Genomic DNA, 287,326 nt, shown 5'->3' on the forward strand with positions numbered 1-287,326 from the left:
AAACGTCACCTATCCACATTCAGCAGAGATGCTGCCTGACCTGCTGAGTTACTCCAGCACTCCAGCACTCCGGCAGGTACGGGATACTGAGTTGGATGATCAGCCATGATCATATTGAATGGCGGTGCAGGCTCGAAGGGCCGAATGGCCTACTCCTGCACCTAATTTCTATGTTCTATGTTTCTATGTTTGTGTCCTTCATCAGGGAAACCGACTGTACATTATATTGGCGTCTGAAGAAGGGTCCCGACCCAAATTATCAGCTATCCATGTTCTCCAGAGATGCTGGAGAGTTACTCCAGCACTTTGTCTTTTTTTGTAAATCAGCATCTGCGGTTCTTTGTTTCTGAATAGTATTGTTTATTAGGAGAGAGTAATTTGTAGTGAGGTTATATTGGAAACTGCTGGAGGAACTTTTAGGTTTATTATTGTCACGTTTACCGAGCTACAGTGAAACATTTTGTTTTGTATGTTATTCAACGGATCAGATATACCACATAAATACAATCGTCAAACCAAGTAAAATAGGTAGAGCAAAGGGGAAGATACAGAGTGCAGAATATAGTTCTCAGCATTGTAGCGCATCAGTTCCAGAGACAAAGTCCAATGTCTGCAATGGGGTAATTGGACAGTACCTTAGCGTATGGAAGAGCTGCCCAGAAGCCAGATAATGGAGAGGAAGAAGCTGTTCCTGAGTCTGATGCTGTGCACTTTCAAGCTTCTGCTGAACGAGAGCGGGGAGAAGAGAGAATGACCGATGTGCGACAAGTCTTTGATTGTGTTGGCCGCTTATTGGAGGCAGCGTGAAGCATAGATGGAGTCGATGGTGGGGAGTCTGGTCTGTGTGATGGACTGGGCTACATCTACATCTCTCTGCAATTTCTTGTGGTCTTGGGCAGAGCCGTTCCCAAACTGAGCTGTGACGCTACCCGACAAAACGCTTTCTACGGTGCTTTCAGGAACTCAGCGGATGAGGCGGCATCTATGGAAGAAATGGACAATTTAGTTCAGGATCTTTCCTCAGAGCGAAGGATCGTCGTCAGTCCCTTCATCTCCGCAGATGCTGCCTGATCTGCCAAGATCCTCTAGTAGTCTGTTTTTAACTCCAGATTAGAGTGGCGCAGCTTTCAAGGGCAGCACAGTGGCGCAGTGGTAGAGTTGCTGCCTTACTGCTTCAGAAACCCAGGTTCAATCCTGACTACAGGTGCTGTCTGTCCGTCTGTAGTTTGTACGTTCTCCCTGTGACCACATGGGTTTTCTTCGGGTGCTCCGGTTTCCTCCCACACTCCAAAGACATACTGGTTTGTAGTTTAATTGGCTTCTGTAAATTGTACCCAGTGCGTAGGATAGCGCTAGTGTGCAGGGTGATCGCTGGCTAGCACGGACTTGGTGGGCCGAAGGGCCTCATTCCATGTTGTATCTGTAAAGTCTAAAGTTCTAAAGTCAATTAATTCAATTCCTGCTCTTGTTCTCCAGGTTAGGTTGCAGTTATAGAGTCACACAGTGTAGAAACAGGCCCTTTGTCCCAACTTGCCCATGCCGACCTATATATCCCACCTACACTGATCCCACCTGCCCATGTTTGGCCCATATCCCTCTAAACATGTCCTTTCCATGTACCTGTCTAAATGTTTCTTAAACATTGCGATAGTACCTGCCTCAACTACCTCCTCCGACAGCTTGTTCCATACACCCACCACCCTTTGTGTATGAACAAAAGTTACCCCTCAGGTTCCTATTAAATCTTTCCCCTCTCATCTCAAAACTAGGCTTTTCAATTTCCCCTTCTCTAGCTAAGAGACTCTGTGCCTTTACCTGATCTATTTCTCTCATGATTTTGGACAGTCATACAGCGTGGAAACGGACCCTTTGGCCCAACTTGTCCATGCCGACCAACATGCCCCATTTACATTAGTCCCATATCCTTCTAAACCCATCCTGTACAGGCACTGGTGAGACCACATCGGATGTACTTTACATGGGAGTGGGATGCAAGATGGATAAAAGCACACAAAATGCTGGAGTCTTGATCCGAAACGTCACCTATCCACGTTCTCCAGAGATGCTGCCTGACCCGCTGAGTTATTTCAGCACTTTGTGTCCTTTTGTGTATTAATCAGCATCTGCGGTTCCTTGTTTCTACACGCAAGTTGTAACAGCAGAGGGCAGTGTGTTCTCATGAAGACACAATGCCCGAAACACTGCATCAAACTGCTTAAACCTCCCCATGTTATCCTGTGTGTATCCACTTGCTGCGGCCAAACCAGGGGCTTAATCAATGTTCCCAGACCCCTGAGTAAATAGGACATGCAAGAAACTGCAGATGCTGGTTTACCAAACTAAAGGGTGTGGGTTTATTACTGTCAGGTGTACCGACATACAGCGAGGAGCTTTGTTTTGCATCCTATCCAATTGTATCCGATAATACCAGACTCAGGAACAGCTTCTTCCCCTCCATTATCAGGCTTCTGAATGGCCATTCCATAAGCTAGGGTACTGTCCCATTCACCTCTACCCCATTGCGGGCTTTGGATTGCGTCTCTGGAACTGATGCGCTACAATGCTGAGAACTATATTCTGCAATATGTATCTTCCCCTTTGCACTACCTGTTGTACTTGTGTTTGGTTAGATTGTATTGCTGTATAGTATTATCTGACCTGTTTAGATAGCATGCAAAACAAAGTTTTTCCCTGAACCTCGGTACATAAGATGCAGGTTTTCCGGCAGCTGCGGTTCCAGAGCCTTTCTGGATTATCCGTTTTGCCGGACCAACAGAGATCGCAGCCTCCTAGAGGAGTCCCACGGTACCGGGACAGTCTGCCTAGGCCGCCGAGGAGCCGAGGTACCGGCCCGCAAAGTCAGCCTCGGAAGCCGGCTATGGGAACGGATCTGCTGGCTGCAGGGGGCACATTGGACCCGCCGATCAGCCGCGGAAGTCCCAATGAGGTTGAGATCGGCCGCCTCACCTGGCCTAGGCACCACAATTTCAGGGGAACATCCGGGAGAGATTCTGTCCGGAGTAGAGGGGGGAGGGCAGACCATTAGTTGCCACAAAATCAGTGGTGGACCCTGCAATAATGAAAGTAAACATCGGATGCTGCTGGCTGGTAGACTACATACAGTACAGTAGAAGGAAGATCAATTTAAATTGTTTTCAAAATAATTTATGCTGATATCCCATTGATGTATATTATCTCTGTCTCTCCCTTTTCCCCATCTCTCCCTCCCTTCCGTCACTCACTCTGACCCCGTCCCTCAAATTGTTCCCTCCCTCCCTCACTTTCCCACCTCTATCCCATCCTTTCTCCCTCTCCCACCTCCCTCTCCCACCTCCCTCCCCCACCTCCCACCCCCTCCCCTTTTTTCTCCCCTCCCCAGGTGATGTACTGGCTGTAGAAGGGCGGGCGGAGGGCCCATGGCTCTGTGGCCGCACGTCGTGGGGTTGCCGGGGCCTGTTCCCCTCCTCGTGTGCCCGGGACCTGGCGCTGTCGCCGCGGGCGCGGGGCCTGGCGCCGGACGCCCCCCCCGGCCAGCTGCCCCCCTACGGCCTGGCCACTGCCCGGGCCCTGATGGGCCTGAAGGCCCAGCTGCCCGAGGAGCTGGCCTTCAACGAGGGGGACCTCATCACCGTGCTCGGCCTGCCCGAGGACGGCTGGTACGAGGGAGAGCTCGCCGGCCACAGGGGCATTTTCCCACAGGCCTTCGTGGAGCTGCTGGGGCCCCTGCGGCCTCACACAGGGGAGGGGGTTGAAGGGGAAGGAGAGGGGCGGAGGGGGGAGAGGTGGGGGAGAGAGGGGGAGAATGGAGAGGGTGGGGGGCGAGAAGGGGAGAATTGGGAGGGGGAGAAAGAGGGGCGGAGGTGTGGAACGATGGAGGAGGAGGGAGAGGGGGAGGGGGAAAGGTGGGGAGGAGAGGGTCAGCAGGATGAGTGTGGGAGAGAGGTGGAGAAGGGAGAGGGAGGGAGGTGGGTGGACGAGGGAGAGAACGGGGAGGATGAGGATGAGGGGGGAGATCCAGGTCTCCATGGCGTGGCGCTCTACGATTTCCAGGCACTGGAAGCGGGGGAGCTAGACTTTACACGGGGAGAGCGGATCAGGGTGACGGGCTCCCTGGAGGATGGCTGGCTGCAGGGGTCAGTCGGGGGCCGGAGTGGCATCTTCCCCGTCCGCTTCGTACGGCTGGAAGGCGGGGGTGGTCTGGCTGACCCCGGGGGGAGGGGTGCCGACACCTCGACTCCCCTAACCTCCACCCCTCGCCTCCCCTCTGTCCCGGCCGTGGCTGCCTGTCCCCGGACCCTGGTGGATCAACGCGGATCGGAGGGCGAGGAGTCCTGGGGTTGCCAGGGGTCAGAGGGCAAGGAGTCCTGGGGTGACGAGGGGTCAGAGGGCAAGGAGTCCTGGGGTGACCGGGGGTCGGAGGGCATGGAGTCCTGGGGTGAACGGGAGTCAGTAGGTCAGTTACCCTGGGGTCTCCAGGGGTCAGAAGGCAAGGGGTCGTGGGGTCGCCAGGGGTCAGAGGTGAGGAGGAGAGCATCCACGGCCTTCCCCGCGTCACCGGGCACTGTCGCCCGTAGCAACGGGTGGTTGCCGGTGTCACCCGTTGCCGGGAGTGACCTGGACACCAAGTGGTCCGAGCAGATCGAGGAGTTCGGTCGCAGCATCCCGGGGGTCAGGCTAGAGGTCGCCCATCCAGCCAGGTCGGAGGTCGCCCCTCCCCCCCGCCGACACTTCTCCATCTCGGACTTCAGCTCGGAGCAGGACGTGACCAGGGGCTCCGGCCACACCCCGGCCAGGCCGGCCCCTCCCCGACCCCTCACCCCCTCCCTCCGCCCGTCCAGACCCGCCCCCCTGCCCCCACCGCTGAACCGGCTCTCCAGGGGAGCCCCTCTCCCCCACTGCCCTTCACCGGAAGTTGAGGGGGACACGGAACAAGCTTCCCCTTGCCCGTTAAGGTCCACATCCCAAGAACCAGACTGGGAGCTGGAGATACTCGCCTACCACTCCAAGAGGACCACGTCTCAGGAGATCCTGTCCTTCGGAACCACGGAAAGCTTGGACCCGTGCTCCCACAACAAGACTCTGGATGGAGACTTCCTGACTCTGAAAGGTAGGACCAGACTCTATGATTTTCTCTATCCGTGATTGTTTGACTGAAAGATACGACATGTAAACAGGCCCTTCGGCCCGCTGAGTCCATGCCGACCATCGATCGCAGTTACAGATACAAAGCGCATTGCAAAAAAAAAAAGTGCGATAAGCTGCAATGAGGTTGGTTGGAAGATTGGGATTGCAACCTTAGCTTATATTATCACTCCCGTTCAGTAGACTGATAATAGAGCTGTTCCAGAGTCTGGTGGTACGCGCTTTCTAGCATCTGTATCTTCTGCCTGACGGGAGAGGGGAGAAGAAGGGTGGCACGTCATTTGATTATGTTGGTTGCTTTCCCGAGGCAGGTTGAAGTGTAGATGGAGTCGATGGGATGAGGTACCCTCTTAGATTGGCTCAGCTGGGCCTAATCGCACAATCTCTGCATCTCCTAGCGGTCCTTGGGAAGGGCGATTCACACATATTGAGCTGGAAGATTCAGAGGAAGCTTTCTAAGAAGTTGGAAGAGTAGTGGTGGACTGCAGATCTTCCTAGTCTTCCGAGGAAAGTAGAGCTGCTTGGTTACTGAGTGTGTCGTCTCACTCAGTTGCGCATCAGCAAGAAGCCGCCACATAATGTAGTTTCCACCAAACCGCTCCTTGCCCTCCCTTCCCCCTTCCCACCACTGACCACATCTTTCTTCAACCCATGGTCCTAATATTGATGTTACGTCAACATCGCCTCTGTCTCTGCAAATGCTTCTTGACCCCACTCGGCTCTTAAAGCCTTTTCTTAAAACTCACAGTCAACATTCCTTCCGCGATCTCACAACCGGTTATGCAGGTTCTCTTGCTCATCCCTGATTTTGTAACTCTGACAGTTGAGATTTCTAAGAAAGATCTCTCTCTCTCCCTCTCTTTTCTCTTTCTCAATTTTCAATTTCAATTTCAATTTAAAAACTTTATTGGCATGATAAAAAAAAAAACATTGTTATATTGCCAAAGTATAAAACATGACACACATGTTTAAAATGCATAAGTATAAATACTTATAAATACAGTGCATGGATAGATATATCCCTGTACATAAACTCGCAATAGGCCCATAGCCCTTTATTGTTTGCTCCACGTTCTTGCAGCTGTAAGCAGTACAACGCAATAGCAAGTTTAGCAATTCAATATTAATTTCTTAGTGTTAGTTAATGTCAATGAGTGTGTGCGTACATATGTGCATGTTGGTCATTCACCGTCTCTCAGGTTATGGCATGCTGTTACGTATTGTGCACCAAGATGTGCCGTATTTCCTTCGCCAAGGATTCTCTCTCTCTCTTGTTTTTCCTCTCTTTCTCCTTGTCTCTCTCTCTCTCTCTTTTTCTCCCTCGCTCTCTTGCTCTCTTTTCTCTATTTCTCTCTCTCTCTATCTCCCTCTTTCTCTCTTTCTTCCTTTCTCTTTCTCCCTCCTTGTCTGTCTGTCTCTCTCTCTCTCTCTCCCCCACCCCCCACCCTCTCTAATGTTTAGTTGGTGCATTAGGGAAAATCCAATTAATCCTTTTCTCACTCCAGGGCTCATTCCCTAACCTGCCAATTGGGAGAGGAGGAGCAGGCAGTGGGGCGGTGTGTGGCAAGGATCCTATAGGATCTTTGGTGTGTGGGACAGGGGGACGGAGTGGAGAGGTGTGTGTGTGTGCGTGGGGGGGAGGAGGAGCAGGCAGTGGGGAGGTGCCTAGTCCTTTCTCTTACACCTGTTTACTCTCCCCGAGCCTAACCTCCCCTCCCTGGCAGAGTAGGAGTCACCGGCAGTCTGACGCTGAGGGTTGCTGCGGGTGAGGGGGGAGAGTGAGAAGGCGGTGTGGAGGGGAGAGTTAGCAGTGGGGGGAGAGGGAGAGCGGCGGGGGCAGAGGGAGAGCTCGGGCACAGTGCGGACCAGGGCTCTCCCAGCTGGACTATGAGAGGCAGCGTGCTCTTGGGTCAGTCCGCCCCGTACAGGATGCAGAGCTGGGAATGCCAGGAGCTCCGGCGTTGCCGAGACACCGAGCCAGGAACTCTGACCAGGAACAGTCTGTACCGCCGCACGGCACCCAGCACCCTCCGACACAGTGAGCTGGCACTCAGGAGGAGGCAGGTTCAAGGTGAGTCTCCCAGTCCCTCTCTACCAGTCCCTCTCTCTTTCTCTGTCTCTCTACCTCTCTCCCCTGTGTGTCTCTCTCTCTCCCCCTGTGTCTCTCTCTCTCTCTCCCCCTGTGTGTCTCTCTCTCTCCCTCCCCCCCTCTGTAGCTGTAATTATTTGTTGTTGAGTCTCTCCCAGCAGCCTAGGTAATCTAAAATCGTTAATCCTCCGTGTAGGCAATGAAAGATTTCACCATCGTGATTTTGACGACACTCCCACCAGCCTGCCTTGCCTTTTATAAACCCTGCCTTATGAAAAGATCTCCTCTCCGCCCTCCCCCCCGGCCCCCGTTCCTCCCCCCCTCCCTCTCTCCCCATACACCTGACCCACATTAGTTCCTCATTCAAACAACACCTTCTTTCAAACAAACTCTCGCCTTTGTTTTCAAATCCCTTGGCGATCTCTCCCCCACAAGGTTGTGAAGTCTCTCGGCCCTCTGGGCCGCTTCTGGGCTCTTGGGGTATTGCTGGTGTGAATCGTAGAGTGTACAACTGTACAGCAGCAGTGCCGTGGTGAAAGAGGCCCTTTGTCCCCCAATGTCTGTGCTGGCCCATGATGTCAAGTTGAACTAATCTGCTCTGCCTGCAAGTTTAGTTTAGTCGGGGGAGAGAGGGAAAGAGGGGGGAGAGGGAGAGAAAGAGAGATTATTATTGTCATATGTACCGAAACGAAACAATGAAATTCTTACTTGCGGCAGCACAACAAGTTTGTAAACTGCTGAATTTAGAGTTTAGCGATTGACTATGAAACAGGCCCTTTGGCCTACTGAGTCCAAACTGACCATTGACCGATCACCGGTTCACACTAGTTCTGTGTTATCCCTCTTTCTCATCCACGCCTGGCTAACTAACCTACAAACACGCACGTCTTTGGGATGTGGGAAGAAACTGGGGGAAACCTACTTCTTCACAGTGAGAATGTGCAAACTCCGTACAGTCAGCAGCCGAGGTCAGGATCGAACCCGGGTGTCTGGCGCTGTGAGGCAGCGGCTCTGCCATCTCTACCTGCGATGCCACTTTCAATGAACTGTGCACTTGTACACTTCGACCCCTCTGCTCTACAACTCTCCCCTGGGACTGGTAAATCTTTTCTGTACTCTTTCCAGTTTAAGGACAAGATTCCTATAAATAGGACAACCAGAACTGTACACAACTTGGGCGTCAGAAAAGGTATCGTTTTTCCAGGGCGAGAGATACATGGGGCGGCACAGTGGCGCAGAGGTGGAGTTGCTGCCTTACAGCGCCAGAGACCTGGCTTTGATCTTGACTGCAGGTGCGGTCTGAAAATGAGTTTGCACGCTCTTCCCGTGACCGCGTGGGTTTCCTCCGGGTGCTCCGGTTTCCTCCCGCACTGCAAAGATGTGCAAGCTTGTCGGTTAATTAGCCTCTGTTAATTGTCCTTAGTGTGTAGGATAGAAATCGGCACTGTTCGGCACTGGACTCGGTGGGCAGAAAGACCTGTTTCCACGCTGTATCTCTAAAGCAATCTCTAAAGTGAACTAAAAGGTACACTAGATGACGACTTTAACTCCTGCCCATTGCAATTGGAAAAATAACTGGAGCACTTGTAAAAAAAAATAATTAAGTGCTATTTGTTTTCTTGATGCTATCAGTTGAGCGTGATCAATGGGAGAGAACCAGCTAGGGCAAAGTCCAGTCAGAAGGGTGGGAGGAATGGAAACAGAAACTGCTGGAAAATCCCAGCAGGTCAGACAGCATCTGCGGGGGTAGACACAGTCAAAGTTTAAGCTCTGTGACAGAAGTCATGAGAGGAATAGATCGGGTAACTGCGCAGAGTCTTTTGCCCAAAATAAGTCGGGGTAGAATTAGGCCATTCTGACTATCAATGGCCCTCATTCAATCATGGCTGATCTATCCCTCCCTCCCAATCCCATTCTCCTGCCTTCTCCCCATAACCTCTGACACCTGTACTAATCAAGAATCTATCCATCTCCGCCGTAAAAATATCCACTGACTTGGCCTCCACAGCCTTCTGGGGCAAAGAATTCCAGAGTAGGGGAACCGAGAACCAGAGGATACATGTTTAAGGTGAGGGGGGGGGAGATTTAATAGGAATCTGAGCAGTAACCTCTTTATACAAATGGTGGTGGATGTATGGAACGAGCTGCTGGAGGAAGAAGTGGAGGCAGGTACTATAAACAACATTTAAAGGACATTTGGACATGTGCATGGATAGTAAAGGGATGTGAGCCCAACATTGGCAGGTGGGACTAATGTAGATGGGGCATCTGGGCTGGTGTGGGCAAGTTGGGCCGAAGGGCCTGTTTTCAAGCTGTACGACTCTATGACTGTAGCGGGAAAGGGAGATGGATGGAGGAGGACAGTGGGGAACTAAACACAGGCAGAGGACGGATGCAGGGACCTGGGGAAAAGGCAGCGATTTCAGTGGATAGTAGCAGCAAGGTGTCAGTGTGGGCTGAATGGCCTCTTTATGTGCTGCTGTGTGTACAGGCAGAGCGTGCAGGGCCTGGGAAAGTCGATCACTGGAGGCGTCTCGAAGTTGTGGAATGTTGTTCATTCTCCTGTAGAAACCTGAACCAGTTGCCAAGCCTCATTCCTGCACTCGCTATTCACCAGCTACCAATCCATTGCAGTGGCCTAACCCTTCCTCTCTCCCCTCTCCCCCCCCCCCTCTCCCCCCCCCCTCTCCCCCCCCCCCCTCTCCCCCCCCCCTCTCCCCCCCCCCCCCCCCCTCCCCCCCCTCTCCGCCCCCTCTCCCCCCCTCTGAAAAGAATGACTTTGATTCATGAGACTGCAGAACCTGGAATCTTGTTTATAAAACAGGAATGGGTGTCAAGGGTTATTGGGGAGAAGGCAGGAAAATGGGATTGGGTAACAAAGATCAGCCAAGATTGAATACTACTATAACTTGTGAGCTCAGTTCCCCCAGCAGTGTGTTATATTGAGAATGAATGTCTTGGTCTGGTCCTCTTCACATCCCTTTGACACTGTATTGTGTGAACCAAGGCCCATTTTATTTCCCGGTGGGGGTGGGGATGGGGGGGGGGGGGGGTTGGAGAAACCTGTTTCCATGTAATCTCCCTGCGGTAATCAAGACGCCTTTGTCTCTTAAGCCCACAAGTACCACTTTAACTGTGAGTGCCCATTTGGAATTGAAATGCAATCACTTCTATTCATATCTGTGCATCACACTCCTTAAATCTATTGCCATTGGGGGGGGAAAGTTATTTCTGAAAATTCTGGAGGACCAATAACTGTATTTTTGAGAGTCTCCATTCCCCAACCCTCCCTTTTCTCCCGTCCACACAATTGTTGTTATGATGTAATTTTCAATAACACAATGTTGACAAACTGGTTGTAGTTTAGTTTAGTTTAGAGACACGGTGTGGAAACAGGCCCTTTGGCCCAACAAGTCTGCGCCGACCCCACCCTGTACACTGGCTCCTTGGAGCGCAGGAGGATGATGAGTGAATTTAAAGGTGTACAAAATCATGAGAGAAATAGATCAGGTGAATGCACAGAGTCTGTTACACAGAGTAGGGGAATCAAGAACCAGAGGACGTAGGTTTAAGGTGAGAGTGGAAAGGTTTAATTGGAACCTGAGGGGAAACTTTAAAATACAGAAGGTGGTGGGTTTATGAAACGAGCTGCCAGAGGAGGTAGTTGAGGCAGATACTATGACTGCATTTAGAATACATTTAGACAGGTGCATAGATAGGAAAGGTTTGGAAGGATATAGGCCAAACATGGCAGGTGGGACTCAGTTGATGGGGCGTCTTGGTTGCCATGGGCAAGTTGGGCCGCAGGGCCTGTTTCCCCGTTGTACGACTCTATAACTGAGCATCTTAAATGTGGACGACGTCATTGTCACCTCTCCATGTTCTCCAGAGATGCTGCGTGACCTGCTGAGTTACTCCAGCACTTTGTGTCTTTTTTATTTTTATTTTTTAAACAGCATCTGCAGTTCTTTGTATCTAGATCACTCCGTACATGTGGCACAACGAGTGCACAAGAGCAGGCTAGAGATCATCCAACATTCCCAGGAACTGGAATTCCCAACAATTTTCCATCAGTTTTTCCAAACTGCCAGGAGAATGTCAAGGGCGGTGGAGTTGCTGCCTGAGACACGGGTTTGATCCTGACCCTGGGTGCTGTCTTTACGGAGTTTGTACGTTCTCCCTGTAATCTGCTTGGGTTTTCTCCAGGAGCTCCGGTTCCCCCCCCCCCCCCCCCCCCCCCCCCCCCCCCCCCCACACTTCTGTAGACGTACAGGTTTGTAGGTTAATTGGCTTTGGTAAAGATTGTAAATTGTCCCTAGTGTGTCAGATAGTGATAGAGTACAGAGTGATCGCTGGTCGGTGCGGACTCGGTGGGCTGAAGGACTTGTTTCCATGCTGTATCTCTAAGGTTTAAAGTCTAAAGAGGTTCATGGCAAGGTGAATATTAGGGCACTGTAGTTGTAAAACTAAAAAGGGGGGAAGAAGCTGTTCCTGAGTCTGGTGGTGCGCTTTGTCAGGCTTTTGACCCTTCTGACCGATGGGGGAAGGGAGTGTTTTATTGTCATATATGTCCCAGATAGGACAATGAAATTCTTGCTTGCTGCAGCACAACAGAATATGTAAACATAGTACATAACGGGAGAAAAAAAGTTCAGTGTGTGTATATATACACATGCACACATACTCAATAAATAAACAAATCTAGTGCAATAATAATAATAGTCTGTTGTAGTTCAGAACTTATCTGTTGTCGTGTTTAATAGCCTGATGTCTGTAGGGAAGAAGCTGTTCCTGAACCCGGACGTTACAGGTTTCAGGCTCCTGTACCTTCTTCCCGATGGCAATGGTGAAATGAGTGTGTGGCCAGGATGGTGTGGGTCTCTGATGATGTTGGCTGCCTTTTTGAGGCAGCGACTTCGATAGATCCCTTAGATGGTGGGGAGGTCAGAGCCGGTGATGGACTGGGCAGTGGTCACAACGTTTTGCAGCCTTTTCCGCTCCTGGATGTTCAGGTTGCCGAACCAGGCCACGATGCAACCAGTCGGTATGATCTCTACTGTGCACCTGTAGAAGATCAAGAGAATCCTCTTTGACATACTGAATCTCCGTAGTCTTCTCAGGAAGTAGAGGCGCTGATGTGCCCTCTTTATAATTTACCGAGGTTGACCAAGTTTTTGATTATGTTGGCTGTTTCCAAGTCAGAAAGAAGTGTAGATTGGAGGCAGGGAGAGGGGTGAGGCAGAAGGCTGGTCTGGGCTATGTGCACAACTCTGATGGACACAAAAAGCTGGAGTAACTCAGCGGGACAGGCAGCATCTCTGGCGAGAAGAAATGGGTGATGTTTCGGGTCGAGACCCCTCTTCAGTCTGAGTTACTCCAGCTTTTTGTGTCTATCTTCGGTTTAAACCAGCATCTGCAGTTCCTTCTTACACACGCTCTCTGAGGGGCAATGAGCATGTTTGGGGTGGGGTGATGTGAGGTGTCGGGTAGAGAGCAGAAATCTGCAAGGGTTCAGGTGTACGATGAGTCAAGCTCGAGAACTCTTGACTCATAACTCAAGCTTCCTCTTTCTGAACCTCTGCCTCGCTTTGTTTCATAAGAATGTTTGGTAAAACCATTTTAGTTTTGTTTATTAGCGTCACGTGTACCGAGGTACAGGGACGAGCTTTGCTGCGCGCTATCCAGTCTGCGCAAAGACTATACATGATTGCTATCAAACTATCCACAGTGGACAGACGCAGGATGAAGGATGTAATGTTTACTGCAAGATAAAGTCCAGTCAAATCCGATTAAGGATGGTCTGAGGGTGATAGATGGGAGGTCAGGAACGCTCTTTAGTTGTTGATAGGATGATTCAGTTGCCTGATAATAGCCGGGAAGAAACTGTCCCTGAATCTCTTGCCTGATGGGAGAGGGGAGAAGAGGATGTGACTGGGTGAGACTGATTAATGATTATGTTGGTGATGCGATGGTTCAGCTGCCTGATAGCAGCTGGAAAGAGAGTGTCCCTGAATTTGGAGGTCTGCATTTTCAAACTTCTGTACCTCTTGCCTGATGGGTCTATAAATCAAGCTTCCAATCATCTGTCCTAATGTCATCTTGCACGCCTTCCTGTAACGTGTAGCAATTTTGATCCAGATATAGGTCCCTGGTGTGACTAATGATTGACGAGAAACTATCGTATAAATACCACGGTTACTCATCCAGGTCTATGGACCTTGTAGCAATTGGCTTCGTAAGGCTTTATTATCCTGGAGCAGAAGGATAATCAGGGCGAGGGCCAGTCTGAAGAAGCGTCTCGACCCAAAACATCACCCATTCCATCTCTCTAGAGATGCTGCCTGTCCCGCTGAGTTACTCCAGCTTTTTGTGTAACTGCAGGATAATCCGGGCCCTTCACTATCCTTTCACTGTGAGGTGGTCATACAGACAAGTTTCAGCCCAACTTGCCCACACCGACCAATGTGCCCCATCTACACTAGTCCCATCTGCCTGCGTTTGCCCCATATTCCTCTTTACCTATCCTCTCCATGTACCTGTTTAAAAGTTTCTTAAACCTTGAGATAGTACCTGCTTCAACTACCTCCTCCGGCAGTTCGTTACATACACCCACACCCTTTGTATAAGAAAAAAAGTTGTCCCTCGGGTTCCTATTAAATCTTTTCCCCCTCACCTTAAACATATGTCATCTGGTTCTCGATTTCCCCAACTCTAGACAAAAGACCATGAATTTACCTCTCGTGAGTTTTCTCATGATAGCTCGTTTTATTTTGCTCCGGGCCCTTCCCTATCCATTCACTGTGATGGACTCAACACAGAAAAGGGCCCTTCGGCCCACTAAATCCATGCTGACCTTCAACCTCCCTTTTGAACTAATCCTGCATTGATGCCGTATTATCCTCCTCACATTCTCATCAACTCCCCACCCCAGTTTAGCTTCGACTATTGTCACGTGTACCGAGGTACAGTGAAAAGCTTTTTGTTGCGAGCTAACCAGTCAGCAAAAAGACTGTACATGATTACAATCAAGGCAGCCACTGTGTAGAGAAACGTGATGGAGGAAATAACGTTTAGTGCAAGGTAAAGTCCGATTAAAGATAGTCCGAGGGTCTCCAATGAGGTAGATGATTCTACATTTCTAGCAGCCAATTAGGCTACAGACCTCCACGTCTGTGGGATGTGGGAGGAAACCGGAGCATCTGGAGGAAACCCACACAGTCGCAGGGAGAACGTGCAAACTCCACACACATAGCACCCAGGGTAAGGATCGATCCCGGTGTGCTAGAACTTCACCAGCTGCACCAAGTCAAGTCCAGAGAGTTTATTGTCATATGGCCCAGTTAGGACAATAAAATTCTTGCTTGCTGCAGCACAACAGAGTATTGTAAACAAAAGTACAGAACAGTTCAGTTCAATATACCAATAAATAAGCAGATAAAGTGCGATACGCTGTTACCGTTCATAGTCTGTTTGTTGGCAAGTTTAATAGCCTGATGGCTGTGGGGAAGGAGCTGTTCCTGAATCTGGGTGTAACAGATTTCAGGCTCCTGTACCTTCTGCCCGATGGGAGCGGAGAGATGAGTGCGTGGACAGGATGGTGTGGGTCCTTGATGATGTTGGCTGCCTTTTTGAGGCAGTGACTGCGATAGATCCGTTCGATGGTGGGGAGGTCAGAGCCGATGATGGACTGGGCAGTGGTTACAACTTTCTGCATCCTTGTCCGCTCCTGGACCCTCAGGTTGCCGAACCAAGCCACGATGCAACCGGTCAGCATGCTCTCCACTGTGCACCTGTAGACGTTCGAGACAGTCCTCCTTGACATATTGACGCTATGTAGTCTTCACAGGAAGTAGAGGCGCTGATGTGCTTTCTTTATAATTGCATCAGTGTGCTGGGACCAGGAAAGATCTTCGGAAATGTGCACGCCCAGGAATTTGAAGTTCTTGACCCTTTCTACCATCGTCCCGTTGATGTAAACGGGATTGTGGGTCCCTATCCTACCCCTTCCAAAGTCCACAATCAGTTCCTTGGTTTTGCTGGTGTTGAGAGCCAGGTTATTGTGCTGGCATTTATGAACGTCACTTATTCCTTTTAACTAGACATGCTGCCTGTCCCGCTGAGTTACTCCAATATTTTGTGTCTACGGTGTAAACCAGTTCCTTCCTACACATTGAAAATTTACATAGTCGGCAAAGTACTTTGTAAGTGTCGATTGATAAGAATCAGATGCTCCTGCTCTGAAGTTGATTGAAGTTTTGCAGTTTGACCAGGACGCCTGGGAGGTTCTTCAAACTAGTAGAAACAAGGAATGAACTGCAAATGCTGGTTAATACACAAAGGGACACAATGCTGGAGTAACTCAGCGGGTCAGGCAGCTTCTCTGGGGAACATGGACAGGTCCATTGACCCCCATATACACCTTATGCTGCCTCGGCAAGGGTACCAATCAATTACCCCAGACACTCCCTCCTCCCCTCTCGCATCAGGCAAGAGGTACAGAAGCAGGAAAACACACACAGATTCAGGCAGTTTCTTCCCAGCTGGTCTGGGCTGTGTCCACAATTCTCTGCAATTTCTTGCGGTCTTGGATGGAGCTGTTCCCAAACCATGCTGTGATGCATCCCGATAACATGCTTTCTACGGCGCATCTGAGGAAGAAACATAGAAACAGAGAAAATAGGTGCAGGAGTAGGCCATTCGGACCTTTGAGCTATTCAAATATCATGGCTGATCATCTAAAATCAGTACCCCGTTCCTGCTTTTTCCCGATATCCCTTGATTCCTTTAGCCCGAAGAGCTAAATCTAACTGTTTGTTGAAAACACCCAGTGAATTGGCCTCCACTCAAATTCTCTCGCAATGAAGGCCAACATGTCATTAGCTTTCTTCACTGCATCCTTACTTTCAGTGACTGATGTACAAGCACATCCAGTTCACGTTGCACCTCCCCTTTTCCTAATCTGACACCATTCCGATAATAATCTGCCTTCCTGTTCTTGCCACCAAAGTGGATAACCTCACATTTATCCACATTGTACTGCCTCTGCCATGCATCTGCCCACTCACCCAACCTATCCAAGTCACCCTGCATCCTCATAGCATCCTCCTCACCACCCTGCTTTGTGTCATCCGCAAACTTGGAGATGCCACATTTAATTCCCTCGTCTAAATCGTTAATATATATATTGGGGTCACTGCCTGCCATTCTGAAAAGGACCCGTTAATTCTTACTCTTTGCTGGAGACCTTCAGACCAGGCATGGACCGGCACTCTTCATCTTCTCACTACCTGTTAAGTTAAATGCCCAGGCCTTCCAACGCTGTTAGCTTGTCAACGATCCCCCCCCTCCCCCGGATAACCTAGGTGATGCTATCACTTCCAGCTCTAGGTCTTATCTTACCAGCTGAGTTTTACACCCAGAGTTAGACTCTGGCACCAGGCATTCTATAAATATGCCAGTGTGCAGAGGGTGGGGTCCCACCGATCAAAGGATGCAGGAGTTTAGTTTAGAAATTACAGCACGGAAACAGACCCTTCAGCCCACCGAGTCCATGGCGACCAGCAATCACGCCGTACACTAGCACTATCCTACACACGAGGGACAATTTACAATTTTATCAAAGCCAATTAGCCTACAAAACTGTACGTCTTTGGAGTGTGGGAGGAAACCGGAGCACCCGGAGAAAACCCACGTGGTCACAGGGAGAACGTACAAACTCCGTACAGATGGCACCCGTAGTCTGGATGGAACCCGGGTTTCTGGCGCTGTGGGGCAGCGACTCTACCGCTGTGCCACTGTTCTGACTTGTAAAGGAAATGCTCACTGACACAGCAGGTTGCGGGTGGCAACCTATCTAAACCCATCCCATACTCGTGACATCGAACATCGTGACATATTGAGGTCAGGATACTGGGAAGAGTCCGGTGGAGGCTGGACTTTGGATCAGTCAGTCTGCGTATATTGTGCTCCAGTGCTTTAGGGTGGCCCAATCGTTAGAGCTCAGCGCCAGATACCCGGGTTCGATCCTGACCTCGGGCGCTGTTTGTGTGTATGCGAAGTTTGTACGTTCTCCGGGTGCTCCGGTTTCCTCCCACATCCCAAAGACGTGTGGGTTTGTATGGTAATTGCACTCTGTAAATTACCTCCTGGTGGGTACGGAGTGGATGTGAAGGTGGGGTAACACGGATCTAGTGTGAACGGGTGATCGATGGTCGGCCCGGACAAAGGGCCTGTTTCCGTGCTGTATCTCTAAGCAAGGAGACAAAAGAATGTCGGATCAGGGGAGAAGAGGAGTGAAAATACGGTTGGGGGAGAAATGAGGCAGATGGATTTGGAGAGATATTGGCTTAGTTGCAGACAGAGGAGATCTGTTTAAGTCGAGGAGGAGAAAAAAGACAAAAAGTGCTGGAATAATTCAGCAGGTCAAGCAGCTAGTTGGTGAACCGTCCTCTCACCAACTAGAGAACGGTCTTGACCTCCCATCTACCTCATTGGAGACCCTCGGACTATCTTTAATCGGACTTTACTGGACTTTATCTTGCACTAAACATTATTCCCTTCAACCTATATCTACGCTATGGACGGCTCGATTGTAATCATGTATAGTCTTTCCGCTGACTGATTAGCAAGCAGTAAAAGCTTTTCACTGTACCTCGGTACACATCACAATGAGCTAAGCTGAACAGCTTCTCTGGAAAACATGGATAGGTCTGAAGACAGAGGGCTGTGGACACCAAGTCAGTGGATATTTTTGAGGCAGAGAAAGACAAATTTGTGATTAGAACAGGTGTCAAAGCTTGTGGGGAGAAGGCAGGAAAATTGGATTATGAGTCAGAGATCAGCCATGATTGAATGGCGGAGTGGACTCGATGGGCCGAATGGCCTAATTCTACTATAACTTGTGAAGACCCTTCGCTTGTGAAGTCGGGCCCCGACCCGAATTGTCACCTGTCCATGTTCTCCAGAGATGCTGCCTGACCTGCTGAGTTACTCCAGCACTTTGTGCTTTGTGTCTGTGTCTAATTTCTGCCTTCCGTGGGAAGAGCCCGAGGCTGTTTTCTCAAATTGTATCAAATTTCCCACTGGGTTAAAACCTGGAGAGCTCGGTGCCAGTGAAAGGGTGGGATTTTGAGCTGTTGGCAAAAGGTGGAAAGTGGAATATCCTGGGGCACTTTTTAGTTTAGTTTGGTTTAATTTAAAGGTACAGTGTGGAAATAGACCCTTCTTCAGACTGTGTGTGTGTGTGTGTGTGTGTGAGAAAGCTGGAAGAGAGCTGGGGGCAGGACAAAGCCTGGCAAGTGATAGTGGACAATATGTGTAGGAAGGAACCGCAGATGCCGGTTTCCACCGTAGAAAGGCACAAAGTGCTGGAGTAACTCAGCGGGTCGGGCAGTATCTATGGAGAGAAGGATGGGTGACGTTTTGGTTCGAGTCCCTTCTTCAGACTGCTCTATAGTGAAAGGCAAGATTTCCTTTCCCAAAGATAGACACAAAGTGCTGAAGTAACTCCGCGGGTCGGCCAGCCTCTCTGGAGAACGTGGATTGGTGACGTGTCGGGTCAGGACCCTTTGTCAGACTGTTGAAAGGTATGAAGGAGGGTCCCCAGCCAAAACATCACCCATCCCTTTTCTCCGGAGATGCTGCCTGACCTGCTGAGTTAGGATGGATAGGTGATGTTTCGGGTCGGAAGGAGTTACTCCAGCACTTTGTGACTATCTTTGGTATAAACCTGCATCTGCAGTTCATGTTTATCACATGTTCCTTTCCCAACCTCCAGTCCGAGATCCTGAGTTCCAGGTATTTGTTGGCACCACCATCCCACTGTCTTTCAGAGGCCCTGGTAATCTCTCTCTCCCCCTCCCTCCTCTCTCTCTCTCTCTTTCTCATTGGGTCTCCATCCATTCAGATGCTAATGCAACGTCTCCAGTCACCAGCTAAGATCTTTGGTCACCAGTCTGGATCCCATGAGTCAGGGTGTGTGTGCGGGGCAGTGTGTGTGTGTGCGGGGCATGGTGTGTGTGTGGGGATGGCTGGAAGGGGAGAGAGCAGTGATCGTCTCCCAGTCTGTAGTTGAAAACGTGGGCAGAAAATTGCCAAGGCATCCAGGCAGATCGGAGTTGTAAATAACGACAGAAAGGGTTGTGGAGCGACTCACTACAGGATGACTGGGTGGGGTTCGAATGAGCCTGATTTACACCAGGTAAGATAAAAAAATGACTCAAAGTGCCGGATTAGCTCAGCGAGTCAGGTCTCTGTTTTTATACCAGGCAAGAATGCTTCTTGCGTGTGCAAGGGAGAGGGGGCATGTGTTTAGCTTAGTTTATTTTATTTCTTGTTCCATGTACCGAGGTACAATGAAAAGCTTTTTTTGTTGTGTTCAAGGACAAGGGGGCAAGAGTTTAGTTACTGTGCAGTGAAAAGAGAATTTGAGCCATCCACAGTGTACAGATACAGGATAAAGGGAATAACGTTTAATGCAAGATAAAGGCCAGTAATGTTCGATTAAAGATAGTCCAAGGGTCTTCTTTGAGGTTGATGGCAAGTCAGGGCCACTCTTGAGTTGTTTATAGGATGGTTCAGTTGCTTGATAATAGCCAGGAAGACACTGTCCCTGAATCTGGAGGTGTGTGTTTTCACACTTCTGTACCTCTTGCCTGATGGAAGAGGGGAGGAGGGATTGACCGGTGTGCCTCAGTGCCTGGATGGGGTGGGGGGGAGGAGATGGACAGGGAGAGAGAGAGACAGAGACAGACCTGAGGATTAGTTCAGGGACGGAAAACCACTCCCCTCTCCCGTCTGGCAGAAGAAGGCAAAACATTGGAAGCTTGTACCACTAGATTCAGGAACAGCTTCTTCCCCACTGCTATCAGACTACTGCACTGTCCTCCCACAACCTAGTGTGTATTCCCCATCTTCCAACCTATCTTGTTTGGGACTTTTTTTCTTTTTAATCTACTTTCTCTGTAACTGTAACACTGTAACACCACATTCTACACTCTGGTGTTTGTCTCTGCGCACTACAAAGCTGTGCATGCCTGTGGCTTGATTGTACGGTAAGACGAGACTCTGAACCAAAGATCATAGAAGGCTCTTGCTCTCGAATCTTTGGTCTGAAGGGTCACAACCCGAAAGGTCACCTCTCCATGTCCTCCACAGATGCTGTCTGACCCGCTGAGTTACTCCAGCACTTTCTGGCTTTTTTTTGGTAAACCAGCATCTGCAGTTGCTTGTATCTCTACAGTATGATTAGATGTACCTAATAGCATGCAAAATATTCTAGATGAGGCACAGAAGAGAGGGTGTTGGGGGGGCGGGGGGGTAGAGGGGGGGGGGGGTAGGGGGGGGAGAGGCGTTGATGAAAGGGAGGTTTTACATCCTGCGCTTTTGTCTTGGCTTTTGTTCAGTGTCAGGTTAGGACGGGGAGGGACTGGGCTGAGTTCTCCAGTCGTAGAGGGTAAGGTGCAGGAATCTGAGCTGGCACAGGCAAAGATCTTATAGCTCCGCTATAAGATCTTTGGGCACAGGTGCAGTTGCACAGAGCTGGGGGCAGGCGCGAAGTTCTTTGTGGTATCGGTGAGCTGGGCTGTGGCTTCAGACAGGGCGAGTCCGAAGAAGAAACGATTGTTAAGCAGCCCTTGAACCGCATTCACTCGCCCTCTCTGTCTTTAGCAGACAGGAAGGCAAAGTGTTGCGTATATTATTTATCGTCCTGTTGATTCATGTGCTGTGGTTAATGATTAATTAAGGGCCAGCGTAGGGCACTCCGCCGAGCTTGCGAACTGAACACAGGCCGAGAGAGAAAGAGAGGAGGAAACTGACAGGGCAGCACAGTGGTAGAGTTGCTGCCTCACAGCGCCAGAGACCCGGGTTCGATCCTGACCTCGGGTGCTGCCTCGTGTGTGGAGTTTGTACGTTCTCCCTGTGACCCAGTTTCTACCCACACTCCCAAAACGCTCAGTTTGGTAGGTTAATTGGCTTCTATAAAATAGTAAATTGTCCACAGTGTGTAGGATAGTGTTAGTGTACGGGGTGATCACAGGAGGGCGCGGACTCGGTGGGCCGAAAGGCCAGTTTCCGTGCTGTATCTCTTAAGTCTAAATACACAAAGTGCTGGAGTAACTAGGTGGGTCAGGCCAGCATCTCAGGTGAACATGGATAGGTGATGTTTTGGGTCGACCTGAAACATTGGAAGGCTCCCAACCCGAAACGTCACCTATCCATGTTCACCAGAGACGCTGCCTGATCTGCTGAGTTACTCCAGCACTTTGTGTATTTTTATGTATTAACAAGCATCTGCAATTCCTTGTTTCTTAGCAGAGGAGAAACTGTTTGCGTTAACAGACAGTTAGAGGATTGGATGCCAGTGATTTGCAAAAGGTTCAGTGGTGGCACGGGATTGTTTTTATGCGGTCATGATCAGGAATGTTTGAAAAGAGATATAGCAGGGAAATGGGCCATTCGGCCCACCAAATCCACACTGACCATCGATCACCTATTCACACTAGTTTCATGTTATCCCACTTCCTCATCCACTCCCTGCACACTAGGGGGAATTTACAGAGGGCCAATTAACCTACAAACCCACATGTTCTTGGGATGTGGGAGGAAACCTAAGTTTAGTGTAGTTGATTGTTACGTGAAAAGCTTTTTCGTTGTGTGCTATCCAGTCAGTGGAAAGACTATACAATCAAACTGTCCTCCGTATACAGTATTCAAATATACAATAAAGGATATAATGTTTAGTGCAAGGTAAAATCCAATTAAAGATTGTCCAAGGGTCTCCAGTGAGGTAACTGGTAGGTCAGGGTCTCTCTCTCTCTAGTTGGTCATAGGTTGGTTCAGTTGCCTGAACCAAACAAATGGGAAGAAACTGTCCCTAATTGTGCATATTCCCAGTCCCTCTTGTCTGATGGGAGAGGGGAGAAGTGGGCGTGGCCGGTGTGAGACTGACCCTTGATTATGCTGGTGGCCTTGCCGAGGCAGCGTGAAGTGTAGATGGAGTCAATGGAAGGGAGGTGGGTTGACGTGATGCTCAGGCCTCGTGGTGGTGCAGCTGGTAGAGCCGCTACCTCACAGCGCCAGAGATCCGCGTTCGATCCTGACCTCGGGAGCTGTCCGTCTCTGAGTGTGTGGAGTTTGCACGTTCTCCCTGTGACCATGTTAGTTTCCTCCGGGTGCTCCGGTTTCCTCCAACATCGCAAAGACGTGCAGGTTTGTAGTTTAGATAGACACAATGTGCCTGAGTAACTCAACAAGTCAGGCAGCACCTCTGGAAAACGTGGATAGGTGATGTTTTGGGTCGGGGCCATTCTTCAGTTTGAAGAAAAGTCCCAACCCGAATTTCACCCATGTTTTTTCTCGAGATGCTGCCTGACCCGCTGAGTTACTCCAGCACTTATGTCTATCCGGTATAAACCAGCATCTGCAGTTCTTTGTTTCTAAGGTTTGTTGGTTTATTGGCCCTCTGTAAATTATCCCTACGTGTGCAGGGAGTGGATGAGAAAGTGGGACAACATAGAACTAGTGTGAACGGGTGATCGATGGTCGGTGTGGACTCGATGGGCCGAAGGGCCTGATTACCTGCTGTATCTCTAGAGAGAGTTAGATTTAGTTCTTGGGGCTAAAGGAGTCGAGAGACATGGGGGGGAAAAGCAAGATCGGGATACTGATTTTAGATCATCAGCCATGATCATATTGAATGACTCAAAGGGCCGAATGACCTAATCCTGCACCTATTTTTCTATGTCTAAGCTTTAAGCTTCTGGTGTAACTAGTTTGACCAGTTACCTCTGAGATTGTGGCGAAGGAAGGAGAGGAGTTTTATCATGACTCACCCAGAAGTCACTCCCTCACCCAGCAGAAACAACTCATTCATTCCCCGGGCCAATATTGCAACACGCATTTGTATGTCCCTTTACCTTTGCCGAAATCACAACTCCAAAATTAGAAATGGGGAACTGCAGATGCTGGTTTATAAAAAAGGGCACAAAGTGCTGGAGTAACTCAGCGGGTCAGGCTGTCCGATCCACCAATCAGTGTGAAGAAGGGTCCCGACCCGAAACGTTACCCATTAGCACAGTGGCTCTTCCCCCCCCCCCCCCCCCCCCCCCCCGCCCCCCAGTCTTTGGCTGATAAACCGGCTCATCAGCTCCCCCTTCAGGCCGTGGCCCACTGGGTGCCCCTAGGATTACAGATACAGAGAAAGCAAAGATTTTTTTTAAAGTGCAAGGGTTGCAATGAGGTAGGTCGGAGGGTCAGGGCTACACCCTAGATTATGGGCGGACCGTTCAGTAGTCTGATAGCAGCGGGGAAGAAGCAGTTCCTGAGACCAGTGGTACGCGGTTTCAAGCTTTTGTATCTTCTGCCGGACGGGAGAGGGGAAAGGATGGTATGACGTGGGTGGGACAAGTCTTTGATTATGTTGGCTGCTTTCCTGATGCATCGTGAGGTGTAGATGGAGTTGATGGTGGGAAGCCTGGTCTGTGTGATGGACTGGGCTGCGTTCACAATTCTCTGAAATTAAGTGCGAGGGAGGAGAGATTGCCAGAACAAGGCAGGTAGTAACTTGTTCAGCCTGGAGAAACTGTGTGGTTGTAAACAGTCGAACAGTCCCATGTCTCTACAGAATTGCGACATAAACCGAAAGATCTCTCAACTTCATAACAATCTTCCAGTAGCAGAGTGATCAGGGCGGTAGAGCCGCTGCCCACAGTGCCAGAGAACCAGGTTCGATCCTGACTACAGGTGCTGTCTGTGTGGAGTTTGCAAGTTCTCCTGGTGAGCATGTGGGTTTTCCCCAGGTGCTCCGGTTTTCTCCCACAGTCCAAGGAGGTACAAGTTTGCAGGCTAATTGGCTTCTGTAAATTGTAAATTGTCCCTAGTGCGTAAGATAGTGCTGATAAATGGGGGTGATAAATGGTCAGCGCAGACTCAGTGGGCCGAAGGGCATGTTTCCTCGCTGTATCTTGAAAGTTTCAACTGCACCCAGTCTGCAAGTGTGGTCTCACCCACATACACCAACAACAACATACCAATGTGACATTCCAACTCTGTACAAAACGCAGTCAGTTTACACTTTCTCCCTGTGATCACGTGGGCTTTCTCCGGGTGCTCCGGTTTCCTCCTATATCGCAGAGACGTGCAGATTTGTCGGTTAATCGGCTTCTGTACATTCTCTAAGAGTTTAGTTTAGTACTTTAGTGATACAGTGCTGAAACGGGCCTTTCGGCCCAGCGAGTCTGCACCGACCAGCGATCCCCACATATTAACACTATCCTATAGACACTAGGACCAATTTTACATTTACACCAAGCCAATGAACCTGCAAACCTGTACGTCTTTGGAGTGTGGAAGGAAACCGAAGATCTCGGAGAAGAACCTCGCAGGTCACGGGGAGAACATAGGCAAGCACCCATAGTCAGAATCGAACCTGAGTCGCTGGCGCTGTGAGGCAGCAACTCGACTGCTGCGTCATCGTGCCGCCCTTGTAAATTATAAATTGGTAGTTTAAACATGGTAGTTTACAGACACAGTGTGGCATCAAGCTCTTCAACCCACTGAGTCCGTGCCGACCAGTGATCACCCTGTACACTAGCACTATCCCACACACTAGGGACACTTTACAGACACCAATTAACCTACGAACTTGTATGTCTTTGGAGCGTAGGAGCAAACCGGAGCACCCGGAGAAAACCCACATGGTCATGGGAAGAACATACAAACTCCACACACACATACAGCACCCGATGTCAGGATCGAACCCGGGTCTCTGGCGCTGTGTTGTTTAGTGACCATGGTGTTGATCCTTTGTATCTCCCCAGACATGACGCTGCTTTCCACCGACGTTGTCGCGCCCGAGCTGCCGCCGGTCTCGACTACCGCGGAGAAACCCGAGCAGAAGATGATGGAGAAGAGGGCCAAGGTTATCGAGGAGCTGCTGCAAACGGAGGCAGACTACATCAAGGACCTGGAGATGTGTGTGGACAAAGTGCTCATCCCTCTGCAGGATAAACAGGTGTGGCACTCCCTCAATACAGCCCCTCCCTCAGTGTGGCACTCCCTCAGTGTGGCACTCCCTCAGTGTGGCACTCCCTCAGTGTGGCACTCCCTCAGTACCACCCCACCCTCAGTACCGCCCCCCCCCCTCATTACAACGACATAAAGGGCCTGTCCCACTGTACGAGTTTACCCAAGAGCTCTCCCGAGAAAAAGTGGCTTGTAACACTAACGGCAGGTACTCGGGGAAACGCGGTAAGCTCGTGAAGATTTTTCAACATGTTGAAAAATGTCCACGAGAGTCCCGAGTACCTACGAGCGACTATTACCGTAATTCTCCGAGTTCGAATCAGGGGAAACTCGGGAGAACTCTTGAATTACCTCGTACAGTGGGACAGGCCCTGGAGTTTAATTTTGAGATACAGTGCGGTAACAGGCCGTTCGGCCCACCGAGTCTGCACCGATCAGAGATCCCCGCACATTAACACTATTCTACACTTACACTAGGGACAAATTACATTTATACCAAGCCAATTAACCTATAAACCTGTATGTCTTTGGCGTGTGAAAGGAAAATGAAGATCTCGGACAAAACCCCACGTGGTCACAGGGAGTACAAACAGCACCCGGTGTCAGGATCGAACCTGCCTCTCGGATGCTGAAAGCTCTGTAATGCCCCTGTCCCACTTCGGAAACCTCTGGAGACTTTGCGCCCCACCCAAGGTTTCCGTGCGGTTCCTGGAGGTTCCCGGAGTTTTTGTCGGTCTCCCTACCTGCTTCCACTACCTGCAACCTCCAGGAACCGCACGGAAACCTTGGGTGGGGTGCAAAGTCTCCAGAGATTGCCGTTCAGGGTTCCTAAGTGGGACAGGGGCATTAGGCAGCAACTCTACCACTGCGCCACCGTGCCGCCAACAAGTTGTGCCCAGGTACCTCCTGTGGGTTGCCCTGGTGTGAGGGAGCTCGGGTGCAGCTTCCTCTCTCCCCCAGTTAACTGTCTACCCCCTCTGGTCCTCAGCTGCAGCAGGTGGATTGCGAAGCTCTCTTCGGGAATATCCAGACCGTGATCGACATCTCCAAACGTCTTCTCGAGGAACTGGAGGAAACGGACAGCATCGGTAAGATCTGCCGTCTCGTGCCCGCTGTTGAAGGCCCAGCTTGGGAACGATCAATGAGACCATTCGGCCCCTCCAGCCCATTCCGTCAATCGCCATCATCATTTGGTTCTCAGTAGAAATCAGAAAGGAGCAGACTCTGACCCATCCCTGACTTGCTCCAATCTTAAAGTCATCCTTTCAAAAGCTCTTCACTGTATGTGTAGGAAGGAACTGCAGATGCTAGTTTACACCGAAGATATACACAAAATAGCTGGAGTAACTCAGCGGGTCAGGCAGCATCTTTGGAGAAACGGAATAGGTGACGTTTTGGGTAGAGAACTTTCTGAGAGTCAGATACAGGATAAAGGGAATAACGTTTAGTGCATGATATAGTCTATTAAAGATAGTTCAAAATCTCCAATGTGGCAGATAGGAGGTCAAGTTCGCACTCTAGCTGATGAGAGGACGGTTCGGTTACTTGACAGCTCGGAAGAAGCTATCCCTGTGCCTCTTACCTGATGGGAGAGGGGAGACGATGGTGTGAGCGGGGTGAGACTGTGTGTGTGTGTGTCTGTGTGTTTTCCCACCTCAATGCCACTTTCCTGCACAAACTCCAAATCCCGCGATTCTCTTAATAATTAACAGGCCATTGATTGTTGCATATGCCAGAGTAATTCGTCAGACTGATGAAAGGTATGACCTTTCCACGTGGAACGTGGGTGTATGGAACGAGCTGCTCAACACCTCCCTGTGTGCCTGGGTCCTGGACTTTCTCACCGCCAGGCCCCAGGTAGTCAAGATGGGAGGGAATACATCGAAGTCCCTCACCCTGAGCACAGGATCGCCCAGGGTTGCGTCCTCAGCCCCCTATTGTACTCCCTGTACACACATGACTGTGTGGCTAGGTTCAGCTCCTAACTCAATAATTAAGTTTGCTGATGACACTGTGGTGGTGGGCCTGATATCAGACAACGATGAGAAGGCCTACCGGGAGGAGGTGGCTGATCTAGCACTCTGGTGCCAGGATAACAGCCTCCTCTTGAACATCAAAAAAACGAAGGAGCTGATCGTGGACTTTAGGAGGGCACATCTGCCGAGGACGTACACTCCATTGAGGATAAATGGGGATCCTGTGGATAGGGTGAACTGTTTAAATATCTGGGAGTCCACATCTCCGAGGATATGACATGGGCATCACACGCCTCAGCACTCGTGAGTAAGGCAAGGCAGCGCCTTTACCACCTCAGGCAATTGAGGAAATTCAGAGTGTCTCCGAGGATCCTCCAGTGCTTCTACGCAGCGGCGGTGGAAAGCATCTTGTCCGGGAACATTACCATCTGGTTTGGGAATTGCTCTGCCAAGGACAAGAAGGCTCTGCAGAGAGTAGTGCGTTCGGCCGAACGCACTATGGGAACTTCACTTGCCCCCCTGCAGGAACTATACATCAGGAGGTGCAACTCCAGACCCAACAATATCATGAGAGAAGGTACACAAAATTGCTGGAGGAACTCAGCGGGTGCAGCAGCATCTATGGAGCGAAGGAAATAGGCGACGTTTCGGGCCGAAACCCTTCTTCAGACATATCATGAGAGACCCCTTCCACCCCTGCAACAGACTGTTCCAGCTGCTACGGTCAGGCAAACGCCTCCGTTGCCATGCGGTGAGAACGGAGAGGTTGAGAAGGAGTTTCTTCCCAGAGGCCATTCGGACTGTAAACGCCTATCTCACCAGGGACTAACTCTACTGAACGTTTTTCCTTCCATTATTTATTATGTAAAAGAATATGTGTGTTATGATTGTGTTTATAGTTTGTTTGGTTGTTTGTCTTTTGCACAAAAGTCCGCGAACATTGCCACTTTCATTTCACTGCACAAACTTGACTTGACTTGACTAGTTTAGGCAGGTACTATAACAGAATTTAAAAGACAGTTGGGCAGGTACATGGACAGGAAAGGTTTAGAGGGATATGGACCAAAAAGCAGGCAGGTGGGATTAGTGTAGATGGGGCATGTTGGTCGGCATGACTATTTTTGATTTTGATTATACCTTTAATAATCCTTTACAGGAAATTACAGTGCCACGACAGCTTCAAGACAGACATAACACCACACATTTCCTCAAATAGCTTCCATACTTAACAAGTTAAAATACAAGTTAAAATACAATTAATGAAAAAAAGTGCAGTTATTTATGCGCATTATATAACCTTATAGCAGCTGGTAAACAGGACTTCCTATGTCTCTCAGTTTTGCACATTGGTGCAATCAGTCTCTGACTGAAGATGCTGCTCTTGATCACCTTCAGGGCATGGAGTGGGTGAGTGGGGTTGGTCATTATTGAACCCAGTTTGTTCAGAGTTTGTTCAGAGTTCTGGCCTATGACTATGTCTTTATGAGTCTATGCGCGTCTATAGTGTCCATTCGTACATCTATGAGTGTTTATGAATCTATGACTGATGTTGTGCCACAGTTTAAGGGTAAAAGAGAAATAAGGTGTACATTCAGACAGAATGTTTTCAAGAGTTAGATTTAGCTCTTTGGGTTAAAGGAATCAAGGGATATGGGGGGGAAAGCAGGAACGGGGTACTGATTTTAGACGATCGGCTATGATCATATTGAATGGCGGTGCTGGCTGGAAGGGCTGAATGGCCTACTCCTGCACCTATTGTCTATGTTTACATGGAACATGCCTCTCTCTTTGCCGCCCGTTTCCAGGTCGGGTGTTCCTGTGCTACAGGAACGAGCTCCAGGACATGTACAACGTGTACTGTCAGAACCACGAGGAGGCCATCGCCTTGCTGGAGATGTACGAGAAAGACCTCGAGATCCAGGGGCACGTCAACGCCTGCCTGGAGCACCTCCGGTAAGCCTTGAGCAGGAGCAAAACACAAAGGGAGGAGGTCCACCATGGCCCACAACCCCCTGGCCCACGCTGCAACAGTGAGGACACCTCAACAGCCACTCACTGTCTGCGAAGGACTCGGATATGTTTCATTCAGTTTAGAAATGAGGAACTGCGGAAATGACACAAAGTGCTGGGAGTAACTCAGTGGGCCAGGCAACACCTCTGGAGTAACTCAGTGGGCCAGGCACCACCTCTGGAGTAACTCAGTGGACCAGGCACCACCTCTGGAGTAACTCAGTGGGCCAGGCACCACCTCTGGAGTAACTCAGTGGGCCAGGCACCACCTCTGGAGTAACTCAGTGGACCAGGCACCACCTCTGGAGTAACTCAGTGGGCCAGGCTGCATCTCTGACATAACTCAGAGGGCCAGGCAGCATCTCTGGAGAACACGGACTAAGTCCCGAAGGGTCTCGACCCGACACGTCACATATCCATGTTCTCCAGAGATGTTGCCTGACCTGCGGAGTTACTCCAGCACTTTGTGTCCTTTCTTGGTAACACAGCATCTGCAGTTCCTTGTTTCTATAGTCTGAAGATGCACCTCTCTACGCTTCCCTAAAGGGACCCAACCAGTTGACGTTTATTTTTCTCTAACATGCACTTGCTGAGACGCGGGTCATTTGGAGGAGGGAGTTTTGCATTTGTATAGCGCCTTACAGGAAGTCCCACAGCGCTCGGCAAACAGTGAAGTGCTTTCTCTGAGGGTGGTCACTGTTGCAATGTAGGACATGTTGCGGATAACTTGCGCACCGATCCATTTCTGAGGGTGACGGACTCTGTGGGGGGAGGGGGGTTAGGGGGGTGTGGATGGTTCGGGCTGAAGGGCGGTCTGGGGGGGGGAAGGGACATGGTGTGGGATAATGAGCCTGGGATGTGTACAGCATGGGATCCTGGAGATGTGGAGGTAACGAGTGCTGTGTGGGTGATGCACAGTCCATGGGTGACGGGGGTTTGGTGTCGGGTCATGGGCGGACTGAGGTGATGAATGTTCAGGGGGTGGTGGATTGGGAGTGGGGAGCTGGTGTGATTGGGATGTGCAGAGTAAAGGCCATTGTATGAGCTGCGGAGAGTGGGCAGGGTGTGGATATTGGGCGGTCTGCGTAATACATACAGTGCTGGCAATGGGCTGTCTTCCTTAGACTTTCGAGATACAGCGTGGAAACTGGCCCTTCGGTCCATCGGGTCCGTACCAACCAGCGATCACCCCGGTGCACTAACACTATCATACACACTAGGGGACAATCTACAGAAGCCAATTAACCTACAAACCTGCACGTCATTGGAGCGCGGGAGGAAACCGGAGCACCCGGAGAAAACCCACGCAATCCCGGAGAGAAAGTACAAACTTCGTACAGGCAGCACCCGTAGCCAGGATCGAACCGGACAGTTTCTCTGGTGCTTGGCTTCTGTAAAAAATTGTAAATTGTCCCTAATGTGTAGGATTGAGCTGGTGTATGTGGTGATCGATGGTCCGCGCTGACTCAGTGGGCCGAAGGACCAGTCTGCGTGCTGTACCTCAGAAGTCAAAAGTATGGTTGGTATGTTCTGTGTTGAGTGGACCGTCTGGGTGATGGATGTGGTGTGGAGCGGAGAGTCTGTAGTTACACGCACTGTGGTCAAGAGCTCTGTGGGAGATGGACAGTCTGTGGGGGACGGGTGGGCTGAGTTTATGGGGACGGGTGGGCTGGGTTTATGGGGATGGGTGGGCTGGGTTTATGGGGATGGGTGGGCTGGGTTTATAGGGATGGGTGGGCTGAGTTTATGGGGATGGGTGGGCTGGGTTTATAGGGATGGGTGGGCTGAGTTTATGGGGATGGGTGGGCTGGGTTTATGGGGATGGGTGGGCTGGGTTTATGGGGATGGGTGGGCTGGGTTTATGGGGACGGGTGGGCTGAGTTTATGGGGACGGGTGGGCTGGGTTTATGGGGATGGGTGGGCTGGGTTTAAAGGGGACGAGTGTGGGTTTATGGGGAATGGGTGCGGCGGTTGCTGGACAGACTGGGTGATTTGTGGGGATCGGGCGCAGTATCCCGGAGACGTGGGTCTGTTGGGGTTTACACTGCTGTTCTTTCTCAGTAACTGACTTTTCTTCTCTCTGCATCGACCTGTTTGCCCCCTCCCCCTCCACAGAACACTATATCGTCAGTGGTAAGTCTGACCCAGCGACCTATCACTCCCCCCTCCCCCCCCTCCCCCTCCCCACCACCCGCTTGTGCACCCTTTCCCCTCCCCCACTGTGATCCCCGTGCTGTACCTGCAGTGATGTCATCGCAATCTGACAGGGTGTTTCCACGAGTGGGAGAGTCTAGAACCAGAGGCCACATGTCTCAGAATAAAAGGACGTGCCTTTAGTAAGGAGATGAGGAGGAACTTCTCTAGTCAGAGGGTGGTGAATCTGTGGAATTCATTGCCACTGTTGGCTGTGGAGGCCAAGTCAATGGGTATTTTTAAGGTGGAGATTGATAGATTCTTGATTGATTAGTAAGGGTGTCAGGAGTTATGGGGAGAAGGCAGGAGAATGGGGTTAGGAAGGAGAGATAGATCAGCCATGATTGAATGGCTGAGTAGACATGATGGGCCGATTGGCCTAATTTTGTTCCTACGACATGCTCATGAATGGGTGGAGCAGGGGAGGGGTTTAGGAGGTGGGCTGGGTGGGTGGGGGGGGGGAGGGGCAATGCGTGTGGGGTGCAGGGTGGAGTTTAATTTAGTTTAGAGATACAGCGCGGTAACTAGTGCTTCGACCCACCGAGTCCACGCCAACCAGCGCGCCCACACACCAAAACTATCCGACACGCGCTTTTACAATTATGCCAAGCCAATTAGCCTACAAACCTGTAGGTTTTTGTAGTGTGGGCGGAAACCGGAGATCCAGGAGAAAACCCACACGGGTCACGGGGAGAACGTACAAACTCCGTACAGACAGCAGCAATAGTCAGGATCGTACCTGGGTCTCCCGTGCTGTAAGGCAGCAACTCTGCCCGCTGCGCCACTGTGCCGGCCCTTTCAGTTAGAGTCAGGGTGAAATGTTTGAAGGTGCTTCTCCTCGCTTTCTAGCTCCACTTCAGCCCCACCATCCCCATCTTCGAGCATCCAGTGCGTAGTGGAGTGGGGAGAGCAGGAGATGTCCTGGTTGGGTTGCTCGTGGGCCTGGCCAAGCTGCCCATTCGTGGGTCACTGCTCCAGGCAGATGTGGCCTCTGACCGAGCCGACCTCCTGCCCCTTTACCGGGGCTATGTCCCTCGAAACAGAACACGCGTTGCCCACGGGCACCATGGAGGGGGTTCCAGGACCGCTGGGCACTGCGGGAATCTAAAGTTTCCTGGATCAGGATTGTAATCTGATGTTTAGTTGAAAAGCATGCTTGGCAATTCTGTATTGTTGGTGGTGGCTATGGTTTTGATACAGTTTGTTTGTATAGATACTATTTTTAATAATTAATTTAATTTTCCAATTTGCGGAGAGAAAGCAAGAATGGAAAGAAAGAAGAAAAGGAGAGGGAGAGAGAGAGAGCGAGAAGGAAAGAGAGTGAGAGGGAAAGCAAGAAAGAAAGAAAAAACAGTAAGAAAAAGAAGGGTGAGGGGGAGTGTAAATGACAGCGACGGTTCCTAGTCACAAAAGGCTGGAGTAGACTAGAGTTTTATCCCATGGCTGAGATGTCATTATTTCAGCAAAGGGTTTCCCTGCCGTCATCGAAGGTATGAAGCAGAGAGGGTGGCAGTGAGAAGTGTGGAGCGGGAGGGAGGGAGAGAAGTAGTGTCTGTTCCCTGAAAGTCCAGCCCGCATGGCACAATTCCCACTCCCACTGCGATTCACAAAATAGTGCCTGGACTCATCACTGCCTCCCGCCCCGCCATTAACAGCCCGGCTCAGTGTAACGAACCCGCCCTGCAGTTTTCTCTCTGCACCTGTCCAGTGTGTTCCCATCCTAACAAAGCTTGCACCAAAACCCATTAACCCGCTTCTGCCCCCACCCCCGTGTGTTCCCTGTTCTGTTTTGCCGTCCAGTATCGCTGATAACGCTGGACTCCGTGATCCAGTGTGTGATTCATTCCCTGTGTCTGACGGCTTCTTCACATGAGCTCCCTCCACACTGTCCCATCACTCGCGCCCATAGCAGGGATTAGATACCGAGTGAAGCTCCCTCCACGCTGTCCCATCACACGCGCCCATAGCAGGGGTTAGATACCGAGTGAAGCTCCCTCTACACTGTCCCCACTGGTGGGAGTGTGTGACGGGACAGTGTAGAGGGACATCCTGATGATAAGATTTGCCACTCACTACAAACCTCCGTCCCCTTTCCCCTCTGTTCCTTATGAAACCTTTTTCATTTAGCTATTTATATAAATCCTTTTGGAAAGTTACTGACAAGTCAGCAGCATAATTTGCACCCTGCAAGGTTTACATTAGTTTAGGGGTACAGCGTGGAAACAGGCCCTTTGGCTCACCGAGCCCGTGCCGACCCGTAATCACCCCTTACACTAGGACTATCCTACACACTAGGGACAATTTACAATTTTATCAAAGCCAATTAACCTACAAACCTGTACGTTGTTTTGATTTTTAATGCAACATTTTTCTTGCAAACCCAGGGGCAAAACGAACTACATTAACCTGGGCTCATTCCTGATCAAGCCGGTACAGCGGGTGATGAGGTACCCCCTGCTGCTGTCAGAGCTACTGAACACCACCCCGGAGAGACACCACGACAGGAAGCTGCTGGAGGAGGCCGTGATCGCTATCAAGGAGCTCAATTTCAACATCAACGAGCACAAGCGACGCAAGGACCTGGGTAAGGGTCCACCTCCCCCCCCCCCCCTGCCCCTTCCTCCCCCCGCCCCTGCCCCTTCCTCCCCCCGCCCCTGCCCCTTCCTCCCCCCGACCCTTCCTCCCCCCCGACCCTTCCTCCCCCCGACCCTTCCTCCCCCCCGACCCTTCCTCCCCCCCGACCCTTCCTCCCCCCTGCCCCTCCCTCCCCACCGCCCCTGCCTCCCCCCCGCCCCATCCTCCCCCCACCCCTGCTCTCCGCCCCCTCTCCCACCCTGAACCCTCTCCCCCATCCCCATACACTAAACAGTGCATCGCTGTGCCTCTTTGCAGTGCTGAAGTATCGCAAAGGTGATGAAGACTCGCTGATAGACAAGATTTCCAAATTAAGCATGCACTCCATCATAAAGAAATCTAACCGCGTGAGCAGTCACCTCAAACATCTCACCGGTTTGGCTCCCCAGGTAAGACTAAGACCTCTGGATCCTAGACTCGTGTCTGATCTCTGATCAATGGTGGTCAATGATAGGTTTGAGTTTAGTTTATTCTCAAGGGGTACAATGAAAATCTTATGTTGCAAGCTAACCAGTCAGTGGAAAGACAATTTATGATTACAATCATAGAATAGAATAGAATAGAATATGTTTATTGTCATTGCACAAAACTGAGCAACGAAATTCCATTTGCTTCTCCTCCGTTAAAAGAAATACAACACGACAACCAATACACATATGTACAGTTAATAGTAAAATAATAAATACATTTTTAAAAGAGTTTAAAAGAATTTAGCGGTATTCCTCGAAGTTACTTCTTGCTTCCCAGTGTTCACTATTGGAGTTAAGCACTTTTATCGCACATGGGTAGAAACTATTTTTTAGTCTACCGGTGCAAGCCTGCAGAGACCTGAGTCGCCTCCCAGAGGGTAGCAGAGTAAAAGGTGGTTGGCAGGGTGGGATGTGTCCTTCTTGATATTTATGGCCCTGCGCAAGCATCGGGCCTTGTATATGTCATCCAAGGAGGGCAGGTTAGCGTTTGTAATGCGCTGCGCAGTTTTTATAATTCCCTGCAGCGCCCTCCTCTCAGCCACAGTACAGCTGGCAAACCACACCAGGATTCCATAGGTGAGGATACTTCCACGGCGCATCGATAGAAGGACAGCAGCAGCGGCTGTGAGACGTTAGCTCTCCGTAGAGACCTCAGGAAATACAGCCGCTGATGAGACTTCTTTAAGAGAGTGACGGTGTTCATTTGCCATTTGAGGTCCTGGGAGATGTTTATTCCCAGGAACTTAAAGTCGTTGACTCTCTCCACCAAGTCTCCTTTGATGTATAAGGGAGCAGGTTCCTCTCTCCTCTTCCTCCTGAAGTCAACGACAAGTTCTTTTGTCTTTGATGGATTTAGTACCAGGTTGTTTTTGGTACACCAGACGGTCAGTTTTTGGACTTCATCCCTGTAGGCAGACTCGTCATCGTTGTTTATCAGTCCCACCACAGTCGTGTCGTCCGCAAACTTGATGATCCTGTTTGTACTGTGTGTTGGTATACAGTCGTAAGTGTATATTGTATACAAGATTGGACTCAGCACACATCCTTGTGGCGCTCCTGTGCTAAGCGTCAGGACTGGGGAGTAATTGGACCCCATCCTGACAGTCTGTGGGCGGTCTGTTAAAAAGTCCTTAATCCATCCACATGTGTTTGCATTAACACCTAGAACAGACAGTTTGTCCACCATTCTGCTGGGGATGATAGTATTAAATATTAATAGTATTAATCATGTAATCATGATTACAATCGAGCCATCCACAGTGTACAGATACAGAATAAAGGGATAGAGATACAGATACATGAAAAGCATTTAGTGCAAGATAAAGTTTGTGGTGCCCAGTCCAACTCTTATCTGCCTGCACCTCATCTTATCCATGTGCCTATCCAAATAGTCAAGGACTAGAAGTGTACAAAATCATGAAGGAAATAGATTGGGTGAATTGGTCTTTTACCCAAAGTTGGGGAAATCAAGAACCAGAGGTCATAGGTTTAATGTGTGAGAGGAGAAAGAATTAATAGGAACCTGAGGGGCAACGTTTTCACACTGGATGGTAGGTGTGTGTGTGTGGAACGAGCTGCTACAGGAGGTAGTCGAGGCGGGTATAATCTGCAACTACATTTAAATGTACAATAACTACATTTAAAAGACATTTTGGACGGAGACATGGATAGGATGAGTTTAGAGGGACATGGGCTGAAGGCGGGCAGGTGGGACTGGTGTAGACGAGGCATTGTGGACAGCATGGACAAGTTATGCCCGAAGGGCCTGTTTCCGTTTTTTTCCCTCCTAAACTGCGTCTAAATTCATCTCTCTCTCTCTCCCTCTCTCCTCCTCCAGATCAGAAACGAGGTGTTTGAGGAGGTGGAACGGAGGTTCCGTGAGCAAGAGCGGCTGATCAAGAACTTTATCCGGGACATCTCCCTCTACTTGCAGCACTTGAGGGTGAGCCTGTGGCGGGCTGCTACCACGGGGGTGGGGGGGTGGGGTGGGGGGTGGTCCTTTGCGTCAAACTCAACAACCAGCCCATCGCAGCTGGGCTTAGGACCACCTAGGATGTGGGCAGTTATGGACGGACAGGGGAAGGAGTGAAGGACTGATGGTGGAATTAGGATTGAAAGATGGATGGGGACCAGGGAAGGGTTTTGAGTGACAGACAAGGACTTAGAGTCCTTCACACAGAAAGTGGTGAATCTCTGGAATTCTCTGCCACAGAAGGTAGTTGAGGCCAGTTCATTGACTGTATTTAAGAGGGAATTAGATGTGGCCCTTGTGGCTAAAGGGATCGGGGGGTATGGAGAGCAGGCAGGTACAGGATACTGAGTTGGATGATCAGCCATGATCATATTGAATGGCGGTGCAGGCTCGAAGGGCCGAATGGCCTACTCCTGCACCTATTTTCTATGTTTCTATGACTGAGGAAGGAGTTTGAGTGACGCATAGCGACGGGGGAAGGAGTTTATAAAACGGACGGGGATGGGGGAAGGATTTGAGGATAGTCGGGGTATGGAATGGGGATGTGTTTTGTGGCACGGATGGGGGGAGGAGGAGGGGGCGTTTGAGGTATGGACAGGGATGGGGGAAAGAATTTGAGGGATGGAAGGGGGGGAAAGGTTTGAGGGACGGACAGTGGCGGGGGAAGGAATTTGATGGGACGTGTGGGGGAAGGGTTTGAGGGGAAGGCAGGATCGGGTTTAATGGTTTGGGGGCCGCTGTATGGAGCCACTCCAGCCTGCTGAGGACCAGGGTCCTGGACACCAGACCGCAGGTCCCCACCACCCACCTCTCTGTCCTGGGCCTCTTCCACTGTCATAGTGAGGCCACACACACAATAGCGGAACAGCACTTAGTATTCCGCTTGGGTAGCGTACAACCCAACGGTATGAATGTCTGAGGTAGGATCTGACATCCAGCATTCTGGCAGGCAGGTTTGCCACTGCTACACAGGTGGTTTTAAACTGAATAAGGTGGGTGGGGTGTCGAATGGGATAGTGGAGGATGGAGTTAAAGGGAAAGGGTTTCTTAAATGTGTGAGCGTAGAGACAGAGGGGTGTAAAATGAGGGTAGAAGCAATAGGTAGCAAGGTGAAAAGTAAAAGTGGCAGGCAGACAAAACCAGGGCAAAAATCAAAAAGGGCCACTTTTCAACATAATTGTATAAGGGGTAAGAGTGTTGTAAAAACAAGCCTGAAGGCTTTGTGTCTCAATGCAAGGAGCATTCGTAATAAGGTGGATGAGTTGAATGTGCAGATAGCTATTAATGACTATGATATAGTTGGGATCACGGAGACATGGCTCCAGGGTGACCAAGGCTGGGAGCTGAACATCCAGGGATATTCAATATTCAGGAGGGATAGAGAGAAAGGAAAAGGAGGTGGGGTAGCGTTGCTGATTAGAGAGGAGATTAGCGCAATGGAAAGGAAGAACATTAGTTTGGAGGATGTGGAATCGGTATGGGTAGAGCTGCGAAACACTAAGGGGCAGAAAACGCTGGTGGGTGTTGTGTACAGGCCACCTAACAGTAGTAGTGAAGTTGGAGATGGTATCAAACAGGAAATTAGAAATGCGTGCGACAAAGGCAAAACCGTTATAATGGGTGACTTCAATCTACATATAGATTGGGTGAATCAAATTGGCAGGGGTGCTGAGGAAGAGGATTTCTTGGAATGTATGCGGGATAGTTATCTAAATCAACATGTAGAGGAACCAACGAGAGAGCAGGCTATTTTAGACTGGGTATTGAGTAATGAGGAAGGGTGAGTTAGCAGTCTTGTTGTACGTGCCCCCTTGGGCAAGAGTGACCATAATATGGTTGAGTTCTTCATTAGGATGGAGAGTGACATTGTTAATTCAGAAACAATGGTTCTGAACTTAAAGAAAGGTAACTTTGAGGGTATGAGACGTGAATTGGCCAAGATTGACTGGCAATTAATTCTAAAAGGGTTGACGGTGGATATGCAATGGAAGACATTTAAAGACTGCATGGATGAACTACAAAAATTGTTCATCCCAGTTTGGCAAAAGAATAAATCAGGGAAGGTAGTGCATCCGTGGATAACAAGGGAAATTAGGGATAGTATCAAAGCGAAGGATGATGCGTACAAATTAGCCAGAAAAAGCAGCATACCGGAGGACTGGGAGAAATTCAGAGACCAGCAGAGGAGGACAAATGGCTTAATTAGGAAAGGAAAAATAGATTATGAAAGAAAACTGGCAGGGAACATAAAAACTGACTGCAAAAGTTTTTATAGATATGTGAAAAGAAAGAGATTAGTTAAAACAAATGTAGGTCCCTTGCAGTCAGAAACAGGTGAGTTGATCATGGGGAACAAGGATATGGCGGACCAATTGAATAACTACTTTGGTTCCGTCTTCACTAAGGAAGACATAAATAATCTGCCGGAAATAGCAGGGGACCGCGGGTCAAAGGAGTTGGAGGAATTGAGTGAAATCCAGGTTAGCCGGGAAGTGGTGTTGGGTAAATTGAATGGATTAAAGACCGATAAATCCCCAGGGCCAGATAGGCTGCATCCCAGAGTACTTAAGGAAGTAGCTCCAGAAATAGTGGATGCATTAGTAATAATCTTTCAAAACTCTTTAGATTCTGGAGTAGTTCCTGAGGATTGGCGGGTAGCAAACGTAACCCCACTTTTTAAGAAGGGAGGGAGAGAGAAAACGGGGAATTACAGACCAGTTAGTCTAACATCGGTAGTAGGGAAACTGCTAGAGTCAGTTATTAAAGATGGGATAGCAGCACATTTGGAAAGTGGTGAAATCATTGGACAAAGTCAGCATGGATTTACAAAAGGTAAATCATGTCTGACGAATCTTATAGAATTTTTCGAGGATGTAACTAGTAGCGTGGATAGGGGAGAACCAGTGGATGTGGTGTATCTGGACTTCCAGAAGGCTTTCGACAAGGTCCCACATAAGAGATTAGTATACAAACTTAAAGCACACGGCATTGGGGGTTCAGTATTGATGTGGATAGAGAACTGGCTGGCAAACAGGAAGCAAAGAGTAGGAGTAAACGGGTCCTTTTCACAATGGCAGGCAGTGACTAGTGGGGTACCGCAAGGCTCAGTGCTGGGACCCCAGCTATTTACAATATATATTAATGATCTGGATGAGGGAATTGAAGGCAATATCTCCAAGTTTGCGGATGACACTAAGCTGAGGGGCAGTGTTAGCTGTGAGGAGGATGCTAGGAGACTGCAAGGTGACTTGGATAGGCTGGGTGAGTGGGCAAATGTTTGGCAGATGCAGTATAATGTGGATAAATGTGAGGTTATCCATTTTGGTGGCAAAAACAGGAATACAGACTATTATCTAAATGGTGGCCGACTAGGAAAAGGGGAGATGCAGCGAGACCTGGGTGTCATGGTACACCAGTCATTGAAAGTAGGCATGCAGGTGCAGCAGGCAGTGAAGAAAGCGAATGGTATGTTAGCTTTCATAGCAAAAGGATTTGAGTATAGGAGCAGGGAGGTTCTACTGCAGTTGTACAGGGTCTTGGTGAGACCACACCTGGAGTATTGCGTACAGTTTTGGTCTCCAAATCTGAGGAAGGACATTATTGCCATAGAGGGAGCGCAGAGAAGGTTCACCAGACTGATTCCTGGAATGTCAGGACTGTCTTATGAAGAAAGACTGGATAGACTTGGTTTATACTCTCTAGAATTTAGGAGATTGAGAGGGGATCTTATAGAAACTTATAAAATTCTTAAGGGGTTGGACAGGCTAGATGCAGGAAGATTGCTCCCGATGTTGGGGAAGTCCAGGACAAGGGGTCACAGCTTAAGGATAAGGGGGAAATCCATTAAAACCGAGATGAGAAGAACTTTTTTCACACAGAGAGTGGTGAATCTCTGGAACTCTCTGCCATAGAGGGTAGTCGAGGCCAGTTCATTGGCTATATTTAAGAGGGAGTTAGATGTGGCCCTTGTGGCTAAGGGGATCAGAGGGTATGGAGAGAAGGCAGGTACGGGATACTGAGTTGGATGATCAGCCATGATCATATTGAATGGCGGTGCAGGCTCGAAGGGCCGAATGGCCTACTCCTGCACCTAATTTCTATGTTTCTATGTTTCTATGATCCTGACCGGAAACATTGTCTGTATTTCCCTCCGTAGATGCTGCCTGACCCCGTGTTCCTCCAGAACTTTGTGTCCGTTTTTGACAATAAACTTGACTTGGTTTGACCTACAGATGGCTCCAGGTTGGGTACTCAGCATTGGTCGGCACAAAAAGCAATTTGGAAAGAGCAATAAATCTTTGCTGACACTGACACCTCGTGAGCTAATAAAAAAGAGTCTTAAAACCTTTTGATTAGGTCACACCTTAATCCTCAGGAATCTTAGGAATCTTCCATCGCTGAGTCCCTAATTTTCTTTTTATTCCCCCCCCCCCCCCCCCCAACCCCCAGGATTCTGCGTCGGTGAAGGTCCTGGCAGCCATGAGCATCCTGGACATGTACGGAGAGAAGAGCCAGACCAACCTGGAGTGTTACCAGCGGGCACAACGCCTCATCTGCGACAGCCTCTTCAACGACTTTGTAAGTGCGACGATGGAGCCTCCAATTAACTCCACAATGCTGCTCGCTCGGTGTTAACAGGGCCGCAAGGCAAGGAGGAACTGTGTCTACAGAGCTGACAGACTGGGGAAAGGCTTGTGGGGTGGATACAGACTGTAAAGTTTAGATGGCATCACTGGAAGTGGAGGTTGCTTCACTGGGGAAGGGTTTGTGGGGTGGGCACAGACTGGGGAAGGGTTTGTAGGGTGGGCACAGGCTGACTGGGGAAAGGTTTGTGGAATGGACGCGGACTGATTGGGGAAGTGTTTGCGTGAATGTTTATACGTTCTCCCTGTGACCACGTGGGTTTCCTCCGGGTACTCCGCAAGCGTGGGAGGACACCGGTTTTGTAGGTTAACTGGCCCTCTGTAAATCACCCCTAGTGTGAATGGTGATGGTGCGGAATCGGTGAGCTGAAGGGCCTGTTTCCACGTTGTATCTCTAAACTAAACTAAATTAAGTGTGCAGCGATGAAATCCACAGATTCACCAACCTGGAGCAAAATAATTTTCTCCTTGCGTTTTGAGTCGTACAGCGTGGAAACAGTCCCTTCGGCCTGACTTTCACACACAGACCAACATGCCCCATCTATACTGGTTGCACCGGTCTCCCTCTAAATCTGACCAATCCAGATATGCTGCCTGACCCACTGAGTTACTCCAGCTTTTTGTGTCTAACTTCGGTGTAACCCAGCATCTGCAGTTCCTTCCTACACTATCTATATACCTGTCAACCTGTCTCTTAAACATTGTGATAGCACCTGCCTCAACTACCTCCTCCGGCAGCTCGTTCCATATACCCTCCTCTCTTTGTGTCAAAAAGTTACCCCTCAAGTCCCTATTAAATATTTCACCCCCCCCTTCACCTTAAACCTATGTCCTCTGGTTCTTGATTCCCCTACTTTGGGTAAAGGTCTCTGTGCATGGACTCAAAATGCTAGACACAAAAGGCAACACCTGGAGAACATGGATAGGCGATGTTTCGAGTTAAGACCCTTCTTCAGACATTCTTCTCATGATTTTGTACAGCTCTATAAGATCACCCCTCATCCTCCTGCGCTCCAAGGAATAGAGCCCCAGCCTGGTCCAAATGTGTTTTCAGTGTTGTGGTGTTACCCGCACCTGATAGCGTCTTGTTTCCCCGAGCAGAAGGAGCGGACAGAGCGTTTGGTGATCGGCCCGCTGACCCAGCTGCTCGGCATGTGTGCCGGCCCCCACAAGCTGATGATCAAACGCTTCGACAAGATGCTGGACTTCCACAACTGCACGGAGCGGGCGGAGAGGCTGAAGGACAAGAGGACGCTGGACGAGCTGCAAGCCGCCAAGAACAACTACGAGGCCCTCAACGCCCAGCTGCTGGACGACATGCCCCGCTTCCACAGGAGAGCAGAGGAGCTCTTCCTGGGCTGTGTGCAGGGCTTCGCTGAGGCTCACCGCCACTTTGTGGGGGCAACGCTGGCTGAACTCCTGCCCCTGTCACAGGTAAGAGACAGAGGCACGGCTGACAGGTCTACAGCACGTCCTGCCCCACCCCTGGTTTATTTACTTTAGTTTGCTTCAGTTGGTTCAGTTTTTATTTTATTTTTATTTTTATTTTATTAGAAGTAAGTACAATAATGTGGTACCTTGTAGACACCTAATATATATTGACACGTTACATTTGATGTACAACTTCTTATTTTATTTTTGTAGCAGAAAGAGAATAGTAGAACAATAGAGAAGTGCGTGATATCGAACAGTGAGGTGAAGGAAAGAAGAAAAGAGAGAAAATAGGGAGAGAAAAAGAGGAGATAGAAAACAGGGGACAGAAGGAGAAATAGCTATTTATTATCTTGACCACCCTTCACCCGATCCTGAAACAGTTAATTTCTACGGTTATGTTGCACCATATGCTTGTAAGAAGTCGATAAATGGAGACCAAATCATGAAGAATTGGTCTGCTTTGTCTGTTAGGAGGAGTCTCATTTCTTCAAGATGTGAGGTTTCTTCAAGAGTTGGTTCCGTTTAGTTCACTTTAGTTTAGTCTGCTTGAGTTTAGTTTGCTTGAGTTCAGATTATCTTAGGTCAGGTCGCATCTCAGGAGCACATGGATAGATGACGTTTTGGGTCGGAATCCATCTTCAGGCTGGGTTAGTTTACCTGGGCATCATGTTTGACACGGATGTAGTGGGCTATAGGACCTGATCCTGTGCTGTACGTACGTACGTACGTACAGCTGCCTCAGCATAATCAAAGACCTGCCTCGCCCCGATCACTCTCTCGCACACCTCCAGATTCAGGCACAGTTTCTTCACAGCTGTTTGCAGGCAACTGAACAGTCCTATCATTAACCAGAGAGCTGTCCTGACCCCCCCCCATATACCTCATTGGAGGCCCTTGGACTATCTTTGATTGGACTTTCTTGGACTTTATCTTGCACTAAATGTTATTCCCTATATCCTGTATCTGTACACCGTGGACGGCTTGATTGTAATTGAATTGAATTTAATTGAATCCTTTATTTGTCATTCAGACCTTTCGGTCTGAACGAAATGCTGTTGCCTGCAGCCATACATGTAATAATAACAACACACAATAAACACAAATTAACATCCACCACAGTGAGTTCACCAAACACCTCCTCACTGTGATGGAGGCAAAAGTCTTAGAGTTACTGTCTCTTCCCTCCTCTTCTCCCTCTGCACCGAGGCGAAACCCCACCGGGCGATGGTAAGTCAGTCCCGCGGTTCAAGCTCCGCGGCCCGGGGGTGGTCGAAGCTGCCGCCCTCCAGTCCAGCGGACGCAGCTGTTGCAACGGGTGCTCCGGAAAACAGGCATCAACCTGTGACCTGCGAGCTCCCGACATTGTCATCCACTGGCCCGCGGCCGAGCCCCGGATCCAGGTCGCCGCCGCCAGAACGCCGCCTCAGCCGCCGGAGCACCTTCTCCGCCCCGCACCGGGCCGCCCACACGGCAACGGCAACGTCTCAGCCCTGCACCGGGCTGCCCCCACGGGAGCACCTTCCAGCCGGGAGCCGGTCCGCCCTCACCGGAGCGCCTTCCAGCCGGTAGCCAGGCCACCCACACGGCAGCGCCTCAGCCCCGTTGCAACAGCTGCCCCCACGGGAGCGCCTTCCAGCCGGGACCCAGGCCGCTCACACGGGAGCGCCTTCGAGCCGGTAGCCGTGCCGCCCGCACGGGAGTGTCTCAGCCCCGCGCCGTCCGCCCTCACCGGAGCGCCGAGTCGTGCCGCTGCCCGAACGCCGCTGCAGCTCGAAGACGGCCAGCCTCGCGTTGGTGAGTCCTGGCTGGTTCTACCTCAGGACCCTCGAGGTCGGTCGCAGGTTGGAGGCCGCCAGCTCCGCCATTAGGCCTCAGCGCAGACGGGGGAAGAGAAGGGGGATACGACAAAAAAGTCGCGTTCCCCCGAAGGGAGAGACAGAAAGCCCTGTTTCACCCCCACCCCACACACATAACACCACCTAATAACCAAAAAAATTACTAAACTAGACAAAAAAAACAACACAAAAAAGTAAAAACAGACAGACTGCAGGCGAGCCGCAGCCGTATCACAGCGCCGCCACTTCCGGAATCATGTGCAGTCTTTCCGCTGACTGGATAGCGTGTAACAAAAAAGGTTTTTCACTGTACCTCTGTACACGTGACAATAAACTAAACTGTGTTCTGTGTTCCAGTTGATTTTGTTGGTGAGCAAGGACACCACGATCGTGGCCTCCTTCCAGGAAGAGCACAATAAGGCCATGCAGCTGCTCCAGGTCTTCAGCTTCTTCCCAGACTCCCTCCCTGCCTCCAGGAAGCCCTTCGAGCGCAAGACCATCGAGCGGCAGTCTGCAAGATGGCAGATGTCCACGTTGGTAAGCCTTGCCCTATGCAGCCCTGTCCACGCTCGCCAACAGGCTCTCCCACATCACCCGTGGTTCAGCCACAGGGTGGTGAATCTGTGGAATTCATTGCCACAGACAGCTGTGGAGGCCAAGTCAATGGATATTTTTAAGGCAGAGATTGCCAGATTCTTGATAAGTGCGCATGTCAGGGGTTATGGGGAGAAAGCAGAGGGAAAGATAGATCAGCCACAATTGAATGGAGGAGTAGACTTCAGGGGCTGAATGGCCTAATTCTGCTCCTAATACTTATGAGGGATTATTGATGGAGAAGTTGTGGCATTATGTTGAAGTTGTACAAGACGTTGGTGAGGCTACCTCTAGAGTATTGGGTTCATTCCTGGTCACCCTGCTATAGGAAGGATGACAAGGCATGTGTACAACCACAGACAGACATGAATATACACACTCACACTCGCACAAGTCACCCTGTTATAGCTGAAAAGAGAGCAGAGAAGATTTACAAGGGCGTTGCCTGGACTTGAGGGCCTGAGTTAAACAGGAGAGGTTGGACAGGCTTGGATTTTATTCCTTGGAGCGCAGGACGATGAAGTGCGATCTTACAGAGATGTATAACATCATGAAAGAAAGAAACAGGGTAAATGCACAGAGTCTTTTACCCAGGGTAGAGGAATCAAGAACCAGAGGACATGGGTTTAAGGTGAGGGGGGTGGGGGGGAAGGGGAAAGATTTAATAGGAACCTGTGGAACCGAAGGATGGTGGATGTGTGGAACGAGCTGTCAGACGAGGTCGGTGAGGCAGGTACAATAATCACATTTATAAGACATTTAGACATGTACATGGATGGGAATAGTTTGGAGGGATATGGGCCAAACTCGGGCAGGTGGGACTAGTGTAAATGGGGCATAGATGTTGGGCTGAAGTTTAGTTTGGTTTAGAGATACAGGATGGCAATGGGCCCTTCGACCCACCGAGTCCGTGCTGACCAGCGATCACCCGTACACTAGTAGACAAAAATGTTGGAGAAACTCAGCGGGTGAGGCAGTATCTACGGAGCGAAGGAAATAGGTGACGTTTTCCACTGTATCTTCCACTGCATCGCTGTTTACGATCTCGGCCCGAAACGTCACCCATTCCTTCTCCAAAGATGCTGCCTGTCCCGCTGAGTTACTCCAGCAGTTTGTGTCGATCCAGTTTACTTTATTTTAGTTCAGTTTAACTTCATTTACTTCAGTTTAATTCAGTTTACTTTTGTTTTCGTTCTTCATGGTCACTGGAAGGATCTCTGCCTCCGTGCTCCATGACTCTATGACACCAACAGTGTTGCTCTTCTCTCTTTCTCTCTCTCCAGCCCCTCTCCACATTCCAGACGGGAGAACAGCGGGCATCCCTGTTGGCGAAGTACGAGCCGGACAAGCTGCACCAGGCCGACCGCAACTTCAACGCTGCCCAGGAGCTCGACGTCTCTCTGCTGGAAGGAGACCTGGTGGGAGTCATCAAACAGCAGGATCCCATGGGCAGCCAGAACCGCTGGCTGGTGGACAATGGGGGTAGGGGCCGACTGCTTTTGTTTTGGGGATGCGGTGTGGAGGCAGGCCCTTCGGCCCACCGGGTCCGTGCCGACAACCCTCTACTTTCACACTACTTTCGTTCAGTTTAGAGCTACAGCATGGAAACAGGCCAATTCGGCCCAAAGAACCCACGCTGACCAACGTTACACCTTTCACACTAGTTTAGCTTAGCTCTAAGTTACAGGAGTGGGATTAGGCTATTCCGCCCATCAAGTCTACTCCTCTATTTAACTACAGCTGACCTATCGTTCCCTCTCAGTCCCATTCTCCTGCCTTCTCCCATAACCCCAGACACCCTTACTAATCAAACATCTGTCAATATTCTCCTTAAAAATACCAAATAACGTCCTCCTCAGCCGTCTGTGGTAGTGAATTCCACAAATTCTCCGCCCTCTAAAGAAATTCCTCCTCATCTCCTTTCTAAAGGTATGTCCTTTTATTCTAAGGCTATGGCCTCGGGTCCTAGACTCTCCCACTTGTGGAAACATCCTCTCCATATCCATTTATCCAGGCTTTTCACTGTTTGTGGTAATTTAGAGATACAGCGTGGAAACATGCCCCTTCGACCCACCGAGTCCATACCGACCAACATTAGCATTATCCTACACATCAGGGACCATTTACAACTTACAGAAGCCAATTAACCTACAAACCAGCACTCTCTTTGGAGTGTGAGTGGAAATCTGCAGAAACCCACGCGGTCACAGAGAGAACGTGCAAACTCCGTACAGACAGCACATGCAGTCAGGATCCAACCCGGGTCACTGGTGCTGTGAGGCAGGAACTCTACCACTGTGCCGCCCCTCGTATAATACATGTGACAAGAATACTAAACGTAACCAAACAAGATGTAGAAAAGAACTGCATTGAAGGTAAACACAAAGTGCTGGGGTAACTCAGCGGGTCAGACATCATCTCAGGAGAGAAGGGATGGGTGATGTTTCGGGTTGAGTCCGTTCTTGTTTGACTGTGTGTGACGTTGCCTGTTGTTTCCCCTGCAGTGGTGAAGGGCTTTGTGTACAGTTCCTTCCTGAAGCCGTACAACCCGCGTTGCAGCCACTCGGACATCTCAGTGGGAAGCCACTCCTCCAACGAGTCTGGCTACGGCGGCTCCTCGCCAGTGATCTCGCGGCAGAACAGCGCCTCGGCCTTGGCGGTCAACCACTCCACCGGCACCGTCTCCTACTCCGCCCCCACCGTGGACACTCCGGGCCCCGTCACCCCCAGTGTGGGGGGGACGCAGAGGACAAGCGGGGGCCAGGGGCGGCAGGTCGCAGCCGACCCTGACCCTTCCCAGCGACCCCCCGCCCTGGCGTGCCGATCCAGCACCTTCGACCACTCGTCAACCGTGACTTCTCAGCGGCCCAAGGATTCCTACTCCACGGTGCAGCCCAAACGCTCCGGGCAGATGGAATACTCCCTGCCGAGGAAAAACAGGGAATGCCGACGGGTGTTACGCCGGGCATCATCGCAGGAGGGCTACCTGGAGAGCAACAACTTTGACTCCGGGCATCAGGTAACATCAGGGAGACTGTGGGTGAGGGAGCTTGCACCAGCATGGTGGGGCAGCGGGCAGAGCTGCTGCCTCACAGCGCCAGAGACTCAAGTTAGATCCTGACTGCGGGTGCTGTCTGTACGTTCTCCCTGTGACTGCGTGGGTTTTCTCCGGGTGCTCTGGTTTCCTCCCACACTCCAAATACATAGAGGTTTGTAGGTTAATTGGCTTCTGTAAATTGTCGCTAGTGTGTGTAGGATATGCTAGTGCATGGGGTGATTGCTGGCCAGCATGGACTTTGTGGGCCGAAGGGCCTATTTCCGTGCTGTATGCCTACTCTATGACTATGAAGTAGGGTCCTGACCTGAAACGTTGCCTGTCCTTCCCTCCAGAGATGCTCAGCCTGAAATCGGGTCCCGACCTGAAACATCAACTATCCGCACTGTCCATAGATGCTGACCCGCTGTGTTACTCCGGCACTTTGTGTCCTTTATGTAAACCAGCATCTGCAAAAAATGGACGGCACAGTGGCACAGCGGTAGAGTTGCGGCCTTACAGCGCTAGGCCCGGGTTAGATCCTGACCACACGTGCTGTCTGTACGGAGTTTGTGCATTCTCCCTGTGACTGTGTGGGTTTTCTCCGGGTGCTCCGGTTTCCTCCCACATCCCAAAGACGTGTGGGTTTGTGGGTTAATTGGCTTTGGTAAAAATTGCAAATTGTCCCTACAGTGTTGGATAGTGCTAGTGTACGGGGTGGTCGGCGTGGACTCGGTGGGCCGAAGGAGCTGTTTCCGCGCTGTATCTCTAAAGTCTAAAAGTTCCTCGTGTCCCACAACCACCCCCCCCCCCCCCCCCGCCCGACTGACCGCTGCTTCCTCTCCGCCCCAGGTTTACTACGCCGTCTACAACTTCAGGGCGCGGTGCTCGAACGAGCTCACCATCCATCTCAACCAGCGGCTGCGCATCCTCTGCTTCCACGACATGGACGGTAACCGGGAGTGGTGGCTGGCGCAGGCTGACGGCAAGCAGGGCTACGTGCCCGCCACCTACATCCGGAAAACGGAGTACACGTGAGGTGGGGAGAGGAGGCCGAGGGAGGGGTCTGAACGGAACAGCAGCAAGCGCCCTCTCGTGTGTTGGAAACACTCGGGCCAACCAGGCCGGGCGAGAGAGAGAGAGAGCCTCGCTGGAAGCAACATCTTCACCGACTTATCTGGACTCGAAGACTTGCAATTGGGGGAATAAATGCTGGTGCTATTCTCCATCAAAACTCCTCAATCCAAATCTTCCTCGATTCCACGGTGAATCCACCGTAAAATATACGGGCCCCACCCCCCCCCCCCCCCATGTTAAGAAGAACGTTTGCCGATCCGGACTTTACCTACCCTCGGCCTCCTGTTTCCAGGAACACCACCGTTTTGAGATTGGGGTTTGGCAGACGGACGGGGCTACCTAATTGTGCGTCTGCACGCCGCTGTGGCAAACTGTTGGCAGGAGAAGGGCCGGTGCCGTCTAGATAACGGAAGGCACAAGAGGAACCCGGGCCAGAGGGATACGAGCCGTGGGTTCCACGTCTGATAGCATGCGGTATGATGATAACACTTAGGCCTATCCAGCACAGCCCAGTCTTATAAACACAGCATTTTAAGCTTGATGTATCCTTATAGAATGTTTTACACTACACACAGCTCGGTTTTATATTTGACTCGGTTTGAGTGTTTTAGCCGTGGTTGGTTCGGCTGCAACTTGGGTCAAAGTGCCAGCATCGACTCCCACGGACAACAAAAACCAAAGGGTGGGGAAGAGAGGAGAGCCTCTAAACCAAATAGCAGTGTTGAGTGGAGCTATGATCTCTAGTTGGATGGCTAGAATGGGGCCGATGGGCCGAAGGTGCTCCTCAAGCCAACAGCTGGTTGGAGACCAGCAGCTGATCGTCCTTCCTCCATCAGGGAACCGTATCCAGGAGATAAGCAAGCCAAATATTTACCTAATGTGCATGGACTTGCCTGGCAAAGAACCCAGTCCCAAGCAAAGACCATCAACTCTCCCTGCAACAAGCCACACTCAATGGCTTGAAGATGTCGACTCCAAAGTTGGCCTGTGAGCTTGCTGGGAATCTAACGAGGTGTCTGGGCCCAAAACGTCAGCTATCCATGTTCTGCAGGGATGCTGCCTGACCCGCTGAGTTACTCCGGCACCTTGTGTCCAGGGTGTGCTTTATGTTCTGTGGCCACGGGGAGTCTTGGGCATGGTCATCGGGCAGTAAAGCTTTGCTACAGCAACGTGTGTCGGGTGGGGGTCTGAGCCTGGCGTAAATGTCCGCACAAGCTCGACAAGCGTGGGAATCTCGACGAACCACTCACCTGATTCAACCTCGCCTGAGCGCCGGAACTAAGTAACCAACATCATCTCAGCTCAGCCAGAGGATGATGGCCCCAGTGCCTGGAGTAGGATGGGCAAGGCCATTCAACCTGAGTGCCTACCTCCCATGGTCTCGTGCGGAGAGAGATGTGGGACGGTGAGGTACACACCTCTGGATATCTGGCACCATCTCATAGCCATCTCGTTCTCATCAATGAACACAGTCAATGCCTGTGTGTGTGGTCTGTCAGCAAATGATGCTAACATCTACGCTGGAATTAAAGAGAGACTTTAATGTTTTGTGTGTGTGACTGAGTCTGAGTGTGCGTGCGAGCGTGTGTGTGAGAGTGTGTAAGAGAGGTACTCTCATTTAGGTATAGGTTTATTAATGTTACGTGTACCGAGGTACAGTGAAAAGTTTTGTTTTGCTTGCTATCCAAACATCAGATATACCATACATAAATACAATCAAGTCAAATTCAAGTACAATAGGTAGAGTAAAGGGGAAGATACAGAGTGCAGATTATAGTTCTCAGCATTGTTTTGCATCAGTTCCAGAGACAAAGTCCAATGTCTGCAATGGTGTAGAGGTGAATCGGACAGTACCCTAGCTTATGGAAGGACCATTCAGAAGCTTGATCACAGAGGGGAAGAAGCTGTTCCTGGGTCTCATGCTGCGCACTTTCAAGCTTCTGTACCTTCTTCTGGACAGGAGAGGGAAGAAGGAAAGACTGAAATGGGACAAGTCTTTAATTATGTTGGCTGCTTTCCCGAGGCAGTGTGGTGTAGATGAAGTCAATGGGGGGGGGGAATCTGGATTGTGTGATGGACTGGGCTACATCCACAACTCTCTACAATTTCTTGCGTTCTTGGCGAGAGCTGTTCACAAACCAAGCTGTGATGCATACTGACAAAATGCTTTCTACGGTGCATTGCAACATTTAGTGCACTGCGTGTAGGAATTCAATCAGAAACCTTGCTGGGTTAAAGCCATGAAGTTCCTTACGGGTAGATCAGATACCTTAATAAACTATAACCCTGGACAGATATCAAATAATTACAGTGCATCACTTGCAGAGGATGGATGTCTTGCACACTTTCATTGAAAGATACTGCATGGAAACAGGCCCTTCGGCCCATCGAGTCCATGCCGACCATCGCTCACCCACTCGCACTGGTTCTATATTATCCCACTTTCTCATCCACTCCCAGCACACTAGGAGCAATTTACAGAGGGACAATTATCCTACAAACGTACACATGTGGGAGTTAAACCCACGCGGCCGTAGGGCGAACTTGCAAACTCCACACAGACAGCACCGGATGTCAGGATTAAACCTGGGACTCTGGAGCTGTGAGACTGTCACACAGGACCATAAAATAAGTTGAGGGGGGTCTGGAATCTTGCCCAGTTCACCCCTAACATAGAAAATAAGTGCAGGAGTAGGCCATTCGGCCCTTCGAGCCTGTACCGCCATTCAATATGATCATGGCTAACCTACCCCAAAGCCCAGTTTAATGTGACTCTCGGGGTGCTGATGCGTGACTGGGCATTTTATTGAGTACCAATCATCTTTCCCTTATTCTCCTCTGTCTCTGCAACGTGTTTTAATTTGCTGTCACATGCACAAGTAACAGTGAAAAGCCTTTTTGTTGCGTGCTATCCAGTCAATGGAAAGACTAGACATAATGACAATCAAGCTGGCCACAGTGTACAGATATAGGATAAAGCGAATAACGTTTCGTGCAAGATAAAGTCCAGTGCAGTTTGATTAAAGGTACAGTGCCCTCCATAATGTTTGGGACAAAGACCCATCATTTATTTATTTGCCCCATGTACTCCACAATTTGAGATTTGTAATAGAAAAAAATCACATGTGGTCAAAGTGCACATTGTTAGATTTTATTCAAGGGTATTTTTATACATTTTGGTTTCACCATGTAGAAATTACAGCTGTGTTTTTACATAATCCCCCTCATTTCAGGGCACCATAATGTTTGGGACACATGGCTTCACAGGTGTTTGTAATTGCTCAGGTGTGTTTAACTGCCTCCTTAATGAAGGTATAAGAGAGCTCTCAGTATCTAGTCTTTCCTCCAGTCTTTCCATCACATTTGGAAACTTTTATTATTGCTGTTTATCAACATAAGGACCAAAGTTGTGCCAATGAAAGTCAAATAAGCCTTTGTGAATGAGAAACAAGAATGAAACTGTTATGGAGACATCAGCCAAACCAAAATCAACTGTTTGGAACATCATTAAGAAGAACAAGAGCACTGGTGAGCTTACTAATCGCAAAGGGACTGACAGGCCAAGGAAGACCTCCACTGCTGGTGACAGAAGAATTTTCTCTATAATAAAGAAAAATCCCCAAACACCTGTCCGACAGATCAGAAAAACTCTTCAGGTGTCAGGAGTGGATTTGTCAATGACCACTGTCTGCAGAAGACTTCATGAACAAAAATAGATGCTACACTGCAAGAAGCAAACCACTGGTTAGCCACAAAAATAGGATGGTCATGTTACTGCTTGCCAAGAAGTACAGTTCTGGAAAAGGTCTTGTGGACAGATGAGATGAAGATTAATTTATATCAGAGTGATGGCAAGGGCAAAGTATGGAGGAGAGAAGGAACTGCCCAAGATCCAAAGCATACCAGCTCATCTGTGAAACATGGTGGTGGGGGTGTTATGGCCTGGGCATGTATGGCTGCTGAAGGTACTGGCTCACTTATCTTCATTGATGATACAACTGCTGATGGTAGCAGCCATATGAATTCTGAACAAATGCCTCAAAATCCATTGGTCGGCTGTTCATTCTACAGCAAGACAATGATCCCAAACATACTGCTAAAGCAACAAAGGAGTTTTTCAAAGCTACAAAATAGTCATTCTTGAATGGCCAAACATTATGGTACCCTGAAATGGGGGGGGACAATGTATAAACACTACTGTAATTTTTACATGGTGATACCAAAATGTTTAAAAATTGCCTTTATTGAAATCTGACAATGCACTTTAACCACATGTGAATTTTTTTCTATTACAAATCTCAAATTGTGGAGAACAGAGGCAAATAAATATTGATGGGTCATTGTCCCAAACATTATGGAGGGCACTGTAGTCCGAGGGTCTCAAATGAGGTAGATGGGAGGTCAGGACCACTCTCTAGTTGGTGATAGGATGGTTCAGGTGCCTGATAACAGCTGGGAAGAAACTGTCCCTAAATCTGGAGGTGTACATTTTCACATTTCTGTACATCTTGCCTGATGGGAGAAGAGGGAGTGACGGGTCCTTGATTATGCTGGTGGCCTTGCCGAGGCAGTGTGAAGTGTAGATGGGGCAATGGACAGAAGATTGGTTTGCCTGATGTCCACAATTCTCTGGGCTGTGTCCCCAATTCTCTACAATCTGCAGTATGTGGTATTCTTGCCTTCATAGGTTGGGGCATTAAGTGTAAGAATCAGAAAGTTCCTCTGGTGTGCTGTATCAGTTTCAGAGATACAGCATGAAAACAGGCCCTTCGGCCCACCGAGTCCATGCTGACCATTGATCACCCGTTCACACTAGTTCTAACCTACACGCCAGATTTAATTTCCAGAAACTAATTAACCTAGAAACCTGCATGTCTTTGGGATGTGGGAGGAAACCGGAGCACCCGGAGAAAACTAGCGCATTGACAGGGAGGAGATACAAGCTCCACACACACAGCACCCGTAGTCAAGATAGAACCTGCGTCAATTGCGCTGTGAGGCAGCAGCACTACCCGCTGCGCAGATGGTGGGCAGAACAGAGAGAGGGATCGGTGGGTCCAATGAGTGAGTGGTTTTGAGGGGAGTGGGGCAGTGTTACTTCGCCACTCTCTCGTTCATGGGTTGGATGTTGATTCTTGTGCTCGAAGACCGTCCACCGTCCCGATAGCTGGGACCTGCCCTCGCTGCCTGGCCATGTCAAAGAACCGTGTTCTTCTCCATTGTGACCCCTGCTTCCATCGCCATCCTGTAGAAATGTCCTTTGCTTTGAATGAGGGCAGAAGGGGTGTCAAACTCCAGGATTCTTCCTGCGTCCAATACCATCACCCTGCCAGACCGGAGAACAGATTTAGTACTGAGATACTACATGTATAAGATCACGAGGGAAAACGAGAGGGTAAATGCACAGTCTTTTACCCAGAGTAGGGGAATCAAGAACCAGAGGACACTGGTTTAAGGCGAGGGAAAAGATTTAAAAGGAACCCGAGGGGCAACATTTTTTTACACAAAGGGTGGGTATGGAACGAGCTGCCAGAGGACATAGTTGGCTACTATTGCAATGTTTAAGAGACACCGGGACAAGTACATGGATAGGATAGGTTTCGAGGGACATGGGCCAAACACAGGCAGGTGGGACTAGTGTAGACTGATAACATTTTTGAATTGAATACATTTTACTAGCCAATTATGTATACAGTACATACTAGGAATTTGCCGGTGCTTTGCTCGCAAGGATAACAACATGATTACAGTAGACAATTAAAAATAAAACAAGATAAACGTAAAACAAATAAAATAAAATACCAGAGCAAAAGGAGGTTACAGATGTTTGGCTGTTGAGTAGAGCTACTGCTCGTGGGAAAAAGCTATTTTTATGTCAGGCTCTTCAGCCCAACTTGGCCGTGCTGGCCGATCTACACTAATCTCACCTGACCCATGTTTGGCCCATATACCACTAAACCTACCCCATCCATATACCTGTCCAAATACCTTTTAAATGTTGTTATGGTACCTGCCTCAACTACCTCCTCCGGCAGCTCGTTCCATACACCCAGTGAAACAGTTGTTTAAGAAGGAACTGCAGATGCTGGAGAAACTCAGCGGGTGAGGCAGCATCTATGGAGCGAAGTAAATGGGCAACGTTTCGGAAGAAGGGTCTCGACCCGAAACGTTGCCTGTTTCCTTCGCTCCATAGATGCTGCCTCACCCGCTGAGTTTCTCCAGCGTTTTTGTCTACCCAGTGAAACAGTTGTCCTTCAGGTTTCGAATCGTTCCCACCCTCACCTTGACCTCTGGTTGTTGATTCCCCTACTCTGGGTAAAATACTGTGCATTCACCCCGTGGAATAGGCTGGGAGGGGAGGGGAGGGAATGAAGAGGGGGACAGAGAGGTGGAGTGATGGGGATGAGGAAGGGGAGCGGTGGGGATGAGGGGAGGATGGGATAGGGAGGGGAGGATGGGATAGGGAGGGGAGGATGGGATACGGAGGGGAGGGAATGACGAAGGGGACGGAGGTGGAGTGATGGGATGAGGGGGGCAGACGGAGTGAGGGTGGGATGGGGAGGTGGAGTGATGGGGATGAGGAAGGGGAGCGGTGGGGATGAGAGGAGGATGGGATAGGGAGGGGAGGATGGGATAGGGAGGGGAGCGAATGACGAAGGGGACGGAGGTGGAGTGATGGGGATGAGGGGGGCAGACAGGGAGTGAGGGTGGGATGGGACAGGGAGGTGGAGTGATGGGGATGAGGAAGGGGAGCGGTGGGGATGAGAGGAGGATGGGACAGGGAGGGGAGGATGGGAGGGTACAGAGAGGGATGGGACGGGTACCGGAGGATGCGACTGAGAGGAAGGGGACGAGGTGGGGGAGAGGATGGATGAGGGGAGGGTCCAGGAGGCGGGGTCTGTACCTGGAGCAGTCCATGACGGTGTGCAGCCGGTGTGCGATGACCAGCAGGGTGCAGGCTGCGAAGCGGTGGCGGATGGTGGCCTGGATCAGCCTGTCCGTCTCCAGGTCAACGGCGGCAGTCGCCTCGTCTAGGACCAGCACCCGGGAGCCGCGCAGCAAAGCCCGCGCCAGGCACAGCAACTGCCGCTGCCCCACACTGCCGGGGGGGAGAGAGGGTCACTGACTGCCCAAACAGTGAGGGGATAGAGAGTGGGTGACCGGCGTCACAAGCTGTGAGAGAGGGGGGAGATAGATGGCGAGGGGCACCCACTGCCCAAAATGGGGGAGGGAGAGAAAATCACCAACTACCCAAACAGTGATAGAGGGGGGAGGGAGGGAGGGAGTCACCGACTGCCCAAACTGTGTGAGATAGTAGTGGGGGTGGGGAGAGATAGGGTCACCACTGACCCATCGTGGGAAACCACCACCCCCCCCTCCCCCAACAAGAGCAGGAGGGTGAACGAGAGAGGGGGAGTCTCGCTGACCCACTGCAGAGCGACTCTCACCAAACAGTGAGGGAGGGATGAAGGAGCAGGGAGAGAGAGTGATGGAGAGAGGGAGTGATGGAGAGAGAGGGTGTTACCCACTGATCCACCGCAGGGTAATCAGGAGGAAAGAAGAGAGCCCCCCACCGACCCAGTGCAGGCAATACTCCACAAACAGAGGAAGGGAGGGAAAGAGAGAGGGATAGAGAGGCCGGGTCACTGGTACACACATGCACAAACGGACATGCACACACACACATATACATAAACAGTCGTACACAGGCACACACATACATATACAGGCATCACATACATTTAAAGACATACACGCACATGCACAAAGACATGCAAAGGTCTGCGTACATGCAGACATGTGTACGCACACACAGACATGCAGTGCAGTTATGAGCAAGCCCACATATCCAGGCACACACACAATCACACACACACAGACATGCAGTGTAGTTATCTATATGCAAGACCACATATCCAGGCACACACATTCACACAATGTACAATCTTCATTTACAATCACATAAACACACACACACACACACACATGCATTGTGTACACTAGTACACACCCATGCACACTAACCCCAGTACACAGTGCACATTTATATACAAGGGCATGTGCATGCGCAGGGAAAGATGTGTACACACAAACCCCACACTGACAGGGGGACAGGGAGTGGGGGGGTCCGTGGCTGGTGGGGTGAGGAACTTACCTGAGGTTCTCTCCTCCTTCTGCCACCTCCTGCTGGAGTTTGTTGGGCAGGCCGGCGGTGAACGGCTTCAGGTGAGCCAGTTCCAGGGCGTCCCACACCTTCTCGTCCGAGTATTCGTTGAAAGGGTCCAGGTTCATCCTGAAGGTGCCCGAGAACAGCACAGGGTCCTGGGGGCAAAGAAACAGGCTCACGGTTGGTCAACGTGCCAACTGGGACGGTCAACGAGATTGGCCAGGTGTAGAAACAAAGAACTGCAGATGCTGGTTTATACCAAAGATAGACACAAAGTGCTGGAGTAACTCAGCGGGTCAGGCAGCATCTCTGGAGAACATGAATAGGTAGCGTTTCATAGATACAACGATACATAGAAAATAGGTGCAGGAGTAGGCCGTTCGGCCCTTCGAGCCTGCACCGCCATTCAATATGATCATGGCTGATCATCCAACTCAGTATCCCGTACCTGCCTTCTCTCCATACCCCCTGATCCCTTTAGCCACAAGGGCCACATCTAACTCCCTCTTAAATATAGCCAATGAACTGGCCTCAACTACCCTCTGTGGCAGAGAGTTCCAGAGATTCACCACTCTCTGTGTGAAAAAGTTTCTTCTCATCTCGGTCCTAAAGGATTTCCCCCTTATCCTTAAGCTGTGACCCCTTGTCCTTGTTTCAGGTCGGGATTCTTCTTCAGACTATAGATAGGTGACATTTTGGGTCAGGACCCTTATTCAGAAAGGTCCCGAGCCAAAATGTCACCTATCCCATGTTCTCCAGAGATGCTGAGATACTCCAGCACTTTGTGTCTATCTCTGACCAAGTTTCGTTTAGTTTAGAGATACAGCATGGAAGCAGGTACTTCAGCCCACCAAGTCTGTGCCGACCAGCGATCACCCGTTAACGCTAGATCTATCCCACACACACTTGGGATCATTTACAGAAGCCAATTAACCGACAAACCTGCACGTCTTTGGAACGTGGGAAAAAAACCAGAGCAGCTGGAGGAAACCCAAGTGGTCACGGGGAGAATGTTGAAACTCCATACAGACAGCACCCAAGGTTGGGTTAGAACCCGGGTCTCTGTAAGGCAGCAACTCTACCTGCTGCAACACTGGGATATTCTGAGCCTGTATTGCTTCCTCGTTAGGGCTGGCTGCTTTTTGGGAGCTTGCTACGCATAAAATAGCTACCATAAGTTCATATTCATAAGTTACAGGAGCAGAATTAGGCCATTCGGCCCATTGAGTCTGCTCTGCCATTCAATCATGGCTGATCTATCTTTCCCTCTCAACACCATTCTCCTGCCTTCTCCCCATAACCCTGACACCCTTACTAATCAAGAACTCGTCAATCTCTGCCTTAAAGATACCCAGTGACTTGGCCTCCACAGCAGTCTGCGGCAATGAAGTAGTTTAGTTTTATTCCCAAGACTTAGAGGTTTGTAAGTTAATTGGCATCTGTAAATTGTCCCTAATGCATAGGATGGAAGTAGTGTATGGGGTGAACGCTGGTCGACGTGGAGTCAGTGGGCCGAAGGGCCTGTTTCTGCGCTGTATCACTAAATAATAATGTTCTATCTTCAATTCAATGCACCCATTGTCAACGACAAACTTTCATTTAGTTTATTGTAACGTGTACCGAGGTACAGTGAAAAGCTTTAGTTGCGTGCCAACCAGCCAGCGGACTGTACATGATTACAATCGAGCAGGTCCATAGTGTACAGATACAGGATAAAGGGAATTTAGTACACGGTGTTCAGTAAAGTCTGATTAAAGATAATCCGAGGGTCTGCACTGATTCACCACCCTATGGTTAAAGATGCCACCTGGTGTCAAGTGTATGTGTAAATATGCAAAAAAACGTATTTCACTGTGCAGTTTCATACGTGACAAATGAAGTGCCTTTGAACCACGTTACATCAGGAGGCCGTTGGTTGTGGAGCACCTTGTGACATGCTGAGCTGTTGTGTACCTGGGTCGCTCTGCCTCCAGCCTACCTGAGGGATGATGGTGAGTTTCCGCCTCAGGTCATGGAGACCGATGGTTGCGATGTCCAGTCCGTCAATCAGGATCTTGCCGCCGGCCGCCTCGACGATCCGGAACAGACTGTTGGTCAAAGAGGACTTGCCCGCGCCGGTCCTCCCAACTATGCCGACCTGTGGGTGGGTCATAAGGTCATAAGGTCATAAGGAATAGGAGTAGAATTAGGCCATTTGACCCATCGAGTCTTCTCAGCCGTTCAATCGGGGCTGATTTATCTCCCCCAACTAACCCCATTCTCCTGCCTTCTCCCCATAACCTCTGACACCCATACTAATCAAGAATCTATCTCTCTCTGCCTTAGAAATATCCACTGACTTGGCCTCCACGGCCTCCTGTGGCTAAGAATTCCACAGATTAATCAGGGTGGGAGGGAGAGAGAGGGGGGAACAATTGCAGGGTGGAACAGTGGTAGAGTTGCTGCCTCACTGCGCTGGAGTCTCAGGTTCGATCCTGTGTTGTCTGTATAAAGTTGTACGTTCTCCCTGTGACCACGTAGGTTCTCTCCAGGTGCTCTGGTTTTCTCCCACATTCCAATGACATACAGGTTTGTATGTAAATAGGCTTCGGAAAAAATTGTAAATTGTTCCTAGTGTGTGGGATAGTGTTAGTGTACGGGATGATTGTTGGTCGGCGCAGACTCAATGGTTTGAGGGCCTGTTTCTGTGCTGTATCTCTAAAATCTAAAGGTCTGTCTGGGCCAGAGATCAGAGTGATGTCTCATGGATAAGCAATTTAGTTTTTAGAGATACAGCATCGAAACAGGCTCTTTAGCCCACCGAGTCTCTGCCGACCAGCGATCACCCATTCACACTAGTTGCACTCTGCACACTGGGGCAGTTTACAATTTTATAATTGTAAACATTTTATATTTTAGTTTAGTTTAGAGATACAATGTGGAAACAGGCCGTTTGGCCCACTGAGTCCACACTGACCATCAATCACTCGATCACATTAAAGCTACGTTATCCCACTGTGGTACCCACTCCCTGCACACCAGGGCAACTTACAGAGGGCCAATTAACCTACAAACCTGGACATCTTTGAAGTGTGGGAGGAAACTTGAGAACCAGGAGAAAATCTACATGGTTACGGGGGGAACGTGCAAACTCCCTACAGGCAGCACCCGTAGTTAGGATCGAACCTGGGCCTCTGGTGGTGTAAGGCAGCAACTCTGCCGCTGCGCCACCGTGCCGCCGCAGGTATCGGACGAGCAAGTCCATCGTGGGAGAGACAAGATAGACTTGGACACAGGAACAGGCCCTTCGGCCCACAATGTCCCCCCACTCCCCCCCCCCCCCCCCCCACCTTTATTACTTTCCAACCTCCCAACCATATCTCTGGAAGTAAGATCGGATTCCGATTGTCACAGGTCTGTCTGGGGAGGGAGAGGCCGGACAGATGCAGATGGAATGGAGCGGTTTGGACCCGATGGAATGGGGTGGGGTTTGAATAGTTGGATGGGGATGGGGAGGGTATGGTCAGAGATATGGTTGGAAGGTTGGAAAGTAATAAAGGTGGGGGGGGGGGGGGGGAGTGGGGGGACATTGTGGGCCGAAGGGCCTGTTCCTGTGCTGTACCATGTTCTACATTTACCTTCTCGTTAGCCTTGATCTCACAGGACAGTCCGTGCAGCACCAGGCCCAGGTCTGGTCTATAACGTGCCTTGTAATCCACAAACGAAATCTCGCCCTTCGAAGGCCAGTCCCTTCCGGGCCTCTGCTCCAAAACCCATGGAGCCTAAGGAGATGGGGATTAAATAAAATTTTAAAAGGACACAAACGCTGGAGTAACTCACCTATCCATGTTCTCCAGGGATCCTGCCTGACCCGCTGAGTTACTCGTTTAGTTTAGTTTATTGTCACATGTACAGTGAAAAGCTTTTTCGTTGCATGCTATCCAGTCAGTGGAAAGATTGTGCTTTAACCAAGTTAAAGCCCAGTAAAGTGATTAACGATAGTCCGAGAGTCTCCAATGAGGTAGATGCTGGAAGGGGTGTAGAGGAGATTTACGAAGATGTTGCCAGGACACGAGGGCCTGAACTATAGAGAGAGGTTGAGCAGGCTAGGGCTCAATTCCTTGGAGTGCAGGAGGATGAGGGATGATCTTTTAGAGGTGTACAAGATCATGAGAGGAATAGGTGGTGGGTTTATGGAATGAGCTGTCGGAGGAGGTGGTTAAGGCAGGCATGATCACAATGTTTAAGAAACATTAAAACAGGTACATGGATAGGATGTTTAGAGGGATGAGGGCCAAACACAGGCAGGTGGGACTAGTGTAGGTGGGACGTGTTGGCTGGTGCGGGCAAGTTGGGCTGAAGGGGATCTTTCCACTTTCTATAACTCTATGAGATGGGAGGTCACGATCATTCTCTCGTTGGTGATAGGATGGTACGGATGATAATAAAGAACTATTGGACCACCACCAGACACACCACAGTCTCCCCACCCCAGGGGACATTGTACCCTTCCCCCGCCCCGAGTACCTCATTGTCCAGTTGGCTGTACTCGTCCACTCTCTCCACAGACACAATGTTAGTCTCCAGCTCGGAAGTCTGCCTCACCAGCCAGTTCAGGGCTTGGGTCACCTGGAAAGGATGGGAGGGAGGGAGGGAGGGGAGTAATGAGAGATGCAGTGAGGTATCCAATGACCAAAGGTCCCGAGGCAGGGACAAAGTCACCAAGTCACGAGAGGACGTCTGCGTCTGGGATTCCCCCACACAGAGATCGTACGGGGTCTGTGTCTATGATCCCCCCCCCCCCACATAGTGACAGGACCATCCTCATCTTTGGACACCCAGTGCGTAGGGGAGAGGGTGGGGCTGAAGATGTCCTGGTTGGGTTGCTCCTAGGCCCGGCCAAGTTGGCCATCCGCAAGTCACGGCGCCAAGCGGAAGAGGGCTGCTTGCCCCTTTTCCGGGGTTACGTCCGTGCCCGGGTGGTACTAGAGAGAGACTAGGCGCTGTCCATGGGCGCCCTGGGCGATGTCCGGGAACGCTGGGGGTGGAACGCACCCTCGACAAGGATGAGGAAGTAATAATTTAAGAATATTTGTTTTACTTGTACGATGGTGGTGGGTTTTGTTTCGAATCATTTAGTATTATACATATTAACTGGAATTTAGAAGGATGAGAGGGCATCTTATAGAAACATAAAATACTGTAAGGATTGGACAGGCTAGATGCAGGAAAAATGTTCCTGATATTAGGGGAGTCCAGAACCAGGGGTCACAGTTTAAGAATAAGGGGTAGGCCATTTAGGACTGAGATGAGGAAAACCTTTGTTCACCCAGAGAGTTGTGAATCTGTGGAATTCTCTGCCACAGAGGCAGTGGAGGTTAATTCACTGGATGTATTCAAGAGAGAGTTGCATATAGCTCCTGGGGCTAACGGAATCAACTGATATGGGGAAAAAGCAGGAACAGGGTAATAATGATCCTCGACGATCAGCCATGATCATTTTGAATGGCGGTGTTGGCTCGACGAGCCGAATGGCCTCCTCCTGCACCTACTTTCTATGTTTCTGTATTATTGTAAATTATTGCATTAATTATTTTTGGTTAAAAAAAAAATCACACACAGCGACGGGACGGGATTCCTTCAGGATCACCCGGTGTCTGCCTCGAGAGATACTGACGGGAGACTCACATTTAAAGCGTATGAAATGGACAAGCCTACGAGCCCACTGTCCAGAGTGCCCCTGGACATGACAGCAAAGAGCGCGGCAAAGAACACCACCAGATTACCAACAAACTCCAAACGGATCGCAAGCCACCTGCAGAGAAACAGAGACGGGTACCGTGCGGTGAATAGAAGATTCTCCCAAAAGGAGGGTAGTGGGTACATGGAACGATCTGTTGGTGAGAGGATGGTTCAGTTGCCTGATAACAGCTGGGAAGACACTGTCCCTCAAGCTGGAGGTGTGCGTTTTCACACTTCTGTACCGTTCGCCCGATGGGAGAGGGAGGAAGAAGGTCCTTGATTGTGCTGCTGGCCTTGTCGAGGCAGCGTGAAGTGCAGATGGAGTCAATGGAAGTGAGGTTGGTTTGTGAGAAAAAGTGTTTCCTCGTCTCCATTCTTAAGGAGTAAATGGCTTACCCCTTAAGAATAAGTAGTAAGCCATTTAGAATAGAGACGAGGAAACACTTTTTCTCACAGAGAGTTGTGAGTCTGTGGAATTCTCTGCCTCAGAGGGCGGTGGAGGCCGGTTCTCTGGATACTTTCAAGAGAGAGCTTGATAAGGCTCTTAAAGATGGCGGTCAGGGAGGGGATATGGGGAGAAGGCAGGAACAGGGTATTGATTGGGGATGATCAGCCATAATCACATTGAATGGCGGTGCTAGCTCGAAGGGCCGAATGGCCTACTCCTGTACCTATTGTCTATTGTCTATTGTGTAATGGTTCAAGAGACATTTATTGTCACATGCACCAATTGGTACAGTGAAATTTGGGGTCACCCTACTGGTCTGACTGCGTCCACAATTTGCTGCAATTTCTTGCGGTCTTGGATGGAGCTGTTCCCAAACCATGCTGTGACACATCCGGATAACATGCTTTCTACAGCGCACCCGTAAGTGTGCACCTGCCCCTTTAATTCTGCACGGACCTGTGGAGGGAAGATCCCGTACCTGTTGGACACGATCCAGGGAAAGACGCACTTCTGGTTGCCGTCCACGATGCTCTCGTTGTGACTCAGGAACCGCGCCTGGTGCCCGTAGGCGCGGATCAGTGACAGGCCGGACACGGTCTCGCCGAAGTGGGAGTAGATGGGAGAGCGGGTGACCGAGTCCAGCCGCCGTAATTGCCGGGAGGTTACGATATAGAAACTCTGTAATGACAGGCGGAGTCGCTGATCAGTGTGGGCCGGAGGGCTGCAGGTGACACCGCGAATCCGCACCACAGAGAGGTCACTGCCACCCTCTACACCAGCAGTGTGGCGCAGCGGTGTACGTAATTGCAGTAGTCGTAGAGCCACACAGTGTTGAATTAGGCCCATCGGCCCAACTCGCTCACACCGACCAACATGCCCCATCTACACTTGACCCACCTGCCTGCGTTTGGCCCAGATCCCTTGAATCATCTCCTATCCATGATCAGTCTGAAGAAGGATCTCGACCCAAAACGTCACCCATTCCTTCTCTCCAGAGATGCTGCCTGACCCACTGAGTTACTCCAGCATTTGGTGTCTATCTTCGGTTTAAACCAGCATCTGCAGTTCCTTCCTACACTATCCATGTACCTGTCTAATTGCTACTTAACCGTTGCGATAGTACCTGCCCCAACTACTTCCTCTGGCAGTTGTTCCATACACCCACTGTGTGAAAAAGTTACCCCTGAACTTCCTATAAAATCCTTCCCTCTTCACCTTAATCCTATGCTCTCTGTTTCTCGATTCCCCTACTCTGGGCAAAAAAAATGGACGTTTACCCGATCTATTTCTCTCTTGATTTTATACAACTCTATGATCACCCTTCTTCCTTCTACGGTCCAAGGAATAGTCCAAGCCTGCTCTACCTCTCCCAATAGCTCAGACCCTCAAGTCCTGTATAATCATGTATAGCTGTTCCGTTGACTGGATAGCACACCATAAAAAAGCTTCCCACTGTACCTCAGTGCGCGTGACAATAAATAAACTAAAGTAAAATAAACACTGGCCTCTTTCACGATAACTATAGGAGGCACAGTGGCGCAGAGGTGGTGTTGCTGCCACACTACACGAGAGACTCAGGTTTGATCCTAATTTCGGGTGCTGTCTGTACGAAGTTTGTACGTTCTCCCTGTGACCGCGTGGGTTTTCTCCAGGTGCTCTGGTTTCCGCCCACACTCCAAAGACGTACAGGTTTGTAGGTTAATTCCCGTCTGTAAAAATTATAAATTGCCCCTCGTGTGTAGGATAGTGCTGCTGCACGGGATGATCTGTGGTCGGCACGGACTCGGTGGGGCAAAGGGGGCATTATTTGTCTTGCTGTTTGTTATGGTGCAGAGTACTGGGCTCACATATCTGTCGTGCTGCTGCAAGTAAGAATGTCATTGTTCCACTTTGGGACGTTATGAACATCGAACACTCTTGACTCCAGAGTTACCTGTACGAAATAGTAGACCAGGGTGAGAGGCACGATGACGATGGTAAAGTACGGCGTGGCCAGACAAATCACCAGCAGCGTCCCGAGCACACCGAAAACACAACTCAGCCAGCCACGGAATGACATCGGAATCGCCTGGTCTATGGTGTAGGTATCCTGCATCAGAAAAGATAACACAACTCCCAGTTGCAACACTCCACACCCTGCAACCCACTCCTAAACACCAGTCAGTTTAGTTTAGTTTATTATTGGCACCAATAAAAATGACCAAGGTCATTTGATGAAAGAATGGATCGACTGGGCTTGTATTCACTGGAATTTAGACGGATGAGAGGGATTCTTATAGAAACATATAAAATTCTTAAGTGTTTGGACAGGCTAGATGCAGGAAGAATGTTTCCCATGTTGGGGGAGGTCCAGAACCAGGGGTCACAGTTTAAGAATAAGGGGTAGGCCATTTAGGACTGAGATGAGGAAATACCTTTTCACCCAGAGAGTTGTGAATCTGTGTAATTCTCTGCCACAGAAGGCAGTGGAGACCAATTCACTGGATTATTCAAGAGAGAGATGCATATAGCTCCTAGGGCGAACGGAATCAACTGATATGGGGAAAAAGCAGGAACAGAGTACTGATTTTGGATGATCAGCTATGATCATATTGAATGGCGGTGCTGGCTCGAAGGGCTGAATGGCCTACTGCTGCACCTATATTCTATGTTTCTATATTTCTATGGTAAAGTGAAAAACTTTTGTTTGTGTGAAATCCAGTCAAGGAAAAGAGTGTATACGATTGCAATCCAAGCCATCCACCGTGTACAGACACAGGATAAAGATTAAGAGATGAGGAGGAATTTCTTTAGTCAGAGGGTGGTGAATCTGTGGAATTCATTGCCACAGACGGCTGTGGAGGCCAAGTCATTGGGTATTTCTAAAGCGGAGATTGCCAGGTTCTTGATTAGTAAGAGCGTCAAAGGTTACGGGGAGAAAGCTGGGGAATGGGGTTGAGGGGGAAAGATAGATCAGCTGTGATTGAATGGCGGAGTAGACTTGATGGGCCAAATGGTATAATTCTGCTCCTGTGATTTATGGACTTATGTAGTTGGGCCGAAGGGCCTGTTTCCGTGTTGTATGATTCTAAAGTTACATAACTGTGAGGGGAGGGGGGGGGGGGGGGGGGGGGGGGGGGGGGGGAGCACCAATCGGAAGGGTAACTGGGCACCGCACCTTGGCAAACCTGTTGATGATCCTTCCCATGGGGGTGGTGTCGAAGAAAGTCATGGGAAGATGGAGGATGTTACGGAGTAACCGCAGGTGCAGATCCCGGGAGGCGGCCACCGTCCTATCTGCCATCAGGAACACGGCAATGAGCACGAAGAAGCCTGTGGACACAGTGTGAAGCAGTTACTCATCCCTGGCTATGCTCGCATTTCACTCCTGCCATCAGCAAAAAGGAAAAAAGCTGTCTTGGAGAAAAAACATTCTTAAGAAAAAATACTGTTTCCATGTAACCTTCTTCAGACTGAGGGAGAGTCTTGATCCGAAACGTCTCCTGTCATTCCCTCCACAGAGGCTGCATGTCCCTCTGAGTAACTCCAGCTCTTTGAGTTCTATTTAGAACAAGGCCACTTGATCCCTTGACGTCTAATGCATCATCTCAAAAGCTCTTTGTTCCACTCACCCAGAATGGTTCAGTAATTCTAGACTGTTTCACCCAACAAATCCTAACAACGAGAACAACAAAAACTGCAGATGCTGGAAATCCAAAATAAAAACAGAAAATGCTGGAAGCTTTTGTGAGTTGGGGCAGTGCCCGCTGAGAAAGAGAAACAGGGTTGACACTTCAGGTTTCACTCTCAACAGATGCTGTCCAACCTGCTGAGTGTTTCCAATATTTTCTGATTTTATTAAAAACTGTCAATTCCCATCACACCCAAGAAGCAAGAGGTAATAGAAATACAAGAGACTGCAGATGCTGGATTGTTCAGCAAAACACAAATTGCCTGAGGAATTCAGTGGATCAGGCAGCATCCGAGGATAGAAATGGACATGTGATGTTGTACTGATCCTTCTTCAGTCTGAGGAAGGTTACATTGAAACAGTTTTTTTCCCTAAGACTGTTTTTTCCCCAAGACAGCTTTTTTCCCCCTGCTTCTCAATTACCAATGTAACTTATAAGTGGTTCTCTAGTTCTCAATCGAGATGTGTAATAACCAATTCGGCCCAGATAATGTAAATGGTCTCCTCTAATTCATGAATCATATTCTATCCAATTAGCATTTTTGGAAACAAACGTTACAGCAGTACAGTCCAATAAACCAGCGTTTTAACGGACCCCTTTATAATGTACATTGGTTATAGTGGTCAGACCTACTTGGCAACTCTGGGGGAGAAGAAGGGGGAGGGGGCAGCAGTGGAGGAGTGGACAAAGTGACATGAGAAAGAGGTGGCAGTGGAGCTGGGTAGCGGACAAAGTGACAGGAAGAAGTGGCAGCTGATGTCCTGGTTGGGTTGCTCCTCGGCCTGGCCAACTTGACCATCCATGAGTCACGACGCCAGGTGGAAGAGGGTTCTGCCCAAGCCGGCTGCCTGCACCTATTCCGTGGTTACATCCACGCCCGGGTGGTGTTAGAGAGGGACTACGGGATGTCCATGTAAATATCTGGGGGGAATTTCCGGGACCGCTGGGCACCGCGGGGGATGGAACGTATCCTTGACAAGGATTGTAATATAGTTGTATAATGGTATATTTAGTTTTAAACATATGAGAATAGTAAATAAGAATATTTGTTTCGATAATTGGGTGATTTTGTATTAAGGTGATGGGTTGATTTGGTATTTTGTATTGTATATATTATTGCAATCATTGGTTACATTTATTTTTATTTTTTTTAAAACAGCAGCGGCAGGAGTGACAGAGATACCGTAGTTGAGGCCGGGACTATCACAATATTTAAGAAACAGTTAGACAGGTACATGGATAGGATGGGTGTAGAGGGATATGGGCCAAGCGCAGGTAAGTGGGACTAGTGTAGGTGGGGGATGTTGGTCGATGTGGGCAAGTTGGGCCGGTGCCAGTTTCCATGCTCTATGACTATCTATGACTCTATAACGAGGGTATACTGTACTTTAGTTGTGACCTAACTCGGGTCTGGTGTGGGAGAGGGATCCACGGCAGGCACTGACTGAGACCCACCAACCAACCTTGGGCCAGACCCAGAACTCCAAAGATGGCGATCCGCTGGTCCCCCAAGTAGGCCGGCTCGGTGCTGCTGTTGTAACGGCTGGCGTCATTGGTCCAGTCGCTCAGCCAGAGGTTCTGACCAATGGCAGCTATGTTCTGGGCGAGGTACAGCAGCAATATCAGCACAGAGTGGAGCCAGCCAATGGCACGCAGGTATTTCCAGTAGACGCTGAACTTCACCTGTTGGTCCAAAACACAAACACCGTGGATCCCCCGACTTTAGTCCTCGACCAACAGCAACAAACCACACACGTTAACCGTGAAAACAAGCAATGTGGGATTACTCAGCTGCCCAGGGATGGGGGGAGAGGGAGAGGGGAGAGAGGGGAGAGAGGGGAGAGAGGGTGAGAGGGAGAGAGAGAGGGAGAGAGGGGGAGAGGGAGAGAGGGAGGGAGAGGGGGAGAGAGGGAGGGGGGGGGGGGGGGAGAGCGGGGGAGGGGGGGGGGGGGAGAGAGGGGGGGGGGGGGGGAGAGGGGGGAGAGGGGGGAGGGAGAGGGGGGAGGAGAGGGGGGAGGGAGAGGGGGAGGAGAGGGGGGAGAGGAGAGGAGGAGAGGGAGGAGAGGGAGGAGAGGGAGGAGAGGGAGGAGAGGGAGGAGAGGGAGGCGAGGGAGGAGAGGGAGGAGAGGGAGGAGAGGGAGGCGAGGGAGGAGAGGGAGCCGCGGGAGGAGAGGGAGGAGAGGGAGGAGGAGGGGGAGGGAAGGAGAAGAAGAGAGAAGGGGGAAAGAGAGGGTGAGTGAGGGAGAGGAAGAAAGGGAAAGAGCGTGAGAGAGAAAGAGAGACAGAGAGAGAAAAATGGTTAACATTTCAGTTAATGACCATTTACTGGAACTGGCAAATGTTGAGATAAGCAAGGAAGGAGAGGTAGAATGGACAAGAGGATGGGCCTGCGGTTGGGAGCGGATTAGAGCAAAATGGGAGGTCCATGCATTGATGGGGAGCAATAGGGGAGGTCTATGGCGGTGAGGAGAGGAGCAAGAGGGAAGATCCATATTGAGGTGGGTTCAGCAAGAGGAAAGGTCCATAGTGTGCAAGAGGAGGGGTGTATGGTGCGGTGGGGAGCAAGATGGGAGATCCATGGAGATGCAGTGAAAAACAAGAGGACAATAGTCAGATGGTGGGAAGGGGAACAAGAAGGGGAGTCCATGTTGCTGGGTAGGACAATTCCTTCTTCTCCCCTCTCCTGTTGGGCAGAAAATACAGAAGCTTGAAAGCACATCCACCAGATTCAGAAACTGCCTCTTCCCGACTGTTATCTGACTACTGAATGGACCTCCCATAAACAAGGGTGTAGTCCTGACCTTCTAAGCTACCTCACTGTGGACCTTGGACCTTCTCTCTGTAACAGTAACACTATAATGCTGTAGCACTACATTCTGCACTCTGGTATTTTGCTCTTGTACCTGTTGTACCTGTGCACTGTTCGATTGTATTCCTGTCTATTATGATTTTACTAGATAGCACACAAACAAATCCTTCACACTACCTCGGCAAGGCCACCAGCAAAATCAAGGGCCAATCTCAACCCAGTCACACCCTCTTCTCCCCTCTCCCATCAGGCAAGCGATGCAGAAGTGTGAAAACTCCAGATGCAGAGGCAGTTTCTTCCCAGCTGTTATCAGGCAACTGAACCATCTATCACCAACTAGAGAGCAGTCCTGAGCTACCATCTACCTCATTGGAGACCCTCGGACTATCTTTAATCGGACTTTACTGGACAGAATCTTGCACTAAACATTATTCCCTTTATCCTGTATCTGTGCACTGAGGACAGCTTGATTGTAATCATGTATAGACTTTCCGTTGGCTGGATAGCACGCAACAAAAAACCTTTCACTGTACCTCAGTACACGTGACAATAAACAAAACAAATTTTTTTTCTTTCGGGAGTCGTTACAATAATAAACCATTAGCAATGCCACTTCCTGAATAGTTGCCACTTTTTCCCAACTATCCTCATCCCTAAGAGTTGGCCCTCTCTGCCCATCCTTGCTGCTTTGACCACTAACTATCGCCATAGACACAAAGTGCTGGAGTAACTCAGCGGGTCAGGCAGCATCTCTAGAGTACATGGATGGGTGACGTTTCGGATCGGGACCCTTCTTGGGACTGATGGTGGGGGATGGGGGATGGGGAGGAAACTGGAAGCGAGAAAAATAACCAAGACAAATCGGGGCCAGTGACCTCAGAGGACCTCAGGCAAGGACGTTCCCTGACAGGCGGATTGTTGGCTCGAGACAGTGTGATCGCAAGCGCAAAGACATTCAGTTGTTTAAGGAGGAACAGTAGATGCTGGAAAAATCAAAGGTAGACAAAAATGCTGGAGAAACTCAGCGAGTGAGGCAGCATCTATGGAACGAAGGAAATGGGCGACGTTTCGGGTCGAGACCCTTCTTCAGACTGATTTAAAGCGGGAAGATGGTCTGCAACGGGCCTTGTGGCCAGCTACAGCTGGGATGGTGAAACGACACCAAAATAGTGCCTCTTGCATATAGACTCACTGGGCTGTTCTGTACTAACCGGGGGATTGTGCTTCGGTACGGGGATAGTCTTGCTGATGTATATGCAAACAGAAGATTTTCACTGTACTTTGGCACACATGATAATAAAAGTCATAAGGAATAGGAGTAGAATTAGGCCATTCGGCCCATCAAGTCTACTCTGCCATTCACTCCTGGCTGATCTATCTTTCTCTCCTAACCCCATTCTCCTGCCTTCTCCCCATAACCTCTGACACCCGTACCAATCAAGAACATTGTTAAAACTGTAAATGCCTAGAAGACCTTCAATGGAGGAAGCGGTGGGGGAAGTGAGAGGGAGGGGAGGGGGTAGGAAGGGAGGGGAGGGGAGGGGTGGGAAGTATAAGCCACCGTCAGCAGTCCCCGTGCTGTCGAGCCTTACCTTGCCAGTTACCATGGTCTCATCCTCGATCAGTCTCTGACCTTTCACCATTTTCACACTGCTCTCCTTGTGCGGCGGCAGCTTCCCCTTCCTCATGGACCTCCTGAGAGACTCTCTCACACTGCTCCTGCTGTGGAAATACAGCGACGGCAATCACTTCCCACACAACGGCAGCCACGTGGGGGCGGCAAGGTGGCACAGCGGTAGCGTTGCAGCCTCTCAGCGTCAGAGCCCCGGGTTCGATCCCGACCACGGACTCTGTCTGTATGGAGTTTGTATGTTCGCCCCATGACCGTGTGGTGCACTGGTCTCCACCCACACTCCAAAGACCTACTGGTTTGTGGATTAATTGGCCTGGAAGTTGTCTCTGAAGGGCCTGTTTCTGCACTGTATCTCCAAAGTCTAAAGTGACTGGTGTTTTCCCACTGACCAGTTTCCCACTGAGATGCCAAGCCGGAAAGAACAGATCAGGATGTCTCCTATGATTCACGATATCCAATTTCTAGAATCCTCTAGAGATGCATCACAGCTTGGTTTGGGAACAGCGCTGGTTTGCCCACACCGCCCAACATGCCCCATCTAAGCTAGTTCCACCTGCCGGCATTTGGCCCATATCCCTCTAAACCTATCCTCTCCATGTACCTACATTTTTCTTAAAAGTTGTGATAGTACCTGCCTCAACTACCTCCTCCAGTAGCTTGTTCCATGTACTCACCACCATTTGTGTAAAAATGTTGCCCTTCAGATTCCCAATAAATCTTTCCTCTCTCACCTTAAAACTATGTTCCCTGTCTCTTGATTCCCCTAGTCCCATGATTCTAAACACCTCTGTTTAGACAGGCATTGGAGACAAGACTGGAGAATCAATTGGATCCCATCCCTTTAGATCTTTAGAATTTGGAGATACTGTGCGGAAACAGGCCCTTCGGCCCATCGAGTCAGCGATCATCCGTACGCTAGTTCTATCCTAAGCACTGGGGACGATTTACAATTTTTACCAAAGCCAATTAACCTGCAAACCGGTACATCTTTGGAGTGTGGGAGGAAACCGGAGCACCCGGAGAAAACCCACGCGGTCACAAGGAGAACGTACAAAACTCCGTACAGGATCAAAGTCATAGAATCATAAAGCGTGAAAACAGGCCCGTTGGTCCAACATCTGGTGCTGTAAGGTAGCAACTTTACAGCTGTGCCACTGTGCCGCCCATCCCCCCTCCATCCCATCCCATCCATTTGGCCACTGGTGGAATTTGTGCACCCTCTGAACTCCCTCCACTGCCCCGGAGAATGTTTCACGTTACACAGAGAGACGACTGTGACTTGGGTAAGAGTGTGGAATGTAGAGTCGCCCCACAGTGGTCTTGTCGATACGGCAGCAGGGGGTTCCCGCCCGGTGCTCACCTGCCCACCCTCCGCCTGGATCGTTCACTGAGCTCCCGCTTCAACTCCAGAGTCACCGCGTCACCGGGATCTTCATCCGCCATCGGCCCCAGCTCCTCGCCCACTGCCAAGTCCTCTTCCCTCACCACCTCCACTGAAAGTACAAGCACCGCGGAGTGAGAAAGGCCAGAAGATCACGTGCCCCACTGAGGAAGCTCTCCGCTTTCCCCCCATCAGGGCTGGCACGGTGGCGCAGCGGTAGAGTTGCTGCCTCACAGCGCCAGAGACCCGGGTTCAATCCTGACCACGGGTACTGCCTGTACGGAGTTTGAACCTTCACTCTGTGACCATGTGGGTTTTCACTGGATGCTCCGGTCCCCCCCCCCCCCCCCCCCCCCCCCCCCCCCCCCTCCCCCACTCAGGTTTGCAGAAGCACAGGTTTGTAGGTTAATTGGCTTTGGTAAAATTGTAAAATTGTCCTTAGTGTGTGGGATTGTGCTAGTGTACAGGGATCTCTGGTCGGCATGGATTCGGTGTGCTGAAGGGCCTGTTCCAACGCTGTATCTCTAAAGCCTAAATCTTCCATAACTTCCAGCTAATCTTTGTCTAAATTTATCCAAATCCCTTAAATATTTGAGATTGAAAGATACAGCATGGAAACAGTCCTTTCTTTCTTCACCCCAACCCACCCCCCCTCCCCCTCCATCCTCCACCCTCCCCCACCACCACCAAGTCTGAAAGAAGGGTCCCGAAATGAAACGTCACCTATCTGTGTTCTCCACAGATGCTGACTGACCCACTGCATTACTCCAGCACTTTGTGTTCTCTTAACTCATGAGATGCAGAATGGAAACAAGTCCTTCGGCCCACCGAGGCCATGCCTACCATCGATCGCTCGTACACACTTTCGCATCCACTCCCTACACACACAGGGGCAGTTCACAGAGGGTCAATTAACCTACAAACCCGCACGTCTTTGGAGTGTGTGAGGAAACCGGAGCACCCGGGGAAAACCCACGCGGTCACGGGGAGAACGTGCAAACTCCACACACACAGACAGCACCCGAGGTCAGGATGGAAGCCGGGTCTCCGGCGCTGTGCGGTAACGTCTCTACCCGCTGCACCACAGTGCCGCCCATCTTCCTTCCTCTGCCCGTGGGAACTGACAAGGCGAGTGGTGGGGGTGTGATCTCTACCTGTCGGCTCTCCCTCTCCCTTCTCTCTCCGATCCCCGTAGGTGTTCATAAAGTCTGCAAACGCCCCTCCGTTGGCCTTTAACGTCGGGTACGGCCCCACTTCAGACACGGCACCGTTCACCAGGACCACAACCTGGTCTGTCGCAGGCAAGAAGGTGACGCTGTGCGTCACAAGAATTCGAGTCTATTCGAAAAGATAGCAACACCGTCAGGAATCCACAGGGAGTTTTGGCAAAGTTAATAATCAAGGGGCATGGATCACGTACAGGCAGAGGAGATTAGTTGATCTTGGGATCATGTTCGGCATGGACATTGCGGGCTGAAGGGCCAGTTCCTGTGCTGTACTGTTCTACGGTGCTATGGGGAGCTTAGATGGATCGGATAACAATGGTCGATGCTAGACTCTGCATCTGCTGCTTCTGGATGGGAGTGTGTGATGGGACAGTGTAGAGGAAGCTTCACTCTGTATCTAACCCGTGCTGTCCCTGCCGTTTTTTTTTTCAAAAAACAAGACTGCTTTAATCTGCAATGAAAATAAGAAATAGCTCCTTTGAGCAAAATCATATATTGACTTAACCTCTCCTCTATCAGAAGAAACTGTCAATCTAGGACATTATCGCATATGGACAAGGCAAGAGGCTGTGCAATGCTCTGTAAGGTAATGAATTGCTGATTATTGGGCTATAAGTACATGTGATTGAAAATTACATTTTGTGTGGAACACGAGGAGCTTTGTAGTCTGTATTGTTGTACTTGGAACCTGTCCTCCCACACCCGCCTGACGGAATAAAGACGTTACTGTATTACTAACTTTTGTGTTGTTATCTGTTTGAAGCGAATCGGACTTTAACACCTTCTAAACTCCAGCGAGTAGAGACCCAGTGCCATCAACCTATCTAACTCATGCCATGGGTGTGTGTGAGACGGGACAGTGTGGAGGGAGAGCTTCACTCTGTATCTAGCCCGTGCTATTGGCGTTAGGTGAACTCTACGCCTATGTTAGTCCCGCCGCCATTGACTTACCTTGCCCTTCAGGAGACCATTTGGACCGATCACCTTCTCGAAGATGTGCTTGCCCACGTGGGCATCCACTGCAGATAGGGGGTCATCCAGGATGTAGATGTCAGCGCCACTGTATACTGCCCGTGCAAGGCTGACCCGTTGCTTCTGCCCACCGCTCAGGTTGATGCCCTGCAGAAGACATCTCACAGTCAGCCATAGAGCCGCACCGTACTATCTCTCCAACTCAATACTGTATTCCAATTGGTTTCGTCGTTTCTCAAGGATGTTGCCCGGACTGCGAAAGGGACGGGTTGAGCAGGCTAGGACTTTATTCCTTGGAGCGCAGCAGGATGAGGGGTGATCTTATTTTGGGTGTATAAAATCATGCGGGGAATCGATGGAGTAAATGCATAGATTTTTACCCAGAGTAGGAGAATTATGAACCAGGGGACATGTGTGAGATGGGATGATTTAACAGGAACCTGAGGGGGGGACTTTTCTTACACAAAGGGTGGTGGGTGTACGAATGAGCTGCCGGAGGAGGTAGTTGAGGCAGGTACTATCACAACATTTAAGACACATTTGGGCAGTTACATGGATGGATAAGACAGGTTTAGAGGGATATGGGCCAAATGCAGGCAGGTGGGACGAGAGTAGATGGAGGGTGTTGGCGGGTGTTGGCGGGTGTGAGCAAGTTGGGCCTAGGGGGCCTGCTTCCACGCTGTATAACTATGTACTCTCACTAAAAAGGCATAAAGAATTGCTTCACACACCTTAACAGATGCTGAAGCAAAGAACTGCAGATGCTGGTTAATAAACAAAAAGACACAAACTGCTGGAGTAACTCAGCAGGTCTTGAAGTCATAGAGCGTGAAAACAGCCCCCTTTTCCCCAACTTGCCCACATGTCGCATCTACGCTAGTCCCACCTGTCCACGTTTGGCCCATATCCCTCTAAGCCTGTCCTATTTATGTTCAGGTTAGGCAGCCTCTCTGGAAAACATGAATAGGTGACACTTTGGGTCGGGACCCTTCCTCGGACAAACCTTCTCCCGAGCAAACTTTCTCCGACTCCCAGCCCCACCCAGGAATTCCTATCTGGTCTCTCCCGATTACCCTTTCTCCGATCTCCGTTAGATCTCCCGCTGGTAACAGCTCCAGGTCCTGAGGAAGGGCACAGGCCTCCAAGACTTCCTGGTACCTCGAGTCCTCCAACTTCATACCAAACAAGATGTTGTCCTGTATGGTGTCATTTTGGATCCATGCTTGCTGTGGAACGTAGGCAAATGTACCCTGAAACGCATGAGAGAATTCACAAATACATTGGGCCATACCTACAGTAGGACAGCACGGTGGCGCAGCGGTAGAGTTGCTGCCTCACAGCACCCGATTCGATCCTGATTGCGGGTGCCGTCTGCACGAGGTTTGAACATTCTCCCTGTGACTGCGTGGGTTTTCTCAGGGTGCTCCGGTTTCCTCCCACATTTCAAAGACGTGCGGGGTTGTAGGTTAATTGGCATCGGTAACATTCTAAGTTGTCCCCAGTGTGTAGGATAATGCGTTGAGGTGTTCAAGATCCTGACGAGCATTGTCTTTAGAGTGCTCCCAGCCCAAAACTGTGCTGGTAAGTAGGTTCATTAGCCTTGGTAAATTGTGGGTGAGTGGCAGGGTGGTGGGGTGGTGGGGTGGTGGTGGGACGGAGGGTCAGAGTAGAATTAGTCTAAAGTTTAGCTTAGTTTATTGTCATGTGTACCGAGGTACAGTGAAAAGCTTTTTTGTTGCGTGCTATCCAGTCAGCGGAAATACTATACTTACAATCAAGCCGTCCACAATGTGCAGATATAAGGATAAAGGGTATAATGTTTAGTGTAAGATAAAGTCCAATGAAGTTCAATTAAACATAGTCCGATAGTCTTCAATGAGGTAGATGGTAGTTCAGGACCGCTCTCTAGTTGGTGATAGGATGGTTCATTTGCCTGATAACAGCTGGGAAGAAACTGTCCCTGAATGTGGAGGTGTGCGTTTTCACACTTCTATATCTCTTGCCTGATGGGAGAGGGGAGAAGTGGAAGAGACTAGTGCTTGGTTAAGTGTAGATGGAATCAATGGAAGGGAGGTTGGTGTGCGTGATGGTCTGGGCTGTGTCCACAACTCTGCAATTTCTTGTGGCCATTGATAGCTGGTTGATGGCCTGCTTGGACTCAACAGGCCGAAGGGCCTGTTTCCATGCTGTATCTTTCTACAACTCTATGACAAGCTGGACTGAGGGTCGGAGATAGTTCTCACAAAGCCACATGCCTCCCACAAACAGTCAATGGCGATGGATAACAGTGCATTGTCCGTACCTTGGTGTTGACACATCCTGTGATGTTCTCCATCTCGCCCAAGATGGCCGACATGAGAGAGGACTTGCCACATCCCACTGGGCCCACCACTGCTACTAGGCTGCCCCGCTTGAAGTCCAACGTAACACTACAGGATGAATCGGCAGTAAAGAAGGCAAGTGCAATGTTAGCATTCATATCGAGAGGACTAGAATATAAAAGCAGTGATGTAATGTTGAGGCTTTATCAGGCGCTGGTGAGGCCACATTTGGAACAGTGTGAGCAGGAGGGTGGTCAAAATCATAGCCGGTCACGTAAAGGTCTTGTGTTGCTGGGTCTTTCGTTAATCAGCTTAAATCTTCTCTTAACCTGTCAGCCACGAGAGACGGCTTTGCTTTATTTAATCAACCTAACGTGCCACATGTTAAACACTTTGCCAGTTACACAGGTCGGCAGTGGTAGAGTCGCTGCCTCACAGCGCCAGAGACCTGGGTCCAATCCTGACTAATGGGGGTTGTCTGTGCGGAGTTTGCACGTTCTCCCCGTGACCGCGTGGACTTTCTCCGGGTGCTCCGCTTTCCTCCCACATTATAAAAACATGCGGGTTTGTAGGTTAATTGGCGTTTGGTAAAATAGCAAATTGTCCCAAGTGTGGAGGACAGTGCTAGTATACGGGGTGAATGCTGGTGGGCGCAGTGGGCCGAATAGCCTGTTCCCACACTGTATCTCTATAGTCTAAAGTGTACATCACTGACCATTTCATTGAGATACTCTCTCCCTGTTAACTGCCCCAAATACCCTCCCTTCAGTTTAGTTTCCTTTGACTATTAACCAATACTCTCTCTGTGCTTATATTTGACTTCTAGTCCATTGCACTGTCATTTCTTGTCACTTCCTTTCATGTGGGATGCAGAACATTAAACATAGAACAGTACAGCACAATGTCTGTGCCAAACATGATGCCAAGTTATACTAAACTCCTCTGCCTGCATGTGATGCATATCCCTCCATTCCCAGCATAACCATGTGCTCAACTATAAACCTCTGACAGGCCACTATCACATCTGCGTCCACCACTGCCCCCTGCAGCGCGTTCCAGGCAACCACCACTCTGCGTACAAAACCTGCCCCGTCCATCGTTAAACTTTCCCCCTCTCACCTTATAGTTATGTTCATATGTCATGGGGGCGGATATTAAGCCAATCGGCCCGCTGAGTCTACGCCACCATTCGGTCATGGCTGATCGATCTTTCCCTCTCAACCCCATTCTTCTGCCTTCTCCCCGTAACCCCCGACACCCGCACTAGTCAAGAGCCTGTCAATCTCTGCTTTAAAAATACCCTATACCCTCTAATCTTTGATATTTCCACCCTGGGTAAATGGTTCTAACTGTTCACCCTACCTATGCCTCGCATCATTTATATACATCCAGCAAAACTCCCCTAAACCTCCAACACTCCAGAGAAAACAACCCGTCCATGGATCAATGGAGGCAGATGATTGATAAGTATCAGATGAATAGTGTCAGTGATAGTGTCAGAGGGATAGTGTCAGTGTCATAGTGTCAGTGTGATAGTGTCAAAGCGATAGGGTCAGGTTGATAGTGTCAGGTTGATAGTGTCAGACCGATAGTGTCAGACTGATAGTGTCCGATTGATAGTGTCAGTGATAGTGTCAGCGATAGTGTCAGAGTAAACGTGTCAGAGTGGTAGTGTCAGAGTGGTAGTGTCAGAGTGGTAGTGTCAGAGTGGTAGTGTCAGAGTGGTAGTGTCAGAGTGATAGTGTCAGAGTGATAGTGTCAGAGTGATAGTGTCAGAGTGATAGTGTCAGAGCGATAGTGTCAGCGATAGTGTCAGCGATAGTGTCAGCGATAGTGTCAGCGATAGTGTCAGCGATAGTGTCAGCGATAGTCAATGATTGTCAGAGTGGTAGTGTCAGAGTGAACGTGTCAGAGTGAACGTGTCAGAGTGAACGTGTCAGAGTGAACGTGTCAGAGTGAACGTGTCAGAGTGGTAGTGTGAGAGTGATAGTGTCAGAGTGATAGTGTGAGAGTGATAGTGTCAGAGTGATAGTGTCAGAGTGATAGTGTGAGAGTGGTAGTGTCAGAGTGGCAGTGTCAGAGTGGCAGTGTCAGAGTGAATGCGTCAGAGTGAACGTGTCAGAGTGGTAGTGTCAGAGTGGTAGTGTCAGAGTGGTAGTGTCAGAGTGGTAGTGTCAGAGTGGTAGTGTCAGAGTGGTAGTGTCAGAGTGATAGTGTGAGAGTGATAGTGTGAGAGTGATAGTGTGAGAGTGATAGTGTGAGAGTGATAGTGTCAGAGTGAACGTGTCAGAGTGAACGTGTCAGAGTGTTAGTGTCAGAGTGTTAGTGTCAGTGATAGTGTCAGTGATAGTGTCAGTGATAGTGTCAGAGTGATGGTGTCAGAGTGATAGTGTCAGAGTGGTAGTGTCAGAGTGGTAGTGTCAGAGTGGTAGTGTCAGAGTGGTAGTGTCAGAGTGGTAGTGTCAGAGTGGTAGTGTCAGAGTGGTTAATGTCAGAGTGATAGTGTCAGAGTGATAGTGTCAGAGTGTTAGTGTCAGTGATAGTGTCAGAGTGATGGTGTCAGAGTGACAAGTGATTGAGAGGTGCTAATGAGACGTGATTGATCCCACGATTGACGTGTGTCAGATTGTGATGGAGTGCTGGGCATCAGGTCACCGCGGGATAACTCACTCCTTGATTGTTGGGTCTCCACTTCTGTCCCAGGAGAAGCTTGCATCCGTGAAGCTGACTGCCGACTCTGCAGGAAAGAACAGTTCCTTATTCCGTTCACACCCAACAAATGTCAGTGAAATGTCAATACCCCTCATGAATGCATAGTTTGGCAATGCCGTGTATAATCGCATAGAGATATCCTTAATCTGAAATCCAGAGTCCAGACCGACCATCGAGTCACACGTTCGCACTGGTTCTATCACTGGTTCTATCACTGGTTTCACTCTGTCACCCAACTTTCACAAACCATTCCCGACACACATGGGGCAATTTTACAGAGGGCCATTTAACCTACAAATCCACAATTCCTTTGGGACGTGGGAGGAAACCAAAGCGCCCAGAAGAACCCCACATGGTCACGAGGTGAATGTGCAAACTCCACAACAGACAGCACCCGAGGTCAGGTTCGAATCTGGGTCTATGAGGCAGCAGTTCTACCCGCTGAGCTGCCACTGTGCTATTGAGTTGGATGCGATCCCCTCATTGGGGTTGCCTCCATGAAGAAGGGCAATAAACTATCCCAGCTCTGGCGATGTTAAGTTAACCATCGTCATTGGCCTTGTTCCCCTCTGGTCTATTGATCCTGTTGAGGTGAGTTGGTTAGACCATAACTAGGGCTTAAATATGCCACACTGCAGGGCCACCTTAATTGATTGATTGATGATTGATTCTCAGGCACAGCACGCAATCAGGCCCTTCGGCCCACCGTTTCCACGCTGACCAACAATCACACTAGTTCCATGTTATCTCACTTTCTCTGCTGCTCCTTACACACTAGGGGTCAATTAACAGAGGGCCAATCAACCTACAAACTCGCACATTCGGGATGTGGGAGGAAACTTTGTGAGGATGTTGCCAGGACACGAGGGCCTGAATTATATAGAAACATAGAAACATAGAAAATAGGTGCAGGAGGAGGCCATTCGGCCCTTCGAGCCAGCACCGCCATCCATTGTGATCATGGCTGATCGTCCCCAATCAATAACCAGTGCCTGCCTTCTCCGCATATCCCTTGACTCCACTAGCCTCTAGAGCTCGATCTAGCTCTTTCTTAAATCCATCCATGACTTGGCCTCCACTGCCCTCTGTGGCAGGGAATTCCATAAGTCCATGTTTTTTCTCACCTCAGTCTTAAATGACCTCCCCTTTATTCTAAGACTGTGGCCCCTGGTCTGAGACTTATAAGGTGAGGTTGAGCAGGCTAGGACTTTATTAGGGGAATCAAGAACCAAAGAACATAGGTTTAAGGTGAGGGAGGGGAAAGATTTAATAGGAACCTGAGGGACAACTTTTTCACACAAAGGGTGATGGGTATATGGAATGAGCTGCCATAGGAGGTAGTTGAGGCAGGTACAATTGCAACATTTAAGAAGCATTTAGACAGTTACATGGATAGGATAGGTTTAGTGAGATATGGTGAGACGCAGGTGGGACGAGTGTAGATGGGATATGTTGGCCGTTGTGGGCAGGTTGGGGCGTAGAGGCCCATTTCTAGCTGTATGACTGCGACTCTGACAGCACCCGAGGTCAGGGTTGAGCCGGGTCACTGGGGCTGTGAGGGAGCGGCACTACCCGCTGCGCCAGCGCGGTTTGTTCAGACAACTGGTTATTTGTCATAGAACCTCATGTTTCCACCCGTTCTTGGCGATGATGGACAACCCACTCTGGCTTGAGGTTAGCTCGAGCCTCCCACAATACGTTGGTTGATCTAACATGGTATTGTGCCCGTGTACCGTAGGTGGGGTCGTGGTGGATTGAAGACGAGTCCAAGTCCTCATCTCCCAGGAAGTTCTCAAGCCGTTTGCAGGAAACGGTGGCCTAGGGGGTAGAAGAAATATAAAAAAACAGAGCAGTGCAACACAGGGACAGGCCCTTCCGCCCACAATGTCTGTGCTATACACAACGTCACATTGAACTAATCTCCTGTGCCTGCACATGATCCATATCCGTGCATTTCCTGCATATCCATCTAAAAGCCTCTTCAATTCCACTATCGTATCTGTCTCCTCCATCACCCCGACAGCAAGTGCCAGACCCCCCCCCCCACCCTCAGTGTAAACAACTAGCCCCACACATCTCCTTAAAACGTTGCCCTTCTCACCTTAAAGTTACGTCCTCTAGCCCACCCTGAGGTCAATTTCTACCCTATCTCTGCCTCTCATCATTTTACATACTTCTATCTGCTCTCCCCTCAGCCTGGCGTTCCAGAGACAAAAATCCAAGATTGTCCAGTCTCTCCTCATTGCGAATACCCTCTGATTCAGGCTGGATAACAGTAAATCTCTTCCAGCTTTCTTCTCCCACCCCTCCTCCCTCCTCCCTCCCTTTTAATCAGACTGATGAAGGGTCCCAACCCGAAACGTCACCCATTCTTTTTCTCCAGGGATGCTGCCTGACCCGCTGAGTTACTACAGCACTTTGTGGCCTTTTGTGTAAACCAGCATCCATCCGCAGCCATCCGCAGTTCCTTGTTTCTACATTCTGGTGAACCTTTGTGGTAATCCTCAGGCTAATCTTTGTACTGTAGACTTCAGATATACAGCGCGGAAACAGGCCCCCCTTCAGCTCACCGAGTCCACGCCAACCAGTGATCACCCCATACAATAGCACTATCCTACACTCTAGGGAGAATTTACAATTTACAGAAGTAACCTACGAATCTGTACTTCTGTACGGAGTGTGGGAGGAAATCTGGAGCACCCTAAGAAAACCCTCGCAGTAACAGGGAAAATGTACAAACTCCATACAGACAGCACCCATGGCCAGGATCAAACCCGGGTCCCTAGCACACTAAATGTTGGACTTATTCCCGCAGATCTTACCTGGACTATCGATGAGATAAGCATGGGCATCATCACGAGAGGGAACCTCATTATGTTGAAGATGGAGATGGAGGTGAAAGCTTTCCCCGCGTCTAGAACGTTGTTCTCGTCGACAGCCAGGTAGACGGCAAAGCTGACCAGAGACACCTGTGGAACATGGACCTGCGTCAATCATTGCACAACCCTTCACTGACAACACCAACCCTATGCAGCAATCTGCCTGGTGCCAAACAAAACAACAGTGCGTTCAACGCTTCGTTATGATCACATGTATCGTGAAACAGTGAAGGACTTTTTTTGCATACGGTTCAGTAAATTATTACTGAAGCAGCCATGTACGGAGCATTCAGGAACGGCGCAGTGGGTAGAGCCACAACTTCACAGCGTCAGAGATCCAGGTTCAATCCTGACACGGGGGTTGTCTGTATGCAGTTTGAACATTCTCCCTATGACCGCGAGGGTTTCCTCCCACACCCCAAAGACGTGTGGGTTTATAGATTAATTGGCCCTCTGTAAATAGCCCTTAGCGTGTAGGGAGTGGATGAGAAAGTGGGATAACATAGAACCAGTGTGAGCAGATGATTGATGGCCGGCATGGATCTGGTGGGCTGAAGTGCCTATTTCCACGTATCTCTAAGCTAAACTAAAATTTAATATTTCACATTTGGCCAGGAACATTATCAGGAAAAGTTGAGAGGGATATGGGCCAAATGCAAGCAGGTGGGTCTGGTGTAGATTGGACATCATGTTTGGCATGGACATGTGGGGCTGAAGGGTCTGTTTCCATTCTGTGTGACTATAAATCTATAATCTTCTTACTTGATCTCTTTCCTCCTTCAAGGCACCTTTTAAAACCCATCTGGCCATATATTTCCATACCACTCTTTGATACATTTCACCATGTTAAAAACACAACACATTCTCGTAAGACTTTATTCCTTGGAGCACAGGAGGATGAGTGGTGATCTTATAGAGGTGTACATGATCATGAAAGGAAAAGATCAGGTAAATGCAGTCTTTTGCCCAAAGTAGGGGAATTGGGAACAGGATTCCTCCCACATTCCAAAGACGTACAGGTTTGTAGATTAATTGGGTTTTGTAAATTGTCCTTAGTGTGTAGGATGGCGCTAGTGTGCGGGGATCGCTGGTCGGTGCAGACCCGGTGGGCCTGTATTTCTAAACTAAACTAAAGAGGACATAGGTTTAAGGTGAAGGGGAACAGGTCTAATAGGAACCTAGGGGTTTACACAAAGGGTGGTGAGTGTATGGAATGAGCTGCCGGAGGAGGTCGTTGAGGCAGGTACTATCATAAGGTTTAGAAACATAGAAACATAGAAATTAGGTGCAGGAGTAGGCCATTCGGCCCTTCGAGCCTGCACCGCCATTCAATATGATCATGGCTGATCATCCAACTCAGTATCCCGTACCTGCCTTCTCTCCATACCCTCTGATCCCCTTAGCCACAAGGGCCACATCTAACTACCTCTTAAATATAGCCAATGAACTGGCCTCGACTACCCTCTGTAGCAGAGAGTTCCAGAGATTCACCACTCTCTGTGTGAAAAAAGTTCTTCTCATCTCGGTTTTAAAGGATTTCCCCCTTATCCTTAAGCTGTGACCCCTTGTCCTGGACTTCCCCAACATCGGGAGCAACCTTCCTGCATCTATCCTGTCCAACCCCTTAAGAATTTTATAAGTTTCTATAAGATCCCCTCTCAATCTCCTAAATTCTAGAGAGTATAAACCAAGTCTATCCAGTCTCCAAGTATAAACCAAGTTTAAGAGACATTTGGAGAGGTACGTGGATAGGAAAGGTTTAGAGGGATATGGGCGAATAGCGAGCAGGAGGGACTAGTGCAGATTAGGGAGATTGGTCAGTGTGGGTGGGCAAGTTGAGCCGAACAGCCTGCTTCCACAATGTATGACTCTACGACTCTTATACATCCTGATACGATAGCATAGACAATACCTACCAGGAACGGTGTACAGGTGACAAGGAAAATGGCCACACCCAGCAAGTACGAAGACTTCTTTATCATTTTCAACTCGTTCTCCCTTATGCCACTAATTTGATTTTCAAATGACGGTTCCCAAGCATAAAATTTCATAACCTATTAAAATGAACAAAAAATTAGCAACATTCTGGGAAACGTCAGGCACAACAAAGTGCTGGAGGATCCGAGCGGCACGTTGGCGCAGCAGTAGAGCTGATGCCTCACAACGCCAAAGACCTGGGTTCGATCCTGACTACGAGTGCTGTCTGTTTGGAGTTTGTACGTTCTATGTACTGAGGTAGAGTGAAATTCATTTTTTGCATACAGTTTAGCAAAATTATTACTATACATAAATACAATCCCAGATTAGGAACAAAGTGTGTTGAAATAGTCCACTGTGACCGTATACAAGAGTTGCCACGTTTGGAGCCATTTTCAAACTCTTTGGACTTTAGACTTTACGTTAGAGATACAGCGCGGAAACAGGCCCATCGGCCCACTGAGTCCACGCCGACCAGCAATCAACTCATCCAATACAATAGCACTGTCCTACACACCAAGGACAAATTACAATTTTACCAACGCCAATCAACTTACAAACCTGCACATCTTTGGAATGTGGGAGGAAACCGGGGCACCCGGAAAAAACCCACACAGTCACAGGGAGAACGTGCAAACTCCGTACAGACAGCGGCCAAGGTAAAGATCGACCCCGGGTCTTTGGTGCTTATTATTCACTTTATCCTGTACAATGTAGATGGCTCGATTGTAATCATGTGTAGTCTTTCTGCTCACTCAATAGCACGCAACAAAAAGCTTTAAGGGGCTGTCCCACTGTACGAGCTGATTAAAGAGTTCTCCAGGGTTTCCCCTGATTCGAAATCGGAGAATTACGGTAATAGCCGCTCGTAGGTACTCGGGGCTCTCGTGGACGTTTTTTAAAAAAGTTGAAAAATCTTCACGAGTCTTCACGAGTTTACTGCGTTTCCCGAGTACCTGCCGTTAGCGTTACGAGCCACTAAGAGACGTCCCGCGCTCCGACGTGGCCGCTATGTACATTCTAAGTGCTTAACACGCGTTTGATTTTTTTTTTAACTCGTGAGAGCTCTTGAATTAGCTCGTACCGTGGGACAGCCTCTTTACACTGTGCCACAGTACATGTAACTATAAACTAAACTAAACTTGATCGCTACGCCACTGTGCCGCCCTACCCCTCACACGTCATTCTCCTCCCACACGGTCCACCCTCCAACCTCCAACCCCAGTGAATTACCTTAATCCCATTCAGAATGTCAGTCATTAGTTTCATCCGCCGATCTTTGTGCTTCATGTTTTTCACCTGTGGAAATATCAGGTCAAGTTAAGATGGCCTGAAATGATTTGACTCAGTCCAGTTTAACGACAGGAATCTGCCCTTGCCCTTTTGTCAAGTGTTGTTGGGGGATGGAGCATTGTGTTCAGTTTTGGTCGCTCTCCTATAGGAAGGATGTCGTGAAGCTAACCATCCACTCATCAACTAGAGATCGGACCCGACCTACCATCTACCTCACTCAGACGATCTTTAATCGGACTTTACTGGACTCTGTCTTGCACTCAACATTATTCCCTTCACTCTATATCTGTACATTGTAGATTCTACACGATTATAAACTAAACTAAACCTGGAAAGAGTGCAGAGAAGATTTATGAGGATGTTGCCAGGACTATAGGGAGAGATAGGGTAGGCTAGGCCTTTATTCCTTGGAGTGCAGGAGGCTGAGGGGTGATCTCATAGAGGAGTCATGAGAGGAATAAATAGGGTGAAAGCACAGGGTCTCTTAACCAGAGTAGGGGAATCAAAAGCCAGAGGACATAGGTTTAAGGTGAGATGGGAAAGATTTAATAGGAACCTGAGGGGTAACATTTTGGCACAAAATGTGGTGGGTGTATGGAATGAGCCGCCAGAGGAGATAGTTGTGGAAGTTACTATAACAATGTTTAAAAGACATTTTGACAGGTACATGGATAGGGAAGCTTTAGAGGGATATGGATGGACTATGCTGGCAAGTTGGGCCAAAGGGCCTGTTTCCATGTTGTAAGATTCTATCACTGTGACTCTAAGCTAGAAAGAGTGCAGAGAAGATAAATGAAGATGTTGTCAGGAATTAAGGGCCTGAGCTATAGGTAGAGGATTGGCAGGCTCGGACTTTTTTCCACGGAGCGCCGGAGGATGAGGAGTGATCTCAATGCTCAACAGTCAATGGTTTCTTTAATTGTCACGTGTACTAATATACAGTGAAATATAGGTCCAGCTTTTAATGGCTAGTATTTTATTGATGAGAATTTATTTATCCTTGTAAATCTTCTCTGCACCCTTTCTGGCTTGCCAATATCTTTCCTCTAACATAGTGCCAAGAACTGAACATATACTCTAAATGCGGCCTCACCAATGTCTTATACAACATGACCTCCCAACTTCTATACTCGAGTCTGAGTGAGGGTCTCGACTCATAGAAATATAGAAACATAGAAAATAGGTGCAGGAGGCCATTCGGCCCTTCGAGACAGCACTGCCATTCATTGTGATCATGGCTGATCGTCCCCTATCAATACCCCGTGCCTGCCTTCTCCCCATATCCCTTGATTCCACTAGCCCCTAGAGCTCTATCTAACTATCTAATTCGGTAGGCGGCGCGACTCTCGTCTGCAGCGGCCTCTGCAGTCCGTCTGCGTTTTTATTATTTTATGTCTATGTTTTAATGTAGTTTTTGTTATTTTTGTTGGGGTATGTGTGTGGGGGGGTGGTGGTGGTGTGGGGGGGTTGGGGGTAACTTTTAAATCTCTCCCTGCACGGGAGACCCGACCTTTTCTTTGTCGGGTCTCCGTTGTCGTTGGGGCTGCAACGAGGAGCGGCCTCCAACAGGAAGACCGGGTGCTCCAGTGCCGACTACTCACCTCACCGTCGTGGAGCTGGCCGAGTCCAGAGCGGGTGGAGCGGTGGTGGACGCTGCTGCGGCCCGACCCCCGGAGATTCGGTGGCTGCAACTGCGGGTCTGGCGGACGGCACCGGGAGCCCGCGGGTCCCTGGGGGAGACCGCTTTTCAGGGCTCCCGCAACGGCGACTTCTCCCGCCCGAGTTGCGGGGTTGAAGAGCTCCTGGAGCGGGGCCTACATCACCGCCCCGCGCGGCTTGGAATGGCCGCGGGAGTTTGCGAGCGCGCGCCGGGGGCTCTAACACCAAGACCCGGTGCGCGACCTTGCATCACCCGGCGTGGCTTAAATGACCACGGGACAATCGCCATCGCCCGCCGGGGGCTTTGACTTTGACTCTGACATCGGGGGGGAGAGTGCAGTGGAGAGAAAAAAAATTTTGGCCTTCCATCACAGCGATGTGATGGATGTTTATGTAAAATATGTTGTGTCTTGGGTCTATTTGTTTGTAATGTATGGCTGCAGAAACGGCATTTCGTTTGGACCTCAAGGGGTCCAAATGACAATAAATTGAATTGAATTGAATTAAATCCACCCAGTGATTTGGCCTCCACTGCCCTCTGTGGCAGGGAATTCCATAAATTCACAACTCTCTGTGTGAAAAAGTTTTTTCACAACTCAGTCTTAAATGACCTCCCCTTTATTCTAAGACTGTGGCCCCTGGTTCAGGACTCGCCCATTGGGAACATTGGAAACATTTTTCCTGCATCTAGCTTGACCAGTCCTTTTATAATTTTATATGTTTCACCGAGGTCAGGCTAACTGGTCTATAATTCCCCGTTTTCTCTCTCGCTCCTTTCTTGAAAGTGGGATAACATTAGCTATCCTCCAATCCACAGGAACTGATCCTGAATCTATTGACTCGAAACGTCACCTATTCCTTTTCTCCAGAGATGCTGCCCGACACACAGAGTTACTCCAGCATTTTGTGTCTCTCTCCTATACTCAATACTCTGCCTTTCTGACCACCGTATCTACCTGTGACTTCAGTGACATCCGTGGTGTAATAGGGTGACCGCAACTGAACGGAGCACTCCACTGCCGACTACCCCGCGACAAAGACCCCTCACGGAGTGACGCCACCTCACCTCCAGGGCCCTGCTTTTGCTGGCCAAAAACCCGTTGATGGGAATGAGCAGGATCATGACGGCAAAGCCGGCCAGGACGGCGGACCCGAGCTCCTGCCACAGGAAGGCGATGCCGATCAGAATCTGCAGCGGAGCCGACCACAGCAGGTGGATGAAGTTGGTGACGTCGTTAAATCGCTGAGCATCCACCGCCATCAGGTTGACAATCTCCCCCACTGTGCACTCCTTCCGCGCTGCGTTAGACACGGTCAGGGCCTGTCGGGAGAGAGAGGAGAGCTGGGCTGGGCTACAATCCCACACCCACTAAAACAGACCCTGGTTCACATAGCACGAATGGTGGCACAGTGGTAGTGTTGCTGCCTCACAGAGCCAGAGACCCAGCTTCCATCCCGACCACGGGCGCTGTCTGTACAGAGTTTGTACGTTCTCCTGTGACCTCGTGTGTTTTCGCTGAGATCTTCGGTTTCATCTTACACTCCAAAGACGTACAAGTTTTGAAAGTTAATTCTCTTGGTATATATGTAAATTGTCCCTAGTATGTGTAGGATAGTGTTAATGTGCTGGAGTCGCTGGTCGGTGCAGACTCGGTGGGCCGAAGGGCCTGTTCCCGCTCTGTATCTCCAAACTAAACTGGAGGTGTGTATTTTCATACTTCTGTACCTCTTGCCTGAGGGGAGAGGGGAGAAGAGGGAGTGACTGGGATGAGGCTGGTCATTGATTATGCTGGTGGCCTTGCCGAGGCAGCATGACGTATAAATGGTGTAAATGGAAGGAAGATGGACACAAAATGCTGGAGTAACTCAGCGGGACAGACAGCATCTCCAGAGAGAAAGAATGGGTGACGTCTCGGGTCGAGACCCTTCTGCAGTCTGAAGAAGAGTCTCGACCCAAAACGCCACCCATTCCATCTCTCCGGAGATGCTGCCTGTCCCGCTGAGTTACTTCAGCGTGTTGTGTCTATCTTCGGTTCAAACCAGCATCTGCAGTTCCTTCCTGCACAATGGAAGGGAGGTTGGTTTGTGTGATGGTCTGGGCTGCGTCGGTGAGCTTTGGCGGCGGCAGATTGGCCTTGTGGCCGACAGAGCCTCGAGGCGGTGGTGTGACAATAAAGTTTCCACTCCACAACTCTCTGTGATTTCTGGTGGTCTTGGATGGAGCTGTTCCCAAACCATGTTGCCGTGATGCATCCCGATAAAATGCTTTCTCTGCTAACTCACCTTCTTGTAGACGGCGGCTGTGATGGCAGTCCGGACTCGCATGCCAAGCAGGAAGCAACACTGGAAGTACTGCTGCAGCAGCAGTGACTGAACGATGGCCAAGACAAACAGCAGCACCGCGTATAAGTAGCCTTTCCACGCATAGATGGACGTGTCTTCTGTAAACGAAACCAGCAGCCTGCTCAGTAAAGAAAAGCACCATTAGGAAGTTCGGCATGTCCCCAACAAGCCTCACCAACGTCCACAGACGCGCTGTAGAAAGCAACTTATCGGGATGTATCACAGCATGGCTTGGGAACAGCTCCATCCAAGACTGCAAGAAATTGCAGTGAATCGTGGATGCAGCCCAGACCAACCTCCCTCCCTCCCATTGACTCAATTTACACCATACGCTGCCTCGGCAAGGCCACTAGCGTAATCAAGGACCTTTCTCACCTCCAGTCATTCCCTCTTCTCCCCTCTCCCATCAGGCAGAAGTGTGAAAACACACACCTCCTGATTCAGAGACTGCTCTCTTGCCAGCTGTTATCAGGCAGCTGAACCACTGGACTTTAACTTGCACTAAACGTTATTTCCTTTATTCTGTATCTGTACATTATGGACAGCTCGATTGTAATCATGTATAGTCTTTTCGCTGACTGGGTAATAATAATAATAATAATGGATGGGATTTATATAGCGCCTTTCTAATACTCAAGGCGCTTTACATCGCATTATTCATTCACTCCTCAGTCACACTCGGTGGTGGTAAGCTACTTCTGTAGGCACAGCTGCCCTGGGGCAGACTGACGGAAGCGTGGCTGCCAATCTGCGCCTACGGCCCCTCCGACCACCACCAATCACTCACACACATTCACACACAGGCAAAGGTGGGTGAAGTGTCTTGCCCAAGGACACAACAACAGTATGCACTCCAAGCGGGATTCGAACCGGCTACCTTCCGGTTGCCAGCCGAACACTTAGCCCATTATGCCATCTGTCGTCCCAACAGGTAGCACACAACATAAAAACTTTTCATGTGCACATTGGTACCAGTATCAATATTAAAACTAAACTAAGCTAAACTAAACAGAGTTCTAAACAGAGTAACTTAAGACAGCACAATGGTGCAGCGGTAGAGCTGCTGCCTTCCAGTGCCAGAGGCCCGGGTTCGATCCTGATCTCGGATGGTGTCTGCACGGAGTTTGTACGTTCTCCCTGTGACCACCTGGGTTTCTTCCGGGTGCTCCAGTTTCCTTCCCCATCCCTAAGACATGTGGTTAAGAAGGAACTGCAGATGCTGGAAAATCAAAGGTACACAAAAAGCTGGAGAAACTCAGCGGGTGCAGCAGCATCTATGGAGCGAAGGAAATAGGCAACGTTTCGGGCCGAAACCCTTCTTCAGACTGAAGTCTGAACCCAGTCTGAAGAAGGGTTTTCGGCCTGAAACGTTGCCTATTTCCTTCGCTCCATAGATGCTGCTGCACCCGCTGAGTTTCTCCAGCTTTTTTGTGTACCTAAGACATGTGGGTTTGTTAGTTAATTGGCTTCTGTAAATTGCCCCCCCTAGTATGTAGGATAGAACTAACTGCGAACGGATGATTGCTGATCGGCGTGGACTGGGTGGGCCGAAGGGCCTGTTTCCACGTTGTATTTTGACACTAAACTAAACCAAAGATAAGACACAAAATCCTGGAGTAACTCAGCAGGTCAGGCTGTATCTGTGGAGAAAAGGAATAGGCGACGTTTCAGGTCGGGACCCTTCTTCAGACTAAATACACTGGATGAACTAAAGCAGCTGGCCGAATTATTGATTGATTGACTGACTGATTGACTGATTGATTAACTGATTGATCGATTTATACTCTATCTCATGTGACAGAGAAATCTTTCATCTTGCAAACCACACACAAGTTATGCAAAGAGTCACTACGGAAAGTTACAAAGTGTTCGGTGAGGCATGCCGGGGCTGAATCGCTGTGTGCCTCCACTTACTTTAGCAGCTGGGGGCTGGTAAAGAGAAGGCCGTCGTGACAAATCTTGAAGAACACGCCCTTGAGGAGGATGTAGCGGTAGGTTTTCAACATGGCCACCACCAGCCACCCCGTCGCCCCTCGTGCCGCTGACTTCTCCTTCCCGCCCTTTCTCCTTCTGTCCTTCCCGCTCTTTTTGTCCTTAAGCGCGGGAAGGGAACACAGAATTGGCAACAGTGAGCAAGACAACACAAGCTTCCCCGAAAAAAAACTTTATCCAAAATGAAAATAGATACAAGGCAAAAACTCTTCATACATTCTCTATACTTTCTATATATGTGTACAATGGGCAAAGTTTAAAGGAGACGTGTGGGGCTTTTATTTACACAGAGGGTGGTGGGTACCTGGAACCTGCTGCCAGGGGTGGAGGAGACAGATACGATAGTGGTGTTGAAGAGACTTTTGGATAGACAGGAATGGAGGGAGATGGATCACATGCAGGCACATAAGATTTGGTCTTGGCTTTATGTTCGGCACGGGCATTGTGGGCTGAAGGGCCTGTTCCTGTGCTATGTATAGACTTTAGAACTTTGTGATGGGGCAGAAACAGGCCCTTCGACCCACCCTACCTGGACCAACCAACAATCAACCAGTTCACTACTTCTATCCTACCAACTAGAGACAGTGTATAATTTACAGAAGCCAATTAATCTACAAATCTTTGTGTCTTTGGAGTGTAGGAGGAAACCGGAGCACCCGGACAAAACCCACGTGGTCACAGGGAGAACGTACAAACTCTGTGCAGTAGTCAGGATTGAACCCGGGTCTCTGGAGCTATAAGGCAGAAACTCTACAGCTTGGCCACCGTGCCACCCTGTAATGGCTGATGTAAGAGGGAATTGCAGATGCTGGGAGAGGGGAGAAGAGGGAGTGACCAGGGTGAGACTGGTCCTTTGATTATGCCGGTGGCCTTGCCGAGTCAGCGTGAAGTGTCGACGGAACTATAGTAATGTTCTGGAACGTCGCAGGCGCACATAATTGATGTTGGTTTATTATTATCAAATGTACCGTGACACAGTGAAAAACTTTTGTTTGCACGCTATCCAATGAGACAGATAATATTATGCAATCGTGAGTACAATCAAGCCGAACACAAGTGCGGCAGGTGGAGTGAAGAGAAAAGTACCAGAGAGCAGAATATAGTTCTCAGCGTTGTGTGGTAACAGTTCCAGGGACAAAGTCCAATGTCCGCAATGACGTAACCCCAGCTTGTAAAAGGACCTACTTATGTTCAGCTAGAAAAAGTGCAGAGCAGATTTACGAGGTTGTTGCCAGAACTCCAGGGCGTGGGCTACTGCAAAAGGTCAGGCAGCCTAGGACTTTATTCCTTCGAGCACTGGGGTGGGGGGGGGGGGGAGTGATTTCATAAATATAAGATCATGAGGGGAATTGACCCGGTAAATATATAAACACTTTTACCCAGAGTAGGGGACTCAAGAACCAGAGGACATTGGTTGAAGGTGAGAGGGGAAAGATTTAATAGGAAACTAATGCCCCTGTCCCACTTAGGAAACCTGAACGGAAACCCCTGGAGACTTTGCGCCCCACCCAAGGTTTCCGTGCGGTTCCCGGAGGTTACAGGTGGTTGACGGAGGTTGCAGGTAGTGGAAGCAGGTAGGGAGACTGACAAAAACCTCCGGAAACCTCCAGGAACCGCACGGAAACCTTGGGTGGGGTGCAAAGTCTCCAGAGGTTTCCGTTCAGGTTTCCTAAGTGGGACAGGGGCATTAGGAACCGAAGGATGGTGGGTGTGTTGGACGAGCTGCCAGAGGAGGTCGCTCAGGCAGGTACAATAACAACATTTAACAGACATTTGAACAGGTACATGGATTGGAAAGGTTTAGAAGGGTATGGGCAGAATTCCCTGGGCCGAGCCACATGCCCCATCTACACTCGTCCCACCTGCCTGTGTCTGTTACAAATCCCTCTAAACCTGTCCTATCCACGCACCTGTCCAAATGTCTCTCTCCTTCCAGAAACCAGAAATGAATCTGATTTTTGTTCAGTTGTATCTTGTAATCAACATTGTTGCCAATAATGTGGCTTCCTCGACTTATATGACACTTAAAGCAGAGTTTTCTGTAAATTCACTTTGTGCTTCTGCCTCAGTCACTTCTTCTACAGCTTGGTCCATACACCCACCACCCTTTGTGTGAAAATGTTGCCACTCAGGTTCCCATTAAATCTTTTCCCCCTCACCTGAAACCTATGTCCTCTGGTTCTCGATTCCCCTACTCTGGGCAAGAGACTCTGTGCATTCACCCGATTCCTCTCGTGATTTTGTACACCTCGATAAGATCATAGAAACATAGAAATATAGAAATTAGGTGCAGGAATTAGGTGCAGGAGTAGGCCATTCGGCCCTTCGAGCCTGCACCGCCATTCAATATGATCATGGCTGATCATCCAACTCAGTATCCTGTACCTGCCTTCTCTCCATACCCCCTGATCCCTTTAGCCACAAGGGCCACATCTAACTCCCTCTTAAATATAGCCAATGAACTGGCCTCAACTACCTTCTGTGGCAGAGAATTCCAGAGATTCACCATTCTCTGTGTGAAAAATGTTTTCCTCATCTCGGTCCTAAAAGATTTCCCCCTTATCCTTAAACTGTGACCCCTTGTTCTGGACTTCCCCAACATCGGGAACAATCTTCCTGCATCTAGCCTGTCCAACCCCTTAAGAATTTTGTAAGTTTCTATAAGATCCCCCCTCAATCTTCTAAATTCTAGCGAGTACAAACCGAGTCTATCCAGTCTTTCTTCATATGAAAGTCCTGACATCCCAGGAATCAGTCTGGTGAACCTTCTCTGTACTGCCTCTATGGCAAGAATGTCTTTCCCCAGATTAGGAGACCAAAACCCTAATCCTCCTGCGCTCCAGGGAATAGAGTCCTGGTGACACATTGGAACCCAGCCCAGGAGGAGAGGCAAGGTTTAGGGTCTCACTCACCATCATTAATACATCTTGGCTGATGCTTCTGTTAAAACCATTCATTTGCTCTGCGTCTTTGTGGCGTTCCTTGCTTTGTTTTTCGCCCATCTTCTTTTGGGCCTTCTTTAGGCCTTGCCTCATGTGTTTGTCAAACTCAGCGTAAATAGTCTGACATCGATCCTCCTCGTTCAGGTCCCACAGGTGCTTGCTCTCCAAGGGCTTTCTGTATCCTTTCATCATCATCCTGTCACAAGGCCACAAGCATTTAAAATAAATAAGTAAAAATATCTGACATCCGGGCGGGCCGCTTGCCATCACAGATTTGCTGCAATTTTTAGGTAATTTTCTTCCAGTTTAGTTTAGATCTAAAAAGTCTTATAAAACAGGACTTTCATTTATTTGTTCTTTGTATCTTTTCATGCCTCTAGTTTCCTTCCTCACTGACTCTCAGACTGAAGAATGGTGTCTCGACCTGAAACGTCACCTATTCCTTTTCTCCAGAGATGCTGCCTGACCCGCTCAATTACTCCAGATTTTTGTGCCTATCTTCGGTGTAAACCAGCATCCATAGAGCAAAATTAGGCCATTTGGCCAATTTTCCATTCAATCATTGCTGATCTATCTTTGCCTCTCAACCCCATTCTCCTGCCTTCTCCCCATAACCCCTGACACCCGTACTAATCAAGAATCTGTCAATCTCCATCTTAAAAATACAAGATGGCCTCCACCACCGTCTGTGGCAATGAATTCCACAGATTCACCACCCCCTGACTAAAGACATTGCTCCTCATCTCCTTTCTAAAGGTATGTCCTTTTATTCTGAAGCTGTGGCCTCTGGTCCTAGACTCTCCCACTGGTGGAAACATCCTCTCCACATTCACTCTATCCAGGCTTTTCACTATTCACTAATTAACCACCATCACTGTTTAATACCATGGGCTTTGATTTTATTGACATCTGATAATATTTTGTTCATTTCTGGGCACCATATTATAGGAAAGATATTGTCAAGCTTGAAAGGGTTCAGAGAAGATTTACGAGTATGTTGCCAGGACTAGAGGGTGTGAGCTACAGGGAGAGGTTGAGTAGGCTGGGTCTCTATTCCTTGAAGCACAGGAGGATGAGGGGTAATCTTATAGAGGTGTATAAAATCATGAGAAGTATAGATCAGGTAGATGCACAGAAACATAGAAAATAGGTGCAGGAGGAGGTCCTTCAAGCCAGCACACCGCCATTCATTGTGATCATCCACAATCAGTAACCCGTGCCTGCCTTCTCCCCGCACCCCTTGATTCTGCTAGCCCCTGGAGCTCCATCTAACTCTCTTTTAAATTCATCCAGTGAATTGGCTTCCACTGCCCTCTGTGGCAGAGAATTCCACAAATTCACAACTCTCTGGGTGAAAAAGTTTTGTCTCATCTCAGTTTTAAATGGCCTCCCCTTTATTCTTAGACTGTGGCACCTGGTTCTGGATTCCCCCAACATTGGGAACATATTTCCTGCGTCTAGCTTGTCCTGTCCTTTTATATTTGTATACATTTCTATAAGATACCCTCTCATCCTTCTAAATTCCAGTGATTACAAGCCCAGTCTTTCCAATCTTTCCTCATACTGTTAGACAGTCCCGCCATCCCGGGGATTAACCTTGTGAACCTACGCTGCACTGCCTCAATAGCAAGGATGTCCTTCTTCAAATTAGGGGACCAAAACTGCACACAATACTCCAGGTGTGGTCTCACCAGGGCCCTGTATAACTGCAGAAACCTATTTACTCCTTTACTCAAATCCTCTTGTTATGAAGGCCAACATGCCATTAGCTTTCTTCACTGCCTGCTGTACCTGCATGTTTACTTTCAGTGACTGGTGTACAAGGACCCCCAGGTCTCGTTGCACCTCCCCTTTTTCCTAATCTGACACCATTCAGATACTGTAATAATCTGCCTCCTTGTTCTTGCCGCCCAAGTGGCTAACCTCACATTTATCTGCACTTATGCACAGAGTCTCTTGCCCAGAGTAGGGGAATCGAGGACCAGAGGACATAGGTACAAGGTGAATGGGAAAAGATTTAATAGAAATCTGAGGGGTAACTTTTTCCCCACAAAGGGTGGTGGATGTAAGGAACAAGCTGCCAGAAGAGGTAGTTGAACCTGGGACTATCCCAAAGTTTGAGAAACAGTTAGACAGGTACATAGATAGGACGGGTTTGGAGGGATATGGACCAAGCGCAGGCAGGTGGGACGAGTGTAGCTGGGACATGTTGGCCGATGTGGGCAAGTTGAGCCGAAGGGCCTGTTTCCGCACAGTATCACTCTGTGACTGTGACATTGAAGTATTGATAAAAAAATGAGAAATCAAAATTTCACTTACCCATTAAACCAATGAAATGTTATTCGACTGAGAAAAGATGCAGCAATGTGAGGATTCTAAGAAAAGAGAAAATAAGACAGTCTGTATTAAACCGTACTTCAAATAGTAATCATTTACTCCATGGATAGAGTTTGCCCTGTGTCTAACCCGTGTTGTCCCTGCCCTGCGAGGGAGTGTGTAGTGGGATAGTGTGGGGGGAGATTCACTCTGTATCTAACCCATGTTGACCCTGTTCTGTGAGTGTGCGACAGGACAGTGTAGAGGGAGCTTCACCCCGCCTGCAATAGAACGATACTCCCAGCAACATGGATGAGCACATAGATACACACAGTTGTAAGCTACCTTCTTTGCAGCAGCTCTAGTTTCTGAGGAGACGTCAGAAATGCTGGATACAACCAGGGATATACACTTGAGACTGTAGGAGATACAGAATAGTGTGAACCGTGGCAGATCAGGAGGCCCACCCTGTGGAGGAGACAAACACATTCAGTATGAGATACCACCGATGAGATTCGCAACATTCCACATGCTGCGGATCTGAAAATGTCGCCTAACTTGGGCGGCACGGTGGCCCAGCGGTGGAGTTGCTGCCTTACAGCGCCAGAGACCCGGGTTCAATCCTGACTATGGGTGCTGTCTGTACGGAGTTTGCACGTTCTCCACGTGACCGTGTGCGTTTTCTCCGGGTGCTCCGGTTTCCTCTCAAATTCAAACGATGTACATGTTTGTAGGTTAATTGGCTTCTATAAATCGTCTTCGCTGTTTTTAAACTTTACTTGAAACTTAAGAGTCCGCGCCGACCAGCAATCACCCCGTACACTAGCACTATCCCACACAGTTGGGACAATTTACATTTTACAGAGGCCAATGAACCTACAACCTGCACATCTTTGGAGAGCAGGAGGAAACCGGAGCACCCAGAGAAAACCCACGCAGTCACAGGGAGAACGTATAAATTCCGTACAGACAGCACCCGTAGTCAGGATCGAACCCGGGTCTCTGGCGCTGCAAGGCAGCAACTCTACCCGCTGCGCCACCGTGCCGCCCCATGCACGTTTACTGTCCGCGTACTTTGTGTCTGGAATCTAAAGGGGAAAGTCGGCAGGCGATCGATCTCTCACCTGGTCAATGGTCATTCTGATGAGGGTCTGCAGCATTAACAGGTCACAGGCAGCAGACAGCAGCCAGAAGCTGAAGATGCAGGCAGAGTTCTTGTCGTCAATCCGTCTCCTGCCCTCGTGAATCAACATCACCAACAACTGCGGACAGGTGGAAGCGGGGAGAAGCTCTCAGTGTCAGCCGGCATTGGCACCCCCCTGACCGACCGGTCACAGAGAGTCACACAGCACAAACACAGGCCATTCGGCCCCATTCATACAAGCCAACCACGATGCCCCAACTAAGCTAGTGCCATATCATGGAGTCATAAGGTCATACAGCACAGGCCCTTCAGCCCTACTCATCCATGCTGTCCAAGATGTCTCGTATCATGTAGTCATAAGAGGTATACAGCACAGAAACAGCTCCTCAGCCCTACTTGCTCATTCTGACCAAGATGCCTCATCTACACCTGGTCAATGGTGAATGTGAGGTTATCCACTTTGGTGGCATAAACAAGGGGGCAGATTATTATCTCAATGGGGTTAGGTTAGGTAAGGGGGAGGTGCAGCGAGACCTGGGCGTCCTTGTACACCGGTCACTGAAAGTTGGCGTGCAGGTACAGCAGGCAGTGAAGAAAGCTACTGGAATTTTGGCCTTCATAACAAGAGGATTTCAGTATACGAGTAATGTGGTTCTTCTGCAGTTGCAAAGGGCTCTGGTAAGACCACATCTGGAGTATTGTGTACAGTTTTGGTCTCCTAATTTGAGGACGGACATCCTTGTGATTGAGGCAGTGCAGCGTAGGTTCACGAGATTGATCCCTGGGATGGTGGGACTATCAACTGAGGAAAGATTGAAAAGACTAGGCTTGTATTCACTGGAGTTTAGAAGGATGAGGGGGTTTCTTATAGAAACATATCAAATTATAAAAGCTAGATGCAGGAAAAATGTTCCCAATGTTGGGCGAGTTCAGAACCAGGAGCCACAGTCTTAGAAGGGGAGGCCATTTAAGACTGAGGTGAGAAAAACCTTTTTCACCCAGAGAGTTGTGAATTTGTGGAATTCCCTGCCACAGAGGGCAGTGGAGGCTAAATCACTGGATGGATTTAAGAGAGAGTTAGATAGAGCTCTAGGGGCTAGTGGAGTCAAGGGATATGGGGAGAAGGCAGGCACGGGTTATTGATTGGGGACGATCAGCCATGATCACAATGAATGGCGGTGCTGGCTTCAAGGGCCGAATGGCCTCCTCCTGCACCTATTTTCTATGTTTCTACACTGGTCTTGCCTGTCCACACATGGCCCATATCTCTCTACACCTTTCTCATCTATGTACCTATCCATGTGACTTTTAAATGCTGTTATAGTACCTGCCTCAACTACCTCCTCTGGCAGCTCGTTCCATACAGCCACCACCTTCTGTGTGAAAAAGTTGCCCCTCGGGTTCCTATGAAATGTTTCCCCTCACACCTTAAACCTATGTCCTCTGGTTCTTGATTCCCCTTCCCTGAATAAAATATTGTGCCTTATCTATCCTATCTATTCCAGTCATGATTGTATGCAGCTGTAGTTACATATTTCTAAATGTCCTCTGGAAATGCTGTCTGACCTGCTTTGTTACTCCAGCACTTTGTGTTTTTTTCTGTAAACCAGCAACTGCCATTCCTTATTTCTACATGTCCTCCATAGATGCTGCCTGACCCGCTGAGTTGAAGAAGGGTCTCAACCCGGAACGTCACCTATTTCTTCGCTCCATAGATGCTGCCTGACCCGCTGAGTTACTCCAATACTTTGTGTTTTACCGTTAACATCCACTCTCCTTCTCACAAAGGATCCCAAACCAATCGACGCTCAACACGTATCGTGTCACGAGAGACCAGGCTGTTTCTTACCCAAGACAGAAGATAAAGAAATGCGTTTACGTAGAAAACAACCGGGTTCTGTCCATTAGTTGTGGAGTCGAGATCAACCTCATAGTCCTCCATTACCGTCAAAATCATGTCGGCCATCGAGGTCAGGAACAAAAGGCCGGCGAAGATCTGTTTATGGAGAGGAAGATGATGATCACGTTCATTGCCCAGTGACTTCATCGGTAGAGTTGCTGCCTCACGGCGCCAGAGACCCGGGTTCGATCCTGACTACGGCCGCTGGCTGTACAAAGTTTGTACGTTCTCCCTGTGACCACGTGGGTTTTCTCCAGGTGCTCTGGTTTCCAACCACACTCTAAAGACGTACAGGTTTGAAGGTTTATTGGCTTAGATAAAATTGTAAATTGTCCCTAGTGTGTAGGATAGTGCTAGTGCACAAGGTAATGGCTGGTCAGTGTGACTCGCTGGGCCGAACGACATGTTTCCATGCTGTATCTTTAAAGTCTAAAGTAAATAACTTCATAGGTCATAGGAGCATAATAGGCCATTCGGCCCATTGAGTCTATTCCGCCATTCAATCACAGTTGTTCTATCTTTTCCTCTCAACCCCGTTCTCCAGCCTTCTCCCCATAACTTTTGACACCCATGCTAATCAAGAACCAATTCATCTCTACTTTAAAACTACACAATGCTTCCTTGCTTTAGTTTAGTTTAGTTTGGAGATACAGCACAGAAACAGGTTCTACGGCCCACCAAGTCTACGTCAACCATCGATCACCCATTCACAATAGTTCCATGTTAATCCACTCATCCACTCACCCACACACTAGATGCAATTTTACAGATACCAATTAGCCTACAAATCCGCACGTCTTTGGGAAGTGGGACGAAACCGGAGTGGTCGGAGGAAACCTACACGGTCACAGGGAGATCTTGCAAACTCCACGGAGATGGAATGGAGGTTAATGGATCTAGAGCAAGCAGAGAGATTAACTTGGCATCATGCTCGGCATGGACATTGTGGGCCGAAGGGACAGTTCCTGTTCTGTTCTATGAGAGCAATGATCACAGTATACAGGTCCACCACTGATTTTCCAGCACCCTTGTTTCCAGAGCCTTTCTGGATTGTCCATTTTGACGGATCAACAGAAGTCACGGTCTCCAAGAGGAGCCAGACGATACTGGAATGGGCCGTCTAGGCTGTGGAAGTTGGCAAAGTCGGCTGCGGAAGTTGGCTATGGGAACGGATCTGCCGGCTCCAGCCGGGACGGAGTTCCAGAGCCCCAGCCGGAGTGGGCAAATTCGACCCGCCAATCGGCGCGGAATTCCAAAGAGGTCGGAATTGGCCGCCTCATCTGGCCAGGGCACCACATTTTCAGGTGGACCTTCAGAGGGGGATTTCAAGTGAGCAATTGTAATTTTGTCTGGAGTAATGGAGGTGCCGGACCACCAGTTGCCGGGTAATCGGTGCTGGACTTAAACTGAACGAAACAAAATTAAGCAAAACTGAAACTAAACTAAGCTAAAAATAAGCAAAAACTAAAACAAAACTTACACTAAACTCGATAAACTAAATTGGAGGAAAATATATCAATTCCGCCACTGATCAACTCGTCTGAATGTCTTCACCTGCATTGTGAAGGGAGAAACTACATACCTGTTTGGCCAGGTAGAGTCTTGAACAGGTGCCTCCAATGTGTCTCGACTTGCAGAGGGCCAGAACTTGCCATGATGTACATATCCATAGGAAGGCCAGGGGAATCCACACCAGGACTGTCTGCTCAAAGCACACGGTGAGGTCGGGGTCTGGGCGGTCCAGGAGAGAGGCATTCTGTACAGGGAGACAAGAACCCTCATCGTCAGCCTCAGAGACAGAGTCACCTCCCCGCTCACCTGTATCCACCTATCACTCACCCGGCCTTGACCTGCCCCTGATGGACACAACGTGCTGGAGTAACTCAGCGGGTCAGGCAGCAACTCTGGAGAGAAGGAATAGGTGACGTTTTGGGTCGAGACCCTTATGAAGAAAGACTGGATAGACTTGGTTTATACTCTCTAGAATTTAGGAGATTGAGAGGGGATCTTATAGAAACTTACAAAATTCTTAAGGGGTTGGACAGGCTAGATGCAGGAAGATTGCTCCCGATGTTGGGGAAGTCCAGGACAAGGGGTCACAGCTTAAGGATAAGGGGGAAATCCTTTAAAACCGAGATGAGAAGAACTTTTTTCACACAGAGAGTGGTGAATCTCTGGAACTCCCTGCCACAGAGGGTAGTCGAGGCCAGTTCATTGGCTATATTTAAGAGGGAGTTAGATGTGGCCCTTGTGGCTAAGGGGATCAGAGGGTATGGAGAGAAGGCAGGTACGGGATACTGAGTTGGATGATCAGCCATGATCATATTGAATGGCGGTGCAGGCTCGAAGGGCCGAATGGCCTACTCCTGCACCTAATTTCTATGTTTCTATGTTTCAGACTTCAAATTTACTTTGATGTTTTCAGTGTTGCTCTAATGTTTGAGGGGAGATGCGTGAGGCGCGCATGTTTTGAAGTTAATCTGCTTCAAAGGTTAAACCACCAGTTATCAAGATCTCAATGACTCATGAATTTGACCTCAAACACATCAAATGCCAGGGACCCTTTCAGATGCTTTCCCCAAAGACAACCTGGACAGTTAATATAGGATGTAGAAACAAGGAACTGCAGATACCTGTTCACACAAAAAGGACACAAAGTGCTGGAGTAACTCAGCGGGTCAGGCAGCATCTCTGGAGAACATGGCCAGATGAGGTTTTTGGTGCGGACTCGAGGAAATCCCTGATCCGAAACGTCGCCTTTCCATATTCTCCAAAGATGCTGCCTGACCCGCTGAGTTACTCCAGTATTTTGTGTGTTTTTTTTAAGTTAATATAAGAAGACATCTCAGTAGCATCACAATTAAAGGGTCACCCACAGGAAAATGATTTGGAAGGCACGGTGACGCAGGGGTAGAGTTGCTGCCTTGCAGCGCCAGAGACCATGGTTCGATCCTGACCACGGATGCTGTACAGAGTATGTACATTCTCCCTAAGACCGCATGGGTGTTTTTTTCCTGGTGCTCCGGTTTCCTCCCACACTCCAAAGACGTATAGGTTTGTAGGTTAAGTGGCTTGTGTAAAATTGTAAATTGTCCCCCGTGTGTAAGATCGTGCTAGTGTACGGGGATCGCTAGTCAGCACGGACTCGGTGCGGTGAAGAGTCGGCCCATCGTTCACTCTAGTTCTATGTTATCCCACTTTCTCATCCACTCTCTACTCTAGGAGTAATTTACAGAGAGCCGATTAACCTCCAAACGCGTACGGGCACATCTTTGGGATGTGGGTGAAAACCGGATTACCCGGATAAAACCCACGCAGTCACAGGGAGAACGTGCAAACTACACACAGATGGCAGCGGCTTTATGAGCTGTGCTACTGTGCCACACCAAACGTTATTCAAATTGATATGGTGATGGATAGCATCGCGGAGATCCTTGACCGATTTACAGGCTGGGACTAAAACGTAGTTGAAGCTGAAAACTGTCAACTGTGCTCCCAGCTGCTCACTTAAAGACGGGATCAATGTACCTTAAAACGGCTTTGAGCAAGATAGGACACTTCCTTGGAGCGCAGGAAGATGTGGGGTGGTCTTATAGGGTGTACAAAATCATGAGAGGAGTAGATTGGGTAAACGCACAGACTCTCTTGCCCAGAGTAGGGGAATTGAGAACCAGAGGACATAGGTTTAAGGTGAGGGTGAAAGAACATTTAGGAATCTGAGGGCTAACTTTTTTAACAAAGGGTTGTTAGTGTATGGAACGAGCTGCGGAAGAGATAGTTGAAGCAGGGACTATCGCAACGTTTATTAATCATTGGATAGGTATATGGATAGGATAGGTTTAGAGGGATCTGGACCTAACACATGCAGGTGGGAGTGGTGTAGATGGGGCATGTTGGTCGGCATGGGCAAGTTGGGCCAAAGGGCCTGTTTACACACTGTGACTATGACTCTAAACGTGACGAGACTCACCCAGAACGTGGATCCACAGTATGTATCCAGCACATCTGTCATTGCCTCTTCCTCTCTCGACAGTCCTTTGGGAAACAGCCACTCTTCCGTTTGAAGACCCAACACAATAAGTCTTGAGAACAAGACCTTTGTCAATGATGGACCGACCGAGCGGTTAATACAACGATCAGCCCAAGTAATGTCGGCTCTGTGTGAACATCAGCGCTGAGTCCAATCTGAATCACCCGAGTTAATGTTTAACTTCCTCCTCTTGGTACAGAGCCTCTTTCATATGATCATTTTGGGGGGAGAATGGAGAGTATTGATTGCATTTTATTTTGGTTACCCAAATGTTCACCAACTAATGCAGGGAGGGAGCAACATATTTAGCAATGGGTGTGCGTGTGTCTATTTTTTTAACCATATTGTCGTTCGGTTGAATCCAATGATGGAAACACCTCACTTCCATTTATAATTGAGCTCTATTAACTCTAGGAGTTAAGGAAAGCAATTGCTCTGTTATAATCTGCAGAAATTTGTACTTTCATTTGGACTTTAAAACCACTTTAATCGGAGTTGCAACACTGGGCGGTTTTATGATGAAAACAATCAGGTAAAATCTCAGCCCTTTAACCCAATTTGTAATGTAATCTGCGAGCGATGGTATCATGTGAGTAGCGGTTTGGTTGACCGCTCGATTAAAGGGTCGTGGGTTCAATTCTTATTTCAGCAACTGGCGTTCAAAGCTTTCTTGTTGCCGATGTATTCAGGCATGGCATTGTAGGAAGGGATGTGGGACTCAGTGTGTGGGACTCAGGCACTGTCAGCGTGAAAGATCTCGAGGATTATCTCAAAGAGCAAGGAAACCACCCTGCCCCCAATATTCACCTTGCCATGAACTTTGTTAGACTCTGGAGATACAGAGCTGAAACAGGCCCTTCAGACCACTGATGCCGCGCCGACCACCGATCGCCCCGTACACTAGCACTAGCCTACACATTACGGACAATTTACACAATCTTTACCGAAGCCAATTAGCCTGTAAACCTGGACGTCTTGGGGGGAAACCGGAGCACCCGGAGAAAACCGATGCGGTCACTGGGAGAACGTACAAACTCCACACATGCACCACCCATAGTCAGGATCAAATCCTGGTCTCTAGCACTGAGGCAGCAACTGGTCCACTGCGCCACCGTGCAACCCCCAACAGTTTCTGTTGAAACAGATCAACGGGCACGTTGTTGATGTTGGAATCTCTCTGCTTTTTAATTTCCCCCCAATTGTGTTATTTTTTTTACCTGCAGTCTCTTTTTTCTTTTCACTGTCCAGCACCATGTATTTGTAATTTATGTACCATTTATGTTTCTGTGTGTTTATCGGAGTCCATGTGCCTGTGGTGCTGCAGCAAGCAAGATTTTCATTGTACCCACCCCTCACCGAACTTGTGCAGATGGCAATAAACTCGACCTGGCTTGAAATAATGTTCATACGTTGTAAGGCAGATTTAGGCCATTTGGCCCATCAAGTCTACTGCGCCATTCAAACAATGCCTGATCCATCTTTCCCTCTCAACCCCATTCCCCTACATTCTCTCTTTAACCCCTGACACCCGTAGTAATCGAGATGTTGTACCTACAGAAATCTTTAACTGTTCGAATAAATTAGCAAAGCTAACATAGGGGGATTCAAGACTTTATTAATAAAGATCTAGATTACAAAGTATAAAAATAACTGGTTTGTTATCAATTAGAATATCGCAGTCAATGCTGGGTACCGCACATTAGGAATGAGGTCAAGGTACAGAAGGGATTTACCAAGGGAGACATATTGAAATGGTTGAGGGATTTCATCGGAGAAACTGTTCTGTGAGAACAGAGAAGTCTGATTGAAGTGGATAAGATATTCAAAGTCACAAGTGACTGAGTCAGGGCATCGAGTACAGGAGTTTGGACGTCATGTTACAACTGGCCAAGTCGTTGGTGAGACTACACTTGGAGCACTGTGTGCAGTTCAGGTGGTCCTGCTGAAGGAAGGATTGCCATAGAGGGAGTACAGAGAAGCTTCACCAGACTGATTCCTAGGATGTCAGGACTTTCATATGAAGAAAGACTGGATAGACTCGGCTTGTACTCGCTAGAATTTAGAAGATTGAGGGGGGAACTTATAGAAACTTACAAAATTCTTAAGGGGTTGGACAGGCTAGATGCAGGAAGGTTGTTCCCGATGTTGGGGAAGTCCAGAACAAGGGGTCACAGTTTAAGGATAAGGGGGAAATCTTTTAGGACTGAGATGAGGAAAACATTTTTCACACAGAGAGTCTGTGGAATCTGTGGAATTCTCTGCCACAGAAGGTAGTTGAGGCCAGTTCATTGGCTCTATTTAAGAGGAAGTTAGATGTGGCCATTGTGGCTAAAGGAATCAGGGGGTATGGACAGAAGGCAGGTACAGGATACTGAGTTGGATGATCAGCCATGATCATATTGAATGGCGGCGCAGGCTCGAAGGGCCGAATGGCCTACTCATTTTCTATGTCTATGTCTATTAAGATGGCAAGGGTGCAGACCAGTATCTCGGCCTCTGGTGGCCTAGACAGACCGTTCCAGTACCGTTGGACTCCTCTCGGAGGCCGTGACCTCTGTTGGTCGGGCAAAATGGATAATCCAGAAAGGCTCTGGAACCAAAGGTGCCGGAAAATCGGTGGTGGACAAGTGGTGTGAGTTGGCAGAGTTCATCTTCATATGACCTGACATGGCTCCCGTTTACAACAGACCAAAGGTTCATGATGTTCAGAGAGAAGGGGGGGTAATTCCTTGTCGCCGCTCCTTGCTTCCCGACACTCCCAGGATTGATGATCTCGGGTTTTATACCACATCCTTGGCAATGGCTATCAACATCCTGACCTTGTTGATATCAGCCACCTTCACAATGTACTCTGCTGGGGCCATCGATGCTCCCATGGACACCGAGACATTCCTAATGAGAAGAAGACTCAGACAGTCATAGAGTCACACAGGGGAGAAACAGGCCCTTCGGCCCAACTTGCCCATTCCAACCAACATGCTCCATCTCCACTAGTCCCATCCTCCTTCTCCACCCTCCATTCCTCTTTGTCCTCGCTCATGTCTGGCAGAAGGTACACACGCTTGAAAACGGGCTGCACCAGACTCAGGAACAGCTTCTTCCCCTCTGTTATCAGGCTTCTGAACGGTCCTTCCATTAGCTAGGGTACTGTCTGATTCACCTCTACCCCATTGAGGACATTGGACTTTGTCTGGAACTGATGCGCTACAATGCTGAGAACTATATTCTGCACTCTGTATCTTCCCCTTTGCTCTGCCAATTGTACTTGAGTTTGACTTGATTGTTTGGTATATCTGATCTGATTGTCTAGCATGCAAAACAAAGCTTTTCACTGCACCTTGATAGTCGTGACAATATTAAAGTTAAACCCAAATATTCCTCAATTCCCTGCATATAAAAGAATGAATGAATACTTTATCCAGGTGACTATCTAAAAGCCCCTAAAAGTTCACTCTTGTATCTGCAACTCTACCGCTCTACCTTTCTCTCCAAAGCCTCCACATCCTTCCTGCAATGAGGTGACCAGAACTGCATGCAATACTCCAAATGCAGCCTAACCAAAGTCTTCTGGAGCTGCAATAATATCAGGCAATGGAGGTAACCTTCCCCTCAAACATTCCGCAAAATCCACCACCTGAATCAATCATTCCACTAGTCTTACCGAAACTTCATTAAAGATTCTCGGGACGAGCGGGCGGAACAGTGGAATTCGCGGATGCAGGAATTTCCAGGATCCTTTGCAGGTTTCTTTCCGTATTCCACCGCCTAAGAAAAATAAAATATGTGTTTTGGTCAGAGAGGAAGAAACTACATACAGGGCAGTACCTGGAAACAGAGCAAACGTTCACCGTTGGCGATCTTATAGCAGCACTACCTGCTGTGTCGCTCAGCTGGTACGGGTCCACCACCGATTTTCCGGCAACTGGTGGTCCGGCACCTCCTTTAATCGTCAAAATTACGAGAGCGCACTTGAAATCCCCTCTGGCAGCCTCTCGCATCCCCGAAAATGTGGTGCCTAAGCCGGGAGAGGCAGCCAATCTGACTTCATCGAGACCTCCGTGGCCGATCGGCGGGTGGAATTTGCCCCTTGTGGCCGGGGCTCTGGAACTCAGGCCAGGCCGGAGATGGCAGATCCGTTCCCGTTGCCGTTTTCCACGGCCGGCTTTGTGGGCCGGTATCTCCCCCCCCCGCCCCCACACCCGCGAGGTCGTAACATTTGTTAGTCCGGCAAAACTGAGAATCCAGAGGGTGCCAGAAAATCAGCACAGAAACAGGCCCTTCGGCCCAACTCATCCATGCTGACGAAGGTGCCTAACTGAGCAAGTCCCACCTGCCCGTGTTTGACATATCCCTCCAAACTCTTTCCTATCCATGTACCTGCTTAATTTTGTGATAGTACCTGCTTCAACTACCTCCTCTGGGAGCTAGTCCCATACACCCACCATAATCTGTGTGAAAAAATTGACTCTTCCTTTCTCTATGATAGGAAAGGTTTAGAGGAAAGACAGACACAAAGTGCTGGCACAGCACAACGGGGATGATCAGCCATGATCACATTGAATGGTGGTGCTGGCTCGAAGGGCCGAATGGCTGCTCCTGCACCTATTGTCTATTGAGTCATGCAGCATATCTAGAGAAATGGATAGGTGACATTTTGGGTCGGGACCTTTCTTCAGACCCGAAACATCACCTATCCATTTTCACCAGAGACGTTATCTGACCCAATGAGTTACTCCAGCATTTTGTGTCCATCTTTGGTATGAAACAGCATCTGCAGTTCCTTTTTGTTGCATAAGGTTTAGAGGGATATGGCCAAACGCGGGGAAATGGGTGGACTAGCTTGAGCCGGGGGCATCTTGGTCAGCATGGACATTGGGCTGAAGACGCCTGTTTCTGTGCTGTATGACTCTATGGGTCAGGGTCCACTTCTGATCTCTCCCTTCTCACATAAACCTAGGCCTTCTAGTTGTATACCCTGGAATAAAGACTGTGGCCATATCCATCTTACCAATGTGTAGGGAAGGAACTGCAGATGCTGGTTTAAACCGAAGATTAGACACAAAATGCTGGAGTAACTCAGCGGGACAGGCAGCATCTCTGGAGAGAAGGAATGGTATCTGAAGAATAGTCTTCAGGAATATATGAAGGAATAGTCTGAAGAAGGGTCTCGACCTGAGACAGTCACCCATTCCGTCTCTCCAGAGATGCTGCCTGACCCGCTGAGTTACTGCAACATTTTGTGTCTATGTTCCATCTTACCTGTGCCCTTTTCATACCTCTAGTTTCCCTCTCCCCTGACTCTCAGTCTGAAGAAGGGTCTCGACCCGAAACGTCACCTTGTTCTCCAGCGATGCTGCCTGACCCGCTGGTTTCTCCAGCACTCTGTGTCTATCTTATCGATGCCCTTTGTAGTTTTGCAAACCTCTTTGTCAGCCCTAAGCCTCTTTCACTTTAGGGAAACCAGACCCAACCTATTCCGTCCTCTATTTAAAGGATACAATGACATTTGTAATCAGTTTCTGCTGAAATTCTGTCCTGTTCTCTTTAATTCAGAACCCAACATAAGGCAGTGACTGCAGAGGGGGGAAGATGCAGACACTGACCCCTAGTGGGCAGTCTCATGAAGCCCCACAACGAGAAGGAAGGGAAATTGCAATCATTTTAAGGATGGCACCATGGCGCAGTGGTCGAGTTGCTATCTCACAGCGCCAGGACCTGGAGTAATCTTTGACCCTGGGTGCCTTTTGTACAGAGATTGTATGGTCTCACTGTGAATGCATGGGTTTTCTCCGGGTACTCGGTTTCTTCCCACACCTCCATATACGTGCAAGGCTTGTAGGTTAATGTCTTATGATAATTGTCTCTAGTGTGTAGGATGGAGCTAGTCTACTTGTGATCGCTGGTCGGCGTGGGCTGAAGGGCAGAAGGGCCTATATCCAGGTTGTATCTCTATACTCAACTAACATTTTAAGGAGATGCAGGAACTGCAGATGATTGATTGAGAGACACAGCATGAAAACAGGCCCTTCGGCCCACCGAGTCCACGCTGATCACCACGTTCTCATCTACTCTCTACACACTGGGTGCAATTTACAGAGGCTGATTAACCTACAAACCTGTACGTCTTTGGAATGTGGGAGGAAACCGGATCACCTGGAGGAAAGCCTCGAGGTCACAGGGAGAACGTGCAAACTCCACAGATATAGCACCCAATGTCAGGATCAAACCCGGGTCTCCCTTGCTATATGCTATGAGGCAGCACTGTCCTGCCCAAAATGTGTTCGGCATGAACATGGTGGGCTGAAGCGCCTTTTCTTGTGCTGTACTGTTTTAGGTTATTTAGCCTTCTCTATAGCCCTATGGCTCAAATATGACCCTGCATATAGACACAAAGTTCTGGAGTAACTCAGCGGGTCAGGCAGCATCTCTGGAGGAAAAGGATGGGTGACATTTTGGGTCGGGACCCTTCTTCAGACTGACCCTATGACCCTATATAGCTATGACTCAAATACAATGGCAAAGGTCAGAACTGACAATATTGATCCATTTTTGACAAAATCCTCTTTTAGGTCAATCTGTATAAGCGAGTTCGGTATTACAACTGCGCATGCCCAGGTCATGGGTCATTCGGGATAAACATTCTCGCCAGCTGAGCTACTGTGTGTGTACGGACCTGCGTATTCATTTCAATGAGATTTATAAATAAATTCATCGGTCAAATATGTCAGCAGTATGCACACATCCACAATTGTATCTATTTAAATTATTGACTCAATATAGCACCAGCCTTGAAAACGCAAGAATGCCTGGAACGAACCTGTCAATTATCAAATCTCTGGCATTAGCCTGAGTCACAGCCATTTAAAGTCAATATTGATTTGCATGAATTACAAGTTGTGTGGTCAACCAATTTGAGACAGTCCTCACATTCCTATCTAAACAACCTTCCTGGATTGAAGGAAACGAGGAGAATGTGCTGTAGGTTGGAAAGTTCAGATTGGATTTGAACAGGCCGGTTAAACCTTCGAGGTGGGTTGGTTTAAATAAAGATGCTGTCGCTTTAACCTCTGGGGTTGGTTCCAGTCTGTCAGGTAACACAGTTGGGAGCCGGTTCCGGGTGACCGGGCAGTTATAATTATGAGAATTTGCAGCCATTTGAACCGCAGCCAAACGAGAGGCTTCACTCAGGAGTGGGTCACAGCTCCCCAGCTGACGGGACCTGTTCTCGCTCTCTTTGAAGGAGGCGCCGCCCTCCCCAGCAAGTGGGTAAACACGGGGCCAACCCGTAATATGAGGGGGAGCATTTTCTCAGTCAGACTTTGTCGACAGTTGGGGTGGGGGATCTGAGCGAGAGAGAGAGAGAGCTGCCGATGCCGCACAGACGAAACAGTTTAATAACGACCCATTAAAACCCGCCCTTCGGTCACTCGGCAACCTGGGCTGATCTGATCTGATCTGACAGCCCTCTCGCTAGCTCGCTGCGTGCCTGATCCTAACGCAGAACCTCCACAAAACCTTTGTACTTCGGGTAACACCCGCACAAAGAGCCTCTGCTAACAAGGGCTGGCGAACTGTGCTGGTCAACGTGCACTTGGCGAAATGGCTGGGGGAAAGCACACGGCATTGGGGGTTCAGTATTGATGTGGATAGAGAACTGGCTGGCAAACAGGAAGCAAAGAGTAGGTGTAAACGGGTCCTTTTCACAATGGCAGGCAGTGACTAGTGGGGTACCGCAAGGCTCAGTGCTGGGACCCCAGCTATTTACAATATATATTAATGATCTGGATGAGGGAATTGAAGGCAATATCTCCAAGTTTGCGGATGACACTAAGACAGGGGGCAGTGTTAGCTGTGAGGAGGATGCTAGGAGACTGCAAGGTGACTTGGATAGGCTGGGTGAGTGGGCAAATGTTTGGCAGATGCAGTATAATGTGGATAAATGTGAGGTTATCCATTTTGGTGGCAAAACAGGAAAGCAGACTATTATCTAAATGGTGGCTCGACTAGGAAAAGGGGAGATGCAGCGAGACCTGGGTGTTATGGTACACCAGTCATTGAAAGTAGGCATGCAGGTGCAGCAGGCAGTGAAGAAAGCGAATGGTATGTTAGCTTTCATAGCAAAAGGATTTGAGTATAGGAGCAGGGAGGTTCTACTGCAGTTGTACAGGGTCTTGGTGAGACCACACCTAGAATATTGCGTACAGTTTTGGTCTCCAAATCTGAAGAAGGACATTATTGCCATAGAGGGAGTGCAGAGAAAGTTCACCAGACTGATTACTGGGATGTCAGGACTGTCTTATGAAGAAAGACTGGATAGACTTGGTTTATACTCTCTAGAATTTAGGAGATTGAGAGGGGATCTTATAGAAACTTACAAAATTCTTAAGGGGTTGGACAGGCTAGATGCAGGAAGATTGTTCCCGATGTTGGGGAAGTCCAGGACAAGGGGTCACAGCTTAAGGATAAGGGGGAAATCCTTTAAAACCGAGAGAAAAACTTTTTTCACACAGAGAGTGGTGAATCTCTGGAACTCTCTGCCACAGAGGGTAGTTGAGGCCAGTTCATTGGCTATATTTAAGAGGGAGTTAGATGTGGCCCTTGTGGCTAAAGGGATCAGAGGGTATGGAGAGAAGGCAGGTACGGGATACTGAGTTGGATGATCAGCCATGATCATATTGAATGGCGGTGCAGGCTCGAGGGGCCGAATGGCCTACTCCTGCACCTAATTTCTATGTTTCTATGAAACGCACCGCACACTTGGAGCAACACAGACCCTCCACTCAATCTATCCATTACTAAACGGCAGGCATTTCCCAGTTAAATGTCTTATATCGGATTGGAGGCTCTTTCACTGGGCCAACCCAGTACTCAGTTTTCATCGGAGATGAATGTTTGCCTTAACGGTACATTCACACCGCCTGTAGGTAAAGCATCAGCCCACATCACACTGATACAGTCGCTGCCTGCCTCACATTAAATATATTTTTACACATAAATTATGAATAAAGATAAGAAAATGTTTCAAACACATGTAATATTTTCTTATTCTAGGAGCAAACACATTAAGGATTAAATTAAAATAATAAATTCTTTAACTTTTTTAATATCTCATAATTGCAGATTAATGAACTGAACTGGAATTGGGACTGTGTAAGTAGTGTGTGAACAGCAGAACAAGAAAGGAAGTTATTGAGTTGACAGAATTCTAGATTAATTCCTAGGGAGAATAGTTAACAATTTATACAGTTTATAGAGTGCTGCGTTCGCTTTATTTTAATCCCGCATGACCTTTGACCAATCCCATGATTCCTTGCGTTTATCGAGATACCGAACTCGCTTATTCAACCCCACCCCAGACCATAGTCCCTTCATTACAATTTTAAAAAATAATTAAAATCTACAGAATAATATTGAAACAAAAAGTGTAGATACCTGCTACAACAATTATCCTTTGCTTTGCCTGAAAAATATGAATGAAAACATAAATAACGTTAGTGATCAAAATAAAGGAATTTTACTGATCGGCCAAATTTCCTATCTCACGGAGATCGATTAAGTTACGTCAGAGAAGAGGAGAACCTTGCTCACTCAGAGATGTGCCGTCCACAGGATCCTTTTCCAGGCAGAGGGTTGAAGAACAGAAAGGAACATGTGCAGGAAGGAACTGCAGATGTTGGTTTAAACCGAATAGCTGGAGTAACACAGCTGATCTGGGAGCATCTCTGGAGAGAAGGAATAGGTGATGTTTTGGGTGGAGACCCTTCTTAAGACTGAAGGTCAGAGGATAGGGAAACAAGAGATATAGACGGTGATTATAGAGAGATATAGAGAGAACGGATGAAAGATATCGAAAAACTAACGATAATCAAGGAAAGGTGGAGCCCACAATGGTCTATTGTTGGCTCTGGGCTAGGTGATAGCGAGTTATACAGACAGTGAAACTCAACAGAACGATAGTGAAAATAGTATGACGACTAGCATAGTGGAGGGACGGAGAGAGAGGGGTTGCAAGGGTTACTCAAAGTTATTGAAATCAATAGTTATACAGCTGCGGTTGAAGCTGCCCAACAAAATATGAGGTGCTGTTCCTCCAATTTGCTTTTGGCCTCACTGTGACAGTGGAGAAAGCCCAGGACAGAAAGTTTAGGGAATGGCAATGGGAGATAAAGTGTTTAACAACTGGCAGATCACGTAGGCCAAGGCGGACTGAGAACAGTATGTTCTACATGACCCAGGCGACATTGTGGGCGGCATGGTGGCGCAGCTGGTAGAGCCGCTGCCACACAACGCCAGAGACCCTGGTTCGATCCTGACCTCAGACGCTGTCTGTGTGGAGTCTGCGCATTCTCCCTGTAACCGCAAGGGTTTCCTCCGGGTGCTCCAGTTTCCTCCCACATCCCCGAGACGGGGAAGAAACCAGAGCAGAAGCGAATTCACCTACGAACCTGCACATAATGTGGGAGAACACCGGGTCACCCGGAGAAAATCCACGCAGGTTTGGAGGTTGATTGGCCTCTGTAAATTGCCCCCTAGCGTATTGGGAAAGTGGGATAACATAGAACTAGTGTGAACGGTTGATTAATGATTAGCATGGACTCAGTTGCTTGAAGGGCCGGTTTACGTGCTGTAATTCTAACCGAAACTTTCAACTCACCTGTTCAATCAAGCGCTTGATAGTCGGCAGTCCCTCTAGTGCGGTGCTGTCACAACCGCTGGTGAGGACTCGTTCAAAGCCCAGAGAGATGAGACACTCCAGCGATGCGCAGGGGTTGTGTACCATATCGAAGGCTGAAAGAAGACACACAGGAGGTGTGAGACAAACAGTTTAGTCGAATGAGGAATTGCAAAGAGTTGTGGACGCAGCCCAGACCATCACACAAACCAACCTCCCTTCCATTAACTCTATCTACACTTCACGCTGCTTCGGCAAGGCCAGCAGCATAATCAAGGACCAGTCGCACCCCAGTCATTCACTCTACTCCCCTTTTCCGTTAGGCAAGAGGTACAGGAGTGTGAAAATGCACACCTCCAGATTCAGGGACAGTTTCTTCCCAGCAGTTATCAGGCAACTGAACCATCCTATCACCAACTAGAGAGGTGTCCTGACCTACCATCTACCTCATTGGACATGCTTGGACTATCCTTAATCGGACTTTATCTTGCACTAAATGTTATTCCCTGTATCCTGTACCAGTGCACTGTGGACGGCTCGATTGTAATCATGTATAGTCTTTCCGCTGGTAGACAAAAGTGCTGGAGAAACTCAGCGGGTGCAGCAGCATCTATGGAGCGAAGGAAATAGGCAACGTTTCGAGCACTTTTGTCTACCTTAGTCTTTCCGCTGACTGGTTAGCATGCAACAGAAGCATTTTACTGTCTCTTATTACACGTGACAATAAATTAAACTAATCTAAACTACAGGAGGCTTGTGGAAAATAAAGCATGCCAAATCACAGAGCCCTAGAAACAGGTCCTTCGGCCCAACACGTCCATGCTGACCAAGATGCTTCATCTAAACTAATCCCATTTAGATTTAGTTTTAGGTTTATAAGATTTATAAGACATAGGAGCAGAATTACACCATTCGGCTCATCCGCTCTACCACTCAATCATGGCTAATCTATACTTTCCTCTCAGTCCCATTCTCCTACCTTCTCCCCTAACCATTGACACCCTTACTCATCAACAACCTGTCAATCTCTGCTTTAAAAATACCCAATGACTTGACCTCTACAGCTGTCTATGGCAATGAATTCCACCCTCTGGTGCTAGATATAGCACCTGCCTCATCTAGCTCACACAAAGGGTGGTGGGTGTACGGAACAAGTTGCTGGAGGAGGTAGTTGGGGCAGGTACTGTCATAACGTTTAAAATACATCTGGACAGGTACATGGTTGGACTGCAGGCAGGTTGGACTAGCGTGGATGGGACATGTTGGTCCGTGTGGGCATAGTTGAGCCAAAGGGCCTGTTTCCACGCTGTGTGACTCTATAAGAATAAGGTACCAGCGGCAAATGACATGACTCAGGATTGCATGAGGTACTGTTATGAGTAATCCTTCCTCTCTCAAATGTACTCACCTCTGTGAAAGGTCACGGACAAGGGTCGAGATTCAGCTGCAAGAGCGGAAGAAATAGTTAAACATCCTGAATGAACAACTAAAATGAAAATAAACGCAAAAATAAACTCTTAGTAATAGGAAATGAAATAGGAACATTCTGTGGGAAATGATTTCACACGGAAGGTACTGGGTATATGGAGCGAGTTGCTAAAGGACGTAGATTGGACAGGTACATGGAAGGGAAAGGCTTTGTGGTTATGGGCCCAACGTGGGCGGGTGGGACTAGTGTAGGTGGGGCATCTTGGTCGGCATGGAGAAGTTGAGACGATCTGTGCTGCAGGACTCTATGACTGAATCTTGTCCATACTGACAAACATGCCTTAACTACGCTAGTCCCATTTACCCGCATTTGGCCCATATCCATCAAACCTTTCTTACCCATCTACCTCTCCAAAATGCTGCTGTGGCACCTGCCTCCTCTGGCAGCTCACTCCATACACCCACCACCCTCTGTGTAAAAAAAGCGTGTGAAAGAGCAAGTGTGAAAGGTTGAGACACAAGGAACTGCAGATGCTGGTTTACAAAAGAGAAGGAGAAAGCGCTGGAGTAACTCAGCAGGTCAGGCAGCATCTCTGGAGAACATGGATAGGTAGGGTCTGTTCCCGACCCAAAACGTGACCTATCCATGTTCTCCAGAGATGCTGCCTGAACTAGTTTAGTTTAGAACATGGAACATACAACATGGAACAGGCCCTTCAGCCCACCGAGTCCACACCAACAGGTTCACACTAGTTCTATGTTATCCCACTTTCTCATCCACTCCCGACACACAGTTTACAGAGAGCCAATTAACCTGCAAATCTGCACTTCTTTGGAATAAGGGAGGAAACCAGAGCACTCGGAGAAAACCTGCGTGGTCACAGGGAGGACATACAAACTCGACACACGTGCAGCACCCGAGGTCAGGATCGAACCCGGGGCTCTGGCGCTGTGAGGCAGCAGCTCTACCAGCTGTGCCACCATGTTTCCCTAATGTGTTTGTGTCCATAATTGTAAAAGTTTGGCAGATCTCCAGATTGTACCCACCCTCAAGGACGGCGCAGTGGCGCAGTAGTAGTGTCGCTGCCTTACAGCCCGTTTCCATCCTGACTACGGGTGCTGTCTGTACGGAGTTTACACGTTCTCCTGGTAACCGCGTGTGTTTCCTCTGGGTGCTCCGGCATCCTCCCACATCCGAAAGACGTGTGGGTTTATTGGTTAATTGGCCTCTGTAAATTGTCCTTAGTGTGTACCATAGTGCTAGTGTACTGGGTGGTTGCTGATCGGCGCGGACTCGGTCGTTCGAAGGGCTTGTTTCCGTACTGTCTCACTAAACTAAGCTAAATTAAGCTAAGCTAAACTAAGATAAACTAAACTAAACATAACTAATCTAATTTAAGCTAAGTTAAACTAAGCTAATTAAACTAAACTAAGCTACACTTAAGATAAACACAAAATGCTGGAGTAACTCAGCAGGTCAGGCAGCATCTCTGGACGTTTCCAGTCGACACCCTTCATCAGACTTAATTTACGGCTAAACTTCACTAAACTAAGGTAAGCTAAACTTAATTAAGCTAAAGTTAAACATGCTAACCTGCACTAAGCTGAGTTAAACCAAGGTAAACTAAAAGCCGGAGTCTGATTGTCGCAGGTAAGTGTGAGACTCGTACCGATCAGGTCCATGCATACTTGAGCGTTGACCCCTCCGTCGTCCGTCAGCACCCCGAACACGGCGCCGTCTGCTCCGTTGGCTTTCACCATCCTGATGTCTCTCTTCATGACTTCGATCTCGCTGTCGTTGTAGAGGAAGTCCCCTCCGCGTGGACGGACCATGGCAAACACCGGCACCCGTACCGACTGCTTCACCAACTGCAACAAACCTGTTCCCACCAAGCACAGGCACAACACAAACCGGGTCACTCTCACCCACAGTGTGCGGGAAGCAACTGCAGACGTGGCTTTATACCGAACATAGACACAAAAACTAAACTAAGCTGAGCTAAAGTAAACTGAGCAAAGCTAACATAAACAGTAGCCAATCTGAGCCAAACTAAGCTAAACTAAGCTGAGCTAAGCTAAACTAAACTAGTCAGTAGGTCAGTTGATGGATGCAAAAAGCTGGAGTAACTCAGCGGGTCAGACCAAAGATCGTAGAGCAGAGCTCTGCTCTAAGATCTTTGGGTCAGACCGCATCTTAGGAGAAAAGGAATAGGTGCCGTTTCGGGTCGGAACTAACTGAAGTTCTGAAGACCCGAAACGTCACCTATTCCTTTTCTCCTGAGATGCTGCCTGACCCGCTGAGTTACTCCAGCACTTGTGTCTATCTCCATTTTGACCCAGGGTCGTACAGTTTTCTTCCCTTCCTCCTTCCCCACTCCCAGACCAGTCAATCGGAAATCAGGCCCTTTGCCCAACTCGTCCGTGCCAACCAAGTTGCCCCATCTACACTAGTCCCACTTGCTTGCGTTTGGCCCATATCCCACTAAACCTCTCCTATCCGTGTACCTGTCCAACTGTCTTTTAAATGTTGTTATAGTACCTACCTCAGCTACCTCCTCTGGCAGCTCGTTCTATATACCCACCACTCTCTGTGTAAAAATGTTGATCCTCGGGTAAATCTTCCTACTATTAAATCTTTCCCGTCTATGTTCTCTGTTCCTGATACCCCGCTACCCTTGGTAAAAGACTCAGTGCATTCACCCTATCTATTCCCCTCATTATTTTACACGCCTCTATAAGATGATCCCTCATCCTCCGGCGCTCCAAGGAATAGAGTTCTAGCCTGCCCCTGTAGCTCAGGCCCTCGAGTTATTCCAACATCTTATCTTCAGAAATGCATTCCTTTCCTTCACAATTTCATATACTTCTATCATGTCTCCCCTCAGCCACCGGCATTCCAGAGGAAACAATCCAAGTTTGTCCAACCTCTCCTTCACGCTAACACCCTCTAATCCAGGCAGTATCCCGGGAAAGACAAGAGAGGAGAACATGACTGGAAACAGTGGAGCGGCATCTAATACAAGAAAGGAGAGAGGGTTACAATCTGCCTAGTGCATAGAAACCGGACCCTTGGCCCAAATGGTCTGTTGTTGATTGATTCGAAAGATGCAGCACACAAACAGGCCCTTTGCCCCACCGAGTCCATACCTTCCATCAATCACCCGTTCACACTAGTGCTGTTATCCCACTTCCTCATCTACTCCCTACGCGCTAAGGACAATTTACAGAGGGCCAATTAACCTACAATCCTGCATGTCTTTGGGATGGGGGAGAAAACCGGAGCACCCGGAGGTACAGAGTGGAAACATGCCCTTCGACCCACCGAGCCCACACTGATCATCGATCACACATACACTAGTTCTATGTCCTACACACTAGGGTCAGTTTACAGCAACCAATTAACCTACAAACCCACATGTGTTTGAGATGTGGGATGGAACCGGAGCACATGGAGGAAACCTACGCAGTCCCGGGGAGAATGTGAGAACATGCAAACTCCACACAGACCGCAACCGAGGTCACTTTATGTGACACTGATACATCTGACACTGTATCTCCTATTCTATTGAGAAGGAAGCACTGAATATAAGACGTAGCAGCAGAATTAGGCCATTCGGCCCATCGAGTCTGCTCCGCCATTCGACCGTGGCTGATCTATTTTTCCGTCTCAACCCCATTCTCCTGCCTTCTCCCTCAGAACTGGTGCGCTGCCCTGTGTGGCTCTGGAAAGGGATTGAAGGAAGTTTGCAGCACCTCTCCGTGACTTTGCTTTTCCCTGCCTTTGTCGATTAGAGAAATAACAGACCCAAAATAAGCCCCTTGCTGCTCACCAATACTGGGGGTGATGCCACCTTCTATGAGACTGGAACACAGTTCAATTCGACTTGCTCCTGCAAAACAAGAACAGGTATTAATCATTTCTCAGCAGAAACATCAGTAACAGATTGGACGGCACGGTGGCGCAGTGGTAGTTGCGCCTCACAGCGCTAGAGACCTGGGTTCAATCCTGACTACGGTGCTGTCTGCACAGAGTTTGTCCGTTCTCCCTGTGATGTTGTGGGTTTTCTCCGGGTGCTCCGGTTTTCTCCCACACTCCAAAGACGTGCAGGTTTGTAGGTTTATTTGGCTTCTGTAAATTTCCCCGAGTGTGTAGAATAGTCCTACTGTACGTGTGTTCGTTGGTTGGTGTGGACTCGGTGGGCCGAAGGGCCTGTTTCCGCGCTGTATCTCACTAAACTATTTTAAATCAGTCTGTTTCCTCCGGGTGCTCTGGTTTCCTCCCACTTCCCAAAGATGTGCGGGTTTGTAGGTTAATTAGCCACAATATCTCTGGCAAATGTGATGCCGAGGTAAACTATTCTCTGCCTGCACGTGATCCATATCGCCCCATTCCCCGCGTAATACGTACCTCCCCGTTCAGCATTGATTGCAGATTCCACTGAATCCACACACACCTCCATTTGAATGCCTGGTGCCATCGAACCTATGAATCAGATTGTCAGTACTGTCAACAATAAACCTTCAACGTCTTGGTCCGCAGAACCATCGATACTTCCCTAAGTAATGGGTCACAGATGTAGTCAGTTTTTCTAGGGCCCATTGTGCCTAGCCTTTCTCCTGAAACGGTAAAACAGTAGGCCAAGTGGCTACAAGAGGCAAACCTGGCTGTAGGGAGGGAAGAGGGGTCTGATGGAGTTGAGGAGTACGACTGGGATGAGATCGATGAAGATGTGCTCTCTCCACATTCTTCTCTCCAGAGATGCTGCCTGTCCCGCTGAGTTACTCCAGCATTTTGTGTCTATGTAAGATGAGCTACTGTAGGAAATGGAGATCCAGAGGCTGCCTCGGCAACGATGCCAGCATAATCAAGGACCACTCTCTCTTCTCCCCTCCCCCACCAGGCATGAGGTACAGAATTGTGAAATCGCACACCTCCAGATTCAGGGAGAGTTTCTTTCCCGCTGTTATCAGGCAACTGAACGTCCTCTCACTAGCTAGAGAGCAGTCCTGACCTACCATCTATCTACCTCATTGGAGACCCTCAAACTATCATTGATCAGACATTATTGGACTTTATCTTGCACTAAATGCTATACACTTGATCCTGCATCTGTACACTGTGGACGGCTTGATTGTAATCATGCATAGTCTTTTTGCGGACTGGATACCACGCATCAAAAATCCTTTCACTGTATCGATGTACAATGTTCACATGTGACAATAATAAACTAAACTAAAATATAGGAAACAATAATAACTGCAGTTATTGCACTATAAAGATGATGGTTAAAAATAATGTAAGACATTGGGCAATTAAATATGTCATATTCCAACCTCAGTAACAGAACACTACAGACCACCTCTTGCACTATCATGTACTTGTTTTCTGTCGCCAGGACAACGGACCTTTATGCCCAAGTAAAGACTACTATTTTACAAACTGAACTTGAAGGGTACAAAATGGCCCTGGATACGTGGCGACTCTTGTATATTGCCTCAGTGTAATCTACTATCTTTACACTCTTGTACTTAAGTCTAAATGTGCCTATTTTTGTGCCTATGTTAGTAAGATTTTTATTAATTTGGATTTAAACAAAAAAACCCCACCGTACCTAGCTACATGTGACAATAAAGTACCATTGAACCATTAATTGTAGATGTTTGCAATAACACCCTTTCATTGTCTTTTTTACAGTCTTGTACTTGAGGTGTACTCCTTGCTTTTGTGGGCTTGTCTGAGTCTATGTGCCTGTGGTGTTGCTGCAAGCAAGGTTTTCATTGTACCTTTCCCCACCATCCACCCTCTCAGAATTCTCTAGACGTCTATCAGGTCCCCTCAATCTACAGAGTTCCAGAGAAAACATTGCGGTGTATTGGCAGATCCAAATTTTGTTCTGCTTTTTTTTCCAGTTCTTTGTGTCTTAAACTTGTGCCTTTGAAGCTTCGAAGGAAAATAATTTAGCAAGCTTTTTCAAAAAAAATCCTTAAGCCATAACATGACGATCGCAATCATTTTGTTTGGGAGAATTTATTGCAAGTAAATAAATGTGGAAAAGCTCAGCCAGGCGAGGTTACCTGTCACTCTGGGGGTCTTCCAGGGTAATGCTCTTTTTGTTTGATCCAGTAAGACAGGCAGTGAGTGGCCGGGAGAGTGGAGAGGAGGAGCTGAGATGAAGTCTGTGTTCTTGCAGCCATGCTGAGCTTGTGATGGGGGTTATATACTGTTGCAACAAGTTGCATATGCCCGCGTGTTGCGGGTTATATACTGTTGCAACATGTTGCACATGCCAGCGTGTTGCGGGTTATATACTGTTCCAACGCCAGCGTGTTGCGGGTTATATACTGTTGCAACGCCAGCGTGTTGCGGGTTATATACTGTAGCAACGCCAGCGTGTTGTGGTGAAGGTGCAATGGGGAAAAATATTAATGGCACTCGTTCATATATTAAGGGAGCGCATTGTCAGGGGGAGGGAATATTGAGGGAGCGCACTGTCAGGGGAGGGGGTATTGAGGGAGCGCACTGTCAGGGGAGGGGGTATTGAGGGAGCGCACTGTCAGGGGGAGGGAGTATTGAGGGAGCGCACTGTCATGGGGAGTATTAAGGGAGCGCATTGTCAGGGGGTGTGACGTTTCACAATGTCGCTGATAATGTAGCGCTCCTTCAAATCTCCCCCCTCCCCCCCGTCACGTGTCCCGGACGTCGCCCCCGTTGAGCACCGGACAGTATGACGGGCTGTGATTGGCCGTCTAAGCGTCCGCGTCGCGGAGTTCACCCTTGACCCGAGGCGCCGGCGGAGGCGATGCTGCTGTTGCTGGGGCTGCGGAGACTGAGCGGCGGCGGTAGCGGTAGCGCGGTGAGTGGTGGTAGCGGTAGCGCGGTGAGTGGGGAGAGAACAAGTGGGGATATATGGGGTGAATAGGGAAGAGGTATTTGGGGGTATATGGGGCAGGGGTTGCATGGGGTGGTAGGGGAGAGAAGACAGGGAAACCAGAGGGTATATATGGTAGTGGAGGGGATATATGGGGTAGGGGATGGAGAGGGAGTAGGGAGGGGAGGGGAGGGGGTAGAAGTGAGCTGGACTCCAACTCACTGCAACGTGGAGGCTGTGGGCCTGGAACTCAGTTTTCCTTTCCCCTGATTCAGTCTGAAGAAGGATCTCGACCTGAATCATCACCTATCCAACAGGTTGTGCTGGAGGGGGTTTCTTCCAACAGAGCTAAAGTTTCACCTGAGGTTCCTCAGAGTAGTCCTGGGACCCCTACAATGATCTGCCTTCAAAAGTCCACTCAAAGGTTAGACTCTTTGCAGATTATTGTATTCTCTATAATAGAATACCATCCATGGAGGATTCGGAGAGACTCCAACCAGACCTTGATGCTTTAGTCATATGGGAAAGAGATTGGCAGATGTCTTTTAATTCTTCTAAGTGCTTCAGTATGAGAGTCACCCACAGCAGGAATCCGGTTACAATGACGTACAAGATGGGGCACTCCACCCTGGAAGAGGTGAAACATCATCCCTACCTGGGAGTAGAACTTAGCAGTGATTTGAAATGGTCTACATCAACCAAACAACCGCCAAGGCTAACAGAATGCTGCGATTGCTGAAGAGAAATATTTATTATTGAAACAACAGAACCAAGTCTAGCCTACAAGACTCTGATAAGACCCAAACTTGTGTATTGCTCTGCGGCCTGGGATCGACAACACAAAACAGATGGGGACAAGTTAGAAATAATTCAAAATAGAGTTGCAACGTTTACCATTGGTGATTACAGCAAGGAGTCCAGTATCACTAAAATGCTTGCTGATCTAGAGTGGGGAAACTCTTCAAGACCGTAGGACCAAATTACGCCTGATGACCATCTATAAAGAACGCAAGGGTTTATTCCAAACAACCTCACGAGTCATCTTCAATCTACAAATTCATCCAGACAACCAAAGACCAGGCAATCGGGGGTTTTCATCCCAGCAAGTAAAGACTGTTATAGGTATTCACTGTACCCAAAGACAATTCGCGAATGGAATCATCTCCACCATGACATTCGCAATGCACCCGACGTCCAGACCTTCAAGACCAAGTTGGAAACAATCGATATTAAGACGCTGACTTCTAAGGCTCACTTTAATATTTAATTGTGACTTTGCACATGACCCTCGACGACCAGTGATGGTGATTATACGTCAAGATACAGATATTCATTTTCTCCAGAGATGCTGCCTGACCCACTGAGTTACTCCAGCACTTTGTGTTCATCTTTTGTGTAAACCGATGTCTGCAGTTCCTTTGTGCACAAAAATGTGCAGCACAGCAATAGATCCTTCGGCCCACAATATCATTGCTGAACATGATGCCAAGTTGAACTGATCTCCTCTCTGCCTGCATGTGACCCATATACCACCATTTCTAGCATACCCATATGCCTGCCTAAAAGCCACTATATTGTCTCCTGTTGACTCCTGTCTCTCCATCTCTGGAAACCATCGATGGGTGATGTTTTGGGTCGGGACCTTTCATCAAATTGCAGGGAGGAGTGGGAAAGAAAGCCTGCAGGAAGAAGGGGCAGAACAATTTAATTCCCTTCTTGATCTATCTTTATTATAGTATAAAGGGCACAAACTCTCCATGCCAACCTTGTGAGAAAAGAGAGCACCCGTACCTCCGGCTCTCGGGGAAGGCGATGGTGGTAATGCTCTTTTGTTCATGTTTTCTTCTCAGCTCCGCCCGCTGTGGAAGCGTTGTGTGGTGCGAAGGGGGAAGAGCTCTGTTGTCGCCGATGCCACCGCGGGGTCTGCAGCTGCCTTGGTGCCCAACGCTGCCACCAACCGCGTGCTGGGGAAATGGATGATTGCCTGCAGCGGGATGGTCGTTGGGGCCGTGGTCCTTGGCGGAGTGACCAGGTGAGAGAACGAGCTCCTTGTCAAAAATAACCAATCTGCCTTCCCAGGGCATTCTTTAATTATTCAAGTGTTTTATTGTCATATGTCCCGAAATGAAACCATGAAACTCTTACTTGCAGCAGCATAACAGATATATTAACATACCGCTCTGTAAACGCCATAATAAAGAGCGAAAGAAAGCAAAAAGACAAAACAATGACCCCATCTATGTAGTTTAAAGCTTACTTGGAGGTTGTTCATGGTTCTTGGTCCTCCAAAAATATTCCAAATAGAATTTAAACCGGACGTGGCGGAGGGTGGATTTAAGTACTGCTTAATGGCCCAATGGTTGTAGGGATGAATCTGGACTTTACAGTTTTTAGGTTCCAATACCTTCTTCCCGATAGCAGGAGTGAAATAAAAATATGGCCAGGATGGTTTGGGTGATGTGAGAGGAGGTCAGTACCCGTGATAGACATTGTTCACCACTTATTGCAATTTTTTCGTTCCTGGGCGTTCGAGTTGCCGAACTAGGCCGTGATGTGACCAGTCAATATACTCCCTATTATACACCTGTAGAGGTTCAAGAGACTATTCGTTGACATACAGCTTTCAGGATGTGGAGTCACTGGAAGGATGGGCATGTTCTTCTCTGCCTGTCGCGCTGGGTTAACCGACAGCCCTGGACTGACGTTCCGCGCTTGCTGTGAGCCCGGGGTCACTACTGCTCCGGGCCGGTGTCCTGTCAGTCCAGGGCTGTTGCTTAACTCGGCGGGACAGGCAGAGTTGAGCTGGAGTTAGCGCTTCTCCTCCGTGCTGGCTGTAAGCCTGGGGCCACCACTGCTCCGGGCCGGTGTCCTGTCAGTCCAGGGCTGACTGGATAGCACGCAACATAAAAGCTTTTACTGTGACAATAATAAACAAGTATCAAATAATAAACTAAACTACTGGAAACACTCTCCACATCCACTTGATCAAGACCTTGCGTTATTACATTTTGCCTCTTTCACCTTAAAGCTCTGCATGCTACTGACAATGTATCGCAGATTATGGGCTTCCCATGGTGGTAGTAAAGGCTTTCCTTCTCTTTCACAGGCTGACCGAATCTGGCTTGTCAATGGTCGACTGGCACCTGATCAAGGAAATGAAGCCCCCCAGTACCCTGCCTGAGTGGGAGGCAGAGTTTCAGAAGTACCAGCAGTTCCCCGAGTTTAAGATGTGAGTTTATAGTGCCAGAGTCCCACGTTCGATCCTGACTATGGGTGCTGTCTGTATGGAGTTTGTACGTTCTCCCTGTGACCACGTGTGTTTTTTCCGGGTGCTTCGGTTTCCTCCCACACTCCAAAGACATACAGGTTTAAGGTAAAATTGGCTTTGGTAAAACTGTAAGTTGTCCCTAGTGTGTAGGATGGAACTAGTGTACGTGGATCGCTGGTCGGCGCGGACTCGGTGGGCTGGAGGGATTGTTTCCACACTGTATCTCTAAAAGCTAGAGATTAAGTATTGAGGGAGAACCGCACTGCCAGAGAGAGGATTGAGGGAGCGCCGCACTGTCAGAGATGGAACAAATTGTGCCGCAGTGGGGGGAAGCTTTTCTGTGTAGATTCTTGCTGGTAGAATGACCATTTCTACTCTCCTTCCATCTGCAGACTGTGTGTGTTGGCCTGTGCCTGCTTCACTGGCTTGGTATTTTTTTTGCAGATTAAACCATGACATGACTCTGAATGAGTTCAAGTTCATCTGGTACATGGAGTATTCCCACCGGATGTGGGGCCGGGCGGTGGGACTGGCCTACATCCTCCCCGCCGTCTACTTCTGGAAGAAGGGCTGGATGTCGAGGAGCTTGAAGCTGAGGGTGGTGGGCCTGTGTGGCTTTGTGTGCTTCCAGGTGAGTTGTCAGCTCCTCATCGGGCAACCCGGCTGCAAGGGACTGGCCGGAGTGGGCATCTGATGTTAGAGTGCCGGTAAACGCTCAGCAGGTCAGGCAGCATCTATGGAGAGAGGACCAGAGCTGACATCAGAGGTTGGAGGTTCAATGGTGCTTTCTTTGTCACATATGCAACTGCACAGCGAAATGCAGTCTGAAGAAGGCTGGACCCGAAACGTCGCCCATTCCTGCTCTCCATAGATGCTGCCTCACCCGCTGTGTTACTCCAGTATTTTCATTCTGTTGCAGTTCCCGCCAACCAACGTTCCCGTCCTCTCCTCGTCCGGCCATCTTTGTGTCACGGGGGTGCTTCCTGCAGCTGACTTTGAAGGCGCTAGAGACCTTACTCCGTTTCACCCCCCCCCCCCTCCCCCCGCCTCTTATGGGCCCACGTTCCTCGTATCCGACGTCTCGAGCTCCCTCCCGGTTACGCCGTTCAAGCCATCAGGCTATATGTACACCATATGGACACGAGCAACTATATGTACACCAAATTATTTACATTTATACACTAATCAAATATTTACAAAGCCATACAAAAAAGAGAGAGAAAAAGAAAAAACCCTCATATACTATACAGTATCTCTTAGTCATATATACAACCCATCACCCTATAATCACCCTTCCCAATACAATCAGTATAACAAATATGCCACTCACAATCACCTATCCTCATCCCAATATCCTTTTAAAACTTTCCCCGCACATCTCTGTTATCTCCAGCCCATTCCCCCTGGAAAAAGAGGGTTGGAGAGTCAGAACCTTTTTCCTAGGGTGGAAAAATCAAATATTAGAGGGCATGACTTTGTGACACGGGAGATAGCTTAACGGAGATGTGCGGGGCAAGTTTTTTTTAAAAGAGTGGTGAGTACCTGGAACATGCTGCTTTGGTTGGTGGTGGCGGCTGATGGGGAAGTGGTGTTTAAGGGGCTTTTGGAAAGGCAGGTAATAGAGGGACATGGATCATACACAGTCAGAGAAGATCTGTTCAACGACATCATGTTCGGCACAGACGTGGGCCGAATGGCCGTTCCTGAACTGTACTTTTTTTGCTGAAATTGCACACCGACAAGTGATTTCTGTACACTAACACTAACCTACCCACTAGGGACAATTTACAATCTTTACCAAAGCCAATTAACCTGCAAACCTGAAAGTTTTTGGAGTGTGGGAGGAAACCGGAGCACCCAGTAAAAAACACACACAGTCACAGGGAGAAAGCACAAACTCCGCACAGACAGCACCCCCAGTCAGGATTGAACCCGGGTCTCTGGCGCTGTGAGGCAGCAACTCTACCGCTGCGTACTGTTTTATGTACTAAATGTGTTTTTTCTCAGGGTTTGCTCGGCTGGTTCATGGTGAAGAGTGGTTTGGAGGAGAAGCAAGACTCCCACGATATCCCCCGCGTCAGTCAGTACCGCCTGGCTGCACATCTGGGCTCCGCGTTGCTGCTGTACTGCGCTAGTCTGTGGACGGGCCTGTCCCTCCTCCTGCCCCCCAACAAGGTACCGTACGGGGCACTAGAGGGTTTAGCCTTTAGTTTAGTTCAGAGATACAGCGCGGAATCAGGCCCTTCGGCCCACCAATTCCATTCCGACCAGCGATCACCCGTACACTAGTTCTATCCTATACACTGAAATGTTACCCATCCATGTTCTTCAGAAATGCTGCCTGACTCGCTGAGTTACTCCAGCACTTTGTTTGCTAAACCAGAATCTACAGTTCCTTGTTACTAGCGAATAAAAGAGCGGGGAGGAAGACAGCAGTCAACAGGAGACACAATATTAGTTTGGTTTAGAGATACAGCGTGGAAACATGCCCCTTCAGCCCACCAAGTCCATGCTTATGCACGCATCCTGTTTATCGACTTTAGCTCGGCCTTTAACACTATACACCCAATTAAACTCTACAATAAACTGTTGGACATGAGCATTCACCCTGCCATGTGCCATTGGATTCTGCACTTTTTGACAAACAGACAGCAAAGAGTCAAGGTGGGTGAAAAACTCTCCAGCCCTCTGACTCTCAACACAGGAGCCCCTCAAGGGTGCGTTCTGTCACCTCAGCTCTTCTCACTTTACACCAACAACCTCACATCCCAATGCAGCTCAGTCAAAATTTTCAAATATGCAGACGACACAACAATAATTGGCCTCATCTCAGACAACAACGAATCACAATACCATCAAACAGTGGACAGCGCAGTCAAATGGTGTGCAGATAACAACCTCCAGCTTAATACTTCAAAAACCTTAGAAATCATCATAGATTTCAGACGCAAACCTCAAACCCCCGGTCCATGTCAACTCCCACCCCATAACCTCCACGAACTCATTTAAGTTTCTGGGCACCTATATTTGCAATAATCTAAAATGGCACATCAACGCAGACCACATCATCAAGAAAGGACAACAACGCCTATACTTCCTCAGACAGCTCAAAAAGTTCAGAGTCCACAAACACCTCCTGGTCCGTTTTTATCAATCCATCATTGAAATCATCATCACCTCCTCAATCACAGTCTGGTACGGAAACACTGACAGTCACTCACTACACAGATTACAGCGCATTGTCTCCAAGGCCTCCAGGATCATCAACTCCCCCCTCCCCTCAATCCATTCCATTTACCTCCAACGTACCTCAAAACGGGCAATAAAGATAATCTCGGACCCCTCCCATCCAGCAAACCACCTTTTCCAGTCTCTCCCTTCAGGGAGGCACCTCAGGTCACTTGCTACAAAATCCACCCGCTTTAAAAACAGTTTCTTCCCCTCAGCAATAAGAACACTCAATTCCCTCCAATAACAGACAACACTAAGGACTTTTGATGTATACAGTGTCTTGTCTATGGTCTTTGTCTGTTCTTTTGCACTATGTATTGTTGGTGAGATTTGAGATTTGTGATGTGGTATGCATGCACTTTATTACTGTGATCTGTGTTGTTATTAGTGTTAATGTGACTAAAGCAGTGTACCATCATGTACCAAACCCAAATACCACCAACCCTGGTCGTGTGGCAAATAAAGATTCTATCTATCTATCTATGCTGACCAGCGAACCAGCCAGCACCTGAATAGTTCTATCCTGCACAAGCTGGGGATAATTTATGCACGTCAATTAACCTACAAACCCCTACTTCTTTGAAGTATGGGAGGAAAGTGTGGCACCCGGAGAAAAGCCACGCAGGTCACAGGGAGAACGTACAAATCCATACAGATAGCATTCGAAGTCAGGATCGAACCCGAGTCTCTGGCGCTGTGAGGCAGCAACTCTACCGCTGCGCCTCGGTGTCAGCTGTTGTGATTTAATGATAAATTGTTTCCCACTGTGTCGATCAAGTAAACTTGCGACTTTAATGAGGTTCCTGTCCTATCACAGATGCCGAATACTCGCCAGATGATGCTGTTTCGGCAATTTGCTCGAGGGACCGGTGGCCTGGTTTTTATAACCGCACTTTCAGGTAAAACACTGTCTGATTCAATGCTGGTAAGAGTCTCGGGCCCTTAAGATGGGTTGGTGTTGTATTATATGATTTTAGAATGATTCAAAACATCAACTGAAATCAAACTAGATAGAAATATATAAAATCATGAGAGACAGGTAGGTGGATGGGACAGGTTTGTGGGCCAAACACAGGTGGGTTTAGCTTAGATGGGACATATTGGCTGGTGTGGGCAAGTTTGGCCGAAGGGCCTGTTTCCACTAAGACTCTGATTCTATGACACAGTAGAGTAGACAGTGCCAACCTTTATAGGACTTTGGTTAGGCTGCCTTTGGAGTATCACATGCAGTTGTGGTCACCCCATTGCAGGAAAGATGTGGAGTCTTTGGAGAGGGTGGAAATGTCAAATACTAGAGGGCTTTAAGGTGAGAGGGGCAAAGTTCAAAGGAGATGTGCGGACATGCTTTTCCTACGCTGAGGGTGTAGGTTCCTGGAACGCCTTGCCAGGGGTAGTGGTGGAGACAATTATTATAGGAGGGTATAAGATGCTAACAGGCATGTGGATATGGAGGGATATGCATCATATGCATATAGACGAGATTTTATCTTGGCCTCATGTTCGACGCGGTCATTGTGGAATGAAGGGCCTGTTCCTGTGCCTTGTATATAAATCTATAACCGTATACATGCAGGCTTTTTAGATTTTTCAATTTAAAATTTCCAACATGTACCAATATATACATTTTGCCCCGGTGATTAAATCCTGAATATTTTAGGGCAACACAGTGCGCAGCGGCAGAGTTGCTGCCTCACAGTGCCAGAGATCCAGGTTCGATCCTGTCTACGATCCGGGTGCTGTATTATAGAGTTTGTATGTTCTTGTGAACACCTGACTTTTCTCCGAGTGTTCCGGTTTCACCCCACATTCCAAAGACTTGCGGGTTTGTAGGTTAATGGCTTCGGTAAAATTGTAAATTGTCTCTCGTGTGTAGGATAGTGCTAGTATACAGGGTGATTGCTGGCCGGCATGGATTCGGTGGGCCGAAGGGCCTGTTTCCACTCTGGCCCTAAACAAAACAAGTTGCTGTTTTGTGAGTCGTGCCTGTTGAAGCCCATTTGTGGTCACGATTGATGGTGACTGTTCTCTTTGGTCTGTCTGCAGGAGCTTTCGTTGCTGGCTTGGATGCTGGTCTCGTTTACAACTCTTTCCCCAAAATGGGTGCCCGCTGGGTACCTGATGACCTTTTGGCCTTCTCCCCGGCTCTCCGAAACTTCTTTGAGAACCCAACCACCGTGCAGTTCGATCACCGGATCCTGGTAACTATTTCCCAATTTTGTCGGCGTGGGCAATTTTCTATTTCTGCTTTGCTCCACAGAGGTTAGAGCAGGGGTCGGCAACCTTGTTCTGCATAAAGGTCGGGACGCATGTCTGTGAGCGGATGGCGGGCCACATCTATCACGTGTACACATGATCCCGCCCCCATCCTGCCCCGGATGGCAGGCATCAAATCACATGTTCACATGGATCCTGCCCCTTCGAGGACACCACCCGGAGCACTGGCCCTAGTTACGGGCGCTCACGAACATGGCGCACCTGGTTTAGCGACATAATGCCTGAAAACAGGCCCTTTGGTCCAACTTGCTCAAACTAACCAACATGTCCCGTCAACACTAGTCCCATCTGCTTGCATTGTCACATATCCCTCTAAACCTTTCCTGTCCATGTACCTGTCTAAATGTTTCTTCAATGTTGTGGAAGTATGTGCCTCAACTATCTCCTCCGGCAGCTCGTTCCATATACCCGTAATCCTTACTGCCTTACAGCGCCGGAGACCCGGATTCAATCATGACCTCGGGTGCTGTCTAAATCATCCGCTCCATTCGGTAATTTTCAATGATGTCTCCCCTCGTCATTCCAAACTCCAGCAAGTGCAGGCCCAGAGCTGTCAAATGCTCATCGTATGTTACCATGGTGTGGTTCTAGTTCTGTAATCTGTGCTCTCTGTTCCCAGGGCATTGCCTCAGTGACAGCAGTGACCGTCCTCTACGCATTATCCCGCAGGATGGCCTTAACCAGAAGAACACGGGTGGCTGTTTCCTCGCTTCTGGCCATGGTTTACATGCAGGTACTAGCACAGATCAGCGTGGCATTACTGGCACTAATACAGCGAGGCGTACACACTCAACCACATTCCAACCTGTGCCAGAAGCTCTTGGGAATCAGCTGCACAGTGTGGGGCTATCCACTAGCATTTGAGGTTGCACAGTGGCGCAGCGGTAGAGTTGTTGCCTCACAGCGCCAGAGACCCGGGTTTGATCCCCACTATGGGTGCTGTCTGTATGGAGTTTGTAAATTCTCCCTGTGACCGCATGGGTTTCCCCCGGGTGCTCCAATTTCCTCCCACATTCCAAAAACGTGCAGGTTTTTTAGGTTAAACGAATGTGCCTTCAGGTTACCATTATTACACCTGTGTAGGAAGGAACTGCAGATGCTGGTTTCCACCGAAGATAGATACAAAATGGTGGCTGGTAAAAAGGAATAGGTGATGTTTGGGGTCAAAACCCTATCCCTTCATTATCACCTCTTCTAATGGACCATTATGGGCTCCACCTTTTCTTGGTGATTGGTGCCGGCTCTGATTTATGCTGCACCTTTTCATATCTCTAGTTTCCCTCTCCCCTAACTGAAGACTGGTTTTGACCAGAGTCTAGGAGCAGACAGCACAGCCTCTGAATAAAAGGACGTACCTCTACAAAGGAGATGAGGAGGAATTACTTTAGTCAGAGGGTGGAATTCTGTGCAAAATTCACTGCCACAGAATGCTGTGGACCTTTAAAAGGCGGAGATTGATAGGTTCTTGATTAGAAAAGGTGTCGGGGGTTATGGGGAGAAGGCAGGAGAATGGGGCTGAGGAGGAAAGATAGATCAGCCATGATTGAATGGCAGAGCAGACTTGATGGGTGGAATGGCCTAATGCTGCTCCTATATGAAACGTCATCCATCCATGTTATCCAGAGATGCTGCCTGACCCGCAGAGTTACTCCAGCATTTTGTCTGTATTATTATGCCTGTGTTCCGTGATCTCAAAGTCTGCGAATCACTGCTGTAAAATAAACTAAAAACGAGACCTGCACCTTGTTTCAGGCGGCGCTGGGAATCGGCACGCTGCTGCTCTACGTCCCCACTCCCGTGGCGGCCACGCACCAGTCGGGGTCCCTGGTTCTCCTCAGCATGTCCGTCTGGTTGATTCACGAGCTCCGCAGACTCCCCAAGTAAAGCATTACGCACCAGCGGCCGCACGGAGCGAGCTCTCGATGCAGGCCGCGATCGCTGATCAACGTCCTCGCCTTGAACAGCGGGGAGAGGAGTCGCAAATTCATGTGCACATCTCAGGTCGTGAGTGTCCAGTGCTGTGGTTTCTCTTGGATGTTACGGCCTTCTTTTTCCAGTTTTCCTACTAATCAATGGTTCAATAGTGCTTTATTTGTCACGTATGCAGCTGCACAGTGAAATTCATTTTGCGCGCATAAAACACACACACAGGTGATGCCAAAACTGCGCCCTTTCCAAAGTCCGGTCGGCCCGAGTGCTCGATGTACTGGAGCAGTTCCCTCTCCTCGCCCGGTCACGCCTGTGTCCCAGGGGCGCCTCTTGCAGCCGATCTTGAAGGCACTGAAGTCAATACCCCAGTTCACCCTCCTGCCAACCCCAGCTCCTCACGTCTCCAGCTCCCTTCAGTACATGATGTGACTGAAGGGGAGAGAGTTCAAGTTCAAGTGAGTTTATTGTCATGTGTCCCTGTATAGGACAATGAAATTCTTGCTTTGCTTAAGCACACAGAAAAATAGTAAGGCATTTACTACAGTACAGATAAATGTGTCCAGGGAGAGAGTGAGAGATAAGCACACAAAATCTTTAAGTGTAATCTATATTCTTTGCAGTTTTGACTACATATATAAACGGATCTACCCTGCTATACCAAGTTCTATTGAATTGCCTTATTATCACGTGCAAAACTCAGTGAAATCCTTTTGCGAGTCACCACACTTGGTGCCATTTCCAAAGTTCGGTTTGCGGGCTATGCCTGACGGAGCGGCGCCCGATCTAGGCGAGCTCCAGGCCTCCAGCCATTGCCTTTGTCAGGATCGTTCAGCAAGCCCAAGTCCCTCTCCTCACCCAGCCGACCTCGAGGGTACGGAAGGCACGACCCTGATTCACACTCCTAGTGGCCTTGCTCCTCGCGTCTGTCGACGGCTCCCTCCTCTCTGGTCCGTGGTAATGTTACAATGATGTTGATCTGTCGCTGGGCTAGCTTCACTACATCGTTCTGCACTCAGAATCTATGTTAAAGAAGTGCTTTAACTTCTATGCTCCTGTCCACCTCTCAAAGTTGTTCCCACTGCCCTCTGCTGGTGAAGGTCTTCCTCTGCAACCACAAACCATTCCCTCAATGCCCGCGTCTCGCATTTCAAGGGAAGGTTATGCAATCAGTGTTGTTCCAAAAATGTAATAATTTAATCGAGATGTCAATCAGAAATCAATAATACTAATTCTACATTTAAATATTTTGCAAATTATGATGAATTAAAAAAGCAATATTTTACAATATCTTGAATATTGTGTTATGTTTGATTTTTATTCTGGCCCTGGTATCTTTTCAGAAGAACAAGAAGGGTCTTGACCCAAAATGTCATCTATCCATGTTCTCCAGTAATGCTGCCTGACCAGCTGAGTTACTTCAGCAATTATTTTGCAGACCATCATCTGTAGTTCTTCGTATCACTTGCCTGCCCTAACCTCTATTCTAGCCACCTTCCGTCTACTGCGTTCAGTCTGAAGATGGGTCCCGACCCGAAACGTCACCTTTCCATGTTCTCCAGAGATGCTATCTGTCCTGCTTACTCCAGCACTTTGTGTCCTGTGTATTAACCAGCCTCTGCAGTTCCTTGTTTCTGCACTCTGAAATGGAGAACTGCTGGAAATGCTTGTCTGATTGGGCGAAGAAAGAAACCGATTTAGATTTTGATGGGAAAAATAGATGGTTGAGTGATGGAGTCTTTTCCCCAGAGGAGGGGAAATCAAGAACCAGAGGACATACATTTAAGATGAGGAGAAATATTTAATAGGAACCCAAGGGGCAACTTTATGCACATAAAGAGTGGTGGGTATATGGAATGAGCTGCCAGGGAAGGTAGTTGAGGCTGGTACTATAACCGCATTAAGAGACATTGGACAGCTACATGGATAAGAAAGGTTTAGTGGGATATGGGGCAAACATGGGTAAATGGGTCAGCGTTGACAAGTTGGGCCGAAGGGTCTGTTTCCATGCTGTATGATTGACTCCTGAACAGTACGTGCTGAGATTGCTGTTTGTTCTTGACTGAAATTTTCTCTTTTTTCCTTAATCTTTTTCCTGAAAAGTTCACTTTAACATCTGCCCTTCCTTGAAAACTCACCTTTCAGCTCTGTGTATTTTGTTCTTGTTATTATGCCCTTCTCAAAAAAACTCAATCTAGATTGTTTTCCTTTTCAAGACATTATAAACCACAGGGACGGAATTAGGCCATTCGTCCCATCAAGTGTACTCCACCATTTAATCATGGTTGATCTATTTTTTCCCCTCAACCTCATTCTCCTGCCTTCTCCCTATAACATTTGATGGCATTATTCAAGAACCTTTCAATCTCCACTTTAAAAACACCCAATGACTTGACCTCCACTGCCGTCTGTAGCAATGAATTCCACACTCTGCTAAAGAAGTTATTTCTCATCTCCATTCTGAAGGTCCGTCTTTTTATTCTGAGGCTGTGCCCTCTGGTCCTAGACTCCCTGACTACTGGAAACATCCTCTCCAGGTCTCTATCGAGGCCTTTCATTACCTCTTTCATTACAGATTCTAGCAATTGCCATATCATTAATGTTATGCTAAGTTAGTTGAGTTTCTCCTTTTTGGCGCACTGGTATTACATTAACCACCCTTCTATTCCTCAATTATAGAACCCTCGAAGATTATCCATCCTGTTTAAAGCCACTACATCAAAACGTTTGGATGTCAGTGATCAAGACTGGTGATGCCTGTTTTCTAGCTCACTGACTAAGCTAAGTTTAGTTTATTGACACGCGTACGAGGTGCGGTCTTCTTCTTCTTTCGTGTGGCATGCACAGCCTAAAGTTGTAGGACAACTTGTTCTATTTGATCTTCTGTTTGTGCACGTCGAGTTGATTGCATTAGTCGAAACAGGGCAGACCACGTGAAGGTTGCAATCTTCCACCCCACGAGGTGCGGTGAAAAGCTTTTGTTGCAGTCAGCGGAAAGACTATCCATATTCCAATCGAGCCGTCCACAGTGTACAGATACATGATAAAGGAATGACGTTTAGTGCAAGGTAACGTCCAATTAAAGATAGTCTGAGGGTCTCCAATTAGGTAAATAGTAGTGTGTGGGAAGGTATTGCAGATGCTGGTTTAAACCGAAGATAGACACAAAAAGCTGGAGTAACTCAGCGGAACAGGCTCAGGATAGTAGCTCAGGTCTGCTCTCTAGTTGGTGATAGGACGGTTCAGTTGCCTGATAACAGCTGGGAAGTGTCCCTGAATCTGGAGGTGTGCGTTTTCACACTTCTGTCCCTCTTGCCTGATGAGAGAGGGGAGAAAAGTGAGTGACTGGGGTGCGACTGGTCCTTGATTATGCTGCTGGCCTTGCCGAAGCAGTGTGAGGTGTAGATGGAGTTAATGGAAGGGAGGTTGTTTTGTGTGATGGTCTGGGCTGCGTCCACAACTATTCGCAATTCCTCGTTGGACTACTATGTTTGTCTCACACCTCCAGTGTGTCTTCTTTCAGCCTTAGAGTCGTTGTTTAATTCCTGTGGCATTTCCTTGTTACCCTCCATCAAGCCATCTTAATGTAAAGGAGAGGTGTGAAAACACATACATCCATATTCAGGGTCCGTTTATTTTATTTTACTCAATTCTCAGTGTCACGGAGGCTCGGCGATTACAGGCTTCACTCCATTTCTGAAACATGGGACTCGTGCAGCTCTCCCTGATAGCACTTGCTGCAAACATCCTCATTGCCTTGGTTCCAAGGTTTACTGACAGCTCTTTGGATTATTAAGCAACTTCATGGTTGGTCTCGTCAAAGGTGGCAATTCACCCTCTGAACAAACAAGATAAGCAGTACCGTGCTGCCCAGAGAGAGAGAGAGGACGGCAAGTTGCTCTTGAACACAACCACGGACACTAGGAGAAGGTAGGAATTAAGTGCGAAGCTGTACACAGTCTCACCTTTTGTTTAATTTAGAGATACCGCGTGGAAACAGGCCCTTCAGCCTACCGAGTCTGCTCCGACCAGCGATCACTCGTTCTACGTTATTGCAGTTTCACATCCTACACACCCGGGACAATTAACCGACAAACCTCCACGTCTTTGGGATGCGGTAGGAAACCAGAGCACCTGGAGAAAAGCCACACGGTCAGAAGGAAAATGTGCAAACTCCACACAGACAGCACCCGAGGTCAGGATCAAACCCGGGTCTCTGACGTTGTAAGACAAGCAACTCTACCGCCGCGCCACTGTGCCGCCCCTTTTACAGACACATTAGGTGCAATAACAATAAAAAATAAACATGCAATCAATAATCGTTTATTCTAAGTTAACCAGACCACGATAGTCCAAACATCAAAGTACGCGGAGCAACTTCAGTACAAAGTCTGGTGGCTCGGTGCTGCGGTGCGGATGTGCAGGGTGGTTCACGGGTCTGATGGTTAATGGGCAAGAAGCTGTTCTTGAGCCTGGGCGACACACAAAATGCTGGAGGAACTCAGCACAATTTTCTCGATCCGAAACGTCACCCGTTCCTTCTCTCCAAAGATGCTGCCTGTCCCGCTGGATTTCTCCAGCATTTTGTGTCTGCGGTTTAAACCAGCATCTGCAGTTCCTTCCTACACTCTTGAGCCTGGTTGCCAGATTGAAGCCACGCGCAAACTGGTGGAACAAGCACATCATATGCCGAAAATAGACACAGAATGCTGGAGTAACTCAGCTGGTCAGGCTGTATCTCTGTAGAAAAACCATGGCTATCTCCAGTTCCCTCTTCTTTATTTTCACTCTGAAGAAGGGTTCCAACCAAAACATTCACCTATCCTTTATCTTATATTATATCTCAACCAGTTTTCGTGCAAAGACAACCAATGATGCCCCTACATACTATATAGACCACACACAGTCTGTGTCGTCCGGAGCTTATTTGGTGGTTGTGGTGTTTAATAGCCTGATGGTTGTAGGGAGGTACTGCATAGATTAATATTTGACAGGTGATTTAGTGGAGAACCCTGTCAATTATTGACTGAAGGGACAGCAGGTTGTGGAGCGGGAAACCTCACAGTCCGCGTTGATCGGAAGCCTGGGCTCGGAGACAGGACGTAGGCTCGGCAGGGCTGTGGATGGACAGGCAGGGGCTGAATCCCCGGCACAGTGCGCACCCTGACTAACACCAGCGCGTAACGCACAGCGCGCTGTTTGCAATTCACTTGGTATGAACGGAGGGCTGAACCTCCCGCCGAAGACAGGTACTTTGTGGCAAATCCATTCAGAAGGGGGTTCGGGAAAGCGATTTTGTCGGGAAAGAGAGGATCCACAAACTGACTATCGTAGGCTGGGTGAGATCGTTCCTCTGTGAACCCACGTTGGTTCATGTTACTTGCACTTAACGTTGTCCCCTTCTCATGTATCTGTTATGTACACTGTAAATGGCTCGATTGTAATCATGTATAAGCTTTTCACTGTCCCTCAGTTCATCTGACAACAAACTAAACTAAACCAAGCATGACGAGTCTAAATAAACATGGTATGGTATTCATCAGGCTAGAATGGTAGAGAAGTAATGCTTTTCTGACGTGTACTTATGAATCTTGTGTATAATTTACACTGGGTAATGAAGTGACTGATCTCTGGTACAGTGTACAAAGTGCTGGAGTAACTCAGCGGCTCAGGCATCATCTCTGGGGAACATGAATAGGAGACGGTTTGGGTCAGGACTCTTCTTCAGAATCATCCGAAAACATCACCTATCTATGTTTTCCAGATATACTGCCTGACCAGCTGAGTTACTCCAGCGCTTTGCAGATGCCGGTTTACAAAGAAATCGCTGGGTCGACTCAGCAGTTCAGGCAGCAACTCCGGAGACGGAACGTTTTAGGTCGGGTCTGAATAAGGGTCCTGACTCAAAACGTCACCTATCCATGTTCCCCAGTGATCGTCTTTGGAGTGTGGGAGGAAACTAAAGCACCCGGAGAAAACCCACGCGGTCACAAGGAAAACGTACATAATCGGCATAGACAGCATCTGTAGCCAGAATCAAACCCGAGTCTCTGGCGCTGTGAGGCAGCAACTCCACCGCTGCACCACCGTGCCAACACCCCCAGGTTGGACCATGGACTGAACCGTTACGTGGCCACCGCGGGAAGGACGAATAGTCTGAAGTTCGTGTCTCTTTTCTAAACGTTTATTCCAGATTCCCACTGGGCTGAACAGATGTAATTCCGGTAAAGATGAATTCTCCTAGAAGGTACTTCAGTGAGAGGTAGGCACGTTCGTTGGGAAAGAGTCAAACAGCTGCGCCTCACCTACATTCATCCACTGGTTTCTTGTAGCATCTTCACTATCCTCTTCCCCGTCTGGTCTCACCTCCCCATCCCTCATCTTGTCTTATCTCCCCATCTCCACCTGGCCCCATTTCATCATCTCTCCCACTTCTGGCCCCAAGTTTGAATCATCCTCCCTCCCCCCCCCCCCCCCCCCCCCCCCCCCCCCTCCATCTAGCTCAATCTCCACATTATCTCTCCCACGTCCATCTTCATATCCCATCATCTCTCCCACTTCTGCCTCCATCTCCCCATCATCTCTCCCACATCTGCCCCCATCATCCACATCTGTCCTTATCATCTCCCACATCTGTCCTCTCCCCATCACCTCTCCCACATCTGTCCTCTCCCCCATCATCCCTCCCACATCTGTCCCCATCATCCCACAAATATCTGCCCCCTTCATCCACATCTGTCCCTATCATCTCCCACATCTGTCCTCTCCCCACCATCTCTCCCACATCTGGCTTAATCCCCCCCATCATCTCCGCCACATCGTGCTCCAGCAGCTGCGCCACTGTGCCTCCCTCTTGGCTATATCTTGTCTGCCTTCTTGAGGCAGCACCTCCTGTGGATCCCATGGGCGGAGGGGAGGTCAGTGCCCGCGACGGACCCGTTACCCCTCACCGTGATTCGGATGTGCATCTTCTTCCCCCCCCACACACAGACTCCGATCCAGACTGGGGTCTCTGCTGCTGCTCTCCCTGTGTTACCTGTTGCTGCTGCTCCCGGCCTACCAGAAGCGTCAGGACATCTGGCAGCTCTACAGCATGGCGGCCGATCGCATGGCGGTATGTGGTGGTGGTGGTGGTGGTGGTGGGGGGGGGGGGGGGGAAGTCGCGGGCGAGGTGGGGGAGAGGGGGGGCAGGCACGGCATTGATGGAGATAGAGGACGGGAGGGCTCCGAGGCATTGATCGGGCAATGGGCACAAGCGTTTGGACCACCAAATGCACTCATCCAGGGCAGGATCTGCACATTGAATGACAGGGCTCTGGGGATCCAGGGATGCAGGTATATCGTTCTCTGAAATTGGTGTCGCAGGTGGACAGGGAGAGTTCAGAGCAGTGGGATGTAAGGGCGCAGGTACACAGTTCCCTGAAAGTGGCGTCACGTGGAGTTAGGGAGAGTTCAGAGCAGAGGGATCCAAGAGTCCAGGTACACAGTTCCCTGAAAGTGAAGTCACAAGTAAGTCACAAGATGGTCAAGAAGGCTTTCAGCACTTTAGACTTTAGAGACGGGTCAGTCTGTAGAAGGGTCCCGACCCGAAATGTCACCTATCCATGTTATCCAGTGATGCTGCCTGATCTGCTGAGTTACTCCAGCACTTTGCGTTATTTTTTTGTAAACTAGCATCTGCAGTTTCTCGTTTTTTACATTCTAAACAAAAAATCTGGTGGCATGTTGACCCAGCGGTAAAGTTGCTGTCTTATATACAGCGCCAGTGACCCGGGTTCGATCCTGACTGCAGGTGCTGTCTGTACGGAATCTGTACGTTCTCCCCGTGACCTGCGTGGGTTTTCTCAGTGTGCTCCGGTTTCCTCCCACACTCCAAAGACGTACAGGTTTGAGGGTTAATTGGCTTCTGTAAATTGTCCCTAAAGTGCAGGATAGTGCTAGTGCACGGTGTGGTCGCTGGGCGGCGCGGACCCGGTGGGCGAAGGACCTGTTTGCGCGCTTTATCTCTAAAGTCTAAAGTCCTTTAGAAATCTGAGGGGCGACTTTTACACACAAAGGGTGGTGGGTGTATGGAACAAGCTACCAGTATAGGCATTTAACAAACAGTTAGACGGGTACATGGATAGGACAGGTTTGGAGGGATATGGATCAAATGCGGGCAGGTGGGACTGTGTGGGAGGGATGATGGGGAGATGGAGGCAGACGAGGGAGAGATGATGGGATATGGAGATGGATGTGGGAGAGATAATGCGGAGATTGAGCTAGATGGAGGGGGGGGGGGGGTGGATGATTCAAACTTGGGGCCAGAAGTGGGAGAGATAATGAGGCCAGATGGAGATGGGGAGATAAGGCGAGATGAGGGGCAGATGATGGGGAGGTGAGACCAGACGGAGAAGAGGATAGTGAAGATGGTACAAGAAACAAGTGGGTGAGTGTAGGTGAGGCACAGCTGGTATATGTTGCCGGTGTGGGCAAGTTGGGCCGAAGGACCTGTTTCCACACAGTATCATTCTATGACAATATGGCTCAATGATTCCACTCGTTCTCTCTCTCTGCAGCACCTTCACAACAAGTCTCAGTGGATCGTTTCAAGCCGCTGCAAGGTGAACTTCAGCCGCACCAGACTCACCGAGCTGTATCCAAGGAAAGCTCTTGGCAGCGTCCCGGTCTTTGTGGGACGGGGCTCGACCTCACTCCCTGGCGGCGGGAGGTACGAGCCACCCTTTGGGTTCAGAGGATGCGAGGAACAGCTTCGGGAAACCCTGGAGATGCTGCCGGAAGCTTCTGGAGGGATTCCCGGCGAGGAGCTGGCGCTGTCTGGCTGCAGGAGATGCGTGGTGGTGGGGAATGGAGGCATCCTGGGCGGAAGCCGGCTCGGACCGTACATTGACCAGCACAGCGTCGTTATCAGGTGACCGCACCACCAGCAGTCTCAGCTCTTGGGCAGCGTCAGTGGTGCAGCCCTTGAGTCCGTAGAGGCATGGAGTACATGGAGCCCCTTGAGCCATGGAGCCCCTTGAGTCATGGAGTCCATGGTTGGAGACCATGTTGTCCATGCAGTCATATAGGGTGATTTCACGAAAGGTCACTGGAGCGTAAATCCCCACTCACGTGACCGAAAATTTTAACTGGGGGACAAGCGTCACTTCCGGTACATGTTAGTGAATGGGAAAACACGCACTTTCACACCCGTTAAAAACATCGAAAACGGCCAGTTTTTGAGCTGCAATTAAGTGAGCCAGTCGGGGTGACCGTGAGGAACAGCTACCTAAATTTACAGTCCAAAAAAAAGATAGAAACTAAGGTAAATACAAGAGCGAGCTGAAGGTGTAAAAAAGGCGGAAGTGCTAGCGGACTTTTTTCTTGGAGATTTAAAGATCCAAAATATCGGGAATTATCGCGTTTGCTCGCTGCATTTCATCAAAAGTGGCATTATTGGCTTTTTATCTTTATTCATTTGTTATATGAAAAGTATTAAATTGTTAGAAACCCGTCAGTAAAATTGCAAAATCGCCCATGGTTCTCAGGTGGGTTTTAACATGCAAAATGAAAACGCTTCTGAAGCTCCATTTACCATTTAAATCATCGTAAACTATCAATGCGTTTTGAAATAAATTTTACTGAGATGCAAGCTAACGATTATTTAAATGGTAAATGGAGCTTCAGAAGCGTTTTCATTTTGCATGTTAAAACCCACCCGAGAACCATGGGCGATTTTGCAATTTTACTGACGGGTTTCTAACAATTTAATACTTTTCATATAACAAATGAATAAAGATAAAAAGCCAATAATGCCACTTTTGATGAAATGCAGCGAGCAAACGCGATAATTCCCGATATTTTGGATCTTTAAATCTCCAAGAAAAAAGTCCGCTAGCACTTCCGCCTTTTTTACACCTTCAGCTCGCTCTTGTATTTACCTTAGTTTCTATCTTTTTTTTGGACTGTAAATTTAGGTAGCTGTTCCTCACGGTCACCCCGACTGGCTCACTTAATTGCAGCTCAAAAACTGGCCGTTTTCGATGTTTTTAACGGGTGTGAAAGTGCGTGTTTTCCCATCCACTAACATGTACCGGAAGTGACGCTTGTCCCCCAGTTAAAATTTTCGGTCACGTGAGTGGGGATTTACGCTCCAGTGACCTTTCGTGAAATCACCCTATACCACGACTCAACTCATTCAGCCCAACTCATTCATACTGACCACGATATCCTATCTAAGCCTCTCTCTCCCACTTGCCCACTTCCCTTTAAACATTTCCTATCTGTGTGCCTGTTCAAATATCTTTTAAATGCTGTTAGTCTACCTGTCTCAACTACCTCTTCTGGTAGCTCACCGACCACCCTCTGTGTAAACAGGTTGCCCCTCTGGTTCCTATTAAGTCTTCCCCCCCTCTCACCTTAATCCTGTGGTCTCGAGTTCTTGATTCTCCTACTCTGGGTAAAATACTCTGTGCATTCACCCCATCTATTCCCCTCAAGATTTTATACACCTCTTTCAGATCCCTCATCCTCCACATTCACTCTATCCAGACCTTTCACTATTATACATTCAACTTTATCAAGGCTTTTCACAATTCGTAAATTAGATTGATTTATATTAATATAAAGGTTTATTAAAAGAAGTGCAAGCTTGCGAAATGTTCTTGGTGACGGAGATTTTCTCTCTCGCCCTCCTCCCGCATCATCAGACTGAATAACGGGCCGGTGTCGGATCACGCACGGGATGTGGGTACAAAGACTACGCTGCGGATTGCGTACCCAGAGGGTGCTCTCAAGTCTCCCCGGGATTACGACCCAGCCTCGCTGCTGGTGGTGGCAACGTTCAAGTGCACGGACCTGTCTTGGGTAAAGGCCATGGTCAGGAAGGAGCCACTGGTGACTACTCATTTCTAGTTTAGTTTATTATTGTCACTTGTACCGAGGTACGGTGAAAAGCTTTTGTTGGCGTGCGTGCTATCCGGTCAAAGATGAGACTATGCAAGATTACAATGAAGCCGTCCACAGTGTTGTGGCCCAGTAAAATGATAAATTGTTCCTAGCGTGTAGGATAGTGCTAGTGTACGGGTTATCGCTGGTTGGCTGTTCACTGTATCTCTAAAGTCTAAAGAGATCCTGACTGTGGGTGCTGTCTGTATGGAATTTGCATGTTCTCCGTGACCGTGTGGGTTTTCTTCGGGTGGTCCGGTTTTCTCCCACACTCCCACGATGTGCAGGTTTGTAGGTTTGTAACCTTCTGTAAATTGTCCCTAGTGTGTAGGATAGAACTAGTGTAAGGGGTGATCATTGGGCGGTGCGGACTCCGGGTCCCGAAGGGCCTGTTTCCATGCTGTGTCTCTAAACTATTCTGTTTTCCCTCTCCAGAGCCTTTGGCAGAAGATGTGGTTTTGGCAATCGGTGCCCGATCTGATTCCTTTGGAACCACACAATTACCGGATATTAAATCTGGACATTATTCGGGAAACAGCGATGAACTACCTGGGCTTTCTGGAGCCAACCTCCAAGCGGTGGAGATGGAAACAGGTACAGCTTTCACTCCCCAGAGATTCACCACACTCTGGCTAAAGACATTCCTCATCTCCTTTCTAAAGGTACATCCTTTCCATATCTACTTTCTAAAGGTACGTCCTTTACCTGTAGTCCTAATACCTGTGCTCTAGAGCACTCCCTGGCCCCCAACCTGGTGGCGAATCTGTGGAATTCATTGCCACAGACGGCAGTGCAGGCCAAGTCATTGGGTATTTTGAAGGCAGACGTTGACAGGTTCTTGGTTTGTAACGGTGTTAAGCGTTACGGGGGGATGGCAGTAGACGCGATAGACCGAATGGCCTAATTCTGCCCCTTTGAGTTATGAACTACTGTTCACTGTAAATGCCCTGCCCTGCTCTGCCCAGCAAGATCTCATCTTACTCCGATAGTCCTAGATCCCTCTGGTCGACAGAACTCCCCAGGGCCATCCCATTCACTGTGAAGGTTATGGCCTGCTAGACCACAGAGCTTGACAGATTCTTGATTAGTACGGGTGTCAGAAGTTATGGGTGATTAGTACAGGTGTCTGGGGTTATGCGGAGAAGGCAGAATGGGGTAGAGTGGTGGTGTAGATCAGCCATGATTGAATGGCAGAGTAGACATGGTGGGCCGAATGGCCTTATTCTGCTCATATAACCTATGAACTGCCCAGCACTGATCTAGCTCTCGTTGGTGTTTTTTGCTCAGATGGTTCCAACACTGGGAGTGACCTCGGTCGTCACTGCCTTACACCTCTGTGATGAGGTGAACCTGGCTGGCTTTGGCTACAACATGCACCACCTCGATCTACCTCTACACTACTACGAGGCTATCCGCATGGATGCCATGAACGCTCAGGCTGTGCACAACGTCAACCAAGAGAAGCTCTTCCTGGCCGCTTTAGTGAAGGGGAATGTCATCAATGACCTTACGGAGGGGGTCAACTGGTAGGACATCTACTCAAAATCTTGCTAAATGCAGGCAACTGTGTAGAAGGAAGGAAATGCAGATGCTGGTTTACCAAGGAACAAGGCAAAGTGGATGTGGAGAGGATGTTTCCATTAGTGGGAGAGTCCAGGACCTGGAGAGGAGCTCTGACCGCCGGCTCTGCAGTCTGTGGTGCTTCTGGCTGTGGCGAGGCGGGGACTTTAAATCTTCAACCGCCGGCCTGCGGCCTACACCATCTTGAAGCTGCGGTCTCCGGGTGGGGAGGCACCGATTCAGGACATACCTGGACTTATCTTGTCCGTACATCTGGATGTTCGCAACGGCGACTGCGGAGGGTTGAGGTCCCAACCACGGGGGGAAATGGAGGAGGACTGGCCAAATTTTGTGCCTCCCACCACAGTGATGAATGCTGTGGTGGATGTTTATGTACATTTTTTTTATTGTGTATTGTGTGTTCTTTTTTATTGTACCGCTGCTGGCAAATTCATTTCAATTGCACTTATGTGCTAGTGATGAATAAAACTTGATTGATTGATGAAGGGGGGGGGGGGGGGGGGGGGGGAGGTGATTGGTAGATAAGGAGAGAAGGGGAAGAGTGAAATGTAAAGCCGGAGGGCGGGAGGGGGGATATGGGTGGGAGATATGGTTGGGAGGAGAGGAAAGAGGATGGATAAAAGGGAAACGTGGGTCTCGGGGATGGGGGATGAGTGTATATAGAGGAGGGGCAAGGAATGTGACCTTCAATGATGCAGATAAGAGGGGATTCATGCGCAGCTTTACAAACATTACTAAGATATGAAAAAGACACAAAGTGGTGGAATAACCCAGCAGGTCAGGCAGCATCTCTGGAGAATATGGATAGGTGCCATTTTGGGTAAGGTCTGAAGAAGTGTCCCAACTCAAAACATCACCTATCCATGTTCTCAAGAAATGTTGCCAGACCCGCTGAGTTACTCCAGCACTTTGTCTTTTTTTTGTAAACCAACATCTGCAGTTCCTTGTATGAAATTTTACTACGGTCTGTCAGTTAACCAGTCTTTATGGATGAACATAGAAATGTTTGTGCAACTTGGGGCAAGTCTAAGGTCGTCAAAAGGCTCAATGACTGGTCTTAACATCCATATTGTTTGTTCACACGCTGGATTAAAAGTACTGTTTATAAATTCTCTGTACAAAATAAAATATTACAATTGTTGCAACTGTTCTGTCAAACCAATTAACTATAAGATTCTAATGAATGCTAGATTTGGACAAAGCATTAGACTGCAGATCAAGTAGTCCACAGTAATGGATAGGAAATGTTTAGAGGGATATGGGGGCAAACGCGGTTAGATGAAGCATCTTGGTCAGCATGGACCAGTTGGGCTGAAGGGCCTGTTTCTGTACCATATGACTAGTTCTTTGCTGCAAGGTATTGTGGAGCTATTTACATCCATTCAACTTTGTGTTTACAATTAAAAAAAACATTGGACAGATACATGGATAGGAAGGGGAAAGAGGGCTCTGGCCCAAATGCAGGCAAATGGACTCGTCCAATATGCCAACCTAATCAGCATGGACAAGGTGGGCTATACAGCTCTGACACTAATTATTAACACAGCATTTAGAAAGGATATACAGCAAAATTAGGAAGCTTGTGCAGTAACTGTCATTGTGGTGCAGCTGGTAGAGCTGCTGCTTCACAGCACCAGAGACCCAGGTTCGATCCAGACCTTGGGTACAGTCTGATGGTAGAGTTTGCACATTCTCCCAGTGACCATGTGGGTTTTCTCTGGGTGCTCAGGTTCCCTCCCTCCCACATCCCAAAGATCTGCAGGTTTGTAGGCTAACTGGCTTGTTCTGTAAATTGTCTCTAGTGCGTAGGATAGAACTAGTGTATGGAGATCGCTGGTCGTGTACAAGTTAATTGGCCTCTGTAAAATTATCTCAAGTGTGCAGGGAGTGGATGCGAAACTGAGATAGCATTGTACTAGAGTGAACGGGGGATCGATGGTTAGCCTTCCACAGCTTCTACTTGAAAGTCCATCGACTTGTTTACATGCTGCATCACAAAACTATCACCAAGTAAGAGCGAACCTGACCTCTCATCTGCCCCGTTGGAAACCCTCGGACTATCCTTTATCGGACTGTACCTTGCACTAAATGTTATTCTGTAACAGTACACTGTGGACGGCTTCATTGTGATCATGTAGAGTCTTTCTGCTGACTAGATAGCACACAAATAAAGGTTTTCACTGTACCTTGGTACATGTGACAATAATAATAAACTACATTTAAATTTGTGAACTTTTGACAATACACAATTTCTCAACATCAAAATATTGTCAATGATCAAGGTGAGAGGAAGCAGTGTTTATTTTATTGTATTGATCATGTCTATTGACATGCAAAACAACTCGCTTCATTTCATAAAACTAACTAATCACGGTATCTATCTTGGATGCAGCAGCAGCTCCGAGCTCACCAGCTGTCATGCTTGATACAAAGGTCGCTTGACATAACAAATATTTAATGAGTATATAACTTCATATTACAACCTCCTCAGTCGAGTTGCTGTGAAATATTTAAAATAGTTCCTGCGTTACTGATTAACTGGGCAAAGGTCATCTTCACAAAAAGGGGGGGGGGGGGGGGAGAGACAGAGGGGTCTACCACCCCCAGGTACAGAGTACACATCAGACACCTAGATTTAGTTCCTGTATCTTGCACCAAATGTTATTGCCTTTATCCTGTATCTGTACACTGTTGACAGTTCAATTGTAATCATGTATAGTCTTTCCGCTGACAAAAGCTTTTCACTGTATCTCGGTACACGTGACAATAAACTAAACTCTGCCTGAATGTTGACAATTCCCCACCAGTTCCACTCTGCATCTGCAACTCTCTTGATCCACAATCCATCCAGGATTGAATCCCACCCTCCACATTGCCCCCAAACCAGACTCAGTAGGTAGAGCATGAGGGGGAAGGAAGAATAGAGTGAAGGAGTCAAACTAAGATCCATCCACTGATTCCCCGCTCGTCATTCACCTTCGCTTGCAGTAACCCTCAAACTAAAAATTGAGTGTGTATGCTGAGCAATAACTAGAGCCAAGCCATTTGATCATTTTCCAGATGGGGCATGTTGGATGTTATGGGCAAATTGGGCCGTAGGACCTGTTTCCACGCTGTATGACTATCTATACACACACTTCCAGTTTTGGTTAGTTCTGCACTGCTAGCCATTTAAACAACCTTCCATCTCACTCCTACCAGCTCTGCACAATTGTTCACTGGATTGTGTGATCCTGGGAGAAATCAGTTCAATTTGTTCTGGTTTCCATCAATCCTATGCTCTAAAGATGCAAGGAAACAAAGTTTTGAAACACCATTACCAGAGAGGAACTCCAACGGACATTATTGTTCATAACCATCTCGTGACAGAGGCAGGGCAGCCAAATGTAACTTTATCTTCAGGTTTGACAGACCAAGGACAAGATTTATATGCAACGTGGATTTTTATCAAAATCATCTGTTCATTATGGTTCAGTTGTGGCTCACAATTCAAATATCCAGCCATTTCAAACAAAGGCAATTTTTCAGCTGCACAGTGGAGCAGCAGTAGAGCTGCTCCCTTTCTGCGCCAGAGATCTCGGTACGATCCTGACCTCGGGTGCTGTCTGTGGGGAGTTTGCACGTTCTCCCTGTGACTGCATGGATTTTCTCCACGTGCTCCAGTTTCCTCCCGCATTCAAAAGATTTGTAGGTTAATCGGCTTCTGTAAAGTGTGTAGGATAGTGCTAGTATAGGGATCGCTGGTTTGGAGTCGAGAGTGGATGAGAAAGTGGAATAACATAGAACTAGCATAAATGGGTGATGGATGGTCGGCTCGGACTCGGTGGGTTGAAGGGCCTGCTTATATGCTGTATCTTGAAAAGCAAAACTTCAGCAGGCTAGTCCTCACCACTAACATCCATTCTCCACAAAGAAAAAACATTCTCTGGATTTCCAATGTTGGTCTTGTTTCAGAAGAGGGGGATGCGAGAGGGCTCCCACAACCTGCGTGCCAGATCACAGCATTGCTGAACGATAAAATCCACGGGTATGACCCCAAAGTGGATGGTGAACAGCTCGAAGCACTTTATCATTTCCAAGCTGTGGTTCTTGCCGTAGTATCGCAATAGTTTCCTGGGGAGAAGAGGGATCACTGGGTTCAATCACTCCTACATAGTAAAATAATATTTACTACAGGTGCACAACCTTTTATCCGAAGATCCAAATAACGAAAACCTCCGAATAGCGGACATTTTTTCGGTCCTTGAAGAAAGGTCCTTGAAAACGTTCACCGAGGGCGGCCCGCAGAGGTGACAGCGGAACCTCCGGTCGGTCCTCGAAGAAAGGGGAACTAAATCCCCATTCATAAAAGAGAAGGTGAGGGTATATTGCGCGGGAGGGTTAATAATTAACAATATGCTGCTGCCTGCCCGCTGAGTTAAAAAGTTCCCACGGTAGCACGATACATAGTGTATCGTGAGTCTTGCGTGGGAACTTTTTAACTCAGCGGGCAGGCGGCAGCAGCAGATTGTCGCTGCCTTCAGTTTCACCCCACCTACACCCCTCTGCTTCCCGGCCATGTGTGTGACCCCTTCCCTCCCCTCTCCAGCTCCCCGCCCATTGCACCGGCGCGGGGGCTATGCACGGTCTTCGTGTCGGCGATGCTAGCAGGTCAGTGCCAATCACCGGAGACGTCAGGACCAACGGGACACCGACCCCCAGGCCCACTGCAAGCGCGGAGATCCCAGAGACCCACAGCCAGCAGCAGCCCAGACCCGTTCCAACTCCAGAGGAAAACTGCAAACTGGCCGGAGACATCAGGACCACCAGAAGCCGCTCCCCGATGGGCCGCTACGGCGACAAGTGGCAGTTCGCCCACAGCCCCCTCATCGGGACACCGACCCCCAGGCCCACTGCAAGCACGGAGATCCCAGATCAGCAACTCCAGCCCAGCCCCGCTCCAACTCCAGAGGAACACGCTCCCCGTAGGGACAGAAGCTGATGGTGTGCAAGGTACGTCTTGTTCTTGGGGTCGCGCAGCTCGGGCTGTGGGGGAACTGCCACTTGTCGCCGTAGCGGCCCATCGGGGAGCGGATTCCTCTGGAGTTGGAGGGGGAGGGGGGTATTGTGCTGTTTGATCGCCCCCTGCTATCCCAGGGACAGGGAGACAGGACGTTCACCGAGGGCGGCCCGCAGAGGTGACAGCGGAACCTCCGGTCGGTCCTCGAAGAAAGGGGAACTAAATCCCCATTCATAAAAGAGAAGTGGAGGGTACATTGCGCGGGAGAGTAGGAATCCCAAGACAAAGTTGAGTGAGCGTTCACCGAGGGTGGCCCGCAGAGGTGACAGCGGAACCTCCGGTCGGTCCTGGAAGAAAGGGGAACTAAATCCCCTTCATCAAAGAGAAGTGGAGGGTATATTGCCCGGGAGGGTATATCGCCTACCTGGAAGAAACCGGACATTTTTTCCAGGATGTCGTCTGCACACCAAAGCTCACGTTTGGCGCCAAACGCACGTCGCCTCTGCTGCACACGGATATAAGAGTGTGAAAATGTCGCCTTAGGCCGCCTAAGGGCATGTAGCCCCGCTAGGGTGACATGAGTGCGAGAGGTGATTCAATGCTGCGGTCACATTTATAAATTCAGGAATTCATTCAACACACTGCATTTCATACAGACATTTATTCTGCAAGAAAAAACTACATTGAAGACTCAAACTCGCGACCGAGGAACTGCCGGGATCAAGGCGCAAACTCGCGACCTTGCGGATATGAGCCGAGCACTCTACCACTGAGCCAGCCATTAAAATCTACGCAAAAAAAATTCCATTCCGAAGACCGACAAATTCCGAATTACGAAAAGTGTCTGGTCCCAAGGCTTTCGGATAAAAGGTTGTGCACCTGTATCGCCATTTTACAAGGTCACACTAACATAGAAGCCAGTCTATGTGGAAAAAATATAGTGAAGCAGTGCATTTTTTAACTGAGGTAATAAAACATGTCAAAAACTACCCCACAAATAAATTGTTAAACTACTAGGTGTGAACTAGCCGTTTGAATATTTGATCTGTGACCTTTACTTGATCGTTTACTTTATTCAATCTACAAATTTCTTTGTCAGTTCAAAAATTAAAGCTACTATTCTTGGACAAATTTGGCAGCACGGTGGCACAGCGGTAGAACTGCAGCTTTACATAGCCTTGCAGAGACCCCGGTTCAATCCTGTCTAAGGGTTCTGTCTGTACGGAGTTTGTCCATTCTAACTTTGACCATGAGGGTTTTCTCCTGGTATCTCCCATATTTCAAAGACATGCAGGTTTGTAAGTTAATTGACCAGTAAAAATTGTAAAATGTCCCTAGTGTGTAGGAGAGTGCTAGTGTACGGGGATCGCTGGTCAGTGTGGACTTAGTGGGCCAAAGGGCCTTTTTCCACATTGTATCTTTAAACTAAACTGAACTCATCAGAAGCCCAACATGAAAAGACGTTGTTACAGAATTCAAACCAAAGAGCAATCCACTGTTATGCTCTAAATTTGCAGTGCCATGCCACTGTGATTGACTATCGACTGAAGATTGAATCAGTCAAGCACGACCTTCACTGTAGCTGTAATTAGAGATGGGCATAAATCCTCACCCCCGTAGAGCTGCTGATCTCTGGGAATGAATTTTTTTTAAAATAACGTCTACAAATTACCTTTTCATTTTTTGGGGCAGCACCTTGGTGCAACAGTAAAGTTGCCGCCTTATAGCGCCATAGTCCCAAGTTTGATTCTGACTATGGCCGCTGTCTGTATGGAGTTTGTGCATTGCCCTGTGACTGTGTGGGTTTCCTCTGGTGTTCCAGTTTCCTCTCACATCCCAAAGACGTGCAAGTTTAGGGGTTAATTGGCTTCTGTAAATTGTCCCTAGTGTGTAGAACTAGTGATGGACACAAAAGTGCTGGAGTAACTCAGCAGGTCAGGCAGCATCTCTGGCGAAAATTCATGATATTTTGGGTTGGATTCCTTCTTCACGAGGGTTCACTGGTATGGAACTAGCGTATGGGTGATCACTGGTCGGTGCAGACTCAGCGGGCCGAAGGGCCTGTTTCCACACTGTATCTCTAAACTAAACTAAACTCCAAATTCTTGAGCCCATAACCCCAGGAACTGAATATAATGTGACAATTCACATTTATCCCTTAATACTTGTAGATACTTAAACATGACCATTTCTCTTGACTAAAGAGTCCCAGGCTTTCAGCCTCAGCTTGCAGCTCAGAAGCACAATTTAAATAACACTGTTAAACGTTTTCATGTACTGGTCTGGAACGCTGCACTTTTGTCACTACACATGTACATTAGGTTAATGTTTACTAGCATGGCACTTTACATCTAAATATAAATGATGGTCCATTAATACTTAGATAGACACAAACTGCTGGAGGAACTTAGAGGGTAAGGCAGCATCTCTGGAGAAAATAGGTACCGCTAAGTGTCGTTTAAGGTTAGGACCGTTCTTCAGACTGAAAGTCTTGCACGAAACATCTGCCACTTTCAGTTTGATGAAGGGTGCCCACCCAAAATGTTACCTATCACTTTCATTCTCAAGAAGGGTCCCGACATGAAACGCCATCTATCACTTTCAGTGTGAAGAAGAATCCCAACCTGAAATGTCACCAATCACTTTAAGTCTGAAGAAGGGTCCCAACCCAAAACATCACCTATCATTTTGTTCCAGGGATGTTGCCTGACCCGCTGAGTTACTCCAGCACTTTGTGTCTATCTTCGCTATAAACCAACGTTTGCAGTTCTTTGTTTCTACATTAATGCAAGACTGCTTCAGATTTTCCACCCTGCCCCAACACCCCAACTTTAGAACTAAACAAGGTTTTACCTGTAATAATCTCCGGTCAACATCCCAATGGGAGCAGAGTCATCGGACAGCACTGGCAGCTCTATGACCGGTAACTTGTATCCCTAATAAACAAGAGTGCAAGAATTTGTACGATAGGTTTACAGTGGACACACAAACAAACCGAACATGGTGGGAGAATTGCTGGTGCAACTATCTGTTGGGAAGGGCAAGGATATGTCACGAGGGGAGCGAGCTTGTGGTGTGAACGTGAGTGGGTACGTGGCGAGAGGAGGAGCAAACGGGTATTCTTAAGTTGCGAGGTTACACTAAACAGGGACGACATTGGGGATCTCCTGGGCAAATGCAAATTGCATAATGAAAAATGGCAGTGATTTGTTGAAGGCAAATCAGGCTTCACTCACGAGATAGTTTTTTTGACGATGTTACGGATGATTGATAAGGAAATGTGTAAATGGACGTTCAAATTACATTTGATCGCGTGTTAAGCAATAAACCTTGTCATGTAGTTCGAGGGGTAGAAGCGGCAAGGATAGGAATGTGTTTAAATAGCAGGAAAGGGAACAGTAATGAATAGTTATTGCTCAGATGGTGGGAAGTTTACCGCGGCATTTCTCCGGGATCTGCACTAGCACTAACCCTTTCTATTATATATTAATGACGGTGAACAGGAAGGAATTCTAGAAGGGCTGGTGGAAGCAGCATTGTGACCTTTCTGTGAGTAGATCATTACAAATTAGGGCTCTCTCATATAAACACCATGCAATATAAATTCCACACACAAGGAGGAATGCTTAGATATTTGTTCAAAGTCAAATAAGATCCTTCTTGAAATTGCGATAGTCCTAGTCAGTCATACAGAATGGAAACATGCTCATTGACCCAACATCCCCACCCCCACCAAGAAGCCCCATCAACACTAGTCCCACTTGACCCATATCCCTCTAAACCTTTCCTATCCATGTGCCTATTCAAGTATCTTTTAAATGCTGCTATAGTCCCTGCCTCAACTATAGTCCCTGCTACTCATTATATACATACACTACATTCTGAGTGAAAAGGTTTCCCCTCAGCTTCCTATTAAGTATTTTCCCTCTCACCTTTAATCTATGTCACCTGGTTCTTGATTCCCTTCCCCTGGATAACAGACTGTGCATTTACCCTCTCTATTCTCCTCAAGACTTTGTACATCTCAATAATATCACCCCTCAGTCTCCTGTGTTCCAAAGAATAAAGTCCGAGCCTGCCCCACTACTCCCTATTGCTCAAGTCCTCAAGTCCTGGCAACATCCTCGTAAATCATCTCTGCATCTTTTCCAGCTCAAAAATATATTACTTTTCGCTGAGGAACAATGCCAGTCGAAAGTGTTTCCTTCCTCCATGAAAGGTAGAATTAGACAGCTCAGAAAGAACTGTATGCTTGCTTATTATATATTGCATTTTTTATGGGTTATTCCCTCGTTCTTTGAAACACTAATTGAAAATAAAACATACTCACAACTTCATTCTCAAACCAGAGAAAATAGCAGCAGTAGTAATCCCCATCACGGAATGTCAGGGTGGTATACCCCTTCTGCAAGTATCTCTGGCCCATACCAACAAGAGACCACACCTAGCAGTAGTAGAAGATCTTCAGTTAAAAATATGCCTGTATAACCCTACGTAAAGCAATGAAAAAACTAGTAAACCACATTTAGATTTGATATGTATTGGTCGGAGGAATATATTCACCCAGACTATTATTATGTAAAAGGGGAGCAATTTGTATCACAACTGTAATGAAGTAATGGCCTCAATATGGGGCAAAAATACTCAGGACCAGTGCTTTATTGTAGTCAAAAAGGTGCTGATACGCCTATCGTTCCTTGCTGTTGGTGTCTGTGGCAAATTGTTTCCTATGAACTGCTTATGTTGTCTAATGGCCAGACTGCCTAATTTAGTTATTAAATTATATCTATATATTTAACAATTTGAAAATCGAGTGCCCAGAATTATCTTCTGAAAATTGGGTGAGGCAGCGAGTTAAGACATCAGCCCCTCAATGCTGGAGACTTGTGTCCACGTCCAACCCTGAATAAGGATAAGTATCCAGTCAAGCGATGAGTGTCCAATTCCTTGGAGCAGAGTGGTGAAAAAACAGGGAAATAACCTCAAAAACACTGGTTTGCCCACAACAGGATTTTTGCATTCAATTCTGTCTGACGCACTTTAGAAAACGTAGGTGTACAGAAAAGATGGACTAGAACTTTGAGAGGCATAAAGGATTTCAGCTTGAAGGCAAGAATGGAGAGGCTGGGCGTTTTCTTCCCCTTGGAGCAATGTAGGTTGAAAGGTATACAGGATCATACATTTTTCCTATGCGAGATGCATTTTCAGGCTCTGTGCCTCGCTGACAAGGACAGCATTTTAGTTTTGTTTAGTGTTCTGTTGTCACATGTACCAAAGTGCAGTGAAGATCTTTTTTGTTGCATGCTATCCAATCAATGAAAAGACTATACATGATGACTATCAAGCTGTCCACAGTGTACAGATACAGCATAAAGGGAATAATGTTTAGTGCAAGATAAAGCCCAATTGAAGAGAGTTGAAAGGTCCCCCAATGAGGTAGATGGGAGGTCAGGACCACACTAACTGGCGAGAGAGCAGTTCAGTCAGCTGTAGCATTTATTGCTCATCTCTAATTGTCTGTGAGAGCTTGGTGGTGAGCTGTCTTCTTGAGTTGCTACAGCACTTTTGGTGAAGATACTTTCAGAGATTTTGAGACTCTGGAGCATCCAGAGAAAACCCACACGGTCAAGGGGAGAACGTACAAACTCTGTATAGTAAGGATCGCACCCGGATCTCTGGCGCTGTAAGGCAGCAACTCTACCGCTGCACCACTGTGCCGGCCATAAAAAACTAAAACTAATTTAACAATGTGTACTGATAGAAATAGTATCCAATAGCCCGGAAAATCTGCCAGTCCCATGCCAGCAAAGTGCTGAAGGTGCCCGATTATCGGAGTTTTACTGTACCTTGTTTTTTAAGAATGCAGCTAGTGGCCCTTTCCCCAGCTCTGTAGATTTTTTGGATGTGCTTAAAGAAGGTGCAATCATGTGGCCCACTGTCCTATCCACATAAATGAAATGGATCAGTCCAGGGAAGTCTTGGAGATAGGTATAATCAAAGTCAAGGACAAATAATAGGAATCACAATGCAGGACTTATGGAACGTTGGATATAAAGATTACCATCAATCAAGCAATAACACTGAATGTTAAATCTATTTCTCCCTCTGTCTGCACAGTGCTGCCTGACAAGCGGAATAAAAACAGCAATTTGTTTTTATTTTAGACTTCCAGCATCTGCAGAATTTTGATTGTCAACAATTCATCTCTAATAGATAATAAGGATATGAGATCATGGTAGTGTTCCGCTTGCTTTTTACCAAAAGGAAATCCTTCCAGTCCATCAGCTTCTCCCTACAAAAGAAAAAAATACCACTGCAACATTGATATACATTTGGCTTAGAACGGTGTCTCACTGTATCTAGTCTACATATACACACACATTAGTTAATATGCAAGGTCTGTCAAACTGTGACCCAAGTAGAGTCATAGAGTCAGACAAAATGGAAACAGTCCCTTCAGCCCTGCCCGTCCATGCCGACCAACATGCCCCATCCTCACTGGTCCCACCTGCCCTCCTTTGGCCAATATTCTTCTAAACCTTTCCTATCCATGTACCTGTCCAAATGTCTTTTCAATGTTGTTATAATACCTGTCTCAAGTAGCTCCTCTAGCAGCTCGTTCCATATACCCACCACCCTTTGTGTGAAAAAATTGTCCCTCGGGTTCCTATTGCATCTTTCCCCTTTCATCGTAAACCTATGTCCTCTGATTTTTGATTCCCCTACTCTGTGTAAAAGACTATGCATTTATCCTATCTATTCCCCTCATCTTGTACATACCTATAAGATCACCCCTCATCCTCCTGCGCTCCAAGGAATAATGTCCTGGCCTGCCCAACCTCTCCCTATAACTCAGACCCTCAAGTCCTGGCACGTTTCTTGTACTCTTCTCTGCACTCTTTCCAGTTTAACAATATCTTTCCTATAGCTGGGTGATAACTCAATACCCTGACCAATACCCTGAAGGTTAATGTGTGGAAATAGTTTTTTTGTCAGTCATTGATCTGTACTTAAAGCAGAAGAATCTATAAATATTCAGCAATTCAGCTCCGTCTAAAAAGAGTGAATTAGCAAACGCATCAACCTGAAAAGTATTTACAGCAATTTCAGTTTTTATTTCAGATTTGCTGCAACCACAGCTATGTTGCTTTTATATTCATCTGTTCTGCACTGCCAACATCTCTGAATTATTCTTTTATGCTGATTTCTGCTGATTTTTCAGTATTATCTGCAAGATGATTGCATTACAAGCTTTTATTGAACATGCTTAAAGACACTTGGACAGGTACATGGATAGCAACGGTCCAGAGGGAAATGGCCCAAATGCAGGCAAATGAAGCCAGCTTAAATGGGGCATCTTGGGGATCAGCATGGAAGACTTGAGCCGAAGGGCCTTTTTCCATGCGCTTGCAATTACAAAGAAGTACAGAAGTATAGTAAACCCTTGTTATAACAGAGGGGAAGTGGGGAGGGGGTGGTAGCGGTATCTGTAATAACCCAGTAAGGAATTCGCTCCAACCACGTAGTGGTCTCTCTGTGAGACAACAGGTTATTTCCACATACCAAGTATTTTTTATACAGCTAAAAATCTAATTTTATTTCTGCAAGTTAAAAATACTAAAGGCTGAAGCATTGATTAATAGATTTAAATGTTAATCTAATAAATTTCTTGTCACTCTCCATGCCTTGTCACTCTCAATAGCCTCAGCAATGTAACTAGCAGCCTGTTTTCTTAAAGAGAGTCCGCTATAACTGAAATACGTTATAAAGAGGTCTGTTATAATGAGGGTGGACTGTCATTACAACGTGATCTGAGTGATCCATATACAAAATATGGCAAATCCACTACATATATCTGCCTAACAATAATACATACTGGACATTTTTTTGCGTCTTGGTCTGCAAGTCGATAGTCAAGTGTTGAGAATGCCCTGCAGGTTTTAACAGGAAGTAATGTTGATAAACCAAACACAGCCGGCTCTTCACATTCCGACAGGCCTGCAACAAACTGGAACAAAATAAATCAAGACAGAATGTTACACTGTAGCACATAAGCTATTCACTGTACCTCAATGCATGTGACAATAATAAACTCAACTTTTGTTGGAATACATAGAATAAAACTAATTTTTGCATTCCAAAGTTTCAGTAATATAATTTTCACGGCACTTAGTATTTTTATACACGGCGGAGGAATTCAATTAAAAAAGATCTTGATGAGCTCGGCACGCGAGCGCAGCGTAACAGTTACTGCCTCACAGCGCCAGAGGTTCGATCCTGACTACAGGTGCTGTCTGTACAGAGTTTGCATGTTCTCCATGTCACTACGTGGGTTTTCTCCGGGTGCTCCAGTTTCCTCCCACATTCCAAAGACGTACAGGTTTGTCGGCTAATTGGCCACTGTAAATTGTTCCTAGTGTGTAGGATAGAACTAGTGCACCGGGATCGCTGGTCAGCATGAACTCAGTGGGCTGAAGGGCCTATTTCCGCGCTTTGTCTCAAAACTAAAGAAAGTTTTCTTACTCTGGAGGATTTCCAGCGTTGACTTTAGAAAATGCTTTGCTCTTGAAGTCCACCCAGGCAGATTGCAACTGCAGTAACCAAAAAAACATATTTGTTTATTATTTATTACTTCGGATAGAATAGCAAAAACCCAAGCTTGAATCGAACAGCGTTGGCTCACTGCCTATGACCCACAGCTGCTTACTAGTCTATAGGACAAGGGGGACTCAATCCTTGTTACGAATGGGGGGGAGGGGGAGCAAGAGCGGAGCTGCGGGATATCGAGGAAACCCTAGTGAGAACCTCATCTGTAATGGAAGTGGGGAACCCCTGTTTCATAAAGAATGACGACATCTCCAATATTCATACTGCTGGCTTGTAAGCTGCCCAAGCGAAATATGAGGTGCTGTTGATGATGATGACAATGGAGGAGGCCCAGGCCAGAAAGGACAGCGAAGGTGTTCAGCTAAACAATCGCCCAGTCTACGTTTGGTCTCGCCGATATATAAGAGTCCACAGCTTGAACAACGGACACAGTAGATGAGGTTGGAGGAGGTCCAAGTGAACCTCTGCCTAACCTGAAAGGACTGTTGGGGTCCCTGAGTCGAGGTAGGAGGAACTTGGTTGAACTTGTACAGTCACAGAGGCGACACAGTAGAGCAGCAATAGAGTTGCTCCCTTACAGCATCAGAGACCCGCGTTCGATCCCGACTACGGGTGCAGTCTGTACAGAGTTTGCACGTTCTCCCTGTGACCACGTGGGATTTCTCCAGGTGCTCCGGTTTCCTCCCACACTCCAAAGACGTGCAGGTTTGTAGGTTTATTGGCTTCTGTAAAATTGTAAATTGTCCCTAGTGTGTAGGATAATGCCAGTGTATGGGGTAGTCCCTGATCGGCACACTCAGTGGGCTGAAGAGCCTGTTTCTGCGCTGTATCTCTAAAGTCCTAACTGCAGATGCTGGGTAATCTGCACCCCCACACCCCCCGCTCCCCAGCCCCACAATCAGTCTGAAGAAGGGTCCCGTGACGTAAGGTCAACTATCCATGTTCTCCAGAGAAGCTGCCTGACCTGCTGAGTTACCCAAGCACTTTGTGTCCTTCAATGATTTTATCTGTTGGATCTGAACATTATAGAAACCTTCATTTAAATACTTTTTCTCTACTTTGTAGACTTTTAAAACTTCTATTTGGAGTTTTTTGACCTCTACTTGTGATTTAGTTGGACTACCTTCCTACATTCTAAGCAAGGTCTGCACTTTGATTCAAGATTCAGCATCAGGTTTTATCAATAACAAGTCATCACCTTATTACCTGTTGCTTTAGGACTCCAATAGCTTTTATGAATTTATCCATCTTTTGCTTTAGGTCTGACATGTTGGGATGGGTATGGGAAGAGTGTCCGAGCTCCTGTCCTTCACTCAGTCTGGCCTCAATCACAGTAAATGCATCCAGGAGGTGATATAAAGACACTGCAACCTGACTGTTAGGAACCTGCCAGTAAAGAAATCAAATGCACTTCTTAGTAGTCACAACAACATGAGGTTAAAGTTGTGAAAGGCTCCAAGTACAGCCTTCTGCAAGGGTTGGATACAATCTCGGAACACATTCACCCTACTTTAGACTTTAGAGATACAGCATGGAAACAGGTCCTACAACCCACCAAGTTTGTGCCAACACTATCTTACACACCTGCCGCAGTGCCGCAGTATGTAAATTATTGAAAGGCTGGAAATAAGGTGAATAAGTTCTGAGATTTTATCCAACCCTTGCAGAATGCTCTGCTTTGACCCTGGCAGTACGGTGGCGCAGCGGTAGCATTGCTGCCTTACAGCGTCATTGAGCCGGGTTCGATCCTGACTATGGATGTTGTCTGTACAGAGTTTGTACGTTCTGAAACCATGTGTGTGTTTTCTGTGGGTGCTCCGGTTTCTTCCCACACTCCAAGGAAGTGCAGGTTTGTAGGTTAATTGGCTTCAGTAAAAATTGTAAATTGTCCCTCATGTGTAGGATAGTGCTCGTGTACGGGGTGATCACTGGTTGACCCCGTACACTGAAGGGTCTGTTTACACACTGTACCTCTAAAGTCTAAAGTAAAATAGGAGCAGGATTCTGCCACCATGTTTGAGTTTCAGAAGCTGCAATTGTTGTGCTTTAGATCAAGACAGGGTCTATCAAACCTGCACTACCATTCAACAGCTATGTTCCCTGTCCATCAAACAAGACAAATCCCCCTTGCATCGACTCCATCTACACCTCACTCTGTCTCGGCAATCAAGGGCCAGTCTCACCCTGGTCACGCCTGCTGCTCCCACCAGGCAAGAGGCACAGAAGTGTAAAGCACACCTCCACATTCAAGGACAGTTTCTTCCCAGCTGTTATTAGGCAACTGAACCATCGTATCATCAACTAACGAGCAATCCTGACCTACCATCTACCTCATTGGAGACCCTTGGACTATCTTAAATCGGACTTTACTTTGCAGTAAACATTATACCCTCTATCCTGTATCTATACACTCCTTCTTCTTGCGTATGGCGTGCACAGCCTAAAGTTGTAGGACAACTTGTTCTATTAATTGTGCACGCCGGGTAGATTTCATTCGTCAAAACAGGGCGGACCACGTGAAGGTTGCAATCTCCCACCCCATCTATACACTGAGGGCGGCTTGATTGTAATCATGTATAGTTTTTTTGCTGACTGCATAGCACGCAACAAAAAACTTTTCACTTTACCTCGGTACATGTGACGGGGTCAAGGAAAGAACGTTCACGTCGTGGCCCTGTTTTCACCAATCTTTCCACCACCACGCACAAGAAGCATGACAGACACCATTGTATGAAGATGCCGAGAAGTGTGTTCAGCTCTGACTGAACATCTTCTAATCTTGTGTGTGGACTCGACAAGAAGAAGAAGAGACATGTGACAAAAATGAACCAAACTAAATTTAAATTAGTGAACCTGTGACAAGTAATACACAAAATCACAACATCTAAATATAGTTAACTGTCATGATCAGGAGGTAAACTAAACTATTTGCAGCTTCAGTAACTCAAACATGATGGAAGAATTTATGGCCGAAGTCATGGTTTCGAAGAGGAATTGCCCAAAAGTGCACAAGATATGTACTAAACGTAATTATCGTTAAGTTATTCTTACCTTGGTGAGCAGCACCAGAGAGATCCCGGGCCAAAGGGGCATGCAATACATGTTGTGAGGCATCATAGGGCAGTAATTATCCTTTACACTGGCATCCAGAAAAACTCTTAGTGGGACAGTATCCCTGGAAGGACACGATTCGAGACTCTGCACTGTGTCTTCTGCAACCTAAACACAAAACATAGCACTAGCATTATCGTGATCATTTTGTGCCCAAAGTACAAAGTAACATGCAACAAAAAGGAAAAGGCAAGTTTGGAGATAAAAAGACAACATGCAAATGTTAGCTATGTCATAAAGAACTTCATATGTTCTTATGTATAAGAAGGAACTGTAGATGCTGGTTTAAACCCAAAGATAGACACAAAAAACTGGAGTAACTCAGCAGGACAGGTAGCATCTCTGGAGAGAAGGAAAGATTGATTTTTCAGGTCGAGACCCTGAAGAAGGGCATCGACCCGAATCGTCGCTTCTCTCTAGAGATGCCGCCTGTCCCGCTGAGTTACTCCAGCTTTTTGTGTCTATCTTTATGTTCCTAAACAGACTTAGGCCATTCAGCCCATTAAGTCTACTCCGGCATTCAATCATGGCTGATCTATCTTTCCCTCTCACCCCCATTCTCCTGCCTTCTCCCCATAACCTTTGACACCCTTATTAATCAAGATTCTGTCAAAAATCCCCTTTAAAATTTAAAAATACCCAATGAATTGGCTTCCACTGCTGCATGTAGTAATGAATTCCACAGATTCACCACCCTCTGACTAAAGAAATTCCTTCTCATTTCCAAGACTCCAAGGCCCACAGAAGCGAAATGTTGCTCAACATAGCCCGTAGTAGAATCCAGCCCTTTGATGTTACCAGACAAGCAACCTGCTGCCTCAAAGGGCCGGAAGGATGCTGGAAGGTCTTAAATTATTACTGCCTACCTTTATCGCTGGCTGTGTGACCTGGTGCAAATTACATCCCTGTGAGCCTCCTAGAGAGGGCAAAGAGAAAAAGGTCAAACTCACGTTAAACAATTATTCAGTCGTAACCCAGTGTACATATTTAAAGATTTAACAAAGACCATGCAGGCAATGTATGAGAAAGATCTATTAAACACACAATACAATTTATCGCACAACAAGCAGTCCCTCCACAACATGCTGAGGTGGAGTATTGCATTCCATGCAACAGCAAGTCAAATAACTTGTCCCACTGATGGCCTTGTGAGATGAGCAGGAAAAGAAAGTAGCACAATGGAAGACTTTATGATGATTTTACCAGGACTCGTTTTGGTTGACCTGTTATATGAAAGATGTTGTCAAGCTGGAAAGGGTGCAGAGAACATTTACTTTGGATGTTGCCAAGACTCGAGGCCCAGAGCTATCGGGAGAGGTTGACCAAATCTTATGGCTTTATTCCTCGGAGCGCTGGAGGATGATCTTATAAAGGTGTAGAAAATCATGAGAGGAATAGATAGGGTAAACACACAGTCTCTTGCCCAGACTGGGGAATCGAGAATCAGAGGACATAGGTTTAGGGTGAGGGGGGAAAGATTTAATAGGAAGACGAGGGGTAATTTTTTCTTTATACAAAGGGTGGTGGCTATATGGAATGAGCTGTCGGAGGAGGTAGTTGAGGCAGGTACTTTTTTCCCCTGGGTGGAAATATCAAATGGTAGAGGGCATAGCTTTAAGGTGAGAGGGGGAAAGTTTAAAGGGAGATGTGCTGGGCTGTGCTTTCTATTTTACACAGTGGGTGGTGGGTGCCCAGGACATGCTGCTTGGAGAGGCAGATATAATAGTGGCATTTAAGAGGTTTTTAGATGAACACATGGGCATATAGGGAATAGAGAGAGATGGAATATAAAAGGCATTTGGACAGGTTTGAACAGATATAAAAGATTTAGTGGGATATGGTCCAAACACAGGCAGGTGGGACTTGTGTAGACGGGGGATTTTGGTCGGCATGGTAAGTTGGGCCAAAGGGCCTGTTTCTACTTTGTATGACTCCATGAGTGGTTTTGATTAAATTGGAGTGGTGTTGGAAGGTCCTCAAGGTAAAGCAATGCAACACAATGGACAAAGCGGGGCTCCTGATGCTGGAGTTGTTCTGAGCTGGTCTAAACATACCTTCCTCTTGTGCAGCAGCTGACAGCTTGGGTGTATTAAATTCTCCAGTCTCTAGGGATTTCTCCAGGTCCTGTGGGAACAATGCATCAGATGTGTAAATTAAGGTGCTATCATTTAGAGAGGAATTCTTTAATCTGAAGAAGGATCTCAACTCGAAATGTCACCTATCCATGTTCTCCATGGTTGTTGCCTGACCCGCTGAGTTACTCCAGCACTTTGTGTCTTTCCGTTAAAATTAACTTCCCCAATTTCTGATGAAAGGTCTTTGACCTGAATCATTCATTCTAGTTATTTCTCTTCACTAGTTTATGATAAAGCATGGAATTGTGAACCCTAAATGACAATACAATTGAGCAGTAGAAATAAGGAGCTGCAAATGCTGGTTAATACACAAAAGTAGACAAAGTGCTGAAGTAGCTCAGCAAGTCATGCAGCAACTCTGAAAAACATGGATATGTGACATTTCGGGTCAGGACTATTCTTGACGCGAAACATCATCTATTCATGTCCTCCAGAGATGCATGAACTGCTGAGTTACTTGAGCACTTTGTGTTAAAACAATCGGGCAATTTGGCTACTGGAGTGCATAACAGTGACTTGGTTGAAATTCTATTGAATGACTAAGTTGACTTGAAATGCAGTATGGCTTTCTCTTGCTCCTCTTTCTTACGTTATATATTTTGCTCATTAAGTGTCAGTATTAAACACACCCAAAAGCTCATGAAATCAGTTGCTCCCACATCCCCCATCACAGTATAATTTCCCATACCAATGACCTTGCTGTTTTAGAAAAAGAGAGTACCAGTTGAAAGCCAAATTGGTGCTGTTCAGAGCCCCAATCTGCCAAAAACTGGGCCATGTAATCAAAAATATAAATATCTGGCTCCAACAGTTAACAACAGTCAGTAGCAACTTTAATTCCATTCCGCTAAATTGAGTTTGAACTCAAGACCCCCAAACCAAAAGTTTATGCATCGTATCATTTGTTTTCACAAGACTTCAGGTCAATTATCTTTTTGTCTGAATACATGCTGCCTGACCTGCTGAATATATCCTTAAAAAAAAAATCTGAATATACAATAGAGTCATGGCACCATAGAGTCATACAGCATGGAAACAGGCCCTTTGGCCAACGTCCACATCGTCCCATCTACACTAGTCCCATCTGCCTGCGTTTGACCCATATCCCCCTAAACCCATCCTATTTTTCGTAAATGTTGCAATAATACATGCCTCAACTACCTTCTCTGGTACCTCGTTCCATGCACCCACCACCCTTTATATGAAAAAGCTACCCCTCAGTTAAAGTTAAATCTATCCCCCCTCACCTTAAACCCATATCCTCTGGTTCTCGATATCCCCACTCTGGACAAGAGACACTGTGCATTTACCCGATCTATTCCTCTCATGATTTATTTCTCATGAAATAGGTTGCTATTTTTCCCTTTTGATTTTTCTGCCCTTTCCTTTCCACTCTAGAGATGATAGTGCGGCTTTAGTAGTCCTGCTGGGAGAGGAGAATGTTTACTCTGTGGTTGCGTTTCCTGCTGTAGCCGACTAGTCCTATCTGACAGGTAGACCCTCCCACAGATTCCATGGGTGAAGTTTGTCTCTGGCCGTTTGATTGGGGAGTATGTTACCATTGACCATTTTGTGGTGTTGACGCCGATCCTCCAGGGTCCTGAACCACATGCTGTTGTGGTGCTTCATACTCGCCTGGAGGTCCAACTGCAAGCGGTTAACAATATCAGGAGTCCTACCTTGTCAGTTTGCACTTCCAGATTATCATCACTTGGGTACATATCTTGAGCGATCAAAATCAGTGACAGCAAGTCTGAAGGTCTCAGGGAACTGGCATTACGACTGTGGAGGCAAAACAACAGTCAATAGCAAGCCAATAAATTATAATATGTATATATTCTTACTGAATCTGAATTACTAAACATGCATTGATAGCCAGGTATACCTTTTGAAAGTAAGATCCAAACAGCAAACAGCGCTTGTCACACCTTCATGCAGACTTTAACGATGTTCAAACCAGAAGTTGCAATGTCTAGTATGGAATATTTGGCACTTGTCATCTCCCATTGTCACAGAACATACAACAGGCCCTTCAACCCACAATGTCTGTGCCAAGTATAATGCCAAGACCAATTCTTATGTGCCTCCACATAATCCATATCCCTGCATATCCACGTGCCTATCTAATAATCTCTTAAAGGCCACTATTGTATTTGCCTCCACCACCCCCGACAGCATGTTCCAGGCACTCACCAGAAAACTTGCGGCGCACATCTCCTTTACACTTTACCCCTCTCACCTTAAAGCTACCCTCTATTTAGACAGAAAATTCCTGGTTTAATCGAGTTAACATTTCAGCAGGACAACAAATGGGACACAACATTTATTGGTGAAGTGTGGAAGGAGATAGAGAGGGGTAAAGAGTATAAATTCAATTCAATTCAATTCAATTCAACTTTAATGTCATTGCACAAATACTGAGTATCGGTACAACGAAATGCAGTTTTGCGTCAGTCCGTAGTAGTGCAATATAGAAATTTAAAAAAAAAAAAAAAAAAAAAAAAAAAAGAGGATACAGAACAATAGAAAATGCAGAATAATTAAACAATGGGGACGGAGGGACCGGAGGAATCTATCGGCGGGACTCCGAGTTCAGCAATGCGACGGTATGATTGTAGAAGCTGTTCCTCATCCTACTGGTACGAGACCTGAGGCTCCTGTACCGCCTCCCTGATGGGAGGAGGGCAAACAGTCCATGATTGGGGTGGGAGGGGTCTTTAATGATCTTCCCAGCTCGTTTCAGACACCGTTTTCGGTGGAGGGCATCCATGGCAGGGAGCGGGGCGCCGATGATGTGCTGCGCGGTTTTCACCACCCGTTGTAGTGCCTTCCTGTCCGCAACAGTGCAGCTGCTGTACCATACCGTGAAGCAGGCGGTCAGGATGCTCTCGATGGTACACCTGTAGAAGTTGGTCAGGATCTGGGGGGACAGGTGGGCTTTCTTGAGCCTCCTCAGGAAGTAAAGGCGCTGCTGTGCCTTTTTGATCAGCTTGGAGGTGTTGAGGGACCAGGACAAATCCTCCGAGATGTGTACCCCGAGGAATTTGTAGCTGGAGACGCGCTCCACCTCAGTCCCGTTTATGTGGATGGGGGTATGTCTGCCCCCTCTGACCTTCCTGAAGTCGACAATAAGTTCCTTCGTCTTCTTGGAATTGAGGACGAGGTTATTATTGGCACACCAGGTTGTCAGGTGCTGGACCTCCTCTCGGTAGGCTGACTCATCGTTGTCACTGATCAGTCCTACCACCGTGGTGTCGTCAGCAAACTTAATGATGGCGTTGGATCCGTACTTAGGGATGCAGTCGTGGGTGAAGAGGGAGTAGAGGAGAGGGCTGAGCACACAGCCCTGTGGCACGCCGGTGTTCAGTGTTATAGTGGTGGAGTTGAGGTTGTTGACCCTAACAGACTGTGGTCTGTTGGTGAGGAAATCCAGTGTCCAGTTGCAGAGGGAGGTGGAGATGCCAAGCCCGCTGAGTTTGGTGATCAAGCTGGCGGGGATGACAGTGTTGAATAATAATAATAATAATAATAAATTTTATTTAATGGGCGCCTTTCAGACATCTCAAGGACACCTTACATAGTAATCGGAATAAAAACATATAATCGGAATATAACAAGTAATAAAGACATCACAGAGACACAAATTAAAAACAGAATTCAATCCAAAAACAGTGTACAGTGAACACACAGTGAATATTAAACTGCATGACTTGAATCTGGACATCTGTGGACCTCAAATCATTGAACAATTGATCAGTAGAAACAAGTAATTGCAGATGCTGGTTAATACACAAAAGACACAATGTGCTGGAGTACATCAGCAGGTCATGCAACAGCTCTGGAGAACATGGATATAGAACATTTCGGGTCCGGACCCTTCTTCACTTCTTCCCCCCACTACAATCAGTTTGAAGAATGGTCCCAATCTGAAATATCACCTATCCATGTTCTCTGGAGATGGTGCCTGACCCGCTGAGTTACTCCCGCACTTTGTGATTACCCTGAGATTACAACACTGACTTCCTTTGATATTGAATTGCTAACATTCTCTTTCTTTCACCTTTACCGCCCCACGAGTTCAGGTTACTGATCCTTGCTTGTGTGATTGTTTAAGCATGCACACTGAGCTTCTCAGATTGCCTCGAGAACAAAAGACAAAGAAAAAGGAATGACCTTTGAGCCTGCAATGCCGTGCTATATGATCGTTCTCATCTGCAGGGTATCTCTCCCACTGCACTATGCATACAAATGGTTCATCTTCAAGGTGACAGAGGGAAAGGCAGCAATGGATTAGATTGTCTCACGAAGATAGGGACAAAAAGCTGGAGTAACTCAGCAGGTCAGACAGCATCTCTGGAGAAGAGGAACAGGTGACGTTTCGGGTCGAGACATTTCTTCAGACACAGCCACATAGGTGCACTTAGATCACAAGTTAGTGGATGGTAACGAGGAGAAGGAACCCTTGAAAGTAATCCTTTCCTAAAGCAGGCAAACAGCTAAAAGATGAATAAAATTAGTCAATTCAGCAACGATTAAAGGCATAAATGGAGGCTCTGCAAAACTACATGGGTAATTGACTGCAATCAGGTATGTACACATTGGCGCAGTTGTAGAGTTGCTGCTACACAGCATCAGAGACCCAAGTCCGATCCTGACTACGGGTGCTGTCTCTATGGAGTTTATACGTCCTTCCTGTGACCGCGTGGGTTTTCACCGGGTGTTCTGGTTTCCTCCCACACTCCAAAGATGTACAGGTTTGTAGGTTAATTGGTGTCTGTAAATTGTAAATTGCCCCCAGTGTGTAGAATAGTGCTAGTGTACAGGGCAATCGCTGGTGGATGCGGATTTGGTGGGCGAAGGGCCTGTTTCCGCGCTGTATCTCTAACCAAAAGTACAAGGAACCCTTGAAAGTAATTCATTCCTAAAGCAGGCAGGCAGAGCTAAAAGGTAAATAAAATTAGTTATTTCAGCAATGGTCAGAGGAATAAATGGAGGCTCTGCAAGGGTACATGGTGCGGCTATTGACTGCAATCGGGTAACAACAAGCAAAACAAAAAGAAAATGTAAATTTGTCACAAACGTCACCTTGAAAGGAAAGACAGGAGCTTGGTGTGCACCAGGATGAAGGTGTGCACCACCTCTTCATTGGCCCTCTCCAGACTGCCATTAATCTGTTGCACAACATATCGGTCTAGGAACTCGATGCATTGTTGACACAGCTGGGGATGGATCAGACGCTCCACTGCCTAACAACAAAAGCACCAAATTAAATTCAATGTCGGCCTCCTTTGCTCCCACTCAACCAAGCGCATGAACATTGAATTCTCTAATTTAGAGTAACCTGCTTCCCCTTGGTGATTTCCAAGATGGCGCCCAACCCAGCCGACTATTTGAGTGCTACCACAGAAGCAGACCTACAAACACATATTACAATCGCTCCACCCTCTTAAATCTCTATTCCTTCAGCAATATTTTTTACTTTAACTATGATCTTCTTAAACTCCTCTCGGGTATGTCCTTACTGCGATTCCCTGCACCCGAAGTCCAACCACATTGAACTACTATCCACCTCTTTGGTGACTCGCGGACTTACCTTGATCAGACTTTGCTGGCTTTATCTTGCACTAACGTTATTCCCTTATCATGTATCTATACACTATAAATGGCATGATTATAATTATGGCGGACGATTAAGCAAGCCTCGCGTGGTGAATCAGAGATCTTTATTGTAAAAGCAAAGAGAACAACACACGTGCGTGTGGGGAAAGGTTGACCCGGGGTTCTGTATATATACTAGAGCACACCCCTAAACCTCGTGACGACTCCTTCCCGCCATTACCCAGTCACGTGACCCTACCCCCGACTGCCGAGGGTTCACATAGAGAGTGGCCTAACCACCGGGTGGCGCCACATAATCATGTATTGTCTTTCTGCTGACTGGAGAGCATGCAACAATAGCTTTTCACTGTGCCCCGGTGCATGTGTCAATAAACTAACCTGAACTCAGACACCTGCTTCCACCCAGATCCTTTTTCCCTGCAATAATCCCCTCACCCAGCTTGTTCCCCACTCGCTTCACCCACCCATTACCCAAACATACCTTCTCTGTCCATCTCACATACCTTACGCTGTCCCAAATGACATCTCCCTTTCCCATCAGAGTCCATCATCGGCAGCCACGGGTTATCTCATCCAATCACCTCCCAACCTTTGATGTTATCTCCAGTCTTTAGACTTTAGAGATACAGCGTGGAAGCAGGCCTTTCGGCCCACTACTTCCGTGCCGATCAGCAATCACCTCGTCCACTAGTTCTATCCTATACACTGGGGACAATTTACATAAACTAATTTACCTAAAAATCTGCCCGTATTTGAAGTGTAGATGGAAACCGGAACACCTGGAGAAAACCCACGAGGTCTCATGGTGAACGTACAAACTGCGTAGATAACCCCCATAGTTATGATCGAACCCGGATTTCTGGCACTGTTATATTGGAGCTCTACCGCTGTGCCACAGTCATCTGTCTCCATCTAATCCATCCACCCCCCACCTCATTTGGATCCATCACGTGCCATCTCTTGCCTGATCCCCCCCTGACCCCCCCCCCCCACCCCCCCCCCGCCCCGCTTTTATACTGGCTATCTCCCCTCCATTCTTTCAGTCCAGAGAAAGGGTGCCAATCAAAAACAACGTCAGTCCATTTCCCTCCACAGACATTGTCAGAACCGCTGAGTTCCTCCAGCGGGTTGTTATTCTGCATTGTCATGTTGTTATTTGTAGAAGCCAACTATGCACTTACTGACTGCGGTAGGACTACGTTACAAGTCTTTCAAGCTTCAAGATATTAATTGGCTATAAAGATATTCAGACTTCAAAAGATATTCAATGGCTATAGAAACATAGAAACATAGAAATTAGGTGCAGGAGTAGGCCATTCGGCCCTTCGAGCCTGCACCGCCATTCAACATGATCATGGCTGATCATCCAACTCAGTATCCCGTACCTGCCTTCTCACCATACCCTCTGATCCCCTTAGCCACAAGGGCCACATCTAACTCCCTCTTAAATATAGCCAATGAACTGGCCTCGACTACCCTCTGTGGCAGGGAGTTCCAGAGATTCACCACTCTCTGTGTGAAAAAAGTTCTTCTCATCTCGGTTTTAAAGGATTTCCCCCTTATCCTTAAGCTGTGACCCCTTGTCCTGGACTTCCCCAACATCGGGAGCAATCTTCCTGCATCTAGCCTGTCCAACCCCTTAAGAATTTTATAAGTTTCTATAAGACCCCCTCTCAATCTCCTAAATTCTAGAGAGTATAAAGCGCCTTGGGACAGCATAAGGATTTGAAGAGTTGTATGAATGGGAAGATAGACTCAAAAAGCTGGAGTAACTCAGCGGGACAGGCAGCATCTCTGGAAAGAAGGAATGGGTGATGTTTCGGCTCAAGACAGTTCTTCAGAGTATGAATGGGAAGCCTTGTTTTCTAACTGTACCAAAGTTGAGTTACCGTCACGGGAGTAAGATTGCATACGTACTGAAATGGGTCAGTAAATGCACACTAATAATTGCTTCAGGCAATCAGAGAAGAAACCTCAGCTTCTTCTATGTCTCACAAGTAGAAAAGCTACATGCTTGTAGCCATCACACAAACCAACCTCCTTCCATTGACTCCATCTACACTTCACGATGCCTCGGCAAGGCCACCCACATAATCAAGGATTAGTCTCACCCTCTTCACCCCTCTTCCATCGGGCAAGAAGTACAGAAGTGCAAAAACATTCACCTCTAGGGACAGTGTCTTCAGAACTATTATCAGGCAACTGAACCATCCTCCCATCCACTAGATAGTGGTCCTGATCTACCATCTACCTCATTGGAGACCCTTGGAATATATTTAATCTGAATTTACTGGACTTTCTCTTGCACGATAATCTTATCATTATTCCTTTTATCCGGTATCTGTATACTGTGGAAGGCTTGATTGTAATCATGTATAGTCTTTTTGCTGACTGGATCGCACGCAAGAAAAAAAAAAAAAAAGATTTTCACTGTACCTCGGTACACGTGACAATAAACTAAATATCACCGGTCCACACTGCAGCAGATTAGAGACAAGCTTCAGGAACGGAAGTGGAGTGCACACGCCAATCAGCATCAATGGTGCCGAGTTGGATATGGTCGAGAGCCTCAAGTTCTTAGGCGTAAATATCACTAAGAAATTGTCCTGAACCAGCCAGGTTGAAGCTATGGCCAAGAACAAACATCAACGTCTCTACTTAGAAGATGAAGGAAATTCAGTATATTTCCAACAACTCTTAGTAATCGTTGTAAATAAACTATAGAAAACATACGATTGGGATGCATAACAGTTTGCTTTGGGAACAGCTCTTGCCCAGAAAACAGCAGAAAGACGTGGATGTAGCTCAGTCCATCACACAGACCAGACTTCCCACCATCGACATTTCAAAGTGACCCGAAAAAGCAGGCAGCATAATCAAGCACAAGTAACATTGCATCACCTCGACAAGGAAACTTTGGTCTTCCTCTCTCAGGTGGCTGTAAGTGACCAGCAGGCCCTGGAGCATCTTCCATACCTTGCACCGTTGCTCAGTGTCTTGGGGCCGCAACCTGAGAAAGTAGGAGGAGGTATTGGTAAGAGCTCATTTGAAAGGGATGTAGGAAACATTATGGAAGGAATCAATGCAAGGATTACAGGGTCAAATATAGTCTTTATGGCATACCAAGCCCACTAAGCAGCATTAGTAAAACGGAAGCACCTCTGCCAATGTGGGCTGATGTGACTAGAGTCGACGTGGGCAAGTTGGGCCGAAGACCCTGTTTCCATCCTGTATGACTCTATGAGTCTATATGCAATCCTTCAGGAAGAAATATCCCATTGCCAATTCTTGTGATTTCCCTATGCTATGACCATGCCCCTTACCTGTTGACATCCCCATCGGGGGAACCCGCTGCCAAGGGTGACGGTGGTATTTAAGAGGCTCTTAGATAGGCACGTGGAAGTGCAGAGAAGACATATGGATCATGTACAGACACAAGATCAGTTTAACTTGGTATCATCGTGGGCCGTTGGACTTGTTCCTGTGTTGTGCTGTTTAATGTTTGATGTTCTAATTAGTGTAGGTTTCAGGTAAATGGGTGGTTGGTGGTCAGCGTGGACTTAGTGGGCCATTGGGTTTAATTTCATGCTACATCTCTGTCTTTCTAGCTAGACCTATGCATGTCACCTATCTGAACCAGAGCAACAAATGAACATCTGCAAGTTGAAGGAAAATATACTGAACCAGTAGAAATAATCTCAAAACCAGTATTACGCACGTTTTCTTTAGGATGACAGCATCCAGAGTCACCAATCCAAACCGCAAATCAATAATCTTCTTCAGCACAAATATCTTTCGGCGCAAATCGTCCTCATTTTCTGAACCATCTCCATTCACTGCGATATAAGTGCACTCACCAAACTAAAATCCAAAGAAACCAAACTCGGGTTAAAGATGGAGCTTTATTCTTAAAGATTCTTTCAATCTTTTAAACAGGTAACGATTCATCTTTAAATAACATTGATAGACACAAAATCCTGGAGTAACTCAGCGGGTCAGGAAACATATCTAGAGAAAATGGATAAGTGATATGGGGTTAGGACCCTTTAGTCTGAAGAAGGCTCCCACCCCAAAATGTCACCTTCCCATTTTCTCAAGAGATGCTGCCTGACCTGCTGAGTTACTCCAGCATTTTTTTGTCTATCTTTGGTGTAAACCAGAATCTGCTGTTCCTTTTTATTACGTTAAAGTAATGCTTTGGTTAGCTGGAGATTCACTAACTTTTCAATTGCACCGTTGATTGTTAAGGCCAAGAAAATCAAGTGTGAAATAATTTTATTGGGACTGAGAGAAGTTACAAAGTGGAGCAGATTATAAGTGCAAGGAAGTGTGGAGTAACAGATACATAATGTGGGTAAGGAGGAAAGTGGTTACAAGATGGTTAAAATACAAAGCCAGTGAGAGAGATGTAGGAGGGGGGGGGGGGGTGAATGGGTGTACACCCAGGTGGGGCACAGGGAATTGTATGAATGCACAACCATTTATTAAACATATTTGACAATATTTCTGCTTTGAAGCTCTAGAATATCGTAGCCTAAAGGCTTCAAAATGGATTCTGTTTAAATGTTATAAGAAGACCTCTTAAGAAGATTAACCACAGAAGCATGGTTTTGCTACTTCTCAAACCCGCTCTACCGTTCAGTATTGTGCCTGATCTGATCTTCAGTTTTAACTCCACTTTCTCACCCAATCCCCAAATTCTCAACTCCTCCGGTGGTCCGCAAATCTCTCCGCCTTCTGCAACTTCACACCCACGATTCTCTTAGATAGAACGTTCCGAAGATATGGATCCAATAGTTATGAATAGGGAAGGTTTAGAACGATATGTGCCAAATGCAGGAAGGTGTGACTAGAGTCGGCATGGGCAAGTTGAATAATATTTTACTTGTAACTTCCAACAGATCCCGAATCCACAGCATTCTGCCCAAGCAAAGTGTACAGACAATTGGAAGTTGTGAACTGCTTACCTGGTGGACTGTGAAGAGGTAATTGTTCTCACTGATAAATGAGGTGTACGTATCAGAGATCTTCTCATTCAGGGTGATGCAGGAAATGAGAAGTGGTGCAAATAGAGTGTTGATGCTGTCCTCGAAGGCCGGGACACGAGTCTGCAAACACAGAGCACGCTTTATCCACATTACACATACTTGTACATCTGTGCCCCCAATTCCACCAATCACCCTCGTACATTCAAAAAAATGTGCCGGGCTCACAGTTAATGTGGTGCTTTCCTTTTTGTTCAAGATTGTTCATTAGGTTCACATTTCTAACATTTCTCACACTCCAAAATAAAATGTTGGCAAAATCATCTCTTAAATTGGTTCTGAAAAAAAAATTATACCTAAAGCAAGAGCAATGGCTCTGTGGGAAACAGATCCATTGAAGCGAGCAAGAAGATGTCTTTGCCGAGCTGCCCGAGTTTGGACGGTTCATTGGTCGAATTCTAGAGTTGGCCATCCCATCCCGTGAGGCTTTATAAGGAACTGGTCACTCCATATTTGAAGTAATGCGAGCAGTTATGGGCCCCATATCTGAGGAAAGATGCGCTGACGGTGGAGTTGGTCCAGAGGAGGTTTAGGAGAATGATTCCAGGAATGATTGGGTTAACATATGATGAACGTTTGACGGCACTGGGCCAGAGTATAGAAAGATGAGGGGAGACCACTTTGAAACTTACCGAATGGTGAAAGGCCTGGATAGAGTGGATGCGGAGAAGATATTTCCATTAGTGGGAGAATCTAGGACCAGAGGCCATAGCCTCAGAATAAAAAGACGTACCTTTAGAATGAAGAGGAGGATTTTCTTTAGTCAGAGGGTAGTGAATCTGTGGAATTTATTACAGAAGGCTGTGGAGGCTGTTAATGGAAAATGTTAAGGCTGAGATTGACATATTCTTGATTAGTACGGGAGTCAGGGATTATGAGGAGAATGGTGTTGAGAGGGAAAGATAGATCAGCCATGATTGAATGGCGGAGTAATGGGCCGAATGGCCTATTTCTTCTCCTATAACTTATGAACTCATCACCATATTAGTAATAGAACATCAGTGCACACAGCAACATCAGTGACGTAGCAAGAGACAACTGGAAGAGCCAGTGGGAGGAACAGAAGACCACTCAGCCCCTTAATACTGTACTGTCACAGATAGCGCATGCTCTCTTCATCCCTTAAATTCCATCTACCTGGTTTAGAGGGATATGGGTCAAACACAAGCAAATGGATATTTACGTCAGCATGGATGAGTTGGGCCAAAGGGCTGTTTCTCTGCTGTATGACAGATTTTTTTTGTAAAGTATTAGTACAAAACTATCATGGTGAAAATACGCAAACATAAACAATTCCCTTCTCTACAACCCAGATCAGAGGTGACTCAACTCAATTTTGGAAAGCACCAGGGATAATAAACAAATTTGGTCTTCACTTGAAACATCTACGTTCCCAGTCTGACAACCTTGTAGTGAAGTTGGTCCAAGCTTAGGTGACAAGATTGAGGTTTAGGCTTATTGTTGTCATGTGTATTGAGGTACACAGTGAACAACTTTGTTTTGCATGCTACCCAAACAGATCAGATCTCTCCAGAGATGCTGCCTGGCCCGCTGAGTTACTCCAGCTTTCTGTGTCTATCTTCAGATAATCCATATGCAGATACAATCAAACCAAATTCAAGTACAATAGACACTGGAGAAGATAGAGTGCAGAATACAGTTCTCAATATTGTAGCGCATCAGTTCCAATTATAAAGTCCAATGTCCGCAATGGGGGTAAAAGTGAATCGGGCAGTACCCTAGGTTATGGATTGACTGTTTAGAAGCCTGATAACAGAGGGAAAGAAGCTGTTCCCGAGTCTGGTGGTGCGTGCTTTCAAGCCTAAGTGGAACTGGAACGGGGAGAAGGAGGTTGAAAATACTACAGATAGACATAGGAATAATGGACAATGTGTGTAATTAAAGTGTAAATACACCCTCATCAAATTGTCAACACCCTCCGTTTTACCTCTCCGTGTTGTTCCGGCAAATCTTCGAACTGTTGTCTCAGTCTTGCTTCAAAGTCTTGGTCCGCCCAGTAAAAGAGGACCTGAGCACTCTCACTGGCAATCAGGAGACATTTCATGGCTGCAGTGTCCTCCAGGACAACCCACACAGGGCGTCTCCAGCACTAATGGCCCAGTTATCCCTTTTGTAACTGTCCACTATACCCTGACTACAGAGACCCCAACAGAGCTCAGGGCCACCCCAGAACTAAGTACAGTACCCCCAAATACAAATTACACAGCAGCAGCAAGATCCCAAATAACCCAAGGTCCCAGTTACCAGCGTGCCGAACAAATAACCACAAATGGCACCAGCCCAACACCGGTCAAAATACTAATTGACCCTGGGACCCCTACTGCTCACAAGCGCCAACAAGCCTAGCTGTTCCACAAGCGCCAACAAGCCTAGCTGTCCCACAAGATCCTGCATCACCTGGATGCCAACTGACTCACAAAACAGGACTCCAAGGACCACACAATGCCAAGTGCCCACCTGACCCCACCACAGCGACTGCTCCACAACCCTCGACACCCACTGCCCCAGAGGACCTCAGGACTTCAAACGCCCCTCAATAAAAAACTATCCCACACAACCCCTACTCTCCCTCAGGACCCCAAGTGCCCCACAGGACCTTGATTGGAATTGCTCCACAGGGCACCACGACCCCAAGAGGACCTCAGATGCCCCTCAATACAAACTGCCCCACAGCACAGGACCCCAATTATACCTCGGGACCTTAAGGTTGAAACCGCACCACGACCCCAACTGCCCCCCACACCCTGAACAACTAGACTACCCCCACATCCCCCCCTCAGCTGTCAGATCCGGTGACATTGCTGAGGGAACGTGCCCGCGCACGGTGACAATGCCCGCGGCCGCGCGCTCATGGACGGACACTGCTTTCCCCCTCCTCCCCGCGGCCGCGCGCTCGCGGACACTGCTCCCCCCCTTCTCCCCGCGGCCGCGCGCTCACGGACACTGCTCCCCCTCCTCGGGGCAAGTTTGAAAAGTAAGCGTACTCCGCTCGTGCCCCGCCGGCAGCTTCACGTGACTCTACCGCCTCCTCCAATCAGCTGCGTCTGAATGCCCAACGCCGTCCTCCAATCAACGACGCCTGCCTCTCCTGCCTCCTCCAATTAGCTGCTTGCAATTCTCCGCCCTCACCAATCAACTGCGTCTGTCTCTCCCCCCTCCCCCCCAATCAGGAACGCCTGGTTTCCCAGCCTCCTCCAATCAGCTTCGTCGGACTCTCCCCGACTCCTCCAGCCTCGTCCAATTAACAGGCAGGCTGTGTAAGCGTCGTCCAATCAGATGCGTGCTGACGCCCACACGTGCCCAATAGGCTTCGGGAAGGTTGTAGGTTCCACCAATCACGTCTGAAGAAGGGTCTCGACCCGAGACGTTGTCTATCTATCTTCACCCCAATGTGTTAATTGTTTCGTTTAGAGATACAACGCGGAAACGGGCCCTTCGGCACCGAGTCAGCGCCGACCAGTGGATATTTTTAAGGCAGAGATAGATAGATAGATTCTTGATTAGTCCGGGTGTCAGAGGTTATGGGGCGAAAGTACGAGAATGGGGTTAGGAGGGAGAGATAAATCAGCCACGAAGGAATGGCGGTGTAGACTTGATGTTCAAAAGGGAACTGCAGATGCTGGAATATCGAGGGTACACAAAATTGCTGGGGAAACTCAGCGGGTGCAGCAGCATCTATGGAGCGAAGGAAATAGGCGACGTTTCGGGCCGAACCCCTTCTTCAGAGTCTGAAGAAGGGTTTCGGCCCGAAACGTCGCCTATTTCCTTCGCTCCATAGATGCTGCTGCACCCGCTGAGTTTCCCCAGCAATTTTGTGTACCGGCGGTGTAGACTTGATGGGCCAAATGGCCAAATGCTATTCCTATTCCTTAGGGACTATCCTGCAGAAGGGATAATTTACACTTATACCAAGCCAATTAACCTACATATCTGTACATCTTTGGAGTGCGGGAGGAAACCGAAGATCTCGGAGGAAATGCACGCGGTCACGGGTGAAGAACATGCAACTCCATACAGACAGCACCCGTAGTCAGGATCGAACCCGGGTCTTTGGCGCTATAAGGCAGCAACTCTACTGCTGCGCCACCCTGCCGCTCAGACACCTTTGATTCCAGAACCAGGGGCCACAGTTTAAGAATAAGGGGTAGGCCATTTAGAACTGAGATGAGGAAAAACTTTTTCACCCAGAGGGTTGTGAATTTGTGGAATTCCTTGGTACCACCAGCAAAATCTCTGTAAACTTCACCCAACACATTTGCAGTGTCATATGGAGACACGAGGAACTGCAGATGCTGGTTTACAAAAAAGACACAAAGCGCTGGAGTAACTCAGCAGGTCAGGGAGTTTTTCTTGAGAACATGGAAAGGTGACGTTTTGGCTCGGGACCCTTCTTCAGACTGACTACGGCGGGAGGGAAGGCAGGAAGAAAGCTGGAAGAGAGGAGGGCAGGACAAAACGTGGCAGGTAATAGGTGGTGCCGCGTGGCAGACTGGTGCCGTGCCTATCCCCCGATAGCAGGTCCTGCTCGCCCGCCGCGGAGACGGGTAACCTGTCCACAATGGTTCTTTATTATCACATGAACAGGTACAGTGAAATTATTATTTTTTGCATATAGTTCAGTGAAGTATTGCTGTACACAAGCAAAAAATCTCAGATTTGTTTTAATTTTTTTTAGAGATACAGCGTGGAAATAGGCCCTTCGGCCCACCGAGTCCTCGCTGACCAACAGTCACTACACTCGTTCTATTCTACACACTATGAACAATTTGCAGAAGATAATTAACCTACAAACCTGCACGTCTTTGGGATGTGGAAGGAAAACAGAGCATGATGAGGAAATCCACGCGGTCACAGATAGAGCATGCAAATTCCGTACATGAGGCCAGGCGCCGACGCCACAAAATGGTCAACCCCAACAGCAACTCACTCCCCAATCCAATGGCCAAAGACAACTTCACCTTTGACTTTGACTTTGAGGGACTGACTGTCACAGATAGGCCTAGTCAGCTACAGCAGGAGATGCAACCAGACTTTAGAGATGCAGCACAGAAACATGCCATTCGGCCCAACGAGTTTGTGCCGACCAGCGATCACCCCAAACGCTAGCATTATCCTACACACTAGAGACAATTTTTACCTAAGCCAATTAACCAACAAATCAGCACATCTTTGGAGTGTGGGAGGAAACTGGAAAACCTGGACAATACCCACAGGGAAAACGTACAAACTCTGTACACGCAGCGCCTGTAGTCCAGATCAAACCTGGGTCTCTGTGCTGCAAGGCAGCAACTCTACCGCTGCGCCAATGTGCCGCCCCAAGAAGCACAGATGAACATTCCCCACCTCATGCAGGACAATGTCAAAGCCCCAGCACCATCTCTCGCCGATGCACGGGTGCCAACTCTACTCTTCCCTTGTCAAGGTGAACGGGACTAATGATCTTGTTGGCGATCTTGATGCATCATCTTGATCCAAAGTGTTCTTATGCCCCAACAATTAAAATGGCCAAGCCTGTACATACTAATGGCGGTGCAGGCTCGAAGGGCCGAATGGCCTACTCCTGCACCTATTTTCTATGTTTCTAAGTTCAATGCAGCTTGTGATCATTTTTTGTACATATAAAACTTCTTAAACACCATTATCGTATCTGCCTTCATGACCACCCCTGGCAGTGCGTTCCAAGCACCTACCTCCCTCTGCCCCATGCATCTCCTTAAAATTTTGCCCCTCTCACCTTAAAGCTGTGCCCTCTAATATTTGATTTGTTTCCATGTTGGGAAAAAGGTTTAGACAGTCTACCCTATCTATGCCTCTCATAATTTTATATACCTGTCAGGTCATATGCTCCAACAGACAAAGGAGAAGGGAGGACAAAGAGGAGAAGCCAAAATGAGAGAGAGAAGACATGGAAAAGGGCATAGAGGACACATCAAGCCAGCTCACCAAACACTGGATATGGTGATTCAAGACAATACAACTGTGAGCTAGGCATAAGAAACTGCAGATGCTGGAGTCTTGCATAAAACACAAAATACTGGGATAATGAAGCGGGTCAGGCAACATCTTTGGAGTATATGATCCATTACCATAAGACCATTGGAGCAAAATTAGGCAATTCAGCCCATCGAGTCTGCTCTGCCATTCGATCATGGCTGATCCATTTTCCTGCCTTCTCCCCATAACCTTTGACGCCTTTCCTAATCAATAACCTGCCAACATCTGCTTTAGAAATATCCAATGACTTGGCCTCCACTATCATCTGTGTACTTCAGACTCTGAAGATAGGTCCTGACCCAAAACGTTGCCTATCCATGTCCTCCAGATGTGCTGCCTGACCCACCAAATTACTCCAGCACTTTGTGTTCTAAAACAAAGGAGCTATGTGGTCTCATGGTTTTGCAGAACCATTTATAGAATATTTTTGAGAAGCTGTACGGTGGGGTTCTACTGATCTTTCTACACAGCTCTCTCTGTGCCGAGCTTCATTTCTTAGCTTTGCCCTGGGCTGCTACGGCAGCCATGGCTGCCTGCACGGTCTCCTCATCTCCCAGGAACTGCATGGGCTTGACTGGCTTCAGGTTCTTGTCGAGCTCGTACATGATGGGGATTCCCGTCGGAAGGTTCAGCTCCATGATGGCTTCCTCGGACATGCCTGCAGATCAAAGGGAAAGACCACGGCATCAGGAACAACCCTCCATTCACCTTCCCAAACCTGCCCTAGAGCCACACAGCATGGAAGCAGTCCATTCGGCCCCACGCATTCAAAATGTCCCATAGGGGCGGCATGGTGGCGCAGCGGTAGAGTTGCTGCATCACAGTGCCAGAAACCCGGGTTCGATCCTGACTATGGATGCTGTCTATACGGATAGAGTGTGGAAACAGGCCCTTCGGCCAACTGAGTCCACGCCAACCAGCGATCACCCCGTACATTAGCACTATCATACACACTAGAAACAATTTATAATTTTACCGTAACCAATTAACTTATAAACATGTACATATTTGGAGTGCTCGAGGAAACCGGAGCATCCAGAGAAAACACACGTGGTCACAGGGAGAACGTACAAACTCCGTACGGACAGCACTTTTAGACAGGATCCAACCTGGGTCGACCGCTGCGCCACTACGCTGCCTGAGTTACTCCAGCATTTTGTGTCCCCAGCACAGTGGCCTTGAATAAGGGTTGAAAAGAATGCGGCAACTCGCAAACTACAAAGAGCTTTAAGAACTTTTCACATGGAGAAAGTTATAGATTTTCATTGTTATTTTTTGCACCGGGAATTGCTCCTGACATCAGGCTGATGCAGTCTTGTCCTAGAAGAAACTCCACAGAGGAAATAGTTTGTCTATGTCTTTTGAATCATTCAGTTACCTCAAAGGACCTCAGGTGGATCACTGCTTAATCTTCTAGACTTAAGGCAATTTATATCCTCATTAAATAATTATTTAATCTAATCGTGCATTCCTCCAAGGAGAATATGTCCTTGTCGTAATCCAACACCCATACACTCAATGCACTATAAATGGCCTTAGTTTAGTTTAGAGATACAGCACAGATGTAGTATGTCCTCGCCGACCATCGATCACCCATCAACGCTAGTTAATTGTAAGCAAAAATGTGTTAATGTGCAGAACCGCACCAGCACCAGTGTGAAGCCCTGCATTTTTGGGAAGTCAAACTAGGGCAGGACTTTCACAGTGAATGGCAGGCCCCTGAAAGTGTTGTCGAGCAGGTACACTGTTCCCTGTAAGTGGCGTCACAGGTAGATAGGATGATCAAGAAGGCTTTTGGTATACTGGCCTTCATCTGGAGAACATGGATAGGCGATGTTTTGGGTTGAAACCCTATAATCAGTCTGAAGAAGGGTTACCATAGCGCCACCTCCCATGTTCTCCAAAGATGCTGTCTGATCTGCTGAGTGTTTTGTCAGCATTTAAAAGACACTTGGACAGGTACATGGTTAGGAAAGGTTTAGGGGAATATGACCCAAACGCAGGCAGGTGGGTCTGGCTTAGATGGGACATGTTGGCCAGCATGGAGTGGTTGGGCCGAACAGCCTGTCATGCTATACGACTCCGTGACTCACCTTCCAGGTGTTTGACGATTCCTCGCAGGCTGTTGCCGTGAGCTGCGATCAGCACCCGCTTCCCGGCTTTAATCTGCGGCACGATCTCCTCCTCCCAGAAGGGCAGGGCACGGGCAATGGTGTCCTTCAGACTCTCGCAGGAAGGCAACTGCTCCTCCGACAGGTCAGTGTAGCGACGGTCCTGAAAGAACAGACATTACTTCAGTCTCAAGTTCAGACACAACTTCAGACTCGAGAACCACGCACGGTTCGGGCACGTTATTGCTGTACCTTTCCTGATTTACTTTTTGATCAAGCGGAAAACTTTAGCGTCATGAGATATTCTGTATTCAGCACCTTGGATAGCACCACAGTCATGCCCCGAAACGTCACCTATCAATGTTCTCCAGAGATGCTGCCTGACCTGCTGAATTACTTCAGCGCTTTGTATTGTTTGCCGATCACCCCCCCCCCCCCCCATCTGTGTCCACCTATTACCATCAATCACATCAGTCTGAAGAAGGTTCCCAACCCAAAACACCACCTGTCCATTATATCCAGGCATGATGCCTGACCAGCTAAATTACTCCAACATTTGTGTCTTTTTTGCCTATCAAAACCCCTCATCACTGTCCGCCTATTACCATCTACTACAACAGTACGAAGAGTGTTCCCAATCCAAATCATCACACATCCATTTTGTCCAGAGATGCTGCCTGACCCGCTGAGTTACTCTACTAATTTGTCTATCCACCTATTACTTGCCATGCTTTGTCCTGCCTCTCCTCTCTTCCAGATTTATTTCCCTCCTCTAGAATCAGTCTGAAGCAGTATCTTCTGTAAGAAGGAACTGCAGATGCTGGTTTAAACCGAAGATAGACGCAAAAAGCTGAAGAAACTCAGCGGGACAGGCAGCATCTCTGGAGAGAAGGAATGGGTGACGTTTCGGGCCGGGACCCCTCTTCAGAGTGGTATCAAGAAGTATCTTGATTGGAAATGTCATCCATACGTCCTCCAGAAATGCTGCCTGATCCACTGAGTTACTCCAGCACTTTGTGTTTTTCGTCAAGATTCCAGTATCTGCAGTTTCTTAACACTGTATCACCATAACACAGAGAGAAGATGTGGGATATATTAGATGATTCCTCATCCGTTTTTACTGAGGAGATGATCATGGAGGTTAAGGAGTTGAGACATACGAGTTCTGATGTCCAGCATCATCTGCTTAGGCTGGCTTTACCGATGAAGCTCTATTACACTTGCTGTCTCGATCTTTTACCCCTAGGGGCCACATCAGTGTGTTTGATCCCTTTTCACGTTGTCTCGGCAAGTCCACCAACATAATCAAGGAACACTCACCCCGGTCACTCCCTCTTCTTCCTTCTCCCATCATGCAAGAGGTACAGAAGTGTGAAAACGCACACCTCCACATTCAGGGACAGTTTCCTCCCAGCTGTTATCAGGCAACTCAACCATCCTATCAACTAGAGAGTGGACGATCTACCTTATTGGAGACCCTCGGACTTTCTTTTAGCAGACTTTACTGAACGTATTTTGCGCTAAATGCTATATCCTTTATCTTGTATTTTCTACACTGTGGATGGCCTAATTGTAATCATATAGTCTTTTCACTGACTGGATAGCACGCAACCAAAAACCTTTTCACTGTACCTGGTACACGTGACAATAAGCTAACTATCAAACTATTTTTTTCTATATATTTAAGAATCTATTTTCCCACCAAACCCTAAGATTATCTCCTGTGCCCATGGGAGGGTGATGTTGAGGCTATGAAGATGACACCTCATTGTTGTTTTCATGCATGTACATAAATAGTGTGGATAAATCTGTGGATGGGGACACAGGACCTGCAGCTGCTGGAATCATAAGCAAAATACAAAGTGCTGGAGGAACTCAGTGGCTCAGGCAGCATCTATGGAGGGAATGGACTTGTAAAGTTTCAAGTCAGGACCTTCTTCAGACTGATCAGTCTGAAGAAGAATCTGTCTGAAGAATGGTCCCAGCTCGAAACAGCATCTTTGTCCAATCCTTCCACAGATACTGCCTGACTCATGGAGTCATAGAGTTATGCAGTGTGGAAACAGGACCTTCGACCCAGCTTGCCCATGCCGACCAACATGCCCCATCTATGCTTGTCCTGCCTGCCCGCACATGGCTCATATCCCTCTAAGTCTAAACCTATTCATTCCATATACCTGTCCAAATGTCTCTTAAATATAATGATAATTCCAACCTCAACTACTTCCTCCAGCAGCATGTTCCATGTACCCGCCACCCTTTGTGTAAAAAAGTTACCCCTCAGGTTCCTAATAATTATTTTCCCTCTCACCTTAAACCTATATCCTCTGGTTCTCAATTCCCCTACTCTGGGCAAAATTCTGTGCATATACCCGATCTTTTCCTCTCATGATTTTGTAACCTCAATAAGATCACCCCTCGTGTGTTTTGCTATATAAAACTGTTTCTGCAATACAGTGTCTGTTTATAATTTACAGGTTAATACATACACGGAGGTACTGAACAATTAATGCTTACGTTTGATTGACATTTGAGTGAAGGTGCTCTCTGATGCATGAACATTGATTCTCTTGCTTATTATGATGCAAGCAGACACCTCTAAACGCAGGAGATAGATACAAGGTCCTGTAATAACGCAGCAGATCAGGCAGCATCTCTGAAGAGGCCAGCACCCGTAGTCAGGATCGAAGCTGGGCCTCTGGCGCTGTAAGGCAGCAACTCTACCGCTGCACCATTGTGCCACCTCTATTTATTTTTTTTACCACTTTTTCTGCATGAATTTACTGATTTAACACACTAACAAAATAATGATGTTTAATTAAAATTGATGTGGATCCATAATTATGAATCTAACCTATACATTTAATGCATGCACAGCTTAATATTACCAGCATCCAGAGTACAAGCAAATCATTTTTGATTAAATTGCGGGAAATAACTGATGCATTTTACTTAATTGTGCTGCGCACGCAGAAATATTATTTTATTGAATTGATTGAAAATTATCAATAAAGCAATATTATCTTCATGTACATGGTCAATTTAATGTTACTAATATCCAGAGTTGTTCAATTTAAAAAAATTGCAATGCTGTGATATAACTACTGTATTTTACTTAACTGTGCATATATAATTGTTGTAGATGAAATATATCAATTTAATACAGCAATATTTCTACATGTACGTGCACAATTTAATATTACCAGCATCCAGAGTAGATCATTTTTTTAAATTACAATGCTATGGAAATTATGCATTTTTTAAAATTGCACTGCTATATGATATAACTACTGCATTTTACTTAACTGTGCATGCATAATTGTTGTATATGAAAGGTATCAATTCAATAAAACAACGTTTCTCCATATACATGAACAATTTAATATTTAGGAAAGAACTGCAGATGCTGGTTTAAATCGAAAGTAGACACAAAATGCTGGCGTAACTAAGCGGGTCGGGCAGCATCTCTGGAGAGAATGAACGGGTGACGTTTCAGATCGAGTTCCTTCTTCAGACTGATCAGTGAAAAAGAGCTTCATCGGTAAAGTCAGCGTAAGCAGATGATGCTGGACATCAGAACTCGTATGTCTCAACTCCATGATGCTGCCTGACCCGCTGATCAGTCTGAAGAAGGGTGTCGACTCGCAACGTCACCCATTCCTTCTCTCCAGAGATGCTGCCTGAGCTGCTGAGTAACTCCAGCATTTTGTGTCTACCAACAATTTAATGTGACCAGCATCCAGAGTACACCAATGTTAAAAAATTCAATTCTTATGGGATATAACTGAATATTAGTGATGCATTTTACTTAACTGTGCAAATGTAATTGTTGTACATTAAAGATAACAATTCAATAAAACATCATTTAGCATGTACAAGCAGCTTAATGAATTTACCAACATCCAAAGTGCAATTGAACTATTATCTTTCATGTACAAGAATTAAATTTGTACAGTTAAGTCAACTGAGTGTAGGTGGCGCATTTTACTTAACTGAGCAAATGTAATGCGATAAATATTCTTTTAGATGTTATTATGATTAAATAGTTGACATGGATAAAATCTAATCATTGATTTAAAAAAATCGACGCAAATAAATTTTATGCACAGATTATTGTATGGATACAACTGGATATGTGATGCGTTTTATCATGCAGAAATATGGTTTTAGATGCTACTATGTTTAATATTTGATATGGATAAAATCTAAGAATTGATTTAAAAAATCAGTGCAAATTGTTATGCAGATTATTGTATGGACATAACTGAATATAGGTGACGCATTTTACTAAACTCGGCGAATATAATGCAGACATATTGTTTAATGATGTTTAATATTTGATAAGAAAAAATCTGATAATTGTTTTGTTTTTTAAATCAATGTAATTTGTTAGTATGCACTGATTATATTGAACATAGATATATTTCTAGTGAGGTGCGTATGTATTTGACCTTGCTGATGATGGCATAGTAGTCGTGGTCGGCTTCCATGGGAGGAGGGGGAACATCGAAGGATCTCCTCCAGATCTTGACCTGCTGCTCCCCGTGTTTGGCCGCGGTCTCCGCCTTGTTGAGGCCGGTCAGTCCCCCGTAGTGCCTCTCGTTGAGCCGCCAGCTCTTCACCACAGGCAGCCACATCTGGTCCAGCCCCTCCAGCACGGCCCACAGGGTGCGGATGGCCCTCTTCAGCACCGACGTGTAACACAGGTCGAACTGGTAGCCGGCGTCGCTCAGAGCCTCGCCCCCCCTGCTCGCCTCCCGCATCCCCGTCTGGGACAGGTCGGCATCGAACCAGCCGCAGAAGCGGTTCTCCTCGTTCCAAGTGCTCTCCCCGTGTCTGATCAGCACCAGCCGGTGAGCCGCCATCTCTAGCAGGGGATTACAGCGGATCCCTCTCTCTGCTCTCCTCTCTGCTGTCCCTCACTCTCCTGCTCTCTGCTCTTCCCCTCTCCACTCTTCCTCTCTGCTGTTCCTCCCTCCCCTCTATCCTCTTCCCCTCTCTGCTGTTCTGCTACCTCTTCGCTGTTCTCTCTGCCCTCTTCTCTTATGTTCTTCTCTGTTCTTCCCTCCTATTTTCCTGCCTTGCTAGGATCTCCCCTCTTCGTCTCTCTATTTTCCCCACTCTGTCTTCCCTGTGTCTCAATGCTATACCTCTATCCCTCTGCTCTGTCCTTCCCAATGCTATTCCCTCTCCTCTCCTCTCCTGTCTTCCTTGCTCCTCCCTTCTTTCTCTATGTACACCCCTTGCCCCTCGCTGTTCCTCCACCCTCTAGATGTCTCCTAGCACGTAACGGCGGCGGGATGACCTTCAGCGACAGAACTCGAGGGCGACGCCTATGTTTTAGCTCACAGCTGGATTGGATTTTAGTTCAGAAAGAGTTTAGTTTGTATGTCGCGACGTGGAAGCAATACAATTCATGCTTGCTGCATTTGTGCAATAAAACGCAGGTCCATTATTGCAAATCACGCACATCATATCTAATTTGTTTTTATTCAATAAATTAATAACCATAAAACTAGTGCAAACCACACACCCCCTCCCCTCAAAAAATTATACAGTGCAATGAAGGACAATCCATAGATGAAATGTCCTGACCCATAAAGTCACCTATCTATTTCGCAAGTGTCTCGACCGGAAACGGCACACATTCCTTCTCTCCTGAGATACTGCCTGTCCCGCTGAGTTACTCCAGCATTTTGTGTCTATCCTCCACAGATGCTGCCTGACATAGTACAGCACATTAACAGGCCCTTCATCCAACTCAGTAACCTGTACCTGCCTTCTCTCCATACCCCCTGATCCCTTTAGCCACAAGGGCCACATCTAACTCCCTCTTAAATATAGCCAATGAACTGGCCTCAACTACCTTCTGTGGCAGAGAATTCCAGAGATTCACCACTCTCTGTGTGAAAAATGTTTTTCTCATCTTTGATAAATGTTTATATTATACAAAACTAATATTTCAATTTGAGACTACTAATTATACCATTAATGGAATATAATCAATATTTCTTTCCCCCCACAAATTGTATGCATCGAATTGGAAACTTTCCTTTCAAGGAAAGCACGGAGCTAGTATTTTTATAAACCAAAAGCTACGGAAGTCCATAGATGCTTAGCCACATTAGGGTGGCTATCACTAACTGCACTAATTGTAGTTGTAGTTGCTTTTCTTTTTTACTTTCCACACTTTACTAACCCTATTAGCTATCACCTTTTTTTATCTTATATCACATTATATTTTGTATTTGGAATGGAATTGCATATTTTATTTAAGGAGATACGTTCGGATGGAAAACAGACGTGACCTAAAATTCATCTACCTGAAGTTCAAGTATAAGGTAGGGTTGAGTGTGCTGAATCATCTGCTCTACCACTTAATCACAAGATGCAAGACATGAATATAAAAATTGGGGGTGAGGGAATTAAATTCTGTAGTTGGAATGTTAAGGGAATTAATGAACCTATCAAGAGAGGCAAAGTGTTAGCTCATTTAAAATCATTGAAAACAGATATAATATTCCTCCAGGAGACACATCTTAAAAAGGAAGCACAATACAGACTGAAAGTAAAATGGATTGCTAAAGCGTACCATTCTTCATTCTCACATAAATCAAGAGGTGTTGCAATATTAATTCGTAAAGGTATACCCTTTAAACATATATCAACGATAGAAGACATTGAAGGCAGATATATTATAATAATAGGGGAGTTACACTTAAAAAAGGTGACTCTCCTCAATGTGTATGGACCAAATTTTGATAGCCCTCTGTTTTTTAAGAGAATTCTTAACAATATCCCGGAAGGTACACAACAAAACTTAATAATCGGTGGAGATTTAAATTGTACATTGGATGCTTGTTTGGATAGATCATCAACTCAAAGAAAACTAAAATCTCGATCAAGTGAATTTTTAAATTCATACATTAATACTACTAATATTAAGGACGTTTGGAGAATTGAAAATCCATCGGGCCGAGAATATTCATTTTACTCACCAGTACATAAAACTTACTCAAGGATAGACTATTTTTTAGTAGATTCAAAACTTATCCCATTCACCTATAACTCACAATAACTCACATAACATCATAATCTCAGACCACGCCCCATTAACATTTATGATCAAAGTAAACGGAATGGCAGAGACACAGTCACAATGGAGATTTAATCCCCAAATCTTAAAAGATAAGTCATGTAATGAATATCTAGTAAAACAGATTAAAATGTTTTTTGAGGCTAACGATAGCCCTGAAATCTCTGCCTCCCTTCTTTGGGAAACATTTAAAGCATTTGTACGAGGAGCATTAATTTCTTCCCAATCATTTTTTAATAAAGAGAATAGGGCCAAACAACAGAAACTGGAAATGGAAATAAAGCAATTAGACACAGAAAATGCAGCAGCACCATCCACGATAAAACACAATAAAATTGCAGTATTGAAATATAAATTAAACAAGATTTATTCAGACCAAGTTATAAAACTTTATCAACATACAAAACAATTAAATTTTGAATTTGGTGACAAACCACAAAAACTATTAGCGCGTCAACTTCGCAAATTGGACGGGGAAAAAACAATATACAAAATTAGAACAGATAAGGGAGAAACATTAACACTGCCTAAAGATATTAATGATAGATTTCTACAATACTACCAAAAATTGTATTCATCTAAAATAACAGAACAATCAACGGGAATGGAAAATTTTTTACAGAATTGTAAGTTTGCGGGTCTAGATCAGAAAGAGAGAGAATTGCTAGGGGCTGAAATTACGATAAAAGACATTGAAGAATCAATAAAGTCCTTAAAAAACGGAAAGTCGGCAGGACCCGATGGTCTAAATTCGGAATTTTATAAAAAAAATTATGATTTGCTTTCCCCACGCCTACAGACAATGTACAAATACGCATATACTCAACAGAAACTCCCAGAAACTCTAAATGAATCTACAATCATACTTATACCAAAAACGGACAAGGATCTTGAAGACCCAGGTTCATACAGAGCTATAGCCCTCTTAAATACTGATCAGAAAATATTAACTAAGATTCTATCTAATAGATTGAGCTTAGTGATCAGCAAATTAATACATCCCGACCAAACAGGGTTTATCCCCAAACGATATTCATTTTTTAATCTGAGAAGATTATTTAATATTATATACTCCAATAGAATCCCTAACGCAGAGCTAGCAATTATCTCGTTAGATGCTGAAAAAGCATTTGACCAGGTAGAATGGCCATATTTATTTTCGGTGATGGAAAAATTTCAACTAGGAGAGAAGTACTGTACATGGGTTAAATTGTTATATTCTAACCCAACAGCTAGAATATTAACAAACAAAATGTTATCAACTAAATTTAATCTCTCTAGAGGCTGTAGACAAGGATGCTCACTATCCCCACTATTATTTGCTCTTGCAATCGAACCCCTAGCAGAAAGCGTTAGAAACCATCCAGGAATATTTGGATACAATACTAGAGACACAATGAATAAAATCTCCTTATATGCAGATGATATACTAATATATATTACAAAATTAGAAACTAGTATTCCAAACCTATTAAATCTAATAACTCAATTTGGTCAGTTTTCGGGATATAGAATCAATTGGAATAAAAGCGAAATCATGCCAATGACAAAATTCAATTTACATACAATACAACAATCCCCTTTTAAAATAGTTAAAGATAAATTTAAATACTTAGGAATCTATGTAACTAAGACATATACCTCTTTATTTAAACTAAATTTCCCACCCTTACTGAATAAACTACATAAGAATATTCAATACTGGAAAACACTCCGCATTTCAATGCTTGGGAGAATTAATGCTATAAAAATGATTTTTTTACCGCAACTGCTGTACCTACTTCAATTAATTCCGATATATATCCCAAAAACTTTTTTCAAAAAAGTCGATTCCATTGTTACAAGTTTTGTCTGGGATTATAAGAATCATAGAATAAGTAAAAAACATTTATGTAAATCAAAGATAAATGGAGGTCTGGCTTTGCCAAATTTCTTATTTTATTTTTGGGCAGTCCATATTAAAAACATGAATTTTTGGCTGGAAGAAATGGATCAACAACCAGATTGGCTAATGATGGAAAAGGAAGACTGTCTACCTTTTGAAATTGGACCGATCATATTTGCCCCCACAAATCTGCACAAAAAAACCTATAAAGAAAACCCCATAATACATAGTGGAATACGAATTTGGAAACAAATAAAAAAAGATTTAAAATTGAATAATATACCACTCTGCCTTCCCATTGTAAATAATCCTTTATTCAAATCATCCTTTATGGACAAAGGTTTCACACAATGGAAAAATCATGGAATCAAAAATATAGGACATCTTTATGGGAAAGGTACTTTTCTTTCATTTCAAGAGTTACAACTGAATTATGGACTGCACTCAAATAATTTCTTCAGATATCTACAAATTAGAGATTATGTTAAATCTAATACACAAGTTTACAGGAATAGGGAATCAGAAATTCTTGATGAATGTCTGAACAAGCATCCTAATACTGAAAAACTAATAGCTTATATTTATAACACCCTACTAAATAACGAGGTTAAACGAAGTTTACAACAAATACATCAATGTTCATTAAATGCCAGACATACATTAATACAATTCAAGGTCTTACATAGACTACACTTCTCTAAAATAAAACTAAATAGAATCTTCCCACAAATCTCTCCTATTTGTGATAAATGTCTACATTTAGAGGCTAATTTAACACATACGTTTGCAAACTGTATAAAACTTAAACATTTCTGGACAGATATTTTTGAAATAACTTCAGAAGTTATTAATACAAAACTGGACCCAGACACAAAATTAATAATACTTGGAATATCAGAACAAAGCTTAACACTCACAACAAACCAAAGAAACTTCCTCAATTACAGTATAATAACCGGAAAAAAATTAATATTAAAATTTTGGAAAGGCCCTACAACCCCCACAATTAAAATGTGGATTACGGAAATGTCGGAGACCCTATACTTAGAAAGAATTAGACTTGTCTTAATGGACAAACAAGATCTTTTCCATAAAATTTGGGCTCCATTCATTAACTATCTGAAGGGATAGATTGGCACAGCACGAGGACCCAGCTGAAACTTGAACTCAGGAACAGATGAAAAGCTATACTTTATAACCTACGAACCTATCTCCATTGATGTATTACAGGTAACCCATTCCACCTCTCTTGTTTTTCTGTTGTGTTTTTCTTTTTCTTTTTTTTTTTTGCTTTCTTTTTTATTTGTAACTTTCTACCCTCTCTTTTTCTCGCTTTCTATAAAAAATAAAAATACTAGAAGCAGAAGTAATTGATAATGGAAAATTTTAATAATGTATGACTGATGTATATGAAAAGTTTTTTTTTTTACTATAATATGTAACTACATTTTATAATATGTCTACTTCTAATAAATAAATAAATAAATAAAAAGAAAAATGTTTTTCTCATCTCGGTCCTAAAAGATTTCCCCCTTATCCTTAAACTGTGACCCCTTGTTCTGGATTTCCCCAACATCGGGAACAATCTTCCTGCATCTAGCCTGTCCAACCCCTTAAGAATTTTGTAAGTTTCTATAAGATCCCCCCTCAATCTTCTAAATTCTAGCGAGTACAAGCCGAGTCTATCCAGTCTTTCTTCATATGAAAGTCCTGATATCCCAGGAATCAGTCTGGTGAACCTTCTCTGTACTCCCTCTATGGCAAGAATGTCTTTCCTCAGATTAGGAGACCAAAACTGTACGCAATACTCCAGGTGTGGTCTCACCAAAACCCTGTACAACTACAATAGAACCTCCCTGCTCCTATACTCAAATCCTTTTGCTATGAATGCTAGCATACCATTCGCTTTCATCACTGCCTGCTGCACCTGCATGCCTACTTTCAATGACTGGTGTACCATGACACCCAGGTCTCGTTGCATCTCCCCTTTTCCTAATCGGCCACCATTCAGATAACAGTTTACTTTCCTGTTTTTGCCACCAAAGTGAATAACCTATAATTTATCCACATTATACTGCATCTGCCATGCATTTGCCCACTCACCCAGCCTATCAAAGTCACCTTGCAGCCTCCTAGCATCCTCCTCACAGCTAACATTGCCCCCCAGCTTCGTGTCATCCGCAAACTTGGAAATGTTGCATTCAATTCCCTCGTCCAAATCATTAATGTATATTGTAAATAGCTGGGGTCCCAGCACTGAGCCTTGCCATTGTGAAAATGACCCGTTTACTCCTACTCTTTGCTTCCTGTCTGCCAGCCAGTTCTCTATCCACATCAATACTGAACCCCCAATACCGTGTGCTTTAAGTTTGTATACTAATCTCTTATGTAGGACCTTGTCGAAAGCCTTCTGAAAGTCCAGATATAACACATCCACTGGTTCTCCCTTATCCACTCTATTAGTTACATCCTCGAAAATTCTATAAGATTCGTCAGACATGATTTACCTTTCATAAATCCATGCTGACTTTGTCCAATGATTTCACCACTTTCCAAATGTGCTGCTATCCCATCTTTAATAACTGATTCTAGCAGTTTCCCCACTACCGACGTTAGACTAACTGGTCTGTAATTCCCCGTTTTCTCTCTCCCTCCCTCCCTTTTTAAAAAGTGAGGTTACATTAGCTACACTCCAATCCTCAGGAACTACTCCAGAATCTAAAGAGTTTTGAAAAATTATCACTAATGCATCCACTATTACTGCAGCTACTTCCTTAAGTACTCTGGGATGCAGCCTATCTGGCCCTGGGGATTTATCAGCCTTTAATCCATTCAATTTACCTAACACGACTTCCCGGCTAACCTGGATTTCACTCAGTTCCTCCATCTCATTTGACCCCCGGTCCCCTGCTATTTCCGGCAGATTATTTATGTCTTCCTTAGTGAAGACAGAACCAAAGTAGTTATTCAATTGGTCTGCCGTTCTTGTTCCCCATGAACAATTCACCTGTTTCTGACTGCAAGGGACCTACATTTGTTTTAACTAAACTTTTTCTCTTCACATGTCTATAAAAACTTTTGCAGTCAGTTTTTATGTTCCCTGCCAGTTTTCATTCATAATCTATTTTCCCTTTCCTAATTAAACACTTGCCCTCCTCTGCTGGACTCTGAATTTCTCCCAGTCCTCTGGTAGGCTGCTTTTTCTGGCTAATTTGTATGCTTCATCTTTTGTTTTGATACTATCCCTGATTTCCCTTGTTATCCATGGATTCACTACCTTCCCTGATTTATTATTTTGCCAAACTGGGATGAACAATTGTTGTAGTTCATCCATGCAGTCTTTAAATGCCTTCCATTGCATATCCACCGTCAACCCTTTAAGAATCAATTGCCAGTCTATCTTGGCCAATTCACGTCTCATACCCTCAAAGTTATCTTTCTTTAAGTTCAGGACCCTTGTTTCTGAATTAACAATGTCACTCTCCATCCTAATGAAGAACTCAACCATATTATGGTCACTCTTACCCAAGGGGCCACGCACAACAAGACTGCTAACTAACCCTTCCTCATTACTCAATACCCAGTCTAGAATAGCCTGCTCTCTCGTTGGTTTCTCTACATGTTGGTTTAGAAAACTATCCCGCATACATTCCAAAAAATCCTCTTCCACAGTACCCTTGCCAATTTGATTCACCCAATCTATATGTAGATTGAAGTCACCCATTATAACTGTTTTACCTTTGTTGCAAGCATTTCTAATTTCCTGTTTGATGCCATCCCCAACTCCACTACTACTGTTAGGTGGCCTGTACACAACTCCCTCTAGCGTTTTCTGCCCCTTAGTGTTTCGCAGCTCTACCCATATCGATTCCACAAGTGTAATCCATATCATTTCATTTCCTGCATCTCGATCTGCCTATCTAAAAGCCTCATAAACAGTACTATCGTATCTGCCTCCACCATCACCCCTGGCAGTGCGTTCCAGACACTCACCACCCTCTGGGAAAACTTGCCCCGCGTATATTGCCAATGTACAGAAGAAGGCCATGTCAGGAACACCAGATGCAGTACATGAGGTTAGAGGAGGTGCACATGAACCTCTGTCTCACCTGGAAATAATGCTGGGGTCTCTGGATGGAGGTGTGGGAGGAGGTATAGGGATAGGTGGTACATAACATAGAAATATAGAAACATAGAGAATAGGTGCAGGAGGAGGCCATTTGGCCCTTCGAGCCTGCACCGCCATTCATTGTGATCATGGCTGATCATCCACAATCAGTAACTCGTGCCTGCCTTCTCCCCATAACCCTTGATTCTGCAAGCCCCAAGAGCTCTACCTACTTTCTTTTAAATTCATCCAGTGAATTGGCCTCTACTGCCTTCTGTGGCAGAGAATTCCACAAATTCACAACTCTCTGAGTGAAAAAGTTTTTTCTCATCTCAGTTTCAAAAGGCCACCGCTTTAATCTTAGACTGTGGCCCCTGGTTCAGGACTCCCCCAACATTGGGAACATTTTTCATGCATGTAGCTTGTCCAGTTTATAATTGTATAAGTTTCTATAAGATACCCCCTCATCCTTCCAAATTCCAGTGAATACAAGCCCAGTCTTTCCAATTTTTCCTCATATAACAGTCCCGCCATCCCGGGGGTTAACCTCATGAACCTACTCTGCACTGCCTCAATAGCAAGGATGTCCTTCCTCAACTTAGGAGATCAAAACTGCACACAATATTCCAGATGTGGTCTCACCAGGGCCCAGTACAATTTTAGTTTAGAGATACAACATGGAAACATTCCCTTCAACCTACCGAGTCCACACTGACCATCAATCACCCATTCACACCAGTTCTATGTTATCTCACTTTCTCATCCACTCCCTACACACTGGGAACAATGTAGAGGCCAATAAACCGATAAACCCGGAAGTTTTTGGAATGTGGGAGGAAACCGGAGCACCTGGAGAAAACCCATGCGGTTATAGGGAGAACGTGCAAACTCCGTACAGACAGCATCAAGAGTCAGGATCAAACCCGGGTCTCAGATGCTGGAAAGCAGCACCTCTACCGCTGCATCAATGTGCCGTCCATTGGAAAGTTACTCTGACAATTTGTGTTTTGCTCAAAATGCCAGCACCTGCAGTCCCCTTTGTCTCCATATTATTTAATCTGCGTCCTGTGTGCATTGTGATGTTGCTTTTAACTCAAGGCTGGAAATGAAAGGGTGCCTATTTATGAATGCTGCAGCTTTGTCAAACTCTGACAGACGAGATTGCATCTTTTCATTGTGGCCATGAATGGAATCAGGTGCAGAAGTTCAATGATTCAGCGGTGTTTTATTTGTCATGTATGCAACTGCACAGTGAAATTCTTTTTGCATATATTACACATGCAGGCACCGCCATTTTTGGCACCATTATTCATAATCTAAAGTCCGGCTGGCCCGCGCGCTCAATGCACTGCAGCAGTTCCCGCCAACCAACGTCCCGCTCCGCTCCCAGCCATCTTTGTGTCCCGGGAACACCTCCTGCAGCTGACCTTGAAGGTGCTGGAGGCATTACCCTGGTTCACCCTCCTACTGGCCCTGGCTCCTCACGTTCGACGTCTCCAGCTCTCTCCCGGTTCTGCGGGCAGATCTCGACGAGACTTTGCACCTTCCGGGCAGGCACCGGGGTGACACTGTGTGGAGGAGTGTTCACCATGGGACAGACACAGGCTGGAAACAACACACCTTTCCTGCACAAACCTTTGAAATCACATCTTTATTTTCCCCCCCGAAACAAATCCGCAAGATATAAATATTGTACTGCCTCCAGCAAACAATAACAAAATGCCCAACTATTGCCATCATTAGTGCAAATTATGATGGAAAACTAACCTATTGAGACAGAAATTTAAAGCTGTAAATCCACATAAATCTGCAGCCTCTGCAATTGAACCGTAATTCCACATGTATAATACTATCATAAAATAACGTGAACTGGTAACACATGTATTAATATATTAATGTATGTATTAATATGTATTAACATGTGATGCACGTGTATAATGCGTTCATAAACTAACGAGTAAACTGATACTTCATGTATCATACATGTATTCATATATTAATGTATATTAATAAGTATTAGCACGTATTAACGCCACATGTATAATGCACATAAAATAACTAGTAAATTGGTTTTAATGTATTTATGTATTAACATGTGTTAACATATATTAACATGTATTAATGTGTATTAATTCCACATGTATAATCTATATTACTAAAAGTCTAAGCTTGACCACTTCCTGTTGTTCTGTATATTGATTTTAGAAAAAACACTGCCTCTTATGGCTGTGATTTTTGGCCATCTTACTCAGAGTCCCTCTCCGCTGGGTAGGACAAGAGGATTTTTCCCATCGATGAAAAAATTAAAGAGTTATTGGTGTTTAAAAAATGTTGAGATTCTCTCTCCTAAGGCCACGCCCCTTCCGGAGGGACTATAAAACTCGGAAGTGTTGAGTGCCTCAGTCAGTCTCTGCAAGATGGGGGAGGGAGAGGTCATGACTCTCTGTCTTTAGTGGCCTTGGTAGAGAGGTGGAATATTGCTTTGGGGGACTAGCGCTCCCGTGTGAACATAGGACCCAACGGGTTCCACTTAGTCTAGCATGCTCATAAAATAACTAGTAAACTGGTACCATATACCATGCTTAATACTAATCTATTAAACTCTTTGACTTTGTTATGGTGAAACGGGCTGGAACAGAACAAAGGGATAACACAAATGAACAACTCAACTTAAGAAGACAAGAAAACAGGAGCCGGCCATTTGACCTCTCAAGCCCAGCCCACCATTATATATGACTGATCTGCCGCAGTTCTCAACTCCAAATTTCCCCTCAGGTTTAGTTTAGAGATGCAGCATTGAAACAGGCCCTTCGGCCCACCGAATCCATGTCGACAATTGATCACTCATTCACACTGGTTCCATGTTTTCCCACTTCCACTCCCTACATACTCGGGGCAATTTTACAAAGGGCCAATTAACCTACAAACCCACACGTCTTTGGGTTGTAGGAGAAAGCTGGAGTGCCCGGAGGAAACCCACGCTGTCACAGGGAGAACATACAAACTCCACACAGGCAGCATCCAAGGTCAGGGTCGAACCAGCGTAGCTGGCAATGTGAGGCAGTGGCTCTACCAGCTGCGCCACCGTGTTGCCTGTATATAGATTATTTTTTAATTTTATCCCTCTCACCTGTGCCCTCCTTTACCCCCTCTAGGTAAAAGACCGTGTGCATTCACTGTATCTATCCTCCTCATTGTTTTATACACCTCTGTAGATCACCCCTCATCATCTTGTGAGGACGTAGGTTTCAGATTCATAAGGATGTTGCAAGGACCCAAGGACCTGAGCAGGGAGAGGTTGGGCAGGCTAGGACTTAATTCCTGGGAGCGCAGGAGGGTGAGGAGTGATATTATAGAGGTGTACAAGATCGTGAGAGGAATATATAAGGTGATGGCAGTCTTTTTTCCCCCAGAATAGGGGAATCAGGAACTAGAGAACTGGTTGGTCTGGGCATCATGTTCAGTACCAACATCGTGGGCCGAAGGTCCTGTTCCTGTACTGTTCCATATTCACAAGGTTCATGAACTGGAGGGCACAGGTTGTTCAAAATGTCATGTTCAGCATGGGTATTGTGGGCCGAAGGGCCTGTTCCTGCGCTGTTCTATGTTCAGTGAGCTACCACTCTCAGTGTGCGTTTGGCCCTGTGAGGAGCTCCTTCCGCCTGCAACGTCCGGACGACAGTCCCGCCTTCCTCCGCACGGCGCGCAGCTCCTCCCGGTGATCCTTGTGGTGCATCTGGACGTATCCCCGAGGCTCACAGAGTATCTGCGTGACAGAGAAACAAGGGTAAAGCCTGTGGATGCATCCAGGCGCCATGAAGCAATGCATCAGGCAACTAAACCGTCCTCTTGCCAGCTGGAGAGCGTTCCTAAATCTCCCATCTGCCTCATTAGAGACCCTCGGACTATCTTTACTCGGACTTAACTGAACCTTATGTTGCACAAAACATTATTCCCTTCATCCTCTATCTGTACAATGTGAATAACCTGATTGTAATGTTGTATCATCTTTTTGCTGACTGGATAGCATGAAACAAAAAAAGATTCACTGTACATTAGCTTAGTTTAGTTTGTTGTCACGCGTACCGAGGGATAGTGGAAAGTTTATTGTTGCGTGCGAATGACCAGTGATCTTTCGCAAAAATTAATCCTTGGACCACAGATTCAGGAACAGCTTCTTACCCTCTTGAATCAGGCATCTGAACAGTCCTTCCATAAGCTAGGGTACTGTCCGATTCACCTCTACCCCATTGCGGACATTGGACTTTGTCTGTTCAACTGATGCTACAATGCTGAGAACTATATTCTCTCCTTTGCTCTACCTATTGTACTTGAGTTTGACGATTGTATCCTGTGCTGCGCTGTTTTATGATTCATATTCCATGACATGAAGATTAGTGGAATTTAATTTTAGAGATAATCTACAGCGTGGAAACGGGCCCTTCAGCCCACCGAGTCTGTACCGACCAGCAATCATCCCCATACACCAGTCCTATCCTACACACTAGGGACAATTTACAGAAGCCAATTCACCTAAAACATGCACATCTTTTTGAATGTGGGGGGGAAACCGGAGCACCCGGAGGAAGCTCATGCGGTCACATGGAAAACGTGGAAACTCCATACAGACAGCATCTGAGGTCAGGATCGAACCTGGATCTCTGGTGCTGTATGGCAGCTGCCATACAGGTTACCGAAGGATAGACCAGGGCGGCACTGTGGCTCAGCGGTAGAGTTGCTGTCTTACAGCGCCAGAGACCCGGGTTTGATCCTGACTACGGGTGCTGTCTGTACAGAGTTTGCACGTTCTCCCTATGACCGCATAATTTTTCTCCAAGAATTCCGGTTTCCTCCCACATTCCAAAGACATACAGGTTTGTAGGTTAATTGGCTTTAATAGAATTGTAAGTGGTTCCCAGTGTGTAGGATAGTGTAGTGTATGAGGGAATCGCTGGTCGGTGTGAACCCGGTGGGTCAAAGGACCTGTCTCTGCACTGTATCTCTAAAGTCTAAGGATATCTGACCTCTCCCTTTTTAAATACCCCTAGGTTGACCCTGTTAGTGGGGCATCCAACTGGGTTACCTCAAATTGCTGGAAGAAATGCTTGTAGCCGTCCTTCAGAAGGTAAAGCTCTGGAAAGCAGAGCCTGGGATACACGTTTATATTCCGATCCAGTCGTCTTAAGCTCCGACAGCTGTGGATGTCAAATATTTGGAATATTAAGGGAGGAACGTCAATTAAGATATAGATGCATCTTTGTCCAACCCTCCACCAATAAAACACTCCCTCACCTGCGTCTGAAGAAGGGACTCGACCCAAAACATCACCTATCCATGTTCTCCACAGATGCTGCCTGACCCGCTGCGTTACTCCCCCACTCTGTGTCTTTTCTTTGTTCTCCTTCACCTGAATCCACCTATCACTTGTCAGGCTTTATCTCGCACCCATTTCGCTTCCATGTTTCTCCCCCTCACTACATTCATTACAATCAGTTTAAAGAAGGGTCCCGATCCGCGTGTGTGCTTGTGTGTGTGTGTATGTATGTGTGTGATTGTGTGTGTGTTTGTGTGCTTGTGTGTGTGTGTGTGTGTGTGTGTATGTACACTTGTTTTGTGTGTGTGTGTGTGTGTGTGTGTGTGTGTGTGTGTGTGTGTGTGCTTGTGTGTGTATGTACACTTGTTTTGTGTGTGTGTGTGTGTGTGTGTGTATGTATGTGTGTGTGTGTGTGTGTGTGTGTGTTTGTGTATGTACACTTGTTTTGTGTGTGCGTGTTACGCTTGTGTGTGTATATAGGTGTGTTTGTCTGTGTGTCTAAGTGTGTGTGCATATGTTTGTGTATATCTGTGCTTGTCTGTGTGTGCATGCATGAGTGTGTGTATGTGTGCGTGCGATGCATGTGCGTGTGTGCATGTACATGTACGTGCGTGTTCGCATGTACGTGCGTATGTATGCGTGTATACAGTTTCAGGGGGGATAACTGAGATAAGACTCAGCAAGTCGTGAGGGACAGAGGCCGAGGGGGGAGGGTGTTGAGGGGGATAGAGTGGGGAGAGGGGGGAGAGAGCAGGACAGCTGTGTCACTCACATCCTGGGGGCTCGCTGGGAGGAGAACTCGCAGTGGAAGATGATGACAGAACGCCCCCTCGCCGGCCCGGGCCACAGCGGCGTCGGGAAGAAAGTGTTGACCAGTTGCTCGTCCGTGTACAGGTTCAGCGCTCCCTGCAAACCAGGCACGTGCTGTGAGTTATTACTCAGGGTAGGCAGTTAGTCAGCATTAATAAAAATCTTAAACCGCGCATGCGCAGATTGTTCTCTCCGTTAAAATAAAAAATAAAAATAAAGAAAGTAACAATTCAATTTGCTCAAGGCTTCCAAATCGACTTCATTCTAAATTACTGAATACGTGGGGGGTGGAGGGTGGCGGCAGGTGGAGAGATGGTGGGAAAAATGGGAGTACACAGGGACAAGTTGAATCAGTTGTGATCTTATTGAATGACCAATTAAGGAGGCTGAGGTCTTTTAATATCTGCCAACCCCTACTGTGCAGTGTCTACCATTCAGTGGTGGCCAGTGCTCTGTTCTTTGCTGTGGCCTGTTGGGGAGATGGCGCCCGTATAGCGGATAAAAACAGATTGGACAAACTGATCAGGAAGGCCGGCTCAGTGGTCGGGGCTGAGCAACGAACGGTCCAGCAGGTGGCAGAGGCCAGAACTCTAAATAAACTAGGTTCCATATTGACAAACCCCACTCACCCACTCCATGCCCTGAAGGTGATCAAGAGCAGCATCTTCAGCCAGAGGCTGATTGCACCAATGTGCAAAACGGAGAGATACAGGAAGTCCTGTTTACCAGCTGCTATAAGACTTTTTAATGAGCATAAATAACTGCACTTTTTTTTTAAATTAATTGTATTTTAACTTGTACTTTAACGTATTTTAACTTGTTATGTATGAAAGCGTGGTGTTACGTTTGTCTTGAAGCTGTCGTGGCACTGTAATTTCCTGAAAAGGATTATTAAAGGAATAATCTAATCTAATCTAATCAATTGGGGGGAGAGTTCCATTCACAGCGTGTGGGGAGTCTGGCCAGTGGTAAAATTGCGGGGAGGGCAGGAGCGTTGAGAAGGAGGGGGTTGGGGATCATGCTAGTAACCCACTCACTCACCATTGCCGCGGCGCTCCGGGCGCGGAGCCACCGCATTGTGGCCGGGGAGGAATGGAGCTCGGGTGGCTGCGAGTGACTGCCGGGACCTCAGCGCCTTCTGCCGGCCCACTCTCCTCTGGCAGTGCTCTCCATCTGAACAGTGAGGGGACCAGCTCAAGAGCAAACATCATAGAGCGGAGCAGGGTCAGCGGACGATGGATAACAGGACAGCGGGCAGTGGGCACTCCTGTTTCAGCGCGAACAAGGGAACAATTGAGGTTACTTGGAGTAAGCTCCACTGCCCGCTGTCCTGTTATCCATCGCCCGCTGACCCGCTATTGAGCTGGTTGCTGGCATGATCCCCGACCCCCTCTTTCTCAATGCTCCTGCCCTCCCGCAACTTTACCCCTGGCCAGACTACCCACATGCTGTGAAAGGAACTCTCCCTCCCCCCTCCCCCCAGCGGCGCTGTCCTTTTACAGCCACTTCCCATCAGCTGCCAGCATCGTTCTTGAAGTTGCTGTACTGAGGGATAGCCAGGTCTATCTTTCTTGGCTACCAACCCTCGGCCTCCAAGATTCAGGTACATTTCGTGCCTTATTTTTGGGTAAAAAATAGCGTCTTCATTGCCGGGATATACGGTATTTAAAAATATTTAGCTCAAAGAAATCTACTTAGCACATTATTTGTACACAAACTCCGTTCTTCTCTCTTTGTTTCTTAACATACTCTTAAGATAATGACAATCCATGTTTGAATAACCGGCAAGAAACTTGCGCTGCGCATGCGCAGTAGGCAGTCCAAGCTGCAAAGGCAGAATTTCAGCTTGAATTTCCCCTTGAAATTGACGGCTTGAAGCAGCGTCGATGGCACGTGGGCTGCACAGACTTTCGCGTATTACATGTACTGCGCATGAAAGGCACGGATAATTATGCCTACCTAAGAGATCGATCTCTTACGTAGGCATAATTCTCCCCTGCCTTTACTATTTATATTTAATAATTATCATTTTATATTTTTAGTGCCTACCTTGCCTACCTACCCTGACAGCACGTGCCTGCTACAAACAGACAGAGCGGAGACATCCTCCTCTCAGCATGCTGCAAGGAAGTGTCATCTTACCTTATTGCATTGCATTTATATTTGTAAGCTTTATAATAATATATATTATTGCTTTAGTCATTTTTATAAGTTGTCATCAGGCAACTGAACCATCCTTAAACAACTAGAGAGCGGCCCTGACCTCCCATCTACCTAATTGGAGACCTTTGAACTATCTTTAATCGGACATTACTGGACTTGCTCTAAACGTTATTCCCTTCATCCTGTATCTGTACACTGTGAACAGCTCGATTGTAATCAGGTATAGTCTTTATGCTGACTAGATAGCTCACAACAAAAAGCTTTTCACTTTACCTCAGTACACATGCTAATAAATTAAACTAAACTAAACTAAAACGTTCATTAGACATAGGTGCATAATTGGGCCTTTCGGCCCATCAAGTCTGTTCCACCATTCTATTATGGCTTGCCCTCTCAACCCCGTTCTCTTGCCTTTTCCCCCTCAACATTTGACACCCGTACTAATCAAAAACCTGTCAATCACTGCTTTAACAATACCCAAAGACTCGGCCTCTACTGCTGTCTGTAGCAATGTGAATTCCACAGATTCACCGCACTCTGACAAAAGGAATTCCTCCTCATCTCCTTTCTAAAGATAGGTTGTTTTATTCTGAGACTGTGCCCTCTGGCCCTAGACTCTCCCACTAGTGGATTTTCTCCACATCCACTCTCTCCTGGGCCTTTCACAATTTGGTAAGTTGCAATCTTTTAAAAAAAAACCCTAAACTTTCTAAACTTCAGCGAGTACAGGCCCAGAGCCATCAAATGTTCAAACATCATACACCGGACAAAATTAATTGCAATGCAATAAACTAAAATTGCAGTAGGATATACCTGCATTTCTATAGTTCACACACAAATGCATGAATGCCCACACACACTCAAGCACACATTCACATAGGTTAGTTTTGTTGACATACACATAGATTAGTTTAGTTTATATACACATAGATTAGTTTAGTTTGGAGATACAGTGCAGAAACGGGCCCTTCAGCCCTCTGAGTCCGTGCTGACCAGCCACTCCTACACCCCAGGGACAATTTACAATTTTACCAAAGCCAATTAACCTACAAACCTGGATATCTTTCGAGCGTGGGAGGAAACCGGAGCACCAGGAGAAATCCCACGTGGTCAAGGAGAGAACACTGTACAGACAGTACCTGTAGTCAGGATTGAACCATGACTAGGTTAAACCCAGGATTGTCAAGAAACAAGGAACTGCAGAAGGTACACAAAATTGCTGGGGAAACTCAGCGGGTGCAGCAGCATCTATGGAGCGAAGGAAATAGGCGACGTTTCGGGCCGAAACCCTTCTTCAGACTGATGGGGGGTGGGAGAAAGAAGGAAAAGGGGAGGAGGGGGAGGAGCCCGAGGGCGGGCGGATGGGAGGGTGGGAGGAGACAGCTAGAGGGTTAAGGAAGGGGAGGAGACAGCAAGGGCTAGCAAAATTGGGAGAATTCAATGTTAATGCCATAAGGACGCAAGGTCCCCAGACGGAATATGAGGTGCTGTTCCTCCAATTTCCGCTGTTGCTCACTCTGGCAATGGAGGAGACCCAGGACAGAGAGGTCGGATTGGGAATGGGAGGGGGAGTTGAAGTGCTGAGCCACCGGGAGTTCAGGTAGGTTTTTGCGGACTGAGCGGAGGTGTTCGGCGAAACGATCGCCCAACCTACGCTTGGTCTCCCCGATGAAAATCAGCTGACATCTAGAGCAGCGGATGCAGTAGATGAGGTTGGAGGAGATACAGCCGCCGCCTCCACGCATTCCACTCTCTGGGCCCTCACCCCCTCATCTTCACCATGGATGTCCGGTCATTCTACACCTCCATCCCCCACCAGGATGGCCTCGGAGCCCTCCGGTTCTTCCTCGACCAGAGGAGCAACCTATACCCAGCCACTGACACTCTCCTCCGCTTAGCGGAGTTGGTCCTCACCCTCAACAACTTCACATTTGACTCCTCCCATTTCCTCCAAACACAAGGCGTAGCTATGGGCACACGCATGGGCCCCAGCTACGCCTGCCTCTTTGTCGGGTACGTTGAACAATCCTTGTTCGAGACGTACCAGGGCTCCATCCCCGACCTCTACCTCCGTTACATTGACGACTGCTTTGGGGCCACCTCCTGCACCTACACACAACTGACTGACTTCATCCACTTCACCACCAACTTCCATCCGGCACTCCAATACACCTGGACGATTTCCGACACTTCCCTACCATTCCTTGACCTCACCATCTCCATCGCAGGGGACAGACTCCTGACCGACATACATTACAAACCCACTGACTCACATGGCTATCTGGACTACACGTCTTCCCACCCTGCCCCCTGTAAAGACTCCATCCCCTACTCCCAATTCCTCCGCCTACGCCGCATCTGTTCCCAGGATGAGACATTCCACACCAGGGCATCGGAAATGTCCTCGTTCTTCAGGGAACGGGGATTCCCCTCCGCCACCATAGATGAGGCTCACACCAGGGTCTCATCCATACCCCGTAATACTGCTCTCTCTCCCCATCCCCGCACTCGCAACAAGGGCAGAGTCCCTCTGGTCCTCACCTTTCACCCCACTAGCCGCCAAATACAACACATAATCCTCCGCCATTTCCGCCACCTCCAACGTGACCCCACCACTCGCCACATCTTCCCATCTCCCCCCATGTCTGCCTTCCGCAAAGACCGCTCCCTCCGCAACTCCCTCGTCAATTCTCCCTTCCCTCCCGCACCACCCCCTCCCCGGGCACTTTCCGTTGCAACCGCAAGAAATACAACACCTGTCCCTTCACCTCCCCCCTCGACTCCATTCAAGGACCCAAGCAGTCGTTCCAGGTGCGACAAAGGTTCACCTGTATCTCCTCCAACCTCATCTACTGCATCCGCTGCTCTAGATGTCAGCTGATTTACATCGGGGAGACCAAGCGTAGGTTGGGCGATCGTTTCGCCGAACACCTCCGCTCAGTCCGCAAAAACCTACCTGAACTCCCGGTGGCTCAGCACTTCAACTCCCCCTCCCATTCCCAATCCGACCTCTCTGTCCTGGGTCTCCTCCATTGCCAGAGAGAGCAACAGCGGAAATTGGAGGAACAGCACCTCATATTCCGTCTGGGGACCTTGCGTCCTTATGGCATTAACATTGAATTCTCCCAATTTTGCTAGCCCTTGCTGTCTCCTCCCCTTCCTTAACCCTCTAGCTGTCTCCTCCCACCCTCCCATCCGCCCGCCCTCGGGCTCCTCCCCCTCCTCCCCTTTTCCTTCTTTCTCCCACCCCACATCAGTCTGAAGAAGGGTTTCGGCCCGAAACGTCGCCTATTTCCTTCGCTCCATAGATGCTGCTGCACCCGCTGAGTTTCCCCAGCAATTTTGTGTACCTTCTGCAGTTCCCTTTTGAACAAGGAACTGCAGATGCTGTTTTTTTTTTAAAAGACACAAAGTGCTGGAGTAACTCAGCGGGTTGGGACGCATCTCTGGGCAACATGGATAGGTGACATTTCGGAGTCTGAAGAAGTGTCCAGACTCAAAACGTCACCTTCCCATGTGGTCTGGAGATTTAGATTATTCTTGGGGGGACAAGTTCCAACGAAACACCCCTCATCTGAGTCTAAATCACCCATTCATGTTCTCCAGTGATGCTGCTTGACCCGTTGAGTTATCCCAGCACTTTCTGTCTTCATTGGTAAACCAGCATCAGTAGTTCCTTGTTTCTACATTCAAAGAGCAGCAATAGGCAGCTCATGTATTGAAAGAGTAGCAAGTGCAGAATAAAACATGTTCTATGCAAAATTCCATCACCTGCACTTCCCTGTGTCTACAGGAACATACCTTAATGTGTCCTCCCTTATATTCATAAGGGTAACGGCAATCCACGATAACGTACTCATCGATAAGGTGATCAAAGTTCTTCATCAGCAATTCAGCTACCTATAAACATATCGAGACAAAATGTATCGAAAGGAACTGCAGATGCTGCTATATACCAAAGATACACACAAAGTGCAGAGTGCTGGAGTAACCCAGCAGGTCAGGCAGCATCTCGGAGAAAAAGGATGTGTGATATTTGTGGTCGGGAACCCTTCTTCAGACTGAAAGTAGAGGGGGAGAGGGAACTAGAGATAGGAAAAGGCCAGAACAAAGCAGGGCCAGCAACAGATGACCAAGGAAGGGTGGAGCCCATAATGGCCCATTGTTGGCTGTGGAAGGGGTGGCAACAAAGGGAGACAAAGATGCGAACAGTGGACCGAGAAGCATGACTAGGGTGGGGGAGGAGGGTAGGGGGTGGAGAGAGGGAATGCAAGAGTTATTTGAAATGAGAGATATCAACGTTCAACCTCTGGGTTGTAAGGCTACTCTTCCTCCAATTTGCGTGCGGCCTCACTCTGACAGTGGAGGAGTCCCAGGACAGGAGTTTGGTGTTTAGTTTATTGTCACGTGTACTGAGGAACAGTGAGAAGCTTTTGTTGCGTGCTAACTGTCCTGAGGGTCAGTATGGGAATGGGAAGAGAAGTTAAAATGTTTGGCAACCGTGAGATTGTGTTGGACCGGGCGGACTGAGCTTAAGTGTTCAGTGGAACAATCTGCCAGCCTGCGCTTGGTCTTGCTGATATAGGAGTCTACACCTAGAACAGCGGATATAATACAGCTTTTGTGAGCCAGTTGTTACAGCAAACAGGAAGAAATTCATGTTCCCACTGTTCCTTTTCCCACCTTGGGAATCCCAAAATAATGTACAGCCACTCAAATACCTGTGGGATACGCATCGCAATGTCTGTTTAACGCTGCTCATGAACTACAAAGAGATAATCACCAAATTTTATAGAGTCTATTTTTTAGTTTATTTTAGAGATACAGCATGGAAACAGTCCCTTCGGCCCACCGAGTCTGCGCCGACCAGCGATCACCCGTATACTAGTTCCAACCTACACACTAGGGACAATTAACAGAAGCCAATTAACCTACGAACTTGCATGCGGAAGAAACCAGAGCACCCAGGGGAAACAAGGGGAACGTACAAACTCCGCACGGACAGCACCCGAGGTCAGGATCGAACGTGGGTCTTCGGCACTGTGAGGCAGCAACTCTACCGCGTCGCCACTGTGCCGCCTTGAATCATAGAGTCATACAGCGTGGAAACAGGCTCCTGGGTCCAACTTGCCGACACCGACCAACATGCCTCATTTACACATCCCAACTGCCTGTGTTTGGCCCACTTCCCTCGAGACCTGTCCTATCCATGTACCTGACTAAATGTTATTTAAATGTTGTGATAGCACCTGCCTCGACTACCTCTTCCGGCTGCTCACCCACCACCATTTGTGTGAAAAAGGTGGCTCTCAGGCTCCTATGAAATCTTTATCCCCTCACGGGACGGAGGCAAGGAAACACTTTATCTCACAGAAAGTGGTGAGTCTGTGGAATTCTCTGCCTCAGATTCTCTGGATGCTTTCAAGAGAGAGCTAGATAGGGCTCTTAAAAATAGGGGAGTTAGGGGATATGGGGAGAAGGCAGGAACGGGGTACTGACTGGGGATGATCAGCCATGATCACATTGAATGGCGGTGCTGGCTCGAAGGGCCGAATGGCCTCCTCCTGCACCTATTCTCTATGTTTCTATATTTCTATGTTATGTACCACCTATCCCTATACCTCCTCCCACATCTCCATCCAGAGACCCCAGCATTATTTCCAGGTGAGACAGAGGTTCATGTGCACCTCCTCTAACCTCATGTACTGCATCTGGTGTTCCTGACATGGCCTTCTTCTGTACATTGGCAATATACGCGGGGCAAGTTTTCCCAGAGGGTGGTGAGTGTCTGGAACGCACTGCCAGAAGTCCTAGACTCCCACTCGTGGAACCATCCTGCACCTATTGTCTATTGTCTATTGTCACCATAAACCTATATCCTCTGGTTCTTGATTCCCCCATTCTGGGTAAAATACTTTTACACTATCAAATCCTCTCATTACTTTATACACTTACTAAGATCACCCCTCATCCTCCTGCGCTCAAAGGAATAGTCAGTCCTAGCCTGCCAACCTCTCCCTACAGCTCAGGCCCACGAGTCTTGGCAACATCCTCGTTAATCTTCTCGGCACCTTTTGCATGGAATACTCACCGTTTGGGCAGCAATGTACTTTAGATCCTGATGCTTGCCCTCCTCCACTGGCAGAAGACAGGCCTAGATCAAGTGGTAAGGAGACACTAGTTAGCCCCCTGTCAGTCCTCCCCTCCCCGGCAAATGGTCCTCCCACAAGGACCAGCAACATCACTGTTACAACGTGGCACTTTCCTGTTTCACAGGCACACAATCACACCACACACGCTCCTAGGGCAGGAACAGCACGGGTTAGATACAGAGTGAAGCTCCCTCTACACTGTGTCCCATCACACACTCCCAGGGCAAGGACAGCATGGGTTACATATAGAACAAACCTCAATTTCCACTTGGAACAGAAGGGAGAAGAGAAGGTGAGTAGGGGTGAACAGGAGAGGTAGTGAGAGGGATTGGGAGAAGATGGCTGATGGGCGGGTGTGAGAGGGAAGGGTTTAGTTTAGTTTAGTTCATTGTCACGTGCACCGAGGTACAGTGAAAAGATTTTTCCCTGCGTGCTACCCAAGTCAGTGGAAAAACTATACACGATTACAATCAAGCCGTCCACAGTGTACAGATAATGGGATAATGGGAATAGCATTTAGTGCAAGATAAAGTCCAGTAAAGTATGTAGAAAGGAACTGCATATGTTGGTTTATATCAAAGACAGACACAAAGTGCTGGAGTAACTCAGCAGGTCAGGCTGCATCTCTGGAGAAAAAGGATGGGTGACGTTCTTCAGACTCCGGTAAATCCGATCACAGATAGTCTGAGGGTCGCCAATGAGGTAAATGGGAGGTCAGGACTCGTACCTGAGGGGGATCACAGATGATTTGTTTTTCAGCCGCGTCTGCAATGTCTTCAACTTCAATCTTCTGGGAGGAGAAGAGACGCCGGAAATTGTAAACCTGGAAACGTGATTAGAAATGGGAATGAGAATAAGAATTTGCTTTTGGACCAGATCAGCAGATATACCCTCCCCAGATGCTGACTCGCCGCTGAGGAAGAAGTTACACAAGCAACGGGCACTTCTCCGTTACCTCCCTGGCAGAAACTCTTGGCTGGTTACCCGACTACCAGACCAGAAGACATCATAAGATCATAGGAGATAGGAATAGAATTAGGCCATTCGGCCCATCGTCTACTCCGCCATTCAACCGTTGCCATTCTATCTCTCCCTCCTAACCCCATTCTCCTGCTTTCTCTCCTTAAGCTCTGACACCTGTACTAATCAAGAATCTATCTATCTCTGCCTTAAATATATCCTCTGACTGCCTCCACAGCCTTCTGTGGCAAAGAATTCCACAGATTCACCGCCCTTTGACTAAAGAAATTCCTCCCTATTTCATTCCTAAAAGAATGTCCTTTAATTCTGAGTATAACCTCGAGTCCTAGACTCTCCCACTCATGGAACCATCCTCTCCACATCCACTCTATCCAAGCCTTTCACTGTTCTGTACGTTTCAATGAGGGTCCCTCTCATTCTTCTGAACTCCAGCGAATATAGGCTTAGTGCCGTTAAAAGCTCAAGAGATAGGAGCAGAATTAGGCTATTCAGCCCATCGAGTCTATTCCGCCATTCAATTACGGCTGATCCAATTTTTCATCTCAACCTCATTCTCCTCAACCCCACTCCCCTCAATGGACTCGATGGGCTGAAGGGCATAATCCTGCTCCTATGTCTTATGGTATTATCATAAACCTTGACTCAGCAGGACAAACAGCATTGTATTTCCTTGTACTATTCAATGATTCACCGATACTTTATTGTCACATGTACCTGGGTACAGTGAGGTTCTTTGTTTTGCATACAATCTAGTGAAATCATACTGCAGACCTCACCTAGGCAGTACACAAGAGTCGCCACATTTCTGACACTGACAAAGTTACAAAATGTTCATCAAACAATTTTATCATCTGCTTTAACTTTAATCATTGGCCTGGATTCATCGGCCTTCCTAATCAGATTTTTCTACTTTAAAATAAATCCAATTTGGCTTTGCCCACCTCCCTCATAATTAGTCATCATATCATGCATATTGTGTATGCTGTCATTGCTTTACTGTCGTTATCCGTTAGTGTTTGACTCAACTACTCTGCAGCCCATTCCCTGTTTGTAGGTAAATTGCTCGTCTGTAAACACTCCCAATTGTGCAGGGAGTGGATGAGAAAATGGGATAACAGAGAACAAGTGTGAATGGGTGATCGATGGCCAGCATGGACTTGGTGGGCCGAAGAGCCCGTTTCCATGCTGTATCTATAAACTAAATTAAATCCCAAAGATTTGTGGGTTAGTAGGTAAATTGTCCCTTGTGTGTAAGGAGTGGATGAGAAAGTGGGATAACATCAAACTAGTGTGAACGGGTGATCGATGGTTGGTGTGAACTCGGTGGGCCGAAGGCCCTGTTTCCATGCTGTATCTTACAATCAAGTTTAATCAATCAAGCCTCTCCCTATGTCAAGCCCGCAAACCCAGGTAACATCCTCGTGAATCTCTTCCCGCCCCCTTTCCAACTGAATGACAAGAGGGTGACAGTCACAACGTTTACCCGTCCCGACTCCGGCTCCGAGTTTGTGAGGAATCTGCTTTTCCGTTTTTTCTGTGCTGGGGTTTGAAGTCCATCTTCCAGTTCGCCTCGTTTACTGCCGATGTGAGTTATAGACGACGAGAGAGGAGGCCTTGATTGCTCACAGTCATGATCCTGTTAGGATGAACATAGAAAAGTGCTCAGCTCAGTATCAACCCCCCCCCCCCCCCCCCCCCCCCCCCCCACACAAAGTTTGGTTTGGTTCCGAGGTACAGCATGGAAACAGGCCCTTTGGCTAACCGAGGCCACACCGACCATCGCTCACCCATTCTCACTAGTGAAGGGGCGGCACAGTGGCGCAGCGGTAGAGTTGCTGCCTTACAGTGCCAGAGACTTGGGTTCGATCCTGACTACAGGTGCTGTCTGTATGGAGTTTGTACGTTCTTCTTGTGAGCGCGTGGGTTTTCTCCGTGTGCTCCAGTTTCCTCCCACACTGCAAAGACGTATAGATTTGTAGGTTAATTGTCTTCAGTAAAATTACAAATTGTCCCAGTGTGTAGGATGGTGCTTGTGTACGGAGTGATCGCTGGTCGGCATGGTGGGCCGATGAGTTTGTTTCCGTACTGTATCTCTAAAAGTCTAAAGTAAAGTTCTATGTTATCCTACGTTATCCACAACCTACACGCAAGGGGGCAATTTACCGGGGGGCCAATCAACCAACAAACATTTGGGATGTGGGAGGAAACCAGAGTACCCGGAGGAAACCCATGCGGTGATAGGGAGAGCCTGCAAACTCCACACACAGACAGCACCCAACGTCAGGATCGAACCCTAGGTTTCTGGTGCTGTGAGGCAGTGGGTCCACCAACTGTGCCACTGTGCAGACCTAAGGACTCAACACGGACAGAGACTATTACTTAAAATTTGTGGTGAATAGCATTGTGTAAGGAGACCTTGAAGATTAATGAACAGAAAATTCTGTCATCGCGCATAACCCCAGGTGCTGGATAGGATAGAGTTGATATGGGACAAAGCTCCCTCTACATTGTCCCATCACACACTTCCAGGGCAGGGACAGCATGGGTTAGATATAGAGTGAAGCTCCCTCTACACTGTCCCATCGCACACTCAACCCACACCCATCACCCAGGGCTGGGAGGAGAAATCCACCCAATGCACTCTGCTGGTTACTGGACAGTGCACCTGCACCAATCTAAGAGAGGTTTTAATAAGACGATGGGACCCGCACTGCCGAGAGTGAGGAGGGACCCGAGAGTGAGGCGAATGTTGAGAGCTTCAAGGGTGAGGTGGACCACCGAGAATAATGGGGAGGCGAGAACGATACGAGAGGGGGGAAGGGGAGGGGGGGGGGGGGGTAGCTACTTCCATGTGCAGCCCGCAGGCAGTAGATAGGAATGTTCTGTGCACATTTGTGACTTTAACGGCGGCAGACAAGTGGCGCCAGATCACTTGTGTACTGCCTAGGTGAGTTCTGCTGTATGGTTTTGTCGGTTTGTCTGTATGCAAAGCAAAGCATTTCACTGTACCGAGGTACACGTGGCAATAAAGTATCATGGACTCATTGAGACCCGAGGAGGAAATCTAACCACGAGGAAAATTAAAATGAAAAGGTAGAGCGTTCAGACTCACATTTTCCTTTCCCAGTCGACATAAATTTCCTTCTGCGTTCATCTGTATTTTATCCAGAAGCCTCATCTATAGAAAGAAAGCAGATGATGTTGGATATGAAGTTGAGTTGATTGTCATCTGCACAGGTTCGGTGAGGTACCGTGCAATAGAAATCTTACTTACAGCAACATCACAGGCACAGGGACTCGGACAACACGGGGCATCGTTTAAAGGGGATGATTGTTTTGTTTTAAATCTTAGTGGGTGGTGGGTGGTGGGTGGATGCAACACACTGCCTGAGGTGGTGGTGGAGGCAGATGCGATAGTGGCATTTAAGAGACTTTTGGATAGATAGATGGATATGCAGGAATTGGAGGGATATGGATCACCTGCAGAGTAGTTTAACTTGGCATCGTATTCAGCACAGATATTATGGGCCGAAGGGCCTGTATTGTTCTGTATTGTTGCCTGTGCTGTATTGTTCTTTAACTGTCAGAAGAAGGGTCTCGACCTGAAGCTTCAACTATCCATTTTTTTCAGAGATGAGGTCTGACCCGCTGAGTTACTCCAGAACGTTGTGACTATGTTTTTTTATTGTACCGCTGCTGGCAAGTTCATTTCACTGCACTTTATGTGCACGTGACAAATAAATCTGACTTGACTTGACTTGGTATAAACTAGCATCTGCAGGTCCTTTTTATTACTGTGCTGTTCTTTGTTCAATGTGGAAAATTATTTGGATCAGAAACTATAGATTAAAGGATTGTGCTTTGCATAGCTTCTGTTCCAAAACTTACTTGCCCTGCTAAGAATGTGATAAATGTGATATATTAATTTGATGCATCAAGTTTTCTAGATTACTGTAGCTGCAGCCTTCAGCCACTAGAGGCTATGTGGAGCCAATTTCTAAAGGCATCCAGGTACCTTAAACAACAATCAGTGATCAGCAATCTACAGAATTGTTATTGTATCTTACCGGTTTATAAGCTTTTGGCCTTGTGGGAGTCCGGCTACAAGCAAAGAACAATATTAAAAATCAACCTGCTCTCACTATTCATGTTCATAATTCAGAAGTTATAGGAGCAGAATTAGGCCATTCAGGCTACTCAGCTATTCAATCATGGCTGATCTATCTTTCCCTCTCAACCCCTTTCTCCTGCCAGCTCCCCATAACCCCTGACACCCTGAACAACCCCTGCCTGAAATATCACAAATATTTCCCTGTTCTACCCATCCTTCCCACCACCTTCTTTGAAATTTTAAACCATTTTGTGCACAGTGGCACACTGGTAAGCTGCTGCCTCACAGCACCAGTGACCTGGGTTTGATCCTGAGTCTGGGTGCTGTCTGTGTGGAGTTTGCACGTTCTCCCAGTGACCGTGGGTTTCCTCCGGGTGCAAAGTTCATAAGTTATAGGAGCATAATTAGGCCTTTTCCTCTCCCACCCCAAAGACATGAGGTTAATTGGCCTCTGTAAATAGCTGCCTAGTGCGTAGGGAGTGGACGCAAAAGCGGGATAACGTTGAACTAGTGTGAACGGGTGATCGATGGTCATCATGGATTCGATGGGCCAAAGGGCCTTTGTCATATTGTATCTTTCAATCGTTCAATCAATTTCTCTTTCCCTATCCTGATACGTGGTATTTGCACCATTCTGCTGTATGGCATCAGTCATTGTGTTTACTGTTGTATCTATCATTACCGTATACACTATTTACTCTTGGAGCTTCATGTGAACAAGGAATTTCATTGCATCCTTATGTATATATGTATCAACTGATTTGATCTGATCTGACTAATGCCAGCTTCTGTAGGCAGTTAATATCAGCCTTACCAAAGATGCACACATTTAAGATGAATTAACAAAACTAACCATCCCTCCCTTCAGACTCTCGCAAGCAAGTAATAAACAGGATGAACTTTTTGGAAACAGGCTCTTCGGCTCACTGAGTCCATGCTGACCAGCGATTACGCATTCACACTAGCTCAATCCTAAATTCCCAAGGGCAATTTGCAGAGGCCAATTATCCTGCAAACCTGTACGTCTTTGGCATGTGGGAGAAAACTGGAGCACCCAGAGAAAACCCCACACGGTCACAGGGAGAACGTTCAAACCCCACACAGATAGAATCTGAGGTCAGGATCAAACCCGTGTCTGGCACTGTAAAGCAGCAACTCTACTGCTGTGCCACTGTGCCCGCCCCTATACATGGATGAAATGCCCCATATCACATAAAACTTAGAACAGGACAGACAAGAACAGGCCCTTCGGCCCTCAATGTCTGTGCTGAACATGATGCCAAGACCAACTCTTACGTGCTTGCACATAATCCATATTCCTCCATTCCCTGCATATCCATGTCCCTATCTAAAAGCCTCTTAAACGTCACTATCGTATCTGCCTCCACCACCATCCCCGGCAGCTGGTTTCAGTCACCCTATGTAAAAAAAACTTGCCCCGCACATTTAAACTTTACCCCACTCACCTTAAAGCCATGCCCTCCAGAATTTTATATTTCCACCTTGGAAAAACAGTTCTGACTGTCTACCCTATCTATGCCTCTCATAATATTATATACTTCTGTCAAGCTGTACCTGTTGTGTCTTCTCTTTGGCTCCAGTCCACATGGTGAGATGGGGGATCGACCTATAAAAGTCACACAATTCATACGAGTAACTAACCTGCTTACAGTCCAGGTTCCTGATTTAGCATTTACTCAGAAGCTCCCTGCCACCTTTAAGACGTCAGAAAGAAATTGCAGAGTTATTTTCTTTGGGACAGTGGGCAATGTTCCTACTTCTGTCAGAAAACTGTGGGTTTGTCAGAATTTTGTGTGAAATTTAAGTTCCACACAAGGGACTTGCATGTATTGTCTACATTCTTCCTTCCAATGCAGTGATGAGTGTGCGTTACTGTGTTTAGGTTTATTATTGTCACGTGTACTGAGGTACAGTCAAAAACGTTGTTTTGCATGTTTTCCAAACAGATCAGATAATACTATGCTTAATACAATACAACCACACCAAACTCCAGTACAATGGAAGCAATGCCTTGCCAATTTCAATGCCTTGCCAACTTCTTGCCTGGTCAACTTCAATGCCTTGTCAATTTCAATGCCTTGTCAATTTCAATGCCTTACCAATGATAATGTCTTACAAATGTCAATGCCTTGCCAATTTCAATAGTCTCTGCAGTGTAACAAGCAGCCTGTGTTCTTAGAGGGACAATCCGCTGTAACAGAAATCTGTAATAAAAAGGTCTAAAGAGGTAATAATGAGAGTTTACAGTATTGTGTTTGCCCTCTTTGCCTCCACCCTGGGCAGAATAAGGCCCCATAGCAACAGACTATAGTGGCCAGTTGAGGCAACTTGTACAGACCTGTAGGAGTTTTGTTCTCTGTAGCAACGAGCAAGTCCTCGGGGCTTGGGTTTCCATCGTCAGGAGAGAGCTTCAGTCTGCGTTTGGGGGTGTCGCTGTGGTCAGGGAACAACACAGATTAGCAAGGAACTGCAGATGCTGGTTCACAAATAAAAGACACAAAGTGCTAGAACAACTCAACGGTCAGACAGCATCTCTGGTGAACATGGATAGATGATGTTTTGGGTCAGGACTATTCTAAAGGTTGATGGGGTGGGGGTGGGGGGGGAGGCTGGAAGAGAGGAGGGTAAAAACAATTCTCCCCATATCGCCTGTCTTCAAGAGCCCTATCTAGCTCTCTCTTGAAAGCTTCATGAGGACCGACCTCCACCGCCCTCTGAGGCAGAGAATTCCACACTCACAACTCTCTGTGTGAAAACGTGTTTCCTCATCTCCGTTCTAAATGGCTTACCCCTTATCCTTAACAGTGGCCTCTGGTTCTGGACCCCGCCAACATCTGGAACATGTTTCCTGCCTCTAGCGTGCCCAAACCCTTAATAAATACATAGATAAGTATCACAAACAAAGGTCATTGCCCAGTCTCTCCCAGACACATTTGTTATCAAGACTCTGTGCATTCACTCTATCTATTCCTCTCATAAGTTTATACACCTGTATTAGATCACCTCTCACCCTCCTGCACTCCAAGGAATAAAATCTTGCCCCTCTCACCTTAAATTTATGTCTTCCCTCATCCTTACCCTCACTCCACCCTGTGGCTACCAAAGCAGGGAGTGGGCTACTTGGCCCGTGATTCCATTGACCTGAAACAGGAACTTGCTCCCCTCTCTCCACAGACGCTGCCCGGCCAGCTGAATCCCTACAACACCAGTTCTTTAATTTTTCAGGCTTCCAGCATCAGCAGTCGCGCTTGCCCTCAGGCATACGGTACCTCTCTCGACACGTCAGTCCGTTGAGGCAGAAGGAGAGGCTGGAAACGGGGGAGAAAGGCAGATCTGGCGAGAAAGACATCGTCCTGCACCCGCCGCCGCTCTGATGCACCTTAGAAACCCATTCGAGTTTGCAGTCTTTAATATAAAGGACAGGGCATGGAATAATGCAATAAAAAATGCTCGGAGCTGCAGCGTAAACCTCAAGGTTTTGCGGCATAAGAGGATGTGGCGATCCACCCGGTTGCTATTAATCTGTGGTTGGAGCAGGCGGTTGCTAGGGACGCCGCTTTGATCAGCTGGGACGCTTCATGCTGCGCCCGGGCTTGTTGTCACTGGACGTGCGAAAGGGCTCAGCTTTCACGCTAATCCCTGCAAAATCCCTCAAAGCGATGCATTCCCCGCGGGGACGCTGGGACAGAATTTAGACTTTAGTTTGGACTTTAGAGGTACAGAGCGGAAACAGGCCCTTCGGCCCATCGAGTCTGCGGTGAAACCGCGTACACGATCAGTATCCTACTCTTTAGGGACAACTTATAACTTTCACTGAAGCCAATTAACCTACAGGTCCAGACCCCAAATGTCACCCATCTTTTTTTTTTCTCCAGAGATGCTGCCTGATCCCCTGAGTTACTCCAGTACTTTGTGTCTATCTTCAGTATCTGCGGTTCCTTTCTGGATTTATCCTCCAAACATTTACATCTTTGGGATGTGGGAGGAAACTGGAGCACACAGAGAAAACCCACACGGTCACAGGGAGAAACATAGAAACATAGAAAATAGATGCAGGAGTGGGCCATTCGGCCCTTCGAGCCTGCACCGCCATTCAATATGATCATGGCTGATCATCCAACTCAGTATCCTGTACCTGCCTTCTCTCCATACCCCCTGATCCCTTTAGCCACAAGGGCCACATCTAACTCCCTCTTAAATATAGCCAATGAACTGGCCTCAACTACCTTCTGTGGCAGAGAATTCCAGAGATTCACCACTCTGTCTTGAAAACATCCAGTGAATTGGCCTCCACTGCCTTCTGTGGCAGAGAATACCACAGATTCACAACTCTCTGGGTGAAAAAGGTTTTCCTCACCTCAGTCCTAAATGGCCTACCCTTTATTCTTAAACTGTGACCCCTGGTTCTGGACTCACCCAACATGGGGAACATTTTTCCAGTATCTAACCTGTCCAATCCCTTAAGAATTTTATATTTCTACAATAATTTCCCTTCTCATCCTCCTAAATTCCGGTGAATACAAGCCCAGAACGGGCAAACTCTATATAGGCAGCACCCGTAGTCAGGATTGAAACCGGAACTTTAGCACTGTGAGGCAGCAACTCTACCGCTGCGCCACCCTGCTACCCTGGTACACAAAACACAATTTACATTATGTTTTCAACACAGTCAATTCAAGTCGTCAACTTTATTTGTCACATACACATACAAGACGTGCAGTGAAATGAAAGTGGCAATGCCTGCAGAAAGTGGCAATTCTGCCAGTGGAATTACTGTGAAGCAGCAATTTTTGACAAATTCACCATTCGTTCTCGTTAAAACTACCTTTCCGTGAAAATTGTACGAATGAACAGACTTCAGGAATAAACTGGGCATGAGCAGGATTACTGCAAAGGAAGGAGTTTGTATCAGTGGACAGACACAAGGGGGATTAGGAGATGGGTCGGTGCGGGGGGAGATGGGGTGTGTCTGAGCCCCGCGAGTGTGTGTCCTTTGAGTGCAACGGGAACCGATTTTGCTGGGCCAAAGCGCGGTAACGCAAATGATCCCGGTAAAGCCGGCGGGAGCCCTGGGAAGAGTTCCCACTTCTTTGTAAAGGGAAGAATGCCCTGGAATGTCACAGTTCCGGCGGTGTCTGGTGAAAGGTGGCGGCACAGTGACACAGCGGTAGAATTGCCGCCTGACAGCCTGACTACGGGGTACTGTCTGTACGGAGTTTGTATGTTCTCCCTGTGACCGCGTGGGTTTAATCCGGGTGCACTGGTTCTAAAGACGATTCTAAAGATGTGTAGGTTCATTGGCTTTGGTAAAAATTGTAAATTGGATGGACAGCTAGCTCCCAATGATGGGAAGGTCCCTTTAATCTCAGAAGGTCCCAATGATGGGGAAGGTCCTATTGTAATGAAGACCTCCTTTATATGAAGATCCCATTGAGCAAAGGTCCCATTGATCCCAAGACCTTTATATTTAAGAGGGAGTTAGATGTGGCCCTTGTGGCTAAAGGGATCAGGGGGTATGGAGAGAAGGCAGGTACGGGATACTGAGTTGGATGATCAGCCATGATCATATTGAATGGCGGTGCAGGCTCGAAGGGCCGAATGGCCTACTCCTGCACCTATTTTCTATGTATCTGTGTATCTATGACTTCCTTGATCTGAAGGATGAGCAACGTGATTGCCCTGGCCGTCACGTGGGGTGACAGGGGGGGGGGCGGGGCTATGTCTGGACAGCATGACATCATCACTGGAAGCTGTCATGACCCCCTGCCGGAAGCAGGAAAGCGGACCGGAAGCTGCGCCATCGGTGCGGGCAGTGGAGGGAGGGAGACAGTCGGTTGGACCGCTGCTGTTGCCGCTGCCGCCGCTTCGCTGCTCCATGGACGAGACCAGCCCGCTGCGCTCGCCGCTCCAGCCGCCGCCCGACACCTACCTGGCCACGGTGGTCACGGCCAGCCGGGGGGCGGCGGGAGCGGGCGGCGCGGTGCGTGTACCCGCCGCCGCCGCCTCCTCCTCCTCCTCCTCTCCGCCCGGTTCCCCCGGCGGCCGCGGGCACGAGCGCCAGCCGCTGCTGGGCGGGCACGCGCACTGGCACGGGCACGCGCCCGCCGTCCTCAACGAGTTCCCGGACGAGCCCGAGATGGCGGAGGCGCTGCGGCGCGCGGAGCAGGCGCAGGAGTTGGGCGTCCACCCGCAGCGCATCAGCCAGGGCTCCAGCGGCAGCTACTTCAGCAGAGACCCGCAGGGGGTGAGTACAGGGGGGGAGAGAGGGGGGCTGGGGGTGAGGACCCTGGGGATGAGTACAGGGGGGAGAGGGGCTGGGGGTGAGTACAGGGGGGGAGAGGGGCCCTGGGGGTGAGGACAGGGGGGGAGAGGGGCCCAGGGGATGAGGACCCTGGGGATGAGTACAGGGGGCGGGGAGACGGGCCCAGGGGGTGAGTACAGGGGGGGGGGAGAGGGGCCCAGGGGGTGAGTACAGGGGGGGAGAGGGACCCAGGGGGTGAGGACAGGGGGAGAGAGGGGCCCAGGGGGTGAGGACAGGGGGAGAGAGTGGCCCAGGGGGGGAGAGGGGCCTGGGGGGTGAGGACAGGGGGGAGAGGGGCCCAGGGGGTGAGTACAGGGGGGGGAGAGGGGCCTGGGGGGTGGGGGAGAAGGGCCCAGGGGGTGAGTACAGGGTGGGAGAGGGGCCCAGGGGGTGAGTACAGGGGGGGAGAGGGGCCCAGGGGGGGAGAGGGGCCCAGGGGGTGAGGGCCCAGGGGGGAGAGAGAACCCTGGGGGGTGAGGACCCAGGAGGTGAGGACAGGTGGAGAGAGGACCCAGGGATAGTGGGGGTGAGTGGACCCTGGCGGTGAGTACTGGGGGAGAGAGGACACACAGGGTGAGTACAGGGGGACAGAGAACCCAGGTGTGAGTACAGGGGAGAGGGGTGATAACAGAGAGAGAGGGCAGAGAGGAAATGGGCAGCTACTTCACTAGGGTGTGGGAGACGGGGACGGGGGGGCAATTTCATAAGTGACACTCGGTGTGAGTACCGGGGAAGAGAGGGAGGAGTGAGAGACGGAAGTGAGGGGGAGAGGTTCAGTTACTTCATCAGAGACCCCCCGGGGGATGTTGGGTGAGTGGGGGAGTGATAGTGGGAGCTATTTCATCAGAGACTCCCATGGGATGAGTGGGGACGGGGGAAGAGAGGAATAGGAGAGTGGGGGGAGTGTGGCAGCTACTTCCTTAGATACCCCCAGGGAAAGGGGAGAGGTGGGGGGCAGGGAGGGAGGACAGTGGCTCCTGAGTTACGAGTAGCTCTGTGTTGCCCCATAAATCAGGGGGTCCTCGTGGTTAATTGTAGTTGCCAGTTTCCAAAGCTGCTCTCTCAAGCAGCCTCCTGCAGTGAATTTGCCTTGGTCCATAAGAAACAATGGTGTCTGATTACAGTGGGAGGCTTTGTTGATAAAAGGTTTTGTTTTCAAGGCTGGTCTTCGATTTAATAACATTTATTAAATTTAATATTTTATTGGGATGTATCACCATGGTTTTGGAACGGCTCCATCCAGGACTGCAAGAAATTGCAGAGAATTGTGGAAGCAGCCCAGACCATCACACACTTCACGCTGCCTCGGCAAGGCCACCAGCATAATCAAGGACCAGCCTCACTCCGGTCGCTCTCTCTTCTCTCCTCTCCCATCAGGCAAGACGTACAGGAGTTTGAAAATGCACACTTCCAGATTTAGAGACAGTTTCTTCCCGGCTGTTATCAGGCAACTGAACCGTCCTCTCACCAGAGTGGTCCTGACCTACCATCTACTCTATTGGAGACATTCGAACAATAGAAATGGACTTTACTGCAATTTATCTTGCACTAAACATTATTCCCTTTATCCAGTATCTGTACTCTGCGGACAGTTTGATTGTAATCATGTATAGTCTTTCTGCTGACTGGCTAGCATGGAACAAAACAGCTTTTCACTCTACCTCGGTGCACGTGGCAATAATAACGTAACCTGGAGGTTGTTCTTGTGTGCGGGAGTCCACAGAAAGAGCATTCATAGCATGCGGAGGGGCAGTATATTAGAATTACAGTCACTGCTCAATGAATGGAACTGAATGGAATCTCTGTGCAGTTTATTGCATCTTGACCGTGACTGATTCCCTCAATGAGACCAAAGTAGTCCCTGCATCTGCTTCATTAAGTGAGGCATGGAGCCTGTTAATAAACTGACTTTATGCGTTTAGTTTTAGGTTATTATAATCATGTGTACCGAGGTACAGTGAAAAGCTTTGTTTTGCGTGCTACCCAGTCAAAGAAAAGTCTGTCCATGAATACAGCCAAGTCATCCACAGTGCCCAGATAAAGGATATAACATTTAGTGCAAGATATAACATTAGAGTCTGATTAAAGATAGTTCAAAAGTCTCCAATGAGATAGATGGGAGGTCAGGACCACTCTCTAGCTGATGATAGGATGGTTCAATTGTCCGACCAGAGCTTGGAAAAACTTCCTGAATCTGAAGGTGTGCGTTTTCATACTTATGTACTTCTTGCCTGATGTGAGAGGAGAGAAGAAGGTCTGGGGTGAGACTCATCCTTCATTTTCCTGGTGGCCTTGCCGAGGCAGCGTGTAGAGTAGATGGATTCAATGGAAGGGATGCATTGTTTCAAACTCTACGTTCAAGAAAATACACCAGCCTCAAATAAATTCAACGTTTCAGGGACAGGGGGATGTCAGCTGGTCAATAGAGAGAGGAAAACGGTTAATGACTCGGGTCAAAAACTGCATGAGCATGCAAAAGGAAACAATTTTAATCTAGGTGGCAGAGAGATGGGGAAGGCAAGTCAAAGTACTGAGGCAGAGCATTTGTCCTGAAATATTAACTTTCTCTCTTCACTAAGGGTGTCTGGCCCGAGTATTTTCCTGAGTTTACTGATTTTATTTGAGTTCCAGCATTTGCAATTTTTGTAACTTTTAATACATCTGCCCAATGAGAGGTCTAGGCACTTGTTTTAGATCAAGTCTAGGGTCAAGTGTTTTACTGTCATATGTACTGAAACGGAACAATGAAATTCATACTTGCAGCAGCACAATAGTTTTGTAAATACATACTCAATAGATAATTTAATAAGCAACCAATGTTCAATTAATAAAAAGCCCCAATATCGTGTAAAAACAAAACAAAGCCCACAGTCCTTGGTGCAACCCAGGCAGTTTGGAGTTCATAGTTTAGTTAACTGCATTGAGGTATAGTGAAACGCGTTTGATGTGTGCTAACCAGTCAGCGAAGAGACTATACTTGATTACAATGGAACCATCCACACTGTACAGATACAGGATAAAGGGAATAACAGGGTAAAGTCCAGTAAAGATAGTCCAAGGGTCTTTAATGAGGTAGATCGTAGCTCATGGTCACTCTTTAGTTGATGGCAGGATGGTTCGGTTGCCTGATGGCAGCTGGGAAGAAACTGTTCAATAGTGTTCGCAGTGTTCAGTAGCCTGATGCTTGTTTGGAAGAAGCTGTTCCTGAACCTTGACATTACAGTTTTCAGACTCCAATACCTACTTGCTGTGGGCAGGAGTGAAATGAGAGCATGGCCGGGGTACTGTGGGTCTTACGAATATAAGATCTACTTGAGTTCTCTTGTCCATTTGCAGGGCACTACTTTGCTGTAAAACGATTAAGGCTAACAGCAGATTATCTTGCGACCTACGGTTTTGCAAGTTCCTGATCAAGTACAGAACATCGAAAAGCTTTGAGTTCTGAGTGTAAGAAGTCAGTGAGTTCTAGAGATACATCGTCCCAACAAGTCTGTGCCGACCATCAATCACCTCGTCCACTAGTTCTATCCTACACACTAGGGACGATTTCCAGAAGCCAATTAACTTACAAACCTGCACGTCTTTGGAGTGTGGGCGGAAACCAGTGCACTTGGAAGAAACCCACGCGGTCACGGGGAGAAGGTACATACTCTGTACTGACAGCACCCGAGGTCAGGATTGAACCTGGTGCTGTGAGGCAGCAACTCTACCGCTGTGCCACTGAGTTATCGGCTCCGTATTTACTCCTGTCTGAAAATGATAGAAGCTGATGCACACGAGGCAACTGTGCAAATGTTTAGCTTGTGCCTCATTGTTCTTTGCGTTGCTTTATCTGTGCTAGAATGCTGGAAACCCTGATAAGCAAGGATTAAAAATCAAATGCGTGACAACGAGTCACTGCAAAACTAATCTAAACCATGAGCTGCTGAAATAAAAGGACTCGTGTAGGAGTAACTCAGTGGGTCAGGCAGCATCTCGGAGAACATGGATAGGGGAGGTTTCGGGTCGGGACTGTCCTTCCTGAAATGTCACCTATCCATGCTCTCCAGAGATGCTGCTTCACTCGAGTTACTTCAGCGTTTTGTGTCCTTCTGTAAACCAGCGTCTACAGTTCATTTTTCTATACTTCTCTTGAATTGTTCCACTCAGGGTGAAAATATCTAGAGACTTGAAGGCACTGTTTTAAGGTAAGGTTTAAAGGGATGAGTGGGGCAAGTCTTTTTTCACAGAGGGTGCTTGATGCCTGGAATGCACCGCCTGGGGTGGTGGTGGAGGCAGATACAATAGTAACATCTAAACGGCTTTTAGATAGGCACCTGGAAGTACAGGAAATGGAGAAATATGGATAATTCCCGGGATGGTGGGACTGTCATACGTTGAAAGAATGGAGCGGCTGGGCTTGTGTACTCTGGAATTTAGAAGGTTGAAGGTTATATTAATGATCTGGACGAGGGAATTGAAGGCAATATCTCCAAGTTTGCGGATGACACTAAGCTGGGGGGCAGTGGTAGCTGTGAGGAGGATGCTAGGAGACTGCAAGGTGACTTGGATAGGCTGGGTGAGTGGGCAAATGTTTGGCAGATGCAGTATAATGTGGATAAATGTGAGGTTATCCATTTTGGTGGCAAAAACAGGAAAGCAAACTATCTAAATGGTGGCCGATTAGGAAAAGGGGAGATGCAGCGAGACCTGGGTGTCGTGGTACACCAGTCATTGAAAGTAGGCATGCAGGTGCAGCAGGCAGTGAAGAAAGCGAATGGTATGTTAGCTTTCATAGCAAAAGGATTTGAGTATAGGAGCAGGGAGGTTCTACTGCAGTTGTACAGGGTCTTGGTGAGACCACACCTGGAGTATTGCGTACAGTTGTGGTCTCCAAATCTGAGGAAGGACATTATTGCCATAGAGGGAGTGCAGAGAAGGTTCACCAGACTGATTCCTGGGATGTCAGGACTGTCTTATGAAGAAAGACTGGATAGACTTGGTTTATACTCTCTAGAATTTAGGAGATTGAGAGGGGATCTTATAGAAACTTACAAAATTCTTAAGGGGTTGGACAGGCTAGATGCAGGAAGATTGTTCCTGATGTTGGGGAAGTCCAGGACAAGGGGTCACAGCTTAAGGAAAAGGGGGAAATCCTTTAAAACCGAGATGAGAAAAACTTTTTTCACACAGAGAGTGGTGAATCTCTGGAACTCTCTGCCACAGAGGGTAGTTGAGGCCAGTTCATTGGCTATATTTAAGAGGGAGTTAGATGTGGCCCTTGTGGCTAAGGGGATCAGAGGGTATGGAGAGAAGGCAGGTACGGGATACTGAGTTGGATGATCAGCTATTGTCTATTGTATGATGTGCAGACAGGCGATGGTTTAACTTGAAATCATCTTCAGCACTGACCCTGTGGACTGAATGGTGTTGCATTCTTCCATGTGCTATTAGTTGAATCCAACAAAACTGCTCTAGACCTCCCCACCCACAATTTATTGAAAATAAAGTATTATTTTGTTTTGATTAATAGCTCTACCTCAGGCTTAACTTCTTGACTAACATTTTTGGATTGTGGCATAAATTTCCACAGCCAATAGTGGGAGACCCCCCCCCCCGATGAATTGGTGCCATCATCATTGTGCTTATTTCCAATTCAATCTTGCTGTTTGGTTTGGCCCTTGAAACTCTCTTCCCTACTTTTGTTGCTTCAAGTATAACACTGGAAGGATTGGATAGAATATTCTTCCATCTTCTACCCTATCAAACATGAAGTTATCCAAAATTCTGCTGTTTCATTCCTAACCTGCATGCATCCAGCAATCCTCAGATCAATTACATGCACAGTGTCCTAATGCAGGTCCTATACATCTACATATCACTCCTCGGCTTCCTATGCTCCAGGGGAAAAAAAAGACCCAGCCTAGTCGACTTCTCCAACTCGAAGCTACCAGTTCCAGTATCATCCTTAACAAATATTTTCATGGCCTTTCCAGTTTAATGACATTCTTTCTGTAGCAAGGCAACCAGAACTGTACACACAACTCCAAATGTGGCATGCCAACATCTTGTATAGTTGAAACATGACTCCTGCACTCAATATCTAGATCATAAGGCAAGTATTGCACATACCTACACCACCAAAGATGCGGAAAAGATTTACGAGAATGTTGACAGGACTTTAAGGCCTGAGCTATCGGGAACGGTTGAGCAGGCTTGTACTTTATTACCTGTAGCGCAGGGGGATGAGGGGTGATCTTGTCAAGGTGTACAAGATCATGAGAGGAACAGATGGGGTTAATTCACAGTCCTTTACCCAGAATAGGATTATTGAGAACCAGAGGACATAGGTTTAAGGTGAGGGGGGAAAGATTTATTAGGGACCTGAGGGCAAACGTTTTTGCACAAAGGGTGGTGGGTGTATGGAACGAGCTTCCAGAGGAAGCACCATCACAATGTTTAAGATACATTTAGACAGGTACATTGATAGGATAGGTTTAGAGGGATATGGACCAAACGCAGGTAGGTGAGACCAGTGTAGATGAGCATGTTGGTCAGCGTGCGTAAGTTGGGTCGAAAAGCCTGTTTTCAAGGTATATGACTGCACCCCTTGGCCCCTCTGTTCTACAACAAATCTCCAAGGCACTTTGCTTTGAGTAATGCCCTCCTTAGCACTAGATTTCTTGGGAATAGGCATGTGTGAGTCACTAAACATAGAACAGTAGAGCACAAGAACAAACGCTTCGGCCCACTTGCCTGTGGCAAACATGATGCCTAGACCAGCACTTATTTACCTGCACATAACTTGTATCCCTCCATTCCCTGCAGAGCCATGGGCCTATTCAAAAGGCTTTTTAATGCCACTGATATATCTGCCTCAACCACCACCCTTGTCAGCAGGTTCTAGGCACCCACCATCCTCTTTAAAAAAGAAAAAGCCCCACACATCTCCTTTAAACTTTACCCCTCACCTTAAAGCTACGTCCTCTAGTATTTTTCCATCCGAAGAAAAAGGTTCTGACTGACTATGCTATCTATGACTCTCATAATTTGACATACTTCTATCAGGTCACTGTGCAACCACCGGTGATCCAGAGAAAACGATCCAAGTCTGTCCAAACTCTCCCTGTAACTAATGCCCTCGAATCCATGCATCATATCTGGTAAAACTCGTCTCCACCCTCTCCAAAACTTCCAAATCCTGTTATGGGGCAACCAGAACTGCATGCAATACTCCAAATGGGGCCTAACCAAAGTCTTATGAAATGCATCATGACTTCCTGATTCTTATACTCAATACTCCGACCTATGGAAACAAGCATGCCAAATGCTTTAGTGTTACTTTGTATATACCACACCGTGATATTTGCAGTGGAGTTCCCCACCACTTTTGATTTCACTTAGTGCGGGACAGTGGTGCAGCGGTAGAGTTGCTACCTCCACGCTAGAGACACTGGTTCGATTCTGACTATGGGTGTTGTCTGGAAGGAGATTATACATTCTCCATGGGAACATGTGAGTTTGTTCCGGGTGCTCTGGATTCCTCCCACACTCCAAAGATGTGCAGTTTTGTACATTAATTGTCCCTAGTGTGTGGGATAAAACTAGTGCACGGGTGATCATTGACTGACTCAGTGGGCTGAAATGTCTAAATCTCTGAACTAAACTAAACACACACGTCTCCAAATGCGGCGTAATCATAGCCCTATAAAGCTGCATCATGACTTTCTAACTCTGCTCAATGCCTGAGCTTTGAATGCGAACTCTTCACTTTCAATTCTGTTTCATGTTTGATGTTATTGAGTAGATATGTTTTACGTTGGAGCAACCTCAAGATTTAGGAGTCTGGAGTAATACAGTAGCCCCTGGGGGTGGGGATGAGAAATGGTGTCCATTATTGCTGATTGTTCACTATAACTGAGTATGGGATTATTGAGTAATCGAGTATCATTGTGTAAGTAGTAGAAACAAGGAACTGCAGGTGTATGTCCCGCGAGGAAGTGGCCGGGATGTGGTGCAAACTGGTGGTGGCGTCTGCAGCCTGGTGATGAAGGTCGGACGGTCTGTCCGTTATCACCGAAATCTGTTAGAAAGAAGTCTGTAATAACAAGGGTTTACTTTAATGACTTCCTGAGCTTTATTCCAAATATAGTCACAAAAATACTGGAGTAACTCAGCGGGTTGAGCAGCATCACTGGAGAAAAGGAATAGGTGCCGTTTAGTGTCGAAACCCTTCAGTCTGGGGGGGGGGGGGGGCAGGGCGGGCAATAGAGATATGAAAAGGTTCAGAACAAATCAGAGGCGGCACTGATGACCAAGGAATGGTAGAACCCACAATGGTCTGTTGTTGGCTAAATTAAATTTTGTTTCCAGTGCGGCCCTTTACAAGTTCTCAAATTATAGGAGTAGAATGAGGCCATTCGGCCCATCAAATCCACTCCCCCATTCATTCATGGCTGATCTCTGCCTCCTAATCCCATTTTCCAGTCTTCTCCCCATAACCCTTGACACCCATTCTAATCAAGAATTTGTCTATCTCTGCCTTAGAACTCAATTCAATTCAATTCAATTCAATTCAACTTTAATGTCATTGCGCAAATACTGAGTATGGGTACAACGAAATGCAGTTTTGCGTCAGTCCGTAGTAGTGCAATATAGAAATTTAAAAAAAAAAGAGGATACAGAATAATAAAAAATACAGAATAATTAAACAATGGGGACGGAGGGACCGGAGGAATCTATCGGCGGGACTCCAAGTTCAGCAATGCGACGGTATGATTGTAGAAGCTGTTCCTCATCCTACTGGTACGAGACCTGAGGCTCCTGTACCGCCTCCCTGATGGGAGGAGGGCAAACAGTCCATGGTTGGGGTGGGAGGGGTCTTTAATGATCTTCCCAGCCTGTTTCAGACACCGTTTTCGGTGGAGGGCATCCATGGCAGGGAGCGGGGCACCGATGATACTGGTTTGGCCTCCATAACCCTCTGTGGTAATGAGTTCCATAGATTAACTACCCTCTGACTAAAGAAGTTCCTCCTCGCCTCCTTTCTAAAAGAGCGCCCATTAATTCTGAGGCTATGGCCCCCGGTCCGAGACTCTCCCACCAGTGGAACCATCCTTTCCACATTCACTCTATGCCTCTATCTTCCTCAGGCAAGGTTTATTACTCTGGCTGAAAGATTCTGCTGTAAAGATGAGCCTCTTCATGCAAGTTTATTCTTGTTATTTGCATACCACCATTTCATGAAGAATGGCTTTTCCCAAGAGTGCCATATGCTCTCACTTCTGCACACAAGCTGTGACCAGGGTTAATGCGCGGTTCCCAGCAGTAAGATGAGAACAAATGTAGATGAGAATACTGTCTAATACTGTCTCTGCCTTCAGCTGTCTGAGGAGAAGCGCCCTGAGCAAAGGAGACGATGGCCAGAAGGTTAAGCAGAGATTAATAGACTCTTGATTAATATGGGCGTCAGAAGTTACAGGGAGAAGGCAGGAGAATGGGGTCAAGAGGGAAAAATAGTTCAGCCATGATTGAATGGTGAAGTCGACTTGATGGGCCAAATGGCGTAATTCTGTCCCCATAACTTAAGAACTTTTGAATGCTCAGAATAAAAGGACACATCTTCAAAATGAAGATGAAGAGGAATTTATTTTTTGGCCAGAGGGTGGTGAATCTGGAATTCATTGCCACAGGCACTGTGGAGGCTGTCATTAGGCATTTTAAAATCGGAGATTGATTGGTTGTTGATTAGTCAGGGTGTCAAAGGTTACGGGGAGAAGGCAGGAGAATGGGGTCAAATGGGGTTTCCATGTTGTATCCCTAAACACTCCATCTATTGTTGGGAAAGATACCACCAGTCCTTCTGTTGGACTCTTAGTTGGCTTTTCTCACATACGAAAACTATAAAACCTAAGTAAACATTTTCTGCACTCTCTATCTTCCCCTTAGCTCTACATATTGTACGTGAGTTTGACGGTTGTATTTATGTATAGTATATCTGATTGGATAGCATTGAAAACAAAGCGTTTCACTGTACGTGACAAGAATAAACCTAAACCATATGTCTCCATTGTCACCGAGTGTGATCGGGTGACCAATGGTCGGCGTGGGCTCAGTCGACTGAAAGGCCTGTCCCATACTGTATTTTCCAATCAATCAACGGGAAAATGTAGTTGGAGAATGGTCTCGGAGTAAAGGCTGGAACTCAGTAGCAGGGCGATAGACACAAATCTCAACCTGAAAATTCACCTATTCCTTATCTCCAGAGATGTTGCCTAACTCACTGAGTTACTCCAGCATTTTGTGTCTATCTTCGGTGTAAACCAGCATCTGCAGTTTCTTCCTACACAGCCAGTAACAGGGTGGTCGTATTTAAAATAAAACGAGTGAGTGAATGAAAGGGTTTGACTCGGTGTGAAGAAGGGCCTCGACCCGAAGCGTCACCTGTCCATATTGAGAGACATGCTCCGAGATGCTGCCTGACCCGCTGAGTTACTCCAGCACTTTGTATCTTTTGTGTAATTTGATTTCATTTGATTGAACGAGCCATTTTGCCAAGCTATCTTATGGTCGGTGCATATCTGGCTTAATGGGTAGAAGCTGGGCTTGGTTTCACAGCTGATTGCTGTTTGGTGCACTGGGTTCCCTTGTCTCTGCCAAGAAGTAGATTCCTGAATGTGCAAGTCATTGTTAGTGCTGGCGAGGCAAGAATGCCCCCTCATTACATTTTATTGAAATTTTTTTTTTTGCAATTTAACCCTAGTGGGATCAAAGTTATGCATTTAAATTTTTTTTTGGCATGGTTTATTATTGTCGCATTGCATAAATGCATTGAGAAACCTTGTTTTGTGTACGAAGGAACTGCAGATGCTGGTTTACACTGAAGATAGACCCAAGGTGCTGAAGTAACTTAGTGGGTCAGACAGCATCTCCGGATGAAAAGGGTGGGTGATGTTTTGGTTCGGAACTCGTATGAAGAAGTGTCCCGAGCCGAAACGTCACCCACCCATCCTTTTTCTCCAGAGATGCTCCTAACCCAATGAGTTACTTCAAAACTTTGTGCCCTATCTCCTTCAGATGGATATATGCCAGAGGGGGTAGTTGAGGCAGGTATTGTAACAGCATTTAAAATACATTTGGATAGGTATATGGACAGGAGAGGGATTTGGCCAAACGTGGGCAGCTGGGACTAGAGTAGATAGGACATCGTGGGCAAGTTGAACCAAAGGGCCTGTTTCTGTGCTGTGTGACTATATGACGTGCATAGTTATGCTAATTCTTTTGTAGTCTTTGGAATGTGGGAGGATACTGGAGCACCCGGAGGAAACGCATGCGGTCATGGAGGGAACATACAAACTCCATACCAGACGTGTTCATACAGATCAGAATCGAACCTGGGTCTCAGGCGCTGTAAGGCAGCAACTCTACCGTGGCATCACCATGCCTAGGTTTAGAGGGATATGGGCCAAATGCAGGTAGCTGTGACTAGAATAGATGGGACATCTTGGTCGGTGTGGACGTGTTGAGCCGAAGGCCCTGTTTCTGTGCTGTATGACTATGACATTCATATTTGGTCTAATCCTTTTGTACTGAATCAATTATTAATATCGGCTCATTGAAAACATCGTGAAGAAAGATTGTCACTTGTAGTTTCTTGATCTGTTCAAATACTGGGAACATTTCTGACAGGGCTGTTTTCTCTCTACCTACAGAGCATCATAGGTGTTTTTAAACCTAAAAACGAGGAGCCATACGGACACCTGAACCCCAAGTGGACCAAATGGCTGCAGAAACTGTGCTGTCCATGTTGTTTTGGCAGAGACTGTCTCGTTCTCAATCAGGGTTATCTCTCAGAGGCTGGGGCAAGCTTGGTGGACCAGAAACTGGGGCTGAATATCGTACCAAGGACTAAGGTAGGTCTTTGCATTGTGTGCATGTACTCTTTGTTGTTTTAACCGTATTTTCCCTCTGTCCTCAAAGAGTCATACAGCGTGCAAACTGGCCCTTCAGAGCAACTTGCCCATGCCATCTAACGTGTCCCATCCACACTGGTCCCACCTGCCTGCGCTTGGCCTACATCCCTCTAAACCTATCCACGTACCTGTTTCTTAAACGTTGCGAAAGCACCTGCCTCAACTACCTTCTCCAGCAGCTTGTTCCATACACCCACAACCCCATGTGTGAAAAAAGTTACCCTTCGGGTTCCTATTAAATCTTTCCGTCCCCACACTAAAACTATGTCCTCTGATTCTCAATTTCCCTACTCTGTGGGTTTACCCTATCTATTCCTCTCATGACTTTGTACACCTGTCTAAGATCATCCCTCATCCACCTGCGCTCCAAGTCCTAGCCTGCTCAACCTCTCCCTATAGCTCACGCCCTCTAGACCTGGTAACACTTCTCTGAACCCGTTCAAGCTTTTTGACAACATCGTGTATGGTAATATCTGATGTGAGCCCCCAGCCCATTCAACAGCGCCATTCCTTTCCTCCGTTTGTCGCCATCTTGAAGCCAATTTTCCATGACCTTGTTGAAAGGTGGTGTGGAGAAAAGAGGACAAACGTTCCCAAAAACCACACTGAGCGCGGATTGAAAATTGAGGTCACCTACTGCTTCTAAAGCCCGTTCTCCCTTTCTCCAGGTAGTACATTTAGCAAGTGAAACTTTCAACTACAGTGCGATTGACAGAGTGAAATCCCGGGGTAAGAAACTGGCTCTCGAGAAAGTGCCAAAAGTAGGGCAACGGTTTCATCGGGTAGGCCTACCACCCAAGGTACAAACCTCTGATTACTGCTGATATTTTACCTTCCCGGTTGTTGTTTACGCTTTCTGCAATCAAACAATACGATTATTTTGTTTTAACTTTTCACACACGTCACCTCTGAAAGCAGATTGTCACGTTTATGCGATAAGAAGGAACTGCAGCTGCTGGTTTATACCAAAGGTAGATTTATAGAAAGATAGATAAACCTAAGGGCGCACAGTGGCATAGCGGTAGAATTGCTGCCTCACAGCGCCAGAGACCTTCGTTCGATCCTGACTATGGGAGCCGTCTGTACAGAGTTTGTACGTTCTCCCCATGACTACGTTGGGTTTCTCCGGGTGCTCTAATTTCCTCCCATATCTCCAAAGAGATACAGGTTTGCAGGTTAATTGCTTCGGTAGAAATTGTAAGTTATCCATGGTGTGTAGGTGTAGGATAGTGTTAGCGTACGGGGATCACTGGTCCTGTGCTGTACAGTTCTAGGCACCAGGTATGATGGGGTACAGGTACAATGAAAATCTTGCCATAGCAGCATCATAGGGATAGATATTCAGACAACACAAAAACCTAAACTACACATTATTCATAAATTACACAAATTCTGCAAGATTGTTAAAAAAAATTTTTAAAAGGCAGACTGCAAAAAGCAAACGTCAGTGCAAAGCACACAATTTCAATAAAAGTCGACTGGAAAAACAATGGTGTTCTACAAACCCCATTTCCAACTGATTTGATGCAATGATTGCAAGTCCATCAAACATTGATATTTAACTTTTTTATTCTAACGTTTTCCAGTTCAGCAACCTGCAAATCAGCTATTCTAGCTAACTGTGTATTTTAAGCTGTTTGCTATGCCATTAACGGTCATGTTTCCATTTCCCCATCCTCTCCCTCGCATCTCCCAAATAACTTTCTCAAAACGTATCTCTTTAACCGGGAGAAAACAGGAGAATTAACCTATTCCAGCATACTGATTAGTTCCTACTTTTTTTTTCTATCAATCTCCACTTTAAAAATACCCAATGACTTGGCCTCCACAGCCGTCTATTGCAAATAATTCCACAGATTCTGTTCTGTTGTTTTGCACAATCCCGCAGGCGTTGCCACTTTCATTTCACTGTACATCTTGTATGTGTATGTGATAAATAGAGTTAACTTGACTTGTGATTCACCACCCTCTACTACACTATTCAATCTTGGCTGATCTATTTTTTAATTTCAACCCCATTCTCCTGCCTTTACCCCGTAACCTTAGACGCCCTTCCTAATCAAGAATGACTTGTCTTCCACAGCCGTCTGGGGCAATGAATTCCATAGATCCGCCACCCTCTAGCTAAAAAGGAAATTCCTCTACATCTCCATTTTGAACGTGCATCCTTTTATTCTGAGCATTCTGAACTTACAGTGCATTTCTAATTGTTTTTGCTGTGCTATTAACAGACATGTTTCCATTTCCACACCCTCTACCCCTCGCCTCTCCAAAATAACCTTGAAGCCATTTTCTTTAGCCCACTTAAGGTGGGGCAAATTACTACTGGCCAGCAACTGCTGCTGATCGTTTGGAAATATTTTCCCAGCTCCCAGGGTGGTACAGCGGTAGAGTTGCTGCTGTACAGCACCAGAGATCCAGGTTTGATCCTGACTATGGGTGCTGTCTGTACAGAGTTTTTACGTTCTTTGTCTGTGACTGTGTGGGTTTTCTATGGGCGCTCCGGTTTCCTCCCACATCCCAAAGAGGTGCAGGTTTGTAGGTTAGTTGGCTTTGGGTGATTGCTGGTCTGTGCTGACTCGGTGGGCCGAAGTTCCTGTTTCTGCGCTATATCTCTAAACTAAACTTCTAACGTTAACTTGAAGTGAAACGAGTTTCCCCAATTCTTTTCTACATAGGTTGGTTCCTTCCAGCTGTTTGTTGAAGGCTATAGAGACGCGGATTATTGGTTGCGCAGGTTTGAGGCAGAGCCTTTACCCGACAAAAACAACCAGCAGCTGCAGATGCAGTTCGAGAGGCTGGTAGTCCTGGACTACATCATCAGAAACACAGGTCTGTGCTTTTTCCATTGCTGCAACTGTGTGATTACCTCGAGGATAGACACAAAATGTTGGAGTACCACAGCAGGACAGGCAGTATTTCTGGAGAGAATGAATGGGTGACGTTTTGGGTCAAGACCCTTCTTCAGACTGATTACCTCTTTCGATTTAGATTTATTATTGTCACGTGTATCAAGGTTTGGCTTAGTTTAGAGATATAGCGTGGAAACCGGCCCTTCAGCTTACCGAGTCTGCGCCGACCAGCGATCGCCCACACACAAGTTCTATCTGACACACATGGGGCAATTTACAGGAACCGAATAACCTACAAACCTACGCACAGAAGGCACCCAAGATCAGGATGGAACCCGGGTGTATGGCAGCAACTCAGCAGGTCAGGCAGCTCCTCTGGAGAACATGGATAGGTGACATTTCAGGTTGGGACCCTTCTTCAGACTAATTGTAGTGGGAGTTTGTAGGTTTAGTTTAGAGATACAGTGTGGAAACATGCCCTTTGGCCCAATGATCACCCCATATACTAGTTCTATCCTACACACTCGGGGCAATTTACAGAAGGACACTGTGGACGGCTCGATTGTAATTATATATTGTCTTTCCGCTGACTTGTTAGCATGCAACAAAAGCTTTTTATTGTACCTCGGTACGCGTGACAATAAACTAAACTAAACTATCCAGATTCCAGTTGTTTCATTCACACTGAATGAACTGAATAATGGCTCCTTCCCAAAGAAGGAAATTCTCCGTGCTGTTAATATTTAAAGATGATAAGTAAATTATAAACTGGCTATGCCTGATGGGAAGGAGAATACATCGACTTTATCACAACGATCTCTCTCTCTCTTTTTCTTTACAGATCGAGGTAATGATAACTGGCTGATTAAATACGACTGCCCTACGGATGGAGCTAGCACGAAGGCGAGTTGGGTTTTATTTTGTCTTCAAAGTTAAAACCCGGTCTTTTTGCATGCGGTACATAACTTAACAATAGAAGAAGCATTCAACTCGCCTATCAATACATGCTTCGTTTACACCTTTAAAAAGGATATGAGAAGGAATTTCTTTAGTCAGAGGGTGGTGAATCTGTGGAATACATTGCCTCAAACAGCTGTGGAGGCCAATTTTGAGGCGGAAATTCTTGATTGATATGGGTGTCGGGGATTATGGGCAGAAGGCAGGGAAATGGGGTTGAGAGACAACGATAGATCAGCCATGATTGCATGACAGAGTAGACGATGGGCCGTGGCCTAATTCTGCTCTGAGAACTTATTAACTCCTCTTAATCCTTTGATCAATACGGAAACAGGCCCTTCAGCCCAACTCGTCCATGCCGATAAAGATGCCCCATCCAAGCTAGACCCGTCAGCAGCTAGAGAGCAGTCATGATACCATCTACCTCATTGGAAACCCTCGCAGCAGAAGAGTCTTTTCACATGACAATATACTGAACTACCCAGAAAACAAAAAGATGCATGTCAGTTGCTTGTTAATGCAAAATGGCACGGGTGACCTCAGAGGTTGGTACCAGGAATGTTAGTTTAGTTCAGAGAGAGCTGGGAGGGTCTAGGTTTAAGTTAATTATTGTCACATGTACCAAGGTACAGTGAAAATAAAATAATTAGTTTTATAAATCTGGGGTGGAGAGAGGGAGAGGATGGAGAGGAGAGGGAGGGAATACAAGAGGGAGGGAGGAAAAATGGAAGGAGAGAGGGAGGGTGGGAGGGAAAGGGGGAGGGAGGGTGAGAAAGAGGGATGGAGGGAGAGAGGGAGGGTGAGAGAGGGCGTGAGGGAGGGAGAGGGAGGCTTCCAAAATGGCTTCTACATCATCATCTGGTACTAAAAGCAGGAAGCAGCCGTTCAAACAGCAGTATTTATAGAGATGGCAATGAATGTACTATCAAGTAAAGTACGTAGAAGACATGTCAATTCGTTGCAAAGTTATGCATTCTTGTACTCTTACATGGGTATGACTACACATAAAACTTTTTTTTCAACAAAATGTCACCATGTAAAAATACTGATTTCCTCAGCAAAATACTGATTTTCAGGTACTAGAATACAGAAATGCTCTGTCAAAGATTAGCAGCTCTGTTTATGTGCAGGCATATAAGCAATGGTCTTGCGTCATGTACGGCACAGGCATTATCGGCCGAAGGGTGCTGTTTAGTTTAGAGATACAGCCTGGAAACTGGCCCTTTGGCCCACAAAGTCTGTGCTGACCAGCTCTATCTCAGTCTGTGAACTCAGCCCGTTGGTTGAACTTAAACCTACACGTCGTTGGAATGTGGGAGGAAACCAGAGCACCCGGAGAAAACCCGCAGGGAGAAGGTGCAAAACTCCGAACAGACAGCACCCATAGTCAGGATTGAACCCTCCAGCGTTGTAAGGCAGCAACTCTACTGCTGTGGCACTGTGCCACCCTATACTGTTCTATGAGCATGTTTCATCTCTGATCAGAATCTCCAGCCTTGGAGGTGATCACAATTGTCAGCTCAGTGCCACCAGCCTGAATAGAGTAACAGGTTTATTTAAAAAGCTATGATAGACACACAGTTTTGGAGTAACTCAGTGGGTCAGGCAGCATCTCTGGTGAAACGTAATAGGTGATGATTCGGATTGAGACTTTTCTTCAGACTGAGAGTCAGGGGAGAGGGAAACTAGAGGTGGCTCGAATTTCTAAATACCTTTAGTTTCCCTCTTCCCCCGACTCTCAGTTTGAAGAAGGGTCTCGACCCGAAACGTCACCTATTCATTTTCTCCAGAGATGCTCCCTGACCTGCTGATTTACTCCAGCACTTTGTGTGTAATCTTTGGTGTAAGCCAGCATCTGCAGTTCCTTCCTACATAATAAAAGTGGTGCCCCTCTTATTGTGTAACATATTTAAAGGGACATTTGAAAGTGGGCTAAACTTTTGACATTTCTGAAGCATCTGTTGTGTGTTTCCTTCCAGGACCCTGACTGGGTGGTGGTGAAGGATCCTATAATAAAGATAGCAGCCATAGACAACGGATTGGCATTTCCTCTGAAGCACCCAGACTCGTGGCGGGCATGTGAGTAAAACCCAGATGAAACAGAATAATATCAGCCGTATTAATGTGGGGAGTTTCATTTTGAACTTGAGTTGATTTTGGATAGTTGCACTGGCTTTGACGCCTGAGGTTAACTGAAGCAAAAAGCCTATGGGAGAAGTTGAACGGTATTGATGTAGCCCTGAAATTAGTGTGGGTCATTTGATCAGGTGTTAATTTTTCATGTATTAAGTTATTGAAAGGGGCGGCACAGTGGCGCAGCGGAAGAGTTGTTGCCTCAAAGCACCAGAGACCCAGGTTCGATCCTGACTACAGGTGCCGCCTGTATGGAGTTTGTACGTTCTCCCTGTGACCGTGTGGGTTATTCCTGTGTGCTCCTTTTTCCACTCACATTCCAAGGACGTGCTGATTTGTGGATTAATTGGCTTCTGTAAATTGTCTTCTATCCTAATGTGAATAGAACAAGTGTATGGGTGCTCGTTGGTTGGTGCGGACTTGAAGGGCTGTTTTCACGCTGTATCTCTATACTTTCATGCATTTGTTATTGAATTCTGATTACATTGCCAGTGTAATTATGAAGGCCATTGCTCATATTTTATGTAAATGTACGACTTGTCCGTGGTAGCGTGAGGTGTAAATGGAGTAATTGGAAGAGTTTGGTTTGTGTGATGCGTCCACAATGCTCTGCAATTTGTTGTGCTCTTGGATGGAGCTGTTCCCAAACCGTGCTGCGATGCATCCCGATAACATGCTTCTACGGCACATCTGTAGAGGTTGATGTGAGTTGTGTGAGAGAACATTGGTAAGACGTGAAGGCTAAGGAAGATTTACTTTTACCCTTAGATCCTTTCTACTGGGCCTGGTTACCTCAAGCAAAGACACCATTTTCGCAGGAAATTAAGGACCTTGTTCTTCCGAAGATTTCAGATCCAAACTTCATCAAAGATCTCGAAGAGGATCTTTATGAGCTCTTCAAGGTTAATAGCTATTCCTTACTAAAGCAAATCTGTATTTTACCTGTGTGGTGGCGAGGGCAATGCTTAGGTTAGCAGTGACTACTCGCAATAGAGTGAACGCACATGGTTTATTCTATTTAGTGGTAAGATGGGGAAGCCGGGTTCAATTCTGACTACAGGTGCTGACTGTGCAGAGCTTGTACATGGATAGGTGACGTTTTGTCAGGACCATTCATCCGCTTCAATCACGTGTGCTTTAATGTTCATTTCCTCCATATTTCTCCCTGTGGCTGCCTGGATTTTTACCGGGTGCTCCGGTTTCCTCTCGTCTCCCAAAGAAGCGTTGGTTTTTTTTTTAGGTTAATTGGCTTCAGTAAAATTGTACAATTGTCCCAAGTGTGTAAGATAGTGCTGGTGTACTGCATGGACTCAGTGGGCCAAAGGGCTTGTTTCCACGCTGTATCTCCAAAGTAATATAAAACAAAAGTGTCATTTTGTGAACAGCCAGCATCTGCAGGTCCTTGTTTCTACTGCTAGTTTTAGATGATTCTCTATAGAGTCTGTGGTTTGTGAATTCATGTCAGCAGGATTCCACGGCAATAATTTTAGTTTTTGTTCTGCTGGATGCAGGGTGTGAGGGGTTTGTACTAATTTAAAATGTCATTTCTTTTTGCAGAAAGATCCTGGTTTTGATCGAGGACAGTTCCACCAGCAAATTTCTGTCATGAGAGGGCAGGTGAGGCACTGGTTGAATGTTCTTGGATTGTTTATACAGGTCCACTTGGTAACTCCTATAATCTGGACAAAATTCAGATAGCGCACTTGAAATCCCCCCTGGAAGACCCCCGAACGTATGGCACCTGGCCTGGTTGAGGCGGCCGATCCGGTTTAATTTAGTTTAGTTTGTTTAATTTAGTTTATTGTCTGACGTGTACCGAAGTACAGTGAGAAGCTTTTTTTGTTGCATCCCATCCAATCAGCAGAAAGACTATACATGATTAAAATCAGGCCGTCCACAGAGTACAGATACAGGATTAAGGGAATTACATTTAGTGCAAGATAAAGTCCGATTAAAGGTAGACACAAAATGCTGGAGTAACTCAGCGGGACAGGCAGCATCTCTGGAGAGATGGAATGGGTGACGTTTCTGGTCGAGGCTCTTCTTCAGACACACAAAGTCCAATTAAAAATGGTCTGAGTGTCTCCAATGAGGTAGCTCAGGACTGCTCTAGTTTGTGAGAGGATGGTTCAGTTGCCTGATAACAGCGGGGAAGAAACTGTCCCTGAATCTGGAGGTGTGTGTTTTTACACTTCTGCACCTTCTTGCCTGATGGGTGAGGGGCGAAGAGGGGGTGAGACTGGTCCTTGATTATGCTGGTGGCCTTGCCGAGGCAGCGTGAAGTGTAGATGGAGTCAATTGAAGGGAGGTTGGTTTGTGTGATGGTCGGCTGCCTCCACAACTCTGCGATTTCTTGCGGTCTTGGATGGAGCTGTTCCCAAACCATATCATAGTCATAGAGCAATGTAGTGCGGAAACAGGCCCTTCGACCCAACATGCCTCATCTGCACTAGTCTCACCTGCTTGCTATTTAGGCTGTGGGCCGAGGAGCTTTTTCGTTCAGGTTCGTAATCCAACTCACGGAACTACCTGAAATTTTAACATATTGTGTAAAAATATTATATAAATCATACCTGAAACTCGTCAAGAACAAAACCGGCACTTTTTGTTTAAATATGACAAATTTCCAATTTTCTGAGTAGTAATTGTCCAGTCAATGCACGTTTGACATTGAGGTCGGACACAAATTGACCAATACCGCGCTTTGCTTTATGGTCGCTAGGCAGCAAGGACTCTGGGATCATGGCTGCCTCATTATATCAATAGCAATAGCAAGGTTTCCAAGGATAAAGGTAATGCTAACCTTGCTGATCATTTTGTTTTTCCATTGATTTATCTTTATGAAGTTATGATGTGAACTGTTAAATAAAAATGATAAATAACAAATGTACAGCTAGGGTTAGGATTGGGGTCGGGATTAGGGTCAGGGTCGGTCAGTCAGGCTTGTCGGTAGGCCGATGGATGCTGTGGAGGATCGGTCGGGCTGTCGAAAGGCCGGTGAGTGCAGCAAGGGGTTGGTCGGGCTGTCGGCCCGCCAGTGGATGCTGCGAGGAGCCGGTCGGGCAGTTGGTAAGCCAGTGAGTGCTGCGAGGGGTCGGTCGGGTTGCAGCGAGTGAGCGGGCGGACTGACGGAGCCGGCGCTATGGGCGTGCTAAAGGTGGCCCGGGCGGCGTGCAAGGCAGTGCTGCACCCCACCATCATCACCACGACGATCCAGAAGGGCATGCTGGCCGAGGTGGACGTGCTGCGGGGCCACACGTACGGAGCCCGCAGCCGGTCCTGAAGCGGCTCCAGCTCCAGCGTGGGCAGCTCTGGAAGGGGGGCGAGTTAGGGTTAGTATTTTCCTCTCAGTGGAAGATGCCTTAGCCTTTGCCCAGCCTGGCACTGCCCCAGTCCCATTATGGCCGTGACCCACACTCTGCACACTGGCAGTCAGTGGGGTTCAGTAAACGGGGGAACCCACAGGAACTGCCCTCACCCATTAATTAGGCTGGTTCTGGAGCCGGACCTCTGCGGCAGTCTCATTCAAATAACACACACAACTATATTAATTATATTATTTTTATATAATATAATTATACATAATTATATATGGTTACAGTCATATTCACGTCATTATATATATATAATAGTTTAAATAGACTTACATGGAAATAGGCTCCCCATGGTGTAATATGGGCATTGGACACTAAATGGCGCTTACTTTTTTGATCTCATTTTCTAATTAGTTTAATTAATTAATGTGCAACTTTTGGCACTGACGAGTTATGACTTCCTTCTCAATTATATTTTATCTAAATCTGTGCAAAATTTCATGTAGTTCCGAGACCTGGGTCACAAAAGTTTATTTCTAGACATTTTTGATGCTCGGCCCACAACCTAGTGGCCCATGCTGCGATTTATCCCATTAAAATGCTTTCTGCGGCACATTTGTGTTTTTAAAAAAAAAATGTGATTTATCTCTGCTATTGTACGCAGTCTGATGTGATGTTTGTTTTCTCCTCTACTCCTTCTTCCTCCTCCCCATCCCGAACCCAAGATCTTGAACCTCACACAGGCTTTGAAGGATGGGAAGTCGCCTCTGCAACTCATCCACATCCCGCCGGTCATCGTCGAGACGACTCGGAGCCACCATCGGAGCAACGACTTGTACACACAGAGCTTCCAGAGCAGGAAACCCTTCTTCACGTGGTGGTAGCGTGGCCGCAGAGAGGGAGAGCCATCCCGCGAACATAGTGATTGAAGGTCCTGACCGTTCTCGTCTCCTTCACCCTCAGTGGGTTTGTGTCACTACTTGCAGAGCGAGAGGGGCCCGCTTTGTGCGTTGCCCCGTGTATGACCATTGCACAAGATGTCACTACGTCCCTACAAAATGGTGTACGTGGGGGAATTCTTCTGGATTTGCACTTAATTCAAGTACCCTTCCCCGAATGGTTCCATCATTCCTCTACACCCAGCTCCGCTTGGACCCACTGGAATTGATGCTGCTGCTTCTATTGAGCTAATTTGTGATGCTTTAGGCGCAGTCTCTCTCCGCTGTCTTAACTCTCTCCTGTTTACTGAGCCCCGGAACTGCAGTTTGTTTTGCACTATTAATGGTTTTGGTTCAAATTGCAACCAGGCGCACTTCACGGTGAATGTATGGCCGTGCTGAAAATGGAACAATCTGCTATGTTCATCGTCCTTCCCAACCCACCTGGCAGCGCGTTCCTGCTTTGAAAAGATGTCAAGAGATCTGCGATTACCAGAAGCAATCGTGCCGCCGTGCTTTGAACAAACATCTGTGAGGAGGGACGTGACTTAATGTTCGTTCGATTGGGATGGGTCGCCGCGGAGAGGAGAAAGGGCATGATAATTACTCCCATCCGCTCACCACAACCTTGCCGCAGTCTGAATACCCTGGCGGGATCGAAACCTTCCTCGCTGCAGACTTCATCCTCTAACCTACGGCATGAGTCTGCACTTCTGTAGATAACTCCCCTCCCTCTCCTGCTCTCCTCCCTGACCTCCTGCTCCCCTACATTACACCTGTTTAAGTAGGGGAAGGAAGGGGTGTGCATGTGAAATGGCATTCAGTCTACATAGTTCGATTGATCATGAACAAGAAATAACTGCAATCAGAAGCCAATATAGCATGTATACAAACATGCATGTATATATATCTATATTAAAAAAAACAAGCCAAAAATAATTGTTAATGCAAAACATTTTGCACCAGGGTCTTGTAGCTGCCTGCTATTTCCAGTGCACCACCTCTTGGCATTATTGGTTTTAATCTTGCTGTGACTCAAGTATGCTCAGCAGATTCATGTTCAGGTTGCTAATATTCCACTTTGCTGATCTTTCTGCCTTTATTTCCTCTCCCAAACAAAGTTATTTCTCTGGAGCAGTGATGGCGGAGTGAAAGGAGGTGGTGCTGGTCTTTGAAACGGTCTGCTTCCTTGGCTCCCAGTTGTCAGACTGAGGAGACGAGTGTCTTTCCTCTTGATTCCCCATGCTTCCTGCCTTCACATTGGGTGCAGTGGGGAAAGCAAGCTGTTGGCCAGAGGTCAAGGAGACTGTGTTGAGAGGCAGGTGATGTCCCATTTAGGTCATGTGTTCCCCTTGGAATGGGCAACTTGCTTCATCTCTGAAGTTGGGCACATACACCGCAAGGTTTAAAGATTCTCTCTGATTTGCTGCATTATAAGCCACAGAATGATCACCCACATAATGAGAGGAGGTAACAGCCTCTGATTTGTTCTTTTTATTAAAATGCTTAATATGAGAAATAAGCTGCTTGAAATACAAACTCTGACCTTTAGAGCCAGATTCCTGATTAGATCGAGCAATTGGCTGATTTGCAAATGGATCTACTTAAAAATTGAATGGATGGCCCTCATCTCTCCTGTGGTGAATCTGATGTTCTCTGATTCCAGGCAAGCAGAAACTACCTTGTAGCTCTTAACTTTGTCATCCCCTGACTAAGAGACAGCAGAATTAAAACGGTGTCCAAGTTATCCTTTGGTACGTTCAAGATTGAAACACAAGCGTGCAGTAAAATAATAATTGCTTCAGTAGCTGTAATGCCCAGACTGGATTGCGTCTGCTTCTAACACTAAATCCTGCGGTTTTATAGACCCTGCTCCTAATTATTATTGAGGTAGAGAGAGGGTTGAGGTGTGCAACACGCTTTGTAAATTTGTACTGATGGTGAGCCATCATCGAGGCTGATCAACGTTTGAAAGCTTCTAACGTCCTCTGAAGTTTTATTTAACAATCGTTTACAGAAGCAAGGTGGTCTCGGATGTGAAAGGAGTCAACGTGCTCCCACATCACAGCTATAGATCCTGGTGTCTTGCTCAATTACTAAAACATGGTGCAACAATAGCTTGGCTTGAGTGAGTGGGATCACAATACAACTTTACATATCAGCAAATATCTCTCCATCCATCTTTGTCACCAGAAATCTTTGCAAGAATTGCAGATGCTACTTAAAAAAAGCGACACAAAGCACCGGAGTAACGCAGCGGGTCAGGCAGCATTTCTGGCGAACATGGATAGGTGTTGTTTTGGGTGGGAATTCTTCATTGAAGACCCTTTCGGACCCAAAACGTCACCAATTCATATTATCCAGAGATGCTGCCTGATGTGCTGAGTTACTCCAGCACTTTGTCTCTTTTTTTGTAAACCATCATCTGCAGTCTCCTCCATCTTTGAATTAGATACTTTTGACGATCCTTTGGCATAGAAACCCCCTTCCCCATTCTTTTTATTAATCTTGTGTCTTTTAACATTTTTTCCAAAATTTTGTAAAAAAAAAAAACAAGGAACTGCAGATGCTGGTTTACAAAACAAAGACAAAGTGCTGGAGTAACTCAGCGGGTCAGGCAACATCTCTGGAGGACACGGATAAGTCTAAAGACGGGTCGATCTGAGGAGCGGCATAGAGATGCTACCTCACAGTGCCAGTATATGAACCTGAAACGCCACCTACTCGTGTTCTCCAGAGATGCTGCCTGACCTGCCGAGTTACTTGCTCTGTGACTTCCTTTGCATCCATTTTGTGTCAACAGAGAGTAAAACGTTATTGAATGCGGTCAGTCCTACCTTGAGTACACGTGGGTACTTTTAAGGAAGAAAAGCTATTTAGTTGATAAGTGTGACTTTATGTTGGTGTTACAAGCTTGTCTGCCAATCTCTCCCAACTCTGAGGTGGAAGAGAACTTAGGTTTGTTTTTTTAGGGAGGAGATGGGATATCTAAAATGAGCACATAATGCTCCTGTGTCCTGCTACGGCCCGCCATCTTATTTTGACCTATTTTAAAACTTAATTTAATAATAAAATGGGAGAATTGGGCAGTAAAGTAAGAACGGCTAGTTGCTACCACAACAAACGTGCTGAGATTCAGGAACGGCAGTGGAGAATTCAAGTTGCCTATTTGCAACTGAACATTATTTTCCCACGGCCACTACTCTTGCCGGTAAAGGTTGTGAACTTCGCCAAGTTCATCTACTATCATCTCGAATGTCCAATATTTTGCCTTGTTTATTAATACATTTTTAAGCAGAGGTTAATTAATGCCCTGAGCTAAATCTGACCATAGCCTCATCTACTCGGTATGTGTTCTGGCCAAGTCGGCTGTTCATTCACCAGGTGAATTTATTTTGCACTGGGGCTAAGTTATCAACAAAACGTCACTGAATTAATAGGCTTTAATTTATTTCCTTACACAATTATTTAATGTGTATAAAGTGTGCAGCAATAGCTTTAACCTGGGTTGATTTTGTTGAGCTACGCAAGTGATGGAATGGTGGTGGTGTGTTGTTTGGGGTATCCTTTACACTGTGCTTCCTGTTTTCTCGCAGCGTTCAGTGCCAAGTGGAGCTAGTTAGCTAATGTGAAGAAGAATTATCTGGCTTCTATCTACAAAATGAGTGAACACATTGGGCAAAGGTTAAGTGTTCAACTTTTGATTTATTCCTGGGGGGAGGTATTTGAAATGTGAATGGAAAATCCTCAAAGTAAGCTGCACAGTTTTGAATCCCGTAGAGGTTATTTTAGAGCATTGTAAACGGATAGCTGTGAAGTTAAGTTGGTCAGCACACTTACTGTGTTCTTTTGTGAATTAAACCAACTGATCATTTGTACTTTAATGTATTCCCTCAGCTGTGATCGGAGAGAGACGATTCCAGAACCCCGACACCACATTTTGTAGGAAGGAACTACAGGTGCTGAATTATATCGAAGATAGACACACGCTGCAGTGGGTGAGGCAGCATCTCTGGAGAATAGGAATAGGTGAAGTTTTTCAGGTCAGAACCCTTCTTCAACATCACCTACTCCATTCCTCCAGAGATGCTGCCTGACCCGTTGAGCTACTCCAGCATTTTGTGTCTCTCTACTGACAACACATCATCACATTTGTTAGAAAATATACTGGCTATTCTTTTTGGTTTCCCAGGGTGCACATTAATGCATTAATGCATTGACAGAAGCAATCTCTGCAGTAATTTTTTGTGGCACAGTGCAATAGTTCTGATTCGAGGAACTCGATTGGAAGGTGCCTGTGTAATGCTGTCGATGACTGAAACAAATAAAACTTCAAATATTCTACGATCTGGTCCAGTTAGGACTGATTTTAAAACGATTACCCCATGGGTTTTGTTTCTGGCAATAGCTGAAGTCACAGCCTTATTTAATATTTGTGTGTGTTTGGGGGGGGGGGGGGGCAGTAAAGAGTAGAAAATAAAGTTAGGAAAACTTTTGTGTGATTTTTACCTTTAATTTTGTAATGGAATCTTGTGGTTTTAATCTAATCATGGCTGGTGTAATGGGAGAGGTGTTAGCGTGTGCATACATTTCTGCTCCTTGTTAGCCCCTATGCAAGGAGATGTATGTATTTGATCTTTGGTACAATACTCTCCTGGAGTGTAACTTGTCAACGTGCTGCTTTTAACTGCAAGCTGGTTGCTTGGATAAACCTCTTGCGGTACTGCGCTATGGTGGGGGGGGGGGGGGGGAGAACAACATGTAGTGGGCAGTAGCTCACACTGCATTTTGTCTCATCGGTTTACACAACCTCTGATTTATATTGTGTAGGGAGGTACTGCAGATGCTGGTTTAAACCAAAGACACAAAAAGTAAGTCAGTGGGTCAGGCAGCATCTCTGGAGAAAAGGAATGGGTGACGTTTCGGGTCGAGAAGGGTCTCAACCCGAAACGTCACCTATTCCTTTTCTCTGGACATGCTGCCTTGCCTGCTGAGTTGCTGCAGATTTTTGTGTCTGTCTTTGGTTTATATTCCTCTTCTCCCACCCACGCCCCATCGCCGCCTTTTCTTTCGTAGCCGAGGAGATTGTGCACACGTTTCAAGGGCTCCGTGGCACCAGCCTCTACCAAAGGCTTCTATAGGATTCCCCAGATGCCTCCTCACCTCTCCAGCCCAATATGCTAAAAAAAATCCTACTTGAATCTGTTTCCAGGCAAGAAAACCAGATTTTAAAATGGCAGATTTTATGATGTACCAATCATTTGAATGTTAATAAACTAAATCGTAGTGCTACTGTGTGTGCTCTGAACACGTCCTTGATTTGATTTATCATCTGCCTCTTTTTGCTCACCCATGGATCTCTACACCAGTTGCAATTAAGAGGCTGGCATCCATTTTAACCCCTTTAAGTCTATCTAAACATATCCATTTGATTGTCTTAGTTCTGTTCTCCAACGTTCTAGACTCTCCTTCCCTCTACCTTCCAAGTACAGGACCACTGCTGATTTTCCCGCAACTGATGGTCTGCCCCAACCCCCCCCCCCCCCCCCCCCCCCCCCTTTAATCCAGACAAAATCCTCCCTGAAAATGAGCTTGGGTCAGGTGAGGCGACCGATCTCTACCTCATCTTGACTTCTGCGGCCGGTCGACAGTTAAATTTGACCCCGGCAGCCGGGGCTCTGGAACTCCAGCCGGGCCTGAGCCAGCAGATCCATTCCCACAGCCGATCTCTGCAGCCCAGGAACCAAGGGTGCCGGAAAATCGATGGCCGATCTGTAGTGTGCATTCAAACTGGCTGCTCAAATATTTATCTAATTCCTGCAAAAGTTCCATGCACTTCCTTCAGAGAGCCTATGCTGATTTACTGCCTTTTGCGGAGCGAAATAGTTTACAGTAGATTAACAGCAGGAAAGGGGTATTCCCAAACAAGCAACCATTTGATCTATGTATTGGCAGCGTGTTGATTTTACCTGTACATTTACGTTGGGACAGCAGTCATGAGTTGCGGCTGTATTGACTTTATTCCACATTTGGTATCTGATGTGGACTTAACTGTTCCATGGTCACTTCAGGTGTTGCATTCTTGCCGCTGCTGTGTGTTGCAGTTTTACATCTTGCACAATATTAATACGGAAAGGTACTTTTCCCAAATCTATGCTTGAATATCAAAAAAGCAAGATGTAGAAACGAGGGCGACGCTGTGTCGCAGCAGTGGAGCACCAGAGATCCTGGTTCGATACTGACCTCGGGAGATGTCTGTATGTGGAGTTTGCACATTCTCCCTTTGTGCGCTCTGGTTTCCTCCCACTTTCCAAAGACATATGGATTTGTAGGTTAATTGGCCCCCTGTAGATCCTCCCCAGTAGAACTAGTGTACAGTACGAGATTGCTGATCGGCATGGACTCGGTGGGCCAAAGGGCCTGTTTTCATGCTGTATCTCTAAGGTTAACTGCAGATGCTAATCTTGAAAAATATCAAATGTGTTTGTGGAGGGTTTAAATCTTGATATCTCTCTAGTAACGGGGGGGGGGGGGGGGGGGGGGGGGGGGGGAAGTGAAGTGAATCCTGTCATTGCTTTGTCTCCCCATCATGCCCAGATTGGTCTCTTTCATGCTTAATTTTGACACAATGAATGCTGCGTGAATACTGTGATAGAGAGTGGCGCGGTGGAGGGAGGGGGGGATTAACTGATAATTTTAAAAGACTCAACATTTTGGGGTTGGATTGAAGAGTCCTTGTAGTAATACAACTCCGGTTAAGTTGTCGACCTTACCATGGAACTACAAACGTTATCATAGTGCGCAACGGTCAAGAACTCTTATGCAAGTTAATAGGCCACGGCCCTCAGTGGTTGTACAAAGTGGCAGAAACCATGATTATAGATACTGGTTTAGGAGTTTTGCCTTAAGTCATAGATCTTGTTTAAGTCTGGCAATTTAAATTACATTATCTAATGAGTGTGTGATACACTGGCGGTGTGACCCTACTGTAAGGGGAAGCCTGTGAATGTGGGACTCTGTTGATGACTTCTAATGCCATCAATCTTTAGCTGCTACTCTTTGTCAACCCATCAGTAGATCATACACAACTTCTTCACTTTGGAGGTCCTGAATTCACAGAGGGAGCTAGAACTTCATCTGAAAGAGGTTGGTCGAGATCTGGCCTCAACATTTTTTTTCCCCACTGCCCATCATTTAGTGAGGAGATTTAGAAACAGCTGCTTGTCCAAAATGCCTGAATAGTTAGTGTTCGAAGGGACTGCAGATGCAGGTTTACTCCAAGATGGGCACAAAGTGCTGGAGTAAGTTCAGTGGGTCATGTTGCATCTCTGGACAAAAGCATGAGGTAACGATGAGGACTCAGTGGGCCAAAGGGCCTGTTTCTGCGCTGTATCTCTAAACTAAACTAAAAATTACCTATCCATGTTCTCCAGGAATGCTGCTTGACCCGCTGAGTTACTCCAGCATTTTGTGTCAATGCCTGAATAGTTAGCTCTCCTTCGATCAGTGTTGCTTTTACCTCCGATCAGAGAGCTTGAGTTGTGAGCAGCATCGTGAAGGTTTAAAAAAACAAAACAAAAAAACCCACAACATTTGGCAATTTAAAGACAGACATTTACTACGCTTCAGGTTGTTGTGTTGGCAACACCAGCAAGGCTTGTGAAGCATGGTGTAACATTATCAGACACTATTGAATCATTTACTTTCGATCAGAGGAATTGTTGATCACTAACATTTCTGCCAGTTTAAACTGTTTTTGCTTGGACACTGATTCTATTATGTACTGTTCTGATAAAACACTGTATATTCTGTAATGTATTTAAATATATATATATATCTATAAAACAAGAACCAAATAATCAATTTCTGCAAGTATAAATCTGCCAAACTACTGTTTAGCATTTGATAAATTTTCTAACATGTTTCAGCCTTGTGTTTATATTATTTGAAACATTAAAGATGTAATTTGGGAGTTGGGGTATAGTTTAGCGATGCAGCGTGGACACAGGCCCATCGAGTCGCCGCCGAATGTCGATCACCCATTCTCACTATTTCTATATTATTCCACTTTCTTATCCACTCTGTCTGTTTGCTGATCGAATAGCATGCAACAAAAAAGCCTTTTAACTGTACCCCGGTACACGTGATTAATAATAACAAACACTCCCTACGCACTAGGGGCAATTCACAGAGGACCATTTTAACCCAAAAATCCGCATGTTTGGGACATGGAAGGAAATCGGAGCACCTGGAGGAAACCCATGCTGACACGGAGAACGTGCAAACTCCACACACAGACAGCACACAAGGTCAGGATCGAACACGGGCCTTTGGCGCTGTGAGGCAGCAACTCTATTGCTGCACCACTGTGCTGCCCTCGATTGAGTAACGGAGAAAATAATAAGTGGGATAACAGTCTGAAGAAGGGTCTTGACCCCGAAACGTGGCCTATTTCCTTAGTCTGAAGAAGGGTCTCGACCCGAAACGTCGCCTATTTCTTTCGCTCCATAGATGCTGCCTCACTCGCTGAGTTTCTCCAGTGTTTAGTGTACCTAAGTGGGATGACAGTCGCTCACAAGTCATAAGTCAAGCAACTTTGGTCGTTGCATTGTGGTAGGTTATACTGGGCTATTTCTCCATCTAGGTTTCATAGATAACTAGATGTGGGTAATGAAGGAGTTTAATGCAATGAATTGTTTAAAGAGTAGGTGTACCCAGATATCTATACAAATGAAAAGTGAATGTAGATAAACATGGATAATGGGAGCACGAGAAGTCAATGAAAGTTAAAATGGGAGGTATACACTAGGCAATGTTTTAAGTTTATTTAGTTTATTATTGTCACGTGTACCAAGGCATAGTGGAAAAACCTGCGTTGTGTGCTGTCCAGTCAGTAAAAGGATAGTGTATAGATACGGGATAAAGGGAATAACGTTTAGTACAAGATAAAGTCCAATTGAAGATAGTTTGAAAGTCTCCAATGAGGTAAATGGGAGGTCAGGACCACTCTCTAGTTAGTGATAGGACATTATAGATGCCTGATAACAGCAGGGGAGAAACTGTCCCTGTATCTGGAAGTGCATTTTCACACTTCTGTACCTCTAGCCAGAGGGGAGAAGAGGGAGTGGCCGGGGTGTAACTCGTCCTTGATTAATTCCACACAGTCAGATCATTTATGACCAGGAGCTTGACGTACTGAATTTAAAAAGTCAAATACCTAGAGAAGGGGAATCAAGAACCAGGTTTACGGTGAGAGGGGAAAGATTTAATTGGAACCTGAGGGGCAATCTTTACACTCGTGGAGGGTGGTGGGTATATGGAATAAGCTGCCAGAGGATGTAATTGAGGCAGGTACTATAACATTTGAATGGGTACATGAATAGGATAGGTTTAGACCATAATATATAGGAGCAGAATTAGGCCATTCGGCCCATCGAGACCCCTCCGCCATTCGACCATGACTGATCTATTTTTTCTCTCTCAACCCCATTCTCCCCGTAACCTTACTAATCAAGAATCTATCGATCTCTGCTTTAAATATACCCAATGACTTGGCCTCCGCAGCCATCTGTGGAAATGAACTCCACAGATTCACCACCCTTCCTCGTCAATGCCATTCTGTTGGCACATCTTCTTATTCTGAGGTTCTGCCCTCTAGTTCTATCCTTCTGCTACTGGAAAGGGAGAGGGGTATGGGCCAAACATGGGAAGGTGGCTCTAGTTACACATGGGGCAACTTGGTCGATGTGGGCTAGTTGGACCAAAAGGCCTGTTTCTGTGCTATGTTCAAGTGGTGAAGTAATGCAGCATCTCTGGGGGACAAGGATGGGTGACATTTTCGGTTGGGACCCTTGGTATATTGTCACATGTGTCAAGGTACAGTGAAAAGCGTATTTTGCATGCTTTCCAATAAGATAATACTATTCATGGATAAAATCAAACCGAACCCAAGTACAACAGGTAGAGCAAAGGGGAAGATACAGATGCAGAATATAGTTCTCAGAAATGTAGCGCATCAGTTCCAGAGACCAAGTCCAATGTCTGCAATGGGGTGGAGGTAAATCGACAGTACCCCAGCTTATGGAAGGACTGTTCAGAACCCTGATAACAGTGGGGAAGAAGCTGTTTCTGTGTCTGGTGGTGTGCACTTTCAAGCTTCTGTATCTTCTTCCTGATGGAAACAGGGAGGTGAAGAAATGACCGGGACAAAAGAAGTCTTTGATTATGTTGGCTGCTTTTTGCTAATGCAGTGAGATGTGTAGATGGAGTTGATGGTGGGGAGAATGGTCTGTGTGATGGATTGGGCTGCATCTACAATTCTGCAATTTATTGTGGTCTTGAGCAGAGCTGTTCCCAAACCAACCTGTGATGCAACCCGACAGTATGGGGTTCTATGGTGCATCTGTAAGGGTGAATATTTTTCTTATCAGTGAAGCAACCAGAACAACTCATTATTTGCACATCTAAAACCGTAGAGTGTTGCTGAAATATGGTGTGGCTTTCCTAAGAAAATGAAGGCTGTATAAGTGAGGATTCAGAACATGGGCGGCCCAGTGGCGTAGCAGTAGAATTGCTGCCTCACAGCGCCAGAGACCCGGGATTGATCCTGACTATGGGTTCTTGGCTGAATGGAGTTTGTACGTTCTCCCCTTGACCTGCATGAGTTTTCTTCAGGAGCATCAGTTTCCTCCTGCACTCCTATATAATTGGCTTTGATAAAATTGTAAATTGTCCCTAGAGTGTGTAGGGTAGTGTTGGTGTGCGGGGATCGCTGGTCGACTCGGTGGGCCGAAGGACCTGTTTCAGTGCTGTACCTCTAAACTGAACTAAATGCAATTTTGCTTGAAATATGATCATAGCTATTTCCTACTACACGTTCTTTCATGCCTAACCCTCGTATCAATTGATTACCTTGGTATTGAAAACAATATCCATCTATCTTGAAAGTACACAGCAATTGAACGTCCTTCTGAATTCCAAAGATTTACGATGCCTTTAAATAATTGTTTCTCTCAATCTTTGCGACAGGCTTTTACAGCCAAGTAAAACAGCATCTTATCTCTATCTGGCAATCTCACGTTTGTCAATGAAATTATTAATGTAAGCTCTAGGGAATACAAGCCAAGTGTTTTCAATCAGCATCATACCACAACTGAGCCAAAGCATCTTTCTGCATCCCTGTCAGAGAATAAATTATTCCCAAGACAAAGAGATTTAAAAAAATGCTGTCACACCACGGCAGTTATTGTAAGGAAACAAGGAACTGCAGATGCCAGTTTACAAAAAAAAGAAGAAGATAAAGTGCTGGAGGAACTTTGTGGGTCAGGCAGCATTTCTGGAGAACATGAATAGGTCTGAAGAAAGGCCAATCTGAGGGGCAGCACAGTGGCTCAGCGGTAGAGCTGATGTCTCAGCGCCAGAGACCCAGGTTTGATCTTGACTGCAGGTGCTATCAGTGTGGAGTTTGCACGTTCTCCTTGTGACCGCGTGGGTTTCCTCTGGGTGCTCCGGCTTCTTCCCACACTCCAAACACGTGTGGGTTTGTAGGTTAATTGGCTTCTGGAAATTGTCCCTAGTGTGTAGGGTAGAACTAGTGTAAGGGTGATTGTTGGTCGGCACTGACTCTGCAGGCCGAAGGGCCTGTTTCCTAACTGTAAGGAACTAACCTGAAGGCCCTGGAATCTAAACTAACCTGAAGGCCCTGACCTAAAATATCAATTTAGACTTTAGAGATACAGCATGGAAACAGACCATTTGGCTCACGGAGTCTGCACAGACCAGCGATCACCCCGTACATTAGTATTATCCTACACACCAGGGACAATTTATAATTATTTTACCGAAGCCAATGAACTTACAAGCCTGTACATCATTGGAGAGTGGGAGGAAACCGGAGCACCCGGAGGAAATCCATGCGGTTACAGGGAGAACGAACAAACTGCACAGACAGTGCCCATAGTCAGGATCCAACCTGGCGCTGTGGGGCAGCAACATTTTCGCTGCGAGATATTGCCTGACCCGCTGAGTTACTCGTTTTTTTCAATTTCCCAATCTTGACCATCTGCATCCTTATTTTATAACGGGTACATGGATAGGACTTGGAGGGATATGGGCCAAACTCAGGCAAATGGGACGAGTGTAGATGCGGTATTTGGTCAGTGTGGGCAAGTTGGGCCGAAGGGCCTGTTTCCACACTGTAAGACTCTGACTACACACTTTTCACTGTACCTTAGAACACGTGACCATAGTAAACCTAAAACTCTTCACCTAAATGGGAGTTGTTGTACTATTGATGGCTTGGCCACTTGAGCCAGTATGGGAGCGAGGCTGCTGAAAGCCTTCTTGTCAAATATCGACAGCTTTCCCATTCTTTATTACACACCTCCCACTTGCTGTGCCCTCTATTGTGAACTGTAGCAGCATGGTTGGCATTGTTCACCATACAACTCTCCGCTTGTTAAGTCTGTCAAAGCCTACTGCTGAGTTCTTCTTCCCCTGTCCTTGTAATCCTCTCAGCTGAATCTCAATTTTCTCTTCGACTGATTGTTCTGCCTAGCGTGGCCTTGGAGTGTTTTATTAAACGAAAAGTGTTGCTTGAAGGCTTCTCGTTCAATAAAAAAAATCACTGCAAGCCTGAATGTTATCCAGTCCAACAAAACCGCTATTATCCCAATCCCACAACCTTGGGACCTATGAACTATTTTTAATCAGACTTTACAGGGCTGTGTCTTGCACGTGACCAGTCTCACCCAGTCACTCCCTCTTCTCCCCTCTCCCATCAGACAAGAGGTACAGAAGTGTGAAAACGCACGCCTCCAGATTCAGCTGTTAGGCAACTGAACCGTCTTCTCACCAACTATAGAGAGGTCATGAGTTACTATCTATCTAACTCATTGGAGACAATCGGACTACCTTCAATCGGACTTTACAGGTCTTTATCTTGCACTTAATATTATTCCCTTTATCCTGCATCTCAAGAGTGCTTTATTGTCATGTGTCCCAGATAAAACAATGAAATATGTACACACAAACAAACGCACACAAACACAATAGTAGTGCAATAATAATAATAGTCTATTGTAGTTCAGAGCTTATTTGAGGTTGTAGTGTTTAATAGCCTGATGGCTGTATGGAAGAAGCTGTTCCTGGACATTACAGTTTTCGGGCTCCTGTACCTTCTTTCTGATGGCAGGGGTGAAATGAGTGTGTGGCCAGGATGGTGTGGGTCTCTGATGATGCTGACTGCCTTTTTGAGGCCGTTCGATGGTGGGGAGGTCAGAGCCGATGATGTACAGGGCAATGGTCACAACCTTTTACAGTATTTTCTGCTCCCGGGTGTTCGTTGACGAACCAGGCCACGATACAACCAGTCAATGTGCTCTCCACTGTACACCTGTAAAAGTTCAAGAGAATCCTCTCTGAAATACTGAATCTCCGAAATCTTCTCAGGAAGTAGAGGCGTTGATGTGCTTTATTTATAATTGCATCAGTGTGCTGGGTCCAGGAAAGATCTTCGGAAATATGCACGCCCTGGAATTTGAAGTTTTTAAACTATCTCCACCATCGTCCTGTTGATATAAACAGGATTGTGGGTCCTCATCCTTCATCTTCCAAAGTCCACAATCAGTTCATTGGTTTTACTGATATTGAGAGCCAGGTTATTGTGCTGGCACCATTTGGTCAATCGGTCGATCTCACTTCTATAATCTTGACTCATCGCCATCTGTAATTCGTCCAACAACGATGGTATCATCCGCGAACTTAAAGATGGAGTTCGCACTGTGTCTGTCTACACAGTCATGAGTATAGAGTGAGTAGAGCAGGGGGCTGAGCACGCAGCCTTGAGGTGCTCCCGGCCTGATTGTTACTGAGGATTAAGTATTTCTGCCAATTCAAACAGATTGTGGTCTGTGGATGAGGAAGTCGAGGATCCAATTGCAGAAGGATGCGCAGCAACCCAGTTCCGTGAGCTTGGTAACCAGCTTAGAGGGGATGATGGTATTGAACGCTGAGCTGTAGTCTATAAACAACAGCCTGACTTAAGTGTTTTTATTGTCCAAGTGGTCCAGTGCGGAGTGGAGAGCCAGTGAGATCACATCCTCCATTGACCTGTTGTGACGGTAGGCGAACTGTAGTGGGTCGAGGTTCTTGTTGAGGTAAGAGTTGATATGCACATAACCAACGTCTCAAAGCACTTCATCACCACAGACGTTAGTGGCACTGGTCGATAGTCATTGAGGCACGTCACCTTACTCTTCTTGGGCACCGGTATTATTGATGCCCTCTTAAAGCATCTGTGGACGACTTGATTGTAATCATGTATAGTCTTTCTGCTGACTGGACAATAGGCAACAATCAAGCTTTTCAGTGTACCCTGGCACATGTGACAATAAACTAAACTACACTTCAACAAAAGTGCATGAAGAAAACTTCAGTGAGACACAGGGAACTGCAGCTGGTGGAATCGTGAGCAAAACACAAAGTGCTGATGAAACTCAGCGGGTTGCACAGCTGGTAGAGCTGCTGCCTCAGCACCAGAGACCAGGGTTCGATCCCGGCCTTGGGCTGTGTGTGGAATTGGCATGTTCTATAATGGACCAGACAATGTTCACCAATCTCCTTTGTTCCTGGGTGTTTGAGTTGCTGAATCGATCCATGACACAACAGCCTGTATATTCTCAACTATACACCTGTAGAGGTTTGACAGTGTTTGACCACAATCCTGAGAAAGGCATTTAATTTCTTAGTAAGAGGAATTTGTCATTCCAGTCCCAGTGTGTCATGTCCATCTCTAGCTCTAGAATAAATTTACATTTAAAAATAAGCATTGGAGGCCAATCTGTCCACGAAAGGTTAACTTGACTGTAGGTTTGAATTAGCCAGATGCGAGATGGCTCTTCAGTTCAATACATGACCACCAGGTGGCAGGTTTCCATTCAGGATAAGCACAGCCACATGGAATTCTACATTTAGGACAGTACAGGAACAGGGCCCTCGGCCCACAATGTCTGTGCCGAACATGATGCCAAGACCAACTCTTATCTGCCTGCACCTAATACATATCTCTCCCTTCCCTGCATATCCATGTACCTATCGAAAAACCTCATAAACGACACTGTTACAATACATCTGCCGCGACCACCACCCCATATAACCATATAACAATTACAGCACGGAAACAGGCCATCTCGGCCCTACAAGTCCGTGCCGAACACTTATTTTCCCATAGTCCCATCTACCTGCACTCAGACCATAACCCTCCATTCCTTTCCCGTCCATATACCTATCCAATTTATTTTTAAATTATAAAATCGAACCTGCCTCCACCACTTCCACTGGGAGCTCATTCCACACAGCTACCACTCTCTGAGTAAAGAAGTTCCCCCTCATGTTACCCCTAAACTTCTGCCCCTTAATTCTGAAGTCATGTCCTCTTGTTTGAATCTTCCCTACTCTCAATGGGAAAAGCTTGATCCACGTCAACTCTGTCTATCCCTCTCATCATTTTAAAAACCTCTATCAAGTCCCCCCTTAACCTTCTGCGCTCCAAAGAATAAAGACCTAACTTATTCAACCTTTCTCTGTAACTTAGTTGCTGAAACCCAGGCAACATTCTAGTAAATCTCCTCTGTACTCGCTCTCTATTTTGTTGACATCCTTCCTATAATTAGGCGACCAAAATTGTACACCATACTCCAGAATTGGTCTCACCAATGCAGCACGTTCCCAGACAGCACGTTCCAGGCACCCACCACCCTCTGTGTAAATAACTAACACTAGGGGCAATTTACAGAGAACCGATTAACCTACAAACCTGAAGGTACACAAAAAAGCTGGAGAAACTCAGCGGGTGCAGCAGCATCTATGGAGCGAAGGAAAAAGGCAACGTTTCGGCCCGAAACGTTGCCTTTTTCCTTCGCTCCATAGATGCTGCTGCACCCGCTGAGTTTCTCCAGCTTTTTTGTGTACCTTCGATTTTCCAGCATCTGCAGTTCCTTCTTAAACAACCTACCGCCCACATCCTACGTCTTTGGGATGTGGGCGGAAACTGGAGCACCCGAAGAAAACCCACGCGATCACTGGGAGAATGCAGACCAAAGATCTCAGTCCGCTCTAAGATCTTTGATGTAAACTCCGTACAGACAGCACCCGAGTACAGGATTGAACGCGGGTATCTGGCACTGTGAGGCAGCAGATCTACCTCTGCGGCGCTGTGTGGCCCTTGGGACTGGTGGTGATCGACCCATGCTTGGCAATACACTTGTAGAAGGTGGTCAGGCTTTGGGGAAGTGGGGCGCTGGTTACTGACCCGGCGATCCTTGGTCTCTCGCCTGCTCCAGCAGCCATGCTGCAAATCAAAAGCTAAACTGAAGTTGTAAAATTAAAATACATCAGGACATAAATCAAGGGAAAGGCACAGTGGTGCAACGGGGAGAGCTGCTTGCTCACAGCACCAGAAACCCAGCTTTTCAATCTTGACCTCGGGTGCTGCCGGTACACAGTTTGCACCTTCTCCCCGTGACCGCGTGGGTTTCCTCCGGGTGCTCTGGTTTCCTCCCACATCCCAAAGACGTGCGGGTTTGTAGGGTAATTGGCCCTCTGCCAACTGCCCCATAGTGTGAAGGAAGCGGATGGGTATGTGGAATAACATAGAACTAGTGTGAACTATGGTCGGCGTGGACCCGGTGGGCTGAAGGGCCTGTTTCCTGTATGACAATATGTTGCAAACACTCAGCGGGTCAGGCAGCATCTTTGGAGAGAATCATAGGGCCATGATGTCATAGTCATACAGCATGAATACAGGCCCTTCTGCCCAACTCATCCATGCTAAGCTGCCCCGTCTAAGCTTGTTCAATTTGGCCCATATCCCTCTAAACATTTCCTATCCATATACCTGTGCAATTGCATAATACTATCTCCCTCCACTGCCTCCTCTGTTAGCTCGATCCACATACCCATCACCCTCTGTGCAAAAAAGTTTCCCCTCAAGTTCCTATTAAATCTTTCCCCTTTCAACTTAACCTATGTCCTCTGCTCCTTAATTCCCCTACACTGGGGAAAAGAGAATAGAACATCGCAAACTGAACAGCACAGCACAAGAACAGGCCCTTCGGCCCATAGCTGTGCCGAATATGCCATGACCAACTCTTATCTGTCTCCACACATTCCATATCCCTCCATTCCCTGCATATCCATGTGCCTATCTTAAGTTAAGTGTATCTGCCTCCACCACCACCTCCTGCAGCAGGTTCCAGGCACCACCATAAATACTTGCCCAGCATATTTCTTTTAATCTTTGCCTCTCATACCTTAAAAGCTATTCCTGATCTGATCTCATTTTCCCATCCTGGGGAAAATATTCGGATTGTTTATCTCCACGCCTCTGGGCATTCACCCTATCGATCTCCCTCCTGATTTTAAACAAGGGGGATAAATTATTAAATAATTGTAATTGGCTTTAGAGGAGGAAAAATGTAATTTTTCTTGCAACATAAATGTTCCCGCTATTCTTAACACACACACATGCACTCTCACACACACTATACACATACACATACCATACACACATACAAAAACACGCATACACAAACACAGACACACACACACACAAACTCGCACAGAGACATAAACACACGCACACACATATACAGATTCACACACACACTGACATAAATACATACACATATACACACACACACGTGTATACTCACGCACTCACACACACCCACACGTGTATACTCACGCACTCACACACTCTTTCACACACACACACACACACACTCACACAGACTGCAGAGAGGAAGAGAGCTGCCAGCTACCTTCTCCCCCCCTCCCCACGGACACCCTCCACTCCCAGTGACAATAAATCATAAACAGTAATTAGCTGCGCTGCAATCTTGGGAATTATTTCCTGCATGGATTACTCTTGCAACAGAAACGAGAAGGATGGTGTTAGACTTTTCTAAAGAGCAGGTCTGCGTGTTTGTGTGTGTTTTGATTTTTTAATTATCAAGAAACACAACGGATGATGGAGAAAGATTGAAACAAAAACCTTCTGCAGCCTAATTCTTCCTTTCAACCACGTGCACACTCCCTCCCCTTCCCCTTGAATGCAGGTTAAATCGCACACACACAGAGGTACACACACAGAGGTACACACACACAGGCACACATACAGTATACACAGGCACACACACACACACACACACACAGAGGCACACACACACGGACACACACAGAGGCACACACACACAAGGTACATAAGCACACAGAGGCACAGGGACACACATACACAGAGGCATACACACAGGCACACACACACACAGTGGCAAACACATACACACAGGCACACACACACACACACACACAGATGTACACACACAGGTACGCAGGCACACATACAGGCAAACACACACACACAGTGGCGCACACGCACACCGGGCTCATGCAGCAGACTGATTGTGTTCACGACGTATTCTCTGCCTGCAACCTGCTGTTAGAGCGGAGAGGGAGGGGAGGGAAGGGGAGGGTGGGCTGGAGGGGGTGTGATTGGTGGCGGCATCCTTGTGTTAGATGAGCCGGCGGGGGGGTGGGTTGTGTTCGGTGGGCGGGGTGGATTCTGCTATATGTGGTCAGATTGATGGCTATGTGTGTGTGAGAGAGAGAGTGAGAGGCGCTTTTTTTATTGTACAAGCCGTCAGATGCAGCTTGTAACCTGGTGCGTGTGAGTGAGTGAGTGTGAGTGTGTGTGACAGAGAGCGGGGCAACAGAGGATTCTCGACATTCAGCCGCGGTGATCGGTAGAGACCTGGATCTCGGCGGTTCCATTGTGTGTGACCCTCACGGCGCGGTTGTAGCGAGAGGATCCTAAGGAAGGTTGCGCTACCCGACCATGATCTGAAGGAGGGGAAAGACTGAAGGATCGCCGGCCCCCGCCCGCCCGTCCCCGGCCACTCGATCACCATGGAGCCTTGTCGGCTGTTGCCCGACATGTTCAGGACTGGGATCTTGGTGCTGGCAGCCTGTGGGCTCGGTGTAAGTTCCTGCCCCGCTCTCTGCAACTGTGTGGGGACCACCGTGGACTGTCACGGGCTCGGACTCCGAACCATTCCCAAGAACATTCCTAGGAACGCGGAGAGACTGTGAGTATGAAGCCGCCGCCTTTCTCCATGGAGCTGGGCTATCGGGAGAGGAGGCTCGGGCAGGCTAGCACTTTATCCCTCGGAGAGCAGGAGGCTGGGGTGGAGGGGGGGTGACGACGACGACAACATCTTATAGAATCACAGAGACACACAGGCCCGTGGAGAAGAAGGGTCCCGACCCGAAATATTCCCAATCCGGACATGCTGCCCGACCAGCCGAGTTACTCCAGCACTTTGTGTCTTTTTCTTGTTTGTTTTTGGTAAACCAGCAACAGCGGTTCAGAAATTCATGTCATATGAGCAGAATTATGCCATTCGGTCCATCAAGTCTGCTCAAGCTATTCAATCGTGAATGATCTATCTTTCCCTCTCAACCCCATTCTCCTGCCTTCTCCACATAACCCCTGACACCCGTACTAATCAAGAACCTAATCACGGTTCATTGAGACTCCCTTCGGCCCAACTCATCCATGCTGACCAGCATTTCCCATCTACCACTAGTCCCACCTGCCTGCGCTTGATCCATATCCCTCTAAACCTGTCCTATCCATGTACCTGTCCAAATGTCTTTCAAATGCTGTTATAGTACCTGCCTCAACTACCTCCTCTGGCAGCTCGTTCCATGCACCCACCACCCTCTGTGTGGAAAAAGTTACCCCTCAGGTTCCTAAGAAGTCTCGCCCCTCTCATCTTAAACCTACGCCCTCTGATTTCTGTTTCCCCGAACCGTATAGATGTGTATAAAACCACGAGGGGCATATATAGGATGAATGCTCAGTCTTTTACCCAGAGTAGGACAATCAAGAACCAGAGGACACGGGTTTAAGGTGAGCAGGGGAAGATTTAAAATGAACCAGAGGGGCAACCTTTTCACACAGAGGGTGGATGTTGTATGGAACGAGGTGGGTGAGGGGGGCGAAAGGGAATGGAGGGGGTGGTGCCGCATTTGTAGATGGGCGTTCGCACAGTAATAATCCCACATTTCTAAACCTTTTGCAAGTGTCTAACACCCACCGCTCAATGTCCAACGCGTTTCACTTGGAGTAGTTTAGAGAGACACTTGCAGATGCTGGAATCTTGAGCAAAACACCAAGAGCTGGAGCAACTCAGCGGGTCGGGCAGCATCTGTGGAGGGAATGGACAGACGACGTTTCGGGTCGGGACCCTTCTTCAGACTGATTGTAGCAGAGGGGAGGGAGAAAGTTGGAAAGGAGAGGTGGGGACGAGAGATACGAGGAACTGCAGATGGCCGGTTTACTAAAAAAAATGCGCTGGAGTAACCCAGTGGGTCAGGCAGCATCTGTGGAGGGAATAGGCAGACGACTTTTCGGGGCAATGCCTTTTTCACCGGAGATGCTGCCCGGCCCGCTGAGTTACTCCAGCACTTTGTGTACATCTTTGGCTTAAACCCGCATCTACAGTTCTTCGTTTCGACCTTTCTCCAAGACTGGCCCTAAGTGTGACCCTTCACAGATGGTGACTGACCCGCAGGGGAGTGGGAAACGCCCCGGAGATGTCCACTTTACACAGCAAGACTCCGTCGGGCGGCGCAGCGGTAGAGTTGCTGCCTCACAGCGCCAGAGACCCGGGTTCGATGCTGAGTGCTGCCTGTACGGAGTTTGTACGTTCTCCATGTGACCGCGTGGGTTTTCTCCGGGTGCTCCGGTTTCATCCCACACTCCACAGCTGTACATGGTTGTAGGTTAATTGGCTTCGCTGATCTCTGTGGGCCGAAGGGCCTGTTTCCGCGCTGTATAACCACACTAAACTAAGGTGTATATATATATGTATATATAACTAAGGTATATATATATATACACATATATACATATACACCACGCTATAATCATGGGCAGCCTATGTTGAAACCGGGTTACTGGCGTTCATGGGATCTTTCTGCTCGTTGGATAGCAGCGAATGTATTTCGAATGGGAATTTATTTTCGTCCGGCGGACCTTTGAGGTTGGCAAGGTTTTAAATTGAGAAATAAAGTGAGAGTTGTAACGTTGCTACAGTCGGCAGGATGGACGGCGGGAGGGTGTTGGGTTGAGAGGAGGGTTGGGTACAAGTCCAATCCCACCACGGCCCGGTTGTAACACGGGCGAGAGGGTCGTGGGTCCAGGGATTGGGAGGTCGCCGCCAGTCTCGACTCCCCGCACCGGCCAGGCCGGCCCAATCCAACCGGGGAAAAGTCCCTCCTCCCTCACAACGACGCGGCCGAGGCTCGGGTTTCTTGCAGTTCAAAGTTGGGATAGCCGACGTGTGGCTCAGGTCCCAGAGCGGCCGCTGGTATTCACCCTTGAGGGGTGGGGGGGAGGAAGGAGGGAGACACGGGGGGGGGGGGGGGGGGGGGACAGTCTCTGGACTATTGGCGACGGGACACCCCGGGTGGTTCAGCGCCCCGATAGAAAGGCGCTATATAAATCCCATCCATTATTATTATTATTATCTAGCGAATGGTCAACACAGCGCTCTTACTCCAGCATTTTGTGTCTATCTTCGGTTTAAACCAGCATCTGGCCACTCTACCCACTCCCAGAGATGTTATTCTACATATAAATCGCGGAATCCCTGGATTAGTTCCCTGCCTGTGTAACCCATTCCCCAGAGGCGGAAACATCCCCATTGGCTGTCAATTGTCCCCCGCGTGTGGGTAAAGTGTAAAACATGTACAGATTTCCCAGGGACACGAGGGCCTGAGCTATAGAGAGAGTTTGGGCAGTACTTTATTCCCTGGAGCGCTGGAGGATGAGGTGTGAGTTTACAGAGGATTATAAAACTACATAGAATGAATGTACCGAGTTTTTTTTTACCCGGAGTAGGGGAATCAGAAACCAGAGGACATAAGTTTAAAGTGTAAGAGAAAATATGAATACAAAGATGTACTAGATGTAAAAGTCTGAAGAAGGGTCTCAACCCGAAACGTCACCCATTCCTTCTCTCCAGAGATGCTGCCTCACCCGCTGAGTTACTCCAACATTTTGTGTCTACCTTAGATGTAATAAGAACCTGAAGGGTAACTTTTTTCAAACAGAGGATGGTGGCTATATGGAACGAGCTGCCAGAGGAGGTAGCTGAGGCAGGTGCTGTAACAACATTTAAAAGACAACAGGACAGATAGGAAAGATTTGGAGGGATATGGGACATATGCTGGCAGGTAGAGCTAGTGTAGATGAGGCATGTATGTGTAGGGCCCAGATCCAGACAGTACTTGGCCAATGTCCATTGGTTCTTAATTCCCCTACTCTGGGCAATAGACTCTGTGCGTCTACGCTATCTATTCCTTTCATGATTCTATACACCTCTATAAGATCACCCCTCATCCTCCTGTGCTCCAAGGAATAGAATCATAGCCTGCTCAATCTCTCCCTCGAGTCCTGGCAACATCCTTGTAAATCTTCTCTGTATCCTTTCCAACTTGACAACATCTTTCCTCTAACAAGGTACCTACTGTACTTGAAGAAGGGTTTTGGCCCGAAACGTTGCCTATTTCCTTCGCTCCATAGATGCTGCTGCACCCGCTGAGTTTCTCCAGCATTTTTGTCCTTCGATTTTCCAGCATCTGCAGTTCCTTCTTAAACACCTACTGTACTTGAGTTTGACTTGATTGTATTTATGTATAGTATTAGCTGGTCTGGTTGGATAGCCTGCAATACATACAAAGCTTTTCACTGTACCTCATTACACAGGACAGCAATAAACCATAACCTAAAGTGTGAAGTAGTGTTCTGACCCAAAACGTCACCTATCCATGAATCCAGGGACCAGCTGAGCCACTGCCTGACCCGCTGAGTTACTCCAGCACTTTGTTTCTTTCTTTGGTATAAACCAGCATCTTGTGTTACTTTTTATCGGCATGGCCAAATTAGGTCTGTTTCCAAGTTGTATGACTAAATGATTCCATGATAACATCTAGGTGGGGAAATGTGTGGAAAATTTACAGAATAAAATGGGATTAATGTAAGATGAGTGGAGTTTAGTTTAGAAATACAGCATGGAAACAGGCCCTTCGGCCCATCGAATCTGTGCCGACCAGTGATCCCGTACACTGACGCCATCCTACACACACTAGGGACAATTTACAATTTATACCAAGCAAATAAACCTACAAAGCTGTATGTCTTTGGAGTGTGGGTCTTCTTGTCGAGCCCACACACAAGATTAGAAGTTGTTCATAGAAACATAGAAACATAGACAATAGGTGCAGGAGGAGGCCATTCGGCCCTTCGAGCCAGCACCGCCATTCATTGTGATCATGGCTGATCGTCCCCAATCAGAGCCAGAGCTGAACACATTTCTCGGCATCTGCATACAATGGTGTCTGTCTTGTCGCTTCTTGTGCGCGGTGGTGGAAAGATTTGTGGAAACAGGGCCGCGACGTGAACGCTCTTTCCTTGACCCCGGAGTGTGGGTGGAAACCACAGATCCCGGAGTGCACCCACGCAGGTCACAGGGAGAATGTATAAACTCCCTACAGACAAGCACCCGTAGTCAGGATCAGACCGTGGTGCTGTGAGCCACCAACTCTACAGCCGTGCCACCCTCGAGTGTAAGTGGGTGGTTGGTGGTCAGCAAGCACTTGGTGGGCCGAAGGGCCTGTTTCTGTGATGTGCCTCTGTATGATTCAGAAATGGATTGGCAGAGTTAAGTTAATGTGGCTTCATCTGTTTCCTTTCACAGGGAGCTCAACGGGAATAATATCTCACGGATTAGCAAAAGTGACTTCGCGGGACTGAGACACATCAGGGTCCTGTGAGTATCACAGCGTCAAGAGAAAGCAACACACATTAACACATGTGAACAACACACATTAAGTGACTTTTGAATAGGGACATGGATATGCAGGGAATGGATTACATGCAGGCAGGTGAGAGTTGGTCTTGGCATCATGTTCGGGTCGAAGGGCCTGTTCATTAGACTCTAGACTCTAGAGATACTGTGCGGAAACAGGCCCTTCTGTCTAACCAAGTCCGTGCCAACCAGCGTGGACTCAGTGGGCCAAAGGGCCTGTTTTGAGCTGTATTTTTCAATCAATCTAAAAAAACATCTCTGTAAACCCTGGGGCGTTACTTGTTTCCTAACGTACTAAGAAAGAAGAATTGTACCATTGGGTAGCTAAATAGAAGGGTTTTGCTTCTGAACCTGGGCTCACTTAGTTAGGCTACAAAGCATGTGACCATCCCTGACCATGCTGTAAATGAGACAATTTTGGTTGGGTTGGGCAGTGGACAAATGTGAAGCAACTAGCATTGTTCTCTGGAGCGTGTGAAGGGGCGGTGTAGAGGGGGCTTCACTCTGAACGGGGGGCTTCACTCTAACCAGTGCTGCCCCTGCTCTGGGAGTGGGTGATTGCCTCGTTTATATGGATCTTTGCTTTGTTTGGACAGGTACATGGATAGGAAAGGTTTAGGGATACGGGCCAGCCAGGAGCAGCAGTGACCTGTGTAAATGGGGCAGCTTGGTCGGCATGAACAAGTTGGGCCGAAGGGCCTGTCTCCATGCTGTATGGCTGTATGACTCTATAATTCATACATTAAGAATAGTTTTGGGATGGGAACATTCCGTCCATAAACCGATAGCTTTAATTTCAGAAGCAGGTGAAGCGATGGTTTGGGTTGTGTGTGTAGTTCCCTCCAAGTAATTTAAAGGCAAAGCTCTTTTTGCCTAATGCCTGGTAATATTGTGCATGGCTGCACCAGGGGTAGGTGGCCAAATCACGTTGACCCTGACATGCATATTCCATGCTTTTCTCTCCCAACAGGCAACTCATGGAAAATCATATCAGTTCCATCGAGCGTGGAGCCTTCGAAGACATGAAGGAGTTAGAACGATTGTAAGTGCAAGATTTATTTTTACAGCATTTTTACACTCAATAGATTAATATCAGCATAATTAATTAATAGCATGGTCATGTTAATTGCTACTGATGCTATTATTAATAGCTATTAATGTCAGTAATGCTAGTATTAATAGCTATTATTATTGCTATTATTAATAGCTGATGCTAGTAATGCTGTTATTAATAGCTATTAATGCTATTATTAAATCTGTAATTAATAATTTAATCTATCTACTTGTGTTGCCTCTTTCAGGGAGCTATGGGCTTGGACCCCAAGATTCCTCTCAATGCCCTGACCTATGAAGGCAAACAGACCTTCATAGGTCAAACAAGCCTTCTTTATCAATCTATCTACTTGTGTTGCCATTTTCAGGGATGAATGGACTTGAACCCCAACATCATTAGGAGGGAAAGATTTAATAGGAACCTGAGGGTGGTGGGTGTATGGAATGTGCTGCTGGAGGAGGTGGTTGAGGCAGGTACTAATCACAACGTTTTAATGAAACAATTAGACAGGTACATGGATAGGGTAGGCTTGGAGGGATACGGGCCAAATGCAGGCAGTTGCGACTAGTGTAAACGGGGCAATTTGGTCGGTGTAGGTAAGTTGGGCCGAACGGCCTGTTTCCACAATGTATGACTCTATGACTATCACTCTGTTCATTAATGCTGCCATTAACTGCCAGGGGTGGTGGTGGAGCAGGGACGATAGTGGCATTTGGGGGTTTTGTATAGGCACGTGGATATACAGGGAATGGAGGGATATGGATCACGTGCAAGCAGAGGAGATTAGTTCAACCTGGCGTCATGTACAGCATGGACATTGTGGGCCGAAGGGCCTTTCCCCATGCTGTATCGTTTTATGTTTTATGTTCTATGTTCTATGTCCCTGCAACGGAACAGAGAATACATTGCCAGGGAATGATCAAACAAGATAACTCCAGATAGGGACAAGGGTCTTTGCTATCCATGCCCGTGACCCCAGCAGGACTCCACGTCAGTGTGCTTGGGTAGATGGATTTGGCAAGAAGGCCGTAACTATGCACAATTGTACCCTGATGCTTATAGCTGAGTGTCTCTCTCTCTCTCTATCTCCCTGTACAGGCGTCTGAATCGAAACCAGCTGCAGATCTTGCCAGAGCTGCTCTTTCAGAAGAACCCAACTCTGCACAGACTGTGAGTAACACACCTGTTTGTATGTTCTGCTGAATGCTGGCAATGTACGGCAGCATAGAGTATGGTATGTGTCAGATGATGATGCGAGGTGGGACCATGATCCCCGCTCCCAATGCCAAGGGCGGCACAGTGGCGCAGCGGTAGAGGCACTGCCTGACAGCGTCGGGGACCCGGTTTCGATCCTGACTATGGTTGCTGTCTGTACGGAGTTTGTACGTTCTCCCTGTGATCATGTGGGTTTTCTCCAGGTGTTCCAGTTTCTTCCCACATTCTGATGACGTGCGGGTCACTCCGGTCCTTCACCCCTCTCCCATCAGGCAAGAGGTACAGAAGTGTGAAAACGCAATCCTCCAGATTCAGGGACAGTTTCATCCCAACTGTTATCCCAACAGTTTCATCCCATCTGAAATGGCGGCATGGTGGCGCAGCGGTAGAGTTGCAGCCTTACTGTGCCATATATCCCATCCTGACTACGGGTGCTGTCTGTACACAGCTGGTACGTTCTCCCCGTAACCTGCGTGGGTTTTCTCCGAGATCTTTGGTTTCCTCCCACACTCCAAAGACGCACAGGTTTGTGGGTTAATTGGCTCGGGGATAAATGTAAATTGTCCCTAGTGTGTGTAGGATGGTGTTAATGTGTGGGGATCGCTGGGCGGTGCGGACTCGGTGGGCCAAAGTCCGACGAAGGGTTATGACCGAAATGTCACCTATTCATTCTCTCCAGCGATGCTGCCTGACCCGCTGAGTTACTCCAGCTTTTTGTGTCTATCTTAAACCAGCAACTGCAGTTCCTTCCTACATACTAATGCTATAGTATTCTGTAAATGCTCCAGTCTCAGTCTTATTTACAACATTAGCTTTACGAGAAAGTTATCATTTTTCCCATGGTATGTGTCTTTGTTGAGTTAACAGCCCAATATGTTTCTCATTATAACCTGTGTGATTCAGTGAAGATGTTGTTATGTTAACAGCAGAGTGTGAATCCTATAATTAGGCTGCACAGTCCCCTCTCCCCCTCACACCAATCATTCCCTGAGGCTACAAAGTACACTGGGCCTGTCACAAAGGATTCTTTGGTATAATATATACCTATCCACAGCTGTCTGAATAGTTGGAATGTTCCACAGGGAACAGATGGCTGGGACTGAGTTACAGGAGCTTTAAGGGGGGCACAGTGGTGCAGCGGTAGAATTGCTGCCCCACAGCGCTAGGGACCCGGGTTCAATCCTGACCATGGGTGCTGTCGTACAGAGTTTGTACATTCTCCCTGTGAGGGGAGAAGATTAGACTTTATTGCCTTCCATTACAGTGAGGAAAGTGGGAATCCACTGTGGTGGATGTTTATGTTAACTTTTATGTAGAAGAAGGGTTTCAGCCCGAAACGTCGCCTATTTCCTTCGCTCCATAGATGCTGCTGCACCCGCTGAGTTTCCCCAGCAATTTTGTGCACCTTTAACTTTTATGTAGTTCTGCGTCTTGTTGCTTTTTTAGTATGGCTGTACGGTAATTTGCATATCACTGTACTATTCTGTGTGCAGTGATTGGTACTATAATTGGTGACAATAAAAGACCTTTGAAACCGTTGAAACGTTTGAAACCTTTGACCACGTGGGTTTTCTCCGGGTGCTCCGGTTTCCTCCCACGCTCCAAAGACGTACAGGTTTGTAGGTTAATCGGCTTCTGTAAAATTTGTAAAATTGTCCCTAGTGTGTAGGATAGTGCTAGTGTACGGGGTGATCGCTGGTCGGCGCGGGCTTGGCGGGTCTTGGTTTCTGGGTGCTTTGGTTTCCACCCACATCCCAAAGACGTGCGGGTTTGTAGGTTAATTGGCCCCTCCGTTAATTGCCTCCTGGTGTATAGGGAGTGGATGAGAATTAGGGATAACGCAGAACTAGTGTGAACGGGCGATCGATGGACGACTGGAACTCGGTGGGCCGAAGGGGCGAGCAGTGATTGAGGCTTCCGTGCGGGGCTGTAGGTTAATTGGGCTTCTGTACATTGTCCTTCGTGTGCTAGTGTATGGGAGTGATCGGGTCGGCACGGACTCGGTGGGCCGAAGGGCCTGTTTCCGCGCTGTATCTCTAAAGTCTAAAAGGTCATTCTCCTGCCTTCTCCCCGTGACCGTTGACTCTTGCGGCCTCTAGCCTTTGGGATAGATCGGGTAGGTAACCTGTGACTAGTCACTGCACCCACCCACCTTCCACGGGTGTCTGTTTCGCCAGCCGTCTCACCAGCCACAGCACACCTCTTTAATTTTTGAACACAACATTTCATTATTGAAACAAGGAAATAAGCACTTGCATCTTCCAAGCAGAAACTTGCCTGGAGGGGAAGAGTGCGGTGTTACTGGGGCATCACCATCTCCAGCAGTGCGCTCCGACAAGCCAGATGTAAAGCCTATTAATTAGAAATGATTCAATGCACCTTAAAGTCAGAGGAAATTAAGCATGTGCGTTTTAAGCCCAGGCGGATGTGATTATAAAACATCCTCAGCTTTTCAGGTCTTGAGTCTTGAGTCTGAAGATGGGCTCCGAACCGAAACGTCAGCTATTCCTTTTCTTCAGAGATGCTGCCTGACCCGCTGAGTTCCTCCAGCACTTTGTGTCTATCTTTGGTGGAAAGCAACATCTGCAGTTCCTTGTTTCTTCGGTTTGAGTACCACATTGATCACATTGATGGACAATTCCCCTTGTAAAGCACCTGGATAGGAAAGGTTTAGAGGGACTTGGGCCAAACACAAGCAGATGGGGCTAGTGTAGATGGGGAATCTTGGATGGCATTGGTGAGTTGGGCTGAAGGGCCAGTTGCCATGCTTTATGACTGATTCTCAATCAAGAATGAGTTTATTGTCACTCCATAAATGCGGTGAGCAACAATCTTGCTTGTAGCTGGGTCACAGGCACATAAACCCCTGGCCATGCACGCACAACTGTAAACTATACACCAGGTAGACATGTTCCACAAGAGAGTGAACAGAAAGTGTCTGTGTGTCATGTGTGTGTCTGTCTGTCTGTACATCGTGTGTGTGTTTGCATGTGTGCGCGCGTGAGTGTATTGTCTCTGTGCCTGTGTTTATTGTGTGTGTGTGTGTCAGTGTATCGTCTGTGCGTGTGTGTGTGTTTCTGTACATTGTGATGTGTTTTTGTACGTGTGTGAATCAGTGCGTGTGTGTGTGTGAGTGGTTGATGGGTACAGATGTCCGTGTGCATTATGCATCTTTGCACGGTGCATGTGTGTTTTGTTAGTGATATGCATTTATGTGTGAGAATTAAGTGCATGCGGTGTGTGTCTCCGTTGATCTGTGTGTGTGTGGTCTCTGTATCAAATGTGATTTGCGGTGTGTGGGGGGGGGGCTCATCTATTGCATGTGTTGTGTGTATGTCTTTGTGTTTGTGATGTGTGGTGTGTGTGAGAGAGAGGGGGGGAGCAGAGCAGGCGAGAGAGGGAGAAAGAGAGAGGGAGGGAAGAGATTGATAGAGAGAGAAAGAGGGGGGGAAGAGAGAGGGGAGAAGAGGGAGAAAGAGAGAGGGGGAGAGAGAGAGAGAGAGAGAGAGAATAATTTGTGTTATGTTTACCCCCATTGTATTCAACATAGAGGATCCCAGTCTCATTCAGATATGGGTTCTGTGTAAATTAAGGACTATCACTCAGTGACTACCCGCATGGTTAGTAGATATGCAGAACCCCTTTGCTTCTTGGCAGTCAGCCAAGCTGAGGCAGCCAGAGTACATTCTTCACCTCCTCTCCTTTTCCTTCCTGATACGAGGTCCCTTCCTCTTCAGAAAGAGTGGTTGCCGGGGGTCAGCTCTTTGGCCTTTCACTCCAAGAAATGTGTGGAGTTTGTACGTTCTCCCTGTGGCTGCGTGGGTTTCCTCTGGGTGCTCCGTTTTCCTCCCACATCCCAAAGACGTGCAGGCCCGTGATGTCAACGCTCAATGGTTCTTTATTATTATGTGTACCGAGGTGAAATACTTGATGTGTGGTAGTGGGCTATAATGTGGAGGAAGTTATTGGGATGCAGGGAGAAGAAAATGCAAGACACAGTGCTGCAGTAACTCAGTAGTTCAGGCAGCATCGTTGGAGAACATGGTTTGGTGACGCTTCCGGTTGGGGCCCTTCTTCAGACTGATTGTAGAGGAGGAGGAGGGAGAAAGCTGGAAGAGAGGTGGTGCAGGGTAAAGCTTGGCAAGTAATAGGTGGATACAGGCGAGGGGGATGTTTGATGGGCAGATGGTTGGACAAAAGTCCAGAGATGGGAAAAAAAGATGGGAGACCAAAAGATTGAAGAGTTGCGAATTGTGAGGAGAGAGGAAGGTAGGTAGAACGGGAAGGGAAGAAATGGGTGCGAGTCCAGGTGGGACACAGAATAGGGGATGGGGCGGGGGGAGGGAAGGAAGATGGGAGGAGAAAGGGGAGCGGGTTGGGGGGGGGGGGGTGATTGTTAGTTACCTCATATTAGAGAATTCGATGTTCATACCATTGGGTTGTAAGCTACCCAAGCGGAATATGAGGTGCTGTTCCTCCAGTTTGCGTGTGGCCTCACTCTGGCAATGGAGGAAGCCCAGGACAGCAAGGTCAGTATAGGAATGGGAAGGGGAGTTAAAGTGGTTAGCTTAGTTAAGTGTAGATATACAGCATGGAAACTGGCCTTAAAGCTCAGTGGGTCCACGCGGACTAGCGATCACCCATACACTATTTCCATCCTACACGCAAGGGGCAATTTACAGAAACATAGAAACATAGAAAATAGGTGCAGGAGGAGGCCCTTCGGCCCTTCGAGCCAGCACCGCCATTCATTGTGATCATGGCTGATTGTCCCCTATCAATAATCCGTGCCTGCCTTCTCCCCATATCCCTTGACTCCACTAGCCCCTAGAGCTCTATCTAACTCTCTCTTAAATCCATCCAGTGACTTGGCCTCCACTGCCCTCTGTGGCAGGGAATTCCACAAATTCACAACTCTCTGGGTGAAAAAGTTTTTTTCTCACCTGAGTCTTAAATGACCTCCCCTTTATTCTAAGACTGTGGCCCCTGGTTCTGGACTCGCCCAACCTACGACCTGCATGTCTTTGGGATGTGGGAGAAAACCAGAGCACCCAAAGAAACATAGACATAGAAACATAGAAACATAGAAAATAGGTGCAGGAGTAGGCCATTCGGCCCTTCGAGCCTGCACCGCCATTCAATATGATCATGGCTGATCATCCAACTCAGTATCCTGTACCTGCCTTCTCTCCATACCCCCTGATCCCTTTAGCCACAAGGGCCACATCTAACTACCTCTTAAATATAGCCAATGAACTGGCCTCAACTACCTTCTGTGGCAGGGAGTTCCAGAGATTCACCACTCTCTGTGTGAAAAATGTTTTCCTCATCTCGGTCCTAAAAGATTTCCCCCTTATCCTTAAACTGTGACCCCTTGTTCTGGACTTCTCCAACATCGGGAACAATCTTCCTGTATCTAGCCTGTCCAACCCCTTAAGAATTTAAGCCCTTTAAGAACACACGCGGTTACAGGGAAAACGTACAAAATCCGTACAGCCAGCAATCGTAGTCGGGATCGAACCCGGGTGTCTGGCGCAGTGAGGCAGCAACTCTACCGCTGCTCCACCGTGCCGCCCTGAACAACCGCGAAGATCCAGCAGGCCTTGGCAGACCGAGTGCAAGTATTCTTCAGAACGGCCTGTGCTCCAAGGAATAAAGTCCTAGCCTCCCCAACCTCTCCCTGTAGCTCAGGCAGAAACAATGCGATGATTCTGGAGAAAGTAAATGAATGCCTCTTTGTCCTAGAATCAGATAAAACAGTGCTTACAAAGCCTGGCATCGGGGAGGAGCGGCAGGGGGGGGGGGGGGGGCGGAGATGCAAGCTCTGAACTGGCACAAGCAGAGATATTGTTCTCATCTCGTTTTCCAATAACGGTGGCTGAGAAATATTGTAAACACAAACTGATAACGAACAGCAAAACAAAGAGGAACGTTGGTGGTCGAGAAATGGATGGGACTCCTCTCCACCAACAACAGTCGGCAAATTCAATGCGAGGCAGTGGATGGAAATTAAAGTTAATGGAATTGGTGGCAATGGTTCATGGACCGTCGAGATACAGCGCGGAAACAGGCCCTTCAGCCCACCATGTCCACACCGACCAGCGATCACTCTGTACGCCAGCACTATCCTACACACCAGGGACCATTTACAATTTTACCAAAGCCAATTAACCTACAAACCTGTAGGCAATGTAACACCTGATAGATTCTTGATTAGTACGGGTGTCAGAGGTAATGGGGAGAAGGCCGGAGAATGGGGTTAGGAGGGAGAGAGAGATCAGCCATGATTGAATGGCGGAGTAGACTTGGGATTCTAGAGATTATTGCCATGTGTCCCTGGTAGGACAATGAAATTGGCCAAATTTGATGGGCCAAATGGCCTAATTCGACTCCTATCACTTATATCACTTCCATCCAGGAACCCCAGCTGTCCTTCCAGGTGAGACAGAGATTCATGTGCATCACATCTAACCTCATCTACGATGCCTTTACATCGGTGAGAACAATGTAGACTCGGCGACCGTTTTGACAAACACTTGTGCTCAGTCCGCCAATGAACAGACGATATTTCGGGTCAGGATCCATTTTAGTGGGGGTGGGGGTGGGGGGGGGGGTGGGGGGGGGGGGGTTGGGGGTGTGAGTGATAGAGCTGGAAAAGTGGTGGGGCCAGGACAAGTGATGGGCGGATACAGAGGGTGAGGGGGGAGGGGGGTTTGATTGACAGATGGGAGGACCAAGACCAGAGATGAAAGAAGACAAAGGGGTGTCAGATTGGCAGAGACGAGGAGTGAAATGTGAAAGAGGGATATAGGTGGAAGGGAACAAGTGGGGAGGAGGGGGAGTGGGGAGTGGGGAGTGGGGGGAGAAGGAGATGTTGCTTGTGTGGAGTTCGCACGTTCTCCCTGTGACCAAGTGGGTCTCCTCCGGGTGCTCCGGTTTCCTCCCACATCCTAGAGACGTGCGGGTTTGTAGGTTCATTGGCTTCTGTAAATTGTCCTTTGTGTATAGGGAGTGGATGAGAAAGTGGAATAACACAAAGCTAGTGCGAACGAGTGATCGAAGGTGAGCACGGGCTCGGCGGGCCGAAGGGCCTGCCTCCATGCCGTATCTCTAAACTAAATTAAAATCCCACCCCTCAGCTCATGGGAAGCATCGACAAGATCTCTGCTCGCCCTGTTACAGAAGCCCTTTTCAAATGGACCTGAACAAACAGATCATGAGTGATTTAAATGATAAAACGCATCTGCCTAAATTTGACAAAAGGATTCACTATCAGGGGAAAGTGAAAGCAGTTTTCCCCAACCCCACCCAGACGTTGATGGAACTAGATGAAGAGATTACGTGTCCCACCTCAGCGTTCCTCATCAACCCATCAAAACCCAGAAACAAAGAATTGCAGATGATGGTTTATACCCAAAAAAGGACACAAAGTGCTGGAGTAACTGCGCGGGTCAGGCAGCATCTCTGGTGAAAAGGACCCGGGTTTGATCCTGACCACGGGTGCTGTCTATACGGAGTTTGCACGTTCCAGGCGTTCCGGTTTCCCCCCCACACTCCAAAGATATGCAGGTTTGGAGGTTAATTGGCTTCTGTAAAGTGTGTGGGATACAACCAGCATACAGGGTGATCGCTGGCCAGCGTGGTCTCGGTGAGCTAAAGGCCTGTTTTGATCTTATATCACTAAACTCAACTAAACCAAACCTTCATCCGTGGACCCCAGCGTGGGCCCGTCTCCACGCTGTATCTCTCAACTAAACCCGACTAGAGATGCCGGAGATAATATGTCGGAGTTCTTTTTCTTTCCTCTTTGTCTCCTTCTTCCCATCGGGAGCGGCACTCAATCAGAGAGGCCGCTTCGGAACAGCTTCACCCTCATTACATTCCCTGCGGGAGTGTGAACGTGTGTTACATCCATGTGCACGCAAACTCAATTAATTTGTAAATTGAGTCCATGCCCCAGGATAGCTTCACCTGTGACTGTGTGCCTCCGTTTTCTCATTAATAAAACCCTGGCTGTCTGCTGGCTTGCAACAGTTTATCTCTTTCTCAATTCTCCAAGGGGCAATCCATCCATCACTTTTATGCAGAATCTTCGAGTACTAAAGAAGGTTATGGAGTCTTCGAATCCGAGAGTCACACAGCACAGGAACAAACCCTTCAGCGCACTATGTCCGCACTGTCCAGTTTAATTTGTTATTGTCACAAGTACCGAGGTGCAATGAAAAGCTTTTTTGTTGCGTGCTATCCAGTCAGCGGAAAGACTATACATGATTACAATCGAGCCGTCCACAGTGTACAGATACAGGATAAAGGGAATAACGTTTAGTGCAAGATAAAGTGCAGTATAGTCTGATTAAAGATAGTCTGGGGTTCTCAAATGAGGTTAGAGGTAGCCCAGAGCCGCTCTCTAGTAGGTGGTAGGACGGTTCATTGCCTGATCACAGCTGGGAAGTAACTGGCCCTGAATCTGGAGGTGTGCGTTTTGACACGTCTGTATTTCCTGTCTGATGGGAGAGGGGAGATGAGGGGGTGACCGGGGAGAGACTGGTCCTTGATTATGCCTGTGGCCTTTCCGAGGCAGCGTGAAGTGTAGATGGAACACCTCACTATCAAACAGATGTAGCCCAGTCTATCAAACAGACCAGACTCCCCACCATTGACACCATCGACACTTCACGCTGCCTCAGAACAGCAGCCCACAGCCAAGACTTGTCCCACCCACTGTCATTCCTTCCTCTCCCTGCTCCTGTCCGGCAGAAGGTACAGGATTTTGAAAGCGCACACCACCAGACTCAGGAACAGCTTCTTCCCCTCTGTTATCAGGCTTCTGAACAGTCCTTCCATAAGCTAGGGTACTGTCCGATTCACCTCTACCCCATTGCGGACATTGGACTTTGTCTGTTCAACTGATGCTACAATGCTGAGAACTATATTGTATTTGAGTTTGACGATTGTATCCTGTGCTGCGCTGTTTTATGATTCATATTCCATGACATGAAGATTAGTGGAATTTAATTTTAGAGATACTGTACAGTGTGGAAACGGGCCCTTCGGCCCACCGAGTCTGTACCGACCAGCAATCATCCCCATACACCAGTCCTATCCTACACACTAGGGACAATTTACAGAAGCCAGCTCACCTAAAACTTGCACACCTTTTTGAATGTGTGGGGGGGGGGGGGAACTGGAGCACCCGGAGGAAGCTCATGCGGTCACATGGAGAACGTGGAAACTCCACACAGACAGCGTCTTGAGGTCAGGATCGAACCTGGATCTCTGGTGCTGGAAGGCAGCGGCTCTACCAGCTGTGCCACTGTGCCAGTTGTGGTCCGTGATCAAGGTTACCGAAGGATAGACCAGGGCGGCACTGTGGCTCAGCGGTAGAGTTGCTGTCTTACAGCGCCAGAGACCCGGGTTTGATCCTGACTACGGGTGCTGTCTGTACAGAGTTTGCACGTTCTCCCCATGACCTATGATTGTGTGCAGTTTTTGGTCCCCTCATTTGAGGAAGGACTTTCTTGCTATTGAGGGAGTACAGCGTGGGTTTACAAGGTTAATTCCCGGGAAACACGTTTTCTCACAGAGAATGGTGAGTCTGTGGAATTCTCTGCCTCAGAGGGCAGTGGAGGCAGGTTCTCTGGATGCTTTCAAGAGAGAGCTAGATAGGGCTCTTAAAAATAGGGGAGTCAGGGGATATGGGGAGAAGGCAGGTACGGGGTACTGATTGGGGATGAACTGAATGTATTTATATGAATTAGTATTATCTGATCTGTTTGGAGAGCACACAAAACAAAGCTTTGCCTTGTACCTCGGTACACCTGACAATAATAAACCAGAATCTAACCTACTAATCATATTTACCAGCACTAGCATCGTAGCCTTCTTCACCATAATAATTGAAGTACTTTTGATGGAGTCCCATCCCCCACTGATTTTCCACATAATCATGTGAGGCCAGGTTTAACTTTTGGAGGTGACTTACATGATGACAGGGAGTTTAGTGCAAGATAAGGTTGTGTAAAGTCCGATCAAAGATAGTCCAAGCCTTTGCCTGCCTAACCCTTCCTTTAGACTTTACATTTGGACCTTATAGATTGAGCACAGAAACAGGCCCTTCGGCCCACTGAGTCTGTGCTGACCAGTGATCACCCATACACTAGCACCATCTTACACATGAGGGACAATTTACAATTTTTACTGAAGCCAATTAACCTACAAAACTGTTTAAGAAGGAACTGCAGATGCTGGAAAATCGAAGGTACACAAAAATGCTGGGGAAACTCAGCGGGTGCAGCAGCATCTATGGAGCGAAAGAGATAGGCAATGTTTCGGGCCGAAACCCTTCTTCCTACAAAATTGTACGTCTTTGGAATGTGGGAGGAAACCAGAGCACCCGGAGATAACCCACACGGTCACAGGGAGGACATACAAACTCCGTACAGATGCTATCCGTAGTCAGGATCGAACCCGGTTCTCTGGCGCTGCAAGGCAGCAACTCTACTGCGGCACCACTGGGCCATGCTGGGACCACTCAATGACCATTTGAGGCCAATTCTCTGGGCTGCAAATTTTGCATTGCACTGTAAAATCCACGGGGGAAGATGAACCTCTGACATTGACTTACTGTTAGGGGTTAACGGGGTTGGAGATGAGGAAGGGGGGGGTGGAGACAGTATCTGGGAGACAGTTTGCATTGCATTGTGCTGGTCGGTTGACAGAGCAAACACGGGCTTTAATTGCGAGGGTTTTCTCATTTCCTCCACCGCCTCTTCATTAAGCTGACTCCGAGCGGGGTTCAGAAGCGGGCGGTGTCAAGGGCAGCCCCTTTCACATGTCTTTCCCAGGATCCATTGTCGGCGGTTGCCAGGAAACCGGGACCTTGAAGTGTCACCTGGGAGACGGGGCCCAGGGGGTTTGGGGAGGCTGAAGGGCGGACAAAGAGGAGACCGCCTCTGCCATTTGTCAGCCTGTGCCTGTCTCCTCTCAGGCACTTAACGAGTGCAGGGTCTGATTTAAACTGCCCGCCCGCGATACAGTATCGAGATGCCGGGCAAGGTGGAGCTTCCAGCAGCTCCAGACGTGCAAGACCCTCGGACTATCTTGTACTAAACATTACATTAAAAAAAACAAAAAGCTGGAGTAACTCAGCGGCTCAGATAGCATCTCCGGAGAAAAGGAATAGCTGACGTTTCGAGACCCTTCTGCACTAAACTTTATAATAATAATAATAATAATAAATTGTATTTATGGGCGCCTTTCAAGAGTCTCAAGGACACCTTACAAAAATTGAGCATGTAGAGGAAAAACATGTAAGGGGAATGAAATAAATAGTAGAGACATGACTAGTACACAAAGTAAAGACAGAATTCAATACAAAACACAGTATGAGGCAATTAATGCATAGATGAAAAGGGACGGGGACGTGGGGCTAAGGATAGGCAGAGGTGAAGAGATGGGTCTTGAGGCGGGACTGGAAGATGGTGAGGGACACGGAATTGCGGATCAGTTGGGGGAGGGAGTTCCAGAGCCTGGGAGCTGCCCTGGAGAAGGCTCTGTCCCCAAAACTGCGGAGGTTGGATTTGTGGATGGAGAGGAGACCGGCTGATGTGGATCTGAGGGACCGTGAGGGTTGGTAGGGGGAGAGGAGGTCAATGAGATATGGGGGGGCCAGATGGTGGAGGGCTTTGTAGGTGAGGATCAGGATTTTGTAGGTGAACCGGTGGGAGATGGGAAGTCAATGAAGTTGTTTGAGGACTGGAGTGATGTGATGCCAGGATTTGGTGTGGGTGATGAGTCGGGCGGCTGCGTTCTGGACCAGTTGGAGTCGGTTGATGTAGGTGGAGCTGATGCCAAGGAGAAGTGAGTTGCAATAGTCCAGTCGGGAGGAGATGAAGGCATGGATGAGTCTTTCAGCAGCGAGCGGTGTGAGAGAGGGTCTGAGTTTGGCGATGTTGCGGAGATGAAAGAAGGAGGTTTTAATGACATGGCGGATGTGAGGCTCAAGGGAGAGGGTGGAATCAAAGATCACGCCAAGGTTGCGGGCCTGGGGAGATGGGGAGACAGTGGTGCCGTCGATGGTGAGAGTGGGGTTATTGATTCTTTATTCCCTTTATCCTGTATCTGTACACTGTGGACGGCTCAATTGTAATCATATATAGAGATTCCGCTGACTGGATTGCACTAAAAAGCTTTACACTGTCCTTAGTACATGTGACAAGAATAAACAGGCCTGTAAGCGGGCCTGACCTAGCCTTTACCTCGTTGGTTTTACACTAACTATCATTAATCAGACTATAGATAGACAAAAAGTGCTGGAGTCGTGCCCCTGTCCCACTTAGGAAACCTGAACGGAAACCTCTGGAGACTTTGCGCCCCACCCAAGGTTTCCATGCAGTTCCCGGAGGTTCCCGGAGGTTTTTGTCAGTCTCCCTACCTGCTTCCACTACCTGCAACCTCCGGCAACCTCTGGGAACCGCACAGAAACCTTGGGTGGGGCGCAAAGTCTCCAGAGGTTTCCGTTCAGGTTTCCTAAGTGGGACAGGGGCTTAACTCAGTGGGCCAGGTTGCATCTCTGGAGAAAAGGAATAGGTGACGTTTCGAGTCGTGACCCTTTTAATTGGACTTTACTAGACTTTGAAAGATAGAACATAGAAAATAGGAGACCATTCGGCCCTTCGAGCCTGCACCACCATTCATTGTGATCATGGCTGATCATCCACAATCAGTAACCCGTGCCTGCCTTCTCCCCATATCCCTTGATTCCGCTAGCCCCTAGAGCTCTATCTAACTCTCTTTTAAATACATCCAGTCAATCGGCCTCTACTGCCTTCTGTGGGAGGGAATTCCACAAATTCACAACTCTCTGGGTTTATCTTGCATTAAACATTGTTATCCTTTATCTGTACGCTGATTGTAATAATGTAGTCTTTCCACTGACTGGATAGCGCACAAAATAAGCTTTTCACTGCACCTTGGTCCACGGGACAATGAAAATGAACTAAATTAAACTACCAATCTACACTAGACTAGTTTGAATGAATTAAAAAGTGAACAGCAGATGCTGGTTTATGCTAAAGAAGACACAAAGTGCTGGAGTAACTCATTGGATCAGGCAGCATCTCTGGAGAACATGGACGGGTGACGATTCGGGTCGGGACATTTCTTCAGACATTGTAAGGGGGGAGTCTGAAGAAGGGTTCCGACCCAAAACGTCATCTCTCCACGTTCTCCAGAGGTGCTGCCTGAACCGCTGAGTAACTCCAGCACTTTGTATATTTCTCAAACTGGCGTGAAGTTCACCTCTGGAGAGCTGAGGGAGCGTTGCACTGCCAGTGGAGGACCTTAAGATGGATTCAAGTGATAAGCAGAGCTGCCATCGAGGTTCTCTGTTTATCTCTCAGCTATTATCGAGCAGCAAATTATCTAGAGATTTACCCGGCTGTTGCTTGCAAAATCTTTGTGTACAGTAATTAGCCGCTGAGTTTGATCTGTATAATTCATCAACTGTGAACTGCTTTGAGACTTCCTGAAGAGACTAGAGCTCGTGAAGTGGTGTTCTTTCTAAACCGAGTGTCCCACCAAATTAAACCGTGAGCTACGGCCCCTGGGTACGATCCTTTGCAAGCTGACGCCTGGCAGGGAGATGGCATTGAGGTCTCAAACGTTGATCCATTGGCTTCACAAATCACTACTCTTTTTAGTTTAGATGGCTTAGTTCAAAGATACAGCGTGGAAACAGGACCTTTGGCCCACCGAGTCTGTGCCGACCAACAATCACCCGTACATTAGTTCTATCCTACACACTAGCGACAATTTGCAGAAGCCATTTAGCCTCAAAACCAGCACGTCTTGGAATGTGAGAGGAAACCAGAGCACCCGGAGAAAACCCACGCAGTCATAGGGAGAACGTACAAACTACACAGACAGCGCTCATCGTCAGGATTGAACCCGGGTCTCTGGTGCTGTATTCCTTCCTCTGGCTTCTTAATTCACATCTCTTCATTCCTTTTCTCACACCTTTTGTCTTTTCATCTTTGGCCTTGGACCAACCATCTGCCAATCAACCCCTCCCCCTCGCCTGTATCCACCTATCACTCACCATGCCCCTCCTCTCGTCCAGTTTTCTCCCACCCTCCCTCCCGAATACAATCAGTCTGAAGAAGGGTCCCGACCCAAAATGGTGCATTTGACCCATATCCCTCTAAACCTTTCCTATCCATGTACCTATCTCAATGTCTTTTAAATGTTGTTATAGTACCCACCTCAACTATCTTCTCTGGATGACACAAAGTGCTGGAGTAACTCAGCGGGTCACGCAGCATCTCTGGAGAACACGGATAGGTGACATTTCGGGTCGGGAGCCTTCTGTGGACCGATTCAAGCCTGAAGAGGGGTCCCGAGCCAAAAGGTCATCCACCCATGTTCTCCAGAGATGATGCCTGACCCGCTGCGTTACTCCAGCACTGTTCCCCTAATCTGAAGAAGGGTCCAACAATTTCTTGCGCTCTTGGGCAGAGCTGTTGCCAAAGGAATCTGTGATGCAACGCGACAGTATGGTTTTGTACTGTGCATTGGTAACAATCTCTGGGGACATGCTGATGAAGTAGAGGTATTGATGTGCTTTCTTGGCTGAAGCATCAATGTGGTCGGACCAGGACAAATTGTTAACGACATTTACAGTTAGGAACTCTCAACCATCTCTACTTCAGCACCACAGACTCTGACCGGTGTGTGGACTCCACATCATAGCTTCATCTTGTTGTCACTGAGGGAGGGGGTCGTTGCCTCGACAACATGTTACAAAGCTCTACATCTCCCTTCAAATTGGTCTCCATTTATCCTGCCTTATATTTCCGGGTGCAGGGGCGGTACACAGTGCCACAGCAGTAGAACAGCTGCCTTGCCACGCCAGAGACCCCAGTTCGATCCTGACCTTGGATGCTGTCTGTACTGAGTTTGCACGTTCTTCCTGTGACCGTATGGGTTTCCTCCGGGTGCTCCGGTTTCCTTTCACTCTCCAAAAACGTGCAACCTTGTAGGTTAGTTGGCTTCTGTAAATTCTCCCCCGAGTGTAGGATAGAACCAGTGTGCGGGTGGTCATTGGTTGCCGTGGACTCGGTGGGCCGAAACCGGTAGTTTCCATGCTTAACCTACAAACCAATACGTCCTTGGAACGTGAGAGGAACCCAGAGCATCCTCGCGGTCCCAGGGAGGACGTACAAACTCCGTACAGACAGCACCCGTAGTCAGAGGCCAGATCTATAGCACTGTGAGGCACCATCTCTACCGCTGCGCCACTACGACACGCCTCTTTGGAGAACATGGTTTAGTTTAGTTTAATTTAATTTTGTTGATTGTCACGTGTATCGAGGTGCAGTGAAAAGATTCTTTGTTGCCTGCTCACCAGTCAGCGGAAAGACCACACATGATTACAATCGAGCCGTCCACAGTGTACAGATACATGATAAAGGGAATAACGTGAATAGTGTAGTTAAAGTAAGAAATGGCAGAGTGGAGATTTAAAAGAGTGGAGCGTTTGTCAGTGGCTAGCTCACAAA

At 47.4% G+C, this 287,326-nt stretch overlaps 10 protein-coding genes and 1 long non-coding RNA gene across 19 annotated transcripts in view; 5 read left to right on the forward strand and 6 right to left on the reverse strand.

Annotated features, from left to right (window-relative positions):
• The first annotated feature begins 19,242 nt into the window (after window positions 1-19,242).
• On the forward strand, window positions 19,243-49,712 carry LOC116981227 (dynamin binding protein). The gene is made up of 14 exons (XM_033034082.1): window positions 19,243-19,430; window positions 25,051-25,244; window positions 26,244-26,343; window positions 29,037-29,184; window positions 31,357-31,374; window positions 33,819-34,018; window positions 34,327-34,457; window positions 36,376-36,480; window positions 40,960-41,088; window positions 42,255-42,587; window positions 44,780-44,959; window positions 46,300-46,498; window positions 47,521-48,035; window positions 48,903-49,712. Exons 2-14 carry the CDS (start codon window positions 25,053-25,055, stop codon window positions 49,086-49,088), a joined length of 2,436 nt encoding a protein of 811 aa, XP_032889973.1. The 5' UTR covers window positions 19,243-19,430; window positions 25,051-25,052; the 3' UTR covers window positions 49,089-49,712.
• A 4,465-nt stretch (window positions 49,713-54,177) lies between these two features.
• Window positions 54,178-104,645, reverse strand: abcc2 (ATP binding cassette subfamily C member 2). Its single transcript, XM_033034081.1, has 32 exons — window positions 104,604-104,645; window positions 102,216-102,389; window positions 100,583-100,729; window positions 98,714-98,851; window positions 97,935-98,057; window positions 97,593-97,648; window positions 95,244-95,469; window positions 92,254-92,432; window positions 90,280-90,457; window positions 89,063-89,317; window positions 86,278-86,343; window positions 84,984-85,121; window positions 83,011-83,157; window positions 81,922-82,006; window positions 80,147-80,213; window positions 77,458-77,584; window positions 76,229-76,405; window positions 75,135-75,302; window positions 74,112-74,295; window positions 72,937-73,069; window positions 71,536-71,665; window positions 68,598-68,817; window positions 66,621-66,775; window positions 65,397-65,552; window positions 63,942-64,141; window positions 62,962-63,088; window positions 61,801-61,902; window positions 60,912-61,055; window positions 59,273-59,431; window positions 57,283-57,449; window positions 56,032-56,226; window positions 54,178-54,453 (listed from the first exon to the last, which is right to left on the reverse strand). Exons 1-32 carry the CDS (start codon window positions 104,643-104,645, stop codon window positions 54,324-54,326), a joined length of 4,695 nt encoding a protein of 1,564 aa, XP_032889972.1. The 3' UTR covers window positions 54,178-54,323.
• Window positions 104,646-106,258: 1,613 nt separating this feature from the next.
• cutc (cutC copper transporter) lies at window positions 106,259-122,875 on the reverse strand. Its single transcript, XM_033034093.1, is given in 11 exon segments — window positions 106,259-107,555; window positions 108,325-108,388; window positions 108,391-108,410; window positions 110,086-110,104; window positions 114,096-114,123; window positions 115,318-115,451; window positions 116,744-116,779; window positions 118,434-118,643; window positions 120,594-120,653; window positions 121,172-121,246; window positions 122,839-122,875. Coding segments are annotated over 10 exon segments (753 nt in total). The 5' UTR covers window positions 121,242-121,246; window positions 122,839-122,875; the 3' UTR covers window positions 106,259-107,443.
• A 623-nt stretch (window positions 122,876-123,498) lies between these two features.
• LOC116981233 (cytochrome c oxidase assembly protein COX15 homolog) lies at window positions 123,499-135,625 on the forward strand. Of its 5 annotated transcripts, none has more exons than XM_033034098.1 (10): window positions 123,499-123,617; window positions 125,483-125,664; window positions 126,739-126,861; window positions 127,345-127,531; window positions 128,908-129,075; window positions 130,949-131,030; window positions 132,175-132,329; window positions 133,025-133,138; window positions 134,158-134,777; window positions 134,898-135,625. In XM_033034098.1, exons 1-9 carry the CDS (start codon window positions 123,564-123,566, stop codon window positions 134,287-134,289), a joined length of 1,197 nt encoding a protein of 398 aa, XP_032889989.1. In that variant the 5' UTR covers window positions 123,499-123,563; the 3' UTR covers window positions 134,290-134,777; window positions 134,898-135,625. The 5 variants fall into 5 exon arrangements, with proteins under 5 accessions (XP_032889989.1, XP_032889988.1, XP_032889987.1 ...); XM_033034097.1 differs by having other exon boundaries at window positions 134,902-135,625; XM_033034096.1 differs by having other exon boundaries at window positions 123,511-123,641.
• Window positions 135,626-138,980: 3,355 nt separating this feature from the next.
• On the forward strand, window positions 138,981-146,923 carry LOC116981234 (lactosylceramide alpha-2,3-sialyltransferase-like). 2 transcript variants are annotated; one of them, XM_033034101.1, is made up of 7 exons: window positions 138,981-139,670; window positions 140,525-140,593; window positions 141,322-141,445; window positions 142,890-143,242; window positions 145,020-145,206; window positions 145,693-145,851; window positions 146,545-146,923. In XM_033034101.1, the coding sequence occupies exons 2-7, from the start codon at window positions 140,562-140,564 to the stop codon at window positions 146,785-146,787; spliced, it is 1,098 nt and encodes a 365-aa protein (XP_032889992.1). In that variant the 5' UTR covers window positions 138,981-139,670; window positions 140,525-140,561; the 3' UTR covers window positions 146,788-146,923. The 2 variants fall into 2 exon arrangements, with proteins under 2 accessions (XP_032889992.1, XP_032889991.1); XM_033034100.1 differs by having other exon boundaries at window positions 138,981-139,580.
• A 2,192-nt stretch (window positions 146,924-149,115) lies between these two features.
• Window positions 149,116-179,407, reverse strand: hps1 (HPS1 biogenesis of lysosomal organelles complex 3 subunit 1). 2 transcript variants are annotated; one of them, XM_033034102.1, is made up of 17 exons: window positions 178,303-179,406; window positions 176,277-176,417; window positions 175,028-175,170; window positions 174,211-174,319; window positions 170,776-170,936; window positions 167,370-167,472; window positions 165,610-165,679; window positions 164,422-164,471; window positions 163,496-163,663; window positions 161,651-161,830; window positions 160,361-160,428; window positions 159,714-159,845; window positions 158,064-158,129; window positions 157,684-157,825; window positions 156,168-156,281; window positions 154,691-154,773; window positions 149,116-150,951 (listed from the first exon to the last, which is right to left on the reverse strand). In XM_033034102.1, exons 1-17 carry the CDS (start codon window positions 178,417-178,419, stop codon window positions 150,789-150,791), a joined length of 2,010 nt encoding a protein of 669 aa, XP_032889993.1. In that variant the 5' UTR covers window positions 178,420-179,406; the 3' UTR covers window positions 149,116-150,788. The 2 variants fall into 2 exon arrangements, with proteins under 2 accessions (XP_032889993.1, XP_032889995.1); XM_033034104.1 differs by lacking the exon at window positions 163,496-163,663 and having other exon boundaries at window positions 178,303-179,407.
• A 2,203-nt stretch (window positions 179,408-181,610) lies between these two features.
• Window positions 181,611-189,761, reverse strand: pgam1 (phosphoglycerate mutase 1). The gene is made up of 3 exons (XM_033034105.1): window positions 188,932-189,761; window positions 184,463-184,643; window positions 181,611-183,027 (listed from the first exon to the last, which is right to left on the reverse strand). The coding sequence occupies exons 1-3, from the start codon at window positions 189,343-189,345 to the stop codon at window positions 182,858-182,860; spliced, it is 765 nt and encodes a 254-aa protein (XP_032889996.1). The 5' UTR covers window positions 189,346-189,761; the 3' UTR covers window positions 181,611-182,857.
• Window positions 189,762-200,979: 11,218 nt separating this feature from the next.
• On the reverse strand, window positions 200,980-220,761 carry LOC116981237 (M-phase inducer phosphatase 3-like). 2 transcript variants are annotated; one of them, XM_033034106.1, is made up of 12 exons: window positions 220,391-220,761; window positions 219,460-219,554; window positions 218,676-218,727; window positions 217,057-217,090; window positions 216,102-216,167; window positions 214,473-214,625; window positions 212,736-212,831; window positions 211,948-212,010; window positions 209,658-209,756; window positions 203,656-203,789; window positions 202,653-202,764; window positions 200,980-201,335 (listed from the first exon to the last, which is right to left on the reverse strand). In XM_033034106.1, the coding sequence occupies exons 1-12, from the start codon at window positions 220,606-220,608 to the stop codon at window positions 201,195-201,197; spliced, it is 1,263 nt and encodes a 420-aa protein (XP_032889997.1). In that variant the 5' UTR covers window positions 220,609-220,761; the 3' UTR covers window positions 200,980-201,194. The 2 variants fall into 2 exon arrangements, with proteins under 2 accessions (XP_032889997.1, XP_032889998.1); XM_033034107.1 differs by lacking the exons at window positions 209,658-209,756; window positions 211,948-212,010.
• Window positions 220,762-222,934: 2,173 nt separating this feature from the next.
• pi4k2a (phosphatidylinositol 4-kinase type 2 alpha) lies at window positions 222,935-249,911 on the forward strand. The gene is made up of 9 exons (XM_033034124.1): window positions 222,935-223,365; window positions 235,113-235,313; window positions 236,042-236,173; window positions 238,052-238,205; window positions 239,067-239,128; window positions 241,162-241,261; window positions 242,084-242,217; window positions 242,873-242,932; window positions 245,355-249,911. Exons 1-9 carry the CDS (start codon window positions 222,997-222,999, stop codon window positions 245,511-245,513), a joined length of 1,371 nt encoding a protein of 456 aa, XP_032890015.1. The 5' UTR covers window positions 222,935-222,996; the 3' UTR covers window positions 245,514-249,911.
• A 5,815-nt stretch (window positions 249,912-255,726) lies between these two features.
• On the reverse strand, window positions 255,727-274,112 carry LOC116981242. The gene is made up of 3 exons (XR_004414190.1): window positions 274,083-274,112; window positions 262,798-262,803; window positions 255,727-255,738 (listed from the first exon to the last, which is right to left on the reverse strand). It is a non-coding gene; the product is annotated as an uncharacterized LOC116981242 (long non-coding RNA).
• slit1 (slit guidance ligand 1) overlaps window positions 264,174-287,326 on the forward strand; it is a 135,416-nt gene continuing 112,263 nt past the window's right edge. For both annotated transcript variants that reach the window (XM_033034122.1, XM_033034121.1), the window contains exons 1-4: window positions 264,174-264,709; window positions 269,390-269,461; window positions 270,471-270,542; window positions 271,653-271,724. In XM_033034122.1, coding sequence (XP_032890013.1) covers window positions 264,531-264,709; window positions 269,390-269,461; window positions 270,471-270,542; window positions 271,653-271,724 — 395 coding nt within the window. In that variant the 5' untranslated portion in view covers window positions 264,174-264,530. The remainder of the gene's footprint in view (window positions 264,710-269,389; window positions 269,462-270,470; window positions 270,543-271,652; window positions 271,725-287,326) is intronic.

The sequence above is a fragment of the Amblyraja radiata genome, chromosome 15 (assembly GCF_010909765.2).
Source record: "Amblyraja radiata isolate CabotCenter1 chromosome 15, sAmbRad1.1.pri, whole genome shotgun sequence".
NCBI lineage: Eukaryota > Metazoa > Chordata > Chondrichthyes > Rajiformes > Rajidae > Amblyraja > Amblyraja radiata.

Coding starts and splice junctions, on each gene's coding strand:
- LOC116981233 (XM_033034096.1), top strand. CDS start 123,564: ATGCTGCTGTTGCTGGGGCTGCGGAGACTGAGCGGCGGCGGTAGCGGT. Junction 127,532..128,907: donor GTGGCTTTGTGTGCTTCCAG/GTGAGTTGTCAG, acceptor GTTTTTTCTCAG/GGTTTGCTCGGCTGGTTCAT. Junction 132,330..133,024: donor AGTTCGATCACCGGATCCTG/GTAACTATTTCC, acceptor CTCTGTTCCCAG/GGCATTGCCTCAGTGACAGC.
- hps1 (XM_033034102.1), bottom strand. CDS start 178,419: ATGAAATGTCTCCTGATTGCCAGTGAGAGTGCTCAGGTCCTCTTTTAC. Junction 175,171..176,276: donor ACCTCTTCACAGTCCACCAG/GTAAGCAGTTCA, acceptor TTTGGATTTTAG/TTTGGTGAGTGCACTTATAT. Junction 161,831..163,495: donor CTCTGGTGCTGCTCACCAAG/GTAAGAATAACT, acceptor CTTTACTGGCAG/GTTCCTAACAGTCAGGTTGC.
- pgam1 (XM_033034105.1), bottom strand. CDS start 189,345: ATGGCGGCTCACCGGCTGGTGCTGATCAGACACGGGGAGAGCACTTGG. Junction 184,644..188,931: donor ACTATGCCATCATCAGCAAG/GTCAAATACATA, acceptor CTGTTCTTTCAG/GACCGTCGCTACACTGACCT. Junction 183,028..184,462: donor AATCGTCAAACACCTGGAAG/GTGAGTCACGGA, acceptor TTTGATCTGCAG/GCATGTCCGAGGAAGCCATC.
- pi4k2a (XM_033034124.1), top strand. CDS start 222,997: ATGGACGAGACCAGCCCGCTGCGCTCGCCGCTCCAGCCGCCGCCCGAC. Junction 235,314..236,041: donor ATATCGTACCAAGGACTAAG/GTAGGTCTTTGC, acceptor CCCTTTCTCCAG/GTAGTACATTTAGCAAGTGA. Junction 242,218..242,872: donor ATCTTTATGAGCTCTTCAAG/GTTAATAGCTAT, acceptor TTCTTTTTGCAG/AAAGATCCTGGTTTTGATCG.
- abcc2 (XM_033034081.1), bottom strand. CDS start 104,645: ATGACAGATGTGCTGGATACATACTGTGGATCCACGTTCTGG. Junction 95,470..97,592: donor ACATTTCATTGGTTTAATGG/GTAAGTGAAATT, acceptor GCCTTGTGACAG/GATGATGATGAAAGGATACA. Junction 77,585..80,146: donor GGAGACCCAACAATCAAGGA/GTGAGTTATCCC, acceptor TTCATCCTGTAG/TGTTACGTTGGACTTCAAGC.
- LOC116981237 (XM_033034106.1), bottom strand. CDS start 220,608: ATGCCGCAAAACCTTGAGGTTTACGCTGCAGCTCCGAGCATTTTTTAT. Junction 217,091..218,675: donor CCAAAGAGAAGACACAACAG/GTACAGCTTGAC, acceptor CTTTGCTTGTAG/CCGGACTCCCACAAGGCCAA. Junction 203,790..209,657: donor ATAAGGGAGGACACATTAAG/GTATGTTCCTGT, acceptor CCTGGTTTGCAG/GGAGCGCTGAACCTGTACAC.
- LOC116981234 (XM_033034101.1), top strand. CDS start 140,562: ATGAATTCTCCTAGAAGGTACTTCAGTGAGAG. Junction 141,446..142,889: donor TGGCGGCCGATCGCATGGCG/GTATGTGGTGGT, acceptor CTCTCTCTGCAG/CACCTTCACAACAAGTCTCA. Junction 143,243..145,019: donor CAGCACAGCGTCGTTATCAG/GTGACCGCACCA, acceptor CCGCATCATCAG/ACTGAATAACGGGCCGGTGT.
- LOC116981227 (XM_033034082.1), top strand. CDS start 25,053: ATGACGCTGCTTTCCACCGACGTTGTCGCGCCCGAGCTGCCGCCGGTC. Junction 34,458..36,375: donor TCACCGGTTTGGCTCCCCAG/GTAAGACTAAGA, acceptor CTCCTCCTCCAG/ATCAGAAACGAGGTGTTTGA. Junction 36,481..40,959: donor TCTACTTGCAGCACTTGAGG/GTGAGCCTGTGG, acceptor CCCAACCCCCAG/GATTCTGCGTCGGTGAAGGT.